Source organism: Balaenoptera ricei, chromosome 3 (genome assembly GCF_028023285.1).
Source record: "Balaenoptera ricei isolate mBalRic1 chromosome 3, mBalRic1.hap2, whole genome shotgun sequence".
Taxonomy (NCBI): Eukaryota; Metazoa; Chordata; class Mammalia; order Artiodactyla; family Balaenopteridae; genus Balaenoptera; species Balaenoptera ricei.
The window spans coordinates 35,192,227-35,458,854 of record NC_082641.1 but is presented as its reverse complement, the minus strand read 5'-3'; the positions used below and the strand labels follow the sequence as shown (position 1 = coordinate 35,458,854).

Here is a 266,628-nt window from a genome sequence, read left to right as displayed (position 1 = left end):
CCTCATCCCAACCGTGACCAAGATGAAGGAGTCTCTCTCATCCATTGGGAAACAGACGTCTGCTATTGGCTATCGGGGCTGAAGCCAGGAATCTATTTAAAAAGAGGAATGGGGATTTGGGTTTTCTAAAGTTTATGAATGAGGAAATTAAGGATGGCAGCAAGTTTAAGGCCTATGTCACTTGCCTCTGGACACTGGTTCCTTTGTGTTTGAATCCTAGAAAGTGAAAAAACCTGGTGCTAAAATTTGGGTCAGAGATAGCACAGGAGAGTTTTTGTGAGCCTGAATTTCATGTGGCAAGTGCTTATCCTGGCAACAGGGAGTCTCCCTTGTACCAAACCACAGCACTCCAAGGTACCAGATTCTCTTAGTACACAGATATCAACAGGCTGGCAGGTTCATCTGATCTGCTTATGATCGGGTGGAGTGTGAGGAGAGGTGTTTCTATTTGTTGCCAACCTCCTGTTAACCAGAAGGATCACTACAACATTCTCCACAAACTGGAAATAAAACAAAATCCATGAGGTCACTAATTTAGAAGGGGAAAGGGGGGTTTCTGGGGATTTGTTTTGCTTGGTTTTGTTTTATATACAAGGGCATGAAGTTACTTTAAGATGTAGAGTTGGGAGAGGTAGTTTGGATAAAAACTTTGAAAGGGTCCTTGCGGATATTCATTTCTGGCCATCAAGATGTGGATGCACATTTCTTAAAATTCTCACATATTACATCTTTCAGCCTGGAGACCCTGCAAAAATATAAGAAGCGCTATCACACTGGTAGGGGAAGCAAACCTTCCCTCTAACTGGCAGCCATGATGGGCCCTGAGGGTGTCTGCAGCAGAGTCAGCTGAGTGACAAGACAATCTTGCAGTGATACTCACCCTTGAAGGGAAAGGGGATTTTGATTGTGCTATATGCTAGTATTGAGGAATGAACAGCAAAAGAGGAATTGTTAGCTGCGTAATTAAGAGTTATGAAGTACTGGCCTTGGAAAAATCTTGTTTTCATAAAACAAAACAGAATGAAAGCCTAAACCCAGTATTGCTTACTTTGCCCCCTATAATAACAGAGTTCTGTTGAGACAATCCCCTGGCAACACGAAGGTCAAAGGAGAAAAAGTAAGCAACTCAGGGGCGAGCTGTGACTCCTTTAGGGCAAAAAAAGGGACAGCCCTCCGTTACCAGATACCACTTTTGTGACCTGCGTTGTTCTTGCCCCAGTTCTGGCACCTTATCATTTTATTAAGGACCTTGTGTTTTTACCAACTTATTACTTGAAATGATAATATAGCATGTCTGTTTGCTGTTTCAAGACTGTGTTATGTTTTCCTAGTGGTTTGGTTTTAAAAATAAGTAAGACTTAATTTTTCTTCAAAAAAAATCAAACAAACAAAAAAAAGGATTACTTCACATAGTTTCAGAGTGTCATTTAAATGAAAAAAGTTACATATCTAAAATGATGAAATGAAATTATTACAGCATGGTAATAATATCTTTTGTAAAACATGAAGTACATCATAATGCCTAATCGTACTTAAATTTATCATGGAAATTTATTCTTGAAAGCTGGACTGAAAACTTTGTAGCTTCAGTTGCCACTTCTTAAGTGCAATCTGTATTTTCATAATGCTTCTTTTATGATGCTGACATACTCAAAATGTTTAAGCAATAAATTTAAAACTTGTATTGGAATAGTACAAATAATATACATAAATCTACAGAAAGGACTTCCACTAAAAACTTATAACTTCATAAATATAGTCTCCAAAAAAACAACATGATTGATTAAATCAAATGTCTCATAAAATGTAAGCACTCTGAGCAATTATAACTTTATAATTGTGTTTATGTATTTATGTATGCAAATAGCTGTTACAATTAAAATTACACAAATTTCCTGAATATTTTACTCCTTTAAAAACCTAGAAATGGGACAAATTACTTAATGCCTTCAAAACCCAGACAAAATCAAACTAAATACTTCTGATATACCCTTTAAAAACAACTCCCCCTCACTCCCCCTCTACATTGTCTAATTTCTTCCTTTTCTCTTATGTCATATTCCCTTTGCTTCGATGTTTTCACTTTTTCTTATGGATTTTTCCTCCCTAACCTACAATGTGTCCATACCAAGGTGCCATCCACACTTCTGCATCATCTCACGTAGCCAAATTTAAATATGCCCACCATCAAGACGCTTAAGTTCCTAAGTGTGCCCCTCTGTGGCTTCCTCCTGAAATATATATCCTTTTCCCCTCACTGGCAAATGGACAGAAAATGTAGCACTTGGTGAGGGTCCATCTGATCCAGCCTCAGCACCTACACAGGTACGTAAGCTGCTCAGCGCTGGAACGAAAGCACCACCAGCTTAAGTTGCGTCTGTTGGCAATAATACGATGACTTTAAGTTTTCCCTGGTAAAGCCTAACCTGTATCTAAACCAGATTCTGACCGCTTTAAGGTCCACTATTCACCTAAATTGAAAACTAGTTCTTTAGCACTGCCCTCCTATCTCTCCTCAGCCCAGAAGGATCATCCACACAGCTCAGAAAAAAAAATTCTATTGTGAACTAAATTGTATGAAACATGGTCCTCCTTAGGTACTTCTTAAAACACTGAGTTGATACTTTCTTCTTAATTTGCAGGATTGTTTTAAATGTAAAGACTTGCACTGAATTCAATGAACCACTGCTGAAGGAGTATCTCATATGAATTCATGACATAATTACAGAGGTGGAGGGATAATGGCTCACAATTTTAGAAAACTTTTATGAAATGTAGTATTTTTCCTAACCATTCAAAGCAGTGACTGACAAGGCAAAGACAAGTGATCCTTACATAGTCCCTGGAAAAAGTCCCTCTCATGGTATATTTCCATAAAGTAAACATACTATGCTTGTACCATGAGAAATAAATGAACAAAAATTGACCAGAGGTAAAAAGGAGAGTATTCTTAGATGGACTAGTGTCTGGTTGTATCTGATCTAATTTAAAGACAACAGGAACTATCAATCCCTATAACCTAATATAAATATCATTAAAGGACAAATTTTGGGCGCATATTATTTTTGTGCTATGGGAAAACACAAGTTCAATTCAAATACATGCAACCATGTTTTAATTAAACATCATAAATATAAGAAAATCTTGCTAGTAATACTGATGAATAGCTCATAACGTGGACCACTATTATTTTAATTCCAGTACACTTCAGAACTTTAAAGCCTCCAAACAAGAATATATACCACTTTACTTTTATTTTCAGCCCTCATTCTAGACTGGATTAAAGAACTCTTCCGTTAGAAAATGAGAATGGCTTTTGGGTTCAATGGTAAGTGAATAACATACATTCTTTGATCTCTTTAGACTGATTCTAATGGAGTTGGAGTAGGGTGGAGATCACTGAATAGCTTACTTAGAAGTAACTTAGATACACTTCCAGGTACAGCTACTACTGTCCATGAACTAACTATTCATGTGATTCACTTACCACAAACCAAAAAAGAAAACAGCTTCAGGGTAGTCTGTGGGTTTTTAAAAACATACCCCTAAGAAAAGAAAATCCAGCAAATAATCTTCACTGGAACTAGAGCCATTTTATCATGGACCCTATTCAATAAATTCACCAACTATTCAATCGCTTGGGAAAACGTTCCACTACTATTTTCCTATGGGTTCAATGACAATGAGACAGTCCTCAAGAATTTTTAAAACTGTCTATCTGTAGTAAAAGTGCAAAACTCAAAAAGAAATAATGTAGAAACGTACAGGCAGCTGATAAGTATTGAAAGAGAACAAAAGTCGAAGTAATTCTCCGTCAGTTTTTCAAAGGAAATCGCTTAGACATTTCCAAAAAAGTATTCTAGTACTGACAGGGCCCTTTTGAGACCTGAGGTGATGAATGTGAGAGAATCGTCTAAATTATACCAATGTAAACCTCTTCTGTATTGTTTACAGCTGAGTTTAGAACCCAAAACATAACACAGAAATTTACAACGAAGCAATGAAAAAGTCGAACTGTTATACACGCCTAGCTATCTGTACTACACGCAAAACCATTACTTATTTGCGTACCATCATCCAACTTTAACCATTCATTTAAACTTCCATGTGTATTTCCATCCAGATCTTGCCCTTCTCCCAGTTGCTACCGAGACAGTTAAAGACAAGCAGAACTGATATGACTGAGATTTCAGCGCTTTTCATGGGTTATGAAAAATGGGGTCTCGAAGCAAACGCCTTGCCTTAAGGCGTTGTGAGTTCTTGGAGGTGGACCAGCGACCCCGCAGCGGGGGCCAGAAGGGCAACACCTTCGGCAGTCCTGGCCTGGGATCAACACGGACAACAGGCCGCAGCCTCAGCCCCTACGGCCGCCGACCGCCAGCTCTGAACAACCGTCCGCCCGCCCGCCTCCCTCCCTCTCCTCGGCTCCCTCACCATCTTCGCCGGCGGCTTCACTAAGTTGTTGTATGTGGGCCTGAGCCAGGTCCCCGAGCTCCTCCACTCGCCTCACCACACTGGAGCCTGAGGCCGCCATGGCCACAACGGGCGGGCGCGCCTAGCCACGTGACTGCGCCGGCCTGCGGTCACCTGATACCACGGCGTCGGCGGGGAGTGGGGGCGTGGAGCTCTCCTGATAGGTGGGAGGGGACCCCAGCTCCAACAGGGAGCAGGCTCAGGCCCGCACAGGTTGTTCCGGGTTACTTTCTTCCTTCTCGGAATTCTCTCTCCAGAACCCTGAGCAGCAGGCCGACTTTTTTTGGGGCGGGCGTGACGTCAGGACGCACCTCCCCTCCTCTAAACCAATCGGAAGCCGCTCATGTCCTCACGCTGATCCAATGAGAAGCCAGATCTCTGGGTGGGGGTGGGAGGGGGGGGTTGGCGGGTCTCTGACTAGAGAGTGCCGCAGTGGCTGGCTGTTCTCTGCCCTGTGTCCAGCGCTGCAGCCGCAGTCAACAGAGCAGACAGGAAAGTCTGAAAATAGGACTGTCTGGTTTTGGTTGCCTAAAATGTGGAAAGCCTGGGAGACACTGCTTTGGGAAAGATCCCTGGTGTTCTCCCTCCTTGCTGCAAGTAGTAAATCATTCCTTCTCTGGTTAAAAAAAAAAAAAGAAAAAAAGACTGGCTCTCCTGGAGAACATCCAAATCTCTAAGAGGTTACTGTGCGTCTAGGTGGGGACCTCCAAACACTGGTGGAAATTCCCAGTCTAAGCGGTTGAGTGTCGCTTTTTTAAAGTTTAATTTTAGCAGCTGGGTTTGTTTTATTTCTGGTCTGCTCTGTCTAGCTCACATTTAACATATTCATCATCATCTCACGTCCAATAGTACAAAAATTTTGCATTTACAAAAATTTCTATTGCCATACATCTGAAGACCCTGCCTTAAAGCACTTCGTGTGAAAAGTTCATCCTCTCAACTGTTGAGTTTCAAAGCACTCAGGAGTCTAACTTCCACTTTGCAGTCCCTATTTTCTTGCCTCTGGTCAAACAAATCTTTAACTCGTTTTTTTCGTTTTTCAATTTGACACAGTATATCTTGAATAATCTCCATCCTATCTTCTTTCTTATGGAAAATAGTTTTTTATTTAATAGAAAATACTAAAAATAGGTGCCAACTAAAAGTTGTCGCTTGTCATCTGTTGCCATTCTACAAGAATGAAGTCACTAGCCACTGTAGTCGTTGACCTTCAACACACTCTGAAAGAAGTTCAGGGTAGAGATCAGAAACGAGGCACACTGTACTCTGGGAAAAACTGCAGAACAGACCTTCAGATAGTTATATATTTTCAGGAGTTCCTGACAGTTCCTCAGAGCTATCTACAGTCCAGGCTATAGTCCTCATGAGGCCCCAAATAAAACTTAACTCACAACTCTCACGTTGTGCACTTTTTTGGCAGTTGACATAAGGAAATAGTGTAATTGACCACAATGGCTTTCTAGCTGACCTTTGTAACACCAGTTTCTTCCTCCTTCAATTCTCCCTAAACATAGGGAGCAAGAATCAGGTATTAATTTTGTATCCTCAGGGATTCCTACAGTGCCTGATATGTAATAAATACTCAGGAAAAGTTTATTAATTAAACAAAAACTTCATGTTATCTTGTCAATATATTACTCTCTAATCAGGAAGCTGAAGGCCAGGAAGGTTGCATTATGTGATCAATGTGGGCTAAAGAATCAAAATTCTTATAAGCATTTGACATCTCAAAATGCCAAACCTCACTAAGTACATATATTAAATAAAATTTACAATTCCAGAGATTCATTAAACAACCATGGACTTTCAGCGGGAAACATACCTGACACTGGGAATTATTGCTCAACTGATAGTAAGTGTGTGCATGTCTTCAGAGAGAATTGGAAGGGATCTGAGAACATATAGTACAGCCCCTCATCTCCGGGTGAAGAAACTGGACAGAGTTTAACTATTAACTGCTCCAAATCCTAGAATACGTGATACTGTGATTTGTCCAAAATCATACCAAAGTAAGCATGTGTAGAAGACCCTCACCATAGATATAAACAGCTAACAGCCGGCCCTCACCAATGCACACTGAAGAAAGGGCTTAAAGCCAGAGACCCAGTCCCAGAAAAGAGGAAATGTGAGTAATTTCTCCAATTTTATAGTTAATTATTTCTACTTTAGGAAACCTACAATGCATAGAGCAAATACAAATATAATGCTAGATTTTAAAAACTGATTGAGGGCTTCCCAGGTGGTGCAGTGGTTGAGAATCCGCCTGCCAATGCAGGGGACACGGGTTCGAGCCCTGGTCTGGGAAGATCCCACATGCTGCAGAGCAACTGGGCCCGTGAACCACAACTACTGAGCCTGCGCATCTGGAGCCTATGCTCCGCAACAAGAGAGGCCGCGATAGTGAGAGGCCGGCGCACCGCGATGAAGAGTGGCTCCCGCTTGCCGCAACTAGAGAAAGCCCTCGCACAGAAACGAAGACCCAACACAGCCAAAAATAAATAAATTAATTAATTTAAAAAAAAAACAAACTGATTGAAATTAATAACTCATTATGAACCTACCAAAAAGTATCTTCTAAAATAAATAATTGATCTCATTTGGACCATTTTCCTCCCAATTGATATATAACAGATAAAATCCAATTAGCTAAGAAGAAATTAATTTCTAGGGATTTTATAAAAAATACAGTCTTTTTAAATTAATTAGTTAGTTAGTTTGTTTGTTTTTTGGCTGTGTTCAGTCTCCGTTGCGGTGCATGGGCTTCTCACTGTCGTGTCTTCTCCCGTTGCAGAGCACAGGCTCTAGGCGCACGTGCTTCAGTAGTTGTGGCACGCAGGCTCAGCAGCTGTGGCTCGTGGGCTCCAGAGCCCAGGCTCAGCTGTTGTGGCGCACGGGCCCAGCCACTCTGCAGCATGTGGGATCCTCCCAGGCCAGAGATTGAGTCCGTGTCCCCTGCATTGGCAGGCGGATTTTCAACCACTGCGCCACCAGGGAAACCACCCAAAAATACAAAGTCTTTCTAAAAATAAATTCTTGATTGCCTCTGAATTACTAGTACTTACAACTTATACCATTCTTTTGAAACCTTCCCTTTACTGCTTTACATTTTTTGTGTGGGTCTTATTCTTTCATATAAATTTGTCAACCCCCTGTGAACAGGGATTGAGTTCTATTTTTTTTTTTTAGTTCCCACCAGTGACTTGAATGTAACAGGACCTCAATAAATGAGGTCTTTTTCATTTAATGACCCATTATTGGGTTAGGCACTATAATAGGCACTGGATTTATGGCAGTAAACAAAATAAACATGATCACTGCCCTCCTGGAGCCTGTTACCTAGTGGGAGAAGACAGAGACATAATAATTACACAAATGAATGCATAATTTTAAAACTGTGGAAGATGTTATGAAGGAAAAGAAAAGGGATGATTTGGTTTGAGATATCAGAGAAGTCTTCTCAGAGGAAATGATATTATCACCTAAAGGATAAATAAAATTAGGTGAAGAGAAGGGGTGCATACCAGTCTGTGTCCAATCAAGAGAAAGAAGCTACATGGTCATTTGAACAGGGAAAGTTTGATATAAAGAATTATTAACAGGGACTTCCCTGGTGGTCCAGTGGTTAAGAATCCACACTTCCACTGCAGGGGGCGTGGGTTCTGTCTTGGTTGAGGAACTAAGATCCTGCACACCGCGAGGCACGGCCAAAAAAAAAAAAAAAAGAATTATTAACGGGATTGAAGTCACAATGGATTAGCTAGTAAGAAGTATGAATAAAGGAATAGCAGAGATAAGGGGCAGTCATTACTCTTGGGATAGAGACCTAGACCTTGTTGGAGAACTCCTGGCTGTGGGTAGCTGGCTAGTAGAGTAGTTCACACCAGTGGAACTTGCTGGAACTCTACCCTCTGGGACTTGGTAGAAATCTGCCCTCCAAGGTGCTGGGAAAGCTGCTCACGGTGAGGTATCTCACAGGAGGCACTCTGCTACGAAACTGCCCAAGATGGGCACCAGGAGAAGCTGCTGGCCTTGCTGCAGAAGCCTGCCAAGCACAGAACCTGAAAGGAAAACCTTTTGTCTCCTGTAATGTCTCTCTAGCTCCCTCTACTGACAAAGTTTAATATATCAGCTGACAAAAATTATTTAAAGGGCTCATATATTTTTTCACAAAACAGGCAAAAAGGACAAATTTGGAGCTGAGAGGCAATAAATATATAACCAGCACAGTGGAGAAGAGCATATCTGGCACAGGGAATAGCATTATGCAAAGACTCTGAGTTTGGAAAGAGCTTGGCAGTTTCGAGGGATGAAAGAAGGCCAAAGGCTCCTGGTGCGAGGGGAAAGTAGAGCAAGGAGAGGCTGAAGAAAGAAGGCCAAAGGCTCCTGGTGCGAGGGGAAAGTAGAGCAAGGAGAGGCTGAAGAGCACATGTAGAGCTTATCTCCTTAGGTGAATGCCTCACCCTCAACCATGGAAATGGACTCCACACCCCAGGGTGAGCCCCCATCAGCTGTGTCTGTATCAACTGTCTCTCTCTTCTGACCATGGCCAATTCCCTTATTCGATTAGGTGGACATAAATTCGTTCAATATTTAATGAGCCCCTACTCTATGCCAGGCACATGTAATATGGTAATAAACAAGAGAGACCTGCCTTTGTGGAGATAGATTCAGGGATAGATAGATCCAGGGGTAAAAGTCTGACAGAAGCCAAGCCAATCAGATTCTTTCTCCTGGTCATTTGGGGCATTTAAGAGAGAAAACTAATCACATCAATGTCAGCACTCCAGTGAGACAAATCCACCTGCTGCTGCAGAGGTTCCCGCGGGAGGACTTGGTTTCTTTACCTCCCTGAGTCTTGTTTGCTCAGCTTTTCCTTGATAGTCTCCTGTGTCTGTATCTAGAAACTAATTAGAGTCAGTTTCTGTTGCATGCAATAAAAAAAAAAAGAAAACAAAAACATAATAGAGCTTAACGTATAGAACAGTAGAGGCAGATCAGGCAGGGCTTCTGATGCCACGTAAAGATTGTAGACTTTATCATAAACGGGAAAAAAGCTATTGAAGTATTTTAGGCAAGGAATTGATATGATCAGACTGTATTTTAATGACTCACTCTGGCTGCTGAGGAGAATAGAATAACAGAAGTGTGAGAGAGAATTGGGTAGCTTAGTTGGGAGACTAGTTCTTTGGAAGAAAATAAAGTAATTCCTATCAGAATGAGCACAGCGAAAATAGAGAGGATTACGTTTGACACACTATAGAAGTAGAATTGACAGGACTTGATGACAGGATTGGAAGTGAGAGGGAAGGAGAAACAGGTGTCAAAGATGTCTTCCAGGTTTCTGCAGAGAGCTACTTGGCCAAAGGCAGTGACATTTGCTGGCTCAGATGAATCTAGAGGAGGAGAAGATTGGTGAGGGAAAGCAAGAATCAATTCAGTCTTATTGATTTCTAGAGTTCTTTATGCAAATCCAAGCTGAATAAAACTTTCATCTAATATAAGTTTTTACACTCATCTAAAAAAGCAATCGACAATTAATTTTTGAAGTTTACCTTGGGGAGAGAGAAAGAGGGAGAGAGAGAAAGAGAGCAACATCCCCTATAGGCATACTGGTAATTAAGAGCTGCTGTGTGAAAGGGCTTGAAATATAGATGTATTTTTTGGCTGCGTTGGGTCCTCGTTGTGGTGAGCGGGGGTTACTCTTCATTGCTGTGTGCAGGTTTCTCATGGTGGTGGCTTCTCTTGTTGCGGAGCATGGCTCTAGATGCTCAAGCTTCAGTATTTGCGGTGCATGGGCTCAGTAGTTGTGGCACATGGGCTTAGTTGCTCCCACGCATGTGGGATCTTCCCAGACCAGGGATCAAACCCGTGTCCCCTGAATTAGCAGGCGGATTCTTAACCACTGCGCCACCAGGGAAGTCCATGACTGGGAATGTTAAAGGCATGATAATTAAAGGGATCTTGAATAATAAGAACTTAAATATATGATTTAAGCTCTAGAATAAATTCATTCTGGAACAGAGCAGAAAGACTGCTGTGCCATTTAGGTTTTCTATGTCTCATTTTATGTTATAGGAAACCGTTTCTTCTCCTCCACTCTCCAAGATAATCATTTTCCCTATTCTGGGGGCAGCCCTATTTTGCTGTTTCCTTTAGCATTTTTAATGATATCCATATTACCTGCAAGATATATCTGCCAGATAAACTAATTCTAATAAGTGTGCACTATTGCTACAGTATCAAATAATTTCCAAATTCTGTGTTTTGTCGGTGACATGACATTTAAAGACTGGGTACATTATTATAAGTCCACTGGAATCTTAAGAATCTTTTTTTTAATATTTATTTATTTATTTGGCTGCACTGGGTCTTCGTTGCGGCATGCAGGATCTTTAGTTGCATCATGCGGGCTCTTAGTTGCGGCATGTGGGATCTAGTTCCCTGGCCAGGGATCGAACCCGGGCCCCCTGCATTGGGAGCGCTGAGTCTTAACCACTGGACCACCAGGGAAGTCCTTAAGAGTCTTGATACTTCTAAAACAAATTAACAGAACACATTGAAACTTTACAAATAACTGTTATTTAACTTGCAAAAATTCCATTAAAAGCTACACTTTGATTTAGATTATCAGTTTTTTAATCCCTAATAAGCAAATATTGTAAAAACATATCCACACAGGACATGAATCTCAACTGACAGACCAGACACACTAGCTTCTTAATATCCTAAAGAACTTACCTTAAGGAAAAGCGTTGCATTAAGTAGAATAATTTTGGCTGCAGATCTCAGAAAACCCAACTACAACATAAACAGTGAGGAAATACATGGTTTGGAAAATGAATCCCAGAGGCAAAACAGGCTTCAGGGCTGATTTAAGCCAGCAGCCCCAGCTCCATGTCTCTGCGAGTGTCTTGGCTCTGCCTTCTTTGTCTGTTGGCTTCATGCTCAACCTGACAGGGAAAGGCTGCCGCCATTCCCAGCCTCATACTGTCAGAGGAAGAAAGAAGCAGGTACTACTGGAAACTTTCACAGAATTATAACGAAGAACTTCTCCAGAATTCCAGATCAAACATTTCCTCACACTTTATTAGTTCAATATGGGTCACATGATGGTAAATTACTGACACAAGGTTAAAATGATAGGGAAGATAGATAGACAGATAGACATTACAAGGATAATCACAAGAAGTGATTATATATCTAGAGAGAAATATAGACATAGGTATATACACATATATCACAAAGATAATCCCCTTAAGGTCAAGTCATAGTGCTAACCTCATCTACAAAATACTACACAGCAGCACCTAGATTAGTACTTGATTAGATAACTGAATATTATACTATAGCCTACCAAAGTTGGCACATAAAACTCACCATCACAGGTTCCATTTCCAAACCTGTGAGGCGTGTGTTGAAGAGGGTGAAAATGGAAATCTGTACAAAATCAGGATTCTGACCAAGAATTGGTCATTAACTTAGCACAAAGTTAAAGCCCAAGAGCATTAATTTGTGCCTGTTAATAAGAAAACTCCATTATTTAATTTCTATTTAATCTACTGAAGTAAAAGTTCTCCCTATCCCACTGTATAATATTGTTTATATTAACTTCAGAGATTTAAAAAAAATGATTTTAATGTATTTTGGTCAGGCACAAGGTGTTTTAGTTTTTCTTCTCAATTTATCAACAAAAATTAACAGACAAAATATAATATAAAAGAGAACTTAGGGCTTCCCTGGTGGCGCGGTGGTTGAGAATCTGCCTGCCAATGCAGGGGACACGGGTTCGAGCCCTGGTCTGGGAAGATCCCACGTGCCGCGGAGCAACTAGGCCTATGAGCCACGACTACTGAGCCTGCGCGACTGGAGCCTGTGCTCCGCAACAAGAGAGGCCGCGACAGTGAGAGGCCTGCGCACCGCGATGAAGAGTGGCCCCCGCTCGCCGCAACTAGAGAAAGCCCTCGCACAGAAACGAAGACCCAACACAGCCACAGATAAATAAATAAATAAATAAAAATTAAAAAAAAAAAAAAAAAGAGAACTTAATACTTTTTTAATCTAAAAAATTCAACTTCGTACATCACCAAAATTTAATACACTTTCATTTCTTGTACTTGATCCAGAAACTTCCCTTTGACTTTACCCGCTATAATAATTAATTGCCTCTGGCAAATGCAGTTTACTTTTCCTGGCTCAAGACAACTTGTCCCAAGTTAAGTCATTTGAGGTCAGTCACTTTCATCCACATTTCTAAGCTCTATGGCCCTCAGGAAAGGGAAGTTCCACAAGCTCCAACCTGCCTTTACGCCCTCATCTCCCTACTATCCTGAACATCTGCTCCCAAGATTCTTCCTAACAATCACCTTCCTCCCATCTTTTTCACTGTGCACCCTGGAACTCTTGCTCCAATGTTAATAGAGGCCCCCATCTCCTCCAAATTTTCATCTATTTATTTCAGTGGACACAACAATTTATACTTCATCTGCTTGAGTTCAAGCTCCCTGATCATTCCCCTCTTCCCCTCTACTGACCTCTGGATCCCTCTCTCACACTCAGTAAAGACACTGAGTCTTCGTTTACATCATTTATCTTCACCCTAAACCCTGCCATAATCCTAAAATAGCCCTACATCCTGGTAGACCAATGAACCAGGCTATAGACCTCAGAAGCCTTAAACTCCAAAACTCAGTCTCTGACTACATCTCATATATCATTTACAATTCTCTCATGATCTCACAACAATGCAGATTTTTTTTTTTTTTTTTTTTTAATTTATATATTTATGGCTGTGTTGGGTCTTCGTTTCTGTGCGAGGGCTTTCTCTAGTTGTGGCAAGCGGGGGCCACTCTTCATCGCGGTGCGCGGGCCTCTCACTATTGCGGCCTCTCTTGTTGCGGAGCACAGGCTCCAGACGCGCAGGCTCAGTAGTTGTGGCTCACGGGCCTAGTTGCTCCGCGGCATGTGGGATCTTCCCAGACCAGGGCTCGAACCCGTGTCCCCTGCATTGGCAGGCAGATTCTCAACCACTGCGCCACCAGGGAAGCCCCAATGCAGATTTTTGATCTAGAAAAACCCTTTGGTGAAATTTTCTCTCAATCCTTTTAGCTCCTTTCTGGCCTTTTTCCCCCTGGATAACAAGATTGGTCAACTGAACCTTTCACTCTACAAAACCCAACCAATCTTTAATGAATGTTCCTCTGCCCTGCCACTCAGCTGTTAAGCTCTGAAGCACAACAGACTTATTGCCATGCAGATTGATTCCACTATAAAATGAGCTGGAGCCTTCATGCTGCCCGGTAGTCCTTAATCACTTGTCCTTAGTCAGCTTCCTCTGGTGACATTCGCTCAGACAGCAAGCTCCTGGATGGCAGATTGAATACCTCATGGGTGGTTGCATCCCTTGCATATACCCCTGACTTACAAAGAGTAGACAAATATTTATTAACTTACTAAACGTTAATTAATTTATTGGATATTTATTTTTTAAAACGAATGAATGTACCTTAAAAATGCTTGAGCTTCCCCCATTTCTTGTCCCTGTGTTCCTCTCTGGCTCCTTTCCATTCTGAATCCAGCCCCAACGTCCAAACTTTGCAGAAGTGTAGTCTACAGTCACTGACTCCTGTCTCCTCTTTCTTTTCCTTTATTGAGTCATCCACACACTTCAGTTTGGCTTCTTTCCTCATCGTTTTCCAGTCATTATCTCACTGAACATCTCTGCAGCATGTGACACTGTTTATCACAATTTCCTCTGGGAACTCTCTACAGTTCCTTGGTTCAAAGACTCTATACTCTCTTGATTCTCTTTGTTCTTCTGTTGTAAATCATTACTTTACTGTCCCTTCCACAGAATTAACTTTTTCTACCCTCCCACTGAATGTGAGTGTATTAGCGTTAGAATCCCCTGGAAATGGACACTAAAATGGAGATGTGTACAGGTGGTTTTTTTGGAGTGCTCTCAGGAAGATTATCTGTGGGAGAGGTGGGACTGGGCAGGGGAGAAGTTGAACTCAGATGCAGTTGCAACTGAGGCCTCAGCTGATCCTACAGAGAGTTCTGGAATTAAGGTAGCCCTTAATCGATGTCACAAACTGAGGCAAAGAGGCCAAGGCTTTGTATTTCTACACTGATCATTCGTTGGATGAAGGATTTCCCCAGAGAATGGGCTCAAAGTAGGGCAAAGCATCTCCCTTGGGCGGAGGGCAATTCTAGAGAAGTGATACAGATGTCATATAGCTGTGAGCCATCAGTAGGCAGTGCTCCCAGCAGCTGGGGAAGTGAGTGCCCCAGTTGTGAAGCGGGGAACTGTGACGGTGCAGTATAGCTTCCTCTACAGCGGGAAGCTCCCTACCATTCCACCTTCAGCTCGCTGCTCTTTCTGCTTCCTACTGTCCTTCTGCTCTGCTTAACATACCTCACTCGCATGGTTTCAGCTACCACCTATACTAATGACTCCCAAATCCACCTCCAACCCAAACCTCTTCACTGAGCATCACCCTTCCATATACTCACAGAAAACTGCCTACTGGGCATTTTCAGCTGCAAATGCCATAGGCGTTTCAAATTTAAAATGTCCAAATGTAGAATCATCATCCCCAATCCCTTGCTCTTCTGTGCATCCGCAATTCCTATTGGGGAGTCATCCTTGAATCCTATCGCTCACTCAGCCCCACTCCAGTCCAATTCAACCAGACAGAGACCTGAATATTTTACCTTCTTTCCATTTCTGGATAGAGGTGGGGAACTATCCAAGCCAGAGTGTTAATTAACATATTCAATTTTATTAAGAGAATGATTAACCCACTGGGAGCAGAGCAATGGACTAACAAAGATGTCCACTTCCTAATTTCTGGAGCTGTGAATATTTTACCTTACATGGCAAAGGACAATTAAGGTTGCAGATGGAATTGAGGTTGCTAATCAGCTGACCTTAATACAACGATATTATCCTGCATTATCTGGGTGAGCCCAATGTAATCACAAGGGTTCTTAAAAGTGGAAGACGGGGGAAGAGGAGATCAGAGTGATGCCTTATGAGAAGCACTTGACTTGCCATGGCTAACTTTGAAGATAGAGAAAGGGGATTATGAGCCAAGGAATGTAGGTAGCCTCTAGAAGCTGGAAAGGCAAGAAACTGATTCTCCCCTACAACCTCCATGTATTAGTTTTCTATTACTTTCTGTCACAGATTGTCACAAAATTAGTGGCTTAAAACAACACACATTTATTCTCTTATGGTTCTGGAGGTCAGTATTCCAAAATCAGTTTCACTGGACTAAAGTCAAGGTGTCAGCAGGCCCACATTCGCTCCAGAAGCTCTAGGGAAGAATCCATTTCCTGTATTTTCCAGCTTCTAGAGCTGCAGTTCTTGCATTCCTTGGCTCATGGCCCCTTCCTCTGTCTTCAAAGCTAGCAGTGTAGCATCGTCAAATCTCTTTATGCTATTATCACATCACCTTCTCTCTAAAGTCAAATCTCTCTACATCCCAAATTCTTACCTAAGAATTTAACTTGTAGTAGTTCTTCCAACTCTTACAGGACTTCTTAGAAACTATTCATACATAAAGGATAACAAGCCTTTCTATTACTATTCGACAGACCAGCACTGTCCAATAGAACCTTCTGTGATAATGGATATGGTTTATATTTGTTTTGCATTTCATGTAAATAGAGTCATATACTATATGGTCTTTTGTGACTGGCTTCTTTCACTTAGCATAATGTCTTTAAGGTTCATCCACTTTCATGAAATGTATCAAATACTTCACTCCTTTTTATGGCCAAATAAGATTTCATTGATTGGGTATACCACATTTTGTTTACTTATTTATCAGTTGATGGGCATTTGGGTTGTATTCACCTTTGGGTATTATGAATAATGCCGTTATAAACATTCCTGTACAAGTATTTGTGTGGCCATATGTTTTCATTTCTCTTGGGTATGAGTTGAATTGCTGTGTTATATGGCAACTCTATGTTTAATTGTTCGAGAAATTGCCAGCCTGTTTTCCAAAGTGGCTGTGCTATTTTACTTTCCCACCGGCAGTATGTGAGGGTTCCAATTTCTACACATTTCCACCAACACTTGTTATTATTTCACTTTCTGATTCTAACCATCCTAGTATGTGTAAAGTGGTATCTCATTGTATTTTTATGTGGGTTTCCCTAATAAATAATGATGTTGAGCATCTTTTCATGTGCTTTTTGTCTAGCTGTATATGTTCTTCGGAGAAATGTCTATTTAGAATCTCTGCGCATTTAAAAAATTGGGTTATTAATACTTTTATTATTGAGTTGTAAGAGTTCTTTATCCCATCCCTTATAAGATGTGTGGTTTGCAAATATTTTCTCCTATTCTGTGGGTCACTTTTCACTTTCTTAATGGTGTCCTACTTTTTCTTTTGCTGCTCATGCTTTTGATGTCATATCTAAGAATCCATCACCAAATCTGAGGTCATGAAATTTACTTCTATGTCTTCTCCTGAGAGTTTTATGGTTTAGCACATTTTACGTTTAGGACTTTGATCCATTTTGAGTTAATTTTTGCCTATGGTGTGAGGAAAGGGTCCACCTTTATTCTTTTGCATGTAGATAGCCAGTTATCTCAGCACTATTTGTTGGAAAGACTATTCTTTCCCCATTGAATAGTCTTGGCACCCTTGTTGAAAATTAATGCATTAATTCATAACTAGGCAAGTTTCTTGATCGTCTTCCCTAGTTATTCTATGCATTATTGAAAGTAGAATATTGAAATCTCTGTTATTATTGAATTATCTGTTTCTCCCTTCATTCCTGTCAGTTTTTGCTCCATGTATTTTGTGCTCTCATGTTAGGGGAATATATGTTTATAATTGTTAAATCTTCCTGATGGATTTTCCTTTTACCACGACTTGGTGGGTATACTTATGAATGACCTGGCTATGGGGGATGCCCCTGTTCCCCTCTCTGCTCCCCCTCAATTAAAAGGAGGTAAAAATAAGCCTTCTCCTACATGCAGAGAGTCTGGTTTTCTTATTACTAGGATTGGCTTTCAATAGATAATTGGCACAGCTATACAATCATTGTCAGAAAGGAGGGTCACAGATTATTTATTCTAAAATACAAAGGACATTTTTTATTCTGTGCATTTCATTATTATAAACAGCAAGAATGTGACTCTTGTTTCCAAATCATTAAGTTCTAGCTCTTTCCTAGGCAATATCAAAGAAATATATCTTACAAAAACTAGACTTCTAGTTCCCTGAAAGAAGGAAATATATCTCATTCTTTCTTATATTTCTACTGTGTAGAAGAGAGCCTGCTCTACAACAAATGTCTGATGACTTGAAATTTTAAAACTATGTTTATCACTTCTCAGGTGATATGCCTTTTTATCCACAATGAAACTTTAAAAGGCATTTATTGGGACTTCCCTGGTGGTCCAGTGGTTAAGAATCCGCCTTCCAACGCAGGGGACACAGGTTCGATCCCTGGTCGGAGAACTAAGATCCCACATGCCATGGGGCAACTAAGCCCCACGCTGCAACTACTGAGCATTTGGGCCAAAACTAGAGAGCCCGAGTGCCGCAACTACAGAATTCATGCACTCTGGAGCCCTCATGCTACAATTAGAGAGAAGACTGCACACCGCAACGAGGAGCCCGCGCGCCACAGTGGAGGATCCCGTATACCGCAACAAAGATCCCATGTACCGCAACTAAGACCCAACACAGCCAAAACTAAAATAAATAAATAAGTATTAAAAAATAAATAAAAAGCATAGATTATAAGAACATAAGAAATAAAGTCAAGGGAATTCCCTGCGGTCCAGTGGTTAGGACTCCGTGCTTTTGCTGTTGAGGGTGTAGGTCCAATCCCTGGTCAGGGAACTAAGATTCCACAAGCTGCAGGGTGCAGCCAAAAAAAAAAAAAAAAAGAAATAAAGTCAAAATCACCTGAAGTAAAAGTGGTTACTATTAAAATTCTATAAATATTCTTCCAGACATCTATGCATTAAAAAAAAGCAAAACTTTTTTCATGGAACAAAACTATAGGGTTTTAACCTGATTTTATGACATGCCAATGTCTTGAAGATATTGAAATGTGTCATTCTTTTTAATATTGCTGAGCTTATAAAATTGAGTTTAAGAAATTACTAGATAATTAATGGTTCTTCACTTTTTAAAATTACACAAATAATATGTATTAAATATAATACAAATTAAAACAATGCAACACATACAGGTGGAAAATTTTAAATTCCCTTCATTTTTCTATTAATTTGTATACAAATACCACTAACATATAATTTTGATTTGTTCTTTTTTACATAAATGGAATCACATCATGCACATTATCCTGAAACCTGATTCCTTATTTATTTATTTATTTATTTATTTATTTTGGCTGTGCTGGGTCTTAGTTGTGGCACATGGGATCTTTGTTGTGGCATGTGGGATCTTTAGTTGCAGCATGCAGAATTCTTAGTTGTGGCATGGGGACTCCTAGTTGTGGCATGCATGTGGGATCTAGTTCCCCAACCAGGGATTGAACCTGGGCCCCTGCATTGGGAGTGTGGAGTCTTACCCACTTGACCAAAAGGGAAGTCCTATGATTCCTTTTTTTCCCTAAGGTGTTATTTATTTATTTTTAATTAATTAATTTATTTATTTATTTTTGCCTGTGTTGGGTCTTTGTTGCTGCACACGGGCTTTCTCTAGTTGCGGCAAGAGGGGGGTCACTCTTCATCGCGGTGCGCGGGGTTCTCATCGCAGTGGCTTCTCTTGTTGTGGAGCATGGGCTCTAGAGCGCAGGCTCAGTAGCTGTGGCACATGGGCTTAGTTGCTTTGCAGTATGTGGGTTCTTCCCAGACCAGGGCTTGAACCTGTGTCCCCTGCATTGGCAGGCAGATTCTTAAGCAGTGCGCCACCAAGGAAGTGCCCCCTTGATTCCTTTATTTAACTATGTCCTGGTGAAGTGTTACTGTAAGTACATGAAGATCCCTCTCATTCTTTTTTACTGCTGTGTAGTATCCCACAGTAAAGGGGTGGAAATGCTGAAGGAGGTGGAAATTTAAAATGATATTTTGCCTTACAAAATATGAGAGGATTATTTCTTCTACATCCTTGACAACACTGTTTATAACTAATCTTTCTAACGTTGGCCTATCTAATAAACATAAAGTGACATCTCATTATTTGAAATTGCATTTCCTTGGTTAGACCATCTTTTCATATAATAACTGGTTATTTACATTTATCCTTCCATTATATGTGTTCATTTTTCTGGTTTTGGTGATTATCTTTTTTGTCTTTTTGTTTTGTAGGTATTAGAATTATGGCTATTAACTGTCAGATTTATATGTGAAGAATACTTTCTCCCACTTTGTTGTTTGTCTTTAAATTTTGGTCACAAGTGTGAGATTACAACTTTAAAGTTTATGTGGTTTTGTTGACTCTATCAATCTTTCACTTTACAGCTTCTGGATTTTACAACTTGTTTGGAAAGGCCTTTCCCATCCTAATATTATAAAATAATTCCTCTACATTTACTGCTACATACTTCATTTACTTCATACATACTAACACCAATTTAGGAACTAGTTCATCTTTTTCTACTAATTAAAAGGACCAACTTTGACACATATTAAATTCACATGCATATGAATTGCTGAATCCCATGTTAATTCCATGTTGTTTATTTAGGAAGTTTAATTCTTACATTTTCTTACATACAAATTCTTACAAATTCTTACATTTCTTACATTCTTACATCTTCTTATGTACAATCTGTCTTTAAAGCATATTTACAGAAATTATATTTAGTTTGTTAATCATGTGATGACATTGGAACTGTGTGGAAGATTCTGTTCCTATATTGTCAGTGTCAAAGATAAACAAAGCTGGACATTAAAGTGCTGAAAACAGATTTCATTCAGTAACTACTGACTGTAGGGGCAAGAGCTGAGCTCCATCTGATTAGTGCAGAGATGACTGGGCATTTTAATGGAAGAATAAAGGAGTAGGGAGGAGTGAGCAGGGCTCAGGTAGGAAAGGAAGTGAAAAATTACAAAGAGTGGTATCAAAGTGATTAGGCTACCTGTGTCTGCTAGCTGGCAATTAAGGAAATTAGAAATCTATCCTCCCATTGAGACCGGGAGACAAAGGCCCAATTCTTCCTGATGATTATATTTCCAAGGAATAGTTTTCAGGTCCTGGAGAAGGACACCTCTGAGTAGTAGGAGGGATGTATACATCTCAAAGGGACAGAGGAAGGATTCATAATTGTAAGTGAATGCTCTGAGAAAGGGAGTTCAGGAGCCAGACATTGGCTAGTATCAATAAATTCTTCTGACAGTCCTGATTTTTTGCAGACAGGAACTCAAAAGGGGGCTGGGTCATCCCTGGGACCTGGCCTTAGGCTGCTAGAAGCCATGCTAGAATTGGTAAGGTTTCTTAGTGAAGGGGTTTGGATGGAGTTGGAGTTGTTATGTGCTAAGAGTTCTTTGCAGTTCTCACCAGGCCTAAGTCATCATGTGCAAAACTGACGTTCATTTCGTAGGATATCTTTGGTAAGCAATTTCCCACAGCTTGAATTACACTATTTTCATAGGACATGTTCATTTTTGACTACAAATGCTTCCATAGTTTTTGCCATACACAAAAATAGTTATCAGAACACATGGATAAAATTATTATTTTATATTTTGCTGTGTTACGATTAGGTGTCACAGGGGTTTTTAAGAACACTTCATGTACAAAGTCATTAGCTGATTTCTGAGGTAGTTGATTTTTATTGTCGTTGAACCAATACTCATTCATACAAATGACCTGAGCTATTAGACTATCACCTTGTCATAACAGCTCCAAAAGCGCTTCTTGTCAAGTAAATTCTCCTGACTTACCTTGGAAGTTGGCTCACATCACTCTCAGGGAAGCCTAAGTACTATATTAGAAATTGGATTGGTTTAGAAAGACACAGAAAAAACACAGTCCCTACCCTTTTTGAGGTATTTAGGTAGAGGTAAACATTCTTAGAAAATAGACTTATTGCCCTTGTAAATTGAGTCGTGCTTAGAAAAAGATACTTCAGAAAGGTACAAAGAGGAAAGCAAATTTCATTCAATTTCCTGCCACCAAGAGATAGCCACTGTTAACATTTTGGTGTGTGTATATTTAATATACACATATATATATACATATACATGTATATACATTTAAACATACATTCAAACACACTTTTATGAATATCTCTATGTATACATACACATATACATTTTAGTAATTTTACATAAATGGACTCATACCATACATATTCTTCTATAACCCTTTTTTCATTCAGTATTGAATAGTGGACTATTTTCTGTGTCAATAAATATAGATCACCGCTTTAATCGCGTTAATGAAGAAAATCCCCCAAATTGATAACAACTTTATAAATTCTTCACACCCCAACTGCAGTGATATTTTACAAAGTTCAAAACTGATCATTTGGGGGCTTCCCTGGTGGCGCAGTGGTTGAGAGTCTGCCTGCCAATGCAGGGGACACGGGTTCGAGCCCTGGTCTGGGAAGATCCCACATGCCGCGGAGCAAATGGGCCCGTGAGCCACAACTACTGAGCCTGTGCTCCGGAACAAGAGAGGCCACGATAGTGAGAGGCCCGCGCACCGCGATGAAGAGTGGCCCCCGCTTGCCGCAACTAGAGAAAGCCCTCGCACAGAAACGAAGACCCAACACAGCCAAAAATAAATAAATAAATAAATAAATAAAAATAAATTAAAAAAAAAAACAACTGATCATTTGGGACTTCCCTGGTGGTGCAGTGGTTAAGACTCCACTCTCCCAATGCAGGGGGCCGGGGTTCGATCCCTGGTCAGGCAACTAGATCCCACATGCATGCCGCAACTAGAGTTTGCATACCACACCTAAGGAGCCCACGTGTCTCGACTAAGGAGTGGGCGAGCCGCAATTAAAGGAGCCCGCCTGCCGCAACTAAGACCTGGTGCAACCAAATAAATAAAAATAAATAAATAAATAAATAAATATTAAAGAAAGAAACCTGATCGTTTTACCCCCCTGATTCAAATCTTCAATGGCTTCCTTTTGCCCTTACAAAATGGACCGTGATTCTTAGCACACTTTTCAAGGCCCTACATGACCTGTCTCTTGTCCACCTTTACTCATGCTGGATTATTTCTTATACCCACTAGGGCTTTGCGTCATCGCCCTTCAACTAGCTAACTTCTGCTGATCCTTAGGGTCCTGATTTAAAGACAATTCCTACAAAAAGTGTTCACTGACACCCCTCTCCCTCTTATGTCAGTCTGTTATACAGTCTGTTAGCACTCCACACTTCTCACTGACAAGACCCGGGACAAAAATGCATTATTCAGTCTTAATCTTCTGATAAGAGGTAAACTCCATGAGGCCTGGGACCATGTCTGTCTGTCACAACTAATCCCTAGCCCTTAGCACAGTGCCACATGGAAGGAAGAACTTAATGATTAGTCTGTAGATGAATTAGTCTGTAAACTAATGTACTTTTACAGACTGATCCCCTTATTGATACATTTAACTATAGTGTTTTGTTGCTGTTATAAAAATTGCTTTTCATAATTTACAAAGAAATAAACACATACACATACACATGTATGTTTATGCCCCTCGTTATCTGCAGGAAATTGGTTCCAGGACTCACCGCAGATAAAAAAATCCGTGGATGCTCAAATTCCTTATGTAAAATTGCGTAGTATTTGCACATAACCTATGCACATTTTCCCATGTACTTCAGATCATCTCTAGATTATTTACAATACCTAATCAATGTAAACGCTATGTAAATAGTTGCTGGTGTGTGGCAAATTCAAGTTTTGGTTTTTTGGAACCTTCTGGAATATTTTTTTCCAAATATTTTTCATCTGTTGAGGTTGGTTGAATCTATGGATGCAGAACCCGCAGCTTCAGAGGGCCAACTGTATGTATATATAGGGTACAACTTCAAAATTTATATATACAGATTACACAAAGTTTGTAGACCACTACTCTAGAATATGCAGAGAATAAAGATAGTGAAAATAATAATTATCACAAGATATTGATATCAAATGAATTTTTCTTCCAAGGTTCTTATCCAAAATGGGACACGAAGCTTGCCTGTTAAAATCTACTCTGCCTTTCCTCCACATGTGGTCACTGAAAGCAAGCTATACATTCTGTGACCCTGATTTTCCCCCAGTACTTTTCCTACTACATTCCAGGGAATAGCACTTCCATGCTTTTAGACTGATTATATTCCAGGAGTAGGCAGTAGATTAGTCAGTTCTATTCTTTTAATATTCAGGGGTGTTTCATTAGAAATCAACAAATAGAGCTGCAGTACAAGCCTGAGGTAGGTAGAAAACCCACAAATGTAGACATGGAGATAGCAATGTTTCAAGTCACAACTCAAGACTACTAGGAACTGGCTGATGTCCAATAGTGATTTACACTATTATGGGGAGATATTTATCTTGTTCATTCTCTTGTTTCCCAACTAAATGGCTTTATTTCATTGAAGGCTGCCACACTCGTTCATCTATAGAGAAGTACATAGTGGAAGATTATTACTGTTACTCCATTCTGGGCAGTCAAAGGAAAAATTAGTGTGTGATGTGAATGGAACATAGTATCTAGTCTCCTGAAACACTCCCTTGGGTTTCCAGGTTGAGACTGAAGAAGGAAAAAGTTGGTAATCAAATTGGATATATATAATATATATAAAACATAATATTTATGTATATATATATTGTGGTAGGAACACAACATGAGATCTACCTCCTAACATTTTTAACTGTACAATACAGAATCATTAACTATAGGCACAGTGTTGTACAGCAGATTTCTAGAACTTATTCACTTATTCATCGTGTATAACTGAAACTTTATGCCTGTTAAATAGCAACTCTCCATTTCCCCCCTCCCTTGAGCCCCTGGCAGCCACTATTCTATTCTCCGCTTCTATGAGTTTGACTCTTTTAGATACCTCATATAAGTGAGAATCATACAGTATTTGTCTTTCTGTGACTGGTCCATTTCACTTAGCATAGTATCCTTAAGGTTCATTTGTTTTGTCACATATGGCAGGATTTCCTTCTTTTGTAAGGTATGACTTTACCCCATTTCCCTTTTTTGTTAATGGCTGTACAATATCCCATTTTATGAATGTTCTGTAATTTCTCTAACTAGTACCACATTTTTGGGTATTTAAGTTGATTCTGATTATTTTGCCATTAAAAACAATACTATGATAAATATCTTAATGCATGTATCATTTCCCACATGTGTGAATATATCTCTGGGATAAATTTCTAGGGATGAAATTGTCAGTGTATTTTAAATTTTCATAAATATTGCCAAATTTACTTTCATAGAGGAAGTATACATTAGTGACATACACTAGGGAGACTTTCCTACATCCTTGCCAAATCAGCATGTGACAATCTTTGCCTATATTTTGGTGAAAAATATGCCATTATAGATTTAATTGCAATTTAAAATTTATCAGTGAGGTAGAGAGCCTTGTACACTTGTTTTCAACCTTTTGTATTTCTTTTTCTGGTTGGTCAGTTTTAGTGATTTGTAGAAGCTCTTTATATGTCATTTGTTTCATGACCTTGTTTATGGCTTTTTTTACTGGTCTGAATTTTTTTTTAAATGTATTGTATTTATTACTTTTTGCTTTATGGCTTTTGGGTTTGTGATACATTTATAATGATCTTCCTCATTCTAATATTTAAAAAGCTACTGTATTTTCTTCTTATAACTAAGTGAAATTTTAAGAATGTGGCATGTCAAATAAATGATGCAATTTAATCATGAAGTCTTTTAAATAAAAATTATTGTACATGTAAATAACCATGGTCACTGCCAAAAATTGAAAACCTATAGTTTTTAAGAATTTAAAATGCATCCTAAAAAATTGATTGGCATTTTATGCAAAAGTAATAAACTCTTTATATATTTTCTATATTTTAAAGTAACTAGGACAATTAAATAGTTTCTTTTTGATTTTATATATATATATATGTATATATATGCATATATATATATAAATTTACATAATTCCTGAGACATTTCTGCGTTAACTCTTACAGGGTATAACCATAAAAGAAATAATTTGCTGGTGTATTCTGTTGGCCTGATAGACACAAGTCACTTTTAGATTTCAGTCACATAATATTTTCTTTCTATATAGCAGGTCTATGTTTTGTGATGGTGAGTTGGCATAAAGCTTATTGTTCTTTGAAATGATGTCGTCACTTTAACTTGTTTTTAGGATCTTCTACAAAATATGTGGAATTAGAGGTCTTTTTTTCTTTTTCCCCCCACATGTAATGGGAAGTGTTCTTTTTATTTTTCCTCCAAAATTTACACATTAGCTTGCTATTTGTTTTTCTGATTACTGACATTTCTATACCACATTTTCTTTATCCATTTATATGTGGATATACATTTAGGTTGCTTCCACACCTTGGCTATTGTGAATAATGCTGCAATGAACACGGGTGTAAAAATATCTCTTTGAGATACTGAAATGTATTTTAAATTCAATATATTTTAAACTCTCACACTAAAACTATATATATATATATAGTACTTTTAAGAGTTAATTAAAAGTTGTAAAATATTTAAACAATGAGAGAAAATACCTAAAGTCCTGCCCTCATCACATTTTTTTTTTCTCATTTTTTGGGTGGTCCTTTTCAGTTTTGAGCCTTATGCAAAAATATTTAACACATGACTGTGATCATTATATAGTACACATAGAATTCTACCTTTTACAATGATCCTAAACACATACTTAAAGTTTTTACTTTTTAGTGGTGGCAGTGTTCCAGAAGGGGATGTGAGAGAATAGTCATGTCCCAGGTCTCGGGCCCCCTTGGGCTGGAGTTTGGGACGGGCCGCCAAGTGAGCATCCTTGGCTTCATGCAGGAAAGAATTCAAGAGTGAGCCATAGTAAAGTGAAAGGGAGTTTATTTAGAGAGATACACATTCGACAGACAGAATGTGGCCCATCTCAGAAGGTGAGAGGGGCCCTGAGGTGATGGGGTGTTTAGTTTTTATGGGCTGGGTAATTTAAAATGCCAAGGAGTTGGGGAGTTATTCCAAATATTTTGGGGAAGGGGAGGGGATTTCCAGGAATCGGGCCACTGCCCACTTTTTAACCTCTAGGTTGGCCTCTGAACTGTCATGGTGTCTGTGGGCGTGTCATTTAGCATGCTAATATATTACAATAAGCGTAAAAATAAGGCTCAAAGTCTATGGGAAGTTGAATCTTCCACCATCTTGGGCCTAGTTGGTTCTAACTAGTTTATGTCATATCCTCAATGGCTGTGTCATTCTTTTAATGGTTGTGTCCTGCCCTCTTCCTTCCTGTCTCAGTATAATAGTCTTTTAAAATGTATTTAGTAATTCAATCAACCTGTGTTGTACTTTATACATATGCTGAGATATAGAAACCTATATTTTTTCTAAATTTACAGCAAATTTTCCTAACCCAGTTCAGGGACTAGTTTATCTTTTTCCGCTAATTAAAAAAAACCATCTTTGCCATATATTATTCTGAGTTCTGCCTCCTAACTGCATGATCTGGTAATCTTTAATATGTTAAAATCAGAGTTACACCACAATTGAGTGTATATGCTACTATGTTAGAATTGACAGAAAAGTTAAAATATAATTTAAAATTTAATTTCAAGATTCAATGTTTGTGGAACCCCTGAAGTACTTCTGAAACAGGAGGGAAGGGGGCGGGGCACAACCTTTCAAAGAATGACATAGCCATAGGACATGACAAAAACTGGTTAGAACCAACTAGGTCCTGATGGCGGAAGACTGGACTTCCAGTGGACCTTGAGCCTCATTGTAATACATTAGCATCTAAATGACACACCCATCAGTGCCACGACAGTTCAGAGACCAACCTTAAGAGGTTAAAAAGTGGGCGGTGGCCCAATTCCTGGAAATCCTCATCTCTTCCCCAAAATAGTTGGAATAATCTTTCCACTCATTAGCCTATGAAATTACCCAGCCCATAAAAACTAGCCCACCCCATATTTTGGGGCCTCTCGCCTTCTGAGATGGCCCACACTGCATCTGTGGAGCGTGTTTCTCTCTAAATAAATCCACTTCTTACCTATCGCTTTGTCTCTCACTGAATTCTTTCTGTGATGAGACATCAAGAACCTGAGCTTCATTAAGTCCTAAGACCAGGTGTGTGATCACAATTAAAAGCCCGTGGGTTCAAGTCCCAATCTGAGTTACACGGTTTCACTTCTGCAAAGCTCTTAAGGTATGATGGTTTAGAAAGATCTTGGCTATAATTGGATGTTGAACTTTAACTTGTAGCCTATGAGGATTTCTTAAAGCGTTTTAGGAAAGCATATGAGAAGATCACATCTGTATTTGAAATGATAATTTAAAAAGCAGTTACCTTTAGGGGAGAATAGTACTTCATTTGGGAAGCAACTGCAATAATCCAGCTGAGAGAAACTGAAATTGAAGTCCTGCACTAGGGCAGAATGAGTAAAATTGGGGAGGTGGGGTCAGATTCAAAGATATCCCATAAAGAGGGAAGCGTAAATAGTCTTTAACACCATAGAGTACAGGGTTTGAATCCTGTCTGATGTTTCCCAGTTTATGAAAATATAGAAAGTATCTGAGAAATATATACGTTTACAAGGTATAATCTTTTAACACCAGAGTAGTACAAACAGATACTGGTCCAGACATGACCTTTCATCTTGCAGTTCTGCAGCTCTCCTTAACTATTGACAAGAGGAGGCAACATAGCTAGGGAACAGCAGAGCTGAGATTTGAACACAGGCAGTCTAGCTACAGAGTCCATGTTCTTTACTACTTTGCTATCAATATTTGATTCTGAGTTGTGCAGACTCATCCTGTGAAAATCAAGAGGCAAATATAGTTTGGAATACTGTATAAAGGTGATATACAGGTGAGAGGAAAACCAAAAGAGATAGTACCTTTCTATGCCCTGTTAAGAAGCGTGGACTTTGGATCTTAAAGGCAATGGGGAAAACCACTGAAATTTTTTAAGCAGAAGTGACATGATCAGACTTGAATGCATGCAAGACACCTCTGGTGTGTTTTGCTCTTTTTAGTTTCCTTTGCACTTTAACATAATTTTCATTTTCATTCCAGGAGTTGAGCCTTCTCCAACCATCGCATGCATTTAGTTGTTTACCATGTTTTCCTAAGAAAAAACTACACTTTAAGTAAAATTCAATTCATTTTTTATCCATTGAACAAATATTAGTACACATTAGTTAATTAAAAAGCACTATTTCAAATAATCTATGAAAATAAGAAGCTTATAAAAAAGGTAAATTAGGGAATAATGATTTGCACAAAACAATACTTGAATTTATAAATTTATGTAAAATTTCAAATTTATGACTTTCAAATCTACTAGAGGAAAACTGTCTGAAGGGATTTGTTTTCCATATATTAAAGGATCATCATATAAAATGAAGCATGCATATATTTTTTTTAAGATTCAAATGACCTACTTAAAAACTACAATTACTAGCTAAGCCAGTCAAACAACTGGTTTTGAAAACAATTTTAAAGCCCCTGATTATCAGTCTGAATACTCCAACTGTGATGGCAGAATGTCCTATCTTTCAGTAATTAGAAAGGATGTTAACGCATCATATTTTAGGAGAATTTAAATAAAAATCCCTTAAACAGAGAATGACATCTTACAGTCTAACCAACTCTGACACATTGTCTGCATTCATTTGATAGAAAGGGAGGGGAATATATATATATGTACATATATATCACATAATATATCAATTGCAGCATAAGCAAAAACTCTAAATTAAATTTCAGCATATCAGTTTTATAAAGCAGTTTAAGTTATGGTGATTTAGCAGAACACAGGAAAGCAAGAAAATGTTTTCACACTTATACCAAATTAAGGATGTTGACTTATGTTACTAATGTATGCAACTTTAATTTTGTTTAACACTGTCTTCCAAAATAAACTTTATCCCCATAACTTAAAATATGTATGTACATAATAGTTTATTAGGTACAGTTAATGCCACTGTTTTGGCTGCAATAAAATCGATCTTGAAATTTAAAAAAATATATAAAAATAATATATGCAATATCTATTATATATATAATAACATAATACAAAATAAACTTTCCTATTGCCTGTCTAAAATCAGACCTTTTGTTTAAGAGCTCTGAATTCAATTCAATTCTCCCAAGTTTTTTTTTTTAAATCAATCAATCAATTAACTTTCTGCAACATCGGGTCTTAGTTGCAGTGTGCAGGTTCCAGAGCGTGTGGGCTCTGTAGTTTGCAGCACGCAGTCTCTCTGGTTGTGGGGCGCTGGCTCAGTAGTTGCAGCAGGTGGGCTTAGCTGCCCCGCAGTATGTGGGATCTTAGTTCCCCGAACCAGGGATCAAACGCGCGTCCTCTGCATTGCAAGATGGATTCTTAACCACTGGACCACCAGGGAAGTTCCTCTCCTAAGTTTTAAGAATGTGGAAGTTAAACTCTACAATACATGAAGAAAAGTTTCCAGAATATGATATATATCTGTCACAAACTGCCCCTAAAACAAAGGGGAGCTATTCTTACTAGTTCAGAAAAATTCGGATATTTTTGGGTTTTTTTACTTTTATTTTTAAAAAGTTTTTATTGGAGTATAGTTAATTCACAATGTTGTGTTAGTTTCAGTTGTACAGCAAAGTGAATCAGTTGTACATATATTATACATGTATCCACTCTTTTTAAGATTCTTTTCCCAAATAGGTCATTACAGAGTATCGAGTAGAGTTCCAGATGTTTTTAAAAAGTAGATTTTACAGAGATTAAAATTGAAATGATTGTGGAACCAGAAGGAAAATCCGACAGAAAAACTTTTCTATAATTTGTTCAAGTTGAAGATACTCATATTTTATTTAAAAAGTACAAAATGGAGTCATAGAGTCACCAAAAAATAATACAGTGTGTTTTGACCGTTGAGTAATGAGGCTGATTTTTTTCACGAGATTTAAGAGTCACATAGAGTATAAGACTAAAAATGTGTCTCTTTTCCTCAGCCAGGAGCAACAGAGTGAGACCAGCCAAGAAGAGTGAGTCATATGACCACGGTTTGACACAGTTGCCAATGCTGTTTTCCATTTCATGTGTCCTCTGGAAGGGTGAAAGTGGAAAAGCAGACCCAGTTGTGAAGTTTAGCTTTGTCACATTCTGCCAACTACCATATGATGGCGTTATATGCTGTTATTAGGACTAGCAATGGGACTTTAGTTCTAATACCTAAATTTCCCCTCTATCCAAGTTCTTAAAATGTGTTGAAAATAGAGAGCATTGTGAAGTTAATTTCTCCTTATGTCATTGGACAGTCTAACTTGGTATTTTGTTCTCTCAATGACTTTAATTAAAATTATACTAACACAACAATGTAAAGCAATTATACTCCAATAAAGATGTAAAATATATATATATATATAGTATTCACAGGAAAAAAATAAAGAATTCGGAGTTAAAAAGAATACCATGAAAGGGCAGTGCTTTTATAGAAAGAATTTAAACTGGACTGACTGTCCACTGTCTCAGTATACTTGCTAAGGAAGCTAAGGGCTCATTTAATTTTCATGTTAGCTTTGCTTCAAAAACTAACAGCCACATTCCCAGGACATGGCCAGCCCTTAATCAAATAAAATGTTTATTGATTTTCCACTTGGTCCTTCCACTCAGCTGCTAAGTGCATAGACGGTTCTGAAGAAATCAGACTTTGACTGAATGTATGTGTCATATCAATGCACCACTGCCAACTTGAAGAAACTTAGAGTAACGCCTAAGATTTATTGAGTGTTTATAATGGGGCCAGAAGTTTTGCATGAATTACCTCATGTAATCTTCAGGACAGATCTGAGTATTACAAGCAATTTTAATTTGCAGATAAGGACACAGGCTTAGGAAAGTTATGAAACTTGTCTCAGGTCAGTCAAAGGGATACACAGCTGTATGTTTGCCTCTGCTGAGTAATCTCTGGGGTTTCTGGGACTCCAGTGCCAGAAAGATCCTGAAAAATGCAGACGTGGATGATACGGATGGAAAAGAAGGTGTGCTAAAATCAAGTCCCAGAGGCCCAGTCCTAATCTTGCCTTCCTGACCAGGGACAATCTTGACCAGGCCTGTCTGATCACACTTCAAGGAAGATGGCTCGTGGCAGGTTCTCAGAGCAAACTTAACTCTACACAAGCCAGGGACAGGTGTGGGGAGAGGGGGCTGAGAAATGGAAGACGTGGGAACGCTGTCCAGGCGGCGGGAAGAGAGGCGGTGGGCCTCCAGGCAGGTACCCCTTTGCAGCCCACACAGGTGCCAGACACTGACATGAAAAAGCAGCAAGCTCCGTGAGAGGCCCTCCTGCGCCGCCCGAACGCTAGGCCAAGGCTTATCCCTGACCTTCGTAAAGACAGATACCCGCGGCAGCTCAAAGCCGAGGGGCTGCTGCGGCAAGTGCGCGCAACACGACGGGCTGGAATAGGCCCGACGCGAGGAAGCACCTGAGCGCGGCCGGGCCGGGACTTTCCCCGCGACCCGCCCCGGCCGTGGGCCCCTCCCAGCATCTCTTCTCCGTCAGCCGGAGCCCGGCCCCGGAGGTCCCAGGACGTCACCGAAGCGCGAACGAGCCTCCAGCCCGCCCCCTGCGCGCCTTCCTTTTCCTCCCGTTCGGTGACGCGGAGGCCCGGGCCGCGCCTGCTGACACACTCACACGCTCGCTTCGGCCCGGCCTGCGCCCGCCCCCCAACCCAACCATGGCGGCTCTCACACGCCTCTCCTCCCGCCTGCGGTTCTGCGCCTCCGCCCGCCGCCCCGGGGGCGCCTGGTCCAAGGTAAAGTGCGGGTGAAGAGCAAGGCCGCGCGTCGAACGAGTGCGGACGAAACCCCGAGTGGTGCCAGCGTTTTCTCCTCTGCCCGAACCCACCCGCTCCAGTCCGGGAGCCGGCATCCTGGGCGCAGTACCCAGGGCCCCGAGACGCGACGACGCCTTCCTTGCCTGGCCGCTCTGCCGCATGGCCTCCTTGGCTTGGTTCTGCACCTGCTTTCCCGATGGGGCGAAACGAGGCAAAGGAGCGCGCGGAGAGGCTGAGGGGCAGGAGGACGCCTGGCAGCGCCGCCGCGCCCTTCGGGGCTCGCTCGCGTCCTCCCGGGCACGCGTCTCCGCTTCGCGGGCAGCCTTCTGGGAAGGGGCTCTGGCGGCCGAAACGGGACGAGGAGGGTTCGCTTGTTTAAAGGGGGCAAGGGGCGACGGCTGTAGCTGGTAGGTTTGCGCTCCGATTTGGGAATCTCGGGGCGGGGGCGCCTCTAGAGGCCCGGAACCCAGCGCTGGGCTAGCCAGGGGTCGGCTTGAGTTCACCGCCAAGGGGATGGAACGCTGCGCCCCACCTCCCGGATAGGGCTGCGCCGCACCTCGGCGGTGGGAAGGGGAACCCGGACCGGAGCCCTTGCCTGGCGTTTACCTCCCCACGCGGAGGAGCCTGTAGAGGATAGGCGGTGGCTAGAGCGCGGGCGTCGGGCGCCGGCGTCCCTTCTTCCGAGGCTCCTCGGGATTTCCGATTTCAAAGCCTTTTGCAAACCTTGTTCCGCCTTCACTGCAAACACTTCACGAGTGGTAGTATCCTGAAGCATTCGCGCCGCGATTGTTGGCTGACGTGTAGTCTTTTTTTGCCCCATGCTCTGTCCCCACCTGTAAGCCCACGTCCCCGGTGCGGTTCCTATTCCGAGTCCTCGGACAGGACCAGAGCTCTGAGTCTTGGAGGGTGGCTTACCTCGGCTACGTCCATCACCACGGGAGCCTTTTCCTTGGAAGAGACAAGGAAAAGTGATGTTTTTACTTAAAAGCGTTTTGAGTAATAGCTCCGAGCTTGAAAGCGTGCCTTGCACACTTGTGTACTCACAGGGAACTCCTGCCCCGCCCCATTGCTCTTCCTTCTTCCCCACGTCCACTCTCTGAGAGCGGTGAACGCAGAGGGGCCACCAAGCCCCGTAGGTAAGTGCTAGGATGATTTAGAACTGGAACGGTTTAGTCATAAATGCTTCTTAGGAAGCATTTTGATAATTGCAGATAGCTTTGGAAATGTAAAGCATTATTAAAAGGGAACTCGACCTTCAGTCAGATTGCTGTGGGCGCTGAAACTAATGCAAATCCGGACACAGCGATATCCTTGGGCCAAGGTCAATATCATTCCTTTTGGCAGTTACTTATTTGCCTAAGTGTAACTTACTCATTTTCTTCAGTATATTGTTAAACTATTCCCGAAACCCGGCAAACCTCTTCTTAGATGGCCGAGCTACAAATTACGGGTTTTTCTGTATCTCATCTCTCCTTTCAGGTTTGATTATCATAGGTCCAACTCCAGCTTCCCTGTGTTCCTTCGGCGCTTGGCACTTAGGGCTCTTACTGCTTATTTAGCCCTTAAATCCTTACCTCCTGCTTGCGTTAACTGTTAACACTTGTGTACTTGTTTAACTTTTTAATGTGTGTACATTGTCTTCATAACCAGATGAAATTTGCAGAGACCATATTGTATGCCTTATTCTCTGTCTCTCTCAACATTACACACTACCCTGCATAGAATAGACACTCAACACCTTTCATAGGTGGATGAGAGAACGCTGTGGGAAACTTATGTGGTAACCTTGAGAATTTTTCTGCTAAACCTACCCAACAGGTAAAATGAGATAGGTTTTTTTCTTTTTTATTTATGATAAGCATGTCTTTCAAACTTGAGTTTGCATCAGAATTACCTGGAGGCTTTATTAAATAGATTGCTGTGTTCATCCCCAGAATTTCTGATTTAGTAGGTCCTGGCTGGAGCCCCATACTCTGCATTAATAAGTTCCCAGTTGATAATGCTTCAGGTCTGAGGACTGCACTTTCAGAGCCATTGCCATTGACTTCGACTAAAATAGATTGTTGACTTAAAAAATATATATATATGCACAACGTGAGAGTTGTGAGTTAAGTTTTATTTGGGGCAAAATGAGGACTGCAGCCCAGGAGACAGCGTTTCAGATAACTCTGAAAAACTGCTCGGAGGAGGCAAAGGGAGGGGCCAGGATATTTAGAAGTTTTGCAACAAAGAGCAGGTAATTGGGAACGTCCAAAGATTGTTGTTAAATAAAGAAAACCAGATATCTCAAGTTAAGGAATTTAGCACTTTTTTTCTCTGTGTGGGAAGATGCGAGAGTCCGGGCTCACTGAAATCATTCCTTTGATATGCACCTCAGCTATCTGGAGCCTGTATTTTCACTTCCTGAGTTTCCTCAGGGCTCATTTCAGGGAGTGGCTGCAGTCTGATGGCTGCTAGATGGTAGGTATTCTTTTCAGCCCTGAGTTTTTTCAGGGCTCCTCAGCTCACATTGAAGGGCTTGCAATCGCTGGTGACCGTGACATTATTTGTTTACTGATATGGCAGGAAATATTCAATTTCTCAGCCTACTTATTCAGACTATCAAACTTTTAATTTCTAAGATTAAAAATATGTTTTTGTGTGTATGTGTGTGTTAAAACAGAATCAAATAACTCCTTGCTACTTGAGGATAGGGAAGAGGAGAAAGCTGTTTGTAACTCAAGCCCTTTCCTTTCTGTCCCCGCCTCTACTTATTTCCCCATGTTTGGGCAGTGTGCCAGGGTATACCACGCTTCTCATCTGACCTTGGCCAAGGTTGAAATTTAAAAGGACAAAGGTCATTTGGGCAACCTATACCTTTGCAGATCTCATTTGACTTTCAGTATAGTTTTCTTTTGTATTAATTGACACTTTTTATGAAAGGAGTTTTTGGAGGAAGAAAAGAATGACAGAGCTCATTTTTGCTGCTACTTTGACCCCCTCGGGTTCTCTGTCTGGGAGACTCTGATAGGCTGTGGATGTGAGCTTACAACCTCGTTGGGCTGGTTAAGGGGCAACATCTCAGGAGTCAGGTGTCATTCTCTCTACTCCCTCTCTTTTTAGGTTGACTATATAATGAGAATAAAGGAGAGAGGATGTTGAGTATGAGTGATTGATTGCAACACAATCGACTTTATCATTTTTTCCTGTCCACATTGTGGATGAAGTGTAAAGAAGGAAACAGTTTAAAACTGATGGTGAATGCTCGCTAGATAGCCTGATTTGCGACAAATAGTACACTGGGGTAAGACTAATCATGCCTCTCTTGCAGGTAACAGTTTGCTACTTTTCTCCAGCATCCATAAACTTCAGGCCCCTTAGGGGAATGAGTTTTTTGGTGTGCTGTTCTTTACTTGTCTTTTCAGGAGGCATTCTTTGACACCCAAGATTGGATCAGGGTCCAAATATGTAGTATTTGTAGTATTGAGAGCAACAGTTGTGTCTTAATCCTTACTATCGATAGATTGAAATAAATAGTGCAGAACTTGGCATATAAATTTTGGCACAGTAAATATTTGTTGATTGTGTTGCTATCAGAAATTGATGCTTGATGACACCGATATTGTGAATTTGCGTCCCAGGATGCAGGTTATCTACTTTCTTTCACTCTTCTGAGGGGCCGCAAATGACACAGAGTTTTCCTTACATAATAAAAGATATTGATCATAAGGGGATTCTGGTGATAATCTGTGGATAGAGTATGTCCATCCTACTCTTAAGATGAACTACTTACAGCCCAACTCTTTCAAAGATGAGCTAGTGAAATTGTATAGATTAAAAATTGAATACATCGCTATACATGGAAAGCAAATGCATGTTTCCAAATGTTTATTCACTTAAAAATGTTTTTTAATGTTTTAGGGATGTGTTTGCTACTTTTCAACCAGCACACGTCGCCATACCAAATTTTATACGGATCCAGTGGAAGCGGTAAAAGACGTCCCTGATGGTGCAACAGTACTGGTTGGTGGTGAGTAATAGTATTGTTTTTCTTTTTATGGTAACAGCCTTATGTTTTTAGCAAAGCAGGGAAATTACAATGGCAAAGTATGTAGATTAGAAATGCCACTTATTTTATTACTTAGTTAATAAATGCCAATTATTAGAAATGCCAATTATTTTATTACTTAGTTAATAAATGCCAATTATTGGAAATGCCAATTATTTTATTACTTAGTTATTTATTCATTATCTTATTTTTATTTATTTATTACATATTATCTATTTTTTATTACAGTGTCCCCTTCCTGAAAGCTTAACAAGGTTTAGCACTTTATGTTTTACCTTTTCTTTCCTTTTGTGTTTCTTTTTCTATTATTTTGAAAAGCTGACGCCTTAAACGGTGGTGTCTTACTAGTAGCTTTGAAAAATCCCTAGATTCTTGGGAATTCATTGATCTCATCAGCCCACAGCTAGCCACTCCTTTTGTTCCTCCTCATTTTATGAGTTTGAGAGCACATATGCCTCTATCTGTTAGTGAGTCTCCCAAGTTCTTTGCTTCTCTTTGTTTGGAATGTCTTTTAGCACCACTGTCTCGCACTCATTAAACTTGCTGCCTAATTCTTATATTGTACATTTCTTTGGATTTCTAGGCCTTGGTCACAAAAATCAAGGTTTATTTTTAAGGCTGCTCTTCATTCATTCAACTCAGCAGTCATTGAACTTTAGACCCAATACCATTTGAGGAATTGTGGAAGATGTAAAGAAATGAAAGTCATTGGCTTAGGCTTCTAGATCTGCAAAATCTACTCAGGCATATGAAACAAACATGCTTGAAAAAGTGACTGTACAAAGGTTCAATTTTAAAGTGGGAAAATAATAGATATGTAGTTAAGTGCAAGAAGAACAACGTGTAGCCGTATTAACACGTTGCACTTGGCCTTATACTTATGAATCAAGACTTGACAGTGATGTCTGGTACTATATCATGATGTAAAACATTTGTATACAGCTGTATGACCATTTATTTTATTTTTTTTGAGGTTTATTTGTGCTTTTATTTGCCAGTAGACTTAACCAACGTGGCCTGCAAACTTTCTTGATCTAAAAGACACATTTTACATCACAATCCAACAAACACACACACGTATAAAGTATGTATACATATATAAGTGAAACAAAAGTTTTGCCAAAAATGTCTATCCTGAGTGTTAATTCCTTTTTTTTTTTTGAGACTTTTTTTTAAGCAGTTTTAGGTTTACAACAAAATGGACAGGAAGGTACAGAAATTCCCCATGACCCCCCTCCCCACACGTGCATAGCTATTATCAAGAGTGGTAGCTTTTTTCTTTTTTAAACCAGGGATGAACTGCCTTGGCACATCATAATCAACAAGTCCACGGTTCATCTTAGGGTTCACTTTAATGAAGTGAATAGTGTTGCATGTTCTGTGGGTTTGGACAAAAGTATAATGACATATATCCACCATTTTAATGTCATACAAAGTATGTCACTGCTCATAAAAACTTTTGTACTCTGTGTATTCATCTCCCCCCTCCCCTCAAAGTCCTGGCACCAGGAATTTGATCTTTTTATCGTGTATGACTATTTATTAAGTTGCTGGGATATGCCTGTGCATTTTGCTTAGTAGGCCTAATAATGTGCTGGTATATTTTCTTTTTTATTAAAAAGAATGACACATACATTTCCCTAAAAGAACGTTACCCTCTCCACAAATTGTTTATCTTTTTGGCTCATTATAGGTTTTGGGTTATGTGGAATTCCAGAGAATCTTATAGGAGCTTTGCTAAAGACTGGAGTAAAAGGACTAACTGCAGTCAGCAACAATGCAGGGTAAGCGTGCATTTTTAAAACAATTGGCTTGAAAGAAATGACAGTCCTCCGTGATATTGAAATGAAGTCTATCAGTGAAATGAAAAATTTCCCTGTTGACAAGAGCAATATGCTCAAGGATCAAAAGATCATGTTTATTGGGACTTCCGCCACAGTCCAGTGGTTAGGACTCCGCGCTTCCGCTGCAGGGGGCATGGGTTTGATCCCTGGTCAGGAAAACCAAGATCCTGCAATGAAAAAAAAAAAAAAGTATGTTCAAATTGAGTCCTTCATTTTAAAATTTAAAGATGTTCCTTTATGTTGTATGTTATTGTAGATCTTTATTTATAAAGGAAGATGGACATCCATTTGAAATCTGTTTCAAGTCTTTTCTTTTGGTTATACCCTTACCCTAGATGATACATAAAGAATACCAACAGTCATTACAAATGTTTCTGGTCTTGGGAAAAGGAGGAGGGTATGCAGCTGGCACTTAAGACAGTAGGTTCACATATCAAAATGGTCAAAAATGAGCCATAAAATTTTAATGATGAATGGCCTGCATATTAAGATATATTTCGTTATCAAGGAAAAAGCTATTTTTGTGCAAAATGGTAAATTGTCAGCTCTCCTTTAACAATGAAAGACTTTAAAGATCTTAAAAATTAAAGAAATTAACTGAATTGGCAGTTTAGTCTGTTATCATAAATGCAATTTAGAAGAAATAGCACAGATTATTTAGGAAACAAAACTGATCTACATTTGTGCTCATTTTTCCCTTTGCTGAGTTTATTTATGCTATTATTTTCATTTGGAAGGCTCTCCACTTCTCTGCCTATCCACATCTTTCCCATCTTACAGAAGAAGCCCTATCTAATTATAGAATTGCTCTAGCCTTCATTAATCTTTCCCCTTTCTGAATTCCTCTGGAGATGGTTAGCCTTTCTTTGTGTACTGAATTGTATTTATTATCTCTGATGTATATTACAGGCCAATCCTGTTACTTGGAGTAGTTTTCTTTTTTCTTTTTATTTATTTTTTGGCTGCTCCACGTGGCATGCGGGATCTTAGTTCCCCCACCAGGGATCAAACCTGTGCCCCCTGCAGTGGAAGCGCAGAGTCTTAACCACTGGACCGCCAGGGAAGTCCCTAGAGTAGTTTTCTATTTCCTACTATGCTTAGCCTGTAGTCTCAGAATCACTGAGAGTTGGAGCTGGATGGGATTGTAGAGATCATCTGTTCCAGTTCCCTCATTTAACAGGGGAAACTCGTCTGTAATCAGGGAAGTAACTTGTTCATGATCACTTGACATTTCTTAAACACATCCTGTGCCCTTTGAGCCGACTTTATATTTATTAAAAATACTTTTGATTATCAGTACTTGGTTGGGTTTTCCTGTTAGCTCAGTGCTTACAAGGAGTGGTGTGGATCAATGTAAATTCTCGATGCAGAGTAGGTACCGATAACCTACTTCCTTGAACTCAAAGAAGGCACTTTGCACATCCTCATTGGCAGTTGATTCTCATAATTAGAGGAGTTTAAATCCTTGAGGTCTATAGGGATGAGGGCTTTGTTTTGATCCTTAGAGTCAGATAAATGAGGACAACTTAGCATCACTTTATTGGAGAACCAACGACATGGTTTGAGTTGTTGGGTAAATGTAGAGAACATGGAATTAGAAGTAATGGTCATCACCAATATGTGGAATTGAAAAGAATGATACAAATGAACTTATTTACAAAACAGAAATAGACTCACAGACATAGAAAACAAACTTATGGTTACCAAAAGGGAAAGGGGGCAGGGGAGGGATAAATTAGGAGTTTGGGATTAACAGATACATACTACTATATGTAAAATAGATAAACAAGGACCTACTGTATAGCACAGGGAACTATATTCAATATCTTGTAACAACCTATAATGGAAAAGAATCTGAAAAAGAATGTATATGAATATATAACCAAATCACTTTGCTGTACACCTGAAACTAATACAACATTGTAAATCAACTATACTTCAATTAAAAAAAAAAGAAGTAATGGCTATTTTCTCCTTTAGAAAAAGACTCCATCTATATAAGTTTTGCCTGAATTGGAAGTCTTTCCAAAGCTCAGGATTCCTGATTGTCTGCTTTTGTTTTATTTGCTTTTAATGATCACTAAGACCTGTTGGCCTGAGGTACCACTTACTTTGCTACGGAGTATTAACTGTTAGTCTTGATACGACAAACCCTACCTTAGGCTCATTCAGATGAATTAATACCTTGATATGGATTGATTAGGAAGGCAGGAAAATTGCAGATGTTCCTTTGATTTTTGGAAGACTTTGACACATGAATTACAAGCCTGTATAAACCAAAAGTTTCATGATATGCTATATATCAACCAATTAAATCACAGAACCAAGGGAAGAATAGGTGTGCTATATTAGTTATTTTCATTTCCTCGTGACAAGATAATTTTGGATTACAAAAGATGGGGATTTAGACAACTCTAAGGGCAGCCCCACTTCCATGTAGAAGACTAATAAATGCTGACAGGTAATATGTACAGCAGTCCTCCCTTATCCATGATTTTGCTTTACGTGGTTTCAGTTACCTGTGGTCAACCTTGGTCTGAAAATATTAAATGGAAAATTCCAGAAATAAATAATTCATAAGTTTTAAATTACAGGCTATTCTGAGTAGTGTGATGAAGTCTCGGGCCCTCCTGCTCTGTCCTGCTCTGGATGTGAATCATACCTTTGTCCAGTGTACCCCTCCAGTTGGTCACTTAGTAGCCACCCCAGTTATCAGATCCATGGTCATCAGATCCACTGTTGCCGTATCCTCGGTTATCAGATCCATGATCTGTATCGCAGCGCTTGTGTCCAAGGAACCCTTATTTTACTTAATAATGGCCCCCAAGTGCAAGAGTATTATTAACAGTGGAGAGCTGTTTCCTCCAGCCCTGGGCCTGATGGGATGAGGGGAGGGGGCTGTTTGGACCCAGAAGAAAGCCTTATGGAGAGGGCTATCCAATGTGCTGCAGACTGCCAGGGAGAGAGCCAAGGGAATAGATGTCCTGCTACCATTCTCCCCTCACCAACCCCCCCCGCCAGTGGTGCCTTACACTGGCTGAACCCAGTCAGCAGTGGATGGGCCCAATCAGAAGCCAGAGGGCAGGGCACCCCATGATTCAGTCTACACAGGGCAGCTGCCCCAGGCTAGAGGTTGGAGAATGGATCCGGAGGGACACATAGCAAATATCCAGCATGAAGACTTGATGATTTTCATTTTTATTACAAAGGAGCCAGTGAGGAGGGGGAAAGTGAAATCAAGCAATAAATTCATTTGACAAATGGTCAACAGATGTTTATGTAGAACCCTATCTGGAGGAAGAGTTTCCAAGAGAGATGGAAAGGCCAGTTCAAGGCCCCTAGACAGGATGTCTGGTGTGTTTGAGGGACTGTAAGGAGGCCAGCAGAGATAGAGAAGTGAGCAAAAAGGAAAATGGGAAGAATGAGGTCAGAGGTGTGAAAGGGCATCCCATCCCATCCCAGGGGGCCTTGCAGGCGACTCTAGAGACATTTGCTTTTACTCTAAATAAATGGGTACCAAGGCAGGGTTTTGAGCAGAGCAGTGACACGATCTGACATATTTTATTTTATACTTGTATTTTTGGCTGTCATTTTATGAGTAGATCGTAGCAGGCAGGAGTAGAAACAAGAAAGGTTACTGCAGTATCTGGGCAAGAGATGGGCCGGTCCCAGAGAGGGAGTGAGAAATGCTCAGATTCTGGATAGATTCTGAAGGTAGAGTCAGGATTTTCCAATAAAGTTGCTGTGGAATGTGTGTGTCAGAGATCACACCATGAATTTTGTTCTGAAGTAGTGAGGATGGGGCCGCCATCAGGTGAGATGAGGAAGGCTGCAGATCGAGCTGAATTTAGGGGAATAGAATTGTTTACCTGAAGAACTGAAGGCCTAGCTAGATATTATTAGCAGTAGGTAAAAAACAAACAAAAAACGTAAAGCATTTTGTGTAATGTTTTGCAAGAGCAACTTTTTAGTGATTTGTAGCCCTCTAGTGGACAAGTGTATTATCAATCTTCAGGGAATTCTCACATCTCAAAAATGCACTCTTGAAAATACTTGTTATTTAGGCTTTAGTTTTCTTTTGAACCAAGTAAGAATAAATCATGCAGTTATTTCTTTTACACCCATGGTGGGTGGGAAATGTTATTAGATTCAATAGTGGAAGCTAGGACTATAAAACAAGTCTATCAGGAGGTTGACAGTTACCTGTTACCTGAACTACTTTAAGGTATTCAGTGTGTCAGGACAGATGGGGGGAGGTTAGAGGCTTGGAAATGATACATTCTGAGAATTAGGAAAGAGTTAGTTGAGTGGGAATGGCCACTTGGGGGCATGAGAAAAATGAGGAGGGAGAGTGAAGTCGAAGTTGGGAGAAAAGGAGGTTGTTAGGAGAAATGTGAGTGGTTTGTCATATAAAATTTCAAGTTTTTGAATGTAAGTGATATTAACGTTCTATCAGATGTCCCTTTGATTGTAAGCTGCTTGCATTTTCCTTCTAGGGTTGACAACTTTGGTTTGGGCCTTTTACTTCGATCCAAGCAGATAAAACGCATGATTTCTTCGTATGTGGGTGAAAATGCAGAATTTGAACGACAGTATTTATCTGGTGAATTAGAAGTAGAGCTGACACCTCAGGTAAAAAAAATTATTTTTTTTTTTTTTTGTACAATACTAACATATTTTAAAATTTACCTTTTTCCTCCTAGAAATTTCATTGTGTAAGAGAGGTAAGGTAGAATGCTCTTTTGCCAAACCAAGGAAATTTGTTTACAGGTCACACCTCTTGATTGCTAGAGGACTAATATTTTGTTGCTGTGCACTGAAAAAGAAGGTGAAAATATCTAGGCTTCAGGATAAAATTTTAAGTTTGGCACTATAATGTATATTTCACTGGAGCGTGCAAAAGAAATTGCTGGAATGTTTGAGGATTGTCCTAAAAGTCAATTCCTATGAATCACAGAATTAGAAATTTGTGGGGAATCTGGTCTTGCTGAGACATAAGAAAGTAAAGGCCATGGAGGGACTACATCACAGAGTAAGTGCTGGGATCAGAGCCCAGGTGTCTAGAGAGCTGACGCCATTACAAAGGAAGCAGTGATTGCAATTAATCTAGCAAGTTTCTCCTCACTTTATACACCATTACCTCTCCTAACTGATTGAAGAGTTTGTCCTGAGCAAAGTTTTTGAAGCCATATGAGTAAAACAAGGGTCTACAGGTTGTATGCATTACTCTTCCATTTTGACATGGTCTGCCTTCATCTCTGAAACTGAGCCCACCACTCTGCTTTATTTTTGTCAACAGAATGTATTATTACCACTGACTTCATCAAATTGGTAATAATGTAATACAGCAGAATTTTAAAAAATTCAATCATTAAATCACTGTATATGCTTATCTGGAGAGAACAAGCATGGGAGAACTGTTTTTTCTACCTGAAGCTTCACAGTGTTTTTCCAAGTCACACCTGATCACTCTACAGTGTTGGCACCTGTGCCTCTCATAGTATTACACATGCTTGATTTATCCAATTTTCATTTAAAGTTTTTTGAGAATAACAAAAGGTGTACTATCTTCATCGCTTGTGCCGCTTTTACAAAATACCACAGACTGGGTGGCTTAGAGAAGAGAAATTTATTTCTCACTGTTATGGTGGCTGAGAAGTACAAGATCAAGGTACAGGCTGATTTGGTTCTTGGTTGGGGGAGGGGAGAGAGGGAGAGGGACAGTGAGAGGGAGAGGGAGAGCACGTGCAAGTGAGTGCCCTGGGGTCTCTTATTATAAGGACACTAATCCTCTTTGATCAGGGCCCCACCCTTATGACCTCATTTAACCTTGTTGCACATTGGGGGTTAGGGCTTCAACATGTGAATTTTGGCAGGGTGGGGGGGGGGACACAAATCCGTCCATAGCATATACTTTTCATCTTCACATTATAGGTTGAGGTAACATATCCTTTGAGTTGTGGAGCTATTGAGAATTAACTTTTCAATTACCTTTTTTATCTTTTTTATTTTTTTTTGTCTGTGCTGGGTCTCCGTTGCAATACGCAGGCTTCTCCAGTTGTGGCGCACGGGCTCTAGAGTGCACGGGCTCGGTAGTTGCAGCACACAGGCTTCTCTCTAGTTGTGGCGCATGGGCTTAGTTGCCCCATGGCATGTGGGATCTTAGTTCCCTGACCGGGGATCGAACCTGCGTCCCCTGCATTGGAAGGTGGATTCTTAAACACTGGACCACCAGGGAAGTCCCTGCCTTTTTTTTTATCTTTTGCATTATCCCTTATTTTGTCAGAGGACATATACATGGGAAAGGAACTTCCGTAATATTTCTTTCACATTCTTCCTTTAAGCTGAAAGAAGTTCAGGATTTCCTGCCCCAACTTAGTGGTGCATGAGTAAGCATTGGCTCTGGGAACTTGTTTTGCAGCCTGAGAGCCAGGGAGGAAGTGCTGATGAAGTGGTAGGGATTAGGACTCCCTTGGGGGTTGGATGTGGGGTCTTGGTGGTACCTTCAGGGGGCCTGTATGTGGCAGTAATCGATTTTCATGCCTTTGCCCAGTTGGACAAAGAGGAGTATAGTATTCAGGGAGGGTGGACATAAAAATATTTTAAAGTAGGGAGTGTTATTATAGTTGTTTTGATGGTTTAATTTTTGTGGATGTTATTAACTTAAAATACCCAAAGTGCAGGGAAGAGTCACCTCTGTCCACCAGTTAGAACAGAGAACCAGGTACCTGGAAGGTTTTCAGTTATGTCACAGGTCCATCCTTCCTCAGAATATCCCACCTATTCCAAATGACTCAGTGTCTGAAATCCCAGCTGTTAGTCCCTTCTTTGAGTTTAGTATTTAAAGGCCCCAGTTCAAGTGGAAAATTGTTTTCAGGTTGGGACAATATTAACACACCATCATTAATATCTAAACCTAGGGAATTCCCTGGCAGTCCAGCAGTTAGGGCTCCGTGCTTCCACTGCAGGGGGCACGGGTTCGATCCCTGGTCGGGGAGCTGAGATTCCACAAGCCGCATGGCACAGCCAAAACAAAACAAAACAAAATCTGAACCTATTCTTACTACTGGTTAGCTAGTCAGTTATTTAGTCTGAATATGATATAGCTAGACCGTAACAAGACGTTTCACGTTAGGGAGCATGTCAGGAAACGTTTGGGTCCAGAGTTATTACCGTGTGGGAAAACTGGGTGGAAAGGCAGGTGGTGGTGGAAGAGCTGGGGAAATTAGGTTTGAAATCACTGGTCCCTAGAAGGGGGACAAAGATGATCAGAAGAAGATACAAAAAAACTTTACATATAACTGTTCCTACTCTGAAACAAAATTTGAATCTCTCTTGGCTTTTTAAAAACCATTTTACCTGTATGTTGTACTCTTTGTCTAGCTTGAATTTTTCCTTAGTTAGATAATGTAGTAGATAAAATACTTATGAGAATGGTTTAGAATAAATTCTAGATAGGTTTGAACGTTTTACATTATTATATAATCATAACATTGTTATTAAAGATAAGGTTCAGGCCATGCCTACATAGAGCACACAGTAAAACACAAAATTTAACTGTATGTTTTTTAATGTATACAGTTAAAGTTACATACTTCAGATTTGGAAATTGATTTAAAAATATTACAGATAGACTGATGTAGAATGTGATGTCAAGAAACCAGTGGAGACATGGAAGCTGAAAGCACTAATATACGAATAAGCAGTTCCATTAAGAATTAAGGATAGAGAGGTTGTTGTCTAGAAAGATAGTAACTGTTTTACTTTGATATTCTAGCCTGCGGTGTCAGCCCCGCAGTATGCACGAACCAGTATGCACTGCTGGGTGTGGTTTAGATAGATAAACACCTAGAAAACAGGGACGGTGCCTGTAAGTGTTTCTGTGTCTGCAGACAGAAGTGTGTTTAATGGACTTCTGATGCAGTGTTGTTTGCTCACTTGTAGGGCACGCTTGCAGAGAGGATTCGTGCAGGTGGGGCTGGAGTGCCTGCATTTTACACCAGCACAGGATATGGGACCCTGGTGCAAGAAGGAGGGTCACCGATCAAATACAGCAAAGACGGCAGCATTGCCATTGCCAGTAAGCCAAGAGAGGTAAGAAAGCTGGATATCTCTATCAGCACAGGATTCCAGGTGGACTCAGCTGGGTAACTAAGTATAAAACCACACCTGTGTGAGAACAAACACTGCCATTCATTCTGTAATGTAAACATGTTAGGTAAAATTTCTAGCTAAAACTGAGCATCTGCTAGTAATTTAAATCACATAGAGAGACCAGAATAAATAAATGAGAAGAAAAGAATCTGTAATCCGTAGAAGAGGTGCAAGTCAAGATTAGTTTTATGGTAAGTTTTAAGAAATTTAGGAGCGTTTATAATTGCTGATTATGTGGAAAATAGAGTAGATGTATGCTATATATGGTATTAAACTCTTCATGCTCAGGCCCCTTCTGGATGTGATTGAAGGGGGAGAAAAAAGCCAAAGAAATCACAAGTTTGTCTACAATCTTAAAAAGCAGGGGCAGTTATAACTATATAATGGAAGAGGGTTCATATTATCTCCTTTGTCCTTCATTTTGTATACTGGACATATTTGAATAACTGAATAACTTAGTTTTATTTAAAGTGCTAGATAGGATGGGGTATCTTTATACTGGGTAACTTCACTCACATATTAGAAAAGAATAGGGACTTACCTGGCAATCCAGTGGTTAAGACTTCGCCTACCAATGCAGGGGGTGTGGGTTCGATTCCTGGTCGGGGAGCTAGGATCCCACATGCCTCACGGCCAAAAAACCAAAACATAAAACAGAAGCAATACTGTAACAAATTCAGTGAAGACTTTAAAAATAGTCCACATCAAAAAAATCTTTAAAAAAAAAAAGAAAAGAAAAGAACTCTAGATATAGGTATTTGAGATACTCAGGTTTGAGCCAGTTTTTAAAATGACACAGGCCAGCTGTATTTTTAGTATCTTTCCCTTCTCCCTGCCCACATGGCTCATGAGAGTTAACAAAGGTTGCAGAAATGCTGAGCTTATCTCTAGGGAAGCGAAAATTTAGTAAATCAAGGGCTTTTATCACCTTTCTACTTATAGGGATGTTAGCTCTGCACGTCCGTGCCTTGAGGGAAGATAAAGGTCATGCCCTTGTCCCCTGCTGTCCAGCATTTGTCCAGCAGCGTCCTCCATCTGGAGCTTTGCCTTTCTGATTAGAGTGACCTATATTGACTCAAAGCTTTTGTTAAAATTTTTCATACTCTATCTTGCTTCTTTCTTTACTGCCTAATTAGGTTTAAAAAGTTTTTGACAAAGTAAAGGACAGGAACCTAATTATTAAGATGGATCTTGGTTAATATAGATAAAGATGCCTGGCAAAATCGGGTGAATGCTTTGAGAGCTTGCTAGAAGTTACAGCATTAACTCCCCTGGTGAAAACATAGGATAGACTAGAATCTGTTCTGAATGCCTGGGTTCATTTCAGCCTGGAGTCAGGTGTAGGAATCTAGCAGTTTTGTCACTTTGTCTGCATCCCCTAGGAATACAACAATAATTTCTTGAAATGATTCTTGTTAGCTCTTTGTCGTCCTTGATTACGGTGGGAAGAGGAAATGAGTGAATTCCTTAGGTCAGTGATAGTTATTGAGGACCTTCTGTTTGTCAAGCACTGGTCTAAGTGTGGTGGAAAAAGGGGTGTTCTAGACCAAGTGCCCCTGACAAGGGACAAATAGACAAACACACAATGTCAATACTGGAAGTGCTGTGAACACAAATCAAGTAGAGCAAAGGCAGAGAGGATGATGAGTGGTCAGGAAGGTGTGCTCCAGGCTGGGTCAGGGAAAACCTCTCTGAGCAGGTGACATTTGGTAGAGTCCTGAATAAAATAGGGAATGAGGCGGGTGAAGATTATAGGTTTGTGCTCTAGTCAGAAGGAAGAGGAAGGACAGGGTCCCAGGGCAGGCTTGCCTCATGTGTGGAACAGCAGGGCAGTGAGACTGGAACAGAGTGAATGAGGAGAGAGTGGTAGGGTTGGAGGTTAAAGAGAGGCAGGGGCCAGACCACACGAGTTTGGCCTTTACTGAGTGTGGTGAGAGGACAACAGAGTGTTTTGAATATGGTGGGACAGTGATGGGATCTGAGTTACATTTTGGAAAGAGCACTGTGGCTGTTGGGTAGTGAGTTTTTTGCTGGAGACCCAACAGCAGAAGCAGGGAGACGGATGCAGAGCTGTTGTATTAATCCAGGTGGGAGTGGAAGGTGGTTTAAGCAGTGGAATTTGTGAGAAGTGGTTGCAGTTGGGAAATATGTTGATAGTAGAGCCAACAGGATTTACTGAGTAAGAAAAGACCAGAATCAAGCATGCTGCATATTGAAATGGGCCGAGTGAGGGGGTAATCAAAGAGCTCTGCCTGGACGTGGTGCTTTTGAGACGTTCATTAGCTTCCAAGGGGAGGTGTTCTGTAGGCTCGAGCTCAGCTCCGGGAGGGTTGAGAGCTGAGGAAGGAACTTTGGAGGCATCACCACATGGTGTTTAAATCCATGGGACTGGGGCTGGAGTGTAGACAGAGAACAGCTCTTTTACATTTAAGGGTTTAGAAGAGGCCTGACATTGAAAGGTTGAAAAGAGGAAAAGGAGCAGTAAATAAGATGGGAAAGAGTGTCTAGTGAGTGGAGAGGAAACCCAGGGGAGTCCGGTGATTTGGAAGATGGGAACTTTTACAGAGGAGGGAGTGATCAACCGTGTCAGAGTATGAAGAGGTTGGGTAAGAGGACTGGAAATTGACTATTGGATTTGGAAACGTGGAGGTCATTGGTGACCTTAAACAGTGATTTTTCTGGAGAAGAAGATTTTTCTGGAATGGTGAAAATTTGACTGGAGTGGATTCAAGAAAGGACTGAAAGATGAGGAAGTGGAGACTCTGAAGTGAAGTCTTTTAAGTGAGTATAACAGCTAGTTTGACAAAACCAATTCCTCCCCTGTTTTAAAATTTTAGAATAGTGAACACTTAGCAACTGCTGATGTGTAGACCCTTCAGGAAATTAGATAACTGGAATAGAAAGAAACGCCAATGTTTTTACTTTGCCCTGGCTTAGCATATATTTAGATGTATATGTAGTTCTCTAGATCTGTGTAAAGGCCTCAACTATCATCTCTGGTGATGACTGAAATACATAAGACAAACTATATTGATGTGTAGGTTACAAATGTCTTTCATATAATTTGTCTAAGTTCATATTAATATGATCCTCATTCATCAGTGATTCCCTAAATTCATTCATCTTTTCTAACAGGAAAGTGGGATAATGTCTTTAAGGAAACTGTTCTTTAAGAAATGATTCTGTTTTAGTGCAAATCAAAACTACAGTGAGGTATCGCCTCACACTGGTCAGAATGGCCATCATCAAAAAGTCTACAAATAATAAAATGGTGGAGAGGATGTGGAGAAAAGGGAACCCTCCTACACTGTTGGTGGGAATGTAAATTGGTGTAGCCACAATGGAAAACAGTATGGAGGTTCCTTAAAAAACTAAAAGTAGAGTCACCATATGATCCAGCAATCCCACTCCTGGGCATATATCTGGAAAAGACAAAAACTCTAGTTCGATAAGATACATGCACCCCAACGTTCATAGCAGCACTATTTACAATAGTCAAGATCTAAATGTTCATCAACAGATGAATGGTTAAAGAAGATGTGGTACATACATACAGTGGAATATTACTGAGCCATGAAAAGAAATGAAATAATTCCATTTGCAGCAACATGAACGGACCTAGAGATTATCATACTAAATGAAGGCAGACAGAGAAAGACAGATATCATATGATATCACTTATATGTGGAATCTAAAAAATTGGTACAGATGAACTTATTTACAAAACAGAAATAGACTCATAGACATAGAAAACAAATGTATGGTTACCAAAAGGGAAAGCGAGGGAGAGGGATAAATTAGGAGTTTGGGATTAACATACACACACTACTATATATATATATAAATAAACAAGAACCTACTGTATAGCACAGGGAACTATATTTAATATCTGTAATAACCTATAATGGAAAAGAATCTGAAAAAGAATATATATGTATATGTGTACATATATATGTCTGAATCACTCTGCTGCACACCTGAAACTAGCACAATACTGTAAATTAACTCTAATTTTTTAAAAAAAGGAAGAATTTCTTTTTTTAAACCACAGTTAAAGAAAAGTAAATGTACTGGAACTTTCTCCAGCTTTCTATAAAATGCATGCAATTTGTCCACTAGGGGGCACAGTAGGAATGAAAATGGAGTTTGGCCTTCAAATGGCTCCCATCTTGTGTGGTGATGGAGAGAGGTGTTGACGTTGTTTCCCCTCTTCGTTTCAATTCCCAGAGCTAAGTCCCCATGAAGAAAAAAGGAACAAAATGCTGTGGCATAGTTTTGCTTTATGGGTCTTCTCCCCTCCCCTCCCATTTGGAGTAGAATTAAAAGTAAATAAACATACAAAAATCAATAGCCTTCCATTAGACCAGTAATGATAGAGAGAAGGTGTAATAGAATAAAATATAACAGTCACAGTGGTATCAAACACCAAGAAGCACCTATGAATAAAGCTGGAAAATATATACAAAGCTTTTTCTGAGGGAAAACTATGAAACTATTGAAGGAGGTAAAAGAAGACTTTAAAAAATGTAGGCCTATATTCTCACAGGTGGGAGAATATAGCGTATCAGTTCTCTACAAATTAGTCTACAAATTTTAGGAATCCCAATTAAAATCTCAACAGAGGATAATGGATTCATTAGAAGAGATGAATGGATTTTTGTAACTATTTTAGGTAGGAAAACAATGCATTGCCCATTTCATGCAACTTACATGGTTTTCTGGGGTGGAGGGAAAGAGGGGCTCTTTTTCCTGTTCAGTATGTAACTTATTCACACAAATAATAAAGTGAGTGCTAACACACACAGTCTATGCCGTAAGCGTATGGAACTTTCAGTTCCTCACAATTACCAAGCTTTCTCTTGCCGCTGAGCCTTTGCACATGCTGCTCCCTCAGTGTCCTCTTCACCATTTTGACGAAGCCCTGGTTGCCTGCACTACTCTTCCTTGAAGTCTCAGTTTAGAGCTCTCCCTCCTTTTCTAACTAGGCTTGTATCCCTATTATCTGCCTCTGTCAGAGCAGGGAGCACAACCAAGCAAGACCTCTGCAGATCCTGACAATGCCCTCTTTGTCTCTTGCAGGTGAGGGAGTTTAATGGTCAGCATTTTATTTTGGAGGAAGCAATCACAGGGGATTTCGCTTTGGTGAAAGCCTGGAAGGCAGACCGAGCAGGAAATGTGATTTTCAGGTAGTATAATGGTTTTTAAAAATGTCAAATGTAATGCATTTCAGCAACTTTATATTTCCAAAATTATGATTACAAAATGGATATCTTGATGTGTTTGGTATTTAAAAATTTATTTTAAAAAAGGCTTAAAATCAAACACACCCGTGTGTGTGTGTATATAGGTGGGTGCAGAACCATTGCCGTGCGGTCATGCTGGTTTGATGCACTTGAGGGCGTCTGTTCTGATTGGTTGGTACCCATGGTGCACTGTTTGTTAACTATTTGAATCTGTATATCCTTGTATATAGTCACATACAAATTATTTTTGCCCCTGTGTACTTCAGTTGCCAAAACTAGTTACAGTGTTGTGACATGCTTAGAAAATGTGACAAAAGCACGCAATTATATTTAATTTTGACAGTGTTTTTTATATGCATTGTCTTAAAATGCCTGTTACTTTGATATTCTGGAAAAATATTGCTAATAATCACTTAGGTCAGTTCTTTTCCAGGCCTATTGGTGTCTTCTAGGAAATTTTTCAGACATAAAGATTATGTCTGGAAAGTTGGTTAACCTTAATAATGTTTCACTTTCATTCTCGTTATCGTTATCTAGATAGCCACAGATATTAAGCCACTTAATAGATTTCAATATCTTTTGATTACCCTAAGCATACTAAATACCAAGTTTTAGTATCTTGGATTTAGGGATTATATAGCTGTTTTTGCAAATTGTGCCATGTTTGAATATACTCATAAAAGTTTTTCAAAATGTTTGGTCTTGAAGACATCACCTGTTAGGTTGCAGAAATAATTGTCTTTCTCATAATATTGGCCTTTTCCTGCTTTTAGTTAGTGATATTTTTTATCTTTACCAAATGCAGCTTTGGTATGATCACAATTAAATTATCAGTGATCACTCTCATGTTTTTGTTCATTTCTGAAGATCTTCTATGACATTAATACTGTATTTGATTTCTTGAATTTAGCCAATTTTTTTGTTCGTTTGTTTTTGTTTTTGTTTTTTTGTCCGGGCTGCAGCGTGTGAGATCTTAGTTCCCCAACTAGGAATCGAACCCGTGCCCCCTGTGGTGGAAGCGTGGGTCTTAACCCACGTGGGTCGCTTCCCACGAGGGAAGTCCCGGGATTTAGCCAATTTTTGATATTATAACTAATTTTGGCAATTACAGAGGACATTTTGAATGATGTCTACCTTATTTGACACCTTGATGTAATGCTTGCAAAGCTTAGTTGTTTTTTTTTAAAAAAGATTAATGAAATTGTATGGTAGCCAATGGAAATGAATTATTTAAAGTATTTCCATGAGTTTATCCTGTGCTTTATTGCCTGTTATCTAAAGACTGCACAAGGGCTATTCTGAGTACGGACCTTATGCCTGTAGTTTCTGCTCAGTAGCCATTGAGCTTTGATGTGAAATGAGAGTGCTTGTCGCCAGTGGTCAGGTGGCCTAGATTCTTAAGATACTGACTTCTAGGCTGACCTTCACGTTTAGTGGGACAACTGGTATAGAGATCTGTCTAGGCCATTGTTAGAGTGGGCGGGCTCTGCATGCCTACACCTCAGGCCACTCTGCCCTTGGAGCTTTTGATGCTGGATGTCTGGTGGAATCCAACACGGTTACTGGTCAAAGTACACAAGGATTCCTCTCTTGAGGACATACCTATCCTTGAATCCAAGTGAAAGAAACATTGGTGGCACAAAGAGCTGTTACGACATAGCTGTGAATTATTTCTCTTTACCAAAGAATTTTCCCTATCAATTTACACTCTCAGAAACAAAAATACATTAAAATTTTTATGATTAGAGGAAGTGCATTAATTTAGGAATTTGGGAATGCAGAACCATCAGCAAAATTGGCCGCTTCTTAAAATTTTACACCTCAGGGTCTGATGGGGGGGGGTGTAGCTTTAAAAATTTCATTAGAAGTTGGTTCTCCACACTGATCTTTAGGACTCACAAATCAACCGTGAATGATTCAGTTAATTTCAGCAATAGGTTTCTCTTTAATAGGAGTATAATTACATACCTTCTCATATAAAGCACTTGCTAATTTTCTTAATATTTTAACAAGAGCAAGTTTAGTGAAATATTTAACTATAAAACAAAGTGGCATCTCAGGTAAAAGACTTAGAGAAATTAGTTTTAGAGTAGATTTATTAATATCCATTTTATTTTTCTGTGTATGACTATGTTGAATATGAAAAATAGTCCCTCTTTCTCTTAACCCCATAAAAAGCTATATAATTGAATGAAGTGGCCATCATATTGTTTTTGTTTATAAAATAGCTATAGAACTTATCGAAAATATGACACACTCTTTTAAAAAGATTCACAAAGTCTTGGTTTACAGAAATTCTTTTAATCTATAATTAAAGCTGAGAGAGACACTGCTTATTTTTGCCCTTCTTTCCCCACTTCCTTATTCCTCTAATGTAGGAAAAGTGCAAGGAATTTCAACTTGCCGATGTGCAAAGCTGCAGAAACCACAGTGGTGGAGGTAAGAGAAGAGGTTATTTCTGATTTCCTGTTGTTAATTTTCAAAGTTGATGTTATGTGTTAGTTCAAGAAAAAGTACAACGGTTCATTTGTTTTCACGAAGGAGGGCAAACAATAACCACTTTTTCATTTTGGATGTTGAAGGACTCTATTTAAATATATGATAGTTGAAGTTTTGCTGGAACATGAGCTTTCTGGTTAGCTACAGTCTCACTAGAACACTCTGTTTGGGAATCAAGCTATTAGGCTGACCAGCTCATAAAAGTCTTTTGGTACTTGAGTAAAGTGTACCTTCTTGGGTGAAGTCTCCAGATGAAATTTTTTTTTTTTCACTTTTTAAAAAAAATTTTATTTTATTTTTTTTATACAGCAGGTTCTTATTAGTTATCTATTTTATACATATTAGTGTAAATATGTCAATCCCAATCTCCCAATTCATTCCCCCTGCTTTCCCCCCTTGGTGTCCATACGTTTGTTCTCTACATCTGTGTCTCTATTTCTGCCTGGCAAACTGGTTCATTTGTACTGTTTTTCTAGATTCCACATATATGTGTTAATATATGATATTTGTTTTTCTCTTTCTGACTTACTTCACTCTGTATGACAGTCTCTAGGTCCATCTACTCTCTACAAATGACCCAATTTTGTTCCTTTCTATGGCTGAGTAATATGCTATTGTAAATGTGGAACACATCTTCTTTATCCATTCTTCTGTCAGTGGGCATTTAGCTTGCTTCCATGACCTGGCTATTGTAAATAGTGCTGCAATGAACATTGGGGTGCATCTGTCTTTTTGAATTATGGTTTTGTCTGGGTATATGCCCAGTAGTGGTATTGCTGGGTCATAAGGTAATTCTATTTTTAGTTTTTTAAGGAACCTTCATACTGTTCTCCATAGTGGCTGTATCAATTGACATTCCCACCAACAGTGTAAGAGGGTTCCCTTTTCTCCACACCCTCTGCAGCATTTGTTGTTTGTAGATTTTCTGATGATGGCCATTCTGACCGGTGTGAGGTGACACCTCATTGCAGTTTTGATTTGCATTTCTCTTATAATTAGTGATGTTAACCAGCTTTCTGTGTGCCTCTTGGCCATCTGTATGTCTTCTTTGGAGAAATGTCCATTTAGGTTTTCAAATGCCCATTTTTTGATTGGGTTGCTTGTTTTTTTAATATTGAGCTGCATGAGCTGTTTATATATTTTGGAGATTAATCCTTTGTTCATTGTTTCTTTTGCAAATATTTTCTCCCATTCTGAGGGTTGTCTTTTTGTCCTGTTTATAGTTTCCTTTGCGGTGCAAAAGCTTTGAAGTTTCATTAGGTCCCATTTGTTTATTTTTGTTTTTATTTCCATTACTCTAGGAGGTGGGTCAAAAAAGATATTGCTGTAATTTATGTTAGAGTGTTCTATGTTATCCTCTAAGAGCTTTATAGTGTCTGGTCTTACATTTAGGTCTTTAATCCATTTTGAGTTTATTTTTGTGTATGGTGTTAGGGAGTGTTCTAATTTCATTCTTTTACATGTAGCTGCCCAGTTTTCCCAGCCCCACTTACTGAAGAGACTGTCTTTTCTCCATGTATATCCTTGCCTCCTTTGTCATAGATTAGTTGACCATAGGTGCGTGGGTTTATCTCTGGGCTTTCTATCCTGTTCTGTTGATCTATATTTCTGTTTTTGTGCCAGTACCATATTGTCTTGATTACTGTAGCTTTGTAGTATAGTCTGAAGTCAGGGAGTCTGATTCCTACAGATCCGTTTTTTTCCCCTCAAGGTTGCTTTGTCTATTCTGGGTCTTTTGTGTCTCCATACAAATTTTAAGATTTTTTTGTTCTAGTTCTGTAAAAGATGCCACTGGTAATTTGATAGGGATTGCACTGAATCTGTAGATTGCTTTGGATAGTATAGTCATTTTCACAATATTGATTCTTCCAATCCAAGAACATGGTATATCATCTGTTTGTGTTGTCTTTGATTTCTTTCATCAGTGTCTTATAGTTTTCTGAGTACAGGTCTTTTGCCTCCTTAGGTAGGTTTATTCCTAGGTATTTTATTCTTTTTGTTGTAATGGTGAATGGGATTGTTTCCTTAAATTTCTCTTTCTGATCTTTCGTTGTTAGTGTATAGGACTGCAAGAGATTTCTGTGCATTAATTTTGTATCCTGCAACTTTACCAGCTTCATTGATTAGCTCAAGTAGTTTTCTGGTGGCATCTTTAGGATTATCTATGTATAATATAATGTCATTTGCAAACCGTGACAGTTTTACTTCTTCTTTTCCAATTTGTATTCCTTTTATTTGTTTTTCTTCTCTGATTGCCATGGCTGGGACTTCCAAAGCTATGTTGAATAATAGTGGCAAGAGTGGACATCCTTGTCTTGTTCCTGATCTTAGAGGAAATGCTTTCAGTTTTTCAACCTTGAGAATGATGTTTGCTGTGGGTTTGTCATATATGGCCTTTACTATGTTGAGGTAGTTTCCCTCTATGCCCACTTTCTGGAGAGTTTTTATCATAAATGGATGTTGAATTTGTCAAAAGCTTTTTCTGTATCTATTGAGATGATCATATGGTTCTTATTCTTCAATTTGTTAATATGGTGTATCACATTGATTGAGTTGCGTATATTGAAGAATCCTTGCATCTCTGGGATAAATCCCACTTGATCATGGTGTATGATCCTTTTAATGTGTTGTTGGATTCTGTTTGCTAGTATTTTGTTGAGGATTTTTGCATCTATATTCATCAGTGATATTGGTCTGTAATTTTCTTTTTTTGTAGTATCTTTGTTTAGGTATCAGGGTGATGGTGGCCTCGTAGAGTGAGTTTTGGAGTGTTCCTTCCTCTGCTATATTTTGGAAGAGTTTGAGAAGGATGGGTGTTAGCTCTTCTCTAAATGTTTGATAGAATTCACCTGTGAAGCCATCTGGTCCTGGACTTTTGTTTGCTGGAAGATTTTTAATCACAGTTTCAATTTCATTACTTGTGATTGGTCTGTTCATATTTTCTATTTCTTCCTGGTTCAGTCTTGGAAGGTTATACCTTTCTAAGAATCTGTCCATTTCTTCCAGGTCGTCCATTTAATTGGCACAGTGTTGCTTGTAGTAGTCTCTTATGATGCTCTGTATTACTGCAGTGTCCGTTGTAACTTCTTTTTCATTTCTAATTTTATTGATTTGAGTCCTCTCCCTCTTTTTCTTGTTGAGTCTGGCTAAAGGTTTATCAATTTTGTTTATCTTCCCAAAGAACCAGCTTTTAGTTTTATTGATCTTTGCTATTCTTTTCTTTGTATCTATTTCTTTTATTTCTGCTCTGATCTTTATGATTTCTTTCCTTCTACTAACTTTGGGTTTTGTTTGTTCTTCTTTCTCTAGTTCCTTGTAAGGTTAGATGGTTTATTTGAGATGTTTGTTGTTTCTTGAGGTAGGCTTGTATTGCTATATACTTCCCTCTTAGAACTGCTTTTGCTGCATCCCATAGGGTTTGGATCATCGTGTTTTTGTTGTCAATTGTCTCTAGGTATTTTGTGCTTTCCTCTTTGATTTCTTCAGTGATCTCTTGGTTATTTAGTAACGTACTTTTTAGCCTCCATGTGTTTGTGCTTTTTACATTTTTTTCCCTGTAACTTATTTCCAATCTCATAACGTTGTGGTCGGAAAAGATGCTTGATATGATTTCATTATTCTTAAATTTACTGAGGCTTGATTTGTGACCCAAGATGTGATCTATCCTGGAGAATGTTCCATGTGCACTTGAGAAGAAAGTGTAATCTGCTGTTTTTGGATGGAATGTCCTATAAATATCAATTAAATCTGTCTGGTCTGTTGTGTCATTTAAAGCTTGTGTTTTCTTATTAATTTTCTGTTTGGATAATCTGTCCATTGGTGTAAGTGAGGTGTTAAAGTCCCCCACTATTATTGTGTTACTCTCAATTTCCTCTTTTATAGCTGTTAGCAGTTGCCTTATGTATTGAGGTGCTCCTATGTTGGGTGCATATATATTTATAATTGTTATATCTTCTTCTTGGATTGATCCCTCGATTATTATGTAGTGTCCTTCCTTGTCTCTTGTAACATTCTTTATTTTAAAGTCTATTTTATCTGATATGAGTACTGCTATTCCAGCTTTCTTTTGATTTCTATTTGCATGGAATATCTTTTTCCATCCCCTCACTTTGAGTCTGTATGTGTCCCTAGGTCTGAAGTGGGTCTCTTGTAGACAGCATATATATGGGTCTTGTTTTTGTATCCATTCAGTGAGCCTGTGTCTTTTGGTAGGAGCATTTAATCCATTCACGTTTAAGGTAATTATCGATATGTATGTTCCTATTACCATTTTCTTAATTGTTATTTGTTTGTTTTTGTAGGTTCTTTTCTTCTCTTGTGTTTCCCACTTAGAGAAGTTCCTGTAGCGTTAGTTGTAGAGCTAGTTTGGTTGTGCTGAATTCTGTTAGCTTTTGCTTGTCTGTGAAGCTTTTGATTTCTCCATTGAATTTGAATGAGATCCTTACCGGGTAGCGTAATCATGGTTCTAGGTTCTTCCCTTTCATCACTTTAAATATATCGTGCCGCTCCCTTCTGGCTTGTAGAGTTTCTGCTGAGAAATCAGCTCTTAACCTTATGGGAGTTTCCTTGTATGTTATTTTTCATTTTTCCCTTGTTTTTAATAATTTTTCTTTGTCTTTAATTTTTCTTAATTTGATTACTATGTGTGTTGGTGTGTTTCTCCTTGGGTTTATCCTGCCTGGGACTCTCCGCGCTTCCTGGACTTGGGTGGCTATTTCCTTCCCATGTTAGGGAAGTTTTTGACTATAAGCCCTTCAAATATTTTCTCGGGTCCTCTCTCTCTCTTCTCCTATAATCCCTATAATGCGAATGTTGGTGCATTTAATGTTGTCCCAGAGGTCTCTTAGGTTGACTTCATTTCTTTTCATTCTTTTTTCTTTATTCTGTTCTGCAGCAGTGAATTCCACCATTCTGTCTTCCAGGTCACTTATCCGTTCTTCTGCCGCAGTTATTCTGTTATTGATTCCTTCTAGTGTATTTTTCATTTCAGTTATTGTATTGTTCATCTCTGTTTGTTTGTTCTTTAATTCTTCTAGATGTTTGTTCTTTAATTATTCTAGGTCGCTGTGAAACATTTCTTGCATCATCTCGATCTTTCCCTCCATTCTTTTTCTGAGGTCCTGGATTAATTTCACTATCACTATTCTGAATTCTTTTTCTGGAAGGTTGCCTATCTCCACTTCATTTAGGTGTTTTTCTGGGGTTTTATCTTGTTCCTTCATCTGGTACATAGTCGTCTGCCTTTTCATTTTGTCTGTCTTTCTGTGAATGTCGTTTTTGTTCCACAGGCTGCAGGATTGTAGTTCTTCTTGTTTCTGCTGTCTGCCCTCTGGTAGATGAGGCTATCTAAGAGGCTTGTGCAAGCTTCCTGATAGGAGGGACTGGTGGTTGGTAGAGCTGGGTGTTGCTCTGGTGGACAGAGCTCAGTAAAACTTTAATCCATTTGTCTGCTGATGGGTGGGGCTGACTTCCCTCCCTGTTGGTTGTTTGGCCTGAGGCAACCCAGCACTGGAGCCTAGAGGCTCTTTGGTGGGGCTAATGGTGGACTCTGGGAGGGCTCATGCCAAGGAGTACTTCCCAGAACTTCTGCTGCCAGTGTCCTTGTCCCAGTGGTGAGGCACAGCTGCCCCCCCCGCCCCCCCTCGCCGGAGACCCTCCAACACTAACAGATAGGTCTGGTTCAATCTCCTATGGGGTAACTGCTCCTTTCCCCGGGTCCTGATGCACACACTACTTTGTGTGTGCCCTCCAGGAGTGGAGTCTCTGTTTCCCCCAGTCCTATCGAAGTCCTGCAGTCAAATCCCGCTAACCTTTAAAGTTTGATTCTCTGGGAATTCCTCCTCCTGTTGCTGGACCCCCAGTTTGGGAAGCCTGATGTGGGGCTCAGAACCTTCACTCTAGCGGGTGGACTTCTGTGGTATAATTGTTCTCCAGTTTGTCTCCAGATGAATTCTTGTATACAGAATCCTAGGAAAATAGTAAGTTGTATTAGGAGAAGTTCCTTATCTCACTGTTAGATACTGGTGATACTTTAAGGAAGAAGGAGGTTAAGCTCATTGCTTTGATGTGGTTCTATTCGGAACAGTTGAATTAAGGCACTAACTGACTCTCCTTTGGACATCTCAGGGTTTGGGAGAGACTAGAATAATTTTAGAACTTTCCCAGGGTTCAAGCTCTGGGACAGAAATAGGTGCTTATACCAAAATCCTGCCATTTTGTTTATACATATTTGAACCTGAAAGGAGACTTGAAAATGATTCGTTTAGGCTATGAGGATCACTTTGGAACCAAATTTTCTTGGGCATTTGAGATAGCTTTCCCATGGGAGGGCTTTATAGGAACCCATCCTGCGATCTGGAAATGAGAATATATGTTCTTGATTTTTCTTGTGATGGTGGTATTCTACCCGGCATTTTTTCATTCCTCCATATGCTTGCCCAAGATAGTATTTCATGGAGGCAGTGCTGCCATATGTTTGAAATAATCAAATGTTAGAATTCTGTTTCTGTCTTGGAAAGTGAAGTATATTATTATTAGTAGTAGTAGTAGTAGATAGCCATAGTTTGGCTTCGTTTTTTTTGTTTGTTTTCTTCCTCTTTTATGGAAGTGTAGTTAATTTACAGTGTTTGAAGTGTATTATTTTTAAAGTGCTGGGGCATGTGGTACTTTCAACACTGGCAGGGTGGTTTCTTTTGCAATGGCTTCAGTATATTTTCTGCATTTAAAATGGATAATGTGGTGTACTCTCTCTGCACGATCTTTTTTTTTTTTTTAATCGAATCATCTTAATGACCTGTCCATTGCACACATCTGTAACAGTACTGAAAAAAAGCCTATAGCGTAGCTTAAAACAATTGATAGTGTAACCCTCTCTTGATTGTATGTACTTCTGTAAAACTGCCACATACCAATATTTTTTCTCTGAGTACCATGGGGCAGTATGCATTGTCCTGGGTGAATTTCTTTTTTTCCTTCTTTTATAATCTGGTTCTTTTCAGCCAATCTTATCTCTTCCAAAAGCAGGAAGTGACTCTCTACTGTCTGAGAATTAATGTAGATATTAGGAAAGAGAGGTTCTCTGTCGGCATAAGGGAAGGGGAGATAAAATCCTTTAATTGATCCTGCAAATATGATAAAAACTGCCCTCCCTGTGTCCTAGAACAGACATCTCTGATTCACAGCATTCTGTCCTGTTAGACACAGACTCACATTAGGATCCCTTTCAATATAGCGCTGCTGATGGCCACTCCCAATTGATTATACCCGCACTGTCCAACATGGTACCCACTAGCCACATGCGACTTTTAAAATTTAAATTAATTAAAATTAGATAAAGTAGAAATTCAGTTTCTCTTCAGTAGCTACATATGCTCGTGACTATTGTGTTGATCAACATAGATAAAGAATATTGTCATCAATGGAGAAAGTTTGATTGGACAGAGCCTAATTGGAAGGATCAAGATGAAATATAATTTGTCATTCTAGTTTAGGAATGTAAGCAAAACAGCAGTTTAGACAATAAATTATTGTAAGCCTGCTCCCTCTGCATGCTCATAGTAGAAGAGGTCCACATGTCTGTAGCTTGAATGTAAGAACTTGTGCTCTTGGATGTAGAAGATAATTTGGAATTGGGGATGATGAATAGATTGGGTGTCTTCTGATAACAAAAAATCTATCTGGACTGTGAGTTTTGTATTATTCTTAGTCTAGTGACTACCCTGGACCTCCAGCTCCTCTTCTGTGCTATGTTTTGTGCACTCTGTTACCTGCATTGGCCTTTAGGACTTTGTAATTCTTTTCCTGTAGCCCTATCCTACTTTATTGTACAGTGATCCTAGTGAGATGGATGATTATGAGCTGGTCTAACAGGAGTCTTCAGAGATCTTAAATTACCTGCGTATTTTCCTGCCTGTTAAATGTTAACAATAATAATAGTTACTATTAATCAAGTATTTATTATGTGTTAGTCACTGCTGTATTCTTTATGGTTATTGTTAGTTTTTTAATGTTAACAATAGTCTTATGAGGTAGGAATCATTATTATCCTTATTTTACAGATAAGGACTTAAAAGCACAGAGAGGTTAGGTTGTATACCTGATGTTACACAGCTAGATGGAGCTAGGATAGAACCACAGAATGACTGATTCTGGGGTGTCTGCACTTTCCCACTATTTTATGAAATATTCTCAAATCATCATCAGTGGATGGTGTTTCAAAATCTTGAAAGGTATTAAATCTCTGGAAGTAGTCCATTTCAATGCTAACTATTAGAATCAAGCAGATTGGGAGTTTTTGGCCAATATATTCCTCTACCCCCCAGCTTTCCTTGCCAGTTATTCCAATTATGGTCTTTTTGCCTCCTGCACCATCTACCTCCAAGAGGGCTTTGAGAGAAGCATCATCCTGTGATCAATAGCCCTGTGGATTCATTCATTCTTCCTCTTGGATTCTGTTCATTTTGTTGTGTTGCATCTCTGAACTGTGCAGCTTTTCACAAACTTCCCTGAACATGGTGATTGAATGTCTATTCTTGTACTGCAGTATCTTAAGCAGTGGGAGCTTTAACAATGACTACACTCTACATTTCAGACAAAGCCTTTTTTTTTTAGAACTCTTAGCTCATCTCCATTCTCTTATAGATGAGGACATGGAGGACTTTTCAGTAGCTGGATCTGGGTTAGAGCCTGTCTCCTAAAGCACCACTCCACCCCCTGGTGCTACATCTTTTCAGCCTTTCTCCCTGGTTACCCCCTATAACTTGAGTTTTGTGGGAGGTAAGAGAGGGGTAGAACTGTAAATATCTAAAATATTAATGATAATTCCCTCAGATATCTTAAAGTCTTTTTGCATGTAGAAGCAGGGTGGCAGGGGACTTCCCTGGTGACACAGTGGTTAAGAATCCTCCTGCCAATGCAGGGGACACGGGTTCGAGCCCTGGTCCAGGAAGATCTCACATGCCGCGGAGTAACTAAGCCTGTGCACCACAACTACTGAGCCTGTGCTCTAGAGCCCACGAGCCAGAACTACTGAGTCCATGTGACATAACTACTGAAGCCCACGCGCTTAGAGCCCATGCTCTGCAGCAAGAGAAGCCACCGCAATGAGAAGCCCGTGCATTGTAATGAAGAGTAGCCCCCGCTTGCCGCAACTAGAGAAAGCCCATGCACAGCAACAAAGACACAATGCAGCCAAAAAAAATAATAAATTAGATAAATAAATTTAAAAAAAAAGAAAAAAGAAGCAGGGTGGCAAAGGAACATAAAGCTGTCTCTTGCTTTTTTGGTTAATTTCTCCTCCAGTTGACAAGAGGTAAACCAGTATATTCATCTTGAATTGAAGAAAATACCAAATTGGCCCTTGACATGAATTATTTCTGGTTTCTCTAAAAGTGGGATATTGCTCCTTTTTGGAAAAATTTTGCCTTTCAAATGTGTTCTAAACAAACTTATGAGCTGTGGAAAACCAATTATATCTGTTTTCCCCTTTAACGAAACCGATATGAATATTGCATTTGCATTCTTAAAACCTGCAGCCGTTTGCATGTTTTGCCACAAAGTTGTGACATAGTGAAGGCTGGCTGTCTCTTTCCCCGTCTCTTAAGGAACTGGGGGTAGTTACTTGGGGAAAATAGTACAAGTGGGTGCACATATTGGCATACATGCCAGAAAGATATTTCTCTTTTTAGGACAGTGTTATTTCTGGACCTCCTCTTTAAGTGGGTGGAATCTTCCCTGATAAACTTCACAAGTCTAAGTGCAAAACCAGCCAGGGAACAACTCTTGGCATTGCGTTCCATGTGTATGAGTAACAGGAGTACTGTGGAACTCATTTGGCTTTTGTAAGGGTCTGTTAACCCTTCAACTTCCCATGAGCCCCTCAGCCAGTCTCCTGGGTGCATATCCAATCAGGCTGTGTTTCTCTGGGAAGTTACCTGTCTTTACATTTTTTTTTTTTAAAGCAACTTTTTTTTTTCTTAATTTTTTTTTTAATTAATTAATTAATTTATTTTATTTATGGCTGTGTTGGGTCTTCGTTTCTGTGAGAGGGCCCTCTCTAGTTGTGGCAAGCGGGGGCCACTCTTCATCGCAGTGCGCGGGCCTCTCACTATCGCGGCCTCTCCTGTTGCGGAGCACAGGCTCCAGACGCGCAGGCTCAGTAATTGTGGCTGACGGGCCCGGTCGCTCCGCGGCATGTGGGATCTTCCCAGACCAGGGCTCGAACCCGTGTCCCCTGCATTGACAGGCAGACTCTCAACCACTGCGCCACCAGGGAAGCCCCTAAAGCAACTTATAATAGAAAACTCAGGGGGAGGGGCGGCAGTGCTTCACTCAGGAGCCTGTTGATGCTTTTTCTCCTGCAAGCAGCCTGGCATGCCTGTGCTGTCAGGAAAGGTCATCTGACTCAGCCACCGAAGGCTGTTGAGGTTACCTGTGACCAAAATAACCCAGCTGGTTTCGTCAGGTGTGTGCCCTGGCTGGTGTTGGAAGATGGCAAGGTTTATGCAAGGCCTCTTCAGCTGTTTTGGCTAATTTCAGCTTTTAGTTAAGACAAATACATTCATTACCATGACTTCAATAATGTTATTTTTATCATATTTATATTATGGTATATTTATATATTTGCTTATGAAAGAATTGTTCATATTACATGATATTTGATGCATACAAGTATTATATACATGTAGCCTTTGTGGGTTATAAAGCACAATAATAAATTGAACACCAGCGAACACACCTAAGGTAAGGATTAGCGGATTGCTTATTCTCGTTTTCATCTGCCTGCCTTTCCTGCAGAGAGAGCCACTGTCAGGAATATTGTGGTTATCAGTCCCTTAAAAATAATTCTAAGTCATAAGGTATGGACGTATGGAAAATTATTTTCCAAAGATATCCTAAGACTTTTTGTTTAGAAGAGCCAGGCTTTGGGACCTGTGACTTCTGCATTCTGTACTAGTGCCTGGCACATGCCATGTCTCCAGAGGAGGTTAACTAGAGGAAAAGATTAGGGGTACATCTGCCATCCTGCCAAGAAGATATGTGTTGTTCCTGATTGGTGGATGAGGAAAGGTGAAAATAGCAGTGTAAATGGTATTACAAATTTTGTTTTTAATGTTTATTATGAAGGCTAATGGACATACACAACAGTAAACAGAAGAGTTTAATGAACCCATCTGAGCTCGTCCTCCAGCTCCAATGACTGTCAACCCACGATCACTCCTGCCCCGTCTTCATCCGCATCTCCTGCCTCCTCTTGTAGTATTTTGAAATAATCACCAGATATTGTATCCCTCATGAGCTTACATTATAATGCTCAAGACTGACAATAGGTGCAATAAATAAGTAAAATATATATTATATTAGATATTGATAAATATTAAGGAGATGAAACAAAGCATGAAAAGGGACATGAAATGTCAGGAGAAGAAAGTTAAATTTTGGTTTTTGTTTTTGCTTTTTTTTTGTCTGCACTGCATGGCCTGTGGGATCTTAGTTCCCTGACCAGGGATTGAACCCGGGCCCTCAGCAGTGAGACTGTGGAGTCCTAACCCCTGGACTGCCAGGGAATTCCCCAAAGTGAAATTGTGAATCAGTTGGTCAGTAACAGAAGGCCCCACTGAGATGACAGTTGAGCAGAGACCTCAGGGAAGTGAGGAAGCGGGGCTCGGCAGCTTCCAGCGGGGAGCAAGCGGGGCGGTGGAAAGAGGAGCAGATGGGGCCTTCCTGGTGCACTTGAAGACTGGGGATGACGTACTCCCCTTTCTTCGGTCTGAGGTGGTGGGCCGAGGAGTCTTATATGAGGGTAGCTGTCTTGAGAATCATGGCAGTATCTTCTTCCTAGGCTGTGTGAAGTGTGATTTCTGTTTTTAGTTCATTTGTAATAGTTCGCAAGATGACTAGGCCCAAATCTGACTTTCAAACTCTGAGATGAATGGAGAATGTGAATTTGAGCTTGGAGCCTCCTGACTTTTGTGTCTCTCTGGCGCTGTTTGGAGAACTTTGTGTTGACAACATCTCATGAATTATCTTTGCAGAAGTCAAACTGGTGGTTAGTTCACTTTACACTAGGATGTGGGAATACAGTGGATTTTAACCATTCGACCTAATCACTTCAATGGATCCTGTGAACATTTAATCTCCACCAAGCAGGCCAATTAGTGTATTGATGTTTTAGAGACTGGTTATATTCCGTCCTGCTTCAGGAAAAGTGAAACTGCCCAAGTGATAAACATAACTCCTTTCCTCTTAAGGTTCTTTTATTCTTAATCTTAAGATTGCTAATGACTTGATATTACAGAGAAACTCATAATTTTTCCAAGAGACGGTAAAAAGAAAAAAGAAATAGGTCTAAACAGGAAAAAATTAAAGGTTCCATCCACCCAAGAGAAACACCTGTAACCATGTTGAGAAACTTCATTAGACAGATGCAATGTCAAGCACACACATGCATACACAGGTGACCACTGCTCCATGCCTGTATGGAATTTATGCCCACGCACAAATTGCTGGTTGACCTGGAGACATGATATTTATGAGAACTTGGCTGAAATGTCAAATTTGACATTCACTGTGTGAAGCATAATATAGTAAATGCCCTTCACTGCACTTTAATATTTACCTGGTAGTGCTCTCTACTTCTCTTCCTTAGCGAGAAGATAAGGACAGCAAGAACCTGTTGAATCCTAATCCTTTTTACTTCATTCACACAGGCCAGTTGAGTTGAACACTCAACACTAGTTCTTTAAAAACACAGGCAGGTAAGAGAGCTATTTGATACAATACAAAAAGAAGGAACACCCTCTTCCCACCAACCCCCCATGAACCCTGGGACCTCATGATCCTAAGGCATAATACAGTCACCTTCCCAAGTGTTAAGTTTGGGGATGATGTGGTGAGCTATGGATGTCATTTACAATGACTGATTTTTAAGTCTGTTAAATTATATAATATCCTTAATTTACATTTTTTTCTTTTTTAGTTTTTCAGTTATAGGATTTTATTAATGCTTTTAGATTTCATTTTTTAAAAAGTGATTGCTATACCACTCTGAAAGAGATATCTATAAATTCTTCATGCTACAAATTCAGCCAGATGTACATTGCTTTGACAGATGATAATATCCTTACACAACTAAACTAAATGAAGTGATTGACTCTACTTATTTTGAAGTATTAAAGTATTTAAAGACAATTCATTCATTTCCTTGAATTTTCATAAAATGCAACACTGATTTGAGAATATTTCAATGCTAATGAAAATGTATTTAGTGAAGATTTAGTTGAATATTTTGACTAAATAACCTTCTCAGTAATAGAATCACTATTCTGTTATTATTTGCTGTTTCTACCAAGGAAGCAGTAAATACAAAAAACTTGAACTTGGTGAATGCCAGGTATTAACTTCACTGCATATTTTTTTGTGTGTGTACTCTTATAGATTAATAATTCTTAGCCTAATGACCATTTACATCCAGAAGAATAGCAGAATATAAGTATGGTTTATTGATGGTAAAAATTAAATCAAGTGCTAATCCTGACATGTTATTTCTTGTTGCTTGGTAACAGTGCAGCAACTCTGTAAGAGTTCCTTTATCTCAGCTACAATGGACTTCATTGCATTGTGGGGTAGCAATACCAACTGCAGCAAGTCATTTGTATGCCATTATCCTTCCAGAATTTTGTTGCTATTTTTTATTGTTAGTGCAGAGATCCTAAAAGAAAGTCATTTTAATAATACATCCTCCTTTTTTGATGGATTGGTGAACTTTATTCTAGCTATTTTTGGCTTTTTGGCTTTGTATCTATAATTTCTGAGGTTTCACAAATTTGTGTTTTATCAGTCTGTACAGTATTAACCTAGGCTTTTGAATTTCATTGTAAATATGTACATTCTAAGTGATGCTTCATTAGTTCTTAGTGAACATCTTTTATCCTTGACCACCTAAGAGGGGAGAAAAAAATATCTGGGCAGAATTTTTCTTTCATAAAAATAGGACATATACCTCATTCTTCTCTAGTATAGAGCATTCCTAGTTTTAGAAGCTGCTTTAGGAAAAGGAAGCCTATTGAACCAGTGTGATTTGTTTTAAGTGAAAGGCTGATTCATGTTGCGTATACTATATATGTTCTATATGCTGTTAGTTCACAATTATTATTTACAACAAAGGTTGCTAAACTATAGCCCATGGTCTGTTTTTGTATTGTCTAAGAGCTAAGAAATTTTTATATTTTTAAAGGGTTGTTTAAAAAAAAAAAACAAAAAACAATATGTGACAGAGACAGTATGGAGCCTATAAAGCCTGAAATATTATCTGGCCCTTTGCAGATAAAAGCTTGCAGACCCTTGATTTATGGCATAGTTTCCATTTCTATAGTCTGAATATATTAAATGTCACTAAGTATTATTTTTTAAAGGACCAGCGAACTTAAGTAGAACTGAAATAAAATAATGATAACTGGTTTGAAGAGAATCAATGAAAAAATTAAATTGAATAATATGAATTTGTGTAGAAGTAGTGAAATGATTATGCAGTTTGGTGGGCCTGTTTTGGGGGCAACCATGAAGAAAGGAAGATTACATGTAGCAACTTGTTTATCTTGCTTATCTTGCCACAGTTTTTACAATTTCTTTACTATCTCAATGCCTTTGTCAATAAATCTGACTTTAATAAAATTGTGTAGTGATAGACTCACTTTATTAGAAGCATTTTGCTTTTTCCTGCCCATTAGACTTTATCTGATACTTGAGGGCCAGTTTCTTACTTACAATGTATGTATCTTGGGGTGATGGGGTGAAGACTTCTCCAACTTGACCTGGGTCCGGCACTCAGCTGCAGCTCCTGCTGTCTGGCAGAGTCTCCAGGAGCTACGGAAATGGTCCAGAGTTGGGGTCATCCTGTGTCCCTGGGTTTTGGAAGGGCCCTGCAGCCCTGGGTTTTCATCTCCTCTGGAGCTGTGCCCCCCGCATCCTGGAGAGAGGGCAGGAGAAGAATTGTGGACAAACTTTGGGCAAGGTGAGGCTCATTTTCTCAGCCTTCCAAACCAGGGCTTTTAGCTTCCTATTTTCTTTTTAGTCAGAAATGTGTTTGTAAGAGTTATCTGGCTATTTCTTATTTATTGGTAAGGTAAAGCCTGAAATCAGGAAGTTAACCAGGGCAGCCATGTGTTTTTTTATCTGGCATCAGTCTTCTTAAGCAATAGAAAAGGCTCCAACCAGCCAAAATGTATTCTAGTGATGAGAGATAAAAGTCATTTATTTATTTATTTATTTTTGCTGTGCCATGCGGCTTGTGGGATTTTATTATAGTTCCCTGACCAGGGATTGAACCTGGGGCCCTGGCAGTGAGAGTGCCAAACCCTAACCACTGGACCACCAGGGAATTCCCAAAAGTCAATTATTTTAGCTAGACTCACTTAACTCCTCTTTCTTGTAAGCAAAGGCCCAGAAAACCCCGTGCTTGAGCACCATTTCTGTATTAGTAGGCATTTTATATTACTTTATATTTGTAATGCTTTATGTTTTCAAAGTGCTTTTACATATATTATCTCATTTGATCCTCTTAATCACCAAGTGAGGTAGGAGGAGAAGCAGTTTTCTTATAATATTACAAATGAGAAAACTGAGAAACAGGTAAGTTTCTGGGAATAGATCATTGGGAAGTTGAACGGCTTAATGAAAAGGACATTTGAAAGACTTGGTTTAAGTCCTGACTTTCCATGTTTCCTCTGCCACTGTCCTGCCATGACAATACTGAGGCTTTATTTCTGAGACACTGAACGTTTCTGAAAATGTCGGCATAGCTAAGTGGGCTTTTATAGGAGCTTTCACCTTATTTTAAATGCAAATGGAAAGGGTCATGATTTTAGGTGTTGTATGTAGAATGGATTTTTATGGAGGTGTGAAGGGAGACAGGGTAGCCAATGAGGAGACTATTGCAGTGGTCCAGGCAAGAGGTGATGGTGGCTTGGACTTGAGTGGTGGAGTGGAAGTGGGGAGAGGTGGTGGAATTGAGATATACAGTATCTTGGAAGAGGAATCTTATCAGACTTGCCGATGCCTTGGATGTGGAATGCTGGGGTAGAGGAAAGGCAGAGAGTAAGATGATTCCCACCTGACTTGAGCAATGGTGTGACACCTGCCAAGCTGAGGAAGTCTGGGAACAGCTTTTGGAAGGAGGAGTAACAAGAGCCCTGGTAGGATTGATTGGCTTTTTTAGGCATTCAAGTGGTGATGTAGGTGAAGATGGACATGTATGTGTAGTGCTCAGAGGAGAGGTCTAGAAGGGAGTTATACAATTGGGAATAATCCACATATATTTGATAAGTAGAGTCATGGAATAGAAAAGACCACTTAGCGAAAAAGTCCTGGGACTAAGCTCTAGGAGTCTCAGTATATTTCTTTCTTTCTTTTTTTTCTTTCTTTTTGTGAACAGTATCTGAGATTAAGAATCACATCTTTATTTACAATAGCCAGGACATGGAAGCAACCTAAGTGTCCATCGACAGATGAATGGATAAAGAAGATGTGGCACATATATACAATGGAATATTACTCAACCATAAAAAGAAATGAAATTGAGTTATTTGTAGTGAGGTGGATGGACCTAGAGTCTGTCATACAGAGTGAAGTAAGTTAGGAAGAGAAAAACAAATACTATATGCTAACGCATATATATGGAATCTAAAAAAAAAAAAAAGTTCTGATGAACCTAGGGGCAGGGCAGGAATAAAGACACAGACGTAGAGAATGGAATTGAGGACATGGGGAGGGGGAAGGGTAAGCTGGGACTAAGTGAGAGAGTGGCATGGACATATATACACTACCAAATGTAAAATAGATAGCTAGTGGGAAGCAGGCGCATAGCATAGGGAGATCAGCTTGGTGCTTTGTGAACACCTAGATGGGTGGGTTAGGGAGGTTGGGAGGGAGACACAAGAGGGAGGGGATATGGGGATATATGGATATGTATAGCTGATTCCCTTTGTTATACAGCAGCAACTAACACAACATTGTAAAGCAATTATACTCCAATAAGGATGTTAAAAAATAAAACAAAATAACAAAAGAAATAGAAAAAAAAAACAATCACATCTTTGCCTCCCACTGGCATTGTGACCCTGGACAAATAAGTACTTTAGAATCCCAGCTTCTTTATAGCATCTCCTGTCTATTTGCCTATTTCACGGGTCTATTTTGAGCGTCAGTGGGTTAGAGCATTTGGATGTGTTTTCTAAAGCTCTGAAGTGCTATGTTCTTACCTTGATCCCTCCTGCTGCTTTGATTAATGAACCTCAGATGACTGTTCTCACTGGCCCAGTGACAGTGACTACAGAACTACCCCGTGGGTTGCAGCTGGCAAGGCATACCCTCCCTATCCTTTCCCTGTCATCCAGAGTTCTTGAGATCTAGGGGAATTAAAATTCCATAATACCACCGATTTCTAAAATCTCAGGACATTATCAAAAAACTAATCTAGATTGTTTTTAAAATATATTGTTAGCTTTAATCAACAGTAAATTACCTAATATTTAAAGCTCATCAAAATCAACCTAAATATGTTGATCCCTTACATTAAGCACATGCAGTGATGACTTTTAAGGTGAGCATTATGGACCCCTTATAGAAAGGAAGGTTCTTATAAATCTGTCATTTCATTAGCTTATGAAATGACAGGTTTATAGGTTGCATACAGTCAGAAATTGATGACCACTCTCTGCTGTCATATTTTAAATGGAGGATTAGCCAACGACCTATTTATCTTTTTGTACTTTGGCGCAAAAGATTCAGATATTCTGGTTTGGGATGAAAACTAACCTTTGTTCCCTGATGAAACATGCTTGTACTGAATATCCACCTTGAATTCTTTTCATTGAAAGTAACATTTATTGTTTTAGGGGGCGTAAGAGAAATGAAATGAATAAAGAGGGCCTCAGATATTCATTGATGCTTCATGTTCAACTAAGTGCACACCACTACCTGCAAACAATCAGAGAGACTAAGGGTCAAGAAATAGGCCCTTATTTCTTTAGGATGCAGCATACTGTTACATATAAATAAATTAGTCTGCAGGTGTGTTTTCACTGCTTCCTTATGAAAGCTTTGCCTTATTGAATTTTCACAGACTCAGGAAAAAGTATGTTTTATTTAGTTTGTTTTTAGATAAAATGGTTTGAAACAAACAGTTGGTTAATTTGGGAGAAATAAGGAAAGATTAGAAACCAAGAATGACTTAATTGTTAGAAACTACAGTAGTCCCTCCTTATCTGGGGTTTCACTTTTCACAGCTTCAGTTACTTGTAGTCAACTGTGGTTCAAAAATATTAAATGGAAAATTCCAGAAATAAACAATTCATAGGTTTTAAATTGCATGTTGTTTGGAGTAGTGGATGAAATCTCACCCACTCCAGTTCTGTCCCGCCTGGGATCCCCAGCCGTCAACGTCTGCTCCTGACACCCAGCCATCAACATGGCTCGATGATCCAGGATGACATGGAGCAGATGATCTTCCTTCTGATACATCGTCAGAAAGTCAGTAGTAGCCTAACATTACGTCACAGTGCCTATATCATTCACCTCACTTCAGCTCGTCACGTAGGCATTTTATCATTTCACATGATCACAAGAAGAAGGGGGAGCACAGGATAATAACGTAATTTGAGAGAGAGCAAGACCACATTCACATAACTTCTATTATAGTATATTGTTAGAATTGTCCTATTTTATTGTTAGTGATTGTTGTTAATCTCTTATCGTGCCTATTTTTTTTTTTTTTTGGCTGCGATGAGTCTTCGTTGCCGCGCGCGGGCTTTCTCTAGTTGTGGCGAGTGGGGGCTACTCTTCGTTGCGGTGCGCGGGCTTCTCATTGCGGTGGCTTCTCTTGTTGTGGAGCACGGGCTCTAGGCGCACGGGCTTCAGTAGTTGCAGCACTTGGGCTTCAGTAGTTGCAGCACGCAGGCTGAGTAGTTGCAGCATGCGGACCCTAGAGCACGTAGGCTTCAGTAGTTGCGGCACGTGGGCTCAGTAGTTGCGGTGCGTGGGCTCTAGGGCACACAGGCTTCAGTAGTTGTGGCCCATGGGCTTAGTTGCTCCATGGCATGTGGGATCTTCCCGGACCAGGGACTGAACCTGTGTCCCCTGCATTGGCAGGCAGATTCTTAACCACTGCGTCACCAGGGAAGTCCCGTGCCTAATTTTTTTTTTTTTTTTTAAAAACGAACAACTTTATTTACAGTTGAAAACTTAAACATAAAATCTTGGCTTCTGAATCTGTGAGGTCTCTTGATCAAATGGGGCAGCAGCAGGCAGGGAAGCAAACACAGGGGCCAATCCAGATTATCTTACTCAAGAGTATCACCCCGAGCAAGGGAAGGCCTGATTCAGTCTTCCTCTGGACTACATCTCTCCACACTGTGAGATCACCACAGGCAGCTTGGGCTTATTGTTGGGGCCTGTGGAAACATTCTCAATCTTTCTCATCACCAGGAGTCCATCAGTGAGTTTTCCAAACACCACGTGCTTCCCATTAGCCAATCACACTTAGAGCAGGTGATGAAAAACTGACATCCATTTGTACTGGGACCACTGTTTGCCACGGAAAGCAGGCCTGGAGCTGAGTGTCTAAGCTTAAAGTTTTCATCTGGAAACAGCCCCCGGTAGATACTAGTGACTCCAGTACCATCTCCATTAACAAAATCTCCACCCTGAATCATGAAATCTTTTATGACCCTGTGGAAGCTGCTCCCTTTGTATCCTGTTGGAACCCCATCTTTTCTGAATTGTCCAGTGCAGAACTGCCTAAAATTCTCAGCCATCTTAGGCTCAACGTCTGCAAAGAGCTCCATCTTCATGCGGCCAACTTCCCTTGTGTTCTACCCAGTCCTTCCACAAGCCAGTGCCTAATTTTTTTTAAAAATATTTATTTATTTATTTTGGCTGCGCTGGGTCTTAGTTGTGGCGTGTGGTATCTTTTAGTTGCGGCCTGCGGACTGTTGGTTGTGGCATGCATGCAGGATCTAGTTCCCCGACCAGGGATCAAACCCAGGGCCCCTGCATTGGGAGTGTGGAGTCTTACCCACTGGACCACCAGGGGAGTCCCTATCGTGCCTAATTTAAAAGTTAAATTTTATCATAGGTTTGTATGTATAGGAAAAAACAGTATATATAGGGTTCGGTGCTATCCACAGTTTCAGGCATCCACTGGGGGTCTTGGAACGTATCCCGTGTGGATACGGAGGCACTCCTGTAATGATTTTCTCTTCTGTTCTTCATTCCGTGAAGAAACCAAGACCACGCGTGTCCAGGAGTATAGGTTGCCTTCTCTCCGATTTGGCTTCTGAAATTTAATGTTAATTTCTGTCACTGAATAACTAAGCCCACATTCAATTTCTTTGAAGAGAATTTTAAATCCAAATCCCATGGGAGAGAAGTTAAACAGGAATCTGAAGAACTTAGTATCTCTTCTGTGCTTGCTGTGAAAAGGAGCTGGGTTATTAATTTAAAGAAGCTATTTTAGTTTCCTTAATAATTACAGGAAAGGATACAAGTTTTGCCTTGTATTCTGAAAAAGTTCTTTTCAGTTTAGAATTTCTTTTTAAATTTTGGAAAAGGTTTGTTGGCACAGACAAAACTCAGGGAAGAAAAATTCATTATTACGAAACTCAGACAAATACAGGTTACCTACAAAAAGCTACAGGATTAAGGCTGTTGAGTTTGAAAGTTTTGGTATAATTTAAATTTCTCTCAATTTGAGGAATTTACGAAGCTCATTCATTTTGAGAATTGGCATCTCAGAAGTGGAATTAGACCCTTAGAAAGAAAGGAAGTATTAAATGGTATTTTAAAGCCAGTTCTATAAAATGTAGTTTAGCTGCTGTTTTATTTATAGATATTTTCCCCCAATGCTTTTGGCATTATGTTTGCACCCAAAAAGTTTTCACTTACTTTTCCTTTTTGTTGGTTCATATTTTTAAATGTACAAAGTAGCATTTTATATGTGGATTAATGAGGACTAGATTTTATAAGGAGAGAGCAAAATAGAATGGAAAACTTTTCTTCATAAAATTCATTCCCAGGAAATAGGAGGGGCAGTAAAATGGTCCAAATAGAATAGATACAGCTAGGATATGCCTACACAAAGTGGAGTAGACTCCATAATTGGAATGTTTTCAACTGTGGCAATAGCAGATAAAAGAGATACAGCCTAATGATGATAGAAGCAACAGAAACAACAGCAGCAGCAGCAAGTACTATTTATACCGTGAACTTATGTGCAAAGCACATAAGGTCATCTGTTATAATAACCCAGTGTGGTAGGTTTTATTATCCTTATTCTATAGAGGAAGGAAATGAGGATAAGGAGAGGCTTTATGATAAAGCTAATAAGGGAGAGTTAAGATCTAAAAACGTTTCTTTCTGCCTCCAAAGCCATGTTCTTAAGTATAAGTGAAGAATGATAGGTGTATTTTAAGGTACATTTTGTTTTATACTTTGTAGTGTTAACATTTAAAATATAATTTATTACCTCCTTAAGGGCAGGGGCTTAGACCTTTAGCTAATTGAATTTTTCAGCCAAGTATAGAGCTCCAGCACAATGTTAATACTTCCATAAACACAAAATTAAAAATCATTCAGAAATGTTAACCTCTTAAAACTTATAAAATCGGATAATCTCCTGAAAGCTGTGAAATGAGAGCCTTCACGATTGAGAAGGTAGAATGGTTTCCCCCCAGTTAAAAATGATGTAGATGATATTATACAGTAGTTTGAAACCAAGATAGAAATTTTAGGATTCTGTATAATAAATACTGCTAATGATTATCTACTTAAAAAATAGGAACTTCCAGTTTCTGTTCTGGCATCTAAGGAGCTTAGTAGTCACCTTCGCTGTTCTCGCAATAAGAAAGTGAACAAACTGAAAATCAACAGACAACAATTTGTTCACAATAATAATAGTATTAATGTATTTCATAATTATAGCTTATGGATGAATGAAATGAATGATAGCAATGTTTTAAGGGACAGGAGGGAGAGATAAGAGTACTCTGTCATAGGGTACTTGCACTACCCGTGAGGTGGTATAGCGTTATCTGAAAGAAACCTTGGATTAGTTGTAAATGTATATTGCCAACTCAAGCATAACCACTAAAAAGGGTGAAAAGAGGGGTATACAGTCAGCTGTATCCATGTGTTTCACATCAACACATTCAACCTGAATTTGCTGATGTGAAACTCATGGATGCAGAGGGCTGGTTGTAATGAACATTCTAGGAGAGGAGGAAAAATGGAATCATATGAAAAGCTTAGTTAAAACCAGAGAAGGAGGGACTTCCCTGATGGTCCAGCAGTTAAGACTCCATGCTCCCAATTCCGGGGGCCCTGGTTTGATCCCTGGTCAGGGAACTAGATCCCTCATGCCATAACTAAGAGCCTGTATGCCACAAGATCCCGCATGCTGCAATTAAAAAAATAAAAAGATCCCACATGCTGCAATTAAAAAAATAAAAAGATCCCGCATGCTGCAACTGAAGATCCCGCACGCGTCAGTGAAGATCCTGCGTGCCACAACTAAGACCTGGCGCAGCCAAATAAATAAATAAATATTAACAACAAAAAAAAACAGAAGGCAGAAAAAGATAAGACAAAAAAGAAACAAGGACAACAAATAGAAAATGTAACAACTATGGTAGATGTTAATCCAACTATATCAATAGTCACTTTAAATATTAATGGTCTAAGATACACCAGTTAAAAGAGACTCTCAGACGGGATTAAATGAGACCTAGCTATATGTTGTCTATAAGAAACCTGCTTTTATATATATTTTTTGCAGCTTTATAGATATATATGATTGACATATAGCATTGTATAAGTTTAAGGTGCACAACATGTTGACTTGATACACTTACATATTATGAAATGATTACCACTATAGTGTTAGCTAACATCTCCAGCCCCTCACATAATTACCATTTCCTTTTTGTGGTGAGAACATTTAAGATCTGCTATCATAGCAAAACTGACTTCAGAGCAAGGAAAATACCAGAGATAAAGAAAGACATTCCATGATGATAAAAGGACCAATTCTTGACAAAGACATAGGAATCCTTAAAGTGCATGCAGTGATTTTTTTTTTTTTTTTCACACTCACTATGACCTTCTGAGATACCAGCACCAGCTGCCCCATGCCGTCTTCACAGAAGTTTAGGTCCCAGCTCTGTGCAGCCCCTTTCCTAAGCATCGGTTCAACCACTTTCTTTTGCTGCTCTTGCAGTTACTATATCTGTGTCACCTCAGTGCTTCTTTTTTGCCTTTTTAGTTCTCTAATTCCGTATTTAAATTTCCTTTATTAAAATAACTGACAAAAAATAACTCAAAATGGACCATAGACTTAAATGTGAAATATAAAACTTCTAAAAGATAAGAGAAAATCCAGGTGAACTTGGTTGGGTTTGGCAATGCCTTTTTGAATACAACACCAAAAGCACAATCCATGGTCAAGACATCTGTACAGACACCTCACCAGAGACAATATACAGATGGCAAATAAGCAGATGAAAAAATGATCAACATCATATGCCTTTAGAGAATTTCAAATTAAAACAATTCGATAGCAATACACACCTATTAGAATGACTAAAATCCAAAACACTGACATCACCAAATGCTGGTGAGAATGTGGAGCAACAAGAACTCTCATTCATTTTTGGTGGAAATGTAAAGTGGTAGAGCTGCTTTCGAAGACAGTTTGGCACTTTCCAATAAAACTAAACATACTATTACCACATAATCCAGCAGTTGCACTCTTTGGTATTAACCAGCTCTCCTGGTTGGAACACTTGGAAGATTAATAAATTGCCTGTTTTTGTTTTCATATAGAATATATAGTGGACTTGTTCACACTCTGAATTTGAGCCATTGTTGAATTTGATATTTGATTTCTTGTATTTGTCCAAATATCCAAGAACTATTAGTCCTGTGTTCTGACTTTCACAAGGGAATAAAAGTTTCCTTCTTTCAAGAAGTTACTGCATGTGTGACCATGTATAGATAAAAACAATATTTCACTTAAATGTGGAAAACGGACAATTAGCTAGAAAGCCATTCTAACTGCACACTGGGTCAAGTTCATAGCTTATGAAATCTACAAATTACCACCTTCAGAGTTGCTTGGGAAGATAGTTAAAGACATGACTGTTAAGTTCACAAATGATAAGGATTGCTATGTGAGACAGTGATTATCTTAGATGATCCCACAATATAGTTACTGAGATAGAACTACCCTGAAATTAGAAGTTGTATATAGAGCAGTGGGTGCTAAATTTAATGATAAAGATAGTAATTGCTGTGGGATCCAGATGGTTGTTTGCATGGTTTGTGGCTCTAACCTCAAAGACGCCCTTTCTATTTCTTAGCCTTGTTTCTGTAAATATTTATATATGGTGGATTGTAAATGAAGGGTAAGACTGCAGGTATTTTACACTCTGTCTTGGCTCACAGGTCTAAGGACATTTGAGTGGGGATGGGCCAAAATGGGGTGTGGAGGCACATCTTCCATAGAACCAAGGGCCTTGAGGGAAGAAATGGAATGGATGTCTCTTGGTTTGATTTCCTTACTTCCTGTTTGTTACCTATATGTTTGCTTTTATAAAATTAGGATCATATTTTGTATTCTTTTTTCATTATGTAAAACATTAAGAATGTTTTTGGAGGTCACTAAATATTCCCCAAAAGAGGATATTTTAGTAGTTATACTCAAATTTATATTAACAACTCTATTGTTGTACTTTTATGTTGTTTTTCCCTCGCCCACTATTATTAATAATGCTATAGTGAATATCCTTGTTTCAGTGCATGTATGATGATTTGATGAAATTCCTAGAAGTGGATTTTTAGGGTGTGTACCTCAACATTTTATCAGCTTTTGGTAAATATTGCTGAATTGTTCTCTAGGAAGGTAATTTCCATTATAACCCCATAATGATATTTAAAAGTATCATTTTCAGCCATTCTTGACAATATGGATATTATACTTAATTTTTTTTTTGGATAATCTGCTAGGTGAAAAAAGCTGTCCTGTGGTTTTGATTTGCATATCTTTGATGACAAGGGAGTTGAATATTTATTGGTTGTTTGTATTTTTTGTGATTTTATGTGTTGTTATAAGTATTACTATCATTATTTGAATGGGAATGTCTAGTATTTCATTTCCAGGTGTTCTTAGGTGATGAGTTATATAAGAGTGAGAAAGAGAATGTGCAGGATTGTTGTTGACACGTGAGCTCTGGAGTTAGGCTTTTTGGATTTGAACCCAGCTTCCTGAGGGATCCCCCAGCTGCTGGTCCCCAGGGAAGAACTTGATTGGCTATAGCTAGTAGAATATATAAGGAGGAGCATCTTTTTTTTTTTTTTTTTTTAATTTATTTATTTATTTTTGGCTGTGCTGGGTCTTCGTTTCTGTGCGAGGGCTTTCTCTAGTTGCGGCGAGCGGGGGCCACTCTTCATCGCTGTGCACGGGCCTCTCACTATCGCGGCCTCTCTTGTTGCAGAGCACAGGCTCCAGACGCGCAGGCTCAGTAGCTGTGGCTCACGGGCCTAGTTGCTCCGCGGCATGTGGGATCTTCCCGGACCAGGGCTCGAACCCGTGTCCCCTGCATTGGCAGGCAGATTCTCAACCACTGCGCCACCAGGAAGCCCCAAGGAGGAGCATCTTAACTCTGAGTTACGGGAGTAAAGATGGATAGGGCTCTCAGAAAGAAAGTAACCATGGCTGGCAGCTTACCCCCGGAGCCCCTTCCTAAAATAAGGTGTGAGTCAAGTGCTCTGTTGATTCACTGCTTTCAGACAGCTCTCTAAAACTTACAGTCATGATTTCCCACAAAATCACCTCATTGCAAATGAGGACATAGATCCTGTTGAAAAAAGAGAAGGGAAGAAAGGGTAAGAGGGTATTTCTAACATAATCTAATGGTTTTGGAATCTTTACCTGTGATATTCTCTCTCAAAAGGTTATTGAATAATAAGGCACAGTATGCCTGACATAAATTGAGGAGATGCACTCTTATGAATTATCTTATTGGAAAAAAGGCCAAAAATTCCATTTATTAATTTTGCCTTCACCTTTATTTTAACTAACAATTTTTGACCTACTTATCAATTTATTCCATGTTGGTCTTAAGAATATAGCTTGTGATTTTAAAGTCACTCCTATTAAAATAGTAGTGGCTTTCCTCACTCCTTCCAGAGGCCTTGTCAAAAAATGTTATTTTTTCCACCTCAAATATAGATTTAGCCTACAAATACTGAAGTGATAATTAGGGCTTATGCAAGATTGTTTCATTTGAAAAATTAGCTGCTTTTTTTTTTTTTTAAAGATTTACTTTCCACATCTTTCTAGTTTGAGAGTATAGCTAAAAAAAGAAGGTATTTTAAAGTCATGGCTTACATAAATGATTTAAGTAAGAAGTGTGTGAGAGGAAAAATGAAAAACATTACTCATTGACCCCTTTTGTGTTACTGGTTTTATCTCTTTTAAATGCATTTTTGCATGCATCATTATTGTAGCTTGAGCATGTAGCATATGTCAGCCTCCTAAAATTAGAATATATTCAAATTTCTCAGTGGCCTTTTATCAGGCTCCTAGAAAAGCCAGGTGCACAACCAAAAATTAGTAAAAGTGAGAGAATGTAATTGCCAAGGTGTTGAAAATTTCTTTCTGGTGAGAAGCCACCGTAATCAAAAGAAACTGCCCTAGCAACATCAGTTAAGGTGGACTCTCATGTGAGATTTTTGAAGTATGAAGGAAATCACATTTCTTTTTTGTTTAGGTTAGATGTTGCCATGTCTGATAGCTCTTCCAAAATTAGGTTCCTCGTTCCATAAAGTAAACATTTCACACTTCTTTCTGCCATTCCTGTTCCTATGTACACGAAGTTCTTTCACAGGTACCATCTTCCACATGCCTCCATAGAACACATCCTTCCCTGACTCCAGGCCTTTGCCCTGGCCATTCTGGCTGGCTGGAATACCCTCCCCATCCTTCTTTCTGTGGCTCATTTACTGCCTTCTCACCTAAGCTTTTCCTCTGTTGTAGCATTTATTACTTCGTTATACTGTGGTTAGCTGTTCGCCTGTCTCCTCCAGTAGGACCGAGCAAGAACCTCGTGGGACCTTGCCCTATTCATCTCTGTATCCCCAGTACAGGCACACGATGCCTGGCACATAATAGGTGCTCACTGAATGATGTTTGAGTCACTTAGCCAGAAGGTTAAAATATAAGCGTCACTTTGCAGGCTTAGAAATGTTCTGCCCATTCTAGTTGATTGCCATTATCCTGCTGTAGTCTATAAGAAAGTAAAAAATGCCTTATGCTCAGTGGTTTTTCCTGACGGCTTTATAGTTGAGGTCTTTGTTGGGCCTTGCTTTGAGAGGCTTGATAATCTGCCACCAGGTGTTCTGTAATTCCCTTCCTTATTACAGTGACTAGGTTTCTCTGATTTCTCTGGGATCACTATCTCATGGTGTGCCTTTTAATGCTGGCTGGAATAGATAGTGTGTCTGATTCAATAGGCTTTTATTGCTCAGCTAAAGGAGAACAAGGCATATGGTAGTTAACTAGATTTGCAAAAGATGATAAATTAGTGGCAAATAAACTGGCCTTGTAAATGCAACAGGCTGGTTAGTCAGGAGAGAATTGGCATAGCATATACACAAGTGCAGAGGAGTACTGAAGGTATAATAAGTGGCATGGAATTAAAATCATGTGTTGCATTTAACAAAGTACACCCAGTAAAAGGGGATTGATCTAGGGCTCAATAATCCAGAATATAATTAGAAAGATACTGTAGGTTAATGTGTGTACTTTGAGGTCTTTGTTGTGGAACATCCAGCAACTGATGTAGACTTACAACATGTAAGGGCTAGAAAGAATATTAGACGTCACTTAAAGTTCAACTTTCACATTTTAGAGATGAAATGGCCTTAAATAAGTGGTTCGCATAAGAACACAGTACAAGAAGGTATTAGACCTAAAACCCAGAATCTACATCTTTTGACCCCAAATGCAGTTCTCTATATCATACTCTGTTATCTCATTTTTTAAGGATAGCAGAAGTCAGTGAAATACATGGCATTAGAATCATGTGGACAAAAATCCTTCTCTTACAAACTACTGACATCATAAATTACTCTCTTCTATCAATCACAGCCACTTCTCTTTAATGGGAGAAGGGAAATTCTGTCTAAAAGATAAGCATGCTTTTTTTTTTTTTAACATCTCTATTGGAGTATAATTGCTTTACAATGCTGTGTTAGTTTCTGCTTTATAACAAAGTGAATCAGCTATACATATACATATATCCCCATATCTCCTCCCTCTGCGTTCCCCTCCCACCCTCCCTATCCTACCGCTCTAGGTGGTCACAAAGCACCAAGCTGATCTCCCTGTGCTATGTGGTTGCTTCCCGTTAGCTATCTATTTTACATTTGGTAGTGTATATATGTCCATGCCACTCTCTCACTTCATCCCAGCTTACCCTTCCCCCTCCCCGTATCCTCAAGTCCATTCTCTACGTCTGCGTCTTTATTCCTGTCCTGCCTCTAGGTTCTTCAGAACCGTTTTTTTTAGATTCCATATATATGTGTTAGCATACGGTATTTGTTTTTCTCTTTCTGACTTACTTCACTCTGTATGACACACTCTAGTTCCATCCACCTCACTGCAAATAACTCAATTTCATTTCTTTTTATGGCTGGGTAATATTCCATTGTATATATGTGCCACATCTTTATCCATTCATCTGTCGATGGACACTTAGATTGCTTCCATGTCCTGGCTATTGTAAATAGGGCTGCAATGAATATTGTGGTACATGACTCTTTCTGAATTATGGTTTTCTCAGGGTATATGCCCAGTAGTGGGATTGCTGGGTCATATGGTAGTTCTATTTTTATTTTTTTAAGGGACCTCCATACTGTTCTCCATAGTGGCTGTATCAATTTACATTCCCACCAGCAGTGCAAGAGGGTTCCCTTTTCCCCACACCCTCTCCAGCATTTATTATTTGTAAACTTTTTGATGATGGCCATTCTGACTGGCGTGAGGTGATACCTCACTGTAGTTTTGATTTGCATTTCTCTAACGATTAGTGATGTTGAGCATCCTTTCATGTGTTTGTTGGCAATCTGTATATCTTCTTTGGAGAAATGTCTACTTAGGTCTTCTGCCCAGTTTTGGATCGGGTTGTTTGTTTTTTTGATATTGAGCTGCATAGCATGTTAGCTCAGTTGGTTAGAGCGTGGTCCTAATAATGCCAAGGTCACGGGTTCGATCCCCAGCATGCTTCTTTTAATTGTCATTCTTAACTTTTCGAATATGGCGTTGAGTTTTGGGGATGAGCTATGTACGCTCAGAAGACATTTTAGATTCGAGACCTCGATCAGCTTTATTCACTGTAGGTTTCAGGGATTGCTGTGAATGATAACTTCAGAGTTAGGACTGGTTTCCTAGTGATGACTAGAGGCTGAAATTCAATTTGTTGGAAAAAACTGAAAACTGAAGCCAAATCAGGCCTCTGTACTTGACACCAAATTAACTTTTGGAGACAGAGTTTTGGGTAAAGTAGAAATGAATAGCTTTATTGCTTTGCCAGGCAAAGGGGGCCACAGCAGGCTAATGTCCTCAAACCGTGTGTCCCCAGCTGGGGAGGTAGTGAGAAGTTGTGTAGTAATGGTTCAAAGAGGGCATGATCAGCTTGTGGACATTCTTCTGATTGGTTGGTGGTGAGGTAAGTGGGATTCAGCATTATCAACCTTCTGGTTCCAACCGGTCTGGGGTCTACAAGCTTGTGGGCAGCATATTGTTAATTTCTCCCCTCTAGTGGGGGTTTTAGTATCTGCAAAACAGCTCAAAAATATTGTTATGGATATCCCTTGATGGGGAACCGGGACCTTGCCCCAAGGCTGCATTATTGTCTCTCTTGACTGTTCCTCCCTTGTCTCTGCATCCCCTTCCTTCCCTAATTATCAACTGTTTGAACCTGCCTTTTGGAACGCAGGGAAGGTCCTGGAGGCTGAAACCTATTTCCTGTAATCAAGAAATGGGGAACACTGAAAGACTTTTGCGCCCAGGAGCCCCACAGGTCCTGCTCGGTATCAAAACAAGTGATGCCAGCCGTAAAACTGATTGTGTGTCTCTGTCAGTTGTCCTAAGGGAAGAGTCATTTGATCTTAATGCTAAAATCACAGTTGAGAATGTGATGAATATGCTTGAATGTCTTTAGGACTGACTTAAAGGTCTAGTTTTAGAAATTGAGCTACAGAGAGAGGAAAGAAAGTATTTTGTTTTGAAGTTTATTTATTTTTGCATCTTATGACTACTTTATTACACTAAATCAGGGAAAACAAACATGGCATTTTAATTTTCTTAATGAAATAAATAGGATTCAACTTTGCTTACTGCTTCCTAGAAATGAAAACATACTGAGAACATTTAGAAGATTAAATGACAAAGCTCTTATTCCAAGTGGCACAAGCTAAACGATTTTAAGTTTAGGAATTGAGCCATTCACAAACTGAATTCAGTCACAGCCCCTGTTGGGTTAAGCAGCGATTATCTGTGTTCTTGAAATGTTAGAGTTTAACCCAATTCTTCTTTGCAGTTTCTGTGTTAAGTACTGTGTTCTTGAATTATAAAAAGCTCCAAGGATGATTAACAGCCCCCAAGTGAAGGAAACAGTCTTAAAAAGTAACCTTTTAAAGTTTTAGTTGACATCTCTAATAGGCAGTTTTTCTGTGGCTGTAAAACCCAACACAAACTTTTTTTCTCTCCTTTTTTCTCCATAACTCTCTTCATTGAAAAATGTTCCTAGTTAATTCTATTAATTATATCATGTCTTGCTGTTTTTCTTGGAGTATGTGTTAATGGTGTAATTTTTTTCTTACTATTATAGATAAGGCTGGTGCTTTGAATGAATGCGTTAGAAGTATTTTAATTCCTTTGGGTAGATGTACTCATTTTAATTACTTCTTTGGATTTGCTACAGCCTTAATAAGATTTTCTTTTAGAAAAAGATAGGACAAATAAAATTGGATATTTATAATACTGCCTGCATGTTATTAAATCACATACTTAGTGAAGGTTGGCATTTTTTGGTTAAGTAAAAAGTGTGAAGGCAGAATGCCATCATGGACTAGACTGGATGTCGTATTAGTGTCAGTGGAGATGAAAGTAATACCATTAACTGCTTTTGAATTTGTTTAAAAACACTTCTTCCATTCTACATAAACTATTGGGATAGTCCATGAAGTGAGTAATACTTACTTTTTTTAAATCCATATGTCCTATTTTTCTGCTAGTCACAGTTTTAGTAAATTAGGTTATTTTAGGTAAAGCTTTTCTTCTAATGAGTTCAAACTGCTTCATCCATTTTCCTTCTCATCCCATGTTTTTAAATGAGACATTGTAGGGAGGAAGAACTGCTTTTGTTTTGTAATGAGGAACATGAGGTCTAAGGTGATTATCATCAACGAGGTTGGACAAGTGGAGAAAGGAAGAGTCTTTTGTTGTTCTCTGGGTATCTCTGTCACATTATAGTGTTATTGCTGGTGGTTAACTAAACCCTTTTATTTCCTAGAAAAAATTACTAGGCCAGGTATTATTTTACAATATTAACTTTGATCCGTGCTTAATTTCATTCACTTAATTGGCTCATTTTATTTTCCTAACCAGTAGAGGCCACTTTCTATCTTCATTGTTATCAACTATTCTTTCTGGCCTTGTGTCATTCTCCAATTTGATAAATGTACTGTTTAATTTTTATACATTTTGTTCCAGAGACCATGTAAAGTAGCTTATAAGACACAGAAAATATACAAGATAACATCAATTAAAAGTAGGGCTATACGAAGAAAGAAAAGCAATGGTGGGGCTTTAAAATGGAGCTAGGACTGGATGAAAAATTATACTGTAATGGCAAACACAAGATGTCAAATAAAAATTACTCTTTAGGGTCTTCCCTGGTGGCACAGTGGTTAAGAATCCGCCTGCCAATGCAGGGGACATGGGTTCGAGCCCTGGTCCGGGAAGATCCCACATGCCATGGAGCAGCTAAGCCCATGCGCCACAACTACTGAAGCCTGTGCACCTAGAGCCTGTGCTCCGCAACAAGAGAGGCCACCGCAGTGAGAGAAGCCCACACACCGCAATGAAGAGCAGCCCCCACTCTCCACAACTAGAGAAAGCCCACGCGCAGCAACAAAGACCCAACACAGCCAAAAAGAAATAAATAAAATAAATACATTTTAAAAAATTTACTCATTTATATAGTTTATAGTACATATAATTTTTTAATTTAATTTTTATTTTATATTGGAGTATAGTTGATTTACAATGTTGTGTTAGTTTCAGATGTATAGCAAAGTGATTCAGTTGTACGTATACATATATCCATTCTTTTTCAGATTCTTTTCCCGTGTAGGTAACTACAGAATACTGAGTAGAGTTCCCTGTGCTATACAGTAGGTTCTTGTTGGTTATCTATTTTATATATAGTAGTGTGTATATGTTAATCCCAAACTCCTAATTTACTCCTCCCTCCCACCATAGTACATATAATTTAAAGGAAACTAATGATTAAGTGAAGTACAACTATTCTTGCTATTAAAACTAGACAGAATTTTATCTTAGGCACTGTTTTAATTGCAAGAAAGAACTCTTTATAACTGTGGTATAAAGATGCAGGTTTTCTCTAAGAGTATACTCTTCTTGGAGCATTAAAAGAGTGGTTGGACTCCTAAATCATTGTTTTTTTACCCAAACTTTTGCTAAATACTTGGAGGTCATGAGCCTGAGATTGTCTTCTCTGACACAGATGGGAATATATCTGTTCAGAATTGCCTGTTGCACCCAGACCCTTGCCCCTTAACCATAATGAACTCAGGATGTGTTCCCTGTCTTCATTTAAGGCCTTGATAAAGACATTGAACAGGATAGGACCAAAGACATCAAAGCACTAGAACAGGGGTTCTTTTCTAATCTGGGGTCTCCCTGAGGCCGGAGGGTAGAAATGGGCAAATCCCCTGTAATCTTAAGAGGGACTTTATAGGTCAGGAAATATTTTTGTGTGAGCAGATATTGTAACTTTCATCAGATTCTTAAAGAAGTACATGGTTCCCCCAAAGTTAAAAACCACAGCATCAGAGACCTCCAAGACTTTGTCAAGCCATCAGGTACTTCTGTGGTTCTTCTGTTATCTACCTATGTGTACATCAGAATGGGCTTCCTGTTTTCTTCACTGTTGTATCTAGTAGGTGCTTAATTAATATTTGTTGATTTAAAGTGAATGAAACCAAGTCACATTTTCCCAGTATGTCTATAAAACTCTAACTTGAGGGAGTTGGTCAGGTGCTTTGTGAAATCTTACCCTGTGCTTTTCTCTTGGCCCACCAATGAGCTAGCTAGATCTGCAAGTTAATGAAGTTCATTTGGCAGGGTTTGGTGTGGGGAAAGACTTGTATTGGTGTCTAGCAGTATTCTTTTCTCTGCTTATGACCTTATAGACCATTTGTTCAGTAATCCTTTTTTGGGGGGGGAGGGGGGTTGGCTGCAGCATGTGGCATGTGGGACCTTAGTTCCCCAACCAGGGATCAAACCCGTGCCCCCTGCAGTGGAAGCGCAGAGTCTTAACCACTGGACCGCCAGGGAAGTCCCAATAATCCATTTTAAGACACTGTTGTGAATCAAGCCCCAGTTTGAAAAGGAGTATATTTGTGTATTTGCCTCTCTCCATCTACTGACATCTGTACCATTTTTTACTTGACTGTAATTCTGTGGCCATATTTTCAGGCTCTTTAAGAATCCTGGGATATAATTTTTGTGGGTACAGCCTAGAATTAATTTGGAGAATCTAGGTTTCTCTTCTTGGAATTCAGTTCTTCCTTAGCCATATTATTTTTGCCCTTTTCTTCTCCCTGATGGTGAAGTCAGGAGTAAAAGGGAATTGAACTGCTGTGCTTTATTCTGTCCTCTCTCTCTAGCAGTCATGATGACCATGTCTGAACTCCCCATCAGCAACAACAACAAAATCACCCCAGAAACCACTCTTTCATCACCTTTAGTATTTGGACAGGACTGATTTCATTACAATTTTGTACCCTTTGACCTACCTGTTAAAGTTTCACATGACGTCCATTTGTCCTAGGTCATGTGTGTCTCTCTTTTGTATGAGCTCTTTTTTTTAAAATTGAAGTATAGTTGATTTACAATGTTGTGCTAATTTCTGCTGTACAGCAAAGTGACTCAGTTATACACATTTATACATTCTTTTTTTATATTCTTTTCCATTATGGTTTATCCCAGGGGATTGGATATAGTTCCGTGTGCTTTACAGTAGGACCTTGTTGTAATAGTTTGCATCCAAACGTAATAGTTCGCATCTACTGTACTAACCCCAAACTCCCAGTCCATCCCTCTCCCTCTCCCCCTCCCTTGGCAACCAGAAGTCTGTTCTCTATGTCTGTGAGTCTGTTTCCGTTTTGTAGATAGCCCTTTTAAAATATGAGGAAACACATGGCTATCCATGTTATTATATTCTTTCTTTATGTACCATTCTCTCGTCGTCAAGATGATCCATTTTCATACTGTCAGAATGGGTTTTTTTAAAAAATTTATTTATTAATTATTTTTAGCTGTGTTGCATCTTCGTTTCTGTGCGAGGGCTTTCTCTAGTTGCGGCGAGCGGGGGCCACTCTTCATTGCGGAGAATGGGGGTTTTGAGAGCCTCACATCCCTCGTAAACCCATCTATCATTTAGCGTTTCTGACCACTTGATCCTGATCCTTATTTTTTTCTCTCAACTTTTCGAAATCTGCTTTCCTTCAAAGAACAGGATACATTTCTGTGTATGCCCAGGATTCAGTTCCTGGTCTATTACAAATTCCAGTTTTACGTTGTCACTTTCCCTCAGGGTTTCCATCATTTCTACTTCACCAAGCAGTTTATCCTTATTGGTTAGAAGTCCTGAATCATGATTTCTCTCACTGTTTCATTCTGAAAACTAGAACTTGTCAGAAGGCAATATAGAATTTATCAGCAGAATATGATGAACAGAAGATGTTCAAATAATTGGCATCTCCCATGATATCACCATCTTACATCACTATCTTGTTTCTGAGTTAGTTTTGTCATTTCTGTTAAAAATAAGCCATCTACATCTTTAGTTTGGTGAGCACTCTGATTATATGGCCATTAGTGTGATATTCTTTCTCCTTTTGAAGTCACTTTAAATATATTTTACCACATCTCATCATAGGTCAGTGGCTTCCCAGGCATGTGCATATTTTCTTGACATAGCTTGTTCTTTTGTCACCGGACATTGGAGAATGTCCATTAGCATGAGATCCAATCTACAAGGTTTCAAGGACTATGCAATTGTATTTACAATTGTTTATAAGGTTGCAAATTCATTAATAGCCACTAATCTTTTCAGTCTTTGTGCTTTTCTATAGAGACATCTAAGACCCTATGTATTTGACCCAGGCCTTTTTAGCTTTCATGCCATTTTCTCCTATATTTTTGTACTAGTCAAATTACCCCTTAGCATGAAGCTTAAGAAGACGTGCACCTTCTTGCTCCTTTGGATTTTTGGGGAGGGATGCCCTGCACGCTGACCCCCCCCCCCTTTTGCTCCACATTTCTTCTTTCTCTTCCCCATGTTTCTGGGTTAAATTAGTATCCAGAGCACGTCTGCATCTAGCTTGTAACTTTTTCGGTTATTGCTCATTGCTTCCCTCTTCCATTTTTCTAGTCTTCCAAGGCTTTTTTTGTTGTTGTTAGTTTGGGATTACCTAGTGTTATAAGATTCTAGCCATTATTGCTGTTGTTGTCTGCTTTTAAAATTTCTGGACAAAAGAAGAATATTCATCCTAAGGCTTTTCGAAGATTAAAATGACTCAGGAAAAAAATCTGCAGTGTGATTCCTCCCCTTCCTCGCACCACAGGCCTCACTTTGTATTACACAGCGAGGTTTGCAGGTGTGCAGCTTTTTCCACTAACAACCTTCAGGGCTGGGCCCACTTTTGTGGCTATACCCGACTGAGGTTGTCAGTAAAATAAAATAAAAAATAAGAAGGTTATTGCCTTGCTGCTCCTCTGTTACCTTACCTGAGATATAATGTTCGCCAAGTAAAAACAAAAACACTTGTCACCTGAGGATGAATTCTTATCCTTCTCCGAACTTTAAAATACAGCTTTTCAGAATTATAAAGTAGGAAGGGTGCAGGGTAGAGAAAGCAACCTTTTAAAACAAAGTTCAAATCAATAATAATTAACATTTCCTAGCCTCTATTTTCCTGCTAATAACCAAAGACAAGTACTAATTAGAGAAGCCTCAAGTGCCTGCATTTCTGGATGTACCAGATGGTGCTGCATAAGGACTATGCATCGTGCCAGGGAGAAGCCTGGGTTGCTCTTAGCTACCACCTCTCCTCCATCTTGACCTTGTCCGAGGACACTTAAACATGCCCAATGCTCTGCACTGAGGCTTTTTCTTTGTTCTTTACTCTCTATCTTACCCACTTCTGATTTCAGGAGGTACGTTTCTGCCATGCTTAGTGAGTGCTCTTGTGAGCTTTTATTTTTACTTCTTCCTTAACGAACTTGTTCTATTCATCTTTTTCTTTTCAGATTTCCTTTGACTCTCATGTTACTGCCTGATCTCACCAGATCCCCCCTCTCCCCCCACACATTGGTTCTTTCTCACTGTTCTTTCTCAAGATCACACAAAACCAGCACAGAAGCCTTCAATTCCTTCAGTGGCTAGCATTAAGATAGTTCTGCCTCTTCAGTTTTTTTTTTTTTTTTTTTTTGTAAAATCTTTTCACAGATTGTCTGAAAACATATGTTTTCTTCTTTTGGTTTGTACTTCAAATATTTTCTTCCTCTGCATTTAACTCTGCTAACCAGCTCTGAGAAAGCTTTGAGTTTTGTATAGAAATTTTCAATACTGTTGAGTGTTGATGTTGTGTTGACAAATGCTGCCCATGCATTTTGACAATATGAAAATCATTCATATTAGGATGACAAAGCCTGGAACTGATTATGTTTAACCAGATTCTTGCTTTTCATCAGAGTTGTTTTAGCAGGACACATTCTTCCACTCCATTTGTTGTGAAAGTCATGATGTAATTGCCCTTGGTAAAGAAACTTGGTCTTATTTCTTTGGTGGAACCAGAAGAAAATCGCGATTGGTTACCATCAACAGTTTTGGTTTAAGTGAAAAGGGTTACTTTCTTTTCTTCTCCGATATGTTTCTCGCTCCTGCTGAAGGGTAGATGCAGGGATACCTATTAGGAAGCTGATGCAATAATTCAAGCAAGAGACAGGAGGGCCTGAACTTTTGAAATAGCATTAGGTATGGAGAATAATTTATATTATCTTCAAAAATGTAAACAAAAAGTGTTTCCATAACTTATTTCATAATGTTGTAAGTGCTTTTAGAGTTTAGAAATCACAGTTTTTCTTAAGTCTCTATTTTCTTTTTAACATGTCCTTTTGGTACATGGCTAACTAAGCAATTTATCACATCCTCCACTTTTGTATTTCTTAGTTTTGGAAACTATCTACTTAATGTCTATTGCAGCTTTTAAAAAAAAAATTGTAGGTTTTTCACCTCTTGATTATAAAAGTAAAATTAAACAAAAATAACTTGGTACTGTCACCCAGGGATAAAAATGATTAACATTTCAGTGTTAATTTCCTATGTGTTTTTCCTCTGTTTTTGGTAGATATAGAAATAATTGAGCCAAAGAGCATATCTGTAAATATTTATATAGAATCTTGCATTTTTATGAAGCATTATATTATGAGATGTCATTAAATATTATGAGAGCCATAATACTGATTTATCATGTGGATGCACCATATATATTTTACCCTTATTCTACTGTTGATCCTTTAGGTTGTTTCCAACTCGTTGTTATTTTAACAAATGCCGTGGCCAATATTTTCATGAATAGTAATTCTTCACATATATCCTCAGGATAAATTTTTAAAGTCAAGAACTTCTTTGAAGGCTTGAATCGAATAAGTGTAAAGATGTGAATGAACCCTAATGGCTGAAATTTCCAACTAGTTGAAGAGGTAGAAGTAGTGCTTAGCTGCTCTGCATTTCCTGTGTCCACCTCCTGTTTACCTGGTCACCACCTTCGTTGCATTGGGCTAGAAAAGAATCAATATGCAGGAGGCCTACTAACCTGATGAATATGTAAAAAAGTGAAGGCTATGCTCTTGGTATATCAGAGCATAGAGAAGTTTGGAGGAGAAGATATGGAGTACAGTGATGGGGAGTCCCCTTGCCTTCTGACCTATTCTCATATGAGTATAGATGGACATTTCTACCCACTATTTCAACTTGGATGCCCACGTGTTTATTGACTCTTCCTTGGAGTTTCTGTTTTATTTTTGTTAAGATCCTTCTGTTTATCAGAGAAGATAGGTTTTATCCATTGCGTCCTATTCTTCTTCAGCTATTTAGAAGTAGTGCACAATAATGAAAATGACTCTTGTTAATCCCTGTTATTCTTTCGTTGTGGAGGGAGTGTGGTGTGGGCATACATGGTAGAAGAGCAGAAAGGAAGGGGGGTGCTTAACCTCAAAAACTTCTGGAGAGTTCAGTTACTAGTTTAAGGAGACAGTATAATACAACTCTCCTTGTGCAAGTCAGTTCATTTGCAGATAGTTCTTTGCTTTGGGTATGACGTCTATTAAGCTGAGCACTCTCAGTCTTCAAGACGATATTTTTCTTGGCACCAGAAAGATAATTTTGTTTTTAATTAAAAAAAAGTTTTTTAAATTAATTAATTAATTTATTTGGCTGCATTGGGTCTTAGTTGCAACACATGGGCTTCTCTCTAGTTGTGGCGTTCGGGTTCCAGAGAGCGTGGGCTCAGTAGTTGCGGCACGCGGGCTTACTTGCCCCATGGCATGTTGGGATCTTAGTTCCCCGACCAGAGATTGAACCTGCATCCCCTGCATTGGAAGGCAGATTCTTAACCACTGGACCACCAGGGAAGCCCCCAGAAATATAATTTTTTGATCTCAACAATGTTGACTGTAGTTTTTCTTGATCCTTGTTATTCTGAGGTTTTTTTTTTTTTTATGTTGCTGTAAAAAACTGATTTCTTTTCTCTTCTTTAAAAATGAATTCTAAAATAGCAGACTAACTTGGGGCATTCAGTATTGCTATAAAATTCCCCTTTGCTCTGTGAATAACTTTAGTTCTGATTTTTAGAATTTCCAGTCATTAGTTAATATTTCCTTTTTCAAATTTCCATATTGAAATTAATGATCAATCTTAAAGTAAAATTATTTCAGCAATTGCAGTTCTATCATGATCCTAGGAAGCTAATAACAGGAATAATTAAAAATGGTTACAAATAGCATTTGTATCTATATTTAAAAAGCAATTGACCAAGCAGATGTTGTTACAGATTTTTGTCTTTGATATGATAAACTTCCCATTAATTTTGAAAATCTGGGTTTAAGGGATGTGCTTTCAAATTTTGCATAGTTGAGTTGCAATTTGTGAAAGTTCAAGCAGCTGTACTGACAAACCATTTGACAAATTTGTAACTGAGGCTGTTTTAAGCAAAGTTTTGGAGCTTTATGTTCAGACACATGTATTTGAATTTCTTCTATTTTTGTGGATCTAGAAGTTTGTATGTTTGCATGTGTGTGTGTATTTATTCTTTCTCTGTTTCTGATTTATATGTATATTTGTGTGTGCATGTGTGTGTGTATGTGTATATGTATACTTACATTGTATATCCAGCCTAAGTTGGAGGTAAAGATGCATATACTTCATCTTTTTTTAATAAAAAATATTCAATTTAAGCTCTCACTATGTAATTAAAAATTTTTTTCTTTTTGCCTAGGTTGAAGAAATTGTGGATATTGGAACATTTGCCCCAGAAGACATTCATATTCCTAAGATTTATGTACATCGCCTTATAAAGGGAGAAAAATATGAGAAAAGAATTGAGGTAATTGACTTAGCTTGTCTGTCAGTATTTATGGATTTGACTGTCAGAGATGTGTCCCTGCGGCTATTCTAGATGATGAGGAATTAGAGCTGAACAGGAAGTCTTGCTCTGAATCTTAATAGGAGCTTCTCATGTGTCTTATCTTGAGGGGATATGACTGTCTATGTAATTGTCCAGTTCAACAGTTCCTTGTGTTTGCAGCATGTATATCACCAAATTACGTGCTTTTCTAGGCTTTTGTAACTGTCCTAATTTATGATGTATAGTTTTGGCTGGCTGTCCTACAGGGTAGAGGAGGATAATCAGGTCTTTGGTGGCTTTACCCCTGCTGGACTCTTAGTGTTTGAGTGTTCAGAACTGTCTATCTATCTTGAAGTCTTTGCATATTATAGAGTCCAGACAGAACATCATTTCCCATGAGTGTTGGGCTCTGGGCAGCTGGTGGGTATGAGATCGTGGCAAGGAGTGGTACCGGGAGCATTGGAGGTACTCTAAGGCTACTGAGAGCATGAAGACCAGCTGGACCAGAATTGATATCAAGATTCAGAAGTGTCTAGGGATCAGCAACAGAATAGAAATGCAGTAAGAGATACCGTGGATTCAGAGATACCCTCTACCCGCGGACATCAAACAGAAAGACATTCTGCAATCTAAAACTAACATCAGGGGCCAGGGATCAAAAACGGGACATTTGCAAACAGGAACCAGAGTCTGTATCAAGGAGATTTAGTAACGGAAATAGTTTTCTGGCTGGTTTCTGGATATTTCTGTGATTCCTGTGATTCAGTTTTAGCAAAACCGGTCTAGACTCTGCATGTGGAAATAGGCAATTGGCAGCAGCAGTACCTGGTAAACACATTCTCACAGCCCTGCAAAAGTAGAGTCCCAAGGTCTATTCCCTTTTCTTTATTCTGGCTCCATCCCAGAGCACCTGAGGAGAGTTCAGTTGCAGGAGTCTTAGAGTAACAGTAGTGGCACTCAGTGTGACAGTAACAAAAGAATTATTTGCTTCAAAGAGACAGAACAATTACATCTTCCTCTTCAAACATCTGACCTCTTTCACTTACTTTTTATTTAATTAATTAATTTATTTGTTTGTTTTATTTATTTTTTAAATTTACTTATTTGGCTGCACTGGGTCTTAGTTGCAGCATGTGGGATCTAGTTCCCTGACCAGGGATTGAACCCGGGCCCCCAGCATTGGGAGCGCAGAGTCTTAGCCACTGGACCACCAGGGAAGTCCTTTCACTTACATTTTAAAGAATTATTTCTGTCATCAAATTTTATCCATAGTATTCTTTTTTTAAATTTAAAAATTCTCTACATTATATTGCAGATGTGCCTTATAGTAGTAATGGGAGAGAGTTTTGTATTTCAGTAGTGTTAAAATACAAAGTATACCTCAACCCTGAATAATTTATTTCTGTTTATTTTAAAGCGTTTATCAATCCGGAAAGAGGAAGATGTAAAAACCACATCTGGTAAACCTGGAGATAATGTAAGGGAACGTATCATCAAGCGGGCAGCTCTTGAATTTGAGGATGGCATGTATGGTATCCTTTATTCCTTGCCCCATGGGCTGGGCAAAGACGTAGCCCTCACTTTTTACATATTCATCAGGTTACTAGGCCTCCTGCATAGTGATTCCTTTCTAGTCCATTGTAACTTCTAAAGCAATTGATCAATTTTTACAAGTGTGGCATATAACCTAAAGATATCAAGATAAATGAAATTAGAATTATAATCCTTTTGCCTTCTTGAAACAAAATGGTGACCGAAAATTTCCTTAGCTGTTCTCTAATATATAAGGAATTTCAGTATAATTTGGCATTTGGCTAAGGGTAATTGGGAGAAGAGATTACCCAAGATGAGGGTTTCAAATCTCAGAAATACTACTTATAACCAGTGCTATTTACTTTCTCTGTGTTCTGACATTTACATACTCATTGAAACGTAAGATCCAACTTCTTAACAACCTCTTGTTTCCCCTGACAAAGATTCTGTGAATGTACCCTTTTATGTCCGATGTTTTGTAAGGGTATTCAATGAATGATTCAAATTCTGCTGTAGATATTGAATACTTTGTCAAAAAAGAGGTAGGTGAAGATGATTTAGGGCAATTAGTGTTTGGATTTTGAATGTGTTTTAATAACAGTGAGTCTATTCGCCATTTTGCTGATTTTCAAGACATCAACTGTTGAACTATATAATACAAATAATATGTATAAATTCAAGTAGTGTATGATAAGATAAATATTTGTTGAATGGTGAATCCAGTAAAGCCATACTTAAAGGCCTGGGGCAGGAGGTAGTAGAAACATGACATGTGTCTCCATTCTCTGAGCTTCCCCTCGTCCATAAAAATCTTCTTTCAGACTGATTGACAGGAGAACTCTTTTTTTTTACTTTCTTTTTACCTCCACCACTTCATTTTTCTTTATCTTTCAGTTTATACATTGAGTTATGGTGGGAATTCACATAGGGGAAGAGAGTATAATAGTGCTTCCTCTTCCACCTCCAGTATCAGCAGATATAGAGTCAACCAAGTAGGCTGAACAGGTGAAAGCTAGTCTCTGGGTTTTCTTCTTACCTCCAGTCAATTGGTTTACCATTGATATTTTAACACTGACTATGATAACGCTGATTTTTAGATATAATGGCTTCTAGGTATCCTTTATTCACTGTCATTGTAGTGCCTATGAAAAATATTTGCAAGTCAGTTCATATAAATGGTCTTTCCATAGCACCTACTCTTTTCAACCCAAATTACATAGGCTTTTTTTCTCCCTGGTATTTGACTCACTAAAAGATATTAAAGAACTGAGAAAATTATAGCATATGATGAAAGAGGGGGGGTATAAAACTTGTAATTTGGTTTGCCCTTACCTGAAAATGTCTGCTTATAATGGAATTAATACCTCAGTGTGTTCCATGCATCACTGTGAGAAATGAAGTACAAATAAGTCTACACTAGATTGTGATTTGTTAAGAGGTGAACCAAGAAGCTATCATCATAGCTTCATAGACTTACTGTATTCACAAGAGGTGACCTGGCACATTGAGTTGTCCTGCTGGCCTTTGTAGTCTATAATATGGCAGCATATACAAACTTTATCTTTTCTGGACTTCATTCACAAAGCACTCACTGTTATTAGAATCTCATCAGAGTGCCATCATTCTTTGCACTAATTCTGTCAAAGTCTGTGGTTTGCAGTGGTAGTGGACAGCAGTTCCAGACAGCGTCAGTTTTTGTTTGTTTGTTTTCTTGGCCACAGTGCACAGCTTACAGGATCTTAGTTCTCCAACCAGGGATCAAACCCAGGCCCACAGCAGTGAAAGTGCCAAGTCCTAACCACTGGACCACCAGGGAATTCCCACAGGCAGTGTTAGTATTTCTGATCTGGTCAGCCTGCTCGTGTTGAGATGCAAGGTCGAATCCACACCACTGCATACAAGTCAGAACTTTGATCACCTAAGGAAGAAGATTTAATACCCTCAGTTAGCTCTTCTTTTAGAAAAAATTTTATTGAAGTGTAGTTGATTTACAATGTTGTGTTTAACTTCTGCTGTACAGCACAGTGACTCAGTTATGCATACATAGATTCTTTTTCATTATTGTTTATCACAGGATATTGAATATAGTTCCCTGTGCTATATGGTAGGACCTTGTTGTTTATCCATTCTATATATAATAGTTTGCATCTGCTAATCCCAACCAGTTAGCTCTTTGATGCTGTACAACAGCTTTTTTTTTTATATGGTCTCAAATGTGTTCACTGAAGCTTAAGCATCCCTACCATCCTATTTATGTCTTAAGGAAGGTTCAGTTACCAATGGATGTTATCACAGTGATCCAAAGGAATCTATACAATTTAGGCAGACATTTTGGTGTTGTCATAAAACTTCTTTTAAAATTCAAAAATGGTAGCCCTTTTTAGAATATTTTAATCATCTTTATTTTCAGTTGCAGTTTTGAATAGTGAAAAATGCTTTTAAACAAAGGTCAGGCCATGTTATATCAGTCATCAGTCATAATAAATCATAATACAGTCCAAATTTGCTAACTATGTCTTACAATAAAAATGACCTCTTGGCTAGTTTTCTGAAGCCACTACTTTGATATCTTTATGGGGAAAGCTGTGATTAAGAGATTTTCTTTTTGAAAAAATTACAAAATAATACCTAGAGGGTGGTGGGAGAATCTATTCAGTGATTACATTCAGAGTAAGTGCCTTTAAAGAAGGCCTATGTTCAGACTTATTCATGTAGAAGATTTATGACATAATCTCTCTATCTTTTATATGCTGGACCTTAACATCTTTTTTTCCAGCTAATTTGGGCATAGGAATACCGCTTCTGGCCAGCAACTTTATCAGCCCCAGTATGACTGTCCATCTGCAAAGTGAAAATGGAGTCCTGGGTTTGGTAAGATAGAAATTAAAGTTTTATTTATTCAATCTTGATGGAGAATGAGATATTTTATATAGTGAAATCTTCTTATAACTGAGAGTTGTTACCTTAAAGTTCCCAATCTTGTTTTTCTTTCTTTTTATCCTCATAATAAAATATTTAACTTTTCCCATAAAATGGTGGTACTTGTGAGCACGTCATGTTGTATTTTTTGGAGTAGATGGTAGTTTCCTGACTCTGAGCTTTCCGACTGCTCCTGCTTTGTCCCTGTATCAGCTTCCATCTCCCCTATTGCATCTGCTTCAGAGATCTCACACAATCCTGTTTAGGTAGTTATTTTTAACCTTTGTGTGATTGAACAAGATAATGAAGGTCATTAACAATTCTGCATTAAATAAAAATCAGTAAGTCTCAGCATGAGAAACTGAAGAGTAACATTTCTACTTTAGGACAGGACATTTTTTGACAGTTGATTAATTCAAGAAGTTCTCCTCATGTAATACTCGTTTTGAGGCCAAGTTGTTCAAAAGGGTAGAATTTTCCCTTCCTCAAGATTAACCTTCCAGATGGGCTCAATATTCTCATAGAATTTGGCTACTCTTTATTCAATATTATAATAAAATTAAGAAATACTTCAACTTCCTGGGTAATATTTTTTATTATTAATTATGGCAGAGATTACTTATAGTCTGACAATTTATAATATTCCTAATCTTTTATTGTTTTTCAGTAGCTCTTAACTGTTAATGCAGTACAAATTGTACATATGGAAAGTGTATATCCAGTATTTAAAATATAAATAATGGTCATGAGAGTGTAGTTGATACTGATTGAGGCAATAATTGTGATCACTTTCAGAAACACAAAAATGATGTGAGTCTGGATAAAAGCAGATTCATATTGCAGTCAAAGACTGAAATTTTTAAGGTACCTTAGAGATTATCTAGAGTGACCAATTCCCTCATTTTGAAGACAAGGGAAATAAGTCAATATGAATTACCCATGGTCACTGTTTAAAGAAAAATTTACAGAGGTCTAAAACATTAGTTGCTATTTCAATTTATTCAAAGAATAAATTTTTGGTCCCTTTTTTTGAAAGTATGTTAAAATTTCACAGCCAATATTTCCTCATTCTTGGCTCTAATTTAGACCTTTTCTTTTCCCTTTTTCCATTTCCTCCCTTTTCGTTTAATATATGTTATGTTATGAAACTACTCACTCCAAGTAATTAGAGATGGTTTATAAGAATACATAAAAAATTAAAAACCAAAAACTTAGTGAGAATTACCAGGCAAAAGGAAAATAAAGGTATCAAAACTTAGACGGACTGAGAGATAAGGTTAGAACTCCAAATCCGAGCCTTTAGGTGCTGCATACCAAAAAGCTGAAACTGTGCCTCTCCAGACCCCTCTAGCCAAATAAGGCAGCCATTTAGTTTGTATTCATTGATATACTACCAGGAAGATTTCTGAATAACATCGGCTGCATAGTAGGTACTAAATAATTACTTTTTTATTGACCTGTATTTCCAACAGCTTAACATTTCTTTCAGGCTTTGGTAGTTTTTAGAAAATATTTTTCACTTACCCAAGCACAGTTTTTAGCATAGAAAAGACAAATCAATGTGGAAAACAGAGCCACGAAAACACTGGGATTATTTTGAAAAGGTTCACCTCAAGTCTTTTGATGATTTCCTAGGGTTTTAAGCAAAGTTACTTATATTTCAGTTTTAGTGTGTGATTCAGTGAGAAACTTCTTTTCCTAATTGAACATGTGCTTTATTTGACAGGGTCCTTACCCATTAGAAAATGAAGTTGATGCAGATCTAATCAATGCAGGTAAACTCACTCGTTACATGTTTTTTCCAGCCTTTTCCTTTGCTATTAATTTAGTTCTCTGCCAAGTAATAGCAAAGAGTTGGGCTTGATTCTTTGTCTTTTCCTGGAGAGTATGCCACTGTGTTTTTCATGGAGGAAGTGAGAGGGAAGCTTCCTAGTGCCCTCTTGGTCTGGGTTGCCTGTCAGAGGTCTCCCCTATTTAGGACAGAGTAAGATAAAGGAGAAATTGCAGGAGGGGCTACATATAATGGTAGGAGCTTTGGTGGGTCAATCAGTCAGCGTCCTGAGAGCACTCTCAGGTGGGGTAACGAGGAGAATTAAAGGAAGGGACAGTTTACAAGGGTGCAGACAAGATTAAGGGAAACCAGAAAGGATGCTGAAGCACCACAGGGAGTTCTTATCACTCCTAGGCCTTAAGGGGCAGCTGTGGGAGAGGGCCACCTAACAGGAAGCAGGGTCTTTGTAGAGGAACACGACCATCTTGCAGAAACCTGGGTGAGGGTGAGAATGGAGGTCTTCCCTGCTGGGTCTCCTGCTTGTGCCTCCCATTGGCCAATCCCAGGTTGAAATAGGTCTGCTTTCTCATGATGAGAAGGTGGGGAGTGGATCCATAGGGGCCAAAACCAAGATCTGGTGCACTGAGGTTTTTGCTGTGGTTGATACTTACTGTCCTCTGATCGACATCAGAGTTCGGAGAGCATCCTTCAAAGGTTCAAGGGTGCTTAAGGATGTACTCTGCCACTCAGTGCAACCCAGTGATGTAAGTAATAAATACAGAGCTTCTTTGTACTGGGGACTCTATGTCTTCTCCTTTATTCCTGCATTCATATGCTTTGCCTTTTACTATTAGCCTTTTATTTGACTGGGACGTAGGGTCACATGTAGCAGCAGCCTAGAGGAGGAAGAACAGGTCAGACCTTTTGCCCAGGCGTGAGGCAGCACTGCCACCGTGTTAGGGCTAAAGATTATCCTTAGAATGGGGCTGTCCATAAGAAGCTAATTTTTATATTCTAGCATGCTTTTCTTTACTATTCTTCTACTCCTATTCACTCTACCCCCGCAAAAGTATTATTGTTACTTCATGTTCAAAAACTGTGTGTAAATTTCAGAAGAGAAGAAGTAAGAGCTGAACATAAAGGCCAGCTGCCAAGTAGAACTGATGTTTGATGCTTAGGATTTTTGAAAGTAAAACAGCTTCTGGTTGAATAGTTGAATTAGTTAACACGACTCAACTCTGAAAGGCCCACTGTGGTAAAGCAATGACATTTAACCAAGGCTGTAATTTAATTGTACTGTACCCTTTAGCAGTAGCTCGTTGATCTGTGAAAATATTTGCTGCTTGGTTTAATTAATTAATGTTAGTGAGTTATTTGCAAAATGAATAACTCCATTTTCCAAATATCAGGCTTGAGCTCATAAAACCCACTTTCTTTGGAAAAGTAGTTAATCTTTTCAATGACATATTGGACAGTAGGCGTTTCTGATTCCATTGAGCTTAGCTCGATCCTGATGGAGCCACCAGTTTTAGATGTCAACTTCTGAGATACCACGTATTATCTTCAACTACTTTGTAAAACAAGAATTTATTGCTTTTGGGAAGTCAGGCTGCAGAATAGTTTAATAATATCCTATCTCTTTCATCAAAGTCCTCTTTGGAATTTATGATGCTTTTGACTTTGGAACTAAGTTAGGGAGGAAATACTTTGAACTTGAGAACCCAGAATATAAATTGGTGGTTCCTCAATTCCCCAAGTTTGGAAATTACCAGGAAGATCAGCCCATTGTTTGTGTTAATTTGAAACGATTTCTATAGAAATCCCTTGGAAGGCATATAAAGAGTTATGTTTCTGGGCATAATCAGTGTATTAAAATTTTAAAATAATAATACAGCTATTTCTAAGGATCCCTTTTTCTAAATGATAATTTCATATGGTTATATAACAATGAATGACCACTTGTATAGCACTACATAGCTTACAGCATACTTTTTTCAAATATATTAAATCATTTGAACCTCAAGTGAAAACTTGTTGTACAGATTGGGAAACTCAAGCCCAGAAAAGTGAAGTGATGTTCTCAAGATCATGTTGCTAGGGACTGGACTAACACATGGTCTCCTGCTCCTGGCCCCTGGCCTTTTTCTCTGCATGTTGAGCTATGTCCACTGATAACCTGAGTTTTACAGAGGTGCATAAGGCAGTGCTTAGAACATTTCCAAGGTCCCAGGAAGATTTGCAGTATCCCAATGGAATTGTGAAATTTCTAATAAATCTCATGTTCACTTTCATATTAATGTGTGTTTTGCATTCTTTCCTATTTCTTAATATTATTTTCTTATTTTAATATCAAAATAATGTTTTAAATGACTTCCTTTTGATTAAAACTACTTAGAAAGAACCACCGTGTTAATCTCATGGCTTTTGAATATCCCTGGTTCCTGCCATGTACCTCTAGAGCAGTGGTTTTCAGTGGGAAAGAGGGGTGATTTCTCTCCCCTGGGGACATTTGACAATGTCTGGAGACATTTTTGATTGCCAGTGTTACTGGCATTTAGTGGGTAGAGGCCAGGGATGCTGTTAAATATCCTGCAATAACCAGAACAGTTATCCAGCTCCCAGCATCAATAGTGCCTGCTCTAGAGGTCTGTGTGCCACATCTGAAGAATCACAGGCCTGAACATTAAAGTTCAAATAGTATGGCATTCAAGATCTATCTAATGGTTGTGACTGACCTTTTCAAATTTATCTTTCTCTACGCCCTACAAGGCCTTCTGAGTCCACCCATACTGAACTGCTGGATCTTTTCTGTGACTCGTGCTTTCCTTCCTCCATGACTTTGCTCTTCCTGTGCCTTTCATTTTTTGTTTTGTTGTGTCCCCTCCTTTTTTATCCCCATCTCTTTATTGGTAGTGTCCTATTGAAGTGCATTATACCTATCCTTGAAATCCCAGTTCATTTGTCCTCTCCAGATCCTTCTGTGGCTCAGAAGTGCTCCTCCTTTGAACCCACAACACATCTAGTGTCTCATAAGCATACCACATTTTGCCTTGTAATTATTTGTGTATATTCATCTCTCTTCCTGGGCATTATGTTCCTTTTTCTTGGGGCAGTGGTTCTCAAAGTGTGGTCCCCAGAGCCACAGCATTAGTATCCCCATCACTGGGGACTTGTTAGCGATGGAAATTCTCAGACTCTTGGGAGTTGAACTCAGCAGTCTGCATTTTTATAAGCCCTCCATGTGATTCTGATGGGTGTTAATGTTTGAGAACCATTCGTTTAGGGCATCTGCATTTTGTGTGTAACATTGTTCAAGGCACAGAGTAGACATTTACTTGATACTGAGTGAATGACATGTTACATCATGAGCCAAAGGACTCAAAACTATGAAACTGAATAACTAACTCTATTGCCTGAATATCATTAGAGGATATAGACATACGCAGAGCAAATTTGGAGGAGACAGAAATCAATTAGGAAAAAACAAATAAGAAAGACCCTTTTCTTTAAGATATTGATTGTATTATTGATTATAATCGCTTCTTGACTAAATTTGGACTTTGCATTTGAAAAGCATGGATTCAACTTTAGGATACCTTTTTTTGTTTAGATTTTGGATATTAAAAATGATGAAAATTAACTTTGCTTCCAAAGAATGTATTTATAAGATGCCAGAATGTGTTATCAGGGGCCTGACAATAACTTTGTTTCATAAGAATTATTTTCTGGGCTCTTTAATTAAGCCATCCTTCATAAATCACATGGGGAGAGCTGAAGCTCTCTGCATTGATCTCAAAGTTTCCTATAAAGTGGTAAATAATGCCTTCTGTGTACTACCAGCTGGTTGAGATGGCCTTTTGGAAGTCATTGTGATTTATCACATAGAGAACAAATAAATGAGATTTTTCTGTTTCTCTGCATTTTCAGCCTGCAAGTTCTTCCTTGCCTCTCCACCTCACAGGATTGGCGAGGAACTGTATTTGCTGGACGTGAAAGTTGTGTTAGGAATAAGGTTTAGTTGTATTACCCTTGTCCTGAAACCTGGAGTTCACGGGCTGGTGTATAACCCCACCATAAAAGTGAATTGCTTGCCCCTGTAGCATTTATCCCTAAAGGGGTGATGGCACTGCCTTTTCCACAAGTAGGTTTGCAGTGAGGAATAATAACAATGACAATAATAAAAGTTAATGTTTACAGAGTCCTTTCTCTATGCCAGGTACTAGAGTTACAGACTTCACATGCACTATTTCATTTAATTCTCCAAATAGTATGGGCTGTCTAAAAGCCAGCCCCTACTAACTGCACCAGAAAGTATTTTCCAAAGCTTTTCAGCTTTGTGGTCCATTAAAAGATGTGAAAATGTTTCCTTTGTTTAGAATCAAACTTTTTTGGCCAATAAATAATTCAGCATGATATAAATAGTCTTACCCTTGCTTTACAGTTGAGCTCAAATGGAGCGGGGTATTGGTGGAGAAGTTAGCTCTCAGGGAAGACTTGAGAAGTTGAGGTTATAGCTGTTGTTGCACAGCTGGGCATGATCAGATCAGTCTGGTCCTGTTGTGTCCAAGAGCTTCTCTCTGTTCTAATCTTGGAATCACTTTTCTTCCCCTTCTCTTTGTCTGCCCTATCACACTGGGGCCATGGCATGAGGTGTTATCAGACAGTTGACTTACCTTTGGCTAAGTGGCATGTGAGCACTTTTCTACTGAGACCAGAAGCTTCTCCTAGGCACCTAAAGCTCCTGCACAGACAGGTCACAAGAAAAAAGCAGCTCAAGTTTGAGTCAGGTGGTATTATAGGTTGTGTGGGGACTGGATGACCTTGAAGAACTTTTCCAGTTCTGGACTTTTATTATGAGATGTAAGTTTTGTGAGAGGTCCTTCCAAGAGGACCTTCTTTGGTTTTAATAGAAACATAGGGGCAAGGGAAGAAAAATGAAGCAGAGAGAGAGAGAGGTTGAAGAACAGATTCAGTCTCAGTGATGTTAAGGAGTTAGGTGGGACCTCTCTTTCTAGGTTATTTACTGAATTTTAAGAAATATCTGAGGAGCATCTCCTGTGTCACTCCCTTCAAGTTGTATTTCTTCATGTCTATTCCACAGTATCTTTGCCCCAGTGACTTACAGTAGCATGGGTTTTGACAGATGCATCCCAGGAACTCCTTTCCTCGTCACTCCTATTAGCATTTAACAGAGGCTTGTGAAGGGACTGAGTCTGGTGGGAGGTGGGGATGGTTATGTAATAATAGGTAGTAGAGGGGTGCATTGTCTGTAGAGAATTTCAAAACAATAATAAAATTAAAAGTTGGGCTGCTTTTTATTATCACCATGCAAGGGCAAATCTGAACAATGTTAGTGACAAAATGCTCTTCTTCATAGGTGAACAGTTCCCACTGTGTCTCCCATACCCCTGTTGCTGCTGCATTTTGCTTAAGGGACCCTTAGTTCTGTAGGAAACAGAGAAGGTATAGACCTCTGTCTCCACCATGATTTCCACTCTTAGAAATCTAATAGCCTTTTCTTTCCTCTTTTTCTCCCGTGTGTGTGTGTTTGTGTGTGTGTGTCTGTGTAGGCAAGGAAACAGTTACTGTTCTTCCAGGAGCCTCTTATTTCTCCAGCGATGAATCATTTGCGATGATTAGAGGGTATGTACTATCGGAGCCCCTCATGTTTCACACGACGTGTAATGAGCTGAGTCATCCCCTGAGTCTGTTAGCAAGACTCTGAAACATAGCCACCTCTCCCAGCCAGAAAATGATCATGGGCTTGTTTGGCTGCACCAAGATGTGAAATTATTCACATTGAATGTTGGCAGTTGGAACTGCCAGCCCGCTATTATCAAAGGAACCCTCAAAATGGAATATATATCTGTGCCAACTAAACTGAAGTAAGCATTTGTAAGGCTCTTTCTGAGGATCCTAACATTTTCTACAAACTGTGTTTTCATTTTCTAGCTAGTGTTTGCTTTCAAATCGAGCCATATTCTCCCTCACTGAAGGAAACAAACTCACTGTGTACACCTGTTTTTGAAGACAGTATAGGCTATCATTTTTTAAAAAGAACTCTTAATGGTTATTTTTCTACATTAGCTTGAGCCAATCTATTTGGAAATCAGGTGTTGAATGGAGGAGAGTAAATGTACTTTGGTGGGGGGGAGGTTAGAATTATTTATTTTCATTGCTGGCAATTTCAAGCAAAAGGGACATAAAGCTTGTGAAGTTTGCTTTATATTTCTTCTTTATCTTTCTCAGGGGACATGTCAATCTCACAATGCTAGGAGCCATGCAGGTTTCCAAATATGGTGACCTGGCTAACTGGATGATACCAGTAAGTAGACATGTTTTTTTCTGAATTATGCCTGGGTCATGATAGTTATTCTTGAAGTATTAAGAAAAATCTTGTCAAATTGCTTTGAGTGCAAATATAATTGTTACAAAAATAAATATTTTGATGTGTATTTCTTATTTCAATCAAATTCTAATAAAGGAAATACTGAAAATATTAAGCTTTGCCAGTTTACTGTGTAGTTGGGACTAAAAATAGGTAAGATCGGGGTCAAAGCATAATTTTCCATGGAGGAATAGAAAACTGAGGAAGGTAAAAAAGAATGGGTTAATTATGCTCTGATAAAAGTAAGAAATACAAATATTTATTATAACTAAGTTTTTATAACTAGAAAGAACAATTAAGTTCATTAATTTTATGTTAATTCTATTATTTTCTTATTCACAGTGATAAAAATCCTCTCTTGATTAGTCATGTGACCCCATGAGTAGTCAATCACATTTTCTTCTATTATGGAATACAAAACCTGTGATGTTTAAACATGCTTGTGAAATGCAAACAGTTTTCATTTACTAATGACTTAGATCAAGGAAGAAACCTCTTGGAATTAGCTTGGAAAAAGGACTGTAATCAGTTGATTTATGAGTGTGGTTCTTTACATTCCTGATTGGTGCTTCCTCGTGTGTATGGAAACAATAATGAATGTGTGTCTGTGATTATCAGCTTATTTTGGCTGGTAGCTCAGGTTACTCTTTTAATGAGTGTGTTTAAGGATTTCTGCGTGTTTCTCTGAAGCATCAGCCACAAGGAATTTAAGTAACTGAGGCTGATGTTCTGTGATGAGAGTTTCTTGTTTTTTGAAATTTCTTAGATTTTTCTCTACTCATTTTTTGAGGAAGGCAGATTAATATAGTTGATAACAATGTTAGAGATTGTGTTAGTTTAGCTTTTTTGATCTATGATCTCCCAAAACATTATTTTAAAATTTCAATTGTTATTATAACCCTGGTTCTCAAACGTGGTTGCATATTGGAAGCACCTGGGAATTATAAAAAATGGTGATACCTCGGTGCCCCCCCCTTAGAGATCCCAATTTAATTAATCTGAGATACAGCCTGGGAATTGGGCATTTTAAAATCAATCCTAGGTGATTACAATATGTAACCAAGTTTGAGTGTATTAAAGAATGATCATCAGGGACTTCTCTGGTGGCGCAGTGGTTAAGAATCTGCCTGCCATTGCAGGGGACACGGGTTCGAGCCCTGGTCTGGGAAGATCCCACATGCCACGGAGCAACTAAGCCCGTGTGTCACAATTACTGAGCCCACGCTCTAGAGCCTGTGAGCCACAATTACTGAGCCCATATGCCACAACTACTGAAGCCCCCCCTGCCTAGAGCCCATGCTCCGCAACAAGAGAAGCCACTGCAATGAGAAGCCCACGCACGCAATGAAGAGTCGCCCCCGCTCGCAGCAACTAGAGAAAGCCCGTGCACAGCAACAGAGACCCAGTGCAGCCAAAAATAAATAAATTAATTAAAAAAAAAAAAGATCATCAATCATATTTAAAATGTAAGGGGAAAATATCATTGACGCATTAATAGTCAGACCTCTTAGCAGATTATGGATTATATTGTTATTTTAGTTTAAAAATGTTCATCATCCTAAATCAGCCATAGCTGTAAGAGTTGGCAGCTTTTGGAGGCTTCAAAGAAATCAGAGAGGGTCTCCTGAGCATTGTATAGTAAGTCAGATTGATACTTTATAGGAATGTTTGTGTAGAAAGAATGTATTTCTTTTTTCAAACTTTAGAAAAAGGCTATAGGAGGTAGTAGAAGGAGCATAGAAAAGCAAGCCCTGGGTTTTAGCCCTGACTCTACCAATAATCAAAGTGTAACCTTGAACATGTCAGTTAAGCCCTTTGGGTTAAAGCATCCTCATCTATAAAATGAAGATTTGAGAACAGATAATTTCAGGGGTCCCGTCTGGCTTTCACAGGTTAGCAGTTAAGAGCAAAGACCCTGTAGTGAGACAGACCTGGGTTGAAATCCAATTTTTGTCACTTTCTAGCAGTGTAACTTGAGGCAGTTGCCTATTTTTCCTCATCTGTAAAATGGGAATGATATAATAGTATCTCCTTTATAGGACTATATAAAGGAATAAATGATATAATGCATACAGAGTATGTATCACAGAGCTTGACCCACAGTATATGCTAGATAAACAGGTTGTTATTATTTGATAAGTTAAGAAGGAGAAGTTGGAGATGCCTGGCAGAGAAGGGAATAGGATTGGTTACCATGAACAGAAACAACAGAGTTTTAAATAGAGTCTGTTTCTCTGAGCTATTAGTGAGTTTTGAAATCAAATTTCACAGTGGTTCTAGGTGTGGAGCAGAAACGTGTCCAACACATTTTTGCCTTCGGGGAACTTGGGCTTCTTTAACAAGTTAGTATATGATTTGTTTTTATTATGGTTTAGCACACAATGAGGCTGGAAGCTGTCATAGTGAGAGTATGCATTATGTAGTTGTCATTTGTAGGAAAGATTTTCCAACATGTATCACAATTTTACATATCCTATGGAGAGTCCTGTGAATGATTAAAACATCACTGTTAATTACTTTATAAATTTCTTAATACAATTTGGAGCTCATGAGTTTCCAAAGGACTGGATCTAGTGGGGCAGCGATAGGGAACTCTGGAGTTCTGAAGGGACATGGAGAAGAATTAAACATAAAAAGTGTTCTTGTGTCTGGTTCCACTCTTTTGGTCATGGAAGTTGGTAGTGTCATTTCTGAATGAGCATTTTTGTTCTTTTAGTAACTGATAATCACTTCTTGGATTCTTTATATGTGACGCACAGTATATATTTTGATTCTTTTGGATGCAGGATAGCTTAGGAGTCAAGACTATGAGCTCTAGTTTGGAAGAGATCTGATTTGAATTTCAGCTCTACCGCTTACAAATTACACAATCTTTAGTACCTGTTTTTGTTAGGATTAAATGAGAAGAAAATGAAAAGTGAAGACTCAAAACACTCCATAAATAGTGGCTATTATTTTTATCTTCTTCAATGCACTATTGCTTAACTGTAAAGAGGGAGTATTTGCCTTAAAATACACTGACATAAGCAAGACTGTATTTTACAGTAACTAGTACAGCCTGTGTATCCAAAGTTCATATTCAAGTACCAAATCTGAAGACACATTTCTTGTTCTTATTCGTTGTGGATAAGATACAGCCTAGCCTCCTTATATAGTTTCAGTGAGTGATCCATGTCTATTTCCCCAAAGATTTATGTTGATTTATAAAATTTAGGTGTATTTTTATTGCAGGGTCTGGCAGTCAAGGGGCTGAAAAGTTCAGTTTTATTGTATCATTTTTCATTTACTTTTATCTTTTTACTGAGTTTAATAATCTTTCAATGGTTGTAAAGCCTTGAGTTTCTCTGCATCATGGCATCCCCATGAATTATTACCCTGTCAGATTATAATAAACATTAAGCTTTTAAGGCAGACAAATGGTGTGGATGCTATTTGTCTTATCTTTTAATAGCTTCTTAGTATGCAGCATGGGTCCCATTTTCACAGATTTTTGAAAAGTCTGCCCCGAGCATCCAAAGAGAGAAAATGTGACAAAACAGTAGTTGGCTCCTTCGAGTTCCGTGATTATTGTGATGATGGTAAAACCCCGGGCAAGCTACGGAAATGTGGTAAGATGTGCAATCCATTGACTCTCCATTCAGAGTTGCTCTGGCTTTCCTAATGCTTATTTTTGGGAAACAGCTGCCATAAATGATTGACTTGTGAAGGGAAGTTGATGTGTATGATCAGCTATGGGAGCTGTTTTTTAAAAACATGCAACAGCCGCCTGCTGGACAATGTTGCTGTATATGAGCAACATAACAGCCAAGGGCCTCCTCCTTTTACGTGGGGAGAATTGAAATGAGAGATTCTTGGGGCAAAGAAAAATAGAATGTTTAGGTGTTTGTTCTTCCCTAATATTTTTCATTTCTTTGTGCATTTAGAAGATTAAATCCAAATCAATGTCATATTCATGTATGCTTACACGTATGAGTACGTAAAGTTAATTTGGTCTTCTATCTATGATGTCTGTTTTAAATAAGCTAACTCTCTCTCTAGTCTTCCTACTTGTACAGCTGGGGCTGGGGGTTGTGTTCGAGATTTAATCTAGTGATTTAGATCTGTCAGTTGTAGTCCAAATATTAAATCTGTAGATACAGATATAGAAATATAAAGATTATGGTATAGGAAAAGATATAAACATACAGATACAGATATGGTTTTAACATATTGGTGTCTTGTCCATTTGGTCCCAACACCCCAGTAACTACAAACCATGGGTAAGGAAACAGGATAGGTGGACAATATGTATGTGATGGTATGATGCTTTTACAGTTACTCAGTAGTGTTCTTTCTCTATCAATGTAATGTAGTGGAAAGTGTACAGAACTTGGAATTAGATATACCTGTGCTTAAGTAGTGGTTCTGTTACTTTCTGATGGTGTGGCAAATTATTTCACCTTAGTATACTCATTTGTAAAATGAGAATATTTAACTCATATGCTTGATCTGGGGATTAAGTTAACTCATTCAACAAATATTTATTAGGCATGTATTAAGGGCCATGCTATAAATTTCTCTCTAAGCACTGTATTAGTGACATTCTACAAATTTTTATTTTGTTTGTTTCATTGTCATTTTCTTCAGAATATTTTCTTATCTCCCTTGTGATTTTTTTCCTTGACCTACTGATTATTTAAAAGTATGTTATTTAATTTCCAAATATTTGGTGATTTTCCACAAAACTTTGTGCTAATTTCTAGTATAATTCTCTTGAAGTCAGAAGACATACTTTATATGGTTTCCATCCTTTTAAGTTTGAGATGTATTTACAGCCTAGAATATAGTCTATCTTTGTGACTGTTCCATCTGCACTTGAAAAGAATGTGTATTCTGCTCTTGTTGGCTAGAGTGTTCTATTAGGTCAAGTAGGTACATGGTGTTGTTCAAGTCTTCTGTGTCTTTCTATCAGTTATTGAGAGAGGAGCATTGAAATCTTCAGCCATAATTGTGCACTTGTATATTTCTCCTTTCAGTTGTATCACTTTTTGCTTCATATATTTTAGAGCTCCATTACTAGTTGCAGTAGTACAACTAGTTGTAGTAGTAGTACTTAAGATAGTTATGTTCTTTTAACAATTTGACCTCTTTTTAAAATTATAACTCTCTAGAGCGAGTGGGCTTAATTGCCCCACAGCATGTGGGATCTTAGTTCCCCGACCAGGGATCAAACCCATGTCCCCTGCATTGGAAGACAGATTCTTAACCACTGGACCACCAGGGAAGTCCTGACTTATTTTCTTATATAATATATTTTAGTGGTTCTTCCAGGTTTTACAATACACATCTTTTATTTACCACAGTCTACTTCAAGTTATGTTATATCACTTTACATATAATAAAAGAACCATACAACTGTAAACTTATATTCTGTGCTCTTATCCTATTTGCTATTAATATTTAGTCATGTATTATTCTGCATGTATTACAAACCTGCGATACTTAATTTTTGCTCTAAACAGTCAACTCTCTTTTAAAGAGATTGAAAAATGAGAAAAATATTGCATATTTTAAAAATATAATTTATATATATAAATTGTATATTTTATCTATTTTCCCAGTATATTTGCCCTTTCCTTCACTTATCCTTTACATCAGTTCAGATTGCCATCTGATGTTATTTTCGTTTCGCTTGAAGGACATCCTTTGATGTTTCTTGTGCTGCAAGTCTTATAGATGTCAGTTAGATTGATTCTTTCAATATTTGCTTTTAAGCTTTTTGAGGTCATTTGAGAGCAGCCTTTAGTTTCAGTCTAATTAGCCCCACTACTAATGCAATTTCTTTCTGAGGATTCTACCTGATACCCCTTGGCATTTCCCTCTGGTTAGGAGGAACGTGAATTATTCCCAGACCTGCGTGAGTTCTGGACATTTTTTGCCTAATACTTCTTAGTGGTTCTTCACCAGGCCTTGGATAATTTTTTCTTGTAATATACACACATCAGTACTCTGCCAACAACTTGAGTTAACCTGTTGCAGATCTTCTGAGCTCTCTCTCTGTATAGCAGCCACCTCTCTGCTATTTTGAGATCTCAAGTTAAATCCTAGTTGAGCTCTCTGAGCACAAATGAGACAGCTGGATGTCTCCTGGATTCCCTTCCCTGCACCGAAGCCTGTAAACTCTAGACATTAGCCTGGGGCAATTGTAGGCCCACCTCATTGGCTTCCCTTTTCTCAGAGATCAGAGTCCTGTACTGCCTGTTATCTAATGTCTGAAAGATGCTTTTTCCTTTGTTTTGTCTGATTTTCTAATTGTTTGATACTAATAATAATATTTTTGAACTTAGGTTCCTATTTCTTGGATGATTTTTCTAGTTAAAATCCCTAGTAGGAGAATATCAATTTTTTAAGGTTTTTGATACATATTGAATTGCTGTCAAAAAAATTATCCCATTTACACTCACACTGTTTCCACTCTATCACCAACACTGGTATACGCTTTTTTTCTATTCTGCTATTCTAGTCTGTTATTTTGCATTTCTTTAAAAACTGCCATCTGGGACTATTTAAAGAGCAGGCAGTGCCTTATTCTTCTAGAGGGGCACTAAATCCTCTTCTCTTTTGTTCGGAAGGTCTTCCTTCTGGCTTTTTAGCATTATCTCTTATTAAATATTGTTTCCAGTACTGCTCTCTTTGGTCTTTTTTTTTTGGCTACGCTGGGTCTTCGTTGCAGCGTGTGGGCTCTTCCTTGTGGACTTCTCTTTAGCTGTGGCGCGCGGGCCTAGTTGCCCCATGGCATGTGGGATCTTAGTTCCCTGACCGGGGATTGAACCTGCATCGTCTGCATTGGAAGGCAGATTCTTAACCACTGGACCAGCAGGAAGTCCCTGTCTTTGGTCATTTTAAAAAGCAGCATTTATGGTGACTATTCTCTGTTAGGGAATGTGTCTTAAGAGGCCAGCTGTAACAAGCAAGCATGTGTGACAGTGTTTATGTGTTTTGTGTGTGTGTGTGTGTGTGTGTGTGTGTGTGTTTTGTTTCCGATATATTGAACAAGTTCTACATGTGGGATGAAATCAGAACACAACATTTTTTATCTCCTGTGGTGCCTTTAACTTCATTCAGTTAGGGAAGCTTTCCCTCTGCATGAGCTCATTGCAGATAATAAACTGTCAGTGGGTCACTTTAATTCACAAACTCAGTCTTGAGTCTAGAATTAAAGGATCCAGTCCAAACTAGTGAACATTGCTTCAATATGCATTCAAAAGCAAGGCATCTCCTTTCACTACTGTTTCCCAGCTATAGGCAGGACAGACTGCCTACATTTGGGGAAGGTTACTTGGTGTTCTTTTGCTTTTTCTCTCCACTCACTCCTCCACCAACTCAGTTTGGCACCACAGGGTCAAAATTCAGGAGAATGGGAAGTGAGGAAGTAGGGCAGGAAAGTTCTTACATGGCTGGTGACTGGTAATGTTACGAGTTGCCTCCATGCTCTCTGGTCCTTTCAGATGTTTAAGGGACATAGATTCTCACTGATAGGACCCTCTCTTCCTTCCACAGCATCTTGAGAAAAGATTAAAGCGTCTTCATGCTGGCCCTCTCCCACATGGCACACATCTGGGAAGCATCCACACATTTCTTGTCCCGTCTGCAGTAGTAGTGTAGGTATTTCCCCAGAATGATTACTTCTGCTTTCTCAGGTAGAAGTCAGACACGCCATTCCCTAGTTGCATCCTGGCTCTTCTCCGGAGGGTAGAATGCTCTCCTCTTGTCATCCAGGCTCTGTGAGATGTCGATTTAGGGGTAGACATACACTTAACCCCTCTTTTTGGTTGCTGGGGCGGAGAGGGTAGGATCACAGCCCACTTTTCTTTTATACAGAATCCTCTGCTATGGCCCATACTCTGCTCCTTGATCTTGTCAGTGGACCCCAAAATCTTAGAACTTGTTTTTGACCATTTTCTCTGAAAATTCTGTTTCTGAACATGTCTCACAGGCTGGTATTTCATAGTGGTCACATTCGAACATCAGTCAAAAGCAGGACCAAAAAAGTCCCAATCTAACACTGCCGCTTTGGCTTGTGGGTCTGCTGTTTCCTTGCTGCCGTTATTACTTATCCCTTGTAAGCTCATATTCAGCTAAGCCTCCATATATGCTGGGGTATCTTCTATCTATGGTTCCTGTACATCAGGGCGATCCCCCCAGCTTATTCTGTTCCCAGTTGCCCTGGACGGAATAGAGGACCATGGAAGAACCTAGCCAAGCTCTACTCATTCTTCCAGTGAATAAAAACTGCACTGAGCCAATGGAGAGATCTTTACCTCCTGTGCCAGTTAGAGATACATTTAATGCTTGCAGAATTTCTGAGAGCAAAGAATGATTTATTTTTGTACTGCAATTTAACAAATGAGCATACATTTTTAAAAAAGACAACCTAGTATTAGTGAAATTTATGAATTTAGAGTGTTATTAGGAATATAAGCTGTTTATTATTGTTTCTTACTTGGAAACTATATTTGGCTATCCAAAAACACTTTAATCTATGACTGTCTGGAAAACATTATGTTGAAAACTACTACTTAGTTTTATTATTCACATCCAATATTTTTCAGACTAAAAGTATTTATTGACTAACATATTTACATATTAATTTTATAAGGAAAATTCCTCTTACTTAGAGGGTCTTGTTGATGATTAAAAGCTGTGATTAAGGTTTAAAAGCCACAGCTAAATTATAAATCTAATATTTTTACGAGAAGAGAACTAACAGCTCTTAATTAAGCACATGCCGTTAGCCAGGTACTATTTGGATATTTATTGTCACTTAATCCTTATAACTCTGTGAGTTAAATATAACAATCACTGTTATTATAGATGAAGAGATTCAAGCCAGGAGAGTTAACTATTCAAGTTTACCTATGTAGCAAGTTATGAAATGGGGATTTAATCACAGTATCCAGCTTTTATGTACTTTGCATTCTGCCGCAAGGTTTTTTTGGGATGTATTTAACTAATGCCTTTTGTGATGGAGGCAAAACTACCTGCAAAATAAATAAATATCTTTACAACATTTCTATAAACTTGATAAAGTATTGTTTCACTGTGTTGGGTAGAGGCTATTGCAATTGGAAGGACAGATGCTGTACGTGTAATACTAGTACAAGCTTCAGGCTTTGGAAGGCGCTGGGTTGACCATTTACATTTTCTTTCTTCCGCATCTTACCTTTTTAAGCCTTCACTCGAATTCTAAAGTCTCCACTGCCTAATCACATGTAATTAACATTAATCTCATGTATGAAGTACTTTATCCATTATCTACCCATTTTGTTTTTTATAATCTACCAGTTGAAGAGTTCTTTGAAAGAGTTCATGTCCTCTACTAGGATTTTTATAATTTTAGCTTTTAATATTTCTTAAATGGGAAACATTGAGACATAACTATAGGAATATAGTAATCAATGAAAAGGGGAATCCTAAATAGAGGTTAAAAGAAAAGATTAAAATTAAGATCAGGAAGGAACAATAGCAAATTCATTAGCAAGTCAGCTCACTCAGCCTAGGTCCCTACCAAAGGGACGTGAGAATATGAAATAGATTTTTCTTTTTGGAATATCTCAATTGTCAGTGATCTTAAAGAGATTTTGTCTTTGGATTGTTATCTGGGTCTGTTTTTTGCTCTGAAGGAAAGGAAATATTTTCCTCCTTGGGGTTGCATATGATGCATTTGTGAACAGCTGCTTAGTTCTAAGAACTTTGACTGTTCCCTGGAACTCAGATGTATTTAAGCCAGACACTGAAAGAAAGGTGAGCTGATTGGTTCCAAGCCATGATGCTACTTGGCTTCATAGCGGCTCTGTAAGAACTTGATCATACTCTCCACCTCCTCTGGTATTGGAAGGCAGACTTCTGTGCATGAAATGCGAGTTTGGTCCTTTTTATTAAAATCAGTCTCCTCTCTCTCTCTCTCTCTCCTTTCTCCTTCAATTTATGGAGAGAATGAACAATGAGTGAGTTTGATATTTTCAATTATTATCTCTTGGCTAATGTATTTGTATGACTGCAGCAGTATGTATTTGTATGACCCCCTCTCATTAAAAAGCCCACTTAATAGAAGGGGAGGAAACATTAAAAATGATAGATGAGGTCTCCTTAGATAACCATTATTAGTAATTTCATAAATAATGGTGCTTATGATATGACTTAGCAGGGAACGAAGCCAAAGGGCTGAAAAAAATGTGACCCTGCAGCTAAAGGCTAATGAATTTTTTTAATGCATTTTTTAAAGGAATTTTTTCTTTTTTAAAATAATTAATTAATTAATTAATTAATTTTTGGCTGCGTTGGGTCCTCGTTGCTGTGCACAGGCTTTCTCTAGTTGCGTCGAGCGGGGGCTACTCTTCGTTGTGGTGCACAGGCTTCTCATTGTGGTGGCTTCTCTTGTTGCGGAGCACGGGCTCTAGGTGCGCAGGCTCAGTAGTTGTGGCTCTTGGCTTCTAGAACGCAGGCTCAATAGTTGTGGCGCAGGGGCTTAGTTGCTCCGCGGCATGTGGGATCGTCCCAGACCAGGGCTCGAGCCCGTGTCCCCTGCATTGGCAGGTGGATTCTTAACCACTGTGCCACCGGGGAAGCCCAAGGGTAATGAATCTTGAAGAGTAAATGTTATTAAGTGACTGAATTGAGCATTTCCAGTTGGTAAAAGCTTTATTTCTTACTTTACTCCTTTGGTTTAGGGACAGTTTTTGATCAGCACTTTTAGAGTCAAAAAATGTTTTATTAGGGAAAATGTCAAATATGTATAAAGATAGAAGAGTAAAATGCATATATCCAGCTTAGGCAGTTATCCATTCATGGCCAGTCTTGTTTCATGTATATTCCTAGTCACTTCCCCCTCCCCAGATTATTTTAAGGCAAATCCCATACATCATATCATCCTGTCCATAAATATTTTAGCATTATCTCTGAAAGATAAAGATTCCTTTTATAAACCACAATTGTGTTATTCCATTAACAGTAAGGAATTTAGGATACAGTTCCTTAATGTCATCTACCCATACAGCACCCTCCTTTTACTGATGGAGAACGTGAATTCAAAGAAATGAAGTGGCTTGACTCCGGTCACAAAACTAGTTAGTAGCTAAGCCAATACTGGAACTCATCACTCCCGTCTCGTAGTCTTACAGGGATGCTATATGAGGAAGAGTTTGCTTTTGAAATATAAAATCCCATATTAAAAAACCTTCCATTTTTCTCCAAGTACACTTAGAAGCAACTCTGGGTCTCTATGAAGGCACTTAACCTTCTAGACCTCAGCTTTTTATTTTTAAAATTGGATGAATGGGATAGGTTTTATTTAACAAAATTTATTAGGTCCCCACCCCTCCTTTTGTATTAGGCACTGTGGGTAGAGCGGTGAGCAAACCTAATATAGTTCTCCTCTTTACGAAGAATCTCATTTCTGGAGTGAATATGATAAAATGGTGAGAGACGGTACTGTGTGAAACCTTGTGGACTAAACATTAAATATGCTGATTTAGGAAGAACTGATAGGTTTACAATAGTGAAGTCTCCTTGTCCAAGGAATATGGTATACTTAGTCATTATTTAGGTCTTCCTTTATCTCCTGCATTACATTTATTCCTAATTATTTTCAAGTGTTTGTCAATATTTTGAGCTGGATATTCCAGTTCAATTTCTAAGTGGTCATTGCTAATATAAAGGTAAACTATTGGTTATTGTATACTTATATCTATTTTATTAAATTCTTTTATTTGCTATCATAATTCTTTTAGAATTCTCTTATTCTACACAATTCTTTTATCTGAAAATAATAATAATTTTTCTTTTCTAATATGCATGCCACTTAGTTTATTTTCTTTACTTAACATAATATCCAAAACCAATATGAGTAAGTGGTAGTGACTGAGGACTTTCTTGATTTTGATGAGAATTCATTTAGAATTTTAACTTTTAATATTATTCTTGCTGTTTGTATTGTTTTTGATCTAGAAGTTTCCTTTTGCTTATAGTTCTTAAACTTAATGGCTGTTGAATTTTATCCAATGTGTTTTTTAATCTGTTGATTTAATCACACAGTTCTTTACCTTTAATTTGTTAATGTCATTTTAAAAATTGATAGATGTTGAATCATTGTTACTCTTTTAATACAGATCATCAGTTTTTAACAATCTGCAAGAAAATTTTTTGCTTATTGGTCACCTCAAATTTGTGGTATTTCTTGTAGCAATTTTGTTAGTATGTATTTTGCTAGAAATCATTCATTTCTTTTGGATTTTCAAATTTATTGGTCCAAAATAACATGTAATATTTTTATATAATTTCTTTAGTATCTTCAAAAAGATATCTACTTTTTATTCCTAATTCTGTAGATGTTCATTTTCTCTCTTCTCTTTTAATTAGGCTTAGAAGAAATCTGTCCTATTAATCATTTTTTAATTAATCAAGTTTACTTTAAGAAATATATATCTTTGTTAATTTTATCCTTTTAATTATTTAACTTCTGTTTTATTTTATACTAGTTTCTAGATTTACAAATTGAGTGCTTACTTAATTTTCAGTCTTTCTCTTTTAATGATAAAAACTCTTAAGGCTTTCCATTTTTATAGTATAATTTTAATTGTATACCATAAATTTTGATGTAAAGTTTGTATTTTCATTAATTTCTAGATAGTTTTTAATTTCAGCTTTTGATTTCATTTTTGATTCAATAATTTTTTAGGAGAATTTTTTTTTTTTGTCCTTCAAAGGTTTGAGGGAGTTATTCTTTGTATTTTTAGAATTAATTAGGTTTTCTTCATGGCCAAGTACATGATTCATTTTTCTAAACTTTACATAGAAATAGGGTAATTTTATATTAAATTCGACTTATTGCTTGTTGTGGTCAAATCCTTTATTTATTCATTAGTTCTTAGGGACAGTGTGTGGTTTAGTAGAAAGCAAATAAGAGTAGAATTTAAAAGATCTGAATTCTAGCTTTAGCTTTGCTACTAACAAATTGTGATCCTAAACAAATTACTTTCTCTCCTTTGGTCTAATCCAGCGTCGTCCAAAAAAACTTGCTGTGATGAAGGAAATGTTCTGTATATACTTTGTACAATATGGTAGCACTAGCAACATGTGGCTTTTGAGCACTTGAAATATAGCTAGTATGACTGAATAACTGAATTTTTAATTTTACTTAATTCAAATTTATGTAGCCACATGTGGCTGGTCTACTTTATTGGACAGCGCAAGTATAATCTATTAAATCAAAGTCTTGGACTCAGTAAATCCTTAGGGAACCCAACTATAAAATTTTGTTTTAATGTTCAAGCTGTAGATTTATATATTTCTGAAGATGCTCTGATATAGTGGGGCATTTGAATGCTTAGAAAAATTAATTGTTGAGAGGTGGTAAAATTTCAAATTTTTCATACCCAGTTCAAGCTTCTAACATTAAATAATTGAGCCTTTGGTGAGCCAAAGGTTTTGAAATACAGAAAGTTGTACTGAGGGTTCTAAAACAACTCTAAGGGACTTACCGGATGGCACAGTGATTAAGAATCCACCTGCCAATGCAGGGGACATGGGTTCTAGCCCTGGTCCGGGAAGATCCCACATGCCGCAGAGCAGCTAAGCCCGTGCTCCACAACTACTGAGCCTGCGCTCTAGAGCCTGCGAGCCACAACTACTGAGCCTGTGTGCCACAACTACTGAAGCCCACATGCCTAGAGCCCGTGCTCCACAAGAGAAGCCACTGCACTGAGAAGCCCACGCACCGAAATGAAGAGTAGCCCCCACTCGCCACAACTAGAGGAAGCCCATGTGCAGCAACAAAGACCCAATGCAGCCAAAAATAAATAAGTAAAATAAAATAAATTTATTTTTAAAAATTAAAAAAAAAACAACTCTAAGGTGGAAGATCACATTATTCAAATTACACTTAAGAGTGTGTTTACTTCTTTGTTAAAGGTTGGGAAACCCATAAAATCTATTACATATTCTTTACCTGTAGGGCATTAAATCAAAAAGAAATCAAAATTGAAATTATAAATTACGTAGAAATAAATGAAAATAAAACTTTATGTCAAAGCTTGTGGAATATAATTAAAATTAGACTCAGAAAAAAATTGAGAGCCAAAAATGCTTTTATTATTTGCAGTTACTGTGCATTGACCCTTCTGGCTTACTTGCATTCCTTACCAGTGTAATGCATATGATGTGGCAATGTTAAAGGACTTCCATTATCTGATCATATTAGCGGTGGGATGTGTATTGGTAAGACCCTCAGGATCAGTGCTAAATTAGATCATGGTTATTGTTGTTAAGAACCAGATAGATCAGCTGGCTTTTATTTGGGGGAGGTCATATGATATGACAACATGTATCTTTAAACCCTAGAGTTACCTTGGTAAATTCACATTACTAGAGGCATATGGGATTGAGACTGAGTGAATATCAGTTTCCCATCTCCCATCTTATCCTCTTTCCAGACCTTCACTGTCTAAATAGAATGTCAGGCAAAATCATTAGCATTTTACATTTAAGCTTTCTTTCTCCTTTCTTTTCCCTTCTTAGTCAGTATAGTGGAATTTTCTTAAGTAAAAGGCAGATAGTTTTTGAACTTTATTGTATGCAATAAATTTAACATTGCCCATCTTATTGTTTAGTAACTCAATTAGATCATTGGAATACTTGTGATAATTATTTATTGAGAATTAGTAGAGAATAAGATATTCCATATATTTTTTCAGATTATCCAAATTTAGCTGTATAAGTACCAATTTCTAATTATAATTTTGGATGGAAAACCAGATTACCAGTCTTGTTACAATCATGCATAAAAAGAGTAAATATGTTTTGCATGAAGACCTGACACAGAGTCCTTTTTTTTTTAATGCTAAATTCTAGTGTTTTTTTTTTTAATATTATTTATTTTTGGCTGTGTTGGGTCTTCGCTGCTGTGCGTGAGTTTTCTCTAGTTGTGGTGACCGGGGGCTACTCTTCCTTGTGGTGTGCGAGCTTCTCATTGAGGTGGCTTCTCTTGTTGTGGAGCACGGGCTCTAGGTGCATGGGCGTCAGTAGTTGTGGCGTTCAGGCTCAGTAGTTGTGGCTCACGGGCTCTAGAGCACAGACTCAGTAGTTGTGGCACCTGGGCTTAGTTGCTCCGTGGCATATGGGATCTTCCCAGACCAGAGACTGAACCGGTGTCCCCTGCGTTGGCAGGTGGATTCTTAACCACTGCGCCACCCAGGGAGTCCCAGAGTCCTTTGAGGCAGGCTCATAAGCTTTAACTCAAGTTCCTGAGATTTGACATGTTTTAGCCTCTCATTATCTGTTTTGCATATTTATGGATTATAGTTATAGCTTTGAACCTTAACAGTCTTGGATAAGGCAATTTCTGATTGGTGAATTGTTATTATGATTTGGGTCTTCTGTTTTTGGAAACACCACCTTCTGGTAGAGATCACGTACTTATTATCAAATAATAAAGAGCCAAAGAAGTGCACAGTAAAATGAAGAAAAATAAGCATATCATCCAAATAATCAGACCCTGAAAAGCTAATCCACAAACAAACTAGCTCCCTTAAAAAATGCAATGTTTTTCTTACTGCCAGAACGTTATGAAAAATAAACTTATTACTCAGCTAACATTTTCCATCCTGAATGTGGATGTTCTCCTGAATGTGGATGTATGATGTTCTCATAATCATGTAGTTTTTAGGAAATTTAATTTTCTTAAATCATGGCTTTCAGGTTGGTGAAAGATACATGGTTTGTTGATAAGCACATTTGGAAAGTTTTTAAATTTTAGTCCTAAAGGATCCAACTGTATTTTTAGACTTTGTCTAAACTGAAACTACATAGGGCATCTCTGGGCTTGCTGTCTGTCTCTTAACTAAATTAATTAATACCATCCAGCAGATTAGGAACAATAAGAAAGAAAAATAGTGCAATAAGTCCAACATAATGGACATTTTAAAATAGGAAGCATGTTCTATGGGGATTCAATTACCTTTTTCTAGAAGTTAGGGAAAGGCTTCAGTTCTTTTCTGATTTGTTCTTATAACTTCAGGTAATTTGTTTAACTTTTCATTGTTGTATTTTGTCTTTTGTGTAAGGGAAACTTAAATAATATCTACTTTCTGCAAGTACTGTTTATGTAATGAGGAATTATCTTCATAAAATTGTGTTTATTAAAAGAGGCTCAGCATGGAAAAAGTAAGCCATAACAAGAAAAATGAAATAGCAATAGTAAAAAGTAGAAAAGGTAATTAGATATCATAGAACAAAGGTCCAGTCCTAACTTTTTCAAACTTGCAATAATATGGTTGCAGAACATTGTTTTAAAAGGTCCTCATTACCATGTTTTAATTTTTTGAAAAAAGTGTTCTATCAGAAACCTAAGCTATCTAACATCGGAACAGGCTTCTCAAAATAATAATGACTTGGATGGCAAAGTATATTTATTTGGAAAAATAAAACACAGCAAAGGAAATCATTAACAAAATGAAAAGGCAACCTGCCAAATGGGAGGAGTTATTTGCAAATCATGTGTCTGATAAGGGGCTAATATCCAAAATATATAAAGAACTCATATAATTCAATGGCAGAAAAACAATCTGATTTAAAAATGGACAGAAGATATTAATAGACATTTTTCCAAAGGAAATATGCAGATGGCCAACAGGTACAGGGACAGATGCTCAACATCATTAATCATTAGGGAAATGCAAATTAACCACATGAGTTATCACCTCACGCCTGTTAGAATGGCTATTATAAAAAAGACAAGAAAGGGAATTCCCTGGCAGTGCAGTGGTTAAGACTCGGTGCTTTCACTGCTGTGGGCCTGGGTTCAATTCCTGGTCGGGGAGCTAAGATCCCACAAGTCATGTGGAGCGGAAAAAAAAAAAAAAGAAGACAAGTAAGTGCTGGCAAGGATGTGGAGAAAAGGGAATCCTCGTGCACTGTTAATGGGAATGTAAGTTGGTGCAGCAACTGTGGAAAATGGTATGGAGTTTCCCCCCAAAATTAAAAATAGGACTACCATATGAATCAGCAATTCTACTTTTGGGTATTTATCTGAGGAAAACAAAAACACTAACTAGAAAAGATATATGCACCTCTATGTTCATTGAGGGATTATTTACAGTAGCCAAGATATGGAAGCAACCTAAATGTCCATGTATGGATGAATGAATAAAGAAGATGTGGTATGTATACATACACACACACTATGGAATATTACTCTGCCATAAAAAAAGAATGAAATCTTACCATTTATGACAACATGGATGGACCTCTAGGGCATTATGCTAAGTGAAATAAGTCAGACAGAGAAAGACAGATACCATATGATCACTCTTATACGTGGACTCTAAAAAATGAAAAACACAAGCTTATAGATATAGAGAACAGGCTGGTGGTTGCCAGAGGTTGGGGGTGGGAGGTGTGAGAAATGTGTGTCAAAAAGTAAAAAGAAAATTAAAACAACAAAAACAAAGAAAAACCCACATATACAGTTCTCAGAACTATCGTTCTTATTCTTTATCCAGATACTAAATTGTGACTTTGTTAAGCTAGTGTACTCTGTATTGGCATAAAGTTCACTTACTACAAGAAAACAGATCATAGCTAAAAACAAAGCACAGATTCATTTAATTGTCATAAATTTATTGTTTTTAGAGTCTAGATTTTGCAAAACATTTTAGCAATAGGCTAAAAGAGTTAGTAGGAGAGGCCCTCACAGAGGGAAATCTGAGAACTAATCTGTATTGTTTTCATTTTGATGAAGAAACAAAAACCACAGGAACAAGCCATATACTGAAGTTTTAAAAAAATAAACTTTGTATTTTGGAATAATTTTAGATTTACAGAAAAGTTGCAGAGATAGTACAAAGAGTTTTCATATCCCCCTTACTTGATTTCCCTCATTATTATAATCTTTTATTACTGTGGTACATGTGTCAAAACTAAAAAATACACATTAGTACATTACTATTTGAGGGGGGAGGAGTTTAATCAGCTTTTTTTTTTTAATTGTAGTAAGAACACTTAATGTGAGATTACCCTCCTAACAATACAGTATTGTTAGCTATAAGCACTGTGTTGCGTAGCAATCTCTGGAGCTTATTCATCGGGTATAATGGAAACTTTATACCCATTGAACAACTCTACATTTCCCACTCTTCCCATAAGTGGAATCACGCAGTATTTGTCCTTCTGTGAATGGCTTATTTCACTTGGTATAATGTCCTCTAGGTTCATCCACATTGTCACGTATGGTAGGATTTCCTTCTTAAGGGCTGAATAATATTCTATTGTATGTATATACCATGTTTTCTTTATCCATTCATTTGTCAGTCGACATTTAGGTTGTTTCTATATCTCGGCTATTGTGAATAATGATTCAATAACCATTGTAGTGCAGGTATCTTTTCGATATCCTGATTTTAATTCTTTTGGATATATACCCAAAAGTGGGATTGCTGAATCATCTGGTTGTTCTATTTATTTTACCGTGAGGAACTTCCATACTGTTTTCCACTAGCAGCTGCACCATTTTACATTCACACCAACAGTGTTCAAGGGTTCCAGTTTCTCCATATCCTTGTCAACACTTTTTTTTTTTGAAAATAGGTATGAGGTAATACTTCGTTGTTGTTTCGATTTGCATTTCCTTGAAGGTTGGTGATTATAAGCGTCTTTTCATATACCTGTTGGGCATTTGTTATGTCTTTTTTGGAGAAATATCTATTCAAGTCCTTTGTGCATTTTTTAGTTGGATTATTTGATTTTTTGCTGTTGAGTTAAGGAGTTTCTTATATATTTGGGTATTAACTCCTCATCAGATGTGTGGTTTGCAAATATTGTCTCCAATTTCTTAGGTTACTTTTCATTTTGTCAATTGTTTCCTTTCCTGTGCAGAAACTTTCTAGTTTGATGTAGTCCCCCTTGTCTATTTTTGCTTTTGTTGCCTTTTGTTATCCTTATAAGATCCCAATTTTATTCCTTCCATGCAGATACCCAGTTTTCCCAACACCATTTATTGAAGAGTCTGTCTTTTCTCTGTTGTATATTTTTGGTAACTGTGTTGAAGATCAATTGACTGTATATTTGTTGATTTCTTTTGGGGCCCTATATTCTGTTCCATTGATCTATGTGTCTGTTTTTATGCCAGTGTCATACCTTTCTAATTATTGTAGCTTTGTAATATATTTTGAAATCAGGAACTATAATGCCTCCAGCTTTGTTCTTCTTTCTCAAGATTGCTTTGACTATTCAGGGTCTTTTGGGGTTTCACGTAAATTTTAGGATTTTAAAAAATGTCTGTTAAAAAATGCCATTGGTATTTTGATAGGTGTTGCTTTGAATCTGTAGATTACTTTGGGTAGTATGGACATTTTAAATATTAAGTCTTCTAACTCATGAACACAGAGTTTCTTTCCATTTATTTGTGCCTGTTAAAATTTGTTTCATCAATGTTTTATAGTTTTCAGTATACAGGTCTTTCAGGTACATTAGTGTTAATTAAACTCCTGACTCTATCTGGATTTTATCAGTTTTTCCATTAATGTCCTCTTTCTTTTCCAGGATCCAGTTCAGAGTACCATATTGCACTTTGTTGTCACATCTCCCTAGTCTTCCCTGGTCTGTGACACTTTCTCAGTCTTTCCAATTGTTTTTCATGACTTTGATAGTCTTGAGAAGTACTGACCAGATGTCCTGCAGAATGTTCCCCAGTCTGGGTTTGCCTGATGTTTTTCTCATCATTAGACTGAGGTTATGAGTTTTTGGAAAGAATACTATATAATAGTATTAGAATAGTATTAGAAGAATACTATATTGTAAAGTGTCCTTTTCACATCAAGTTAGGGAGTTTAGGTTATCCACATGATATCACTGTTGACATTAACCTTTATCACTTGATTAAGGTACTGTTTACCAGGTTTGTTCACTATAAAGTTACTATTTTTCCTTTTCCATACTTTATTCTTTAGAAGCAAGTCAGTAGATTCAGCCCACCCTCAACGATCTCTTAAAAGAGGGGTATCATGTATTATTTGCAGTTCTTCCAGAGAGAAGATTTGTCTCTTCTCTACCATTTATTTGTTTATGGCAGTATGGGCTCATGTATATTTTATACTTTTGAGTTATAATCCAATACCATGTTATTTATTTTCATGCTCAAATTGTGCCAACTATGGCCATTGGGAGTTTTTTCATGTTGGCTCCTATACACCTCCATTATTTTTATTTTTCATTGAGTACTTCCTTTCTGTCACTACAAGATGTTCCTAGTATCAGCTATTTCTCCAAGGAGCCCTGGTTTCTTTTATTTGAGAATGGTATTTGAAACCAAGATCTGGGTGTTGGGTGTGCTTATTGCTACTGGGACGTCATTGCTTCTAAACCTTCTCAATGGACAGAGCTAAGTAATTATGTATGCATGCGAACCCACACTCGTACAGTTTTGAATAATAAAGGTAAACAACTTTCCATTTTAGACCTGCTCACTTTGGTTAGAGGAAAAAGCAACTCCTTCCTGAATAGCTATGTCTCAGGTGGTTATCAAGAGAATGTGTTTCTTTCTAAATGTGGAGCCTAAAAATGGCATTCTAGGGAATAAAAATGATTTTTTAGCTAGTACATCCCAGCTCCAAATATTTGCCATGCCTGAGTTCCAGATGAATGTGAACGAAGTCATTTCTGCCACGGGGTGTTATAGCAGTAAAAGGAATAAAATTCTTCTCACTTACTGTAGCTCTTGCTACTCACCTGAGAATGTGTTAGATTTAAAATGTACCTCAACTTAGGCTCCATAGAAAATGGGTCTGAAATAATCAAGTTTTTTGCTAACACATTGATTTTTAATACTGTTTTGTCATATATGTAATGTCTCTGGTATTATAGACAGTTAGAGATAAAGTTACTGAAACCATCAAGATCAGAAACTTAAAAGGTCACTTATGAAGTATAGGGAGTTAAAGCACTGGCATATCAAGAAATAAGTTAAAGTTTATATGATTTCTACCCTCTTCTGATTTTTCTTTGTATTTTACTTCAAAAGAATATCTTTTATTTTTTCATTCTGTTCTTGGTGTTTTGATTTCTACATTATCAAGATGTTCACCAAAAAGGTGTTTTTTGTTTTTTTTTTTTTTATTTGTTACTTTTCTCTAAAGATACTTCACTTTTCACTTTTAGTCCCAGAACCATTCCCCCACTCCACCCCCCCATCTCCCTCCCACCATCTAAGAGCTTGCTCTGGCACAGTTGACTTTAAAAGATAAGAAGATAGAAATTAATGCTTCTCAATTTCCCTCATTATGTATCTTTCAAAAATATTTGTGGCAAATTCCCCAAAGTAATTTTTTTTTTAAATAGACGCTTTTTTTTTTTTTTTTTTTTAATTTTTTGGCCACACCGACCAGGGATCGATCCCGTGCCCCCTTCAGTGGAAACCTAGAGTCTTAACCACTGGACCACCAGGGAAGTCCCCCCAAAGTAATTTTTGTAACCTGATTCAGTGTTTGAAAAAGTTCTTGGTTTCCACCTCATTCTCCCCAGTTTGAGGAAGAGCCATTTTTACCTTCCATGCACTTGCAGTTCCAAGGTCTTCAGAGGAGAAATTGTGTCATTGATTTCTAAAACCATCCTATGCCTGTGATGCTAGGACCCACCCACAGTGACATGGCCCCTTAGCATTCTGTGTTGCTCCCAGAAGTGGGTCATTCTCACAATGATGCTATCTATGCTTCTTGCTCTTGGGGCTCAGACCTCATACTAGTCCCAGGATCTGAATCTCTGTGGAATGATGTTACCCACAGTTCTCCCAGTCCCGAAGGTGAGGTATGCTGTCTTAGCAAACCTGAGGTGAGAACTGTCTTCACATCTGAGAGGCACTGGGTACCCATTTTACAGATTAGGACTGGCTGAGGAGGAAAGAAATTAAAAGACTCTCTACCAGCGACCAAAGGGTTATCAATTCGCTGTGAATGTTCATAGCTGTTAACTCTCAGTGGGTACTCAGCAATCATTAAACTGGGTCATCAGCTGAATCTAGAGGACACCTTGGGAATAAACAGACTACTTATTAATTTGTTGTAGAATCAAAATGGTTTTATGTTCTTTCACCTAGCCCTCTAACTTGCTTAATATAGCACCTACATTTAGTATTCATAACATGCTCTTTCACAATTGTTCTTAAATGTGTGTGTGTGTTTAGCTTTTAAATTATCTTCTACATTTTTTGATCTTTTCTACTGTGGCTAAAAACACTGGTAATGATTCTGATGTATTCCTTAATAATGTTCTTTTAGTCACTGTGTCTCTCTCTCTGAAAATTCCATCCAGCTGTCAGAGATGGCTGTGTAATTATAATAATTCTGTAATTGTGCTCTTTAGAGCTTTGCAGACAGTGGGAGGAGGTGATGGAGCAAGTCTGCTTCTGCCCATGGTTCTATGCTCACCGACCCCCCTCTTCATCCCAACCAATCCACACGCCTTTGAAGAATCAGAAAATAAAATTTCTGAGAAAGACTATTTCCTGTTTCCAAAAGGAATGGTAATAATTTCATATTCCATGTGAGTGAGTTGTTGAGGGATGTTGATATATTTTGGTACATACAGACACATAAAAATGATTGTTATCCTTCCGTTTGTATTTTAGCTGTCATTTTTGTTGGGATTTCCTAAAAATAATATAAGCCCTTAAAAAAATTCTGTGTGATAGTAAATGGGATCTGTGTTCCCACCATTAGAACATTAGTTTGAACCAACCATATGAAATTCCTGTATTTGTAGGTCATACATGGTCACATGGGGGCAATTGCATATGATTCTAATGCATTTCTCTCAGTGACCCAATGGAAAGAAGAGGTTCTTAATGCAGAAAATAACTTATCCATGGATTTTTAAATATTGTGCCTATCCTGTTTCTGGATAATGTACAGGGCCAGAAACGCCAGTGCTTAGTTGTATTTAATAAATTCAATTAAATAACTTATTTATACATAATATATAATCATTACTTAATCATTATTAAGTAATAATACTTAATCATGTTAAGTAAAAACAAATCCCCTTATATCTGTCCTGGAGCATTTGCTCAAACTCTTTCTATTTCTGTAGGAGGCCTGATAAAACAAGGCGAACTCACCTAGCCAGGTTATTTGATGTTTGTTTTCATCTTTGAAGAATAATGAATAGACTCTATGAAAACTGAACCTATAGCTTCACAACAGAGCTAAGAATAACTTAGAGTTTTTCTCCTGATGTCCATTTTATTAATCCAGCAAATAGAGTAATCAGAGAGTCAGTCTGTCTGACCTTGTACAAAGAAGTTAACCTATCCAAAGTGCCTCATTTATAACCAAAAGAAGCTTCATCATACATTGTTTATACCTTAGGAAAAGAAAATGTGAAAGTTTTATACTTTTAACTATTCACTTAGTAAATTCTTAGTAATTTCCTGCACAAAGGTAGAGTTAATGGCCTGCAATCAATTTTACACAGATTGGGATTTTTTTCTTACTTGGAGCGGTTGAGGTTTCAAAAGTGAATGATGGAGACACCCTTGAGCAGTATTGACACTTTTGCAAAAGGAGAGCATCAGTGTCGTTAATAGCTAGGAACAGGGTTCATTTGTCCTATTTGAAGTTAATTGATTTCTTAAGTGCACAGGTACTGTTGAATCAGAATAGATGTGATCGATCAGAACACATGGTCGTTATAGCTGGATAGGTCTTGGAGGCCTGCTCTTGTGTTTTAAGTTGCTAGATGGCAGTAGTGGGTGGGACATGGTTTGTTAGAAGGGGGATGGGATGCCTCTCATGAGGAAGAATTTCAGTTATAACTACCTGGATGGCCTTGTCACTGCTGGCCAGTGAAACATCAGCCCTGATCTTAATGCAGGTCATGGGGCAAACTCTATAGTGGGGATAAGCAAGGATGCTGTGAGAGCACCCGAGAGAGGCCCCTAATCTGTCTTGTTGATGGGGTGGGGGCAGAGGCATGCGGATGCTTCCTGGGAGAGGTAGTCATGATTTGATACGTTAAGGGTGAGCCGGAGCACACCTGATAGAATGAGGGTGAGACCTTACCGCATAGTATGAAGCCATACGCTGTAGACAACCAACTCACTATTCCTGGAATAGAAATGGGAACTGGAGCGTAAGGAAATGAGGAGGGTTCAGGCCACTCTGTCATAGGTTTTGTATGCCAGACTGAGTGAGGTGCTTGGACTTTACCCTGAACCACTGGGGAACTAGTGAAAAGTTTTAAGCGGAGGAATGATATAAAATGCTCATTTTAAGAAGATTATTTTTGTGGTTATGAGTTGGAAAGATTTGAGAGGGACAAGGCTGGACATAGGTTGACTGGAAGGATGTTACACCACTCAGGGAGAAGTCATAAGGATCTTAGCTAGGGTGAGAAATAGTCAAGTTCAAGAAATATTGGGAAAATAGAAGTTCTTTGTGATTGAGTGATTCATTGATTGTACACGGATAATGAAGGAGAGGCAAGAGATAAAGACGTTTCTGATTTGGATCCTGAGGTGGTTGACTGGCCACTAACTGAAATAGGAAATTGGTGGGCAGATGAGATTTGCCTTGATAAAGATGCTTAATTTAGTTGGGACCATATTGAGTTGAGGCATGAATAATTAACATAAGATAACAGAAATTTTTATTTCTCACTCACATAGAACCAAAGTGAATATCCCTGATTTGCAGACAGCTCTCTTCTGTGCAGTAATTCAGGGATTGAGATTTCTTCCATTCCGTGGCTGCACCATCTTCAACATGTGGTTTGCAGAAAAGGCAAGGGCATGGAGCATTGTTCTTGAAGTTTTTATGGTCCAGCTCTAGAAGTATTATATATCACTTCCACCCCATTCCATTGGTCAGAACTTATTCATATGACTAATCCTAACTTCAAGGACGGCTGGGAAATGTGGCCTCTGTGCCCAGGAACAAGAGGAAACAATTTGGGGAATCAGCCAGCAGATTGTGCTACAGGGTGACTGGGAAGTTTTTGGATATTGGAATCTGAAACTCAGGGAAGATCTGAGCTAGACATGTGGCTTTAGGAATCATCAGAGACAGGGCCGGTTTATATCATAAGCGTATAGATGAAGTCACTCGTGGAGAACAAACAAGTGGCAATAAGAGCAGGAGGCCAAGGGCAGAGCTTTAAGTTGGCCAACACACAAAGCTGGTGTGGGAAAAGGATGCTAGAAAGGAGCCAGAAAGCCTCAAGGTAGGAGGTATTGTACCATGGAAGCCGATGAGTATAGAGAAGTTACAGATGTTGATGGAACACAGTGTAAAATGTAGTAGAAAGGTTCAGGAATGTATAAAGTAAACCTACAAAGTGTGTACTGAATCAAATGATTAAATATTAGAGACTGGATTGAGTAGTTCTCACTCCAAGGGCATGGTCAAGGAGAAACTGGACTTCAGTGTGTTGAAGAGTCTATAGAGAGGGGCTGTGGAGAGGGGGCGGGGGGAGGAGCTGTGAAGAGGGGATAATTGAAACAAGAGCTCGGAGAGAACAGGAGCAACGGCGCTTACTGAAATGAAATTTTGAATTTATCCAAGTACTGCTCTTTTGACGTGCTTTTTTTTTTAGCCCATATTATGATTGATAACTGATACTAGTTATAAGCAATTTTGTTAACTTACTTAGCAATAAAGATATTATTATATTTCTAGTTACATATTAATTGGTTTACATGATCAGGTCACCTGTCCTGGGAAATACAATTAAACTTGGAAAGGAAAATCACATTTTTCTTGGTTTTGAATACAAAGTATAACAGAAAAGAGAAATATTCTGCTGTACCTTTGTTATAACTTTGCTAAACTAAGGCAAATTTTTAAAATCTTTTATAACCTCTCTCTTTGTATTTAAAGAAATGTTGATATCATGTTTTTATTTTCCCTCTCTCCTGCTCTTTAGCTAGGAACATGTTTAGAGACCGCTTTCTTTCTTAGAACTTTTTTTTTTTTAATTTTATTTATTTATTTATTTATTTTTGGCTGTGTTGGGTCTTCGTTTCTGTGCGAGGGTCCTCTCCAGCTGCGGCGAGCGGGGGCCACTCTTCATCGCGGTGCGCGGGCCTCCCACTATCGCGGCCTCTCTTGTTGCGAAGCAGAGGCTCCAGACGCTCAGGCTCAGTAGTTGTGGCTCACGGGCCCAGTTGTTCCGTGGCATGTGGGATCTTCCCAGACCAGGGCTCGAACCCGTGTCCCCTGCATTGGCAGGCAGATTCTCAACCACTGCGCCACAAGGGAAGCCCCGATCATGTTCATTTTTTATTCCTAATTCTTATCTTAGTTCCTGGTTCATAAGAGACCCTGAAAATATTTGTGAATGGAGGATAACAGTTGAGTCAGTATCTTTTTAGAAAAGTTTTGTAATTGTCATAATAGAGGATGCAGCATTCTAGTGCATTTTATTGCAGTATTCTTTCCGTACTTGATGTCAGAGTCAGTCCTTAACTGCAAAAAAATGAGTTGGCTATGAAATGAGTATCCAGCAATCATCTCTCCATTATGCTAGCCAGAATACATTTCAGAACTAAAGTTGCCCCATTCAAGAAATGTATGTTTGCTGATGAGATTTAAAAGAAAGCCACACTTTGTGTCACCCTTGCCCAGTGCTTCAATCATGACCATAATCTCCTCTTCATTATAGGCCTATTTTTTCTCCATATCACTTTTCTCTCTTGAGATTTATTTAAAGATATATTTTTAGCTCCTTAACTTCTCTCTTTTATCAGCTTTTTATTTTGTATATTGATTAGGATGTTGGGTTTCTGGGAGGGAGATGAAAACGGAGGTAAGATCTGTATCTCAGCTCTATCAAATGTCAAGCAGTGTGCTGGACATTTGGATAAAGAGGTAGATAAACAGTGCCGAGGACAGTATCTGGCATAGTCACCTCCCTCAAAGAGCAGTGGTAAAACATCTCAAGAGGCCTTCTCAGGTCCCCCCTCTGTTATGCAGCTGTAACAGTTCTAATTCTACACAGAATTCTCTCCCTTCCATAGAGTTCATTTGGGCAACACACCACTGTATTAGTCACACCAGCTGCTGTAACAAATAAGCCTCCCAATTTCAGTGGTTTAGCACCCTGTGTTTTTCACTCATATTGAGCAATGCAGTGTGTTTCTGAGTAAGTGGGCTCTGCTACACATGGTCATTTAAGGACCCAGCCTGAGGGAAGCTCAGTCATCTGCGAGGACACCTTGGATGTCAGTGTCCAGATTGCAGAAGGTGAAGGAGCGTGAAGGATTACACGTGAGAGGTTTTTATGGGCCAGAGCCTGAAACCGCAGGTAGCACCTCCCTCTCTTCCATTGTCTAGCACTCAGGCACATGGCTACCCCAGCTGCGGTAGAGAACTGGGATATGTAAGTAGTTGATTCCCAGAAGAGTGCCTGCTGAGCCAGGCTGAAAGGTGGTGTTGAATTTCCCACTTGCTTCAGAGAAGACGTCTTATATCTCTTTTTTTTCTTCTGGTATAGATAGAATAAATTATTTTCCTTTAGTAATTGATTCTGTTTCAGAAATCACTTGGGAATTGAAATGGAAGAAAATGTTTTCATTTCTTTTTCTAATACAATGAACTTACTTTAAAAATACAAAAACCAAATACTTGGAGGTTTTCCGGTTAACCTGCTAGAAATGCTTTCTCTTAGGAGACCCTGCTGTTCTCTTCCCCATCTGGCAGACTCCCTTTGGAAACACCTCCTCTGTGACATCCTGCTGAGCCTCTTCCTCCCATTCCTGCCTCTCCAGGCACAGGTAGCAGTTGCATCCTCTGTGCTCTGCTGGAACTTGAACATACCTATGTTACTTGAAGCCATTCATCCACTCATTCTTCTAAGCACCTATAATGCAATAACAATAATAATAATACGGTGAAAGAAAGAAAAGAGTTGAAATTCACTGTGATAGAATTACATACCAAGTAGTGCCAAGGATACAGGGAAAAGGCACTTAGCTCTACCTTGGGGATGAGAGAGAGGTGGGGAATGCTTCTTTTAGAGGGAAGAAGTTTGGTTCAAGTCTCTTTAATTACTCATGGATGCTTTCCTTTCCCCCAGTGATGAAGTTTATGAGAAAAGAAGCCTGACTTGATAATCTCTAAGTCCAGCACCCAGTACAGTACAGGCTCATATTAGACACTCAGTAAAATGAATTGACTGAAGATGTAAGGCAATAAATTTATAAATTTCTGTTTACTCCACATCCATTCCTCATAACAACTTTATGATAGGGCAGATATTCTTATTCCTGGATTATAGATAATGAGCCTAAATACAAAGAGATTTGGTGTTTTGCAAATGTCACACAGTGGGTTAATAGAGCTCAGGTGTTCTGCACCTAATCTTGTGTATTTTTTACTCTTGGAAACAAACATGTAAGTATCAAAATAGTGCTTTGAAATTTGTAGTGTGTGCTTTGAAGACAAGACATGAGACCAGTTGAATCTTTTTGAGTGATGAAGACTGTTCATTTACATTGAGTCAAGGGATAAAGTTCTTTCTAACAACACAAAGAAATGGTTCTTTCCAACATGTTTTATAGCTCTTTATATTCCTGCTAGCACAGTGTTATGTACCCAGCTGGTGCTCTATAAATCTTTCTTAAATAACTGACGATGATTTAAAATATGTACATCAGATTCACCTAAAATGGCTTCCTGTTAGAAGCTGTCATAAGCTTTTACCAGTATCATTGTGTCACAGGGGACAAATTTTGCCTGTGGTATATTCTAATTCAAGGAATTTTTTTTTTTTTTAAATTCAGGGAATGTTTAACACACTAGCTTGGTTTCTGGTTTTCTTTGGCTTCCTCATTCTTCTGGCACTTACACTCTTAGTCTGCCCAAGGACACTATCTATGGAAGCTGAGACTGGCTGGATGTTCTCACCACAGCAAGAACATGTTGAGACATTTTTAAATGGAATAGCTTTAGTGTCTTTTGATGTTTTAAAAATCCCAAACTTCCTTAGTATTGGAGTTTATGATAGACATTCATTGCTTCCATCTCTAACTTATCCATATTTTGTACCATAAAGTATCAGTGTTCTCTTCAGAAATGTTATGACCTGGTGCTTTACTTATTAATATTGCAGCTAAGGATGATGGTATGGCTTATAGATGTATAAAATTACACACTTCCACATGGATATTCTGCTTCATGACGACCTTACATGTCTGAAGACAGACTCATTTTGTCCCTTCCACTCCTTTCTTGCTCCACCTCCCAACCATTGCCAGCTGCTTCCCAATGTCATTTAGTGGCAAGCTCCAAACCATGAAGATATCCCGACTACTTACTCCTTTGTTTTATACTGCCCATATAATTCATGTTCATGCAGTGTTGCACTGACCTCTAAAATGTTTCTGAAATCAGGGGATTTGAGACCGTGTTTTAAAGCCAGGTGTGAGTGTATTGCCCGATTTCCTTAAAGCTATGAAATTATGGGAAAGGAGCTGAAAGCCCTGGAAGAGTTTACTGTTAAATCAGCAAGAGGACTTGCAAGAAAAAATAAATTAAATTTTCAGGAGGTTTCAGTGTTAGAAACATTTCTCTTCAGTCTACTTGAGTAAGAATTTATTTCATCATCTCTGGGGACACTTGCTTTTTCCAAAACTCTGTAACCAGGAGACAGACTGGACAGTGGGAATTATTCAGAGTGTGTGGCACAGAGAAGGTGGTTGGTAAATGTTTAATGAATGAGGAGATGGACAGATGAACAAAAATAGAATGGTCTTGGTGAAAGGATCCTGAAGTCTGCTTCTGTTTTCTGTTTTTGCTTAACAGAAATATATTTTTTTGTTTTGTTTTGATGTATTTTTCTAAGAGCAAGATAAGTGCCAGGTTTTAGAAAGACAGAACCACCTTTCATATTAATCATTACTAGGGAAGCACCACTAATGCCTTAGTTTATTACCTAATGGCATTTTAATCTGCAGGAAATCCAAGAGAGTGCTTTAGAAAGTGTCTGTGATTGAAGACTCAGTGGTGCCAAGTATATGTTTAAAAAGAAAGAAATGAATGTCAGGGGTATGTGGATTTCAGTCTCATATTATTGTAGTAAGAGTAATGTGCCCAGAATTTTGGAAAGGTTCTTAAGTTTTTTCTTGTCCAATGATTGACTTATTGCTAATATAGCGTTGACAAAGTAATGTCAGCCATACTCAGTGAATGTAACATCAAAATATTTATCCTGAACTTATTCTTCAGCCATAGAATAATAGAGCAACAGGATATTAAGGTCATAAAGCTCAGGTACTAAGCAGTGAAGGTCAATGAGTTTTTCTCACTAATTATTCCAGCGGCTTCTTCTTGCAAGTTAATTTTGTTCTGCCACCATACTAAAAAGGTGAAAGAGAATTACTTCTTTTTATTTTTTTAATATTTATTTTTTGGCTGCGTCAGGTATTAGTTGAGGCACGCAGGATCTTTCGTTGCGTCATGTGGGCTCTTCGTTGTGGTGCACGGGTATGTCTCTAGTTGTGGCACACAGGCTTAGTTGCCCCGCGGCACGTGGGATCTTCATTCCCCAACCAGGGATCGAACCAGTGTCTCCTGCATTGCAAGGCTGATTCTTAACCACTGGACCACCAGGGAAGTCCCAGGAATTACTTCTTATTTTCTGTTTGTTTTGCAGGGGAAGATGGTGAAAGGAATGGGAGGGGCTATGGATCTAGTGTCCAGTGCCAAAACCAAAGTGGTGGTCACCATGGAGCACTCTGCAAAGGTAATGACAGCTGCTTTTGGAAATTCACACTACACTGAAATCCTGTACACCAGGTCATGCGACCATTGTTTTCATTGTTTTCTCTGGATCACTCAACTTGATAGCGTTTATATTTTAGAGAAAAACATTACAAATAAAGGCCATTATTTATTATCATTCAGCTAAATGTTTGTTTTAACTTTGAAGCAAACATCAGGGTGTACTTTGATTATTTGCCTCACACACACATTAAAAGTAAAAGCTATAATGTCTTCAAAAGCAGTGAAAAGGGGCTTCCCTGGTGGCGCAGTGGTTGAGAGTCTGCCTGCCAATGCAGGGGACATGGGTTCGAGCCCTGGTCTGGGAAGATCCCACATGCCGTGGAGCGGCTGGGCCCGTGAGCCACAATTACTGAGCCTGCGTGTCTGGAGCCTGTGCTCCGCAACAAGAGAGACCGCGATAGTGAGAGGCCCGCGCACCGCGATGAAGAGTGGCCCCCGCTTGCCGCTACTAGAGAAAGCCCTCGCACAGTAAACGAAGACCCAACACAGCCATAAATAAATAAATAAATAAATATTAAAAAAAAAAAAAAGAAACCGAATAAAAACTGAGAGAAGGAATCTCTTTGTCAGCCTCACTCATAATTTACAAAAAAAAAAAAAAAAAAAAGTGAAAAGATGTGAGGGCAGATGTGTTGATTCAGGTATATAGATATTTTTATTTTATTTTTATTTTTTTGGCCAAACCCAGTGGCATGTAGGATCTTAGTTCCCCAACCAAGGATCAAACCCATGCCCCCTGCAGTGGAAGCACGGAGTCATCACCACTGAACCACCAGGGAATTCTCTGATTCAGGTTTAAAGATGATTATAGTGGTTGCTATCTCTGTGCAAAATGAAAAACACAACAGAATGTGGGTTTTTAACAGCAGTTATTTTCAAGTGGACAATATGGCCTCTTACCAAGTCTGTGGAGGTGCTGTTTTGAGACGGTGTTAGAAAATGATGGACTTGGTAATAGCAAGTGTTCTATTCTGAAGAATATTATACTTTTATTTTGATAAATCATTGAGTGTTTATTGAATACCTATTGTGTGCTGGGCACTGCTGGAATTTAGCAATGACCAATACTAGACAAGAATCATTGACTGCATGGCACTTACATTTAATGGTGATGATGATGATGATATCATTAGCCTATAATAGTGATGGCTCCCATTCATTGAGTTTACTGTGCACGAACAGTACCCTAAGCTCTCTGTGTATGTTTGCCTGTAAAAGCCCATGAACTTGATATAAGTATTTTTGTGGGTCCAGACACAGAGCTTCAGAGAGGTTAAGTAACTTGCCTGAGGTCACGTAACTAGTGGAAGTGAGATTTGGCCTGGGTACCTCTGACTCCACAGCCTAGTCTTCTAAATACCGAGCTATCACTATGACTTTCTTCCTATTCCAAGTCATTGTCTTTGAACCAACTGAGCTTAATTGCCTTCCCCACCTGAATCCCTGGGCTTCTGATGATTTGCAAAGTTGATATTGGGTGGCAGGTACCCTCTTCACCCTCTATACCTTTGCTCATTCTCCTTTATAATTCTTAGTTTTAAAACAAAAGCTACCTGTTTCCACCTTGATACCTGCTATTTTGACTGGAAGTGGTAGTTCGTTTGCCCTTTTTTATTTTGTGATGCAGCATTGTGGGAGAGTGTGGATCTGGAAGATTTGCATCTGGCTTGCTTCCCATGGGGAGTTCTGTTACAGAGTGATGGGTGCCATGAAACAGTTTCATTGTGAAAACTGTAATAAATATGAAATTATCATAAATTGCCTAGTAAACAGTGAAGTGAGCAGTGAAGCATAAATATGGAACAATAGAAATGAAACCAACACAGGTGACTACTGAGGGATGCCTGGCAAAAGCATCCAAAATACTTCATTTCAGAGGCAAAAGGATGCCACGCATGCAAATCGAATCCAAAGCTTTTCTGGAACAATGTCCATTTGGAGAAAACTCTTTCCGACTTTCCTTTTGTTGTTACTTTAATGTTGACACATAGGCACTGAAGTCCGACTCATTTCAGATTATTTTTGTGCATTCGTTTTCAAAACATTGGGCCTGTATTTCTCTCTCTTTTTTTCCCCAAAGTGTTTTCTTTCTCCTCAGCTGGAATTTCTGACACAGGAAAAATGGTGCTTCAAACTTCCGATTAGAAGTCCCTTCTTAAAGCTTTTCATAGAAGCAAGATAATGTTTTTTAGCCTTTCTTGTTTGTCTTCTCTCAGTGGGGAAATTGGCACTAAGTTTTAGACCAGAACTGAAGTTAGATATTTTTCCCTACATACTTTCATTTGAACAAACTAACAAAAAATATATTTGTGATTAAAATAATAATAGTGATGTGCTTATACTTAATAGTTAGATAACCTTGAAAACTAACCAACAGAAGTTTCTTTTCTTGCCATCTTCACTTTGTACTCTTGGTCCCAGAGTGTGTGGTTGCTACTGTATATTGTTCACCTGGACTTACTGTTACTGGCCCAACTCAAGGGAACACGGGGACCTTACCACTTCTTTCCTGCATCTTTTGTCTGCCTAAAGGTTGGTAGAGGTTGGAAAGGAAATAGGGAGGCGAGGTCTTTCACTCCTGATGGCCTCTCCAGTTAATGACCTGTTCTTTTAGACATGCCAGGTAACTTCTGCTGCCTTATGAGTAAGTGAACAGCCTAGGGGGAGAATCCCCAGAGTTTTCTAAGACACAGAGTAGAAAGTTTGCAGTGAAAGATTAAAACCTGAGAAAAGAAATATAATCTTGTATTCCTGTGCTGCTGATTTTTTTTTTTTCCCAGTAAGTGGGTGGAGCCATCAGCTGGCTTTCAGGTGCAGCTTTTTTTTTTGCTCCTTTTCTTTGTCTATAGGGTTACAGATGCAGGTCACTTATAAATATAGCATTACCTGACCTTTGAAAATGTTGCTTTAATCAGACAAAGGAAACTCTTTCCTTGCAAGTCTTTGCAAGCAGCCAGCAGCTTCTGGTATTTGAAACCTGGCTGCCTGCTTGTGTTGATCTAGAGTAACCAGCATAACATTTCCCTTGCCTTAAAAATGCTTCTGGAGACATGTGGCAGGCACTGGCGTCAGACTGGCCTTGGAGTGTGGCTTTCATTTAAGCTTAGACATCAGGGTTCCAGGCAAAATTGCAAAGTAGGCAGAGTTTTTGGTGTCTAGCCACCTTCTTACTTAAGCTCCTTTTGATCTCTTGGCGTGTCCTTCTTTTGCCCTCTAAAAATTGGGAGAAATGAAGGAAAGGAGTAGGAGTTTGAGTCTTTACTAGGTGTGAGGCCCTGTGTGTGGCATTGTACATACTGGATCTATAAACCTCTCAGCGACCCTCTGATGTAAGGCTGGAATGTAGACAGGTAAGAAACTTGTCCAGGTAAGTGGCAGAGCTAGGAGTTTCCCTCAGTTTGGTCTAGTCGTGTTCATCATGTCATACCATGCTGCATCCTCACCTAAGTTCCCATCCACACCTGCCCTTTTCTGAAAACTTCAGGTTTCAGAATTACCTCTTTCCCTTTTTTCATTTTCCCTGGTCAAAGCTGTCCCTGTTGAGATAGATATCAGCAAAATATTTAAAAGAAAACAATCTGAGAATTGTGCCCCTTAGTACCCATCTCCTCTTCTTCCGTTTTGTATTAGAATCTTCCCATGTTTTAGTTGGACACAGAGTAACCCAGTGACAGACTACATTTCCCAGATTCCCTTGCGTGTAGATGCATCTATGTGACCAAGTTTAAGTCAATGGGATTTGAGCATCTGTGCAATTTCTGGGTCATGTCCTTAAAGAGAAAGCCGATTTCATTGGACTATTTTTTGTCCCCCTCTAGCCTTCTGAGAAAGGCCTTAACTGCAACAGCAGCCTTGGAACCAAAGTTGTAAACCACGTGCTGAGGCCTGCAGAGCTGCCCCACCAACCTAGATCCCTAGCTGCCCCATCCTTTTCTTTATCAGTTCCTGCCAGGACTCCTCATAACTTCATCCTTGGCCCTCTGTACTTCTCACCCTCTGCACCTTTCTTGGGTGCTTTCTAAATCTTTGGCACCAACTATTATTTTTCACTCAGTGGCTCCCTAATCCTTATTTCCACCCTGGAATTCTCTAATGAGCTCTATAACTGTAGTTTTTCCCTATTAGGCACCTCCACCTGGTTGATCCATAGCTACCTCAACCGCAGCACTTATACAAGTGAAATCATCATCGTTTCCCCTAAAAATCTTCCATCTGCTAGCTCAACTGGAGAAGTGATGATCTCCCAGCCCCCCTCTGGAAAGGTACTCGTGGAGTTTCTGCCCCTCCCACTACACCAATCACTGTACACATTGCATCTACAATACCCCTGTGATCTGCTCCATCCTGTGGATTTCTACTTGTTTAGGTCCCTGTCACTTCTACATAGGTCACCGTTGCAGCATCCCAAAGGTCCTCTTCCTGCCAGACTGACACTCTTTCCTGGTAATCAAGCACACCACTGCCAAAGTGACTGGTTTCAAACTAAAGCTAGATCGAGTTAGGTCCACATTACTTAGTTCACCTTAGCCTCCCAGCCTTCTGTCATCAGCTCCCCAGCAACCTACTTTATCCTTGTTTCCAGGGCTTCAGTTCTGCTAGGATCTCCACATTCATGTTGTTTCCTGTTGTTAGATGTTTCCACATTCTGTTCCCCTTCCCCCTTTATCTGACTCACTCCTAGCTCTACACGATGATATATAAATGAGCCAACATTTTATGAATTTGCTGGCTTAGCGTCTTCCATCCTCTAGACACGATGAATGACCAAATGAATATTCTTTGAGGCTTTGTCTTGAAATTTGGCAGAATTATCTTATTTGAGTATGTTAATTTACTTGTTTATGCAGGCATCAAATATTTATTGAAGGCCTACTATGTGTCAGGCACTATGATAGAGTCTGAGGAAATGAAAAATAGAAAGGCATAGTCCTTCCTTTAGGCAGGTCAGAGTCTTATGGGGATAGAGTCATAGAAACCGATACTTAAAATAGAAGAGTGTACAAAACAGAGTGCTTCCCATGGGATGTAGCATTTGCATGGAGATCTGAAGGATGGGGCAGGGTTTGAAGGGACTAGTGTGTTGCAGGTCAAGGGAATAGGCACTGGGGTGTGAAAGGGCAGCGCATGCTGAGGGATTTACAATTAGGTCCCTGTTGTCAGAGAGCAAAGGGAGAAGAGTTGGGTGGAAATACACACACACACACACACACACACACACACACACACAGAGTCTATTCTCCACACAGTGGTAGGAATGATGTTTTAAAAATATAAATCATGTTATAACACTTCTTCCTGGGCTCAGAAACCCTCCCCAGCTTCCCATCTTCCTTAGATTCAAGTTCAGAGTTCCTTACACTTTGTCCCTAAGGCCCTCCCTGGCTTGTCAGCTTCAATCCCAGTACCTCTCTGACTCCATCTACTAGGATTCTCCCACTGGCCCACTGAGCTCCAGCCAGACTCTCTTCCTGTAAGTTTCTGGAACATTCCAAGCATCCTCCTGCCTCAGGGCCTTTGCACTTATTATTCTCTATGCCTGGAAAGCTCTTCCTCAGATATCTACATGGCTCACTTCCTCCGTTCACTCAGGTCTCTGCTGAGAATACCAGAGAAGCTTTCCCTGACTATTATACAAAACAGAATTCCCCCTGCTTCTGATGATTCTTCATCTCCTTTCTTCACTAGAATGTAAGTTCCATGAGGGCAGGGGCTCTTTCTATCATAACAACTGAGGAAAATCATGCCTGGTGCATATTAGGAATCAATAATTGTTGAATTCATTAGTTCTTCAAATAATAATGTTACTTTGAACATATAGAGCACTTTTAACTTTTTCCAAGCAGTTACATGTTTATTGCCTTTATTTTATCATTACAATACTCTTGTGAGGTAGGTCTTATTGTTTCCCTTCCAGAAGTAAACCAACCAAATTTCATAGGGGTTAAACATTCCAATAAAAGTCAAGTAGAAAATAAAGAGCAAAAGCAAACTGAGAACCTATGTATCCAGCCCCTCCGTTTTCTGTTACTAAACTTTTCTGTCTGGCAAATACCATCACCACTAACAATATAAAGGAAAGTGTTTTGTTCTTAGTATTGTGTACTGGAAATGTGTTCCTAAGGGTATAACTCTCAGAGCACAAAAACAAAGAAATTCAGTCATAGTTGTCATTTATTGGAGACAGGCAAAGCTCCGGTACCTATTTTTGAGAACATAAATGAGAGCTCTATTTCTAAAACAGGCTTAGTTTTTATTTTTATTACAGTAGGAGGTCTGGATTCTAAAGGATAGAAAGAGTCATAATTATATTGTTATGAAGTTGAGAATAAATCTTTGTGAATAATATTTTTTATTAAGTCCAATCTGTATCAGATAGCGAAGGTGTCATATAGAAATCTTGAATACTCTTTTACCTTGTCTTTGCTTTTTTAAAAATGTAATTTAATTTATTTTTAATTTATTTTTTAATTTTTATATTGGAGTATAGTTGATTAACAATGTTGTATTAGTTTCAGATGTACAGCAAAGTGATTTAGTTACACGTATGCATGTATCTATTCTTTTTCAAATTCTTTTCCCATTTAGGTTATTACAAAATATTGAGCAGAGTTCCCTGTGCTATACAGTAGGTTCTTGTTTATCTATTTTAAGTGTAGCAATGTGTACATGTCAATCCCAACTTCCCAATCTATCCCTCCTCCACAGCCTTCCCCCCCTGGTAACCATAAATTCATTCTCTAGGTCTGTGAGTCTGTGTTTCTGTTTTGTAAATAAGTTCATTTGTATCATTTTTTTGTTATGAAGTTGAGAATAAATCTTTGTGAATAATATTTTTATTAAGTCCAATTCGTATCTGATAGCAGTGTCATATAGAAATCTTGAATACTGTTTTACCTTGTCTTTGCTTTTTGTGCAGAGGAATTATAAAAAGTAAATGAGATTTATTAATCCTTTTCATTTTGGACCAAATGTGTTACCAAAACCAGCAAATATAAAAGAGTTTTTAAAAAATGCTTTCTTGGAAGCATCCTTGAGATAATTTTCAGCAACATTGGAAAGTATCCCAAGATAAAGTATTCTTTTGTTAGAATAATTCGTAATTAACATAGTTTCATCTGGTTTAATTTTTTTTCCATTCATAAAAGCTTGTCAGGTATTTTATCATTTGTTAATGAGACTATTTCGTGGCTAGGATAGTTTGGGAAAAAACGATATTCACCATTAAAAATAGAAATGCTTACATGGTTTTGTCTTTTTTATTTGTCCTTTAATGATGGACATGCCTGCAAAAAAAATGTTATAACGGAAGAAAATAGCAGAACACAGTCCATCGACCAATAAACACTTTAAAATATCTCACCGAATTTAATTAAGCAAATAACTTTAAATTCTGTGACCTTGAGTATCCATAGTTCTTGATAGGAAAGCTAACACTAAGAGCAGCTTTCTAAGGTATCACAGCAATTCATGGATGGAAAGAGAAAATTCCTGCTCAGTCCTGGGCTCTGCCATCCTTAGTCTAGAGACCATAGGATGCAGTCTTTAGAGAGAAAATAAAAGGCCATGATAAAGATTTTTGTATTATATTGAAGAAAAATGGCCTTCTATTCTAAGATCTCAAAGCCCTGAAGACTATTTTCAGGGAAATGGCTTGCTGTATCTATTGTCTCATTTGGCTAGTCTTCCCCTGAGAATGTGCCTGTGTAACCACAAACTGTTATTACATCCACGTATAAAAACCATTTGTAACAGCAACGATTCTCTGCTTCAGAGCTAGCTGAGCCTTTCCACTGAAGTCCTATATGGATTGCTGGGACCCCTACCAAATAGGTGCTGTGTAAAGGCCAAAAATATCCCGTGAGGATAAACTCAGTGTGAGTAATGTCATCATCATCTTGTCCTTTTATTCTGTGTAACTTGAATTTCTTTCTTTAGCAAATCCCATTTTTCTTTTCTGGGTACCACATCAATCATCATAGTGATGTGACAGTCGTGGGTTTTGTAATACAGTGTTCCCCAATTTTTATATCTGTTTTGTGTGTGTTCGTGTGTGTGTATAGAAGGAAGGGGCAAGGGTGGTAGCACTCCGGCTTCCTCCATGATATTTCGGCAGGCCCTAAGAGAGACCTGTCCTTGGTTTCATTGTGCCACCAGACAAAGTATGGAGTATTCCCTTGCCAAGGTCAGCCTTTGTAGCCCTGCTTTTCAACAGATTAATGCAAGCCTTGCAGCTGTAGGAGAGAGCAAGCAGAAGATGTAGAATAAGTATAGTATAATTCACTCAGTTTCTCTCTTTACTTATACATTTGTATGTTTCATACTGTAGTCTTTTCTTTTTGTTTGGCTGCGCCGCATGGCTTGAGGGATATTAGTTCCCTGACCAGGGATTGAATCCGAACCACAGCAGTGTAAGCACCAAGTCCTAACCACTGGACCACCAGGGAACTCCCCATACCGCAGTCTTGAGGTGTCTTTGCTACTCCCTTTGCTCATGCCTTTATCTGTCTCCCCAAGTTTTGTAAGCCCCTTTGCACACCTCTGCTAGCTGCACTTCTCCTAGTGAGCTCAGAGATGCTGGGAATGTACAAGTACATTTCTTAGGACTAAAAAGCAGCCTCCAGTGGTCCATAGCCACTCAGTCACATGGTATTTTACAGCTCCTACGCTGTTGGAGTTCGTTGGATCAGAATTATAATAGTCAGACAGCATTTATTGATCGCTGTGGTTTGTCTAGTATTCTACTCATTGCGGAAGATACAAAGATAAATTATTTCAGAGTCCAGTGGTGGGTAAAGAGAGGGCAACAATTACAACATGTGTGGAGAGTAGAGGGAACACAGGAACACCTATGAGGTGCACCAGACTAGGAAAGTCCCTGGGACACTGGAGCGGTGGCACTGGATAGAGGATGTTGGAGATGGTTTCTCCAGGGTAGATGATACCTGAGCCAAGTCGTGAAGAATAGGGAGGGTGTTGCCATTTGAACGTGGGATGAAGGAGTACAGGGTGGTGTGTGTTTCAGGTGGCGCGAATACACCCGTAAAGACTCGGTCCCTTAAGGATCAACCAACGTCTAGACTTCGCCTTCTTTGTACTTGATCACTAGGGCTTTCCCAAAGAAGAAATATATTGCAGCCACACTGAAGAAATACTTAACAAAAAAGATGGGCATAAAATGGGGTTTTATGTAAGGCAAAATCTTACATGAATGCTCCATTGCCTCAGGTGAAAGAAGTGTTGACATCAAATGTAAAAATCATCATGTTGTAAAAGAGAGAGCTTGTTATTTGGGATTAAGTTTATTGTGATAACACAAAGCTTATTGTAATGATAACAAGGGAATTTATTATCATTTAACCAGAGTCGTTTATTACTGAAGAATTTAGTAATAAATTGCACACAGATATCTAATGAATTAAAAAGAGATCACCATGAAGCAAGTAAGTAATAGAAAGTATTAAGGCTTTCGGTCATATAAAATGAAAATGGTGGATTCCTAGATTTTGCAGGAGGCCTATAAGTGATGCAGTGGGGAAAAGAGAAAAGCTGGAGAAGCAGGTGGAGGAAAGAGATTTAGCTATTCACCCAGGTTATGATGAAATTAGGAAATAAGGAAACATCAAAATCAGGAGCCCTCGGGTCCAGTCAGAGAATTTTTAATGCTACCCTTGGTATCCGTTCCTCTGCCTTTTCTGACCTTTCTTCGTGGAGAAAGAAAGAAGCAGAATGATGAGGATGAACAAGACCCCCCTCACCCAAAATATTCGAATGGATTCAACCCCTCCTACTTTACTGCGCTTGCAGAACATTTCTTCCTGCCGTGATCAGGTGAGGAAGACAAGGCAATCAAACAGAAAACTACAGGACAAAGAATTTAAGGGACCAAATGACTATTAAGTGGCAGAGTTAAGATTCAAAACCGGGTCTTTGGACTCCTAATATAGTGTTCTTTGCTACCACACTACACTGCATCTCTTTTTCAGGATTTATTTTTAAATGCTAAAAACTCAGTGATTGTTCCTCCTTTGTGAATCATAGAACTTGGTAAGGCTCAGCCTGGCGCGGTTAGAATAGAGTGCTCAAGTGGGCGTTAGTCATATTTTGGCTTCCTAGCTAACCTATTGTTGGATACTGAAATTGTGACGTTCTTTAATCTCCTTCTGCATGCCATTTTCTCTTTACCCTTGATCTGTGTTATGTCTTGAAGCTCAGAGTGAATGGATTCACCTAGCTACATTGTTCTCACTGCGAGAGTACGCTTGGTGCCAGCTTCCTAGGCCAGCCATATGGTTTGCCCCCAAATACGTGTTGGCGTTTCATTAGTTTTGTGGCTCTCAGGAATTCTGTTTAGGCCATTTTTTGTGTAATTCTATGTCTAACTTCGTTTAGGAACTTAAGAGCTCCTGAAGAATTCCCTGGTAGGTTGTAGAAATGTTAAATATAGGTTATAAAAACAGTGCAAGCTTATTGAGCACCTGCTAAGTACTGGACACTTACAATAACCCCTGAGGTAAAGCGATGGATAAGCACAGACACAGGAACCTTGCCCAGCTAGTGTGGAGCAGAGTTAGGCTTTGCACTCAGGTCCTTTGGCTCCACTCTGAACCACTGAGCTATACTGTTTACATGGAAAATGGTCTCTAAAAGGTCTCTGTTGGTAGGGCACAGTTAATTCTGTCAGTTGAAATACACGCTTGATCCTAAACCAGCGTTTGTTGTTCATTGAAATCCAAGTGGCTGCTTTCACACCAGGTGTAGATCTTGCTCAAATAATGAGAACAAAGTAAGAGCTCCCTGCAGAAAATGTTCTTTGGAGGCCCACAGATTGTTCACTTTGTTCGCAGGCAGACCTGGAATTCACTGTGACATGTCTTATTTGAGTTATATGAAGTGTAAGGAGTCCTGACAACTCTTGAAGTTCGAATGTTCATCATTAATTTCAGCTCTTTAATTAAGCTTCTGTGACACGTGCAAGCTTTCTTTGAAATCTGGGAATGAAAATAGATCATTAAAAATGAAGCAAAAATGAGGTTTCATTTCTACGGCTATAAATTTTCTTACACATTAAGACCCAGAAGCATATAACTTGTTGTTAAAGGTATAACATCTATCTACTCTATGTGTATTTAGCACTACTTTTGACTAAAAGTAATAGAGTTTGTCTTCTTTTGAAATCCACCCAAGATTCCCAATTGACTTCCCTTTTTCTTCCCATTCATTCATTCATTCAAAAAATATTGAGTATCTTTTATGCCATACACTGGGTGAAGTATACTAAAACCTCTTAATTACTAGTATGTTGGTGAGTTGACAGATTATTACAAGCAGTAAAATCTTAATTAAGCCCAGTTATTTGAAATCTCTTGCCTCTGATCATACTTGGTATGGCAGCAGTTTTGAGAGAGAGGTAAACCAGGTAGTGGTGCATATTTCAGAAGGTAAAACATTGAGATGGCTAACGATGATGATGACATCATGTGTGGTGCTTTCAGATCCAAAAAGGAAGCAATAGAAGATCTAAAATGTGATAAATTAGCCTTCAGCCTCAAGGGAAATATTAATTTAGGCTCCTGGTGCTTGATACTTAGAAAGGAGCTGAATAATAATCAGAAGAAAATGATCTGAAGATCAAATCATCAGAGCTAATGTTTCCACTGTGCTCCATAGATGTGACCCAGAGGCCACCTCTATACTTGGGGGTGGTAGGGGGTGGGGGAAGGGGGTTAATGGGTGAAAACCTGCTTTCCACTCTCAATCCCTCTTTTATGTTTGAAAAAAGGGTACCGTGGCTAAAGGAAACTTTGAAAAAATGTGACTATAGACCAGTGCACACATTTTACCAATGAGCAAACTGAGGCTCAGACAAATTCCAGGAAAAGCAAATTGCTATATAAGAAAGTGAATATGATCATGGTTTTCTACACTGCCTGGCCCAGCAATGAGCCATTTTACACAGCTGTTTTGTCAGCATGGTGTAAATTCTGACTATTGAGTTACCTACAAATTGTGATATAGCTATGCTGGGAGAACTGAAGATAATGAAGGATGGGGGTTTGTAAAAGAGTTAAGTCTTCATACACCCCAATAAGAAGTTAGTAGATAATATCTAAAGCTGATTAATTAGGAAATAAATAGTTTGGCCAACATAGTATTAAAAAATGCAGAGGCTCAATGGAACAGAATACAGAGCCCAGAAATAAACCCACACAGCTATGGTCAATTAATCTTTGACAAAGGAGGCAAGAATATACAATGGAGAAAAGACCGTCTCTTTAGCAAGTGATATTGGAAAAGTTAGACAGCTGCATGTAAATGAATGAAGTTAGAATACACCCTCACACCACACGCAAAAATAAACTCATAGTGGCTTAAAGACTTAAATATATGACACGACAGCGTAAAACTCCTAGAAGAGAACATAAATCCTAGCAACGTTTTCTTAGGTCAGTCTCCCAAGGCAATAGAAATAAAGCAAAAATAAACAAATGGGACCTGATCAAACTTATAAGCTTTTGTACAGCAAGGGAAACCTTAAACAGAATGAAAAGACAATCTGCAGGCTGGGAGAAAATATTTACAAACAATGCGACCAACAAGGGTTTAATTTCCAAAATATACAAACAGCTCATACAACTCAATAACAAAAAAACAAACAACCCAGTCAAAAAATGGGCAGAAGACCTAAATAGACATTTTTCCAAGGAAGACATTCAGATGGCCAATAGGCACATGAAAAGATGCTCAACATCGCTAATTATTAGAGAAATGCAAATCAAAACTACAATGAGGTGCCACCTCACACCAGTCAGAATGACCATCAAATGCTGGAGAGGGTGTGGAGAAAAGGGAACCCTCCTACACTGTTGTTGTAAATTGGTGCAGCCACTATGGAGAACAGTATGAAGGTTCCTCAAAAAACTAAAAGTAGAGTTGCCCTATGATTCAGCAGTCCCACTCCTGGGCATATATCCAGACAAAACTAATTCGAAAGATACATGCACACCTATGTTCATAGCAGCACTGTTTACAATAGCCAAGACATGGAAGCAACCTATAGGTCCATCAACAGATGAATCGATAAAGATGATGTGGGTGTGGGTGTGTATGAATGGATAAGGAAGATGTGGGGTATACACACACACACACACACACAGGAATATTACTCAGCCATAAAAAGACGAATGAAATAATACCATTTGTAGCTACATGGATGGACCTAGAGATTATGATACTAAGTGAAGTAAGTCAGAAAGAGAAAGACAAATACCATATGATATCACTTATATATGGAATCTAAAGTATGACATAAATGAACTTAACTACAAAACAGAAGCAGACTCACAGACATAGAGAACAGACTTGTGGTTGCCAAGGGGGGTGGGCAGCGGAGGGTTGGATTGGGAGTTTGGGGCTAGCAGGTCCAAACTATTATATATAGGGTGGATAAACAACAAGGTCCTATTGTATAGCACAGGGAACTATATTTCAATATACAGTAATAAACCGTAATGGAAAATAAAGTAAAATTTATTATAAAATTAAAAAATTTTTTAAATGCAGAGGTAGGAAGAAAATGTAAAATAGTACATAAGAAAATGCTAAAAAAAATTGAATTTTGATTTCTGTTCAGAGCAGGTCTAAGCCTACAGAAGGGAGGCAAGAACTGCTGTTTTCTGTGAATATGTCACGTTTGTAACAAATAAAATTAAAACTTTTTAAAAAAGGTATATTATGCATTTGCATTCTGTGTATGCTTCCTACCCTTGGTAAATAATAGGTCGTTTGTCAAGGAGACCATTCCCTGGAAGAGAAAAATTCGCAGGATGCTAGAAGTGAAATTTCTCCATCATATGATCTAAGGGCTGAGGCTTGAGGGGTCAGATCTGCAGCAGGATGTTTCCCAACTAAATCAGTTATGCCTTTGGCTATTCATTTGGCACTCTCCCTAAATTATCTTAGGGACACAAGCTGCCTCCAGAAAGAAAGTAAAAGCATGACTGCGCAAAGATTTCAAACAGACTGTACTTAGGAGACGATTTCTCTGATAGTTCCTGTTTGTCCTATGTTATACCAATTCTAAGTAAGAATTGGTTCCTAACTACTCTTTTTAATGTTTCTTTTTTCAAACAGGGAAATGCACATAAAATCATGGAGAAATGTACATTACCACTGACAGGAAAACAATGTGTCAACCGCATCATTACTGAAAAGGTAAAGTGCCTTTCTCTTTTATTTCCTCTAAATGTCTACCACCTTTTTTTTTTTTATAAGCATTTTAGAATTTTTTTGTTACCTTCTAAAAGTGTGTTACATTGGTAGTCATAGGATTAATTTAATCCGTGGGTAGACCAAATAGGAAGATTCATCAATTTAATGTTTCTAGATGTAGAATTCTTAATGTGACATTCTCTGGAAATATGCATATACATACAGAATTGAACTGCTGTCCTTGGTAACTTTGACAGTGTGATATAAAAAAAGAAAAGTTGTATTGATCCTTATACTTGGGCTATGAAAATGGATGATATATACAAAGTTAAGACTACCTTTCTTCTTTGCTGTCCCAAATCACAAGTACAAATTGTTGGATCTCATTTTAGGAAACTCAGTAAAAATTAGGTTTTAATCATTTAGGTGCAAATTGCAATACAGGCCCCACAGTGAACCAAGAAATCTATTCTTTGGTTCTTGCATGCTTTCAGCCCTCTTTTATAAAGCAGACTTTAGAACACACCAGCCATTTTAGTGCACCTCTAGATTTTATCTTCCTAAATAGAAAATATTGGTTAGTGGTACAACTGAAACTGCTCAGATCAGAGAAAAACATCACTGGTGGTTGCTACAGTCACCTTTCTGACCCAGATTTGAACCTAAGATGTTGGAATGACATAGTTCTCATAAGTGAGCTAGAAGGGTGTCATTTTCTTGACTCAGTATCTTGATGAACCACAAAACAGAATTCTCTAGATCAGCGTTTGTTTCTTTGTTTTCTCTTAATGATGCTGTTCCTTTTGGCATTAATCTGGTTTAGAACCCTCATTCGGGTACGGTACGAAGCACCGTAAAGCAGCCTTTTGAAGTAGGTTAGAAGGCTCATAATACTTTTCAGAAGCCACATTTTAAGGAGAGTTCTGTCCTAAATGGTGCCTTCCTCTAGGGCTGTTTATGTGGAATCCATAAAGATGACGTGTAGAGAAGAAAAAGTGGATAAAAGTGTAGAATATTTTATCTCACCATTTATTCCTTGAGTCTTATCATTTCGTAAACCCCTCCAAAACCATGGACAGGACTTGTTGAAAAGAATCCATTACTTTGAAATCAAAGACAAGACAGTCCTTGATCCTGTTTTCTTTAATAAAGTAAGGTGGTACAGCTTCTAAGGATAATTCCAGCAACATTTTACCCCCGATCTTCCTCTTCCCCCAGGTAAGCCCTCTCCCTACATCCCCACTCCACGTATGCCCTGACCTTGTTCTTACCAGTTTAGTGCTTCTATGTGCAACAACTCCCACTCAACTCTGCCTGTCCAAATCCTATCCATCCTTTAAGTCTAATGCAATTTCCATCTTCATCATGAAGAGGCTTCAGATAGCTTAGCGCTCACAACTTCATCTTCAGAGTGGTCCACCTTTCCTTTTGGCACTTACCATCTAATACCTACATTTTCTCATGACATTACTCATACATGAATTTACTGCCATTTAAAAAAATCTTCTACCCTTTCCATCCACGTTGTTGTTTCATACATTTATCCATTTAATAAGCATTTTTGAGCTCCTTCTCTGAAGCCGACTATTTCCAACAGTGGATACAGAAAGGAGGACAGTCTTTGCCCCCAAGGAGCACATTCAAGGGGAGTAGACATCAACAGTACCAGCCTGTATTAGAGTAATACATGTGATAAAGTCCATGAGAGAGAGACGTGCCAAATGCTGAGTTGAGAACATAGAGGAAGGCTGCTTAACAGCCTGGGGAGAGTGGTGTCAAATATTAACTTTTTCCCAGTCTGGATCTTTTCTCCTCCAGTCTCAGCTTCTCTCATTTTGCCTTAACATTCTCCCTACTTCAGCCATGCTGAATGTTGTGCACTATGTTGCATCCCCTGCCCCCGCCCCTGCCATGCTCCTCTGGGACTTGGCACATCCTGTCTCTCTCCCTGGCATGCTCTCCCCACCCCAACCGTCTGGCTAATTCCTGTTCATCTTTTATGTCTCAGCTATATAATATTCTTCTCTGGCAAGTCTTCCCTATGACTCCCCAAGTCTTCTGGGTGCTTCCGTGAGTCTTAGTACTTACCCTAACTCAGCACTGATCACTGTATTGAAATAACCTTTGAGCTCTCTGCCTGTCTCACTCATCACTGTTTGTCCAACACTTAGGATAATGCTTGACCCATACACAGTGAAAGCCTGTTGAATAAATACTGTACTTTTCTCAATGAGAAAATTAATAGATTGAGTGAGGAGTCTTGAAAGATAAGTAGCTTTATAAGTGAGAATAAGACCAAAGAGGCCCTTCTAGGCAAAGGGAAGAAAAATTGGCAGGGTCCTGGAGGTATTAAGAAAACAGAGCTTACTCAAGGACCTGTGAATGGGATAATGTGGAGTGAGGGCATGGCCAGATATTCTGAAGGCTGAAGGTGAAAAGCCAGTAAGGGACCAAATTATAAAGGAATGTGAATGTCCTGTTAAGAAATTTGGGTTTTATCTGGAAGGCACTTGGGAGCCCTTCAATGATTTTTAATAGCTGGGGACACCATTGATTAGATTTGCATTTTACAGAGAGCCCTGTGGCTTTTATGTAAAGCAAGGGGAGAAGAGATGAGACTCCTTCAGTTATCTTGGCCAGAAATATCAAAGTCCTTAACCACAAGACAGAAAGAGAGATTTCAAAGAGATTTAGGAGCTGGACTCAACCTAACTCGATGATGAATGGGACGTGGTTGCTAAGGCAGAGGTGATTCCTGAATTTTCTGGCTAGAGGCGTGGTCGACCTGTTGTATCCTTAATGAAGGCTGGGTCTGTAGGAAGAGAAAGGGAGGAGCAAGGGGAGGCAGGAAAAGAACAGGTGCCATTTGAACATACTCAATTTGATATTCCGGAGTAAGTTAACATCTGGAACATCCATGGGCACCTGGAGCTCAGAGGAGAAGTCACCACTGGAACGGATGTGTGAACTCATTAGCAGACGGGGATAATTGGAGGCTTAACGGCAGATGGTGTTGTGTAACAAAAAGGAGTAAAGTGAAAGGCAGCTACATGTGGAACTTCGGGTGCCCCAGGGAAAGGAGTGGTGCGTTTACCCCTGTGCTCTATACAGTAGGTGTTTAATAAATTTTGCAGTGCCATTAAGGGCAATGACTCTGGACACTCTGCCAGAGTGATATGGGACTAGAATTCCATTTTCAGCTCTTAAGGAAAATTCCATTAGTTGCCTGCCGTTTGAAAGAGGCTTTGGAGATGTTATGACCCTGATTTCTTGGTTTCGTGTTGCTAGAATGATGTGATGAAAGAGGCCTTCCTCACCAGCACTTGGGCTGTGACTAACTGCTTATCCGTAATGCAGCCTGTTACGGTGGTGAAAAAATAATAAAAGTATCATCTGTGAAACAAAGTAGTCGAAATATTATTCTTGGCAGGTGAACAATTGATTGTAGCTTTTAGGTTTTAGTGTCCATTTTTATCAAGTATTTGTTTACACTTTATACCACTAAATGGAAATCTTCCTAAATATTTCAAAAGTAAATTTCCCATTTTTAAAAATCATAGATGCTTAGTTTTCCTTGAGAGGAAACTAGGGACCTTGACCTTGAGAGCTAATTAGGGATTGATAAAGGTGTTAATTAAAGGTTTTTAAAAGCAGTAAGTCATTTGCCATAGATTTTTATCTTCTCAATCACTGAAGTCTTATATTCATGATACCAAACTTGTCTTCTCCCCAAATCCTTTTCCTGCCTGTTCTTAATAACACAGCCCAAAGGCTCTTTTTCTCTTATTTGTTCCATTTTGATAAATTTGTAGTTGTTCATAATACAGGGGAAAGAAAATCAGTATGAATGATGCTCCAGACACACTTTCTGCAAAGGAGAAGTGTCCAATGAAAAAAAATTTGTAATTGTCATTTGGGAATTGAATAACCTCCTGCAGCATACGGACATTCCTAGATGATCATTTTTTTCCCCCTCAAAATACATTTCTGCTAAAAAACGTTTCTTTAGGAACATAAAAATGTGCAAACAAAAAAGAAGTTTGCTGAAATATTTCCTCCTAAATTTAAATAATCTTTTCCAGTAAAATCAACCAGGTTATCTATGAATTCATCAAACAAACAGAGAAGGCAAGTATCACTGGTCCCCTTGATGTTTTCCTCCTGAGGAGAAATATCAACTAACTGGATACAAAATAAGCATTTGGGGGCTTTGATTTGGGTTCACGCACAAGTGACAGTAAGTTAAGCTGTTAAGGAAAAGAATATGCCTCTATGGTGCCCTTGCTATATGTCCCAGGCATGAGGCCAGCTGCTCAGAGTAGGTTTGTTATTATGTTTGTCCTGTATAAAAATCTTGGGAAGTAGGTTTGTTTGATATCCATCTACACATGTGAAGACAGCTTCACCAAAGATTGCATAGCTAGTGTTGGCAGAGCTGGAATTCCAGTCCAGCTTGAAAGCCAGGGTTCTTTCCTCTGCATGTTGCTGTGTCTTCTTTTTTATTTTCATTTAAAAAATTTTTTAAATTTTATATTGGAGTACACACTACTGTGTCTTCTTAATAGCCTCCTAACCAGGAGTGTGTTTAAAAATGACAGTTTAGGGTTTGACTTCCAAGCTAGCTGAAAATAAAGATTCTAAGCCTGCAAACAATAGTTGAATTTAAGCTAAACCCAGAGGAGAGGAGCGATCTGGAAAGAATAATATTTAAGTCTGAGGAAGACGAACCATGACAACTGAAAGAGGGAACAGTGCCTGTTGCATGGGAGGACAACTTACTGTAGAGCCCGTGAATGAAAGTCATAGGGAAGCAGTTTTGGCTCTTGCAGTTAGAGCTTCCCATCAACAGGCAATCTGCCTTGAGGCAGTGAGCCTCCTACCACTGGAAGTTTCTAAACAGAGCCCTAGCGACCATCTCAGAAGAATGTTTTAAAGAATTCTTGGGTGGGAGGTTATATTACATGATTTTGTTGGTCCCTTCCACTCGAGTTGTCATATTACCGAGTGTGACCACGTGCGTTCTATATCAGACATGACAGGTTGCTTGGGTCAGGCTATACCAGTTGGCACTATCATCACCTAGTGTTACCAACCAGAATGTTGTAATGCAATATTTAGGGTGAGGTGAGCCTTCTCATGCTGTCCTAAACATAAGCATCTTCATTTGATTTCCATACCAGAGGGAGATTCTCATGCTCTACTTTTGGATCTATGTGTTTTCATAGGACTTAAAGGGAAAGCTTTAATATTTACCTGGGGATGGGGGTAGTCTTTCAGGGCCAGCTATCCCTTTATAATTACTCCTAGCTACTTCAGAGCACCTTCTTTTGTTTCTGTAATTTACCCAGAAGCATTGATCAGCTTTCCCCCCCATCATCCCTGTACTTTCACCTTCCAAATATCTCCTCCCTCCATGCTTTTCTTCATTCTTTTCCTTCTTCAAATCATTATTAATCATCAAATTGAAATTTTGACCCAAAGTCTTAGATCTAACAAAAAGAAAGTAGTTTAAAAAAACCTGGTTATAATAGTAGCAAATGCCATCAATAGTCAACACTCATTTATTTTCTGGCATCAGCAGAGCTCCCCAACTAACTGCCAGTTAGGGAGTTGGCATTTATTCTCACCAAAATATAGCAGTTACGGTTGACATTTTTTCATTGCTCATTTTCAGTCTTTTATCCTGAGTCTTTTCTCTCCTTAAAGAACTTGAGAGGTTATTTCTGTTTTGTGCTATAAAATAATTACCGTAATAGAAATTGTCGTTGTCATTTTCTTGACTTCTCCAGGCTGTATTTGACGTGGACAACAAGAAAGGCCTGACTCTGATTGAACTCTGGGAAGGCCTGACGGTGGATGACATAAAAAAGAGCACTGGGTGCGATTTCGCAGTAAGTGTTTCTGTGAACAAATCCAGCCACTTGTCCTATATCCTGAGCTTGATTAATGGGTGTTTATGGGACATGAACCATTAATTTGTGATCATTTTTGGAGTTGACCTTAGCAGAGAACAGGAGTGGAAGGAAGGGTGCCTCCGCTGAGAGCAGGTGGCAGCAGGAACGGGCTCTGGCTCATGGGCCAGGGTTTGGCTCAGGAGTCAGAAGCGGGAGGAGCCACCAGGAGCTGCTGGAAACAGCAGGTTGAGCTTGAACTCTAAGCTACTTTCTGTAATCCTCTGTTCTTGCAATCCCTTGCAATCCTCTGTTCTTGGGTTACGTATCAGCCGTGGCCAAACTTAATTAACTAAAAAATGCGAGCCACACTCAGAGAAATGGTACTTCCTTATTTTTAAACCCATCTATGGCTTATGACTTTCTCTTTGATTAACTTCTTTGCCTGATTATTCCATCCCTTGGAGATATTAGAATGTCGAGCTTTTGACACCACCAGATTTATAGTCACAAAATAGGTGTTCTCTGTATTTGAAGAAAAACTTAGTGCATTAAAACTCTGACTTACAAAGCAGATAAGAACATCAGGGGAGTATCCACTTAAGAAATCTCCAAATCCCTTTTTAAAACTAAGAGAATAATACTGTAATATAAATAATCGCCCTTTAATATAAGTGGTTGTTTATGAATCACCAATCACCTACCTAATGGGGGTCGAGAGGACAGCTCAGTCCATTTGAAGTTAATCAAATGTGAAGTCGAAATGTGTCTGAAAAAATGAAGAAATAGACTGTGCTTCTCACATAACTCTTTAAGAACGGCTCTGTGTGTTAAAATGAAATATATTTATAATGAGAAGAAATATTGCAGCTACCCATCCTGGAGAAGGTAATTTAATAAAACTTACTTGATAAATCATGCATGTATTTCATACATTTCTTCCTTAGGTACTACATGCTTGGCTGGTACCTGTCAGTGCGTAACAAATGTCTGTAAAAACAATTTTGCTGCATATTTCATTATCCACATATAACTGTTTCTGGTATTATATGAAGGTCTTTGTCTATTAACCTTTTTTTGAATTTCCCTTTGGAAAAAAAGAAGCTTTCCAGCGATACCTTACATGAAAAGCTCATCTTTAATTAACTTTTCAGTGACCCCAGAGGGTAAAAAATGGGATTTGTTTACAGTTTACCTGTTTAGAATTCCTTACTCCAGTGATAAAAGCAAACAGTTCTTCTTACTTAATTAGCTATTCTTTATATTTTTTCCCTATGTGGATGAGTTAGTCTCTTCTTCAGCAGATAGCATTTTTGAGATCTATAGAATGTTCAAGCCTCTGCTGCAAAAGGGAATTGCAAAAAAGATCCTCATTGTTATCAGGTTTTTTTTGGTTTTTTTTAGTCACGTAGGTAAATCGGGAATGAAAAAGATATATTTTTACTGTTTTTGCTTTTTCTTAAAGTGCTAGTTTCCATGTCTTGATACATTGAAAAATATCTCTGTGGCCCCTCTTTTATCACAGTACCACCCCTCCTTCTCTTTTGACATTGACATGTAATCTTGTTTCCTCCAAATTAGGCTGTTGAAATTAAATGTTAATTTTTATGTCAGTGTTGCCCTGAAAAGGTGTAGTATCAGCTAAACCATCTTGACAGAAGAACTGGATTTTGAGGATCTGATGATCAATGGCATCTCTTTAGACCCTGACAGGTGAAGTCACATGTATCAAAATCTTTGTAAGGCTAGGGTCCGGAGTGTTCTAATTAATAAGATGTTTTACTTAATAGCTGGGTTATCAGTAAGATACATTTAATAATAAAAGCACATTGGGATAACATCTCTTTATTTGATAATTCAGAGGTATTCCATGTCATAATTCAGAAGATATCTCATATGATTATTACTACATAGGTAGCATTTTACTCTATATCTGACTACATTACAACTTACTCAAGATTTCTGTTTGAGAAAATGTTTCTGTTTCTCAGCCTTCACTGTATACCGAGAAGTGAACATTCTAGAAGAGAATAGTTAGACAGGTTGTTGCATAACAAAGAAAAAAAAGTAAAAACGTAGGTCAAAGTAATTGTGAAAATGTGTTGGTAAAGGTCCTATATACCTAAGAATATGGGCAAGTGAATGGGCGAAGGATACAGAATGTGGATATAAACTGATTGAGAAAATCCTGAGAATTTCAAAGAAAAAGGCAAGATATGACAGCATCAGATAACAGGGCATGACAAAATTGTGGTATCAGGGTATTAAAAATAATGGTTATAATGAACTATTTGGGCATTAAAAAAAAAAAAAAAAAGAATCACTAAGACTTTCCTGTATGCCACAGTGCAATTAACAAAAACAACAAAAAATGTGAAAGGAAAATGTGTCCTTTAGGTATCACCTGAAATAGCTTCTTAAAAAATTCATAGTAACCATACTGCCAGTTGAAAAGAGTTTTCTTTTCAATTAGGAGGAAACTCTCTTAAGGGTCATGTTATATCTAGAACTCCAAAGGAATCTGTGGAAATCTTGTAAAAAAAAAAAAATGAGGATATTGACTATATTTCTGGAACCTTCATCACACTTCTAAAATAAAATTCTGGTCAGGAGTAGTTCACAGCAAGAGAAGCCAACCCATAATGGACAGAGATCTTGTTCCATACCATCACTCTCCTTCAAAATGCAGTTGTTAAAAAGAAAGGGACTTTCCTCTATATTTCTTAGGGATTGAGTTCCGAATCTGTTGAGAGAGATAAGGGAGCTGGGCGAGTAGAGGTTAAAAACATCATCATTGTAAAGCCTAGAATGAAGGATGGGGCTTTGGTGTACAGCCACAAAAGCCTTCCCAGATACGAACCCCTGAAGTGGGGGAGACTTCAGCTCCCAGTTATAGGCAGCCGTGGAAAATCATAGGCCTTCTACACAAGGGCGAGTCTTTACTGCTGAGCTTCTTTCCATGTGACTGAGAGCAAAATAGAGCACGTGCTGCCTACAGAAGGCTGATCCCGATGAGGAAGAAGAGTCGGGCTGAGTTTCACATACCCCAGTTCCTCTGCCCAAATCATCATTTAGTTGAGCCATTAAGGGACACACTTGAGGCCAGAGTATTACACTAATAGGTGTTCCTCCACATGGAAGGGAATATGAGAAGTGGGAATAAATGCTCCACCCCAGCACTGTTGCTGGATAGAGCCATACACACATGTTCACCCTCTACAAATGCTTGATTGTGAAGCTGTGCAGAAATGCTTTTCTGTCGTTCTTTAATGCTACTAGCTCCCAACATTTTTATAACTAAGGAGTCCTTTGGTTTATTTTTTTCCCAGGGCACTCACATTTTGAAAAAATTCTGTCTCTCAAATAAATATCCAGTAATAATTCATTTTCAAAGAGTCAAAGTGATACTGCACAGTTCCTCATATTATAGCTGTGACAAGCTAATGAAAATGTTAAATTTCTTTAAATTTTTTGGGCTATACTTGCATCACTTAGTGTGTTACTGCCAGCTATTTGATGGGCCAAATAGAAAAAAGAAAGGTGACATTCCACCACTTAAATGCCATTATCTCCAAAGTATCTTTTTCAGTGAGTAGTTAATTCAATTGGTTATTCATTTCTTTCTTTTCTGATGCATGCTTGAGTTACATAAGTTTTTCTTTACTATATATGTCTGTGGACCTTTTTAAACTAGAATATTTGTTCCTTTTTTAATTTAAAAACTTAAAAATAAATTGAATCCATAGTTGAACATCATGTGGTAGAATAAACTTCCAGAGGTTATTAGTCATCCACGATTATTAAACACCAAGTGTATGTCCATATTAAGCTATGAAATGTGAGTAAAATAGAACAGATTGGTATAGTTCCTCCTCCTAGGGGCCTTGGTCTTGTTCTCTAGGTAGGAATACACCTAAACCACCAGTGGCAGAAAATCAAATAAGAGTACTGCCTATTTATATGTTTGCAATGGAATCTGAAAGAAGCCAGCTGTGGGCATTCTTTGCCAAGTTGAATAAATTTGTACTCTCAGTATCTATTATGAACTGGCATTATACCAGAATTAAACAGTATACTCTTTGGATTTCAATGGACTGGGAAGACAACTCGTTAGCTTATCTTATGCATTTAAATCATATAGTCCTGTGCATAGCCTGTAGATCACTTTGGCAGGATAATCTGCTTCTGCTTACATGGACTTACAATGTTGATGAGACTGTGAGAGAACAGATGAAAAATGGAGGTTCAGTAGATGTTTTTCTGTACAAAAATAGACAGGCCAAGTCAGTCTACATAAAGATTCATCTTCTTTTCTGATAAAAGTCAAGTTCCACACTGAGGATATAAATGATACTAAGAGCTGAAAATAGGACCCACATGACAAGGAGAAGGATCAGATGTTTAGTTTAAAAAATCAAGGTGTCCAGTTTCCTTTTAAAGGTAATGCCATAAAGCACCTATTAGAAAATGATCTGTTTTCAAAAAAGAGTTTTATTTCATTAAATTATTTCCACAGATGCTCTGTTGTTTAAAAAAAGAAAATCGATAGTTTGTGAGACACACTTTCTAAATACTCGGAGCCCATATATCTTTATTCTTTTCAGTAGAGTTGAATATCTCTGCAAATGTGGGCTGTGACTTTTGTCTATTAATGTCTATTACTTTGTCTATTATGATATATCTGTTCTCGGAGCTGGCAAGTCTGAATGAGCTCTCATTTATCCTAAGATACGGATATGTACCAAGCCGTTCCTATCCTTTTTATTCTGGACATGTCATTCTTTAGGTAGAAAAATGGAGAAGGGGGCATTAACTCTCGACACTGTGAAGACTTTATAAACAATTTACAAATGAACTAGAAATATTTAACCTCATCAAAGCCAAATGATTGCCGTCTTCTATTCTTAATACTGACTTAACCTCTATTAGAAACCTTTCTTCTAGTTCTTTGAAGCTTATCTAATCCAGTCTCTCATTCATTCATTTAAAAAAATATTAAGTGTTTATTCTGGAAGGCAAATTAGACCCACTTCAATTGCCACATCCTTGAAGGTCTCAAAAATCACCTAAATTTTAGTATTCCTTACTGTGCTGTCCATGGGGCCTGTTACTCGGACTTAATGGATATTTGCCAGATTAAATGAAGAAATCTGTACCTGCCATTACACCTTGAAAAATCTGTCAAAATTAAGCCAGACTACTTACATTTAGGTTTCTTCTTCCACCACCTTTACCATTAAATGTAGATCTGTCCTCATATTTCTCTGCTTCAAGACTCCTAGGAATACATTTGCTATTTTGTACATTGAACATAATTATAGTTAATATTTAATATTTTTAATGCTGTTACCTCCTTTTTGTAATAACTTGGTATCTTTTTCCTGCCTTTATATCATTTCCACTCTGATTATGAAGTTTCTGATAAAAGTTTGTCATCCAAAGACTACATTAAGTATCTCTTAACAAAATTGTGTATTGACTGGACATATTTTGAGGATTTTGAAACTTGGGCCTTGCTCTGTGTCTCTGTTTCATCAATCTCAGAGCTCAGTGGTCCATTCAGTAGAGAGTTTGGTTATCTGGACCCTTTATTTGTCTCCCGCTGCTCCTCCCCCACCTCCTCCTAGTTGCGAGTCTTAATGATCCTTAGTTTAAGAGCTATAATGCAAGAAGGTTGAGAACTACTAAAGACACAAAATGTAAATGGAAAAGGTGTTCTATTTCTCAGTGGTTCAGAATGGAAAATAACGAGGAAACTCCAGGTGAGGTTCCTGACAAGGCTGCTTGTTGCCTACATCACTCAGGTTTGGAAATTCAAAGGACAGATGTTTATACCATGAGGTTTTTCCATAAGTTAGTTATTTTTTTCTCTTTCTTTTACCAGGTTTCACCAAAACTCATACCAATGCAGCAGATTGCAGCTTGAAATGTGGAGTAGACTTTTGTCCCAAGCTGTGTGTTTTTCATTTTAACCACATAGGATTTTATTAAAAGGACATCAGTAATCATAATTGTATATCTAACAAGTAGTTTTTGACTAGTTTTCTAGCATCTTAATGCTTTATACAGCCACGTAGACTTTGTTCTCTCAAGCGTACTGTGACATTTTAATGAAAAACAAAAAGAAAAAAATATGATTATCTTATTTGCTTTATAAGTGCTGAGAAGGTCATATTTACAGTTGGTACTCACATTGGGTTTATCTTCATCTTCTGTGGTATGTACATTAAATTGTGTGCAGTTTGTACCAAGATGGGCCCTTACTTAGGAAGAGTTTCATTGGTGTACTTTCCCTCCTGACTAAATCATGGCATGTAGAAAAAAAAGAATGAGGGAGAAAATGAACTCCACCCAGAGTATACCCAGGGGAGCATCGTACGAGTCCTGAAAGATAACATTTGTGTGAATTTTAATCAGGAGAAATGCTGTCTTAAGGATTATGATTTTCCTTCGGCCTCCTTTGTCTTTTTTTTTGGAGCCTCTGATTTTGTGATTACATCTTGCTTCCCTAGACCATCCCTTCTCCCACCCCCTCCCCCCCAACCCCCCCCCCCCCCACTTTTTGTACCTAAGTAGATGCCCAAGAAGGCAAACAGGAACATCTCTGTGTGGGAGAAGTAACCTGGTTTGTGGGAGAGACCTAAGGGTATAGGGTCTATTGGTGCTGACATCCAACCAAGAAGTTGCCTTTATAAACAAACCAAATAACCATCTGTGCTTTGCCAAAGATTAAAGTCGCTTTTAGCAAGAGGGCTATAAGCCTAACTGACCTAGTCGGTTTTCTCATTTTCAAACAGTGCAGTATCCGTGTGTATCCAGAAGGACCATTAAGAGTCTTTCTCTATGTTACTGTGGGCTTCTTATACAATGCCTCCTCTTAGACCAAAAGGGGCTGTGCGGTAATTCATCGTGAACCCATAGTAACAGTGACAGCAGAGTTAAAAAAAATCCTTTCTTTTCAGGGCCTCTTTTTTCTGCTCAGAAAAGTTTCTAAATGTTGAATGCCTCTTTCTGCAGAACAGTGTTATTTCTTCTGCCCAGGCTGGTTCCTTGAACAAAGTACTTTTAGTTCAGCTTTATCAAACTAAGGGAAATACTGATGAGCAAATCCAGGATGTGAAGGGCAGTGAACTTCATTCGTAGAAAATAAACACGATGGATTAGGTTTCGTAAGGACCTTCTCCTCAGTGTCAGTTCCCCAGGGAGTATACCAAGCATCCTGCGTATCAAACGGGAGAAAAGTCCAGGCACCCTGAAGACGGGCCAGATTGCTGTCCTCTGGATAGAGGTAGGCATAGTACAGTGCGATATACCGTTCCTCTCATACCAGATATAGGAATTTATGCATGTTTTTAGCTGATGGCTGTCATTGAAATTCACTTTCTCTTCAGGTATAGCTACAGTTCTGTCATTTCAGAGGAAGGAGAGGGTTTTTTTGTGAGAAGCACACTCCGTATATAAAATGGTCCCTCTGGCTGGCTGCGTGGTTGGAAGCATACTCTCCCAGTACTGGTATAATGGACTTTTTAAAGAATTTGCAAGGTCTGGAGAAATGATATACGTCCATGTGAGAGTTATGGTTCGGGAAACGTGTGATATTGATGGTTGCTGTATTTGTAAACTTACTTATTCTGTGATTCTAAGAATGTTCTTCACTTTGAGGGGCAGTTCCTAAGTAGATGGCTTTATATTCTTGATTAAAGAGTACCCTGGATGTTAAGAAATGCATTAAGATGTGCAATAAGTATTCCAAATTGATATAGATTGGTGTGATTGTCCTTTTTCTCATTTGGGAATGGCGTGCCTAAACATGGGAATAAGACAACAGAGATCGGTGGAATAGCCAATAATAAAGTTAGCACACTGTACCACTTCTAATCGAGTTACTGCTTTTTCTTTTGATCTTACCAAAGAAAAGATATTATCCTCCATGAAAGAACAAATGAAATGTGTACCTAGATGAATTCTGACTTTGCTCCTTGTCAATGATTTGTCTATAAAAATCGATTATCCCAGATTTCACGTGTTAATATTTCTTTGCTTTTATGTAACATTCCTTTAGGATACACATACATCAGTAATTTCCCAGTGGGGCGTTGTGTTTGCTTGCATGTTGAAGTGGCTCTAGTGATGTCGACGCAGCATCTGTGTTGCCCCTCTCATAACAGACTCACCCCCTGGCCGAGGAGTTGGGCCTGTGCTCGGGATATGCCTCTTTTGGTAGCTCTCCTTTGTCCAGAGTGATTATACCCGGGGCTGGGTGTATGACCCAAAATGTACCATTCAGGTTATTTATCCTATGTTTATAAACTGGAGATGAGAGAGAAGCCAATTTTCTTATTCCTCCTTGTTCCCTAAGCCGTAAGAAGAATGTGACTCTGGCACCAGCATCCTTTCCCCACCCCACCCCCCCACCCCAATACACACACCCTACAAGCTGAGCTCCAGTTGGAGAGAAAGAAGTGGAAACACACACTGCAGCTGTAGGGAGGAGGCATCCTGGTGGTATTTGAGTTCCTGTTTCTGCACGTGTCGAAGGCCAACTTCTCTCCATCCATGCTTGTACATGAGGCCAAAATTTCCCCTTTTTGCTTGAGCTGGGCCTTTGTCACTTGCACCCAGAGTGTGAACTCAAGCAGCTTTGGTAATTCTTGAGTCCTAGGAGGGATCTGGTCTCCTACAGAAGGTATGCAGAATACAAGCAAAACTGCTTGTCCCTGGGCCCAGAGAACACATGTAAGAGCATTTGTAGGTGTTACCCAGTGGGTAGAAAGGTTGTGGGTAAAGGTTTTCTTTCTCCTACATCTCAATATAGTCAGCAGAACTTTGAAAATTTTTCCAGTGGAAGTGTAAGCAGAGATTTATTCAATGGATGGGTTTCCTTGCACTAACCTTTCCCTTTCCTCACAAAACATTACCCTGAGTTTCTTTAGCTTATTTTCAGATTCTTCATTTTTAAGATGGGGAGAATCTATTATCTTCCACCATGGTTCAATAAAATATAATTAATACATCTGGTTGCAAAAATACTGACAGATCTTTTAAAAATGTGTGTCAGTACTACCAGAATCGTCTGTTGTTCCTGTCCTTTTATTTTTCAGTGTCTACAGTGCCTTCCCACTTCCCACTGCCATACTGAATATCAAAGTGGATTTAAGCATAAATATCAATAAATGTCATGTGGTCTAAGTGCATGTCTGTGTGACATATACTTGAAGTGTCCTCATTCCATAATATTAAATATGTCTGTGTGAAATCATCCAAAGGCACCTTTCATGTACCACACAGCAAGTCTCATGGGAGTGATGCCCATACCAATCCCAGTAAGTAATTGATAAGACAATTCCTTCCCTCAAAGCCACAATCAAACACAAATGATATTTGCTTGTGGAGGTTAAGCATGCTTGATTATCATGGTCCTCATTGCCTTTAAGGGGGTGCCACTCTGGGTGGTCCACTTGGAAACGACCTCAGGCAACTATCCTGGCTTTTTTGTAGCATGAATCACGTAGGATCCTATTTCCACTGACAAACCATGAGAGCCCAGGTACCTAATGCAGTCATTTTATGTTTTTGGCTCATTCCTAGGCATTCTATCTGTTACCCTTTAAATTTTTCAAGAGAAAATTATAGATCAGGCTGTCTATAATTGGGGAAGCTAGTAAAATAGTCTTGTTCAGGCTTCAGAGGCAACAATAGGCCTTTGACTAAACAAAGACCCTGAAAGAGCTACATGCCGAACTGCTAGACTACATGCAGCTCAGCAGAAACGGTGCTAGCAAGTCCTGGGAACCAACAGATAAAGAAGGGAGTAAGTCACGAAGCTTCCTGGGCCTTGGGAATCTGGCCAGGTCCCGGGGATCAGCGAACATTGGACCCTTCCCAACTGGGGCTCCAGATTGCTGTTACTTGGGACTTCCCAGCTGCTGCTTGGATCTGGAAGTAGGTGTCGGCCCGATTCGGTGATGTATGCTCTGTTATATACTCTGTTTATATTCTTATTCCTTTCCCTCTAATGATTGTATATTGAAATTTGTATACTCTGTTAATATTCTTATTCCTTTCCTTTTAATGATTGTATATTGAAATTAAGTTAAATGACCTTCTGTTAAAGATTTGATTGAAGCTGTTTATTTGTGTGAGAGAGTAGTTATTTTGCCAGCGAATCCAACGAACCTTAAAACCGAAAGCAGGCTTTCGGCAAAACACAGGCTCACATTTAAACCCTGGTGTTGCATTTGAAGCTCCTCTCTCTTGATTTGGGGATAGGAGGTAGCATCTCCTACTTTGCCTTCTTGGGTTAGAGTGCCCAGTAGCTCTCCAAAGCTCCACAAATACGCCTTTAATTTCCAGCTCCCAGCCCTTTTATGCACCCAGTATAAGTAAGGGTTTAAGAGTTGTCTGTTTCTTAGCCAGATATTCCAAAATGTGTGCATAGTGGCTTCTCTTTGGAATGTAGCATACATTGTGTCTGTGTGCTGTTTTTAACATCTTGTACATAACAACTCCGTGACTTGCCCATGGTAGCTTTCCAAATGTGTTTATTGAACCAATTTACTAATTGAAAACGAGGTGACAGTAAGCCAGGCCTGAGGGTTTCCCTTAGCTAAATAATTAGGTTAAGACCTCTGAGGAAGATGTAGGAAAAAGAAAAGGAAAGAAATAAGAGGTGGAATCTGGAGGCTATAACAAGAATAAAGAGACCTGCGATAATTACCTACATTTGCTTAGCATTTTATAATGTATAAAACACCTAGAATATACTAGCTAGTTTATTTCATTCTCACAATAATCTGCCAGGGAGATATTATTACCTCCATTAAAATTAACTTCTTTAGTGTGAGAGAAGTAATGTCCATCAATTCTTTAATCAAATTAGCCTTTCAGGGCTAATGTTGGATTTTGCCAAGGTACTTAATGAGATGTGAATTAAATTCCTGAATAGAACTAGATTTGTCACTCTGGTAAGCTACAAAACAGAGAGTTCAAAACCTTTCAACCTAATGGGACATGTCTTCAGGTTTTGTTCCTCCTGTCTACACAGCTCTTGTACACAGCCCAGTTCATAAAGAAATGGGTAGTTTTCAAAATAAAAAAGGATAATGGCACCCACCAGGCAAATTGTCCCTGTGAAACATTTGCAATTACTGGGTTTGCTCTAATAAAAGGCCCTGTGTAGGCAACCACACAAGGATGCTCAACTGACACCAGCAGGAGGGGCTGATGGGCATTGCTTTATCTTTGTAGCCGAACACCTTCTAAAATTTGGTTTTCTTGGCATTAATCTTAACCCATGTTCAAAGTCAGAGTTGTGGCTCAGACTCAGTAGAACCCCAAAGATAAGATTGATATTAGGAGCCTAAAAATATATGTTATTGGTGACACAGAGAGAGCATCGCCTGGTGAGATCTAGTGCCATTCCATTCACTGGGTCCTGGAAAGAGGAAAACTAGTCACAGCACTGGAGCCTGTGGAGCTATTGAGGGTGGGTGTAGGGGTGGGAAGGCATTAGGGCCATCAAGATACACACCATATGAGAATGCTTAACTGTTATCGTATTTCTTTGAATATGACACCATCTTTTTTATTATAGTAAGAATATTTAACATGAGATCTACCTTAAATATGGTATTGTCAAGTACAGGTGCAAGGTAGTAGGCAGATCTCCAGAACTATTCATCTTGTATAATTGAAACTTTATACCTGTTGAACAGTAACTCCTCATTTCCTGCCCCCGCAAGCGTCTAGCAACCACCATTCTATTCTCTGTTTCTATGAGTTTTGGAATCATGCAGTATTATTTCACTTGGTATAATGTCCTCTAGGTTCATCCATATCATCACACAATGGCAGGATTTCCTTCTTTTTTTTATGGCCAAATAGTATTCTGTTGTATGTGTACACCATATTTTTTTTATCCATTTATCTACCCATAGACTTTTAGGTTGATTCTATATCTTGGCTATTGTGAAGAATGCTGCAGTGAACATGGGAGTGCTGATATCTCTTCCAGTTCCTGATTTCAATTATTTCAATTATTTATATACCCAAGAGGGGATTGCTGATCATATGCTCACACTATTTTTAATTTTTTGAGGAACCTCCATACTACTTTCCATAGCAGCTGAATCATTTTACATTCCCATCAACAGTGTGCAAGAGTTCCAATTTATTCATATACTGTCAACACTTGCTATCTTTTTTTTTTTTGATAATAGCTATTCTAATAGGTGTGAGGTGATACTTCATTGTGGTTTTGATTTGCATTTCCTTGATGATTAGTGATGAGGAGTATCTTTTCATATATCGGCCATTTGTATGTTTTCTTTGGAGAAATGACTATTTGAGTCCTTTGCGCATTTTGTTTTTGAAGTATAGTTGATTTACAATATTGTGTTAGTTCAGTGTACAACAAAGTGATTTGGTTATACGTATATATTTTATATGTCTATATTCTTTTTTTCTATTCTATTATAGTTTATTACAAGATATTGAATATAGTTCCCTGTGCTATGCACATGTGCTATGTTGTTTATTTTATATATGGTAGTTGCATCTGTTAATCTCATATTCCGAATTTATCCCTCCCCCATTCCCCTTTGATAACCCTAAGTTTGTTTTCTATGTCTGGGAGTCTGTTTCTCTTTCATAAAGAAGTTCATTTGTACAATTTTTTAGATTCCACAGATAAGTAATATCATACAATATTTGTTTTTCTCTGTCTGACTTAACTTCACTTAGTATGGTAATCTCAAGGTCCATCCATGTTGCTGCAAATGGCATTATTTCGTTCTTTTTCATGGCTGAGTAATATTCCATTTTGCGTGCATGTGTGTGTGTGTACACCACATCTTTATCCATTGATTGTTGATAGACTCTTAGGTTTCTTCCATGTCTTGGCTATTGTAAATAGTGCTACTATGAACATTGAGGTGCATGTATCTTTTTGAATTAGAGCTTTCATCTTCTCTGAATATATGCCCAGGAGTAGGATTGCTGGATCATATGGTAACTCTATTTTTAGTTTTTTAAGGAACCTCCATATGGTTCTCCATAGTGGCTTCACCAATTTACATTCCCACCAACTGTGTACCTTTGCCCATTTTTAAATTGGGTTATATAAATTTTTGCTACTGACTTGTAAGAGTTTCTTATATATATGCAGCCCCACTTGTCTGTTTTTGCTTTTGTTCCCTGTGCTCTTGATGTCATATCTAAAAAGTCATTGCCAAGACCAATATGCGGAAGATTTTGTCCTATGTTTTCTTCTAGGAGTTTTATAGATTTAGGTCTTACGTTTAAATCTTTAATCTGTTTTGAGTTGATTTTTGTGTATGGTGTAAGATAAGGGTCTAATTTCACTCTTTTGCATGTGGATGTCCAGTTTTCCCAGCACCATTAGTTGAAGAGACTATCATATCCCTATTGTGTGTTCTTGGCATCCTTGTTGAAGATCAGTTGATCATACATGCGTGAGTTTATTTCTGGGCTGTCTGTTCTTTTCCATTGGTCTACGTGTGAAGACACCATCAATTTAAAAATTCTTTTTGATTTTGTTTGCTTTTTTTTATGACTTTGTTTGCTTTTTTATCACTTATTTTATTGTATGCACATTAAGATATTTTTTAGACTTTCCCTCAGTCTCAGGTGAGTGTGCCTAGTATTCCCTTTTTGGATTGGAGGATGCAAACTGTTATATATAGAATGGATAAAAAACTAGGTCCTACTGTATAGCACAGGGAACTATATATGAAAAAGAATATATATATATATATATATATATATATATATATATATATATATATATATATATAACTGAATCACTTTGCTGTACAGCAGAAACTAAATCAGCTATACTTTAGTAAAATAAATTTAAAAAATAAACTAAGAAGGGTCATTAATGGATGCTTTCCTCAGCTGATAGACATCATAAGCAGTTAATAGCCCAAGGAAATCCACCCTTCTTGAAGTCTGCATTTACTATCAAGGGCTTCTCACTGGCAAGAGGGTTCAAGTTGTCCAAGGAACAGATTGGGGGTGGACATCAGGTCAGGATTAGAGTGAGAGGGAGCTGAGGTGCCTGTCTCAACTTCTCCTGGAGGAGTAGGGCTGCCAGAAGCTGAAGGAGCCAAGCCAATAGCAGGATACCATCACTTGTGAAATGCATCCCAATTCTAAAGACTTAAAATGTGGGAAATTATTCATATTGGGATCAATGAATTGAAAGGGTCCTCTAAGGCCTTTCTGAATTAGCATAGTGTCTGATTTAAGAATAATTTAAAGAAACCTGTCTTTATAACTTTCAAGTACACACAGAACTGCTTGCATAGGAAAAGACTCTTAGGGGGTTGCTTTATGGATAGAAAAGAGTCAATAATTTTATTAGAGTGTGTTTGTAAATAGTCTTTAAAACAGTTCTTCCAAGTAGTCCAAGTGCTTATTATGTAATGTTTCCATCACAGTTTGCCTTCCAGGTATGTCTCTAGGTCCTCCTGTCCTTCTCCACTAACTCCCATCTTTTCCATATATACAATTTCTATCTTAGGTATACACAGGTTTACTCTACCTGTGAAAAGTTTTTAATATTGTAACTAAAGGTGTTTAACATATCACTGATACCCAAATACACAAACAAGCATATAGAAGGCCAAAGCATTTGAGGAGGCACTTGCATTAAGTCAGGAGTATCAAACTTGACAAGAGATTGCCGAAGGAAGTACAGTGCCATTTAGGATGAATGTTGCTGTGGAATAAATGTTTCTGCCCCTTCACCCAAGTTCATGTATCGAAACCCTAATCCTCACTGTGATAGTATTTGCAGGTAGGGTCTTTGGGAGGTTTAGATTAGGTTTAGATAAGGTCATGAGGATGGAGCTTCCATGGTGGGAATAATGCCCTTATATGAAGAGGAAGAGACCAGAGTCCCCCATCCTCTCTCTCTGCCATGTGAGGATACAGCAAGAAGGCAGCCGTCTGCAAACCAGGGGGTGGGCTCTCGTCAGATGCTGAATTTGCCAGCACCTTGATTTTGGGCTTCTCAGCCTCCAGAACTGTGAGAAATAATATTTAATGTTTATGGTATTTGCAGCCTGAACTGACTGAGACAAGTGTGAAAAACTTGGAGAAACATCAGGAAGACAGAATTAAGAAGAATAAAACTATGGTGAGAGAATAAAATTGGAATATTTAACTTGCGGAAGGGAAGCTAAAGGAGTGATTTAATAAGAATTTTAAAAATGGTTATGTATAACTAATGAAGGATGTTCTTGGTCTAAAAAAAAAAAAGAATAGAAAATGTGGGTGAAGAATTTAATTTAGACATTAAGCAGCATTTCCTGACAGTGAGATTTTAAAGAACAGGAATTAAATTACCTACCTATTTATTTATTTACTCATTCACTATTTCCTTTATTGGTAAGAGTTGAGAGTGGGAGAGAGAAAGGAGAAGTATTATGTAGTTGATTTAAAGTCAGTCTTGAAATCTAGGGTTCCTGAAATCTGATATTCAGAGAAATTTCTACTGGCTTTATAGTCTGGATTCTCTTTGCCAATTTATCAGTTCTCTCATTAACCTAAGAAATCTATTATCATAGGCTTGGCAAAATAGTTTCTCTAAAAGTTTTAGTGAAGGAATGAATAAAGAGTGGATAAATTAATTACAAGTAATTCAGTGGCACAAGATTATATTCATAAAATTCAGTATGTCTTTTTAGGGGAATTCCCTGGCAGTCCAGTGGTGAAGACTCCGTGCTTCCACTGCAGGGGGAGTGGGTTCAATCCCTGGTGGGGAGCGAATCCCACATGCCACACAGCAAGGCCAAAAATTAAAAAAAATAAATTCAGTTTGTCTTTTTAAATTTCTAACTCCAAATAATAATAGTAAATAAGCACACAGCTGGTTTGGGGATATGATAGTAACAATTTAGAGCTCTCTCTTTCCCTCTCTCTCTCCTTGTCTCTCTCTTTTCTACTTACCTCCCTCCCTTTTCTTTTTCCTTCTTTTCTTATTTTCTTTCAACAGATATTTATTCAGCACATTATCAGTGAAGGTCTAATCAAGAGACAGAAACTACATGGTAAGTTGAACAGGGAAAGTTTAATATGAAGAATTAGTAACTATAACAGGATTGGAGTGATGAGGAATTGGCTAGTAAGAAGGAAAGAAAACTCAAAACAGCATAGGAATAGTGGATATAAGGAGGAGCCACTACCCCTAGGGCTGAGGTAGAGCATCCAAGGAGAGGCCTCCAGGACTGCCATCCAGACCTTGTTGGAGAGTGTGCAGCTGTGGCTTGTTGGATGGTAGAGAAGTCACTATGGTGTCATGCCAGCAGAGCTTGCTGGAAATCTGCCTCTGAGGTGCCCGAGAAAGCTGTCGTGGGGAGTGCAACACTTCAGAAGTTGCCAGAAACCCACCTGAAGAGATGCCAGGGAAACAGTTCACAGGAAGATATCTCACTCCACTGCTAAGCTCCCTGAGGAAGTGCTGGGGGAAGCTTCTGGTACTGGGTCCCACTGGCCATCACACACCACGGGAGCCAGGAAGTGGAGAAGTCAATTGTGCTGCGGTTTCTGAGTGTGGAGAAGCTGTGTGTGCCGCAGGGGCTGGACAGTGGAAAAACTGGGCTGTAGGACCCTCACGAGAAGCACACCACAGCAGGAGGAGAAACCTCTTCTTCCTCCAGTGTCTACACAGCACTTTCTATTGACAAGGGTTAACATTGTGCCAGTTGGCCAAGGAGTCCTGTTTGCTAGGTCCATCTCCATTATCATAGAGCAGACAGTAAAGCGTAGATTTGGAGCTGAGACGCAATAAGTTGATAGCTGGCATAGCAACAGCTATGAGCCAGTGGTTTGCTAAGTTCTAGGGATACAGCAGTACAGCAATATAGGGAGAGATATAGCTCAATCAAATAATCACAATTAAGAGTAAACTTAAAATTCCTTTCCTATGAAGAAAAAATATGTGTACCATGAGAGATTATTTTAGAGGGGTCTTGAACATACTTGCTTGTGTTCAGCACATCCTTAAATATACCACAAGTTGTTCAATAAAATGTGTAACCATGTTTAGAAAAAAGGAGCTAAAGTGACTCAATGATCAAAATCAAACAAACAAAAACAAAACACAAAACAATAGGGAAATCAAGTAATTTCTGAATTATTATGATCTATGCAAAATCAAAAGGAATTCTGTCACAAACAATGCAGTACTCCTGGTAAGGAGTGGGTGGAAGACAGACATCAACCGTCACTTATGTTTGGTTTGAGAAAATCTGAACTTTAAAGTTTCAGTGAGCTAGAGTTATTGAAAGGATATGGAATAGAACAATTCTGGTCCAGAGTAAGGGACATACCACTCAATGGCTATTGTAGTCATTTGATTATGGAGGTTTTATTGTGGAAGGATATTACATAGATACAATCTGTTCTGAAGAGGTCAATTGAAATACCGTGTTGACTTGGGAAATGCAGCAATGAGAATGTTGCTGACCAAACTGAGCCAGCTGTGTTTTTCAGAAAAGAAGCGATTGTGAAATGACCTCACTGTCATCTACAGTATCATGGAGAAGCAGAAATATTCCAAAGACAGCAGAATTTGTGGTGGAACTGGACGTGTTTGCAAAAGTTAACTGAGGCTTAAACTTAAAAGTCATTTCTTATGGTAGAAAGGAAAAAAACAAAGGCTTAAAGTCAGAGAAACAACTATCCTATACATGGAGTAGATGCTCCTGTTTATCTCATATAACCTTCCATTTAATAAGGAAACATCTTTTTTATTTTATCAAGACCATAGCACAAAATGATCAGTCTACTTACATGTATAAAACAGTGGTGTTCAGTCCAGAAAAAGAGTAATTGTGTTAAAAGCAATTCAGTAAAACATTCCAAAAAGTACACCTGCCTAATAGATCATGGTCTGCACTGATTTTTTTTCAACAATACAAAAAGAGAGCATTTTGAACCTTTGCTCCACAATCAACTTATGTCCTCCAGCTTAGACAATCACATGACCATCTTGTCAGGAAAGGTGTTAATTCATGGGTGAAGTTATATGACATAGGGATTTGCTTTAAAATACTCTGAATAAATAATAAAAATTGCAAAGATAGGTAAAATAATATTGGCAAAATTTTGGTAATTAATGAAGCTTAGGGCAATCATTACATGAAAATGGTTACAATGAAATAATGGTTAGTATTCATTTTACTGTATGTTTGAAATTTTTTCATATTAAAAAGGTTTCCAAAGGAAGTGTATAAATGAATATCTATTTCAGCATCTTTATAATAACTACAGTTCTGAATAAGAGTACTTAGTGACGGTCTACTTGATTTTGGATAAGAAATTTAGTCAAGAGGAGCTATAGTCTCAATGGAGGAGAGAATATGAGGATGGATTTTTAAAAATCAAGTTTTCTTTTATTCTTCCAGTCACTAATAATGCAAATCTTGGTGCTAAATAGGAGTATTAAAACAAGTGCAAAAAGCATGAAAAGACAATCAACATTATTAGTCCTCAGGGAAATGCAACTTAAAACCTCAGTGAGATATCAACACACCGATCAGAATAACTACAATAAAAAAGTGACAACACCAAATGCTGGTGAGGTTGTGAAGACCCTAAATGAGCCCTACATTGCTGTTGCTGGGATGTAAAGTGATACAGCCACTGTGGAAAACAGTTGGGTGTTTCTTTAAAGACTAAATATGCATTACCATATGGCCTAGCAAATGCACTATCGGGCACTTATCCCCCCAAATTAAAACTTATGTTCATACCAAAACCTATAAGTGAACGCCGATAGTAGTTTTATTCATAAAAGCCAAAAGCTAGGAGCAGCCCGGATGTCCTTCAGTGGGTGAATGGTAAACCAAACTGTGGCAAACCCAAACTATGGAATACTACTCAGCATTAAAAAGCAATGAACTACTGAGACACATGGCACCTTGGATGGATCTCCAGGAAATTATGCTGAGTGGAAACAAAAGCCAATACCAAAAGATTATATCATATATGATTTCATTTATGTAACATTTTTTGAAATGACAAAATTTTAAGAATGGAGAACAGAGTAGTTAGTGGTTATCAGGGAATAGGGACCTGGGAGGGAGAGTGGGAGGGAGGTGGGTGTGATTATAACAGAATCACAGAAGAGATCCTTGTGGGGATGCAACTGTTCTGTATCTTAACCATGGTGGTGGATGTATGAACCTATACATGTGATAAAATTGTATAGAACTAAATATATATATATATACACACACACATACATATACACAAATGAGAAATACGAATAAGATTGGTGGATTGTATCAATGTTATTAACCTGCTTGTGATATTGTAATACAGCTTAGCAAGATAATATTACTGGAGGAAAAGAGATAATGGGGAATTAGCTCAGTATTATTTCTTCCAACTGAATGAGAATCTAAAATTATCTCGGTAAAAGTTTCAATGAAAAAATAAGTGCAAAATAACTAAAAGTTCAAAGACTGCCTTTTTACTCTACTCAAAACCTTGGTGGATGTTCTTTCTGACTTTCTTTTATCACTTACAGTTAAAACAAGGTTGAAATCTCCCTATTAATAGAAAGTCTAGGAATGCCATTCACTAGTTAAAGGGTCTGTTTTCTTTCTTTCTTTCTTTCTTTTTTAACATCTTTATTGGAGTATAATTGCTTTACAATGGTGTGTTAGTTTCTGCTGTATCACAAAGTGAATCAGCTATATGTATACATATATCCCCATATCTCTTCCCTCTTGCATCTCCCTCCCTCCCACCCTCCCCATCCCACCCCTCTAGGTGGTCACAAAGCACCGAGCTGATCTCCCTGTGCTATGTGGCTGCTTCCCACTAGCTATCTATTTTACATTTGGTAGTGTATATATGTCCATGCCACTCTCTCACTTCATTAAATGGGTCTGTTTTCTAATGTGTAAATAGATGTAATATCTCCTTACAGGTCTGTTGTTAGTACTAAAAATATATCTTAAGTTCCTGATACATAGTAGCCATTTAAAAAATCCCCCTTCACATTGGAGATAATTTTTTTCATTTGTAGATTTTTTAGGACCCCTACTCTTCTACTTTGGCTTTCCCTTTTGTCTTTGGGGATTTTCTTATGTGCCTAATTTTCTCATGTGTTTCTGTGTCCCCTGAAACATGAAAAACATTTATGTATAGTAAAATCTCTGGTTAAGAAAAAAAGCATGGAGAGAAAGCTTAAAACTAATGGTCAAAAGAGATATTGGATTATCTGTGGTTTTCAATTATCTATCCTCTTCCCGGCCAAGTGTAGCATATGAAAGCAAGAATTACTGGCATTGAAATTAATGGCAATTTAAAATGCTGAACGATTAGGCCATTAAAGATGAATATAAATTCTCACGGAGGTCTCTCATCAGTTCTCATTTATTGCCAAGGACACTTGTTGATTTAAAAATGTAAAAGTGCTCAGTGAGAGCTTGTTCTGGCCTTGTAATGAGAAGCTATAAAAAACCAGAATTACAGCATCAGTAATTATATGTGTTTCCAGGTTCATCTACATCTATGAAGCAGACAATGAGCATTTTTTTGAAGGTAAAATGAGAGAAATTACTCTTTTAAAAAACAAGGAAGGGGCTTCCCTGGTGGCGCAGTGGTTGAGAATCTGCCTGCCAATGCAGGGAACACGGGTTTGTGCCCTGGTCTGGGAAGATCCCACATGCCACGGAGCAACTGGGCCCGTGAGCCACAACTACTGAGCCTGCGCGTCTGGAGCCTGTGCTCCGCAACAAGAGAGGCCGCGACAGTGAGAGGCCCGCGCACCGTGATGAAGAGTGGCCCCTGCTTGCCGCAACTAGAGAAAGCCCTCGCACAGAAACGAAGACCCAACACAGCCACAAAAATAAATTTAAAAAATTAAAAATTAAAAATTAAAAAAGAATTTAAAAAAAAAAAAGCAAGGAGGGAATTTTCTACTTCAGTAATGGTGCTGTAGATTGCTGTAGGTAAAACTGGCCACAGAAAGCAACTGGGAGAGCTGCATAAAATACCCTTCCTACCCCACGTCCACCACCACCACACAAAAAATGTTTGAGGGCATCAAAGAGCACGCAATGCAGCTGACACTTTCAGTAAAAAAAGAAGCACAATGAGGTTAGCCTTACATTCTTAAGCTTGACATTCCATGGTATTTTTTCTCCTTGAGGTACTTGCTAATTTATAAGATTTGTGGAGCCAAAACATGGAGAAAATAAGTATAACGTGACAGCTAGGAGTCTGAAAAGAATAGAAGAACTTAAACTGCCTTATGAAGTTGGGGAGACAAAAATTAGAAATCAAGGCGGCAGAAGAGAAAAGGTCCTAGGAAACAACTTAGAATTCTAATTAGTTTCCCAGAAGGGCTAAACCTCAGAAGTAAGGGTAGACCAGAAATAGACATGCCTCTGTAAAGATGAAAACTCATCTCCAAAACATCTCAGTCCATGAGTGAAATAAGGTGATCTGTTCATAATCTGACTACCCCCCCAAAAGAAGAAAACTCCCCTCAAGAGGACCTCAGAAAGAGCCTCAAATTATTGCCACAATTTTTAACAGACAGGTGATCCAGGTGTCAGAATCATTAGACACAGACTTTAAAAATGATTAATACAGGGACTTCCCTGGCAGTCCAGTGATTAAGACTTCACCTTCCAATGCAGGGGGTGTGGGTTCAATCCCTGGTTGGGGAGCTAAGATGCCACATGCCTCATGGCCAGAGAAACAAAACATAAAACAGAAGCAATATTGTAACAAATTCAATAAAGACTTAAAATGGTGCACATCAAAAAAAATCTTAAAAAAAAGATGAATACATTCAAGAAAATAGATGATGAGATAGACAATTTAACCAGAGAAATTCTAATGTATGATAAAGTGAAATTAAGAACTCAATAGATAAGTGTAAGAGCAGATGAGATGGAGAAAGAGAGAATTAGTGAATTGGAAGATAGAACAATATAAAATATCCAAACTGAAGCACAGAAAGAATAAAGGATTAAAAAAAAACACTGAAAAGTGTGTAAGAGATGTACAGAACATAGTAAAAAGATCTAATATCTGTGTAAAAATGTTATAGAAGAAGAGGAGAGAGATAATGAGGCTAAAGCTTTAATGGGCAAAATATTGGCCAAGATTTTTAAAGATTGCCAAAAGAACTTAAGTCACAGATTCAAAGAATCTCCACCAAACCTAAGCAGGATTAAAAAGAAAACAAAGACAAAAGCCTAGGCATATCAGCAGCCAATAGCTAAAAGTCAAAGACCAAGAGACATCTTAAAAGCAGCCAAAGGAAAAAAATGACACATTACTTTTAAAGGAGGAAGAATAAATTGGAGAGTGACTTCTTAAAAAAAATGAGAGAGAATGGAATGATATTTTTAAGTGCTAAAAGAAGGCAATTGCCAAGCCTATAGCAAGCCAGAAGCTGTTTCCCAATGTTAACTACAGAGGATGGGATAGCTTGCTTCAAAATCCTAAAGGTTGGTACTCTGATTGACTTACAGAGAAGGGGCCTGCAAAAGATTCCATATGGTATCCTTATCTGCCATCAACACATAAAGCACCATTGAATCTTTTTCATGGGACTCAAGTGACAGAATAGCTTATACAGCATCCTGGGCAAGTTACAGAGCCTTTTTATTTTGGGCCCCCACTCAAAACTGGGAAACTTTTAGGTTACTTGGTAAAAAGGTCAGAAGAACATGCCCAAATTGGTTATATGTTGCCTCGAAAACCCAAAGAGACTCACTAAGTGTCATACCCCTTTCCTAGTTGTAGGGTGGTCCAGATGCCAAAGCTTGTCTATCACCTTGGAAGGAATGTCTTGATATATCTCAGATCACTGGGCCTCTATAAATTTCACCAAGGTGGCAGGTCCCTGAATGTTTGGGGGATTTATTACCTACCTGCTGGTACACACATGCCTTAACAAGGTATATAAACTAGTTGCTACTTCCTGCTCACCAGATCCAATCAGCATATTATCATCAATGTAATGGACCAGTGTGATGTCCTGTTTAATGGAGGTCCTTGCAGATTATGTTACAATATAGGGCAGGAGAATTGATATACCTCCTAAGGTAAGAAAGTGAAGGCCGATTGTGAGCGCTGTGAACTGAAAGAAAACCGCTTCTGTTGGTTTTGACCAAAAGATATAGAGATAATAGAGATATAGAGATAATTAGCCAGATCAATAGCTGTACACCAGGTGCCAGGAGTTGTATTGATTTACTCCAGCAAAGAACCATATCTGGAACAACAGGTGCAATTGAAGTCAACACCTGATGTTTAAGATAATCCACTGTCTTTTTTCAAGATCTGTCTGTTACCTGCCGACCAAATAGATGAGTCAGCCAAATAGATAAGTTGAATGGGAATGTGGTACAAATCACTATCAGTGTATCTTTCAAGGTTTTGATAGAAGCATAAATCTCTTAAATCTCTCCTGCAGAGCAATATTGCTTTGAGTATACAGTTTTGGTAGGTAGAGGCAGTTCAGTGGCTTCCACTTTGTTTATTATTAATATTATTATCTATCTATCCATCTATCATTTATTATCATTATAGCCCTCATTCCATGAGTCAAAGAACTGTTGTGGGGATTCTGACACCTGCTGAGTATGTCTGTTCCAAAGATGCATTCTAGAGCTAGAAAAATAATCATAGAATGAGTTTGGTGATCCACTGGACCGATGGTGAGATGTAACCAAGCCAAGGGCCCTTAAGTACCTACCCACCATGAGCTTCTACTCTAACTGGGGGACCACAGGGGCATTTGGATCTATGTGAATTATGGTCATTTCACAGCAAGTGGTCAGCAATCCCCCAAGTATGGTTAGTTTGGTAAACAACTGCATGTCCCTTTGAGGACGGCTAGAGGAAGATTTATAGTATAAAATTTAAGCTGTGTTGCAAGTTCCTTTCTCAAGTAGGCCCAACTTCCCCTTCTTTCAAGGGACTCTGGTTTTGTGAACTGCCTCGGGTCTGGGAATTGGTTGGAAGAATGCAACTCTCTATTGTGGTAATTCAAATTAGACTTATCTTCACCAAACGCAGAATGTTTCCACTTCAATAGAACCTGCTCATATGTCCCAACCCAAATTTTCTAGGTCCTCTTCTTACCAATCCATGTTCTAACTTTAACACAAGAGCCCCTGTGAGATTTGAATTCAATTTGTGCTGTAATGCAGCCATCCACAGGATTAGACTCTGGGTTTATTTTTCAGATATCATAGCCCCATGGCTATAGGAGATAAGGGTTTCTTTCAGGGCAGTCATAAAAGCTTTCTGGTCATTTTCTTGAACTTTGATCTGGGAATTTAAAGCTTTAAACTCATTAATTTTTTTCCCTCAAGTTTTCCAGCATACATAAAAGCAACCAATCCATCCCATTATACTTATTTTCACTAAGATATTTTATGAAAGCAACTATTTTTTCACCCAAAGCCTTACTTTCTTTAAGCACTTAATTACAGGTATCCATAAGTGATAATTTGTATGACTTACTGCTATTGCATGCCATGTACTACTGGTGTCCTCTTTACCACTGGACAGTGTAATCGTTAGTGTCTTTAAACTTAACCAAATCAGAGAACTAATTCCAGATTAGCCAGAACTAAGTCAGAGAACCTACCCTTAAAGTTCTGTTTTCCTAGAACTACTTCTGGTACCAATTTCTGTAACACTTGGGGGACAAGAGCCATATTGAGAGATAAGAAATAAGGGATTTATTATATAAATTAGAAATGACACCCTGTGGGAGCTGGTGAAAAAGCGTATGGAAGACCTCTGCATCTGGAAATGAGTGTAACGTCACTATAGGTCATCAGGGCCAGCTGGACATGAAGCAGGGGAGAGGAAGGACCACTGGAACCCATGAGGACAAACTGGAATCTGCACCTGTCTCTCATCATCTGCAATCTGTTAACATGATTGATGTGGAAGAAGCATACACCTGTCATCAGGGAACTTCACATGCACCTGGGCCAGGACTCGTAAGCTGGAGGAAGAAATTAGCAGCTGTTGGAGGTCTGGGTACTTCCCTATAACAAAAGATGAGTCAGCAGATCAGTGACAACATGCATGAACTATAAAGCACCTCATACTATATACCAACTTTCAGAATGTCATGTCAGCTGCTTCACTTTCCCTTTCCCAATCTCATACAAATTTCTTCTGGTGCCAGCCCAGAACCATGCAGAGAAAGGAATTAGGGAAATATGCTTCCAGTTTAGCTAAATACAAACTCAACGCAGATGGTTTGGAAGCAGAGATGTTGTTGAAGAAGGAAGACTCAAGGTGGTATGACTAGTTAAGATATTTTAATACTTGAGAATAAAAGTTATAAGAACTTATAATTATTAGTGATAAAAATAGGAAAGCAAGAAAACACACACAGAATATATTTTAAACACCCAAAGGTTTGCTTGAGGAATGTAAAGAAAAAGAGAAAGAAGAAGTAAAGGAAGGCTTCAGTCTATTAATTAGGAGACTAGAAGAATGATATGACCAGAGACAGAAAAATGGAAGGGAGGAGGAGGAGGAGAGAAGGGAGGGAGAATTATGGGAAATTGTATTTGCTGAGGTAGAGGTACCCTGTAGGCATTTAGAACCATAGGACTAAACAAAGTTGCAAGGTAAATGGCTCTGAGATGATTAGTATATTAATAACTTAAATTTCTTGACAAGTACTTAAAGCCATGATCTCAATCCATAGAGAAAGGAACATGCACACAAAGATGGTGTATCTATCTTTGGGTAAAGATATAGATATAGACATATAGACAAGTGTGTAGATATTTACTATATGGCCAATGAGATTATTTTATCCTGAGAATTACATTGAATTTGCTTTAAACCCGTATTCCCATCCAATGGAAATTCTGAAGTACTCACCAAGATTTCTTCAAATTCCATGGAGTTTACATTCTCATGGTCAGACCTTGCTCCAATTTCCTCTTCCTTCTGAACTCTTCAACTCAAACTCACTCATGCCTCATATCCCCTTGCTGTTCTCTTCACTCCATTGGTCCATTCATGAGATATGGCTTGCTTTCCTTAATTTCCCCACTAGTAATTTTTGTGTTTAGAGATTTAGCTTAAGTTTGGAATGACAGAGGGGAGGTACTTAGCAATATTGTATGGTCATCTGGCTAGCCTTGCCCCTGGAAATTTCTTGGTACCTGATATTGCTTTGGATGTCCCTCCTGCTATTATGATGATCAGCTCCTTCTTCCCTTCAATACCCCCCTACTCCCATTTTCTGCTCCATCTTCAGATTTCTCTTCATTTTGCATTTGTAGAACAATTTATTACCCTTTTATTTGTTTCCTTCCAGATCATGATCTAGGGACCTCATGTTTCATTCCCAAAGTGGTTGATCAAATTATTTGACCAAGCATAAAACCATCTTCTCCCATCTTCTCATTTACCTAAGGGTAAATGAAGCCACTGCATTCAATTGTGGTTTAAATAGCCAATATAAGGGAATATATAGATAGATACAGACAGATGATACATAGATGATAGATAGAAAAGAGAAAGGGAGGAATGAAGGAAGGAAGGAGGGAAGGCAGAAAGGAAGGGAGGAAGGAAGGTGGGAGAGAGGGAGGGAGGAAGGAAAAAGAGTTTTCTTGCCACTTATTTCTCTTACCATTACCGTCCTTCTTAAATATAGAATTTGGTTTTTTTTCCCTTTTAGAAAATGTTAGTACTGATAAACATAAATCATAAGACTTTAAAAACAAACCAAATAAGGAAACTTGCCCTAGAAACAGGTCTGTGAATTTGCAGCCAATTTACTTGAAATGGGGCAAAAGTCCACTTCACCGTTCCCCTGTCTACAGAAAGGCACACATGAAGAAATTTAAGAGTGAAAAGGCGCTCAGTAATCCCTATGTTTTGTATTCCGAAACCTGGAAAGTAAACAAAATTTCTACAGGAATGTAGGTTCTCTTAGGCAGGCATTGCTGAGGTTTTAATGGCAAATAAAATATGTATTATATGTGGTGGTGGTGTGGTTATCCTAAGAATGGAATACAGTGTTATTAATAGGGAAAGCCATCATTAAACAAGATGAACGAATAATGGTTATTTTAGATTTTGGCTATTTGGTTATTTTTATATAATATTTTAATTTATGTATTAAAATTTTAATTAATTAATTATTTCATTTTTATATTCAGTTTTGTTATTTTTAGATTTAGATACTCAGCCACTTTCTTGAGAGTCATTCAGTCCTAGATACTGTGTCTGGTCCCACTCTACCTACTACCTTTTTCTCCACTACTCCCCACATATTCCTTCTAAAATAATTAAGGAGATACTTGTTTGCTATCTATAGACACTCTATGCTTGCTCCTGTTTTATAAATTTGCATGTATTTTTGCTACCTTTCTTTTTTATTTACCTGTAATTTACTTCTGCTTTAAGATCCAGATGGAGTCCCATCTCCTCCAAGCAGCATGTTCCATTTAATCCAGATTGCTCTATCAGTCTGTTCACTACAGACTCATTCATTCATCAGTGAATTCCTACTGTATTTTCAACTGATCTCACACAGATTGGAAAGTAATTGTTCCCTAGAAATTGTTTTTGTTTTAGAGACCCTATAATACCCTTCCCCCACTACACAATGAATGGTCTATAACTGGGCAATTAATCTTAATTTAACTAATAGATTTATTAGCTTCTTAGACTGAGAATGATTTGAGAATGCTCTAAATATGGAGTAAAATTTAGTCATGGCCAACATTAAAGCAGTGGAATTTTCCAATGAAATTCCATTTTTAACCAGTATTTTTTCCAGGAGTGACAGTTCAATTTTTAGACAGGAAGGATTCTAGAGAAATAAGCAAAAAACCATGTCAACTGTGAAATTCCACAACTTTGTTGACATCTCTGTGCTTGGCAGAATGGGCCCTGATTAAATGTATTACCACTGTTGTTCTGGAAAGTAACAGTTCTCCCTGCAGCATGGAAAAGGAAAGAGTGGAGTTGGGAGCAGCATGGTAAGCCTGGTGGAATGGAAAAACAGTTCAAATAAAGGTTAAGGGATACAGGTTATTTTTCTGGTTCTGCCACTTAGCTGCTCTGTGACCACAAGCAAGTGCCCAGACCTTGAGAGCCTCTTTTCCCCTTCTGTCAATGAAAACATGGACAGCCACTGTTCTCCAAAAGCAGACTTTCTGTAGACAATGGCTTTGACAATGGACTAGAAAGACTCTTAGACCCTTAACAGTGGTTATTACAAACAGTGCAAGAAATAATATTCTATAGGGTCAGGGAGAGAGAAATTGTCTAATTTGATGGCATGGCTAAGTATAGCTAATACTCATGGAAAAATTAATCTTTTCAAAATCATGGATTCAGAACTATAAAATATAGATGCTGCTACAGTTTCTACAAAAACTACTTTACCACTGTATGGAGTTTTACATTTTTTATTTTCCAGATGAGTCTTGAGAAAGCTTTTACATGAGAGACAGCTAAGTCTTGGCAGTGAAAAAAATTCAAAGCTAGGAGAAATATATAAAGGCTTGGATATTAGGAGTTTCAGTAGATTTGACTTTCATTTTCATGTTTTAATGAGAAAATGAATATAATCACACATGATTTTTTTGGTGTCTATATTCCCATATATTAAAATGGGAAGGGTGTTATGTTTTAGGAAAGACTTAGGGGATCACAAAGTCAAATGTCTACAGGGACCAGAGAGTTAAAGGAAATGGATGAAATGAGCTGTGGTGAGTACTAGGGAATGATGTGGAGTGAAGCACACTGGAGAGAGCAGATCTCATTTAAACCAACTGACTCACATCAGGCGAGCAAACTGCTTGGCACAATGTTGTCATGTTTTTTGATTTTTCAAGTGTAATTTACACGTGAATTGCCAGATTTTCAGCATTTAATTAAAAAATTTTAGGTCACTGTGCAGATCAACCAAAACTTGTCTGTGGGTCACCATGGGACTCTACCTTGGTGTGTACCATCAGAAGAACATTAAGAGAAGATCATAACTGATTCTGTCTCTGGGTCCTCACATTACAAGGACAGAGACTGAAACCACAAGAGACCACCTGGTGGGTAAGCATTTTATGGATTCAGCAAATATTCTAGACATTATGCTGGAAACTGAAAATACATTTCTTGAACAGGGCAGACACAGTCTCTAATACAGTGGCAGGGCCCAGCTGGACCAAGGAAACTTTGCATCTCAGATAGTCCCGATCCACAACAAACAACTTGGATTCCTCTGCACGCATTCACACCCCCACAGTACCATAAATCTGGTGTTGTGATAGGTTGATCAAGCACTCTCAGTTACTGGAATGTTCAGATAATCAGAAATATTCTGCAAAGAAAATTAGGCCATGTTTCAGCCTCTTTCTTCACTACTTTATCAAGAAGATATGAGTAAATATTAGTAGATATTTTATATTTATTTAATTAGTAGATAGTAGAGAAAATATATGGAAATGATGGGAAAGCCTTTCTTTTAGCATTTGACAATAGAAACGGCATTTGTAATTTTAGCTAAGGTGGTAATTTCCTAATGTGACATCACTAAGGTGTTCTAAGTAAATCTGTAGGAGATGAAAATTCTCTTGGAAATAATTATTGTGTTACTGCTTGGTGAGTAGTTATTGAGATAGCAAGACAATTAACACCTTGCTGGTATTCATATGGTCTTGACCCCTTCCCACTTAACAGCCTTTGCTCACTCTATTCTCCCTCTCTGGAATGTTTTTCTACACACTTAAATCCTGCCCATCCTTGAAGGTCCAGCTCAGTGGTGTCTCTTCAGTGAAGTGGGATGTTATCTCTTCCTCTAATGAATCCCCATTTGTGTTTATTTCTTATTCCAATAACCGATGGTAAGTTTCTTAAGGTCATAGATAAATGAATAGGTGACATTTTATCTCTTAAATTATGGAGTACACTCTTCCATTGTTTAGAGTAATAGTATAATCTTAAATTGTGTGTTCACTTAGAAATCTGTTCTACTGGAGTTCTACTATGGAAATGACATAAAAAAACACAAAATTAAGATAAGTCCTCTAGGGCAGTATGAGGGGCATACATAGTGCCCCCTGTCATTAGGTTAAAAAGAATAAAAATCTGTTTAGCGGTGGGGGAATGGAAAGGGCCAGGAGAGAAAATCACTCTTTCAGATCTATATGGAAATTTTTTTTTGTACGTGGTAGAATGAAGGGAAAAAATACTAATTGGATATTAGTTGCTTCAATTTAGGCAATTTCAGAAATAAGTCACTCTCTTTGTTGCAGAAGGAACATTCTTTTGCTTCTCAATGCTTTAAAATCATTATTCCACCTTTCTCTTTCTCTTGTGAAAATCTGCTAGGTTCTACACAAACAGAACTAAGTTTGTATTAGGTCCTACTCTAGGTAAGCAAAATATTCGGGTAAAAGAGAGAGAATATTGTCCCATTCTTACCTACTCATATCACAACATGCCAAGTCCTTCATAGCAGCAGAGCAAGCGTTACATGATGAATGTGCAAAACAGGGCATGGGGAGAGAGGAAGGGGACTGTCAGAAGGAAGCTGTTGAAACAACACACAAAATGATAGGACATATAATTAGCTCTGTAAATTGTGAGACATAATTCATGGTCCTGTTTCTCTTAGGAAAATGTAAAAATTAGATTTTTCAAAAATGTAAGCAAAAACTAAGACAAGGAAAAATTCTGAGCACAATTTTGCAGACAGACCTACAATTACCATGAATGCTCATATTCCATCTTGTTCATTTCCTTATAAGGTTGGATTTGCTCTGAGGTTAAGCTGATGGAAGGGAAGAGAGGGCCAGCATCAGTATGTAACGTCACAGGTGTGTGAGGGAGTAAAGGACTAATATAGGACAAAAAGATAAGGAACTTCTAGTAGCTGAGAGAACTGCGGCCTCAGGAACCTCATTTGGGGGGCAACTTGGGGTTCCCTAGGAAACTGTACAGTAATCATGAAGTGCTGTTGAAGTCAGAACGAGAGTTAGGCTAAAAGAGCCAATGAAGACTTCATGGGGGACATGGGGGATCTTTAAGACCCCAGGAGTCAGATACAGCTGCAGGCTGGGACCAAGATAAAACACAAATCATTTCAGGAGGGCTCTAAATAAAGCTAGATGTCCCTAGAGGCACCGAGCCTTATTTGAAAGACTGTTGGCTTGTGGTCTCTTGGGAACCCTGCATTCCTATCTTAGCTCTTGTATGTCTGTGATCTCAGGCATCACTATCATCTACAAAAACTGGCTAATGACCTAAATCCTACCTACATTTTGAAGAAAGCATCTGTCGAAAGAAATGGATTCTAGTCTTCCTCTTAGACTCTCTTAATCCCATTCTCATATTCTTCAGCTCTGAATTGGCCAAATAAATGTACTCTGGTGTAGTTATTGTTTCCATTTAGTGAATATCTAATATGCATCAGATACTGGTGAGAGACATCTTACCTTATCTTATTTCAAATCTTTATATCTACCCTACAAAGTTGAAGAAACAGAGGTTCAGAGATATTAATAGAATTACTCCAGGCTATACAGTTAGTAAATGGCAAAGGTAGGATTTGACCATAGGCAGGTTTAGTTCCAAAGCTTGTTCATAAGCTTGGGAAAGGAGTAGGAGTTAAATACAATGTAAATAATTAATACTATCACTTTAGTTGGCTAATCCTGAGCTGTACCAATATCATGCCACAAACAGTGGGCAGGCAGCTAGCTTCTAACAACTGCATGGAACTTTCAAGTGAAATACAGTTGTTATGCAGATCGTTTGGCTTAGGAACAAAAAGCAAACAAAATCCAAAGCTTTAGCGGAAACTTTGAAGATAAAAAGCTTTTAAAAAGGAAAAAAATTATTGTTAAAAAATGTTATTGAATGAGTTTCTAAGAATGGCTATTGTTATTTTTAAAAGAAAAACTCCGTGTTCTTTTAAGAAGCATAGGACTGCTAGCAATTTCAAGAGGGATGGCATCTGGCTCAACTAACTTTCCCCAAATGTGAGCAGCAATGTCATATGAAGCCCAAGGTAAGAGCTCTCTGGAAAGGATAATTACCAGTCAGCAGCCATTGTTCATTTTTTGTTAGTTCATTCATTCATTAAATGTTTTTTTTTTCATTTTAAAAGTGTTGAAATACACAGAGAAGTATATAAACTGTATGTAATGATTTTAAAGAATGATTATAAGTCAAACAGCAAAGTAATAAAAGGAATATAACATTGCTTGTTGATTAGAAGTTGCCCTCCAGAGTACCTTTTCTCAGTCAGGTCTCTTTGGAAAGGTACCTTTTGAGTAATGACTTGAAGGAGATAAGGGAGAGAGTCAAGAGTTTTTTGAAGGATAGCATTCTAAGTAGAGGGGGCATAACTTTTAAAGGCTCTGAGGCAGCAGCAATGCTGGTGTACTCAAGGACAGTGGGAATCCTTTGACTGGAATAAAGACAATGAGGAAAAGTATTCTGAAATAAGGCTACAGACAAAATGGCGGGCTCAGTTAGGTGGGCCCTGATCCCGTGGGCCTTGTAGATCTGTAGGATTTTTAATCTGATATAGGAGCAATTGGAGAGTTTTGAACATGGGAGTGTCATGAACTGATTTACATTTTAAAAGGATCAATATGACTGAGGGCAGGGGGAGAAAGACAGGTGAGAAAGACCACTGCAATAATCCGAGCAAAAGATGATGTTGGTTTTGCACAGGGCAGTGGCAATGGAAGTAGTGAGAAGAGGTCAAGTTATCGATGTAATTTAAACATGATTTGCTTACATTTTTACTATCACTCATATATGCTTAAATATTATATTCACTTATATATGCTTATAGTAGTTATAACTTTCTATGTTATTTTATTCCTTGGTTGTATCATAGATCTACCTGTGATTATTTTCCTTTAAAATCTCTTTTTGCGAGGGTCTGCTGGTGACAAACTCTTTTTTCTAAAAATAAATATATTTCTCCTTTATCTCGGTCTGCAATTATTTTCTCTCAGCAAATTGAAGACATCATTCCACTCTCCTATGACTACCATTGTGGCTGTTAGTCTAAATGTTGTTCCTTTGACAGTAATCATCTTTTTCTCTCTGACTGCCTTAAATCTCCCAATGGTCTTTCTTGGGCAATTTCTCTATGATATAACTAGATATGAGGTTTTTTAAGAAATATTTTTCCTGTTTGGGATTTTTTACAATTCCTAAATCTATAAATCAATGTCTTCTATTGGTTGTGGAAAATTTTCTCTGCACTATTGCCTCAGTTCCTTCTTTCTCTTTCTGGAACTTCAGTTATACATATGTTACACCTTCTTATTCTATATTCTCTGTCTCTTAGCTGCCTTTCATCTCTCTCTCTCTCTCTTTTTTTTTTTTCCATGCTGCATTTTGAAGTGTTTCCTTTGGTCTACTTTTCCGTTTACAATGTCTTTGTTCAGATGTATCTAATCTGCTGATAAATCCTTATAGTGAGTTTTCTATTGCAATTATTATATTTATCATTTCTAAAAGAAATATTTTATTGCCATTCGAATTTCTTACATCATATTTCAAATTTCTTGAAACTATTTTTAAGCATATATTTGAATTATTTTAAATTGTGGGTGCTATTATTTTAATATTTGACATTTTAAAGGCTCCATTTCTGCTAGATTTTACTCATGAAGTTTTGTCTCCTTGGGTATTCTGATTTTTGACCATGTGTATAATCCTTACAAAAGTGTTTGTGGGAGTTTTTGAGGTGTAAAATGAAGGTGCATTCCTTCACTGAGGACTTTCATTTGCTTGGAGAGCATGGAGCATTAGTAGTCTGGAAACTTTTTTTTTTTTTTTTTGGCCATGCCATGTGGGATCTTAGTTCCCTGGCCCAGGATTGAACCCATGCCGCCTGCAGTGGAAGCTCAGAGTCTTAACCACTGGACCACCAGGGAAATCCCATTCTGGAACCGTTTCATTTATTTATTTACTTTTGTTTAGTTTGGATATTTTCCTTTATTTAGAGGTTGTGATAAATGACAAATGTCTAACATGAAGATCCTTAACTACAGTTACACTGAGCCTGCTTTTAATAAGATTTTTACTTACGTTCATAAGACTTTTTTTTAACAATTCAATAGTTTTTTTTAATATATAATTTTTCTACAGCAGGTTCTTATCAGTTATCTATTTTATACATGTTAGTGTATATGTGTCAATCCCAATCTCCCAAATCATCCCACTTCCACCCCCCCACCACACTTTCCGCCCCTTAGTGGCCATACGTTTGTTCTCTACATCTGTGTCTCTATTTCTGCCTGGCAAACCAGTTTATCTGTACCATTTTTCTAGATTCCTCATATATGTATTAATATACGGTATTTGTTTTTCTCTTTCTGACTTACTTCACTCTGTATGACAATCTCTAGGTCCATCCACATCTCTAAAAATGACCCAGTTTCGTTCCTTTTTATGGCTGAGTAATATTCCATTGTATATATGTACCACATCTTCTTTATCCATTCATCTATTGATAGGCATTTAGGTTGCTTCCATGACCTGGTATTGTAAATAGTGCTGCAATGAACATTGGGGTGCATGTGTCTTTTTTTTTTTTATGATTAATCCTATTTTTTCAACATCTTTATTGGAGTATAATTGCTTTACAATGGTGTGCTAGTTTCTGCTTTATAACAAAGTGAATCAGCTATACATATACATATATCCCCATATCTGCTCTCTCTTGCATCTCCCTCCCATCCTCCCTATCCCACCCCTCTAAGGGGTCACAAAGCACTGAGCTGATCTCCCTGTGCTATGCAGCAGCTTCCCACTAGCTATCTATTTTACATTTGGTAGTGTATATATGTCCATGCCACTCTCTCACTTTGTCCCAACTTACCCTTCCCCCTCCCCATGTCCTCAGGTCCATTCTCTACATCTGCATCCCACTACTGAGCATATACCCTGAGAAAACCATAATTCAAAAAAGAGTCATGTACCACAATGTTCATTGCAGCTCTATTTACAATAACCAGGACATGGAAGCAACCTAAGTGCCCATCGACAGAAGAAAGGATAAAGAATATGTGGCACATATATACAATGGAATATTACTCAGCCATAAAAAGAAATGAAATTGCGGGCTTCCCTGGTGGTGCAGTGGTTGAGAATCCGCCTGCCAATGCAGGGGACACGGGTTTGAGCCCTGGTCTGGGAAGATCCCACATGCCATGGAGCAACTGGGCCTGTGAGCCACAACTACTGAGCCTGCGCATCTGGAGCCTGTGCTCCGCAACAAGAGAGGCCACGGTAGTGAAGAGGCCCGCGCACCGCGATGAAGAGTGGCCCCCTCTCGCTGCAACTAGAGAAAGCCCTCGCACAGAAATGAAGACCCAACACAGCCAAAAATAAATATATAAATAAATAAATAAATAAATAAATAAATAAATAAATAAAAGAAATGAAAATGAGTTATATGTAGTGAGATGGATGGACCTAGAGTCTGTCATACAGAGTGAAGTAAGTCAGAAAGAGAAAAACAAATACCATATGCAAACACATATACACGGAATCTAAAAAAAAAAAAAGTTCTGAAGAACCTAGGGGCAGGACAGGAATAAAGACGCATGTGCCTTTTTGAATTATGGTTTCCTCTGGGTATATGCCCAGTAGTGGGATTGCTGGATCATATGGTAATTCTATTTTTAGTTTTTTAAGGAACCTCCATACTGTTCTCCATAGTGGCTGTATCAATTGTCATTCCCACCAACAGCGCAAGAGGGTTCCCTTTTTTTCACACCCTCTCCAGCATTTGTTGTTTGTAGATATTCTGGTAATGCCCATTCTAATCAGTGTGAGGTGGTACCTCATTGTAGTTTTGATTTGCATTTCTCTAGTAATTAGTGATGTCTCATGTGGCTCTTGGCCATCTGTATGTCTTTGGAGAAATGTCTATTTAGGTCTTCTGCCCATTTATTGATTGGATTGTTTGTTTTTTTAATATTGAGCTGCATGAGCTGTTTATATAGTTTTGAGATTAATCCTTTGTCCGTTGATCCATTTGCAGGTATTTTCTCCCATTCTGAGGATTGTCTTTTCATCGCTTCCTTTGCTGTGCAAAAGCTTTTAAGTTTCATTAGGTCCCATTTGCTTATTTTTGTTTTTATTTCCATTACTCAGGGAGGTGGGTCAAAAAAGATCTTGCTGTGATTTATGTCAAAGAGTGTTCTTCCTGTGTTTTCCTCTAGGAGTTTTATAGTGTCCAGACTTACATTTAGGTCTCTAATCCATTTTGAGTTTATTTTTGTGTATGGTGTTAGGGAGTGTTCTAATTTCATTCTTTTACATGTAGCTGTCCAGTTTTCCCAGCACCACTTACTAACGAGACTGTCTTTTCTCCATTGTATACTCTTGCCTCCTTTGTCATAGATTAGTTGACCATGGTTGTGTGGGTTTATCTCTGGGCTTTCTGTCACGTTCCATTGATCTATATTTCTGTTTTTGTGCAAGTACCATATTGTCTTGATTATTGTAGCTTTGTAGTATAGTCTGAGGTCAGGGAGTCTGATTCCTCCAGCTCTGCTTTTTTCCCTCAACATTGTTTTGGCTATTCGGGGTCATTTGTGTCTCCATACAAATTTTAAGATTTTTTGTTCTAGTTCTGTTAAAAATGCCATTGGTGATTTGATAGGGATTGCACTGAATCTGTAGATTGCTTTGGGTAGTAGAGTCATTTTCACAATATTGATTCTTCCAATCCAGGAACATGGTATATTTCTCCATCTGTTTGTGTTGTCTTTAATTTCTTTCATCAGTGGCTTATCATTTTCTGGGTACAGGTCTTTTACCTCCTTAGGTAGGTTTATTCCTAGGTATTTTATTCTTTTTGTTGCAATGGTGAATGGGATTGTTTCCTTCATTTCTCTTTCTGATCTTTCGTTTTTAATGTATTGGAATGGAAGAGATATCTGTGCATTAATTTGTATCATGCAAATTTACCAAATTAATTGATTAGCTCTAGTAGTTTTCTGGTAGCATCTTTAGGATTCTCTATGTATAGTATCATGTGATCTGCAAACACTGACAGTTTTATTTCTTCTTTTCCAATTTGTATTCCTTTTATTTCTTTTTCTTCTCTGATTGCCGTGGCTACGACTTCCAAAACTATGTTGAATAACAATGACAATAGAGGACATCCTTGTCTTGTTCCTCATCTTAGAGGAAATGTTTTCAGTTTTTCACCATTGAGAATGATGTTTGGTGTGGGTTTGTCATAAATGGCCTTGATTATGTTGAGGTAGGTTCCCTCTATGCCCTCTTTCTGGAGAGTTTTTATCATAAATGGATGTTGAATTTACAAAAGCTTTTTCTGTATCTATTGAGATGATCATATGGTTCTTATTCTTCAATTTGTTAATATGGTGTATCACATTGATTGATTTGCGTATATTGAAGAATCCTTGCATCTCTGGGAAAAATCCCATTTGACCATCGTGTATGATTCTTGTAATGTGTTGTTGGATTCTGTTTGCCAGTATTTTGCTGAAGATTTTTGCATCTATATTCATCAGTGATATTGTTCTGTAATTTTCTTTTGTTGTAGTATCTTTTTCTGGTTTTGGTATCAGGGTGATGGTGGCCTTGTAGAATGAGTTTGGGAGTGTTTCTTCCTTTGCAACTTTTTGGAAGAGTTTGAGGAAGATGGGTGTTAACTCTTCTCTAAATATTTGATAGAATTCACTTGTGAAGGCATCTGGTACTGGGCTTTTGTTTGTTGGAAGATTTTTAATCACAGTTTCAATTTCATTACTTGTGACTGGTCTGTTCATATTTTCTATTTCTTCCTGGTTCAGTCTTGGAAGGTTATACCTTTCTGAGAATTTGTCCATTTCTTCCAGGTTGTCCATTTTATTGGCATAGAGTTGCTTGTAGTAGTCTCTTATGATGCCTTGTATTTCTGCAGTGTCCATTGTAACTTCTTTCTCATTTCTACTTTTACTGATTTGAGTCCTCTCCCTCTTTTTCTTGTTGAGTCTGGCTAAAGGTTTATCAATTTTGTTTATCTCCTCAAAGAACCAGCTTTTAGTTTTATTGATCTTTGCTATTGTTTGCTTTGTATCTATTTCATTTATTTCTGCTCTGATCTTTATGATTTCTTTCCTTCTACTAACTTTGAGTTTTGTTTGTTCTTCTTTCTCTAGTTCCTTTAGGTGTAAGATTAGATTATGTATTTGAGATTTTTCTTGTTTCTTGAGGTAGGCTTGTATTGCTATAAACTTCCCTCTTAGAACTGCTTTTGCTTCATCCCATAGGTTTTGCATCGTCGTGCATTTGTTGTCATTTGTCTCTAGGTATTTTTTGATTTCCTCTGATTTCTTCAGTGATCTCTTGGTTATTTAGTAAAGTATTGTTTAGCCTCCATGTGTTTGTGTATTTTACGTTTTTTCCCCCCTGTAATTTATTTCCAATCTCATAGCATTGTGGTCAGAAAAGATGCTTGATATGATTTCAATTTTCTTAAATTTACCGAGACTTGATTTGTGACCTAAAATGTGATCTATCCTGGAGAATGTTCTGTGTACACTTGAGAAGAAAGTCTAATCTGCTGTTTTCGGATGGAATGTCCTATAAATATCAGTAAAATCTACCTGGTCTACTGTGTCATTTAAAGCTTGTGTTTCCTTATTAATTTTCTGTCTGGATGATCTGTCCATTGGTGTAAGTGAGGTGTTAAAGTCCCCCACTATTATTGTGTTACTGTGGATTTCCTCTTATAGCTGTTAGCAGTTGCCTTATGTATTGAGGTGCTCCTGTGTTGGGTGCATATATATTTATAATTGTTATATCTTCTTCTTGGATTGATCCCTTGATCATTATGTAGTGTCCTTCCTTGTCTCTTGTAACGTTCTTTATTTTAAAGTCTATTTTATCTGATATGAGTATTGCTACTCCAGCTTTCTTTTGATTTCCATTTGCATGGAATATCTTTTTCCATCCCCTCACTTTCAGTCCGTATGTGTCCCTAGGTCTGAAGTGGGTCTATTGTAGACAGCATATATATGGCTCTTTTTTTGTTCAGTGAGCCTGTGTCTTTTGGTTGGAGCATTTAATGCATTCACATTTAAGGTAATTATCAATATGTATGTTCCTATTACCATTTTCTTAATTGTTTTGGGTTTGTTTTTGTAGGTCCTTTTCTTCTCTTGTGTTTCCCACTTAGAGAAATTCCTTTAGCATTTGTTGTAGAGCTGGTTTGGTGGTGCTGATTTCTGTTAGCTTTTGCTTGTCTGTAAAGCTTTTGATTTCTCTGTCGAATCTGAATGAGATCCTTGTTGGATAGAGTAATCTTTGTTGTAGGTTCTTCCCTTTCATCATTTTAAATTTATCATGCCACTCCGTTCTGGCTCGTAGAGTTTCTCCTGAGAAATTAGCTGGTAACCTTATATGAGTTCCCTTATATGTTATTTGTTGTGTTTCCCTTGTTGCTTTTAATAGTTTTTCTTTGTCTTTCATTTTTGTCAGTTTGATTACTATGTGTCTCAGCGTGTTTCTCCTTGGATTTATCCTGCCTGGGAGTCTCTGTGCTTCCTGGACTTGGGTGACTATTTCCTTTTCCGTGTTAGTGTAGTTTTCGACTATTATCTCTTCAAATATTTTCTCGGGTGCTTTTTCTCTGTCTTTTCCTTCTGCGACCCCTCTAATGAGAATGTTGGTGCATTAAATGTTGTCCCAGAGGTCTCTTAGGCAGTCTTCATTTCTTTTGTTTCTTTTTTTCTCTATTCTGTTCTGCGGCTTTGAATTCCACCATTCTGTCTTTCAGGTCACTATCCATCTTCTGTCTCAGTTATTCTGCTATCGATTCCTTCTAGTGTATTTTTCATTTCAGTTATTATATTGTTCATCTCTGTTTGTTCTTTAATTCTTCTAGGTCTTTGTTAAACAGTTGTTGCATCTTCTTGATCTTTGCCTCCAGTCTTTTTCTGAAATCCTGGATCATCTTCACTATCATTATTCTGAATTCTTTTTCTGAATGGTTGCCTATCTCCACTTCATTTAGTTGTTTTTCTGGGGTTTTATCTTGTCCTTTCATCTGGTACAAAGTCCTCTGCCTTTTCATTTTGTCTGTCTATCTGTGAATGTGGTTTCCTTTCCACAGACTGCAGGATTGTCATTCTTCTTTCTTCTGCTGTCTGCCCTCTGGTGTATGAGGCTATCTAAGAGGCTTGTTCAAGCTTCCTGATGGGAGGGACTGGTGGTGGGTAGAGCAGGGTGTTGCTCTGGTGGGCAGAACTCAATAAAACTTTAATCTGCTTGTCTGCTGATGGGTGGGTCTGAGTTCCCTCCCTGTTGGTTGTTTGGTCTGAGGCAACCCAGCACTGGAGCCTCGAGGCTCTTTGGTGTGGCTAATGGTGGACTCTGGGAGGGCTCATGCCAAGGAGTACTTCCCAGAACTTTTGCTCCCAGTGTCCTTGTTCCTGTGGTGAGCCACACCTGCCCCCCACCTCTGCATGGGACCCTCCAATAGTAGGAAGTAGGTGTGGCTCAGTCTCCTATGGGGTCCCTGCTCCTTCCCCCTGGGTCCTGATGTGCACATTAGTTTTTCTGTGCCCTCCAGGAGTGGAGTCTCTCTTTCCCCCAGTCCTGTTGAAGTCCTGCAATCAAATCCTGCTCACCTTCAAAGTCTGATTCTCTGGAAATTCCTCCTCCCATTGCTGGCCTCCCAGGTTGGGAAGCCTGACGTGGGGCTCAGAACCTTCACTCCAGTGGGTGGACTTCTGTGGTATAATTGTTCTCCAGTTTGTGAGTCACCCACCCAGCAGTTATGGGATTTAATTTTATTGTGAATGCATCCCTGCTACCATATTGTTGTGGCTTCTCCTTTGTCTTTGGATGTGGGGTATCTTTTTTGGTGAGTTTCAGTGTCTTCCCGTCTATGATTGTTCAGCAGTTAGTTGTGATTCCACTGCCCTCACAAGAGGGAGTGAGCACACGTCCTTCTACTCCACCATCTTGAACCAATGTCTCATCAACCCTTTTAAACTGAAACATCAGTTTCAGGTTTATGAAGACTCACCCTAATTTTTAAAAAATGATAGGCTTTATTTTTTAGAGAATTTTTAGGTTCACAGCAAAATTGAGCGTGAAGTACAGAGTTCCCAACACACTTCAATCTCCCCCTACACATAGCCTTCCCCACCAGCAACATCTCGTACTAGTGGGGTACATTTGTTATAGTTTCCTAGTGAATTTAAATTTAGTTTCCAAAACTGCATAATGAAAAGCTTTTTTTTTTTTTTTTTTAACTTCTCAGGGACAATTCTCTATTTTTTGTTCAGCACCAAAGCAACTTTTCTTGTAGTGCCCTCATGTTGGAAGAGGAGATGGTTTACATCTGTTTCAGATTTAAACTGAGATCTATCTTTATGAGATGAAGGTCTCCTATTAAACTACCCACTTGGCAGTTCTGAATGTGGTTTTCTGTTCCTGTAACAAATAGGCCGTGAAAACTGAAGCTTGAGTTTGCCAGGTTAGTAAACACTCTCATGAAAAAGTAGTTTTCTCCTATAAGAAGAAACGTCTATGTTTTTTCTCTTAGAGGTAGAATTTGGCCTGAAAAATTCCTATAATCTTTCAAGGTCTTCAATGCAACTAAGAAGGCTTAAACATTACTTTCCTCAGTCTTTTTTTGTTGGTTTCTGTTGGATACCTGGCCAAGTATTTTATCATAAATAGAAGTCCATTCATTTATTCTCTCAATCAACAAACAATTATTTTACATTTGCTACTGTGCTGGGTATTTAGGGGAGGCAATTATACATTGGGTATTATTCCTGTCTTGAGGAGCTTGCAATCAATTTCAGGAGGAAGTGCATGACGACTATTCAATGTAAGAGTTTTCTGAACTGTAGAGAAGTTCAACATTATTTATAACGCAGTGTCCCTATCTTTTTCCCAAATGCAATTGAAGTAATTAAGAACTTAGCTTTGTGGGAAGAAACCTGTGAATCATTACTCTCTGTATCAACACCCCAATTTCTTCTGGTTCTTATGAAGGAACAGGGATTTAATAGAAGGGGACTTAGGAACAAAACTAGGGTGGAGATGGGGGTTCCAAAGATTTTACCACCAGCTTAAACTCTGTTCTCTTTTAAAAATATAATTTAAAAAATTGTTTTATACAATTTTTAAAGGTTACTTTCCATTTAGAGTTATTATAAAATATTGGCTAAAACTATGGAGAACAGTTTCCTTAAAAAACTAAAAAAAGAACTACCATATGACCCAGCAATCCCACTACTGGGTATATACCCTGAGAAAACCATAATTCAAAAAGAGGCATGGGGGCTTCCCTGGTGGCGCAGTGGTTGAGAATCTGCCTGCTAATGCAGGGGACATGGGTTCAAGCCCTGGTCTGGGAAGATCCCACATGCCGTGGAGCAACTAGGCCCATGAGCCACAACTACTGAGCCTGCACGTCTGGAGCCTGTGCTCCGCGACAAGAGAGGCCGCAATAGTGAGAGGCCCATGCACCGTGATGAAGAGTGGCCCCCGCTTGCCACAACTAGAGAAAGCCCTCGCAGACCCAACACAGCCAAAAATAAATAAATTAATTAATTAATTTAAAAAAAAAAATTAAAAAAAAAAAAGAGTCATGTACCAAAATGTTCATTGCAGTTCTATTTACAATAGCCAGGACATGGAAGCAACCTAAGGGTCCATCAGCAGATGAATGGATAAATAAGATGTGGCACATATATACAATGGAATATTACTCAGCCATAAAACGAAACGAAATTGAGTTATTTGTAGTGAGGTGGATGGACCTAGAGACTGAAGTGAAGAGACAGAGTGAAGTAAGTCAGAAAGAGAAAAACAAATACAGTATGCTAACGCATATATATGGAATCTAAAAAAATGGTACTGATGAACGTAGTGGCAGGGCAGGAATAAAGACACAGACTTAGAGAACAGACTTGAGGACACAGGGGCAGGCAGGGGAAGCTGGGACAAAATGAGAGAGTAGCATTGACATGTATACACTATTAAATGTAAAATAGCTAGCTAGTGGGAAGCTGCTGCATAGCAGGAGATCAGCTCAGTGCTTTGTGACCACCTAGAGGGGTGGGATAGGGAGGGTGGGAGGGAGACTCATGAGGGAGGGGGTATGGGGATATGTGTATACATATAACTGATTCACTTTTTTGTACAGCAGAAACTAATACAACATTGTAAAGCAATTATACTCCAATAAGGATGAAAAAATATATTGGCTATATACCCTGTGTTGTACAATATGTCCTGAGCCTATCTTACTCCCAATAGTTTGTACCTCCCACTCCCTCACCCTATATTGCGCCCCCCCCCCAACAGTAACCACTTGCTTGTTCTCAGTATCTGTGTAAACTCTGTTCTCTTGGGTCCATTAAAAGGCTGATATAGTCCACTGTCTCCTGTTATCTGAACCTGTTTCACGTACGTGAACCACGAGTATGACCTTCCTGGGGAGCCTGCTATCACCAACATTGTCCAGGAGATCTTGTAGGTGTCACTTCCAGAACTAATATAACAATGGATGTCACTTGTTGGTCAATTATTTTACAACTTCATATGATCATAGAGTAATTCTATGGACATTGAAAAACCTGAGTAGGACCCGCACCTACCATAAGATGTAGAGTTCATTTGACACTTTCAGGTATTCATTCTTAATCCCAGGAAAATACTTAAATAGTTAGGACATTAGATTTATATTTATATAGCTTAGAAAAAAGTCCAGCAAATCAACTTTAAACAGTGAGATATTTGATATCCTATCTTTATTTACACATTCTGGGAACAGCAGATCTGAAAGGCAAACCAAGGTTGATGTTCTGGCAATCAGCTGAAGTTAATTGATGGAGACCTTTCAGAGTAAAATAAAATTATCTTGACAGCTTTTCATTAGGATAACAACCTGACAGTCAAGGGACTACCTAATTTTTTCCCTAATCACAACAAATTATTATTAATAGCATCTCACATGTGTATTGCACACCTTGAGAGATGGATCTCAGCAGACTTCAGGGCACAGATTGGTGAAATAACCTCCTCCCCATTAGCTAGATCCTGGCATCCCTAAAATAGTGATACAAGAGTAGTTTATTCTAAATAAAGTTCAAAGGGCTGTTTAACTTCTTAAATTTACACCATAAAGTAAAGATCTAAAAATATGAGTGTTAAAAAGTAGTGTTCCAGAAACTTTCACCAGATAATTGTAGCCCACATGAGTAATTTTTCCTTTTTTTCTTTTTTTGAGAGAATGACTCACTCCTCAAAAAAATTTACTTTGTTCACAGAATATGCATTATGTACTTGATGAAAACAAATCTTTTATAGCTTTAGAATGAATCATAAAGTCATAACATGAAGAGTAAGAAGGAAACTCTTTTCATTTGTCCACATAACCTAGGATAGATTTGGGAGTGGTTTCCCCAACATTCTGGTGAGAATTTCATAGCTTTCATTTCCCTAAGCCTTGAGCTCATGTCTTTGTGTATTTATGAATGCTGGAAGAAAGAGAAGAACATGGAAGATAAAATCCTGGGTGAAGGCTGGAGAAGCTTCATCACTTTAGTCTATCTTTATGCCCTTCCAAGAATTCTGAAGAAAACTCCAGAATAGTACTGTAGAGAGAAGAGCCTGGTGATAGGTCATCCAGGTAAGGTAGAGCTGAACACAAAATTGGGAACTCTTGATTAAAGGCAAAGAACAGGTTTGCCCCTAACATTTGTGTGGCCTGGGCTTTTATAGGTCAATTGACAAACTGTTAAATAAAATATGTTCTGTCTTCCTACCTTGAAATTTCACCTTCATAAATGACACATTGAAAATTTTGAATCAAGCTATGTAGCTTTATAAAACAATTTCACAAATATCAATTAAAATTTTTTTAATCAGTTTTTTAAAATTTTTATTTATTTATTTATTTATTTATTTTTGGCTGTGTTGGGTCTTCATTTCTATGTGAGGGCTTTCTCCAGTTGCAGCAAGCGGGGGCCACTCTTCATCGCGGTGCGCGGGCCTCTCACCGTCGCGGCCTCCCTCGTTGCAGAGCACAGGCTCCAGACGCGCAGGCTCAGCAGTTGTGGCTCACGGGCCCAGTCGCTCCGCAGCATGTGGGATCTTCCCAGACCAGGGCTCGAACCCGTGTCCCCCGCATTGGCAGGCAGATTCTCAACCACTGCGCCACCAGGGAAGCCCTTATCAATTAAATTTAAAGGCAAAACTATAAACAGTAATTAGTGAATATCACATTTTAAATAAATATAATTTAAATGAAGCTGAAATTTAAATATATTTTTAAATATTATTCAATTTCACTAAATACTTTTATATAAGTATTGGCAATTATACCATTCATCTTCAAACTAGTTGCCAATGTAAAGAAATGATATGCTTCTTGGTGTTATGCCTAGATGTACACTTTTAAGGGAAAAATGAATTTTTTAATATTGCAAAAATATTCCTCAGCCAAGTGCAATTGTTGTGAATATTGCACTAATCCATGAATATCTCCAATCATGAATTGGAACACAAAGACGATCAAGAAAATAGATGTTTGGCACTGGGAAACGGTGCTTTATTCTGTAAGAATCATTGCATCTATGCTGAGTGGAAGGATTTAACAAATTAATTAATTTGTCTTAAAAATTTTTTTAACCTAAAGCCTTCTCTGACTCCATAGTTGTGTCCATCTTCAGTGTCAATAGGGATACAGTCCAAAATCTCTGTGGTGTTTGGATATAGTAGCTTTTTGTTTCTAGGCTATTGGGAAAGAGATGAGAAAAAGCATTTCCCTGGGGCCAGAACTGTGTTAGTTACAGGCATGAATGTTTAAGGTTATGATTTGAATGATACCATAGTTGAGCACCACATTCTAAGTGACAGAGGTGCCATGTGTTTTAAAAAATTCTGATTTATGTGTACGTTTGTGATCTGTGGGGCTCTCTAAAGCATGGAGTTTGAGGAGGAAACCTTGCACAGCTCTAGGAGAGATATAGACAAAAGAGGTTTACAAATTCCAGAGTCACTGACTCTGTTTTTTAGAAGCCCTGGGAAACCCATCCATGTTGCACAGAGAGCCCTTGCAGATGACCTGTGAAGGCAGGCACAAGTGTAACACCAGGACACCCAGGAAGAAAGCTTCAGGAGGGCTTGTTCCCTGATGGTTTGATGGATGTAGGCATGGGTGGAAGCAGGGATGGGGGAAAAGAGCTATTTTTGGAGGTGCAACTCTCTTGTGAGAAGGATTCTACATGAACAAACTTCGAAATAGAATTGTAATTGTCCATATGGATGTGTCTAGATTCAGTGCATGATGTATTTCATGGAGTGTTTTTCCTTTAGCAGTATTTGTCAAGGATTCTTCAAATAACCTGGGGACTCTTAAAATCTATTACAAAGCAGTTTCAGGAATGTAAAACTCTCTAGAGCCCCATTTCAGTTGCTACAATAAGGTAAGATAAAAGAATTGGAAACTAACTACTTTGATGATAGGCTCAGCTTTTAAAGTATTTGTTACCTCTGGCTCTTTTTTTTTTTTTTTTTTTTTTTTTCCTTTTTGGCAAGGGTACAGAGGTTAAAGCTGTGAGAAGGAATAGCACAAAGCTACATGGTAACGAAAAACTGGGCTTTTATTGAACATTCGTTCATTTCTAAAGACATCAGACCACAGTGTTATGCACACTTTTAATGAATTCCATTTTTGGGGCCTCTGATTGATGCAACCAAACAACCAGATAATTTACATTTAAAAATGACAATACTAAAAAATTAAAGAGAAAGAAGGTTGCTACGGAAATTATTCCTGTACATATGATAGGTGAGTATCTCAATTCGAAATGTGAGATGGTCTCAGAAGAAATACAAGTTTACACTGCAATAATAATAATGTAAAAACATCTACTAACCTAAATGAGAAGAACATTACTTATGTTGAAGAAACTTCCTTATTTCCTTTTATTTATACAATGGGAATATAAGCCTTTATATTAACAGTATGGCCAGAAACTGAATTGAAAAGCTAAAAATTCTCATCCTGTTATTTTGTATTTTATCAGTTGGTATACAAACATCAAATTTGAGAGCAAATGAACACATGTCCCCTTTCAGGACAGGAATAGTGCTGGTTCAATGATAGACAGTCAAACACTACAGTGATGGTGTATATGCCAAAATGTCAGGGTCTAAAACAAAATCATTCTAATGAGCAAAAACATCTAGACAAATTGAAAAGCCATCTGCTATGTTTAGAGGATTGGACACAATGAAAAACATTTTGAAACAAAGGTTCCATGATACAAGCTGGGTTTATGTAGATGTTGGAATCCCCAGGAATACTGAGAAAGAAGCTGGACTGGTTAGGAAAGGCAAGTGATCCTGTTGGAAGGACAGGTGTGTTGTTTCAACTCTTTGCTTAATAATTTTTACTGAGGAGAAGCTGGTTCCTAGATCCATAATATGACATCTTTCTATAGTCTCCGAATAGTCTGTAAATCTTAGAGACCTCACTTCTCTTGGCAGGCTTCATGAAGGTCTTGGAGTTCTCTAAAATGTGTTTGCTGGAGCTGTCAGATTCAAGAGGCTCTGACTTATTAGGCGCAAGACTTTACTGTTTAGTAAGAGCCATGGAATTCTCTACAAAAAAAATCAAAGTTTCAGCTTTGCTATGACTGTGCTGCAAAAACTCTTCAGGAGAAATTAAAATCTTCTTAGCTGCACCCAAGGAGAGGTCCATAAATACCAGGACTATTTTTTCATTGCAACTCAATACACAGATTAGGATTACCATTCATATCACCATTTTATGTGATATGGTTATTATGTTGTCACCTGAACTGAACTCACGGTTTTGTGCCAAGCACTAAAAGAGGTAGATTATTTTTTCCAAATAGGTGTCATTTAGCATGCCGTATCCTTAATGATACCCTAAAGACTTGAAAGAGTTAATGTTCCCTCCCTCTCAGTATCAGAAAGTAATTTAAGGCTCCATGAAAATTTAGATTCTCATTATTATAATCAGAGATAATGAGGATAAATGTGCAGAGATAATTGGGGCACAGTGGCTGCAAAAGGATGACAAGCGTGGACAACACTGTTTGGCAGGACCACAGGTTGTTACATGGGGAGCAGCTGATAAGCTCTGAATGCTTTAATTCCTAAATCTATTCGGTTTCAGGTTTCTACAGTGCCCATCACCTGGGCCCTATTCTTTATGACTATCTGCTGAACATTGGCTGAGTCAAAATTGTTTTGTTATGAGCTATTCACATCACCATAGGGAGACTGGCTTATATTATGAGCCTCAATTTTCCTATAAGCCACTGAACATGAAAACGTATTTCAGAGTAGATTAGTTCCTAAGAGGAGGGTGAGACCATGAAACTCTGGTTGCTCGTTCTTCCCTAAGTGCTGAATTAGGAAGCAATTTTTAATTTTCTTCTCCCAATGCCAATACCATCCTGAGGCAAGAGCATTTGCCATAGATCCAGCAGTTGGGGGTGGGGAACTGGGGTGATAATTGTGGGGCCTGGTCTGGGCTTGCTGCTAAAAAGGCAATGACTTGAAAAGGCACTTGGCTTGGGAGAAAAAAGGAGGTAACTCTGCGAGCTAGTGCTAAAAAAATACCTAAAAATGACAGGGTATAAACTGCCCACAAGCCCTCCTATCATCACCAAGATACAATAATGAAAATTGATTCCTTCCCTAGCCATGTAACATGTCTTCTCTTGTCTTTTTATGATTTTCCTTTAACTGCAGGGCTACCCTTGGTGCTCATGTTACTCTGATTTAACTTGAGTAAGTTAGTGAAAGAAGGATGAAGGTGAACACACGTGTGATATGTCTAGAGCCTGTAATCTCTTTGCAATAGTATTGCAGTACTTGACCACTGGTACTGCTGTACTCAAAGAATATGATCTCCCAAGCACTTTGCCTTCTCAAAGAACCAGTCTAGAATGTCATAGTACAGTTTGTTACCATTTCTTTTTGAACATTTCGTCTTCCATCATTTGGATGCAGACATCTAAACTTACAGCATTGAAAAGTTTCAGCAACCAGTATGTCTCTTTTATATTCCAACAAATGCAAAAAATGCAATAGTTAAAGCTGTTTTTTTTGTTGTAAGCCAGAGGAGCAGTGTTTAATCTTCCTCACTCCTTCCCTCCCAAGATGATCTTGTAAAAAACCTTAAGTTTCAGTTTTCTTAGTTATCAAATGAAGATGGTTGCATTTATAAAAATTAACTGAGATGTTATGTGGGAAAGTGCTAAGTGCTATAAGGAGCAGTGTTATAAAAATGCAAGACCCTGCTGTCATTAGCTGGAGATATTACGCTCTGGTGTTAGAAGAATTTCGATCTAAGAAGCATCCAATAGATGTGTAAGAAGGGGACCTCTTTCCATTGGAGAAATATGTTTTACACTTCATAAAGAGTGAAGTAGAATTTTAGAAAAGGGTTTTTTTTTTGAGTCTTTCAAGTGTTTTTAATCAGTTTTATGAGTAATGGTAAAAGGATAACTTCTAGATCACGAACACCAGTTATTTAGGACCCAAGGTCCTATTCTCTATTGAGTAGAGTAGAATCCAAACCTTAGGTTAAAATATGCCATGAGCAATTCTGTGTTTTATGTGTGGGTGGGTGAGAAAGAGAGAGAGAGAGATTGTCAAAGATCAATGCCAATTTCTTTAACTAACATTTTATTTCTTGATTTAAAGAATTTTTCTCACATGTCAGTTTACAGTATCATTTGGCTGCGTGAACTTCTTACTATTCCGAGTGTCATAGTGCTTACCACCCTCATCATTCATGGGCTTGAGGAAGCCCAACTCACTGCTTTCCAATACACTCATACAGGAGACAGACCCAAAGTCTGAACTATTATCACTTGACATCTGGATGAATAATGCTTTGCTTTTGTTGTGGTTGACTAAACCACATTAAGCTTATGAGTTCTTGATCTGTCTTGCCTTGGTTTCGCTCGGAAGACCGCAAGATACCTCATGACCTTGGACAGTTTAATCCAGCTCATGAAAATGGCATATTTCTCTCTATCATGACTGCTAAGGAACAGGAGTGTAATAATGTTGTATCCATGAATCACTGAAGTCCAAGAATTTGGTCTCACTCTAGTTCCATTATCCGCATGAAGAAACAATGGGTACTCCTTAGTAATGGAGACAGCTACCATCTTGATCATGCCAACAGGCTGCAATTGGTTGAAAATTGTCATGTGACTTGCCACAGTTAACCCTGTCATTTCTTCTCCCCCAAACCATTAATAGAGTAGTTCTCAACTGGGGACAATTTACCCCTTCCGCCTCAGGGGACACTTAGAAATGTCTGGAGGCATTTTTGATTGTTGTGACTGGGGAGGAATTACAGGCATCTCGTAGGTAGACTCCAGGGTTGCTGCTAAATATCCTACAATGCACAGGACAACACCCCACAGCAAAGAATTATCAGATATAAGAAGTCAGTAGTGCTGAGATTGAGAAACCCTGTTTTAGAGGTAAGGAGTTTCAGACAGCTGGTGGGGGACTGGGAGAATGAACCATAAGCCTGGGTCAGATCCACTCCACATTGGCTATGAAAAAAGAGTCAATTTGGTGGTGACAAAGTCTAAGTAAGAGCATTCCTGTTATGAGAAAGACATAAGGCGCCCATTCTCCTTTTGGGACTACATTAATATTGCTCATACCTCACTGCTGATTCTAAAGCATTCAGTGTTTACTTCCCCACTTCCTGATAATCCTGCAGGGAGGGAAGAAATCCAGAGCAATTTATGACATACCCTATTCCTATCATATTTCTAATCACTCTACCCAAATATATGAGGGATTGTAGATTGTCCATATGTGGCAATTTGCATGTTACCCTTTAATGCGGAGGTTTCTAGAAGCTGCACATTGTCTGCACACAAAATATGCTGGTGGTGTGGCAAAGCGGCTGCAGGATAATTGATCAAGTTTCCAAATTCCATGGATTATGCCAAGATTCATTCATATTAAGTCAACCTGGGATCTGCAATCTATGGTAAATTAAACTTATTTAATAAGGGCATCTGTTGTGATCCCTTTCATGTTGGCTTCAGCAGCATTCCTTTTTCATTATGAGTGAGGTTTTGTTTTTGAGTCTCATGACAGCAACTCTTCCCTCCATAAAGCACTGAGCTTTTGCCAACTTTCCAACCACCTCCTGAATAAATTAACTATGTTCCATCAGGTGGCAGAGAGGACATTTTGAATTTTCTGTGGCAGATGGTTTGACGCATCTAATTGAAGTAATATATCTTTCAGAGTCTTGATATGCTATAAGGAAATGTAAAGCATGTCACATTGTGACAGATCTCTCTTGGCTGAAGTAGGAAATTTGGAGTAAATGTGTTGCACTCAGCATAGACATGGCATTTTTCAAGGAAAAAAACCCTACCTCTAGACGTTCAGCTTTATTAAGGCAGACATTTGTGCCAGTTACATCTAAGAAGGGCATCAAGGATTCTATTAGCCAGTTTGGGACTAGTGTTATAGTGAACTGAATAAAGAAGGCCACCTGTTCAAAATTAGGTCATAATCTAGGAAAAGAATGGCTTTCAACAAGTCCAAATAGAGGTACATAATGTAGAAAATCAAACCCCCTTACTGGCTTTCAAGGTCCGCAAAATGGAAATTCATTTTTGCATAATAGAACCTCACTGGCACGTGATGGGAAAGAAACAATCGATTTAAGAGTTCTAACTTCTGAGAGAGCTTTCAGGTATGCTCAAAACTAACAGTGAAAAAGACATTTCCATGAAGATAACTCAGCTCCCACTAAATGGGGGCTTTTATATATTTAGGTTTGGGTCTTCCTCCTCAGATGCAGGAACTTTTGCAGTGAAGCAAATAGATGTAAAGAGATTTCCTGTTTAACAGAAGCTGGATCACGTCTTTCTTCAGCATCCTGAGGTTCTTTTTTGGGGTTGGCAGTGCAGTGAGGAAGCCGTGGCTTAGAGAATTGCTATCACAGTACCATAGCAGGGCTGGGGCTCTGAGAACACCCTGGGAGAAAATGGGATAATAATGAGTTATAGGAGAAGGAGAGAGATGTTTAAGAATAGGAGTGACCTGGAGCCTGCAGCCTCCCCGCACCCCACAGTTCAGCACCATCTGGACTGAGCTGAGTGATGGCTCAGCCCCTTCATCCTGCCTGGGTTTCACTCACCGGCCCTCACCTTTCCCCAGACATGCATAGAAAAACAGAGCTTCAAGCCACTCCCCCAGGGGGCTTGCTACAATTTCTTGGAGGCCTGGTCCTTATTATTTATGATAGATAATTATCAATTTGGAAGATGCCTCCCCGCCTGAGGGTTTGCTGAATGAACAAAGCTCACACTTCCAGAACAATCTGTATAGGGTCCTATCTAGGTAGGTGCTATGACTATCTAACTCATTTTTCTTTGATCCCACCTCACTAAGTACCCATCTGACTATAAATTCAGTCTTCTCTCCCCCTTCCCCACCTCCTCAGGTATCTTGAGTCCTACCAGGAGGAGGTTGCCCCATCTGGTTCAATTGGGTTTTAGCACAGGACTAGAGTCTGCCCTTGTAAATACTTTGATATACTGATTTATACATCAGTCTCTTGTGAACATGGTTACTGGGAGTCATTTCCCCACATTCTCAGCAGCACTGGCCACCATAACTAAACTGAGCTTCTGAATCTGCAAACATGAAGCCCACAACCTGGAGCAGGCTGACTCCACTAGGTCCTGCCCTTGTGAATGTCTGGCATCTAGAAGGCCTCCTTCTCAGGCTTTTCACCTCTATCTTTAACAACTCTTGTCAGTAACACTCACTGGCCTTTAGTAAAAGTGACCTTTCCATGTAACTGCCCAGGGTCCCCAAAGAGACTGAAATGTCTTATAAGATAGGACTATATGTCTTAATCCCAGTGACTGGGCAGGAACTCAACTGAACACAGTCAATGTGATATTTAATAACTATTAAATAGTTATTTAATACTATAATTTAATATTATGTAATATTATATAGTTTTTGCTTACCTTCCTCCAGTTGCCTGTTCTGCTCACCGCTGTATCTCCAATACTTAATAAAGACTGCCTGGCACATAGTTAGTTGGTGCTCAAAAGTATTTGATGAATGAATCATCTGAGAAGCCATGATATTTTATTCCTCTTAGGATTTAGCTATTTTAAAGCTTGCAAGAAAGTCAATTACTTTAGCCCCCCTCATGCTCTCACTTCCTGACACCTCCCTCCCTGCCTTGTCAAGATTTCAAAAACACTTCCTCTGGTTTCTGGTCAAATATTGTTATTGTTAATATTCCTGTAGTTCACATGTGTGTCATATACAAAACAAAGTTTTAAGCATTTTTTATATATTCACTCCTTTCATCCTTAACAACCACTCTGTCAAGGAGATACCACAATTATCCTCATGTTGCAGATGAGGAAACTGAGGGACAGGTGGTAAAGTGATAGCATCAGATATGAACTCAGGTAATCTGGCTTCAGAGTTCATGTTCCTAATCACTAGACCAGCTGCCTCTGTGATGGCTATAGCACCTATCTCTTTATTTGGAAACTACCCAGTTCATGAAATTATAGTGCATGTAGAAAGGAAGGCTTGGTTAAGACATGTGGGTAGGAAGCCTGCTGTGCATGTTATTAATAAATCATACTTATAATAAACATGATTTATTTATTCCCAACATCATGATATATAAGCAGATCAACAGGAGGTGGAGTTAGGTCAGACAAAGCGTTCCAGCCCTGCCCTGGAAGATCTGATGACCTAAAGGCATAAAACCTACTCTGTAGGCTCCAAAGGTGAGACCAACCAGACCTATAGAAAAAAAACTGTGAACTGTCACCCTTCTGCACCAGCAAGTGGTTGTCTCAATTACTCAGCATGATGGAAAGAAAACTGGCTCATGACAACCAGGGATTTCAATGTCGTCAAAATGCTCTTCCCATGGCCTTCTCCTTCCAGACCAGGGGTGCCCTTGCCAGTTGCTCTTGATGGAGTTCATGTTCCTCTAGTATCCTTGGAAATTGAGAAGCCCACTCAAAGGCTGAAGCACCTGCTGGCTGTGGGTGACCTGTGCCCAGGGAGCGCTTGAATATGTGTAAAGAGGATAAATTTTGGACCCAGACACTTCAGACACTACTTAGTAGTCCTAACTAATCTGGTTAATTAACCTTCTAGAGCATATATATTTATATATGCTTCTTCCTCTGAAACTAGGCATCAGGTTCTGGGAAGGACAAAGAACTTGCACCTTTGGCAGGTCATTATGCTCCAGCCCGGGGGACTCAGCCTTTGCATTTGTTTTCTCACCCATACAATAGTACCCATTGGGCAATGACTGAGCAGTCACCCTGGGTCAGATGATGTCTGCTCTATATCATGCAGAACCAGCGGGAAACAGACCACAGGGTCAATTAGGATAAATCACAGAGGGTCTAATAAAAGAACATGCACAAAGGTGTGGGCAGGATATAGGGAACCCAGGAGAAATAGGACTGGACCCCTGGGCTAGTTAAGAGTGGGGCCGTCACCAGCCTAGTGAAGGGGAGAGGGGAGCTGTTATCCAAACCTGAAGGAGTCCGTTCTGAGGAGAGGCTGCCTTGACGGAGCCTGACCTTAGCTGGAAGAGATGCAGCCAGCCTGCCTGGTGACCTCAGACAGACTCAGGACATGCATGCTACGGCCTCATTCTCCTCTCCTTAGGACCCTGTGCTGGGGTTCTGCAGTGAGCAAATTCCACCTGAAGCCAGAGGTCAAGAGAGCCCCTTGCTGTAGTCCATACTGGTCAAGGTAGAGATGGGTGGGAGAATATGTAGAAGGGTAAATAGAGTCTTTTGCATGGATTGCATATTCAATCCTTACACTATCCTTCTAAGACAATTATTGTTCCAGTTTTTCATAAGAGGACACTGACTTGTAAGCAATGAAGCAATTATATATATATGTATATGTGTGTATATCTATCTACATATACACATTGCATATTTATATAATATATTCTTATTCTTGACTTTGTCTCAAAAATATGATGTTTATTGTAGAAAATTTAGAAATACAGACCCCTTCCTTCCCAAAGAAAGCGTTATCACATAACTTTATCATCAGAGATCACCTCTATCAATATATTTCCATATCTAGTTATAGCCTTTTATATGACACATTTTATTTTATTCTGTTGCATCCCAATTTATTTTATTTCACTTTATGTATGAAAGCATGTGTGGAGATTCCATTGTGCCATGCACTGTTCTACATGCTTTATAAATATTAGTTCAGTAATTCTCATAACAATCTTATGAAGTAGGTACTATTACTATACCCATCATATAAATGAGAGAGGTTAAGTAATTTGTCTAGAGTTCCATATCTGATGAATGGTGGAGCTCACGTTCAAATTTACACAACCTGATTTGAGTCTCATTCTTAACCATTCTGCTCTACATATATACATATATGAGATACGTATATATATATATCGTATATACATAGGCTGCAAAATTGGAATCATGTTATACATTCTTGTTATCTAATTTTGTATCTAACTATATGTCTTTAGCATGCATTCATATAGGAGTTCTTTTTCTTGATTATTCTAATCCTAATTATGTATGGAAATAAATATTTCAGCAAGAAATAGAACATGCCAGTAACAAGCAGCTAAAAAATCAGGTAGAAAAATGTACTCCCCAACACACACACACACACACACACACACATGTGAGAGAGAGAGAGAGAGAGAGAGAGAAGAAGAAACTAAGGGAAAAGGTACATATTTCTAGTCAAATATTGAATCATTTGACATGTAGAGTTACCCTTGCATGGGTCACTTAAATAAGACTTGATATATTTAATTGGCTCTGTGTGTTTGATTAATTACATAGGGGCAGAAATAATTCATGGTGATCTTTTAACTGCTATTGGCATTTGATGTGTATAAGAGGCTTTGGGGATTTAGGAATATGTAAGACAAGTCCACAAAACTCTCTTGCTGACAGTCTAGTTGTAGAGGCAAGGTATACATGCATAGAGGAATGTTATGGACTGAATATTTATGTCTCCCCCAAATTCACATGTTGAAGTCCTTACCCCCCAATGTGATGGCATTTTGATATGGGGCCTTTGAGAGGTAATTAGGGTTGGATGAGGTTATGCAGGTAGGGTCCTCATGGTGGGATTACTGCCCTTCAAAGAAGAGACACCAGAGAGTTTCCTTGCTCTCTTTCTCTCCACTGTGTCCTCAGAGAAGAGGTCAAGTGAGGACATAGAGAGATAGCTGCCACCTACAAGCCAAGAGAAGTCCTCAGAATAAAACCTACCTTACCAGCATCTTGATCTTGGACTTCCCAGCCTCCAAAACTATGAGAAATAATTTTTTGTTATTTAAGCCACCTAGCCCATGGTATTTTGTTTTTGCAGCTTGAGCTGAATAATACAAGGAAGATAATTTTAAGAAGTAGCTCAAGGTAGTAAGTGCTTAGCACTAAATGAAAAATATAATAAGTATTTTAGAGGAGGGAGGGGTCTGAGCGTCTATGGTGGTCAGATAAGGCTACCAGGACTTAGGGGGATGGGGGAGGAGGAAGAGGCTGAAGACTCACAAGCAAGAGTACAAAATGATCGTGCAGATTCCAAACGTGCCAACTCACGATTCACATGAGGGGTCTGTTGGAACAGAGCTTCTCCCAGGGCTCTGTGTCTGCCCTTCTCTTTGACCGTCTCCTCTCCATCTTCACCAGGTTACCATAATGCCTGCTCCACCTCAGGACTCAGCTTAAATGTCTCATCCTTAGGAAACCTTTGTTGACTCCCAGGCTTGGTTATGGCCCTGGGTATAGAATTCCCTGACCTCTTTCAGGGCACCCTCCACAATGATATTTAAATTATTAATATGTGTGAGTTTTTGTTGATGCTTGTCTGCCCCACTGGACGTCAAGCTCTGTAAGCACCCAGCTTGGGCTGTTTTGCTCCTCATTATGGTCTCAAATCCTGGCACAGTCTGAGTAGGCATTAGGTGCTCACTAAATGTTTGTTGATTGACTGGATAGATGCATGTCTATCACACCCCACAAAAGAGCTCTTCCTCGCTGTACATTACCATATTTTAAAGGCTGAGTCTTTGTTTAGGTCTGAGGTAAGGATCACATATATATAGTCAAAAGAAATATGTTATGATTTCTGAGGCAATGTTTTAAAAAGAAGCCGGGTGGCTCTGATCTGTCCCAGCCCTCTTTAGAGCTCCAGTTTGTTTCTGATTTATAGAAATATGAGAGGATCGAAGCTCAGGGTCAGATAACAAAATAGACTGAGTGGAATTGATGGCCATATAGTAGTTAAAAGAGAGCTGGGTGTGGTTCAGATATTCAAACTTTTGAAGTTTGTGAACTTATCATAAGCTGAGAAGAGGGTTTTTTTTAAAAAATTATTTAACAAAAAATGTTAGGCTCTATTTAAAAATACAAACAGAACAGACTAAACTATAAACATTCTCACTAGAAGCCTTTCCAGGTGCTAGAGGTACAGTAGATTTAACTTATTTCCTTTTTGGGGCCTGAGCTCCTTAACTATTTAGGAAGAGAAGTTGGGGAGCTAGGTCAAGGACATTTCTTCCTTTTCTGTTGGGTTCTCTGTGAGAGTCCTTTGACTATACTTGGCTGCCCCAATTTCCAGCTTCCTGCAGTATCAGATGTTTGGGAGAAAAGGCAAGATCTGTTTTTAGAGACATCTGTTTGAGAGTCAGAAGCCCTCACTCTAATGGCTTTGAAATTAGCTGCTTCTGACTTATTTCAGGGCAAGTTTCCATCTTTCTGGGTAACCCTGGTGATAGCAACCCTACTCAGACACTCAAATCTCCCATTCCTCTCCCCCTGCTGCCCCCGCAGAGCATATGGCCATCCATGGCCATTCCATCCAGATCGTGAAAAACGACAAGGCTTGGCAAGATCAAAGCCATTTTCGCCTTTCAACATTTTGGGAACTGCAAGGCATGACATTAACAAGCCTTCCTAATCAAGGCCCTCTGTGTTGGAGCTAAACTGGCTCTTAATAAATAAAATGGTCAAACATTGTCAATGGTCAAATTATCAGAGACTCTGTATATTGACTAGTTAATAATGTTTAAGAGACCTTTTCTAATACAGAAATCTTTTTCAACATCTGCTTCACACTCAAAATGACAATCTGGCTGGTGAACTATCGATATGTTTTTACAAGAAATATGCCATGAACAAATATGACTCAAAGCCATTGCACATGTCTAAAAGCTGGAATGCTTCCCTTTTCTATTGGTCACTTATTCTATCTGAAATTTAACTGCCAGAAAGTAATATTTTAAAAAGCCTACAAGCAACCAAATGGATTTCTCTATATTCATGTATTAAGTTCAAGTACTTTTTTATATAGTCCCTCTGACCTTCATTTTGTGCCTGTATATTCTTGCAGGATACACAATTTTAACAAGCCTAGGAGTGTAGTTTCCCAGTTCATAATATATTAGAAACAATATATCAGAAAGGGCACACCCATTAGAATGAGCAAGTGTCACAAAAATAATCGTATTGTGATGGGGGATGCAGAGAAATGAGAAAAGGCAGATCCAAGAACTACAAATAAACAAACACTGCAGTAGCCTAGGACCATTTTGTATGGGCCAGTGGCTCTCTCCACTCCTATTGGAAAGCATTTTTGTATCACAGCCCTGCAGGGTAATCGGATGTTCATGGTGTTGACCCTGAATTGTCAGGCAAAATAAAGAGACAAAATCATGATAGATAACCTCTGTTCGAGAGGCAAAGAAACATTCAATGTATTTTGGAAATATCTTCAAATAAAATAGTTCGAATAAAACATGTTCACTGGCTCTATCAGGTAAGTTATGGTTACCTAGAAAATTCATTTATGTGAAACGCCATATTTTGTGATAATGTCAAATAAGTTAAGTGAGTTGTGTGGTGAGAATTGAAGAGTACAGACAATACAGTCTTGATTTCATAGACATACTGAAATATTCATGAGATAATAATTCCTCCAATAAAATTTAATATTGTCTCTGTTCCTAACATGGCTGGAGTTGGGCTCAGAGAGAAGGAGACAAGAAAAATAGGTCTCTATCCTGTATACAAATTGTTCACACCTGACTAGTTACCTCCAATTGTCAAGCTGCGGGGAAGATAAATTCCCCAACTTGCGTAAAATTCAGACAGTCTGATGAACAACAGATTGAAATAATTCAGTTGAGCAAATGTTTTCAGTAGAGTGGAGGAATTGCATTTAAACAACCAAAGCCAGGGAAAGAAAACCTTAGTATCCTGAAAAGCTTGCCTCACCATGTCTCAGTATTGTATTTGGCAGACAGAAGGGTACTCAACCCATGGGCTTGTTCAGATTCACCTGGCTTCTCTGCAGAGAACCAAGGATATTTCTCCTCCCTTGTTATTATATTTATCTTCATCGGCCTTCGTGGATAGTATGGAGGTAAGTGCTTTGAAATCACCCAGAGAGAAGCAGATTAATGTTTTTTTTTCCCCAAACATCTTAATAAAAGATTTGAAATTTATTATTTGTAAAGTTGTAAGTAGATATGTAACGAAGTACGGCAGGTTGAGTCCTCCGGACACACTGAATTAGCACCATGGACCAAAGACCCACAAAATAAAACCACTCTAAGCTGAAGTCAGAAGTCCTCAGGGTTCTTCACTTACCTCTGCTTCCCAAATTTCCCTCCTGAACATGAGCCATGCTGTCTGTTGAACACACTGTTTTAGCTTGCTCTCTATCCCACAGCCTGGAGGCTCAGGCAGTGTCTCATCTATCATCAATTTGGGGAGCTTAGCATAGGCTATTCAGAGCGCCAGGGTCCCAGGCATCACACTTCTTTTTCGTAAAACCTCTATCAATCCAGAGGGATGAGTATCTATAGTGGTACAAGAAATGAGTTAGTGATAACAACTTGGGTCCCTCTAAGAATTCAAAGAAACTTGGGAGTGTTGTGACAAAAATGTGCTGATGGAGAAAAGATCTTCCCACTCAGAAATGTCTCACCCCGGTCCTATCTGTCCCAAGTCAGTATTTCCTTTACATCTCTGTTCCACAAATTCAGTGGGTGCCCCTTAATTTTAGCTTCAAGCCTCTACTGGTAATAATGGCTTCCCATAACAACAATTCTTTTCATACTCTGACTTCACTGATAAGTGCCCTTTTCTTTTTCCGTATCTGGCTCACCTGCTTTGGGAAGGAGTGGGCTCTTTGAATCCAGTCTGAGTATGTAATATGAGACACCGACCACGTTCTCCCCACTCCAAGTCAATGAGTGCATTGTCCTAGTAGTAAACTTGAGTTATTGTGTACTGTCTCAGACTGTGCCTGGCTAACTTCTACCCATGATTCATGGGGAATTACAGCTCAAAATGGTGACTGAAAATAACAACTGAGTAATTTTTAAAGACCTTATAGTATTTAAGCACTTTTGTATGTTTGATCTATTGTGAACTTCAAAACAGTCTTGTGTAGAAGGTAGTACAGGGATTAGTTTTATCATCCTAGTTTAGGGATGAAAAAACCGAAGGAGAGTGACTTATCCAAAGTCACGCACCTGGGAGTTGGCAGAAAGAACAGTCTGGATCTTTCATGCTTTCCACTTCTGGCTGATGCTTTCCTTGGCCATTTTAGAGCATCATGTGATGCTGTGATATGATGACAACAACAACAACAAATCAATGTTGTCCCATGGATGTGAAGGTGATGGTGTAGATCCCATGAAAGGAAATGCAAAACCATTCGTCTTCTTGTCTCTCATGGTACAATGGCAGATATGTCCAAGCTGTCTGGGATTCACGAGTAATGAAGCCTTGAAATGAAGTAAAACCAACTGGTCCTTCTGGCAATGAAGTCTTTGACCTGATTAGTATCAGGCTCTATTTAATCAAGAGGACAATCGTGTAATGAATAGATTGATAAGCTGCTTTCATTAAACGGTAGAGGAAACAAGAAAATGCCTACAAATGTGTGATATATCAAATTAAAAATATGTTCTGTGTCCTTCCTTATTTTAAATCTGATGAAATGAATGAGTTTATTTATACATCTTTTCTTTGGAGCAGAAATTCTGGAATGAAACTGGCAAAGGCAAGACGCAGATGACTGTATGTCGCCTCCCCTGCTCGCCTACAGGTTACAAGCACATTTCAAAGGAGTCTTAACTTCCACACTCCTGTGGTCCTGCTAGCTCAATTAGAGGGGCCAGCCTGGCCTTTTTCACTGTGCCCTGTGGGAATATGCTTTGATATCGATGGGGATCCTTGGGCTGAATGAGAGAATAGAATGAGAAGCTGGCTCCAGGGGAATATTTGATCTCAGAGTTGGGTCAGGGTGAGAGCAGACACCGCCTGTGAGGACAGTTTCCTGCCAACCGAGGCAATCAGTCTCCTCCAGGCTGACTGCAGTCGAATGCAGGCGTTTACCTTAGCTAAACCCTGAATGACTGTCTGTGTATCAGCCATGAGCACACTTGTGAGCCTGGAGTTCCAGACAATCAGAGGTCAGATCTGCTTTCTGAAGCAGGAGGCTCGCTCAGGTTCTGTATTCAGGCTTCCTGCTGAAAACGTTACAGAGAACAGGCATCCTGTGGAACAGACCCAGAACCTGATTCAGCTGCTAAAACCATAGGATTGCTTCTACCCCACTCCATCCTTATCCCCCCCAACCACTTCTCACTCAGATCCTGAGAGGACTGGCCTTTTTTTCCCTACTGTCTGTTTTAACTGGGAGAAGAAAGAGAAGAAAGAAAGGTGGAGAGAGATGAAGAAATGAAGAGGAAAACAGGGCACAGGGTCAGAAGGAGGGATGGAACATGAGGCAGGTTTCTGAGTGGCTTGTATACCTGGGGCAAAAACAAATATTAAAAAAAGGCCCCATGCAAAACAAAAGACTATTTTCTTTCCTTTGTACCCTTGACCTCAGCCAATCAAATTTCCTTCAGTTCAGTCTTTACCCTCACCACAAACACCCAATACTCAAGATTGATCTCACGGGGGTGAGGGAGGGATGGAGTGGGAGTTTGGGGTTAGCAGATGCAAACTATTATATATAGAATGGATAAACAACGAGGTCCTACTGTATAGCACAGGGAGCTCTATTTAATATCCTGTGATAAATCATAATGGAAAAGAATATGAAAAAGAATATATAAATGTGTAACTGAATCACTTTGCTGTACAGCAGAAATTAACACAACATTGTAAATCAACTATACTTCAATAGGAATAAAAGATTGATCTCATTACCTCTAGTCCTTGGAACACTATTGCTGAGAACAATCAGGTTCCCAGAGTGCTTGGTGGATAAGCAAAGCGCACATCCCTCAGTGAGCATCAAGGCCTGCTTTCCCTTCCTCCTGTGCTCTGTACAACCATTACAGGACATACAGAGCCACTCTCCCTCTGAGGTACCACAGTATGTATGGAGCTGATCTCCCTCTGAGATAGTGCCATATATGCAGAGCTGACCTCCATCAGATGTCTACAGTACACACAAAGCCAGCCTCTCTTTGAGGTGCTCTAGTAGAAAACAATAAAAGTACAGAATAAGGAAAGTAAGAAGGAATGAGCTAAATTAGATGAACCTCTCCATCTCTATTTGGTCCAGTTTTTCAGAAGCAAATAGAAGATTGAAATATGAGAGAAGTAAATAGATATTGTATTTATCATAAAAAATAAAGGAAACTATAACATTGGAACCATTTCTGCTGTGAAACAAGGGCTCAGTGTCCCTGTAAATATGACATATGGTTCAATGACTGACCCTAAGAAGCCCCATATAAAAAGATGTTGGAGGAAAACTACAAATTAAGGTCCATTTCAACTTGAATTTATAGAAAATCATGGGGTCTCACCTCCAAAAAAAAAAAAGGAACTTCAGGAATATTTTGGGCTCTCCTGGGCTGGGAGGATTAGAGTTTTGCCTAAATCAAACGGCATTAGCGACAGTCAAATTGTATCATTCAGAACGACTACCAGGAGATGATGAAGACCATCTCCAATGTGGTCTGCAAGGGTTTTCGGAAACGTGTGCTTCTGTAGCAAGGCATGCTGCTCTGTATGATGTGCATGAGTTGTTTTCATTTTCAAAATGTAGAGCTCTGCTGGGACAGAATTGAAGGAATAAATTATTTTCTCTAGTTAATGCTTCAGGTCAGGCACCTTCCTGAATTGAGTATTGTTGCTAGCAGGATTATCTAAAAGCATAATTCATGACTCATGAGCACATATGGCAATGATATTTAAAACAAGGCTTGGGTATGGAGTTCCATTTATACCTATTGTGCTATTTACACTAATGAGGGCTTCACAGTGAAGACCAATTCAGCCAGGGTAGTTCTAGCTACACCTATTAACAGGAAGTCATATTACTGGGTTACTTTTATGAAAATAGAAAAGAAAAACATAGTGTTAAGTTTTTTCAAATACAGAAAAATAGAAAAAATATTAACTTACTGTTGCTTACTGGCTTGATTTTTTAAAAAAACATACTTTGTTAGAACCAGGAGGACTTGATCATAAGGCATGATGGGACGTGAGCAAAGTCTGGGTTCAGAGAGGACCTCTGAATGTCATCCGGGCCTGGAATCTATGGGGATCAATAGATGGAGATCAATTGATCAATCTATGGGGATCAATTGATCATCAATTTCAGTGGAGCTGGGCCAGGGGTGTCCCATCCAAGGGAGAGCACAGTAGTGTGGAAAGCTCCCAGGCTATGCTTGAACCCTCAGAGGCCAAGTGGACCTCAACATGGCCCTGGAGATGGGACCATGGAAGGGGATGCTGGTTCTCGGGGGAAGCCAATTAACACGATCCATGAGGGGGCCTCAGAGCCTCCATGAGCAGTCAGTGTCCTTCCCAAGATTTTCCTCCAATGGCTCTTGTTTTTTCTCTGTGTGCTTTTATTCTGCAACTGTCCCATCCCATAAAATCAGGGCAGGATCAAATCTGAGCCAAAGAAGATTCTCCAATCTAATGTGACATAAGGGCTGGGATTAAGGCGAGGTGAATCCTACAAGTGCAAGGTAAGATTTTGTCTTTATTTAAAACTTTATATTTTGTTCAGCATGGATTTGGGGGGGATTGCTTTTCTTAAAATATTGCATAAAATATTATTTATCTTGATTACTGAGTTTAGTTGAATGCCCTTAAGTTTTGTGCCTGAGGTGAGGGCCTTACTTGCATCACCTAAGTTCCATGTTTTGATCCTTGCTTCATCTTAAGATATGATTTAAACAGCAATAGCCCAAACTGATGTTTCTCTAGCGGGTGCCCATGGAGTTTAGAGAATGGCATCTTCAGGTGGTGTAGGACAGACATTTTTTTGTCCCAGAGCCTAGAAGAGACGGTAAGAAATCACCAAATTTCTGTGGGTTTGATTCTATTAAGCACTGGACATCTCCTTAAGGGCTCTTTATACATGAAGTTTAGTTAAAATCAGTTGAACTTCTTTAAAAGTAGACACCAAGCCCAGTCATGTTTCAATTTAGCACTGAAAAAAAAGAAAAAAGAAGCCATTGCTCTTGGATTGAAATGAATCGAGGCACTTTTATCACCCTCCATTTGCTTGGCAATGAAAAAGCCTTTTTGAAACATGAACATGATAAATGGTTCAAAAATAATTTAAGAGTTATTAAATGAGTTTGCACCTAATAAAATAGAAACATGGCAGCCAGTAACACTTTTCTGTAAAGAAATAGGAAATCTAGTCTTTAGGAAGGCAGGCAGCTCACAGCTGCTTCTTGCTGTGCAGCCCGTGTTCAATCCCTACTGCGGTCAATAGCCATCAGGCCTTCCCAGGATGGGTCTGGGACAAGTGTGAACACAGTCAAGATGTTTATTTTTTTGTAATAACCTCCACCTTTTCCCTTTTACAATAGCCACTTTAGCATCCTGCTTTGATGACCCTTTATATTCCAGCCAGCAACTTGTGCTTCAGATGCACCCCTTTGCTTCCTCTCCCTCCAGCAGTCAGGATTGCATTTGGCTGGAGATAATAGACCTCCAACTGTATTGGCTTGATCAAATGTGGGTCTATTTTCTCATGTCTAGGGGTAGGTTGTTCTTGGCTAGTAAGGATTATTTTAATCTGGCCCATTGTTACCCTGAACTAAATCTGTTTACTAAGAAAAAGAAAAATGACTATTGGTTAGAGAAATAGTAGTATCTGACACACTGTTACATCGAACTGCTCAATGCTCTGTTCTTAAAACAATTAATTTAGTCTCTAAGAGGCATCAGAAAATCTGTTCTGTATGCTTTAAAATATATCATCTCATTTAATTCCTCTAGCATTCTTATAGAAGTTGTTTTTACTTTACAGCTGAAGAATCAGAAGCCTAATTAAATGGTTTGTTTCAAGTTCCATAGTTAGTGTATATGGTAGAGCAAGAATTGAAAGACTAATCTTTGGCTTTAGGTCTAGTACTCATTCTAATAGTATGATAAATAAATCTGTGCCATTACATTATTGGTCCTTAGTGTAATAGTTGGAATTTTATCTCTTTCTTTTAGTGGTCAATAGGTTACACCAGAGGAATGATGCTAATCATGGGAATTTAGGAATCAGATGGCTTTTGAACAGGTAGGATATTGGCCTCAGCTGATGCCATAGGCCTTGAAAATAATACTAAAATGGATTTTATGAGAAATGCTGACAATATCTATTTTTTGGTCCAGTATGAATCAGGACAAAGTGGAGTGTTTAAAAGCATTTCTGGGGGAACTTCCCCGGCAGTCCAGTTGTTAAGACTCTGCACTTCCACTGCAAGGGGCATGGGTTCAATCTCTGGTCGGGGAGCTAAGATCCCACAGCCCACATGGTGTGGCCAAAAAATAAAAGCAGATTCCTGGGCCCTCAGTGATTCCCACTGAGTCCAAGTAGGGCCCCAGGAAACAGAAAAATAAAAAAACATAAAAATAAAAGCATTGCTTATTTAATCCTTGGCTCAGCAAACAACTTCTGAAAGGTTATGAGATCCAACCATTAGCAGAAAGAAAGTACTTTTTGTGATTATTTGATCACAGACTCACAACTTGGAGGGCATTATGCTAAGTGAAATAAGCCAGACAGAGAATACAAATACTGCATGGTAAAAACAAAAACAAAAACAAATATTGCATGGTATCATTTACATGTGGAATCTTAAAAAAAAAAAAAAAACTCAACTCATAGAAGCAGAGAGTAGAAAAGTAGTTGCCAGGGGTGGGGGAAATGGGGAGAGATTGGTAAAAAGGTACAAGCTTTCAGTTATAAGTTGAATAAGGTCTGAGGATCTAATGTATAACATGGTGACTATAGTTGATAACACTGAATTACATGACTGAAATTTGCTAAGAGAGTAGAGCTTAAATGTTCTCACCAAAAAAAAGTGAATATGTGAAGTGATGGATGTGTTAATTAACTCAGTGAGAGGAATCATTTCACAATGTATATCAAATCGTTAACTTGTACCCTTTAAATAGCTTACCATTTAATATGTTAATTATACCTTAATAAAGCTGAAAAAAATTTAAAATAAAAAAGAAAAGAAAACCTCCATTATGATAAGACCAATTATGCAAATATTTATTTCTAGGATCTTTATATGCTATTTACTCTTTTTTTAAATTTTTATTTATTTATTTATTTATTTTTATTTTTTATTTTTTTATTTATTTTTATTTTTTATTTTTTTATTTATTTTTATTTTTTAAAATTTTTTACTTATCTATTTTATACATATTAGTGTATATATGTCAATCCCAATCTCCCGGTTCATCTCACCACCACCACCCTGCCTCCCTCTCCCCGCTTTAACCCCCTTGGCATCCATATGCTTCTTCTCTACATCTGTTTCTGCCTTACAGACTCTATTTCTGCCTTACAAACCAGTTCATCAGTACCATTTTTCTAGATTCCACATATATGTGTTAATATAGGATATTTGTTTTTCTCTTTCTGACTTACTTCACTCTGTATGACAGTCTCTAGGTCCATTCACGTCTCTACAAATGACTCAATTTTGTTCCTTTTTATGGTTGAGTAATATTCCATTGTATATATGCACCACATCTTTATCCATTCATCTGTTGATGGGCATTTAGGTTGCTTCCATGACCTGGCTATTGTAAATAGTGCTGCAATGAACATTGGGGTGCATGTGTCTTTTTGAATTATGGTTTTCTCTGGGTATATGCCCAGTAGTGGGATATCTGGGTCACATGGTAATTCTATTTTTAATTTTTGAAGGAACCTCCATACTGTTCACGTTGGGGCTGTATCAGTTTACATTCTCACCAACAGTGCAAGAGGGTTCCTTTTTCTCCACACCCTCGTCAGCATTTGTTGTTTGTAGATTTTCAGATGATCCCCATTCTAACTGGTGTGAGGTGATAGCTCATAGTAGTTTTGATTTGCATTTCTCTAATAAACAATGATGTTGAGCAGCTTTTTATGTGCCTCTTGGACATCTGTATATCTTCTTTGGAGAAATGTCTATTTAGGTCTTTGGCCCATTTTTTTGATTGGGTTGCTTGTCTTTTTAATATTGAGCTGCATGAGCTGCTTGTATATTTTAGAGATTAATCCTTTGTCTGTTGAATCATTTGCAAATATTTTCTCCCATTCTGAGGGTTGTCTTTTCTCCTTGTTTATAGTTTCCTTTGGTGTGCAAAAGCTTTTAAGTTTCATTAGGTCCCATTTGTTTATTTTTTTTATTTTTTTATTTTTTTTAAAGAAATTCACGTTCTTTTATTTATTTATTTATTTATTTATGACTGTGTTGAGTCTTCGTTTTTGTGCGAGGGCTTTCTCTAGTTGAGGCAAGCGGGGGCCACTCTTCATCGCGGTGTGCGGGCCTCTCATTATCGGGGCCTCTCTTGTTGCAGAACACAAGCTCCAGACGCGCAGGCTCAGTAATTGTGGCTCACGGGCCCAGTTGCTCTACAGCATGTGGGATCTTCCCAGACCAGGGCTCAAACCCGTGTCCCCTGCATTGGCAGGCAGACTCCCGACCACTGCGCCACCAGGGAAGCCCCCATTTGTTTATTTTTGTTTTTATTTTCATTACTCTAGGAGGTGGGTCAAAAAAGATCTTGCTGTGATTTATGTCAAAGAGTGTTCTTCCTATGTTTTCCTCTAAGAGTTTTATAGTGTCTGGTCTTACATTTAGGTCTCTAATCCATTTTGAGTTTATTTTTGTGTATGGTGTTAGGGAGTATTCTAATTTCATTCTTTACATGTAGCTATCCAGTTTTCCCAGCACCACTTATTGAAGAGATTGTCTTTTCTCCATTGTATATCCTTAACTCCTTTGTCATAGATTAGTTGACCATAGGTGCGTGGGTTTATCTCTGGGCTTTCTATCCTGTTCCATTGTTCTATATTTCTGTTTTTGTGACTACCATACTGTCTTGATTACTGTAGCTTTGTAGTATAATCTGAAGTCAGGGAGTCTGATCCCTCCAGCTCCATTTTTTCCCCTCAAGACTGCTTTGGCTATTCAGGGTCTTTTGTGTCTCCATACAAATTTTAAGATTTTTTGTTCTAGTTCTGTAAAAAATGCCACTGGTAGTTTGATAGGGATTGCATTGAATCTGTAGATTGCTTTGGGTAGTATAGTCATTTTCACAATATTGATTCTTCCAATCTAAGAACATGGTATATCTCTCCATCTGTTTGTGCTGTCTTTGATTTCTTTCATCAGTGGCTTATCATTTTCTGGGTACAGGTCTTTCACCCCCTTAGGTAGGTTTATTCCTAGGTATTTTATTCTTTTTGTTGCAGTGGTGAATGGGATTGTTTCCTTAATTTCTCTTTCTGATTTTTCATTGTTAGTGTATTGGAATGCAAGAAATTTCTGTGCATTAATTTTGTATCCTGCAACTTTATCAAATTCATTGATTAGCTCTAGCAGTTTTCTGGTGACATCTTTAGGATTATCTATGAATAGTGTCATGTCATCTGCAAACAGTGACAGTTTTATTTATTCTTTTCCAATTTGTATTCCTTTTATTTCTTTATCTACTCTGATTGCCATGGCTAGGACTTCCAAAACTATGTTGAATAATAGTGGCAAGAGTGGACATCCTTGTCTTGTTCCTGATCTTAGAGGAAATGCTTTCAGTTTTTCACCATTGAGAATGATGTTTATTGTGGGTTTGTCATATATGGCCTTTATTATGTTGAGGTAGGTTCCCTGTATGCCCACTTTCTGGAGAGTTTTTACCATAAACTGGTGTTGAATTTGTCAAAAGCTTTTTCAGTATCTATTGAGATGATCATATGGTTCTTATTCTTCAATTTGTTAATATGGTGTATCACATTGATTGATGTGCATATATTGGATAATCCTTGCATCCCTGGGATAAATCCCACTTGATCATGGTATATGATCCTTTTAATGTGTTTTTGGATTCTCTTTGCTAGTATTTTGTTGAGGATTTTTGCATCTATATTCAACAGTGATATTGGTCTGTAATTTTCATTTTTTGTAGTATCTTTTTCTGGTTTTCACATCAGGGTGATGGTGACCTCATAGAATGAGTTTGGGAGTGTTCCTTCCTCTGCAATTTTTTGGAAGAGTTTGAGAAGGATGGGTGTTAGCTCTTCTCTAAATGTATGATAGAATTCACCTGTGAAGCCATCTTGTCCTGGGCTTTTGATTCCTTCTAGTGTATTTTTCATTTCAGTTATTGTATTTTTCATCTCTGTTTGTTTGTTCTTTAATTCTTCTAGATGTTTGTTCTTTAATTCTTCTAGGTCTTTGTTAAACATTTCTTGCATCTTCTTGATCTTTGCCCCCATTCTTTTTCCTAGGTCCTGGATCTTCTTCACTATCATTATTCTGATTTCTTTTTCTGGAAGGTTGCCCATCTCCACTTCATTTAGTTGTTTTTCTGGGGTTTTATCTTTTTCCTTCATCTGGTACATAGTCCTCTTCCTTTTCATTTTGTCTATCTTTCTGTGAATGTGGTTTTTGTTCCACAGGCTGCAGGATTGTCATTCTTCTTTCTTCTGCTGTCTGCCCTCTGGTGTATGAGGCTAAGAGGCTTGTGCAAGCTTCCTCATGGGAGGGACTGGTGATATGTAGAGCTGGGTGTTGCTCTGGTGGGCAGAGCTGAGTAAAACTTTAATCTGCTTGTCTGCTGATGCGTGGGGCTGAGTTCCCTCCCTGTTGGTTGTTTGGCCTGAGGCGACCCAGCACTGGGGCCTAGAGGTTCTTTGGTAGGGCTAATGGTAGACTCTGGAAGGGCTCATACCGAGGAGTACTTCCCAGAACTTCTGCTGCCAGTGTCCTTGTCCTTGCGGTGAGCCACAGCTGCCCGCCTGCCTCTCCAGGAGACCCTTGAATAGTAGCAGGTAGGTCTGGTTCAATCTCCTATGGGGTCCATGCTCCTTCCCCTTGGGTCCTGATGCGCACACTACTTTGTGTGTGCTCTCCAAGACTGGAGTCTCTGTTTCCCCAAGTCCTGTTGAAGTCCTGCAATCAAATCCCGCTCGCCTTCAAAGTCTGATTCTCTGAAAATTCCTCCTCCCCTTACCGGCCCCCCAGGTTGGGAAGCCTGATGGGGGGCTCAGAACCTTCACTCCAGTGGGTGGACTTCTGTGGTATAATTGTTCTCCAGTTTGTGAGTCACCCACCCAGCAGTTATGGGATTTGATTTTGTTGTGATTGCACCCCTCTTACCATCTCATTGCAGCTTCTCCTTGGTCTTTGGATGTGGGGTATCTTTTTTGACGAGTTCCAGTGTCTTCCTCTCAATGATTGTTCAGGCGTTAGTTGTGATTCCAGTGCTCTCACAAGAGGGAGTTAGCACATGTCCTTCTACTCCGTCATCTTGAGTCAATCCAAAATCGATTCTAGGTTTTTTTAAACCCAGCTTGTAGAGGCTTTCTGAGCTTTTAGTTTTTGTTGGAGTCTTTGAGACAGCTCATGGTAAATAATATTCTTCTTTCCTGCCCAGGTTTTGAAGAAGCTCCAAACTCTGGAACTCCACACTCCAGAGGCCCCTCTTTGGATGTAATATATGCTATTTACTCTTGCTTCTTCTAGTTACTTCAGTTTGTAGAATGAATGTACTCATTTCTCTAAAATATGCAACCTGCAATTTAGGTATGTGGCCACCAGATGTCACACTGCATTAGTGTCACATTCATAAGTAGAACATGGCAGTCTCAATTAAAAAAAAAACTCTTTATTAAGACAGTTAAGCTGAAATAAGTATTACATACCCATTAAAGCATGTAAACTTTTAGAAGATTAAGGGTTTAGGAAATAATTATTGAGATGGTTTTCCTCTTATTGCTGGAGGATCTCAAGTTTGCTTTACTAAATCTCAAGGCATCTCATGTCCTTCCTGGGGTTTACATTTAATTTGCATGATATTTCTTCTAGCTGAGAAAATATGATTCTCTTCTCTGCAACATGTTTCTGTTGAAGGAATTTAGACGTAAAATCTCAGCCATGTTTAGATTTTATTTTTCCAAACATGTTTAAGCATAGCATAAATGCTTAAACAGACATATTTAGTGGCTTTCAACCTATGAGTTTTCGACTGATTTCATCACCAATGACATTTTCAGTTTGGGTTTTATTGATTTTACTTTTAGTGGGTCAACATTGCTAGGATAGTACTATCCCTGAAGGACAGAATTTTTGAAATTACATTTATTTCTGACAAGGAACCAGGGCCAGTTTCATTTTCTGATTGATTCAAGCAAATACTAGATTTCTAGACTCAAATTTTTGAGTAAATTCTTATTATCAGAAGTGCTCAAGTAATAACATCCATTTACCATTTCGAGTCTCATTTTTTTCTCTACTTTGCAACCACTGTGGGTTTTTTTTTTCCCCTAGAGTGTTTGTTTTCTTTTTTCAGTTCTTCCAGCTATACTTCCTTCTTCCTCCTATAGCCCCTGCTCTGCCCCTCCCTCCCCACCCCCTCCACATACACATACCCATTTATTTGCAGTGGACCTTTCTTCATGCCCTTCACTCTTGTAGCACACCTTCACCTCACATACAGCCTCAAGCCCCTCCCTGTCTTTGCTTTATTCTGCAGACTTCTGAGTTTTACTTTTTCTTGCCTGATGCCCAATAACAAAATGGTATTAAAAGCATCTTGGTTTTTTTTTCTCCAGCTTTATTAAGGTATAATTGACAAAATTGTATATATTTAAGGTATACAACATGATATTTTGATATACATATACATTGTGACATGATAGTCGCAATCAAGTGAATTAGTAGGCCCATCACCTCACATAGTTACCATCTTTTGTGTGTGTGGTGAGAACACTTACGATGAACTCTCTTAGCAATGGCAAGTATACAATCTAGTATTTTTGACTACAGTACCATGTTGTAGATTAGATCCTAGAACTCATTCATCTTTTTTTAAGGGTTTATTTATTTATTATTTTAACATTTATTTATTTATTATTTATTTTATTTATTTTGGCTGCACTGGCTCTTAGTTACGGCATGTGATATCTTTTAGTTGTGGCATGCAAACTCTTAGTTGTGGCATGCATGTGGGATCTGGTTCCCTGACCAGGGATCAAACCCGGGACGGCTGCATTGGGAGCACAGAGTCTTATCCACTGGACCACCAGGGCAGTCCCTAGAACTCATCCATCTTACAACTAAAACTTTGTACCCTTTGACCAATATCTCCCCTTTTCCTTAATCCTCCAGCCCCTGGCAGCCACCATTCTGCTCTTCTTATGAGTTTTACTCTTTTAGATTCTACATATTAGTGAGATGATACAGTAATTTATCTTTCTCTGTCTAGCTCATTTCACTTAGCATAGTGTCCTCTGAGTTCATCCATATTGTTGAAAATGGCAAGATTTCTTTATTCATTTGTGGCTGAATACTCTTGCATTGTATATATATTTGTATCCATTCATCCTTCAATGGACTGTTAGTTTGTTTCCACATCCTCACTATTGTGAATAAGGTAACAAAAATGATCTTCTTTGAGACATTGATTTCACTTCCTTCAGATATACACCCAAAAGTAGGATTGCTGGATCATAAAGCAGTTCTATTTTTAATTTTTTAAAGAACCTCCATACTGTTGTCCATAATGACTGTACCAATTTATATTACCACAAGCAGTGTACAAAAGTTCCATTTTCGGGCTTCCCTGGTGGCGCAGTGGTTGAGAATCTGCCTGCTAATGCAGGGGACACGGGTTCGAGCCCTGGTCTGGGAAGATCCCACATGCCACGGAGCAGCTGGGCCCGTGAGCCACAACTACTGAGCCTGCGCGTCTGGAGCCTGTGCCCCGCGACGGGAGGGGCCGCGATAGTGAAAGGCCCGCGCACCGCGATGAAGAGCGGTCCCTGCACCGCGATGAAGAGTGGCCCCCGCTTGCCTCAACTAGAGAAAGCCCTCGCATGAACCGAAGACCCAACACAGCCAAAAATAAAATAAAATAAATAAATAAAGTAGCTATAAAAAAAAAAAAAAAAAAAAAAAGTTCCATTTTCTTCACATTGTTGAAAAGCATCTTGATATTTAATCCTTTATTTTTTAAGTTAAATTTAAAAAATTATATATTGGCAAAAGAATGGGTACTTTTCATTTAAATAAGTTAAAAGAGAAAGTGAGGGGAAAGTAACTTAAAACAGCTCTCTACCTAAGCAATGAATCTTGGTCTTGTTCTAAAAATATCTAGGACTTGAATCAAAAGGGTTGAGCTGTTCTTTCTGGAGGCTAATGATTCTCAGAGCAGAATCTTATCGACTGATTGTTTGGAAGACAAGCTCCTCATATCCTCCAAAAATAATTTAAGTGTTTGTGGGGGGAAGTCTGGGTGTGTGTTATTACATTAGACAGTGGATGGCATGGTTTTACTGATGAACAAAGAGACCACAACCTGTCCCTCTGAAGGGAATTTATTGCCATTCTTCAGGTTAATGTTTTTAATATCAGAATATTTGTTATTGCCAGTGAGGTCATGTTTAAAAAAAATCAATTGTGCCACTTTATTATGCAATTATAATAAGCCCAGGCCTTTACATGTACCTCGAGCTTAAGTTTAGCTCTGAGTTGGCTTTAAGCAACTTTGCTGCCTACCTTCTTTTCTGGATTGGTTGGGATAAATGGCATGGTCTTTGGTAGATAGGGTTGCCTTGGGAGCTGCATGCTTGTGTGGTGATGCCTCTTTTGCCACCACTGGGGTGCATTCCTCTTTTCCCTTCATGTACTGGCATCCTTGATATACACTCAGGCAAAATCGTCCAGTTGATCTAGACCTTCCCAGGGCCAGGAGGAGGCAAGAAAAGCACTCAAGTGGCTCCCTCTACTCACCCTTTTAGGAAGTTGAGATCCATGTACACTTTTCAGTCATTGAAAGTGGATCCCATTTTTGGAAAGATTGCAGAGAGGCTAGATTTTCTCCAAGATCAACCTAGGAAAGGTAATGGTCAAAGTGATTAAGTGTATTTGTCCTGTTTACATAGTGAAGGTTGATTGGCTTGGGATCAAAATAAAAGCCATAGGGGGGCAGAGAGCAGAAGCAAGAAGAATTAAAATTCTGCAGCCTGTGGAAAGAAAACCACATTCACATAAAGACTGACCAAATGAAAAGGCAGAGGCCTTTGTACCAGATGAAGGAACAAGATAAAACCCCAGAAAAACAACTAAACGAAGTGGTGATAGGCAACCTTCCAGAAAAAGAATTCAGAATAATGATAGTGAAGATGATCCAGGACCTCAGAAAAAGAATGGAGACAAAGATCAAGAAGACGAAAGAAATGTTTAACAAAGATGTAGAAGAATTAAAGAACAAACACCTAGAAGAATTAAAGAACAAACAAACAGAAATGAACAATACAATAACTGAAATGAAAAAATCACTCGAAGGAATCAATAGCAGAATAACTGAGGCAGAAGAACGGGTAAGTGACCTGGAAGACAGAATGGTAGAATTCACTGCCACGGAACAGAATAAAGAAAAAAGAATGAAAAGAAATGAATACAGCCTAAGAGACCTCTGGGACAACATTAAACACAACAACATTTGCATTATCAGGGTCCCAGAAGGAAAAGAGAGAGAGAAAGGACTCAAGAAAATATTTGAAGAGATTATAGTCAAAAACTTCCTTAACATGAGAAAGGAAACAGCCACCCAAGTCCAGGAAGCGCAGAGAGTCCCAGGCAGGATAAACCCAAGGAGAAACACGCTGAGACACATAGTAATCAAATTGGCAAAAATTAAAGACAAAGAAAAATTATTGAAAGCAACAAGGGAAAAATGACAAATAACATACAAGGGAACTCCCATAAGGTTAACAGCTGATTTCTCAGCAGAAACTTTACAAGCCAGAAGGGAGTGGCAAGATATATTTAAAGTGATGAAAGGGAAGAACCTACAACCAAGATTACTCTACCTGGCAAGGATCTCATTCAGATTTGACAGAGAAATCAAAAACTTTACAGATAAGCAAAAGCTAACAGAATTCAGCACCACCAAACCAGCTCTACAACAAATGCTAAAGGAACTTCTCTAAGTGGGAAACACAAGAGAAGAAAAGGACCTACAAAAACAAACCCATAACAATTAAGAAAATGGTAATAGGAACATACATATCGATAATTACCTTAAGTGTGAATGGATTAAATGCTCCAACCAAAAGACACAGGCTCACTGAATGGGTACAAAAACAAGACCCATATGTATGCTGTCTACAAGAGACCCACTTCAGACCTAGGGACACATACAGAATGAAAGTGAGGGGATGGAAAAAGATATACCATGCAAATGGAAATCAAAAGAAAGCTGGAGTAGCAATACTCATATCAGATAAAATAGACTTTAAAATAAAGAACGTTACAAGAGACAAGGAAGGACACTACATAATGATCAAGGGATCAATCCAAGAAGAAGATATAACAATTATAAATATATATGCACCCAACACAGGAGCACCTCAATACATAAGGCAACCACTAACAGCTATAAGAGGAAATCCACAGTAACACAATAATAGTGGGGGACTTTAACACCTCACTTACACCAATGGACAGATCATCCAGACAGAAAATTAATAAGGAAACACAAGCTTTAAATGACACAGTAGACCAGGTAGATTTAACTGATATTTATAGGACATTCCATCCAAAAACAGCAGATTACACTTTCTTCTCAAGTGCACATGGAACATTCTCCAGGATAGATCACATCTTGGGTCACAAATCAAGCCTTGGTAAATTTAAGAAATTGAAATCATATCAAGCAACTCTTCCGAACACAGCAGTATGAGGTTAGAAATAAATTACAAGGGGAAAAAAAACGTAAAAAACACAAACACATGGAGGCTAAACAATACTTTACTAAATAACCAAGAGGTCACTGTAGAAATCAAAGAGGAAATCCAAAAATACCTAGAGACAAATGACAATGAAAACCTGATGATCCAAAACCTATGGGATGCAGCAAAAGCAGTTCTAAGAGGGAAGTATATAGCAATACAATCCTACCTCAAGAAACAAGAAAAATCTCAAATACATTTTCTAACCTTACACCTAAAGGAACTAGAGAAAGAAGAACAAACAAAACCCAAAGCTGGTAGAAGAAAGAAATCATAAGGATCAGAGAAGAAATAAATGAAATAGATACAAAGAAAACAATAGGAAAGATCAATAAAATTAAAAGCTGGTTCTTTGAGAAGATAAACAAAATTGATAAACTTTTAGCCAGACTCATCAAGAAAAAGAGGGAGAGGACTCAAATCAATACAATTAGAAATGAAAAAGGAGACGTTATAAAGGACACTGCAGAAATACAAAGCATCAGAAGAGACTACTAGAAGCAACTCTATGCCAATAAAATGGACAACCTGGAAGAAATGGACAAATTCTTATAAAGGTATAACCTTCCAAGACTGAACCAGGAAGAAATACAAATTATGAACAGAACAATTACAAGTAATGAAATTGAAACTGTGATTAAAAATCTTCCCCCAAACAAAAGTCCAGGACCAGATGGCTTCACAGGTGAATTGTATCAAACGTTTAGAGAAGAGCTAACACCCATCCTTCTCAAACTCTTCCAAAAAATTGCAGAGGAAGGAACACTCCCAAATTCATTCTATGAGGTCACCAACACCCTGATACCAAAACCAGAAAAAGATGCTACAAAAAAAGAAAATTACAGAACAATATCAGTGATGAATATAGACACAAAAATCCTCAACAAAATAGTAGCAAACAGAATCCAAAAACATATTAAAAGGATCTTATACCATGATCAAGTGGGATTTATCCCTGGGATGCAAGGATTTTTCAATATATGCAAATAAATCAATGTGATACACTATATTAACAAAATGAAGAATAAGAACCATATGATCATCTCAATATATGCAGAAAAAGCTTTTGACAAAATTGAACACCTATTTATGGTAAAAACTCTCCAGAAAGTGGGCATAGAGAGAACCTACCTCAACATAATAAAGCCCGTATACGACAAACCCACAGTAAACATCGTTCTCAATGTTCCTAAGATCAGGAACAAGACAAGGATGTCCACTCTCGCCCCTATTATTCAACATAGCTTTGGAAGTCCAAGCCACAGCAATCAGAGAAGAAAAAGAAATAAAAGGAATACAAACTGGAAAAGATGAAATAAAACTGTCAGTGTTTGCAGATGACATGACACTATTCATAGATAATCCTAAAGATGTCACCAGAAAACTGCTAGAGCTAATCAATGAATTTGGTAAAGTTGCAGGATACAAAATTAATGCACAGAAATCTCTTGCATTCCAATAGACTAACAATGAAATATCAGAAAGAGAAATTAAGGAAACAATCTCATTCACCATTGCAACGAAAAGATAAAATACCCAGGAATAAAAGTACCTAAGGAGGTAAAAGACCTGTACTCAGAAAACGTTTAGCCACTGATGAAAGAAATCAAAGACAATACAAACAGATGGAGAGATATACCATGTTCTTGGATTAGAAGAATCAATATTGTGAAAATGACTATACTACCCAAAGCAATCCACAGATTCAATGCAATCCCTATCAAACTACCAGTGGCATTTTTTACAGAACTAGAACAAAAAATCTTAAAATTTGTATGGAGACACAAAAGACCCTGAATAGCCAAAGCAGTCTTGAGGTGAAAAAATGGAGCTGGAGGGATCATACTCCCTGACTTCAGACTATACTACAAAGCTACAGTAATTAAGACAGTATAGTACTGACAAAAACAAAAATAAAGATCAATGGAACAGGATAGAAAGCCCAGAGATAAACCCACGCACCTATGGTCAATTAATCTATGAGAAAGGAGGCAAGGATATACAATGGAGAGAAGGCAATCTCTTCAATAAGTGGTGCTGGGAAAACTGGACAGCTACATGTAAAAGAATGAAATTAGAACACTCCCTAACACCATACACAAAGATAAACTCAAAATGGATTAGAGACCTAAATGTAAGACCAGACACTATAAAACTCTTAGAGGAAAACATAGGAAGAACACTCTTTGACATAAACCACAGCAAGATCTTTTTTGATCCACCTCCTAGAGTAATGGAAATAAAAACAAAAACAAACAAATGGGACCTAATGCAACTTAAAAGCTTTTGCACAGCAATGGAAGGTACAAACAAGATTAAAATACAACGCTGTGAATGGAAGAAAATATTTGCAAATGAATCAACGGACAAAGGATTAATCTCCAAAATATTTAAACAGCTCATGCAGCTCAATATTAAAAAAACAAACAACCCAATCAAACAATGGGCAGAGACCTAAATAGACATTTCTCCAAAGAAGACATACAGATGGCCAAGAAGCACATGAAAAGCTGCTCAGCATCACTAATTTTTAGAGAAATGCAAATCAAAACTACAATGAGGTATCTCCTCCCCCCTGTTAGAATGGGCATCATCAGAAAATCTACAAACAACAAATGCTGGAGAGGGTGTGGAGAAAAGGGAAACCTCTTGCACTGTTGGTGGGAATGTAAATTGATACAGCCACTATGGTGAATAGTATGGAGGTTCCTTAAAAAACTAAGAATAGAATTACTATATGACCCAGCAGTCCCACTACTGGGCATATACCCAGAGTAAACCATAATTCAAAAAGACACATGCACCCCAATGTTCATTGCAGCACTATTTACAATAGCCAGGTCATGGAAGCAACCTAAATGCCCATTGACTGATGAGTGGATAAAGATGTGGTACATATAGATAATGGAATATTACTCAACCATAAAAAGGAACAAATTTGGGTCATTTGTAGAGACGTGGATGGATCTAGAGACTATCATACAGAGTGAAGTAAGTCAGAAAGAGAAAAACAAATATCATATATTAACACATATATGTGGAACCTAGAAAAATGGTTTGCAGGGCAGAAATGGAGACACAGATGTAGAGAAGAAACTTATGGACACCAAGGGGGGAAAGTGGCGGGGGCGTGGTGTTGGTGGTTTGATGAATTGGGAGATTGGGATTGACATGTATACACTAATATGTATAAAATGGATAACTAATAAGAACCTGCTGTATAAAAAAATAAAATAAAATTCAAAAATTCAAGAAAAAAATAAATAAGAATTAAAATAAATAAATACATAAATAAAAGCCATAAATTTAGTATTTGTCAGGATGCAAGCAGTGTCACATGAAGATCAGTATTCCCCATAAGGGACCATTAATAGGAGAGTCCTGAGGATTTTTACTACAGAACAATCTGTGAAACTAATCATAGCTCTGAGCTGAGGTATAGTTTAATATAGTTTAATATAACCAATTAGGAGCCATGGAATAAAAGAATTAAATGGAAAGATGGGTCTATTACTCCATTCCTTGCCTTTGGAGGCTTCTGGGATCTCTGGAAGTTAGAAAGATATTCTAATAGCAAAACTGCTCAATTCCAAATATTTCCAGGAAGGGACTAAGCCCATCATTCGCATTTATGTTATGGTTGGGAGCCTTTTTACCATTTAACCAATATTCCTCTCACTAAAGTGATACCACTGTGAATATGACCTCTGATCAGTAGTGTGTCACACAACTATTTTTCTTCAAACTCCAGTGAACAGCTCCTGAGATAGCATTTCATAATGATATAGAATAAGGTTGCTGTAACCTTTCCTAATGGTGCACTTATTATTATATTTCATAGGAGTCAGATTTATGAGCACTCAGTTGTCAGAAACTGTGATGGTTAATTTTATGTGTAAACTTAACTGGGCTATGGGTTGCCCAGTTATTTGACCAACTATTATTCTGGGTATGTCTCTGAGGGTGTTTCTGTATGAGATTAACATTTAAATTGATAGATTGCGTAAAGTAGGTTGCCTGCCCTAATGTGGGTAGTCTTCATCCAGTCGGTTGAAGGCCTGGATAGAACAAAGAGACTAACCTACTGCCAAGTAAGAGAGAATTCCTCCTGCTAGACTGCCTTTGAACTGGGATATTGACTTTTCCCTTCATTCGGACTTGAAGTGTAACTTCAGCTCTTCCCGGGTTTCCAATCTGCTAGCCTTCTGGCTGCAACTGTACCATTGACTCTCCTGGGTCTCCAGCTTGCCAACCCACCCTGCAGATCTTGGGACTGGTCAGCCTCCATAACTGCATCAACCAATTTCTTATAATCAATCACTGCCTCTGTCTCTATCTTCCCCCCAATCCTATTAGTTCTGTTTCTCTGAGGACCCCTAACTAATATAGGAACCAACCTGTAGATTTCCACTGAACTTTGTTAACTTCTTTTATTCATACTTACCTGTTTCTGTCTTGAGTCCTAGATGTAGGCACATTCTAGTACCAGAAGGAAATTCCTAACCTGTAGTGCAGGGTCTCAGTCCTGATGGAGCCTCTTCCTTCAGATATTCTGAAGCTTATGGCAGGAACCAGCTGCAGTTGGGCAGACAGGGCACAAAGTATGTCAAAATGACCTGAGAGTGTTCTGCCCATTGTGCTAAAACCAAGAAATAATCCTCTGCCACTCGGGCTCTGTGGAAGGAACAGAAAAAAGAGGAGAATGAGGAAGAGGAGAAAGAAGAAGAAAAGAAGTGGAGGAGATGGGTTCTCTGGACAGTTTGTACTTGTTTAGAAGTAGGACAACAAATGGGACTGAAGGCCTTCAGAAAAATTAAAGGACTCTCTCTGGGTTGCCTCCATATCTCTTTCTTGCTAAGAATTTCTCTCACTCTTAGCCTTGAGGAGATATAATGCAGCCTGGAGATAGCAGTGAATATTCAAATTCTGCAATGATTGTGCCTTCAGGCCCTCTCTAGGATGGAGATGTTAAGTCACGGGGAGAGGAAGGACCTCTGTAAGAGAGAGGAGAAGTCTCTTTGGAGTCTGACCTTTCCACTTTCAACGCGTGTCCTAGTTCCCAGGGAAGGAGGCTGTAGTTTATGGAGTTCATCCACCATTCTTACCATGCCTCATCATCTCCTAACATAACCAGGTGTTGTTTGGCTCGCCGCTTCCGCCCCCGCCATCACAAGGGCAGCACTTCCAGAACAAGTTAACAGTTATCAGCCCTGCCCACACAGTGCAAGCACGGAGCATGAAAACAGGCTTTTTTTTTTTTTTTTTTTTTTTTTTTTTTTTTTTTTTTTAATGTGCCTGCTTTATATCTTCACTCTCTCAAGCAGAAAGAAGAGAAATGAGTTACAAGGGAATTTATGTTTATTAGTCTCTGGAAACCACTATCTGCGGAGGGCAGGAAGATGGCATCCGGGGAGAGGTGTCTGCCTGAAGTAGCCTGAGGCAGGGTAGCCAGCGTGGGGACTGCAAGGAGAGGGGCAGGAAAGATCACTTGAATTCTGGAGATTTGAGCAAATGTGTGTTAGTTGGCAATAAACAGTGGCGTCTCCAGTGGGGAAGACCTTCTTATCTGTCTGTCTGTCCTTTTCCCATGCACAGTCACTTACAGTGGCATTTGTAGATACGAACAAAATGTCAGAGAATGAGTAAAAAGTGGTCCAGATCCCCCTGAAATGGGCCAGCCTAGAGCGCAGGAATCTGGCTATCCTGTTGGAGAAGGTCTTTTCTAGCATTTCTCTCTCCAGACTAATCCTTGCATGACCTCTTGCTAGTTCCCAGTGGCAGTATTACCGTCCCCACCCCTGTTCATCCCACTCAGGGTGCTCTGAACACAAAGGTGCCCTGCGGTCACCCTGTGAAGCTGCTTATCCTCCCCAGTATGGAGACTGCTCTTCCAGACACCTCGCTTCTATAGAAGGACACTAAACACCATGCACCCACAGAGCAGAGACAGTAATCCGACAACGTAGTGTTTGAGAACTGTGTTTTCGGCAGGCTCTGGGGAATTTTTAAAAACCAGCTTGATAGCCCTTTTAAAATAGGCTCCCTGGGTTGTGGAGAAGGGTCCTTCACCTACCTTCATCTGATTTTTCTTTTGCCTAGTTATAGGACATTTTCTCTCAGTTCTTTTCTTTTTGCTACCTACTTCCTGGCCCCCATTCCAATATTAAGTCCGGAAGTTCTCAAAATATCCAGCATGAAACATTACATGGAGTATTGGGTTAAAACCTTACGACTTATCTCTGGACTTACTCTCAGGAGATCTGGAGGAAGTCCAGGAATCATTTTTAATAAGAACCTAGACAATTGTGATGCAGGAGTTCTCAGCCCATATTCTGAGAGCAGTATTTTAGCCTTAGCTGCTCAAATTTGATGAGTTATCAGCGATTGTGTAATATATGAATCCATTTTCAGCTTCATTGCTTTTCTCTATTTTTTCCATTTCAGGATTTTAAAAAACAAAACAAAAACAAACTAAATGCATAATGTCAGATAATCTTGCCACTATATCATCACAGTATTTGACTGAATTCTTCACATAAAAACATGTATCCAAATATGACTTCAAAATGTCAACTTCAAACCAAAACTCATTCTGATGAAGATTGGATTTAGCAAAACTTTAGAGAAAAAGTTTTTATCATGTTAACCCTTCTGATATTAAAATTCTACAGAATAAAATATATTTGATAATAGTTAACATGTACTTATGAACTAAGTCTTTTTTCTCCACCTATGAGGTTTGTCTCTGTCTCTCTGTGCCTCTGTTTCTCTGTATCTTTCTCTCCTATTTTATTTCAGTGAGAGAGGAAACTGTTCCCATTGGATCAGATTTTCCACAGTCAAGGTATAAACCAGTCTCATGGTAGAGTTTATTCTCATGGACACTTAGAACATCAAATTATTAGTTTCACCAACACATCAGAGGACAAATTTTGATTTTTGGAAATATTATTCTGGTTGAAAAATTGAGAAATTCCTGGCAAATTAGATATTCATTAGACTTAAAAATTTCACATGTAAATGAAAGTTTGCCAGTTAAGTGGCATTTTAAGTACTTTGAGGATTTTGGATATCTTGAGGAAACTTGTAACCAATTTATTGCACCCTGAGTTATTTTGTAATCACTCCCTCCCACCCTTAGCTACCTTGACATCCCTAGACAACCATGATCTACTCTCTGTTAGTATTAGTTAGTTTTGTACTTTCTAGAATTTTATATAAAGGAATCACATAGTATGTACTCATTGCTCTCTGGCTTCTTTAACACAGGATAATATTTTTGAGATTCATCTATATTGTAACAATCACTCGCTTGTATCAATATTTCATTTCCCTTTTGTTGCTGAACTGTATTCCATTGTAAGCATATACCACAATTTATTTCCCAGTCATCTGATGATGGACATTTGTTTCCAGTTTTTGACTATTCCAAATAACAGGGCTATGAACATTTGTGGACAAATCTCTGCATGAACATGTTATTTCATTTTGCTACCACTACATACCTAGAAGTAAAATAGCTGGGTCATAAAGTAGGTATATTTAACTTTTTAAGAAACTTCCAAAGTTTTTCCAAAATGGTGTCTATAAAGATCATGTGCTTCTTTGATTTTTTTTAGTCTATTAACAATATGTTCAGTAACACTGATATATTTTCCATTTGTTGAAACAAACTTGCATCCCTAGGATAATTTTCACTTGGTCATGACACGTTGTCTTTTTAATATCTTATTGGATTTGATTTGATAACATCTTGTTAAGAATTTTTGCATCTGTGTTCATAAAGGATATTGGTTTGTAGTTTCATTTACATTTAATGTAATTATTGATATGGTTGAGTTTAAATACACTATTTTGCTATTTGTTTTCCATTTGCCCCATCTTCATTGTTTTCCCTATTTTTGCCTTCTTTTGGGTTAATTGAGAATTTTAAAACGATTCTACTTTACCTTTTCTGTTGGCTTATTAGCTATAACTCTTTGCTTTGCTATCTTAGTGTTTGTTTTAGTCTGTAGTATATATCTTCAACTTATCATAGTTTACCTTCATGTGATATTTTACATACAACATAAGAACATTGCAACAGAATACTTCCAATAGTTCTCCTATGATTGTCATACATTTGTTTATATACATGTTATAAACTCCCCAACACATTGTTATTATTTGTGCTTTAAATGGGCAATTATTTTTTAAAGAGATCTAATAAGAAAAATATCTTTCTTTAAAAAAAATAGAATTACCATTTTCAGTGCTCTCTATTCCTTTTACAGATCAGATTTACATCTGGAATCATCTTCTTTCTTCTTGAATGGCTTCCTTTAACATTTCTTGTAACACAGGTCTTTTGGTCATAAATTCTTTCAGCTTTTTGGTGATAAATTTTTTCAGATAGCTGATAAAAGTCTTTTCAGCTTCACTTTTGAGTTCAGTATTGATAGTTTTTTTTTTTTTTTTTAATTTCTTCCAGTACTTAAAGATATTGTTCTCCTGTTTTCTGGCTTTTATTGTTTCTAATGGCAAATCTGGAGTGATTCTCATTATGTTTGTTCCTATGTATATAATGTGTATTTTTTCTTTGGCTGCTTTTAGGATTTCTACTTTATCACCTTTTTTTAAAGCAATTTGATTATGTTGTGCCTTGATATCGTTTTCTTTATGTTTCATGTACTTGAGGTTCATAGAACTTATTGAACTTGTGGGGTTTATAGTTTACATTAAATATGAACATTTTATTCCATTGTTTCTTTTTTGTCACTTCTCATTTTTCAACTACCTTAGAGACTCCAATTACATATAAAATTTAGGATGCTTGAAGGGCATCCCAAATCATACCCTGTTGGGCTTATTAAGCAGGAAAAATGTGGGTAATATGACTGAGGGCCTGGATTTTTAATTTTATTTAATTTTAATTAATACCTATGTAAATTTATATAGCCGTGTGGCTAGTAGCTCAAATATTGGACATTGCCAATATACAGGATGCAAACAGACAATAAGCAAATAGACAAAAAATGTTTAGTGATGGTAAATGCTATGAAGGAAAACATAGCCTGGCAAGAGGTTAGAAAGAAGGTTGAGATGACGGTGTGATGCCTTTTTATGTAAGTGTGAAGGAAGGCCTCTCTGAAAAGTGCACTTGAACAGAATCCCATCAAAAATGAGGGAACACGATCAGTGTTTGATTGGGAGGAAGTAAATTCTGGCAGAAGAAACTTGAATTGCAAAATTCCGGTTGAAGGAGCAGGCTTGATGTCTTCAAGAAACAGCAAGGAGGCAAGTATGAATGGAATACACTGGAGTGAAGGGACAATGATAAAGACAAGATATAGAGGTGTTGGGGACCAGATCCTGCAGGCCCTTATAGGCCAGGGGTAAGGGCTTGGAATTTGTTCTGATTAAATAGAGAGCTATTTTATGTGTTGAGCAGAGGAGTGACATGATGTGACATGTTTTTCAAAGCATTGTTCTTGCTGCTGTGTGAAGAATAAATTGTGGAGAGCAAGGAAGGATGGAGAAAGATAAAATTAGGAAATGCTTGTAATAATATGGAGAGACAGGATGGCTATGCAGGGTGTTAGGGACAAAAGTGTTATGAAGTGGTCCCATTCTAGACATATTTTGAAATAGAGTTGATAGGATTTGCTGATGAATTGGATGTGTGGTGGAAGGTCAATAGAAGAGTCAAAGATGACCTCCAGGTTTTTGGCTTAAACACTAGAAGAATGGAATTTCTATTTACTGAGAAAAGAAAAATTGAATGAGGGAGATTTGAAGGGGGGAAATTCAGTGTTGGACATAATAAGCTTGAATTGCTTTTTATACAGATGGAGAGAAACTTTGAGTAGGAAATTCTATACAGGAGACTGTAGCTTAGGGGAGAGTTTGGTCCAGGACATAAAAATATGGAAGTTGCCTATTATGGATGGTATTTAAGAACATCCAGGATCCCCTAGTCAGATGGGTATCTATAAAGAGGAGAAAAACCTCAAGACTAAGCCTAACTTATCAACTGAGTGCTTGGCTTGCTTGGACCTCTGAATGCCACATACACTTATGGAATTACTTGGCTTCTTTACTACCTAGAATTGCCTGATAACAATGATTTTTTTCTTTCACGCATTACGTGTGTTTTTGATGAAATTTTAATGTAATGACCAACTAGATAAGATTTAGCGAGAAGAGAGGCTACAGATCACTCTCAGAAAGAAAAAGACATTTACCTCTTAAGCAAAGTTAAGACTAGGTTAGGGTCACTAGTAGGACTAGGAGCTCCTGAATGAGATGGACCTGAAGAGAATCATGGGTCAGCTTAAGGAAGACGCACTTTCCTGAGCACAGGGCCACTGTGTGTGACCGTGCACACTATGAATTGCACAACTCCAGGGCTCCCATCATGCACATAGATTTTATATTTATTTCGACAATTTTCCAGAAGATGCAGGAAAGAGTCTTGAGGAAGGGGTACCTTTTCTTATTTTGCCCAAAGGCACTTCATTCTCTAAATGTGATGTGGATCTTGAGCCCCCCAGCACTGGAGGATGGCAGCCCTCGTAGAGGTCAAAAATTCAAATGAGAAAGGGAGGGGCCTTCTGATATCATTTTCCTGCTCCTGCCCCAGGCTTACCATGCAGAATACAGAGTGATTAGGGACAATTCCTCCCCAGTAGAGAGGAATACAGTCCAACCTAGATATTTTTGTTGCTGATGTTTTGGTAATTTGTAACATACGGTTGTATAGGTTTCCTTCTATACCTCTCCTCTCTCACAGTCTACCAGAACACAAGTTGAGAGAGGTACTGTGGGGAAGTAGATTGAAGGAAGGATTGAAAACTCAGAGATTTGGTTCTAGACCTGCTCTTTCCTTAACTGGCAACCTCCTTGGGCAAATCATTTGATATCATTTAACCTCATTTTCCACATCTGTAAAATGAAGGAATTGGACATGCTGATTATTAAAATCACTTCTAGCTCTAAGACTTCAGGATTTCATGAGAACTTTTATAAGACTTTGTGTAGAATTACCTGGTTAGCAAGATAATATTATTTTTAGAATTTTTTCTAATTAGTATCAAAGTTGAGAATTGAAATGATCTCCTAAATAAGCTGGATTTAGAATCACCCAATCTGGAACCTAGCAGTATTGTTCTAGGTAAATGTATGTTTATGAAATTTTAGGAAATTCTCTCTCTCTCTTTCTCTTTCTCTCTCTTTCCTTCCCTCCCTATTATCTATTACACTATGTTGTGGTAGGAAGAGCAGTTGACTTTGAAGGTCAGTCAAAAGTTCTGGGTGGAAGTTTCAGCTTTGCCACTTATTAACCATGACCTCGAGCTAGTCACTAAACTTTTCTGTCACTTTTCTTATGTATGAAATGGAAATGCTAACATTCACTTTAAAGCATTACAGTTTAGACAAATCAGAAATAGGTTCGTAAGAGCTCTTCATAAATTGTAATATACTCTGTGCATTCAAGGGGCCATTAGTATCATGCTGAAGACAGTTTTCTATCAGAGCAAAATGTTAACAAATGAGACATAAAACCAGAGGTATCGTTTGATAAACATCCTCCTCCAAAGCAGTCCTCTCTATATCAGGCCATGTTATCTTCCCAACACCTCTGGGAGGTGAGTTTCATTTTGCCAGGTTTAAAGGTAGAGAAGCTAAAATATAGTTAAATATAGTTCAATTTTATGTTATTGTCTTTGAAAATGGTCATAAGTACATAGCAGGACACTTTACTTTTCTCTCCTACTACATTATGCTAGAAAAGGTTCCATTCTGATAATTTAATAGTATATTTTTATCTCTCTTCACCTGTTTATCTCCTTCACACAGGTTCTCAGTGTGACATTTCCTTTCACATTTTAAAGGAAAGAGTCCTATGAGCCACACACACAAATTTTGTTAGGAAAGAATCAGACACAGAATGTAGATCATTTTTGATTCCTGTTTAAGGGAAAGATAGCTCCTCTGCTCCTGTCTGACCTTGGCAAAGTTGGCGAGGTTTATTTTAAACACTGCCAGATGTTTGGTCTTTTAAATTAATATGTCCTATGCCTACATAGCAGCCATCCCCCAGACCCTCAAAAGCAATTCATAGTCATTATTAGTTAATATGCTCAGTGTCCCTGTGAGACAGGCGCAGGGCAGGTGCTGTTATCTGCCTGTTCATGTGAGAGACCTGGACGTCAATGTGATGCTTCCAGGCTGTTCTGAGGGGGACTGGATGACTCAAGAGGAGATCTCAGTTGTTTACTTAGAATCAGTACTCTCACCAGTGTACTTTTCACCCAGGAAAAAATTATTTGGGACCAAGAACAGGAATAGTGGACTTGTATTACTAAATCCAAATCCACTGTTTCTTGCTGCCTGGTACTAACCTTTTCTTTTACTCACACAAGGTTTATGAAGCACTTAGTCATCCATAAATGCATGTATGCATCAATCTGACCATCCATCCATTCATCCATCCATCCATTCATGTATCCATTAACGAGTTCCTCAAAATAAAGTGATTCTTAACAGATGCATGTGCAGGGAATAGGGTGGTAAATAAAACGGTGGAAGTAGTCAATTCTATCCGGGGTCAGCTTTAGAGAGAAGATAAGTTGTAGCTTGGAAACAGCAACCCATGAGGTACAAAACCCAAGCAGGTATCAAATTATGCTACCATCAATCTTTAGAGCCATGCTTCTCAGACTTCGGTGTGCATGAGAATCACCTGGAGGGCTTGTTGAAACACACCTTCCTTAGCCCTCACCTCCAGCAACTCTGATTCATAAGTCTGGGGTGAGTGTATTTCTAACAAGCTCCCAGGTCATGTTACTGCTGCTAGCCCATGGACCACACTTAGAGGACCACTGCTTCAGAGGTAGACAGAACTTTGAAATCACTATTTTAACCAGGTGATTCCCATGGATCATTTTTCTAGGACCTCATATATAATCTAAGAATGGCAGAGATCAGTGAGTAAAAACTCTCAGTTTTAAAAAAGAGGCAAGTGTGATCCAGACATTTTCAGTGATTTACAGATTTCCTAGTTAGTCAGTAGCAAAGTTCACTCCACACTGCTTTTCATACCATGGTTTCTGTTAAATTTGCCTCATAGAGCTGATCCTCTTCATCTACCAGTTGTAATACAGGTTTTGGTTATTTTAATGAGTACTGAAGTGCTGATGGAAAAGTGACTTGTGAGGGTGGGTATAGAATATCATTGATATTCTTCCTAAGATATGCATCTTAACTATCTAGGGGCCAGTTTGTACAAAGCACAGAATGATTCATCTCGTTTTTCATCTTGAATTTCCTTCAGGGCACACGCACTGTTGGTGGGTGTGGACGATTGCAGTGGGTTGCAATTTAACCCTTGTATAGCTGAATGATGAGTGACAGTCTTTGTTTTTTTTTCATTCACAATGGAGATAAAAGATCCAGCTCCATGGCAACAACTTTCAGAAGGTTCAGTTGCTTTAGAGGTTTTACAGAAATCTGTTTAGTGAGTAACTGTACAAAATTCTGGAGCCACATTCCATGGACCTCTATTCCAATGGGAAAGTACTCTTTATGAACTTTTATGCTTACTGAGTTTATAGATGTCAGAACTCTAGTTCATTTTGACTTGGATTGGAGGCGTGAGCAGTGCATCAGGGGAGGGCTGGATTAAGAGACTTCTAGCTTTCCATCACATTAGTGTTATAGTGCTGCTCTTATTTTGTCCATCAATCACACAGGAGACCGGTCTCATGTCTCAGCTGGGAATGTAGTTCAGCCCCTGACCTGAGAGTGCTTTAAAATCTGGGCCTTGTCTTCTTTTTGCATCCCCAGGGCCTAGGCAGTGGCTGGCACGTAGTTGAGCCTCAGGATTTGTTTGTTGAATGGATGAATAAACTGTGAAACTATGAAAGTCCCCGCTCAGAATATTGACTTCTCCCAAGAGCAGCAAAACCAGGCATAAGCCTGGCCTGAGGCAAAACTATGAAACCAGTAAGGTTTCTTGAGCAGGTCACAGACAACAAATCATTTGGGGGCATTTCCAGCCCTCCTTTCAGGCTTATAGTACTACTATGGGGCTCTCTGGTACTCATGGCCTGTCCAGCGAGCACCCCACTTATCCTTTTTTGTCCTTTCAATGCCTATGTATCTTTGTTTGCTTGTTTACTGATAGTAAAAAAAAAACACATAACATACAATTTACCATCTTAACCATTTTTAATGGTACAGTTCAGTAATGTTAAGTATATTCACATTGTTGTGAAGCAGATCTCCAGAACTTTTTCCTCTCGCAAATCTGAAATTCTATATAAGTTTAACAACTCCCCTTTTCTCCCTTCCCCGAGTCCTTGGCAACCACCATTCTACTTTCTGTTTCTATGAATTTGAGTACTTTAGATACCTCATACCTAAGTAGAATAATAGAATATTTGTCCTTTTGTGACTGACTTATTTTACTTAGTATAATGTCTTCAAGTTTCATCCATGTTGTGCCATGTGACAGAATTTCCTTCCTTTGAGTAATATTCCACTGTATTTATATACCACATTTTGTTTCTTTATTCACTTATAGATAGACATTTGGGTTGCTTCCACCTCTTGGCTATTGCAAATAGTGCTTCTATGAGCATAGGTGTGCAGATATTGCTTCAAGACCCTGCTTTCAATTCTTTTGCATATATATCCAGAAGTGGGATCACTGGATCATATACCAGTTCTATTTTTAATTTTTTGAGAAACCTTCATACTGTTCCACAGTGGTTAAACCTTTTCACAATCCCACCAACAGTTCACAGGGTTGCAATTTCTCCACATCCCTGCCAACACTTATTTTCTATTTTCTGCTTCTTCTCCTTCCTCTTCCTCTTCCCCTTCCCCTCTTCCTTCCCCTCCTTCTCCCCCTCCTCCTCCTTCTTCTTCTTTTCAGTAACCATCTCATTGGTATGAAATGATATCTCATTGTGTTTTTGATTTGAATTTCTCTGATGATTAATGATGCTAAAGACCTTTTCATATGCTTGTTGGCTATTTGTATATCATCTTTGTAGAAATGTACTGTACTTCTAAAGAAGAATTATTTCTTCTCCCCTAATGCTTCCTGAATCATATCAGAGTATTTGTGACACCCTAGTCCCTAGCTTACTTCTAAAGTTTGCAATTGATTGATGCACAAACTCATCCTGTGTGAGACAAGGCTGACAGACAGGTCAATGGAGTGGAAGAGACTGGTATCAGTAGATGGGATAATATGTGTGAATCACATCACGAGCACACTCTTCCATGAGTCTCTCACCCAGTTTCTTCCGTTATTATTTGTAGCTTCCCTCCACATACGCTGGATTATAGCACATAGAACAGACAGGACATTAGTCACTTTCCCCAGCACCCGACTCCTCAAATAATATATGTGATGACTAGAAAACAGCATGCCAGACAATAAGTTGCAGACTGTTTATTGATACTTCACATTCCCTCAAGCTTCAGCTTTTGAGAGTTATTAGTCTGATTCCTGACTGTTCAAGTCAGGACAGAGCATCTCTCTTCCACCTTGGAAACTCTGGCTGCAAGTATTTCTTTTTGTTTGATTGTACATGACCCAGCTAGCCTGGGACTGTGCCAAGTGATCTACCTCAGTTCATTTATGAGGGTATACCATGCTCTCAGTTGTCAGGCAGCTGTCAGACGCATCACAGCAGCGTTGTGGAAGTGCCTTTCCGAGAGAGATGCGCTCCTCTATGTTCTCTTCCTGTCTTGACTAGAGAAAAAAAGAATCCTACTTCTGCAGAAGCTTCAGTTAAAATTCCAGAACGAGGCCATACATGTCTCATGGGACTGGGATGGATTGGTCTACAGTGAGGAATAGCATACCCCTTCTCTACCCCCCACTCCAAAAGTCTATCTGCCTGCACTGATTTCCAAGGGGGTCTAAGAAGCTCCTTGGCAAGGGATTTTGAGTATGGGTTCAGAGAAGAACAGAGATGACCGGTCAGTCATGGTGGGAGTTTAGAGGGCTAATGAAAGCCTGCCTGCAGCGTGAAAGCGGAATCACCCTAAAGGGGAAGAAGTCTGCCATGGAGAAGAGAGTCTTGGCGATGGGGACTCAGGTCCGGAGGGGCGTATTAGCTCTGGGTAGAATGTGTGGTTGTTACTTGACCTTATTCCAGCCAGCTGCCCTGGGACGTACACGTGCCCAGGGAGAAAATGGGTTGCACGCACATTGGAACTCTTTAACACTTTGGAGTCTGAGAAACCCTGTAGCCAGATTCCTCTCACAGGATGCAACATAGAAGAAGGAAACTGTTCTCGGTTTCAAAGAGCTTCTGTGTCCGGAGTTAAGGGACACGGATTTGAGTCTTGGTGGGGACAGTGGTGATGAAAGCCATCTCAAGTCTTTCAAGAAATGCTGAGTTTTGGTTGTGGTGATTTGAGGAGACAGGGCCCAAGGTCAGTGGGATGACAAGGCTTTACTTGGAGAAGCACTTCTGAGGAGGTGTTGAGGATGATGTGGAGTCCTGAAGAGGCTGGCTGTGGAAAAGAAGACGTCAGCAAGCACCAGACGCTTTATCAAGTGGCAGTGGGACCCCAGAGCCACACCTTTGCAGAAGTGGGGACGTTTATGTCAAAAGCAGCAGCAGTGCTTGGGCTTGAAGAACAGAAGAAGAAGGGGCTTGGTGGCCTAGATGGTTTTACAGACACGTGTGTGACATCCCTGCAAAAGCCTGAAGTTAATGTGTGAACGGGAAGATTAGGGGCTAGCAAGATTTAAGTAATGATGCTCATGTGAACCAAGTTTACGCATTAATTTCACAAATGTGTACTGAGCCCTACTATCTGCCTGACTCTGTTAAGCACAAGATATATAAATATTAAAAAAAAAAATCCATAGTCCCTCCCTTCAAGGAGCTTCAAGGAGCTAATAGGGAAGAGAGACTCTTAAATAAGTAAGCTGTCTCAACACATATGTACCTGTGCACACACACCCAGATGATTCATTTATTCAATAAATATCTAATAATATTAAATGTTATTTATTCAATAAATACACAATGAGACTGTATTTTGTGCCAGGTACATCATACTTCATACTATGCTTGTATATTCTTGTATGTTCTTGAAAACTAGTGAGACCTGTACATTCTGGTTACATGTGCACTTTAAAGGTTAGAGATTTTTCAGTTTCTTCTGGTGGCTAGTTTGATACTGTAGCCCACAGGCTGCTCCTGCCGTTACCATCCACCAGCTTGTCTCCGGAAGCTGGGAAGGCATGGGACAGGTATCAGGGAGCAGAACCTCCTCAAATCATGACGACACGAGTAAATGAAATCCAGGTGGAAAGCTCCTGTAAAGTCTTTTACCGGCAGAACTAGACTAAGGCGTCAGGTGCATGCAGAAACTGACCAAAAGTCCTGGGCATCCCTTTGAAGCTGAGTAGTGTTAGCTCTGCTGCTTCTGATTTCAGAAGCTCTGTTAGACCCCTTCTGGGCAGGACTGCAGGGGCACCTGGGATCAGTGGTGGAAGGCAGGTAGAGGAACAAGTTTCAACTTCACGTTTCTTGTTCAGGTGCCCTGTTGGAGTTCTTAAGAGGGTAAGCCTGGACAAAGTGAGAGAGTGGCATGGACATAGATACACTATCAAACGTAAAACTGATAACTAGTGGGAAGCAGCCGCATAGCACAGAGAGATCAGCTTGGTGCTTTGTGACCACCTAGAGGGGTGGGATAGGGAGGGTGGGAGGGAGTCGCAAGAGGGAAGAGATATGGGGATATGTGTGTATGTATAACTGATTCACTTTGTTATGAAGCAGAAACTAACACACCATTGTAAAGCAATTATACTCCAATAAAGATGTTAAAAAAAAAAAAAAAAAGGGGAGCCTGACAGGGAGGATTATTGGAGACAAAGTCTTAAAGCCTTAAAGGATTCAGTGGGTTCTGTTTCTTTAGTGTATCATTAGGTGAGGATTGGCCTTCTGGAAAAAAATAAATAGCAATGAGTACCAAGAAGGATTAAGAGTGATCTGTCTACAACTGGGGGAAGGAGAGCATAGGACAGTGGTATGTTTACACCTTTTGCTTCCTGAATGCTGCTGAGATTATCAGGCCAATGGACCCCCAGGGTAGGGAAATCTTCTTCTCTAAACATCTTAAGGAATTAAAGGTTCATCTTTGCTCTGTTAAGGGCCACTGAATTTTTTATGTGCAATTGATAAACCAATACAAATTTGTAAAAGGAGTTCTGTACCATGGAGAAACTGGGATTTGGAATTCAAAGACACAGTGTCTGTTGTATATTCTGGTTCATGTGGTCTTGGTCAGGTCCATAACCTATTTGGATTTCAGTTTCTTTCATTATAAAGCAAAGTTAAAACCCGATTATAATCATATTCACCCTACTTACCCTCATAGGGTTGCTGTGAGAATCAAATGAGGTAACTTGTGTGAAAATGTCTTGCAAATATAAATGCTGGTTTATTATTTTGGGGTGTCTGGTGTTGCAGGGCATAGAAGATAAATGTAAAATATAGTCACTTCCCATAAAGAGCTTACAATTTAGTTGGGGTGATAAGACTTAACACCAGGAAAAAGTAAGGCATTCACAGAACTCAATGTGGGGAGTGTTAGTTAGGGGAGGCTTTATAAAAGAAATAGGATGTGGGCAATGTTCTAAAATGGGAGTGCTATCAAGCCTCCATGAATTTGCTCAAGCAACTGAGTGTTCATTTTAGTATACATTTTTCGTGTTATTTCTTCTGTTCCTGGGCTGTGAGCTCCTCTAGGGCAAGCATCTAATACTGTTTATAATTTTTAACCCCAACGCTTAGCATAGTGCCTATCATATATTAGATGTTCAATAAACAAACAGAGACTTACTAATGGACTGAATAAGAGGACGAATAAATGAACTGCACGGAAAAGTCCTGCTTTGAGCAATGTACCAAGATCCTGGATTGTGAAGCCTTGGCATTTTTTTAAAACAAAGTATAAATTCAGAAAGTGAACAGTGATAAGTATAACAGTTCAATGACTTTCCACAAACACAACCAGCACCTGGGTCCAGACATGGAACATTGTCAGCCCCCAGAAATACCTCTTGTGCTCCCTTTCAGTCCAAGGATGTTTGTCATCTTGATTGCTAACACCGTATTTTTCTTTTGACTGTGTTTGAATTTTATATACATAGAATCATATCTTAGTTACTTTTCTGTATTCTGACTTCTTTCAAATTGTGTTTGTGAACCTCATCCATATTGCTGCAGGTATGGACGATGTGGGTGCAAAAATGTTCCAAAACGTAGATGAGGGAGAGAAGGAGGAAGGGAAAGAGGGAGGGAGAGAGAGAGTAAAGGAAGGGGAAAAGGAAGAGAGGAGAAGGTAAAACATAGGAGGGAGAAGGGGGAAAGGAGGGGTGAGGAGAGAGGAGAGAAATACGAAGAAAATATGAAAATAAAGAGTTAAATTATTGAGATGTTGCCTGAAGAAAATGGACTTATGAGATGGGGAAAGATGGAGTAGAGGGCTGCTGTTTTTATTAATGTATATCTTTTAATAATAGTAATAATAATAATACCCTGATAGAGTACTGACTATACACCAGATGTTTTCTTTATTGATTTGTTATAATAGATACCAGAGATTGGGTAATTTAAACAACAGAAATGTATTTTCTCACAGTTCTGAAGTCTAGAAATCCAAGATCAAGGTGTTGGCAGGGCTGGATTCTTCTGAGGGTCTCTGTCCTTGGCTGGTAGATGGCTATCTCCTTCTCGTGTCTTCACATGACTTTCCCTCTGTGTGTGTGTGTGTGTGTGTGTGTGTGTGTGTGTGTGTGTTCTAATCTCCTCTTCTTATAAAGACACCAGTCATATTGGATTAGGGTCCACTCATTTGACCTCATTTTACCTTCATCACCTCTTTAAAACCCTACCTCTAAATATAGTCACATTCCAAGGTACTGGGGATTAGGACTTAATCAAGTGTATTTTGGGGGAATACAATTCAGCCCATATGTGAAGTCTGTCAAAACTCTGTGAAATATGTGCTATTATTATTCCTATTTTATAGATGAGAAAATGGAGGCACAAAGCAGTTAAGTAACTTGTCCATGATCACAGAGTTAGAAATACACAACCACAATATGAACCAAGCAGTCTGTTTCTGAGTCTGTGCTCTTACCCACAGAATGATACTGCTCCTCCTATTTGATTTGTAAATTCTACGCATGCTACTTTAAAAAATAGAAATTAATAAAAATATAAGTGGTGTTTGTTTTAAGATTTTACCCAGGGCCAATCTTAGGATTAGAAAAATGCTTGCTGATTTTGCGTTCTAAGGACAGCAGACCTCTAGCATCATGTGTCATGTCAACTTTTAAAAAGATTTCTTTGGCTGTGGTTTTTTCCTTAGGAGATGGTTTCGATGGGGGTTATTTTTCCTTTGATACCTAGGAGTGCTGGGGTCCTTGGATGGTGCTTCATTAGTGTGTACATCCTAAGTAGATGATGGGCATCTAGTCTTCATTTAACCTCCTGTTTATGCACAATCTTGAAGAGCGGTAACCATAGTTACCTTACATCCAAGTGGCTTTGAAATGACTTGCTCCGAAGGAAATTCTGAGCTGAAGCTAGAAGATTGCATTTGGGAGAGAATGAAAAAGGAAATTAAAAACGAGGGAGGGAGTCAAGAAGGTGCAGGAGGTGGGGGGGGATGAGAAGTGAACTGGGGCAAACTGGAAATGAGGAGCAGAGATGGAAACCAAGTGAGCTTCCTTCAAGTTGAGGAAAAGTCACCAAGACTCTTTTCACTGAATTCCACTTCCGCTTAGTGTTTCTGTACTGTGTAATTTCCACTAAGTTTCAGTTTAGGATTTCTTATTCTAACGTCTCTAGCAATATGGGCTGGTTATTGTTCCCACCCCCCATAACTTTTGCATTGGTAAGATCATGATTATTGTTCCATGTTAACTCACTCAGCATGTGATTGGTGCCTTATTTTTCATGTCTTGTGCATGGGACAGGAAAGCAGATAAAAAGCAGCAGACTTTCTACCAGCTTTTAGTGACTCTGGGAATATTCTATATGGTCAGAGATTGGGTGAAGGAGGGGAGAAGTATGGAGGGATGTATGCTCTACCATTCCCAGAGGAAAAAGCTTGTAAATAGGGCTGTCAAAAGTGCAAAAAATCAGTAATGCAAAGTTTGAAACATAAGTCAGTTCAGTTGGTTCTCATAAAGTATAAAAATTACAAATTTTTAATCAAATCAAATCAAATAAAAAAATTTAATATAGAGCACTGCTGTAATCCAGTGATCTGTGCTTTCTCAAACATGGTAGAGGAAAATGCCTAGGGTCCCTGAACTTGGTTTGCTTGCAGGTGAGTCTGGATAGGACAGCTATTGCTCAGCTGATAATGTTCTGAAAGCTGAATGGCTATAGTACAAATCTGCACAGCAGGACTTGAAAGACAACCTTAGTTTTTCTTGCCTAGTTATGGACCCTTTTGTGGTGTGGTTTATCACACTTTGTTTTTCAAGGGGAAGGAGAAGACTTCCTGACTTTAAAGAAACATGTACTATATCTCATAACTCTCAACTCAAAAATGTGTTCTGCCAAGTTTCTCTCCAGGCCCCAGTCCCAGTGGTTTAACGTAAGTGTTGATATTTTAAGCCTGTTGCAATTTGAACTTCAGCCTTTCCATTGCTTTGCCGTCATGGTAAAGATACCTTTCAATTTTATTTCTCCCTGTCTCTTTCAGTACATCAGCCTCTCTAGAGGCTGTGCTTATGCTTACAGAGAGATTTTTCTCAGTAACAGACACCAAAAAACTAGTTTATTAATCTAACTCTAATCTGATGCAAAAATTTTGCTATTAACAATTCACTGGATGCTTTGGCAACTAGTTCCCAAAGTGCCAAAGAAATCTGTGATATCCTAGGAACTCATAAGCTACAGGAGCCACTGTTGCATGTCCCAAACCATTCATGGACGATTCAAAACAAGAGTAAAAAAGTAAATGTGACACTTACAAAATAAAAATCTCATACTACCAGTCCAAATCATGTCAAGGATATCAAATTCAAAATAAACAAAAAAAGGTAAAAAATGTAAAGTTATTCTCCCTCCAAGCCCTAAGTTTGCTTTCTCCCCTTGACCTTTTCTTTTTTTTTAAGTTAATTTTTATTGGAGTATAGTTGATTTACAATGTTGTATTAGTTTCTGCTGTATAGCAAAGTGAATCATTTATACATATACATATATTTACTCTTTTTTAGATTCTATTCCCATATAGGTCATTACAGAGTATTGAGTAGAGTTGCCTGTGCTATACAGTAGGTTCTTATTAGTTATCTATCTTATATATAGTAGTGTGTATTTGTCAATCCTAATCTCCCAATTTATCCCATCTCCTCTTCCCCCTTGGTAACCATAAGTTTGTTTTCTACATCTGTGACTCTATTTCTGTTTTGTAAATAGGTTCATTTGTACCATTTTTTAGATTCTACATATAAGCGATACCATATGATATTTGTCTTTCTCTGTCTGACTTACTTCAGTCAGTATGACAATCTCTAGGTCCATCCATGTTGTTGTAAATGGCATTATTTCATTCTTTTTTATACGAGTAATATTCCATAGTATTATATATATATATATATATATATATATATATTTGTATATATATATATCACACTATATATATATATATATATATATATATATATATATATATATATATATATATATCACATCTTCTTTATCCATTCCTCCGTCGATGGACATTTAGGTTGCTTCCATGTCTTGGCTATTGTAAATAGTGCTGCAATGAACATTGGGGTGCATGTGTCTTTTTGAATTATGGTTTTCTCTGGATATATGCCCAGGAGTGAGATTGCTGGATCATATGGCAGTTCTGTTTTAGTTTTTTAAGGACTCTCCATAAGTTTGCTTTCTCCCACTGACCTTTTTAAAATTAGATTACCTAAGGTTTTACCTGTTTTGTACTTTTTAAAGAACTAGATCTTGAATTTATTCATTTAGTTCTGTAATTCTCTATTATGTAATTTGTTAATTTTTGCTACTATCTCTATTAACTCATTTTTTTTTTTGCTTTCTTTAAGTTTGTTTTGTTGTTAAATATTTATTTCACCAATTGGAATCTTTTCTCATTATGGAATAAAGATATAGGAATATGACTATAGCTTTACTGTTATTCTTTAGTTCTGTTTAGAATACTATTACTTTCTATGTGTTCTGCAATTTGTTTTGATTTTCTTTGATCTACAAATAGGCTTTAAAATAACAAAATGGACAATTTCTAATTCTTGGGTAGGAATTTCCAGCTTTAACTTGAGAAAGTACTAATAACTGATGTGTATTCTGTGCAAACTATGGGCCAGCACTCTGCTCAATGCTTTACATGCATTATGTTAATACTTAACCTTCAAACCAAGAGTTTGAGATAGCTACTATTAAATACATTTATCATGCATTTATCCTTTCCCCAGTATTAAAAACAGAGACTGAGGATTAAAAAAGTTGAAGGGCTTGACCAAGATCACAACCTAGCAAGTGTTAGAGCCAAGACTGAAACCCAGCCATCCTGAGCCCAGAGCCAGGTTCTTGCAACTGCTGTAGTATGAAAGTGTCTATTGTCCTGACTTACCAGCTATGGAGCTGCTGACTCCTTAACTGGAGGGACGCAGCACTGTTGCTTGAGATGAACATTTGTACAACTTCTCTTTCAAATGTAAGTCACATTCCAAATCAGTAGGAGCCAGGAATGCTCCCTGAATCATTTCACTCAAATGATTCCCCACTTAGTCTTATTAATCACCATGAGCCTATGATTACATAGTGCTCTGTCCAGTGCTACACAAGGCTATTAACTGACATGATCTTTGCTGTATTTATACTCAATGGTACATTCATTGCCAAAGTACTCAATTTATGAAAATGGTACTGATAAGTATTTCATAAGCATCTTTCTCTGTGGTGGTTTTCAAATTTGATTGCATATGAGAATCACCTGGGGAGTTTAAAAAAAAAAATCAATGCCTAAATCTCATTCCAGACCAATTACATCAGAAAATTCTAGAGGTGGGACCTAGGCATTAGCTGGTATTTTAAAATGTGATGTCTTAGATAATGACAGTGTCTATAATTTTGTTTCTGGAGAACAAATACTATCATTCAACTGCTTAATTAGTGAGTGTTTATTTTAAAAGTAATTTTTCCCTTCCCCCCAATGTAAAAGTAATGTATCTGCATTGTATAAAATCTAGAAAATAATAGCAAAAAAATGTGAACCTCCAAGATATCAATTAGCAAAGTAATGATTAAATGAAGTATAAGTATATTCATTCTCTGAAGGTCTTTCTTATTAAGCCAGTGTTGATCATATAATTGCATAAGTTTATAATAATTTACCATGACAAGTGCCAGAAAGGAAAATATAGGGAGTTATTAGAACACATAGTAGGAGAACCTCTTTCAGTCTAGCACTCAGAATGATTTTCTCTAAAAAATTTGAGTTGAGAACTGAGATATGCAGAATAAGGAAAGAATAGGAGTGAATTAGGCAAAGGTAGGTGAGAAAAGCCCTCAGATAAAAAGGTAACAGCATGGCAAAAGGCCACGGGGTAGTGAGGGGCATAGCTCTTTCTATCGCTAAAGACCAAGGTGTTTGAAGTGTAGGGAGTCTGTAGAGGAATGCGGAGACCCACTCCTTCAGACATTGCAATGCATGTTGAAGATTTTCGTCTTATTTTAAGTGCATTGGGAAACCACTAAAGGATTTTAGGCAGAGACGTGGAACAATCAGAGTTGTGTTTTGAGAAGATCTCTTTGTTTGCCTTGTGGAGAGTAGATCAGAGTGGGCATGAGGAAAATGGGGAGACCAAGTAGAATAAAAATTGATGGATAACACCTTAGACTGGGATGGTGGCAAGGGAATTAGAGAGAAAAGGCAGAGGAGAAGAGAACAGATTAGATATTCAAGAGGTAGACTTGGCAAAATTTGGTGAAGGATTGTACGAAAGAATTAAGGAGGAGAGTGGTGTCCATGCTAACTCCTCATTTTTTGGCTTTCATTATTGGATACAGGACGCTCTGTTTCCTAAGACTGGAAAAAAGATGAATGACTAGATTGGAAAGAAAGTAGATGAATTCAGTTTTGAACAGGTTGATTTTGAGGTGTCCTTAAGATGATCAAATGGAGAAAATACATTACAAATTTGGAGAGTCAAGCTGGGAGCTCAGAAGGGAGGTTAGGGCTAGAGGTCTAACTCTGAACATTACTGGTTTGTGAGTGGTAATTAAAGCCTTGGGTGACAGTGAGATTTTCAGAGGAGAAAGAGTAGTGTTAGAAGAGAAGAGGCCAGGGCTGAGTCTTGAGGATTGCTAATACTTAAAGCCAGACGGAGGAGGCTGAGTTCACAAAGGAAACTGAGGAGGACTGGCTGACAGGTAAGAGGAAAGTTAGGAGGGTGTGATGTCAAGGAAGTTTCAAGAACACAGTATGGACTTTTAAAAGAAGGACTTAATAGTGCAAAATTCTGCTGGTGATTCACCTAAGGATGAGAACAGAAAAATGACTGTGTCTTTTAGCAACGTGGAAGTAGGTCAATGGTAACCTTCGTAAAAGCCATTCTGGTGAGGGATGGGTGTGTAATCAGATTCGAGTGGCCTGAGGAGTGGGTGAGAAGTGAGAAGAAAGCCAACAAGGATAGAAAATTACTTTTAAAAGTTTGACAGTGAAGGGGAGGAGAGAGTTTGAGTGATTATAGAGGGTTACGTGGCTGAAGGGGGTATTTTGATTTTGTATTTTATTTTTTTAAAAATTGTATTTTATTTATTTATTTATTTATTTTTGGCTGTGCTGGGTCTTCATTGCTGTGCGCAGGCTTTCTCTAGTTGCAGCAAATGAGGGCTACTCTTCGTTGTGGTGCATGGGCTTCTCATTGTGGTGGCTTCTCTTGTTGCAGAGCACGGGCTCTAGGTGTGCGGGCTTCAGTAGCTGCAGCATGCAGGCTCAGTAGTTGTGGCTCACAGGCCCTAGAGCACGTGGGCTTCAGTAGTTGCAGCATGTGGGCTCAGTAGTTGAGGCTCGTGGCCTCTAGAGTGCAGGCTCTGTAGTTGTGGCACATGGGCTTACTTGCTCCATGGCATGTGGGATCTTCCCGGACCAGGGATTGAACCTGTGTCACCTGCATTGGCAGGTGGATTCTTAACCACTGGACCACCAGGGAAGTCCTGATTTCGTGTTTTAAGATGGGATTGACTTGAGGCTATTGGAAGACTCAGATAGGGAGAGTTCCTGAGAAGGTAGGAGGAAATAGGGTCTAACAAAAAGAGCAACTGACTTAGGTAGGAGGAAGTGCACCCTTTCTTTTATAACAAGAGGAATTAGAAAAGTATGTGTATATATAAGAGAGAGTAAGGTTTTGTAACAGGGCATATAGGAGCTTCTTGTCTGTGATAATCTATTTCTCAGTAAAGTTGCAAGTAAGATTGTCTGCTGTGAAGAGAGGTTAGATGAAGTAAGTGACCATGAATTTATAATAGTACAAATATACTTGCTTCATTTACTTATTCATTCAACAAATATTTATTGAATGTTACCATTGTTCTAGGTACTGAGGATATAGCCTCAAACAAAACAAAATCAGTTTCATTATAGAACTTACATTCCTAGAGAGGAAGACAGTCAAAGGTTAAATAAATAAGTGTATCATAGACATGTTAGGTGGTGATAGATGCTGTGCAGAAAAATCACAGTTATGGAAGGACATCTGTTATAGTCCTTCCATATAGGGAAGTCAGGGAATGAGACATTTAAGCAGAGATATGAATGAAATGAAGGAGTGATACTTATTGATCTGGAAGAAGAGTATTTCATATCAGGAAATACCTGGTAAAAGTAAATGCAAATGCCCTGAGGCAGGAAGAAGACTCAGCAATGAGGACAGAGGGGGCTGGAGTGATATGAAGAGGAGACAGACCAGAATGGAAAATGTGGGCCAAATCACAGAGTGTTTTAGAACAAGGAAAGGAATTTGGATTTTTTTTATTGAAGTATAGTTGATTTACAATATTGTGTTAGTTTCAGGTGTACAGCAAAATGATTCAGTTATGTATATATATATATTTTCAGTTTATTTTCCATTATAGGTTATTACAAGATATTGAACATAGTTCCATGTGTTATACAATAAATCCTTGTTGCTTATTTATTTTACATATAGTAGTTTGTATCTGTTAACCCCATATTCTTAATTTATCCCCACCCTTTCCCCTTTGGTAATGATAAGTTTATTTTCTATGCCTGTGAATCTGTTTCTGTTTTATATATAGATTCTTTTGTATTATTTTTTAGATTCCATATAAAAGTGATAGAATTTGGATTTTAATCAGAGTGAGCTGAGACGTCATCAGCGGGTTCTGAGCAGAGGAGTGACATGATAGATCTTGCATGCTGGGATTTTTTCCTAAAAAATCTCAGCTGCCTGAGTGCAAACTTGGAGGAAGTCCTGGACTTGGGTTGGCAAGTACAAAGAAAAGACAGAGAGGTATTAAGCATAGAGTTACTGAACTTGTTGACTCTAGAATCTAAGTTGGGTCTAGAATCTAAGGAAGGACATAAAGGCAGGTAGAAGCCAATGGATAGGGCAAGAACAGAATTATCAATGAACTTGAGGCTCCATGAGGGTAAAGAATGGTCAAAAAAATTAGTAAGAAGGAAAGGAGACTGGTCAGAGAGGCGTGCATGATTTTGTAAGTTTAAGGATAGTAGAGCTTCGTGCAATGCCAAGATCCTTGGTGTAACTGTGGGAGAGAGTGACTAAGTGAGAAGGTCAAGGAAGGGAGAGGCTAAGTGCTTGTTGAATTTAATATATTAATATATTTTGATATTTAGCTTAAGCTGAATTTTTCTGTTAGCCATACACTTAAAAAATGTTCTAAGGAGCCCTGGAAACCTTGACAAGCACATTACTGTTAAGTAGGGCAGAGCTCAGAGTCCTGCTTAGAATGCTTTAAAAAGAAGATTTTCTTGAGTGGTATCCTATTGAAACAACCTCGATGAGGGAGGTGTGTTTGGTGCTAGTCAAGTATGAGTTGGTGAGTAGGAAGGTGGGCTCTAGTGTTTTTAGCATTGTTTAAGTGGCTCAGAGCTGGAAAGTCTGAGAACTGCTAAATTATTTTACTACACTTACTTAAAAAATGAATTAACTGAGACCACCATAGTAGTGATTTACCTGGCTGATTACAGAATCATCTACAGAGGTTTTCTGAAATACATGTGTCCAGTCCCCACCCTGGAACTAATGAAGCCTATGTATATTTACATATTTATACAAAGCTCCGTGGATTATATATAGCCAGGATAAAATCATCAGAATAGTACTTAGTGGATAGTTATTGCTTTTGCCTCTCTATATTCATGGGCTCTTTTCCTGGTCATGGTGATGTGCCTTTACCCTGGGACACCATTCCTAACTCACTCTTGGTCTATGTGCTGTGGGCAGAACTGAGGCTACTCTGGCTCCAGGAACAGCAGGTTATCCAAGACTGGGTGATTGGGGAATCACATTTCTTCTTCTTTTTTTTTTTTTGGCTGCGCTGCATGGCTTGTGGGATCTTATTTCCCCGACCAGGGATTGAACCCGCGTCCCCTGCAGTGAGTCTTAACCACTGGACCGCCAGGAAAGTCCCATCACATTTCTTTTTCTATAGAGATTTGGTTTAGGACCAAAGCCAAGGTAATTTTTTTTCCAATCAGAGCTAATTCCAGGCCTTTTGTGTCACTTGTTGAGTCATTCTCTCAACCATGGGTCCAGATCTGGGAGGCTGTAAGCACGGAGCTGCTGACAGGTATCTTGCCAACATGAAGAAAGCCTCTCTGAAAAGGGAGTAACACAGAGGAGAGTGGAGGCAACATACAGACAGATGCTTGTCCTGCTGACAGTGCTTATTGGATTGAGCCATTCTGATTTTGTATTACACGAGCCTATATTTCTCATTTGCTCAGGTAATCTGAGTTGGGTTTTCTGTCACTTGCAACTGAAGAGTTGACACCTAGAGGTTGGAGTCTAGTCTACAGTGATGCTGAGGGTCTCCCACTTTCTAGATACTCTCCTCACTCTGGTCGTGTGATTTCACCCTTTCAGGTAGCCTTTTTGCCAAACCGGCTCAGGAAATTTACATTCTCAGAATCTGGCTCCCATGCATGGCAAGGAGACAAGAAAATAGAATGAGATCAAAATAGGAAGAAAATGGATTCTCTATGAGATTATGGTCTCTGGTGACCCCTAGACATGCTTAGACTGCTCATCTTCTATTTAGACCATGTTAACATGCCCAGGGGTTAAGGAGCAAATGGCCTTAGTTGAAAAGAGCTATTTGGGATTGAGAATCCTAGAAGTAATTGACTAGAACATTATGTTCTGAGCTCAGGTTTAAAATATGACATAGGCTAGACATATTCATCTAAACATATGTCTGTGTTGGCACGTTTCTTAGATTGCTCCTCTTCATGACTTTTCCTAACCATTAATAACATAACCAGTTTCATAAGGTTATATTATTAATTGTTTTGGAACTAAAGTGCTAGACTTCATGTTGTCACAAGATGAGGAATCACTTTATTTCCCAAAGTAATTTCGAAGAAATCAGGTTTTTGTTGCAAAGAATAATGAGAATGTTATAATGTTACCTACCTCACTGCCTCTAGTTCTTTCTTGAATGTTTAGCTCCTGAAATGCTGGAAGGACCTGGTTAGGAGGCACATTCAGTTTTAACTTAGTCTCATACTATAGATCCCAAGAGCCACTTAAGAGAAAAGTAGAATTGCACATCCTAGTTCACCTATTGTCTTGCTATTCATCAGCTAAATAGCTTTTCATTTCCTTGGACTACCAGATGCCATCATTTTAGTGTCTGTAGAAGAAATCACTGTAACAATTTCTGTACCTGGACTGAACACTGACCAACATTTCAGGATACAATGTCCAACTATCACATAAATTGAAATGCTAGTCAGTAGATAAAATTTGAAAGTGCAGTCCAAAAGAAATCTTGATATAATTAATGTCCTCTTACTTCTCTTGAAAATGGTATAATCTTTTGACTCCTGGTGAAGGTCATGTTTAACTGCTTTTTTCAAATGTCACAATCATTTCAGAATACTGCATAAATACCATTTTGGTATCAGTTTTCTTCCATGAAACAATTTTCCCTAATAACCTGAAACCCCCTCTGAGCCACCATGTCTAACTTTCTTTAGTATTAACATGAAACTCAATTTTAGGAGAAAGAAATAACAAAGAACAATTGGCACTCAAATCCAGAGAACTTGTACTCAGTTATGTGCTTCTTTTTCTTTGTTATCATTTGTAGCTTAAGAGTAAAAAAAACAAACAAACCCCCAAAAACCCACAAATAAAAAACTTGCTGATATAGAATCATGAGGACACTCTACTTCCTTACCTACTTAGTACTAAATGTGTCCCAGTTAGGGTGGTACACAGTCCACTGGTGTGTGAAGACCACTTTCATTTGTCACTGTCAATGGAGTCACATAGAATTGCAGAGAATTCAAAGAGTACATCTTAGCATGATTATAACTGTCCTGATTTATCCTTTGTCTGTGGGCAATGAGACATTCTCAGTTGAAAGCTCAAGGTTATTTCTTATATTTAATAATCCAGTTCAGGGCAAGAATAAAGCTGTAATGCAACATTTGAAATACGAAATCCAGTTGACTAAGTAATGTCTTAAAAACTAGTCCCTCAACATTTAGTAAGTATTTAAATGACTCTAATGACACACACACACACACACACCCCTACATGTATAGCTTTAGGGTGGTAAATACCTCATATTGTTTAAACAAATAAATTAGGAGATAATTTCCTGTATAACAGGGACCCCGCCTTGAGCTTCAGCAGTGTTTTCTCTAGATCTTAGGCATGTCTGACCTCATATAGACTTCTATAGGAAAGGGCTTGTTGGGTAGCCATTTCTGTGAATGATACTGTGGTCTCCTGGGAAAGCATACATCTAAATGAAACTGCTAGAGACTCAAAGGTTATAGAAAGAACCATACCACAGGATTGGAGGTGAAGGGTAATTTGAATACAACACAGGGTGTCTCATGAAAATTGTCCTCCCACTCAGCAATGACTCCCTTGCAAGTGTTTGGACCCCAGTCTTAAAGTCAGGCTGACTTTGAATTTTTTTAAAGCTATTTTATAATGATCTCAGTGAATTATCGAGAGCTCATGAACCCAAGGCAGTGTTGCTTTGTAGCTTATATTAAGAATTTAGCCCCAATGGGAGGAGACTTTGACAGGGATTACTGCTGTTGAACATTCAAATATAGAATAGACATAGTAGGTTGAATTATTGAGTGAACCAGCTTCCATCTGGAGCAAAGGAGATAGACAAGGGCTCCCCTTTCAGAAGCTATCAGTTGTGTCTCAGTTGCATTGGAGGCTTCCGTGGGTTGAGGCAGTGCATTGGCAGGTATTCACTTTTGAACCTTCAGCAAGCAAAAGTGGCATTGTGCCAGTTAGTTGAAAGATCTCATCACAAACATCTGGAGTCTGGATGGGAGATGAGAGGAGGAAAATGGTTAGGCTCAAAATGTGTACGTTAGAATCCGATCATCGAAAGCACAGAAAACACCCAGAGTGTTCATAAATAGGTGGGGTATTACATTGACACAACTGTAGGAGGAAGAAAGACCATCCTGTGAGTGCACTTAGGCACCTGCTTTCCCTCCAAGGTTGAAGTGGCCTGGGAAATATTTCTACTCTTTCATTCTAAAAGAACTCTTCACTTTAAGAAAAGATTCATCTCAGTGTTCTTTGGACAATGAGAATATGATTGTCTTTACCAAAATACTTCAATTAGAGACATTTTTCACAGAATATCTCACTTAGGAAGACTGAAGACTTTCCAAGCTTTTGATTGCCATTGTAAACATCCATGGGAAAATGGATTGGAAATAAGGGGCTTCTACTTGAAGATTACTAAGTTGAGTCAAAAGTAAGGCTTTCTAGAAACAAAGATGCACATACACATGCTCCTTCTCCTCATGCATCTAAGGGTATATGTGTAGTACCTCCTGGACACCAGAGCATTAATGGAGCATTATTATGTAATTTATATCAGAAGAAATAAAATGCTAATGGAAGAGCTTTTTGAGGATAATTCAATGAAAATAGTGTATGAAAATAACTTCTCAATCTTTATAATTGTGCTAAGATGAGATAGTAGACATTTCTTAAAGTTTTTCTTTCCAGAGAGGCCCCAGTTTCTATTTGATATAATTTGATGACTTTCTTACTATAAATTGAAAAGGTTTTAGTGGTTCTTGTTAAACTAGAGACAATTAAATTCATCTGATCAGAGTTGCTTAAATTATTAGTATGATATCTCCCTTTTTTTTTTTTTTTTTTTTTATGTCTGAAACATTT

General features: G+C 38.6%; 2 protein-coding genes, 1 non-coding gene and 2 pseudogenes across 8 annotated transcripts in view; 2 read left to right on the top strand and 3 right to left on the bottom strand.

The window, feature by feature from the left end:
- The window catches only part of LOC132362043 (protein FAM136A-like), a 440-nt pseudogene extending 358 nt beyond the window's left edge, over nucleotides 1–82 (top strand).
- The window catches only part of RIMOC1 (RAB7A interacting MON1-CCZ1 complex subunit 1), a 20,722-nt gene extending 15,999 nt beyond the window's left edge, over nucleotides 1–4,723 (bottom strand). For both annotated transcript variants that reach the window (XM_059916311.1, XM_059916312.1), the window contains exon 1: nucleotides 4,435–4,723. In XM_059916311.1, coding sequence (XP_059772294.1) covers nucleotides 4,435–4,534 — 100 coding nt within the window. In that variant the 5' untranslated portion in view covers nucleotides 4,535–4,723. The remainder of the gene's footprint in view (nucleotides 1–4,434) is intronic.
- Nucleotides 4,724–32,132: 27,409 nt separating this feature from the next.
- On the top strand, nucleotides 32,133–189,806 carry OXCT1 (3-oxoacid CoA-transferase 1). 5 transcript variants are annotated; one of them, XM_059916306.1, is made up of 20 exons: nucleotides 32,133–32,376; nucleotides 36,298–36,406; nucleotides 38,139–38,229; nucleotides 42,786–42,921; nucleotides 46,234–46,383; nucleotides 51,523–51,629; nucleotides 54,065–54,125; nucleotides 94,107–94,214; nucleotides 95,653–95,767; nucleotides 98,545–98,639; nucleotides 100,414–100,462; nucleotides 106,029–106,101; nucleotides 106,708–106,783; nucleotides 137,519–137,608; nucleotides 151,780–151,860; nucleotides 157,647–157,748; nucleotides 172,837–172,911; nucleotides 173,770–173,824; nucleotides 178,288–178,331; nucleotides 178,418–178,510. In XM_059916306.1, the coding sequence occupies exons 1-20, from the start codon at nucleotides 32,299–32,301 to the stop codon at nucleotides 178,493–178,495; spliced, it is 1,773 nt and encodes a 590-aa protein (XP_059772289.1). In that variant the 5' UTR covers nucleotides 32,133–32,298; the 3' UTR covers nucleotides 178,496–178,510. The 5 variants fall into 5 exon arrangements, with proteins under 5 accessions (XP_059772289.1, XP_059772290.1, XP_059772291.1 ...); XM_059916307.1 differs by lacking the exons at nucleotides 178,288–178,331; nucleotides 178,418–178,510 and adding an exon at nucleotides 189,703–189,806 and having other exon boundaries at nucleotides 32,134–32,376; XM_059916308.1 differs by lacking the exon at nucleotides 178,418–178,510 and having other exon boundaries at nucleotides 32,135–32,376; nucleotides 178,288–178,355.
- Nucleotides 69,489–69,561, bottom strand: TRNAE-CUC (transfer RNA glutamic acid (anticodon CUC)). Its single transcript has one exon. It is a non-coding gene; the product is annotated as a tRNA-Glu (tRNA).
- LOC132362042 (peptidyl-prolyl cis-trans isomerase H-like) lies at nucleotides 73,476–77,364 on the bottom strand (annotated as a pseudogene).
- Nucleotides 189,807–266,628: the final 76,822 nt, after the last annotated feature.

What these genes read in the sequence shown, in the direction of transcription:
- OXCT1 (XM_059916306.1), top strand. Translation starts at nt 32,299, where the DNA reads ATGGCGGCTCTCACACGCCTCTCCTCCCGCCTGCGGTTCTGCGCCTCC. An exon ending in TTGCCAGTAAGCCAAGAGAG is followed by an intron (nt 46,384 to 51,522) that starts GTAAGAAAGCTG and finishes TGTCTCTTGCAG; the next exon opens with GTGAGGGAGTTTAATGGTCA. An exon ending in CAATGAGCATTTTTTTGAAG is followed by an intron (nt 178,332 to 178,417) that starts GTAAAATGAGAG and finishes CTGCCAATGCAG; the next exon opens with GGAACACGGGTTTGTGCCCT.